Here is a 248,561-nt window from a genome sequence, read left to right as displayed (position 1 = left end):
TGGACACATGCTCAATTGTGTCCAACCCTTTGTGACCCCATGGACTGTAGCCCACCAGGCTCTTCTGTCCATGGACTTTTCTAGGCAAGAATACTGGAGTGGATTGCCAATTCCTTCTTCAGGGGATCTTCCTGACCCCCTGGGATTGAAGACGTGGGATTGAACCCACGTTTCTTGTGTCTCTGCATTGTGGGAAACCCAAAGAATCCACCTGCTAATGCAGGAGACGTGAGTGGGATCATTGGTCCTGGAAGATCCCACATGCCTCAAAGCAACTAAGACTGTGCGCCACAGCTACTGGCCTGTGTAATCTTGATCAGTTCAGTTCGCTGCCCAAACCACAGAAATGAACCAAACATTCCCCTATGATTTTGGCTAATATGAATGACCGCAGATTCTTTGCTAATCACAGCTTTAGCTTTGCTTCATTCTTACTGATATGTAATCATATGCAATCATAGAACCATTCCTGTGTCCTGACAGCCTCCAATCCAGAGCAAAGGCCCACTTCTCTGATCCCTTATCCAAACCATCTGGTTCAGCAGAGCAGCATGAAGGATCTAAGTTCCCCAACCAGGGATTGAACCTGGGCCCTTGGCAGTGAGAACATGGAGTCCTAACCACTGGACAACCAGGGAATTTCCTCCTACTTCTTTCTAACACCTTCTTTCAGAGGTGTCCCGCCCTTCTCCATGGTATGTATCCTCTGTTGCAATGGCAGTAGACTCAGAGTTCAACTCCATGTGTGTCCCTGATGGTATTTGGCTTGGGGGCATGAATATTCATGAGCAGGATAGGCAGCAGCTTGAAGAGGAGACAACTGATCACGTTAAAGATCTGTGCAGGGACTTCCCTGGCCATCCAGTGGCTAAGAGTCCGTGCTCCCGATGCAGGGGGTCCAGGTTCAATTCCTGGTCAAGAAATAAGAGTTTGTGTGCCACAGCGAAGATTGAAGATCCCGAGTGCCACATGTAGGACCTGGCACGGCCAAGTAAATATGAAAAGTAAGTCAATAAAGGATTGTGGAAAGTGAGAGAGAGATCAGATAAAGGGGGAGGTGGTATGGTAAGCAGAAGAATTCATCCTACTGACATTTATCAAAACCCACACTGTTCCTGGCATTATTCCAGTCAAAAAGAATGCTGAAGTGGAAAAAAATGCTCTTTTCCCCCATGGAGTATGCCTTTTAATCAACAAGTAAACATACAACTACAGTATTGTGTGATAAGCTGGGTGAGAGAGGAAGCACGGGATTCATGGGGGGTAGGGGGCACAGGAAAAGGACACTTGAACTCATGTTGGAGTGGAGTACATAAGGGACAGTGTTGGGACTTTACTGGCGGCCTTCCAGTGGTTAAGATGCAATGCCCCCAGGGGGTTCAATCTCCGGTTGGAGAATAAGATCGCACATGCTGTGTGGGTGTGCCAAAAAATGTTTACTAAGTGAACAAACAGAGTTAAGGAAATCTTCCCAGAGAAGGTGACACTTAAATCTTGAGAGGAAACTGAGGCAGGGGAGATGGGGAGAACCTTCCAGGCAGGAGGAGTAGAAGACAGAATGGCAGGGAGGTAACTGTTAGCCATAATGGACTCACAAGCAAAGGAAACGTCCCGCTTAATACCAGATTTTCCTACAATCTTTGTTTAGGACTGAGGCGTCTTCCATGGTGGATATAAAACAACAACAAACCAACCACATGTGAGCAGTGAAAACCTACCTTGCACATACCAGTAAAGCTCTTTGCCTCAGGTTGTGTCATGGGCCGTTCTTACCCTGAGTTTTGCTGTTTCACAAGGGGCTTGGTCCATTCCCATCTGATGAACCATTGGGTGCGCAGTGGACAAAACTATTTCATACATATTTTGGATGCGGCTCCTCTCGTAATGGGGTGAATGGCACAGCATTGCTCTGGTTTCATGCCGTGGAGAGGTTGTGCCAGGTAACCCCCTTTACAGATGTTTGGGTTCTATCTGTGACACTACTTTTGACATAAGGCATCACAAGGTAATTCATTCAAAAGCTGCTGGTGGTAGCAAATCAAGGCCTCGTGTTCACACTGGAAGCCTGGCAGACCGTGAGCATGGCCCTAAATAAAGCCAGTTTCTTTGGTCTGCAAAACAATGTGTGGCTTAGGTGTTTTCTGGAACAAATAATGTAGCACGGTGGAGAGAGCACTGTACTGAGACTGCGTATGTGGTCTTGGAGCTGTCATTTCGCTTCTCTGTGCCTGATCATCTAATGAAAGGGAGAGAGGAGGCGGGTCTCTCAGATCCTTTTTGATTTTAAAATCTGTGATCCTGTGACTGTCTTGCTGTTAAAGCCGCAGAAACCAGGGACTGCTTTCAACTCTGGTCTCCCTGTGGGAAGTTTCCATCTAGTAGGGATTATTTTCCTATTGCAGGCTGATACATGACTCCGATTCTGATCAAGCTGTCTGTGGATCCAAACACTCCGCTGAGTCTGCAAAACCATCCATAATCCACATGGATGGCGTGTGCAGGCTTCCCACACACAGTTACTGCGTCCAGTGGTTTGCAAATGACAGCCTCCAGGATTCGGCAGCATTTGCAGGAGACTGAAGTTTAAATTCCTCCTAAAAGACTGGAGACAGACTGAATACAGCATCCAGGGTCCTTGTTACTTGGCATCTCCAGTACATATTTAACTGCCCAAATATGAATAGATTTGTAATAATGTGAAGTGAGGGCATGACTCCCACTCTCTGGGAACAGCATCAGTTTTCAAAAATATAATAATTTGGGGTAGCTTTGGAAGTGTCAGACAGCTGTGTAAATACCCCCAAACCCTACCTTCTCTCTCTGCTGTGGGGCATGAAGCACCATCCACACACTAAATCAATATCCTGTCATGAAATACCATTGGCATAGGATGCCAGAAAACTTCCCTAGGCAGCCAGAGCTGCAGGGCATTCGCCAGAGTGCTGAAATAATACATGAAAGTGCTTCGCAAACTGTAAAGCACTCTACAAATAGAAGTTGTTATATAATCTCCTGGCAGCATGTTTTTTACTGATAAGGTTTGAAAAAGGTGGTGGAGAGACTATTCTCCAGAATTCTCACCAGTCACTGAGCCATCATGGAAAGAGCGGGGACCAGAGAATGAGAAAGCGGGCATCTGAGTTCAGGCCATGCCTTCTACTTGCTCTTCTCAAGCCAAAGGTCTCTTCTAGGGACTGCAAAAATCCCAAGTGGCAGAAATAAAAATGGTTCTCTCTGTGTTACAGACAAGCCAGTTCTCCCTGAGTGGATGAGTCACCCGCTGGTGGGACCGGGAGAACTGCATTTACATCTCTGTACTTTTCCCTCTTCCCCACCCCCTCCCCACTGCCCGCCTTTGGCTCCTGTCCCTAGGAGCCAAGGTCTTGTTATTAGGACGTTGTAACTCCAGCAGCATGTGACAAAAAACTTACCCGAGGAGCCGCAGTTAACATTCTCTTTGTAAAGGAAGGTGATAAGCTGCCAGGATAGCCGTAGTTCTTACAGGTGAAGCCGATAGCCTGGGGGAGGGGGTGTTCTTACTACCGATTTACACACACCCTCACCCACACTCCACACCCTGCGTGGGCATCATCGCTGGCACGTTAACTGTGATTCCTCTTTGTGCTAGACTTGCCCAGTGTTAGAAAGCCCCAGAATCTGAGCATTTTGTCATAGAGATAGGCAATCTGGAAGCGCATACCCCATTCATGTTGACAGCATTTAGGCTGCTGATCCATCCCGCAAAGAGGCAGATAGATTTATGAAACTGGATGAAGAAGGTCTCTGAAAAGGCAGTCTGCTTTTTAAGCTCAAGAAGCATTATACTAGATGTCCAAGGCTAACAGCTGTGGGCTCCTCCAGCCTTGTGTGGAGGGTTGAATGATGGCCCTTGAAAAGATATACCCATATCCTAATCTCCAGAATAGATGGGTAAATAGATGGGGAAACAATGGAAACAGTGAGAGACTTTATTTTTTTGGGCTCTAAAATCACTGCAGATGGTGACTGCAGCCATGAAATTAAAAGATGCTTGCTCCATGGAAGAAAAGCTATGACCAACCTATTAAAAAGCAGAGACATTACTTTGCCAGCAAAAGTCCATCTAGTCAAAGCTATGGTTTTTCCAGTAGTCATGTATGGATGTAAGAGTTGGACTATAAAGAAAGCTGAGTGCCGAAGAATTGATGCTTTTGAATTGTGGTGTGGGAGAAAACTCTTGAGAGTCCCTTGAACTGCAAGGATATCCAACCAGTCCATCCTAAAGGAAATCAGTCCTGATTATTCATTGGAAGGACCGATGCTGAAGCTTCCAAAGAAAGGCAATGCCAAAGAATGCTCAAATTATCGCACAACTGCCTTCATTTCACATGCTACTAAAGTAATGCTCAAAATTCTCCAAGCCAGGCTTCAACAGTATGTGAACCGTGAACTTCCAGATGTTCAAGCTGGTTTTAGAAAAGGCAGAGGAACCAGAGATCAAATTGCCAACAGCCGGTGGATTATCGAAAAAGCGAGAGAGTTCCAGAAAAACATCTATTTCTGATTTATTGACTATGCCAAAGCCTTTGACTGTGTGGATCACCACAAACTGTGGAAAATTCTGAAAGAGATGGGAATACCAGACCACCTGACCTGCCTCTTGAGAAATCTGTATGCAGATCAGGAAGCAACAGTTAGAACTGAACATGGAACAACAGACTGGTTCCAAATAAGGAAAGGAATACGTTAGGGCTGTATATTGTCACTCTGCTTATTTAACTTATATGCAGAGTACATTATGAGAAATGGTGGGCTGGATGAAGCACAAGCTGGAATCAAGATTGGTGGGAGAAATATCAATAACCTCAGATATGCAGATGATACCACCCATATGGCAGAAGGCGAAGAAGAACTAAAGAGCCTCTTGATAAAAGTGAAAGAGTGAAAAAGTTGGCTTAAAGCTCAACATTCAGAAAACTAAGATCATGGCATCTGGTCCTATCACTTCATGGCAAATAGATGGAGAAACAGTGGAAACAGTGACAGACTTTATTTTGGGGGGGCTCCAAAATCACTGCAGATGGTGACTGCAGCCATAAAATTAAAAGATGCTTACTCCTTGGAAGAAAAGTTATGACTAACCTAGACAGCATATTAAAAAGGAAAGACATTACTTTGCCAACAAATGTCCATCTAGTCAAGGCTATGGTTTTTCCAGTGGTCATATACGGATGTGAGACTTGGACTATAAAGAAAGCTGAGCGCTGAAGAATTGATGCTTTTGCACTGTGGCGTGGGAGAAGACTCTTGAGAGTCCCTTGGACTGCAAGGAAATCCAACCAGTCCATCCTAAAGGAGATCAGTCCTGAATATTTGGCCACGTGATGTGAAGAACTGACTCATTTGAAAAGACCCTGATGCTGGGAAAGATTGAAGCAGCTGGAGAAGAAGGGGATGACAGAGGATGAGATGGTTGGATGGCATCACCGACTCAATGGATGTGAGTTTGAGTAAGCTCTGGGAGTTGGTGATGGACAGGGAAGCCTGGTGTGCTGCAGTCCCTAGGGTCGCAAAGAGTCAGGCATGACTGAGTAACTGAACTGAACTGAACTGAATCTCCAGAACCTGTGAATGATATCTTATTTAGAAAGAGGGTCTTTGCAGATGTAGTTAAGAATTTTAAAATAAGGAGATCATCTTGGATTATCTGATTAGACTGTAATCCAGGGGCAAGTGTCCTTATAGGAGTGAGGCAGAGAGAGAGAAGAAGACAGAGACAGACACATAGCGAGGATGGTGTGAAGATCGAGGCAGAGACTGGAGTGATATGGCTGTCGCCCAGGGGACACCAAATATGCCCCCACGTTGTCAGCAGCCACCAGCAGCCAGCAGAAGGACCAGGAAAGCTTCTCCCTCAGAGCCTGGAGAGGGAGGTGTGGCCCTACCAACACTTTGGTTTTGGACTTTTGGCCTCCAGAACCCTAAGAGAAGACATTTCTGCTGTTTTAAGTCACCGTTTTTTGTTCGGCAGCCCTCAGAAGCTAATATATCCAATCTCTGCTGTGGGTGCTTGGTATCACCAAGAGGGAAAAATTATTCCCTGCTGTTGGTAAGCCCTCAGGTTCCTACTTCCTAGCTGTGTCCCAAAGCAGATCCCGCACCTCTCAAAGTCTCTTCCCTCCATTGTTAAATGGGAAGAATAAATCCAACTGGACAGGGTTGTTACGAGGCTGGGGTGACCAGATGCTCAGCAGATCACCTGCAACTCCATAGACACTCTGTAAGCTCCCCTTCCCACCCGGTTGGTACGGGCTCACATCAAGTACAGAGGGCTCCCATTCTGCACCGTTTCTGTTCCTTCTCCCAGGTCTCGGGCTCACCAGTGAGGTTCAGGATAGTGCCTGTGTGCTAATAAAACTTTATGGAAAATTTTAATTTCAATAAATAATTGAAATTATGGACATTGACATTTGAATTCCTTCTAACCTTCATGTAACACAGAGAGTATTCTTCTTTTGATTCTTTTCAACCATTTAATTAAGTGAAAGTTGTCTTAGGGATTTCATTCGTGGCCCAGTGGTTAAGAATCCGCCTTGCATGGCTGAGTCCCTTTGCTGTTCAGCTGAAACCACTACAACATTGTTAATCGGCTCTACCCCAATACAAAATGGTTTTGGTGTTTAAAAATTAAGAAAAAAATCAATTGACCATAAGAGAAAAAAATAAGAATCTGCCTTGCAGTTTCAGTCCCTGGTCAGGAGTCCACATGCCACCAGACAATTAGGCCCTGACTCCGAAACTACTGAGTCCACAAGCCAAAAGGAAAGATCCTGCAACTGACACAGCCAAATAAATAAATAATAATAATCTTTAAAGGATTCATAGCTTTGAAAACAAACAAACAAAAAAAACCCCCAAAATAAAAATCTTACCTTATGGGCCATCCAGGCTACAGTTTGCTGATCCCCTGCTCTAATCTATTCCTCACACAACATCCAGAAAGATCTTCAAGGTCTCTCTTCTGTTTAAATTCTGCACTCAGTATAAAACAAAGCTTGCAGTGTCTGAGAGCTGCCTGCCCCTCTTACCTCACCCTCGCCCTCTCGCCCTCTCATTCACCACTCTGCCCTTCTTTCCCAGGTCAAGTTCCCATCACAGGGACTTTGCACACATCAGTCCTTCTGCCTGGAACGCCATCTTCTAGATTCTATCTTTACCTAGCTGACTTCCATTTGTCTTTTGGGCCTCCAGGGGTAGAGAAGCTTAAACTTTCTGAGAGAAGTGTCCTCTGACCTTCTGACGCATTGAAATTATGCTTCCCCTGTTATTCTTCTTTCATAGCACTGTATCCTTTTTCAGTTCAGTTCAGTTGCTCAGTCGTGTCTGACTCTCTGCGACCCTATGAATTGCAGCACGCCAGGCCTCCCTGTCCATCACCAACTCCCGGAGTTCACTCAGACTCACGTCCATCGAGTCAGTGATGCCATCTAGCCATGTCATCCTCTGTCGTCCCCTTCTCCTCCTGCCCCCAATCCCTCCCAGCATCAGAGTCTTTTCCAATGAGTCAACTCTTCACATAAGGTGGCCAAAGTACTGGAGTTTCAGCTTTAGCATCATTCTTTCCAAAGAACACCCAGGACCGATCTCCTTTAGAATGGACTGGTTGGATCTCCTTGAACTCTTTGGAGTCTTCTCCAACACCACAGTTCAAAAGCATCAATTCTCCAGTGCTCAGCTTTCTTCACAGTCCAACTCTCACATCCATACATGACCATTGGAAAAACCGTAGCCTTGACTAGATGGACCTTTGTTGGCAAAGTAATGCCTCTGCTTTTGAATATGCTATCCTTTTTTTTTTATGCTATCCTTTTTATTCCCCTTTAAAACACATATCACAATTTCTAATTGTGTATGCAGGCTTTTGACTTTAGGGAAACTCCATGAAGCTTCCCTGGTGGCTCAGATGGTAAAGAATCCACCTGCAATGCAGGAGACTCAGGTTTGATCCCTGGGTCAGAAAGATCCCCTGGAGAAAGGAATGACAACCCATTCCAGTATTCTTGCCTGGAGAATCCCACAGACAGAGCAGCCTGGCAGGTTACAGTCCATGGGGTCACAGAGTCCATGGGGTCGCTTTATCCTATCCTATCATATCCACAGAATCAGGAAACATATCTGCTTTGTTTGCACTGGACCAAGCATCCAGCATGGCGTCTGGCATAGCAGGCGTTCTCTGAAAGTCAGCTGAATGAATGGATCCCCCACTAGAATTCCTCTTTTACCAAAAAGGAGGTCCCCAGTGGACTTTGGGGAAGGGTCCCAATGAAGCAGGGCAGGCTTCCTGAGCAGAACCCTTGCCTGCAGAGCTGTAATGTGGACTGTGCAATAGTACCTTCCAAAGACTCTGCCCCAGGCAAATTCCTGACCCACCCAGAGAGGCTTTCTCTATAGTCCCCGCTCTGAAATCTGCTGCACATTTTTCACTCTAATGCCATCCATCTGCTGTTCTTCCTGTGTTTCAGCCCAGAAACAGCCACCCCCCAGTCCCACCCTCCACGACCGACTGAGGTTAACCCTTCTCAATAACTAGGACCAGTTTTTCCACCTGGGGTTGCCTGAGATCTTAAAAACATAGCTATTGAACCAGAATACTTTACTTAGCTGCCCGTCTGGAATGCTGGGGCAATGTCCAGAGGCCACAGAGACAAACAGCAGCCTTCAGAGAAGATCAGTCCTGCCTGCAGCCCTCTGCCCACTCCAATCTACACTCTGAAGGGCTGCCAGAGTTATCTTTTTAAAGGACAAATCTGATCTAGTCACTTCCTTCCACACAGTGAGATTGTCTATGAGAAGTGTGAAAGGAGCAGCACCATTTTAGACAATACGACTCATCACCATCTCCTAAAACAAAACTGTTTATACAATTTACGCTTAAGTACATACCCATCGTTAATTTTCAAAGATTACAAAGATCTCCTTCACCAGTTGTCTCTAGAGTGTGTGTGCATGCTCAGTTGAGTCCAACTTTTTGCAACCCTAGGGACTGTGGCCCGCCAGGCTCCTCTGTCCATGGAATTTTCCAGGCCAGAATACTGAAGTGGGTTGCGATTTCCTACTCCAAGGGATCTTCTTGACATAGGGATCAGACTGGTGTCTCCTGCGTCTTCTGCATTGACAGGCAGATTCTTTACCATTGAGCCATCTGGGAAGCCTCTCTCTAGAGAAAATCACCAAAATCAGTTTGGTGCATATTCTCTGAATTTTTGAGTGTTTTGCACTTTGTTTTTTTGTATGCAACAGTATCTTGGATGTCTTCATATAGGAACATATCTTTATCTCTCCTGTTCTTAGGTTATTGCAGAGTAATCCAAAAGCATGAATGGACTTTAGGTTATTCAACCAATGGCCTCTTTTTTTTTTTTCTTCATTAAAAAAAATTTTTTTTGACGACACCACATGGCATGTAGGATCTCATTGCTCTGATCAGGGATCGAACCCATGGCCCCCTGCAGTAGAAGGGCAGAGTCCCAACCAACCACTGGACCCCCAGGGATGTCACCCAACCACTACCCATTTGTTTTCAAGTTTCTCCCTTACTGCAAACAATACTATATGCAAACATCCTCGGACCTTTTCCTAGACTTGTACACTTTTGGCTGGGGTAGATACCAAAAAGTGGAATTGCTGGGTCACCATGTCATATGCTAACACCTCCGGCGCTTGGCACACCCTGATGCTCCCTCCTAGAATGCCTCTTCACATGACTAATTCTTGCTCATCAAGACCAGTCAAGTGTCATCGCCCGGTGAAAGGTGGTCTGTTCTGCTTCTGTTTTCCCATAGCATTTCCTGCGCATATTGTATCATTAACGTACACCTCGGACTCTGCCTTTTTTGTTTTTGTATTCCCAACACCCAGCCTAGGGCTTAGCATAAAGCAAAAATTCAAATGTTTTCTTGATTGGCTGAGTGAATAAATAAATAAACAAACAAAGGAACAGTCCTTAGGACATTCCAGAAACTCAAGGGGAGTGAGTCTGTGAGTGTTGTGAACTTGGGCTGAGGACCAACCTGCCACCTGGTGCCGGGAACCAAGCTGCCCCTCTGGGTTTCTGTCTATCTGGTCCTCCTGACCTTGGGCATCTCATCTTGAGCTCTGTTCAAGTTGGGAACCCACTGATGGAGCCCCGTGAGTGTTCAGGGGCTCTGGCTGCGGAGCACAGAAATCTGAACCCTGGGGCAGCACTAGCAGGACTTTGGCTTTCCAAGGTCAGCTCTGTCTCCTCTGACCCTTGAAGCAGCTCACTATGCTCTGGGTTTTGGGTTATTTTTTTCTCCCTACAGTACCTTAGGGGCAATGAAGATCAGCTGCAGCATTTCTCCAGATTTGAACCTGAGGGATGCCAGATGTTTTCCACTCCGCATTCCCTTCTCTTTGTGGTCTGACAAACGGCCCTGTTTTTTTGAGTTTCTAGAGTGACTTCTCTAGATCCCAGAGTCTGGCTTGCAGCCTTTATTTTTAATGGGTTTTTGATAGGTGGCTCCTGTAATTCATTTCTTTCTTGTGATTTCACACTTTCTGTCCAGGTGCCTAAAGCCCCTCCGGGCACTAGGTGGGATGGTAACTGATTTTAAACAATACAAAACAGTATGGCTGTCGTTAGATGTTACCTCAGCTCCTCTCATTCGCAGTCGTTTTACAATCATTAATTAGCTGCTGCACAGGCCCTTTTGGGAGGTCAGCCCAGTCACATGTCGTGTTTCATAGAGGTGGAAACAGAGATACGGAGAAAAGGGACTTGTCCAAGCCCCAAGAGAGTGGGTGTTGAAACTTGTCTCGGGAGCTACCTCCTGCTGGGTTCACACCCTGCGAGCGCCCAGGCGAGGATCCACTCCTCAGGTGCGAGGGGCCGAACGCGGCTTGTCTAGGGTGCCCCACGGGCCGTTTCACCCTCCCACGAGGACTGCGGGGCAAGTCAGTCCTCAGAGACTTAGATGCCGGTTTGAAATTATCCTCGTTCATTCTCTGCAAGCCCCCTTTTCATTTTATGAGCGGATTTATCTACGCAGAGAACGCGTCCGTGATTCCTCGGGGATTTAGAAACTACATAATTTTGCTATTTTTAAAGCTGTCGTTTAAAAATCCGTGCACAGGGACTCACACTCCTCGGGGAGAGTAGAGGTGGGGGTGGGGGCGTGGGGACCGAGAGGACGTGCTAGAGAGAGAACAGCTTGGCTCTCGGCTTCCCAGCGCGCACGCCGTCCCCTGGGGGCGCACTCCTCCGAGAGCGCGGGAGGGTTTGCGGCCCCCAGCAATTTGCGCGATCCAGACCCTCTGAGCGCCCTGGGCGTCGGACCGCGCAGACCTGCGCCCCCTCTCGCCTGCCAGGCGGAGGGCACGGCCGCCGGGTCACCGGGCCCAGGAGGAAGCGGGAGGGGCCGGGAGACCGAGCAGGTGGCGATTAGGTCAGACTCAGAACATTCTTGGACCGCTCCAGTGGATATAAATAACCGACAGGCAGGCTCCGAAAAATCCCAGGGTGCGGGGCAAGGGGGTGAGGAAGCAGGGGTTTATTAAGGGTTGGGGGGGGGTCGCATCGTGGCGATCTGGAAAGATCTACTAACAAAGGGGGTGGAGGGGCGAAGGGATTTAAGAATGAACCGTGGTACAAAATCTGGGAATAAGAACACGTGCGGGGGAGGAGGTCATAACTTTCTGCCCCACCTCCACCGCGTGTAGTACCCAGTCCTCAGAATGGGCCATCAGATTGGCCAAGAGGGCTGTGCAAGGAAAGGGCAAGGCTTTGGAGTCCCGGCCCTGCTCGACGACAGATCTTGTGCAAGGTGCTAAAGGTCTCTGAGCCTCAGTTTCTGCATCTATACAATGGGAATCCTAACGCTTACAAGTGGATGGTTATGTGCCTCTCCAGAGTTAACGCCTAAGTAAACGTCTAAGTTAACTTATAACTTTTAAGAAAGCTGTGCTCAGCAAAAAGAGTAAGGCAGTGTAGCACTCCCCCAGGCCTCCCTCCAAAGACAGCCGGTGCAGGCCGGACTCCTTCCCGCTTCCACGGCTCTCCCAGGTTCTGCCGAGGCCGGGGAGAGGCAAAGCCGAAATCAGACTGCTTACAGCGCCACCCTGGGTAGGCGGCCCTGGCGCTCCTCGGGCGGGAACCGAGACCCCACAGCCCGCGCCCCGGGAGCCGCGCTGGTCGCCGCGATGCAGGCAGCTCCTGGCCGGTGGGGTTGGGGCCCGCGGGCGCGAGGAGAGGGCGGGGCTGGGGGCTGGGCTTCCCGGGGGGAGGGCTCGGCGCGCTCCGGGAGGCGGTTGCGGCCCCGGCCCGGGAGCGACAGGACTTGGGTCGGAGCGTGGCCGGACCCCCCCCCACCCGCCGAGGCGCCCAGGGAGGACGCGGTGAGTGCTGCCCGGGCGGGGACGGCGGGGAGGCGGTGGCGGGAGCCGCAGCTAGATAGAGCACGCCCTCTCCTCCTCCCGCTCCTGGTTTGCTGTGGGACCGGCTCCGGCCCCGGGAGCCCCCGGGGAGCTGTGCTTTGCGGGAGCGCGGCAAGAGCTGCCGCCACGCCGAGGGGGTGACCCTTCTGCGGCGCCGCGCGCCCGGCACTTTCCCAGACCCGCCGCGGGGGGGTAGGGAGGCGTCGGGGCTGGCGGGCCATCCCATCTCCTGGGGTCCCTCAAAGGCCCCAGACCGCCCTGGGACCCCAGCAGGGGCCTCGCTCCCCAGCGACCCCTCGCCCTTAGCAAAGAGCCCCAGTTCCTGGGGCCGCCGGTCCCGGGCCACCATCTGGAGTTGCCGGCGGCGCGGGCCAAGGCAGGGTGCACCCCCTCCCCTCAGCGGTTACCGGCGGGCCCCCACCCCGCGCCGAGACCGAGTTCAGCGAGTTTGGCCAAGAAGTCCTGGAGTTTCCAGGGCCAGGCCTGGCCCGGCCGCTCCTCGTGGGCTCCAGCGGCTCCGAGGTGTGCAGCGCCTGGCCCGCAAGCAGAGCGCCCGTCCATAAGGGTTTTGAGGCGAGAGACCGGCGGCCCCTGGGTTCGGAGGTTTGGTGTGAGGGCTCTCGGTTTGGAGTGCGTCATCGGGGAGCTGGCACCTCAGGCGGGGCCGGTCGGGTTTCCAAAAGTGCCCCTTTGTTATGCCCCTCCCGGGCCGGCCTCCTCCCCCTTTCCCGGGCCACCCCTCCCCCAGCCTCCGGGGCCTCCCTGGCTGCAGGTTCCAGTGGCTCTTGCCTGAGTACCCCTCTCTGGACCGGTCTACCGCCCACCTCGGTGTGGTCAAATCTGCCGGCAGATCGGGAGGGGCTGCCGGAGAAGAGGTCCTTGGGCGCAGCCTGTGACTCAGGACGGAGCCTGGGCAGGGCAGGACAGCAGGGCTCCCTCCCAGGGCCATGCCCGGGGATTTCGGGACAGGGTTGGGGCCGGTCTGGACAGGGGTACCTAGTGGCTTCCTAAGGGAAAGTGGGTTCTTCCCTGGACCCCAAGACTCCCTACCTTGGCTCAGGACGCTGTGAGGAGACCCTGCCAAGCCCCAGCGGCAAGTCCCAGCCCAGTTAGGTGCTGGCTCCCTGGGCTGGGAAGGTTCATGATCTGCTTCCCGAGCTCTTGGCCATGGCAAGAGTGTGTTCTGGGGAGCAGGCTGGGTCTCTGCCGGGGTCAGGAGGCATAGGGTACTGGCCCTCCTGAGCAGGGGTCAAGGCACAGGCCCATTCCCCCATTGCTGGGTCCGCTGGGGCAGTGGGGCTGGCTGTGCCTGGGGCTTGGGCTCGTGTTTGCTCTGGGAGGCCGGAGGGAGCGGTGCCAGCCCTGCACACACAGCTCGCTCTGTTCTGGGGCCAGAGAGAGGGAACGGGTGGGGGGCAGCTCTCCTGGGAGCCGGGAGCCAGGAGGCTGGGGCAGGCAAGGGGCCCCGGCCCCTGGATGCCTGGCTGGGACAGCTCTTGAGGCCCTGGGGTTTACAGCTGCAGCTCTGTTTCTCTCCATCTGGTTGGCATGTCCTTTCTGGGTAAATGGGACAGATTCAGAAGCAAGGGGGAAGCGTTGAGGACCCCGGCGGGGCGGGCTGCTCCATCCTTCTACTCTGGGCCCAGGCATCTCCCCTGAGGGCCTGAGCTCTCCCTGCTGTGAGCTGAGAGGCAGAAGCATACGCAGGCCATGTTTTCTCAAAGCTGCCTTATCCTGTGCGTTTCCTGGTCTTCAGGTGGATGTCGTGTGTGTTTTAAATTCAGCTACTAACTCCAGTGCCTGGAGGAACACAAACTGGACCCTTAGGAAGTCTCTGCCAGTGACTGAGGATAGATCCTGGCCTGTAGTCGCAAGCCAATGTGATATATACCCGGAGATATATACCCAATGTGATATATACCCGGAGAGAGGGGTGGGGATTGGGGATGGAGGAATGGGATGGTGCCTGGAGAAGATGCCTACCCAGTTTTCTTTTTTGTAATAACAGCTTTATTGACATATACCACACAATTCACCCATTTAAAGTATCATTTGTTTAGTTGCTAAGTTGTGTCTGACTCTTTGTGACCCCATGAACTATAGCCTGCCAGGCTCCTCTGTCCATGGAATTTCCCAGGCAAGAAGAGTGTAGTGGGTTTCCTTCTCCAAGGGACCTTCCTGACCCAGGGATTAAACCCAAGTCTCCTGTATTGGCAGGTGGATTCTTTACCGAGCCACCCGGGAAGCCCTCACTTGAGTTTTGGAGGGTGGGGAGGGAGTTAGTTTGGGGGAGAACTGTCATAAAGCCCTGCCTTGGAGGCAATGAACACACTGTTCTCCCGGGCCTGGCCATGTCCCTGGGGTTTGTTCAGAGGAGGAAGTGGTTTCCTTCTAGGGGGTTGATGCTGGGGACAGCTGAGACCCTGCCCAGGGACAGGCAGGGAGTGGCCGCGTGCCTCTGGGTCCTCTAGCTCCCCCAGGGGGAGCTCTGGGGCTGGAATCTGCCTTGCCCTCCCCCGCAGTCCTGGAACGCACTATTGTAACTGGCTGATCACCTGTCTGACACCTTGTGCTGCCCCAGACTCTGGGCTTTTGGAGGGTGGGGCTGAGTTACTCATTATTCACGGAATCCTGTGGGACCTCAGGGATGCTGTGGAGCAGGACGAGTGTCCCTTGTGACCGTCAGGCTCCTCACAGTTCTTGTTTGCTGCCTTGAGTCTTATGCCAGTGTTGGCACAGAAAGAGGGAAGAAGGCGGGATTTCCATCTTGGGAGGGAGCCGAGGCCCCTTAGGAGACGACAGTATAATGCACTTGTTCAAGCTTCATGGCCAAGATAAGCCTCAGGCCTCCTGGCTCCCAGTCTGCTCTTGCCACCCCAGGAGCTCCTGGGGTGTGGCTGGGTACCCTCTGACCTGGCCGGGTCTGGGGAGGGGTCGCCTTGTTCAAGGAGAGGCCACAGAGCCCTGGCTTGGGCAGGCATCCCCTTATCTCATCTGCGGTCGGGGCAGCAGGGCCCTCTGCCCACTACCCACCCCCGCCTGCCATGTAATCCCCGGCTGGACCGTGTGACCTGACTGGCATTCTCCTGGCTGGAATCTGGCGCTTCTGACAGCAGTTGCTATATCGGGGGAGCTGGGCACCGCCCTGGACACGGTCAGCCCCACCCTCACCCCCTGCTTTGCTCTTGGTAGCGTTGAGGCAGGATCACGGTAGCAGCTGTGAGGGTCGGACACCCAGGTCTCCGGAGTGAACTCTAGGCCCAGGTACATGAACTGAGGTGGTGGGAGGGCAGGCCAGGGCAAGAGGAGCAGCCATAGAACCACCATCTTTGCCCCCTTCGGGCCCCTCCTGGGACTTCCAGACCCCTGCCTGAGTCCTGGCTCTTGACAGTTCCTTGGGGAGTGGGGATGGCAGTGGGAAGGGGCAGAACCCAGGGGTAGCAGGGGCTCTTTGCCTCACCCCCGAAGTGCGCCTGGCTTTCCTGCTTACCCCTCTGCCCTCTGCAGCCCCCATCCGCCACCATTCCGTGCTGCGGGGACACCATGGCTCCAGAGGAAGAGGCTGGAGGGGAGGCCCTGGAGGGCAGTTTCTGGGAGGTGAGCAGCTGGGTGCTAGCTTTGGGGGTGGCGCTGAAATGCCCACCCCTCTCTGGGCCCAGCCACCTGTCCCAAGGAGGAGCCTCGCGTCAGCCCTGGCCCCCGGGGAGGGGAGCATCTCCCCTGGGCGACACCAGGCTTCTCGTCTCCTGCACAGGCTGGCAACTACAGGCGGACCGTGCAGCGGGTGGAGGACGGGCACCGGCTGTGCGGGGACCTGGTCAGCTGCTTCCAGGAGCGCGCCCGCATCGAGAAGGCCTACGCCCAGCAGCTGGCCGACTGGGCCCGCAAGTGGAGGGGCGCCGTGGAGAAGGGTGAGCCAGCGCTCGGGCCTCGTGGAGAGGAGAGGACCGCCGAGGTGGGGGGCAGGGGCAGCCAGGCAGGGCAGCTTCTTTTTGCACCTCTTGTGGAAAGTTGGAGGCTTCCCCATCTGCCCTCCCTTTAAAGAGAGAAGATCCTCCTAGTTATTCTTTACATTTGTGCTGTTAGGGTTTGCCAAGCACCATCAAATGAGTTATTTTGATATTTCTAATAACCCGCTGGGAAAGATTGAGGGCAGGAGAAGGGGACGACAGAGGATGAGATGGTTGCATGACATCACTGACTCAGTGGACATGGGTTTGGGTGGACTCCAGGAGTTGGTGATGGACAGGGAGGCCTGGCATGCTGCGGTTCATGGGGTTGCAAAGAGTTGGACACGACTGAGCGACTGAGCTAAACTGAACTGAATAACCCTATGAGTTTCCCTGGTGGCTCAGTGGTAGAGAATCTGGAGATGTGGGTTGGATCCCTGGGTCGGGAAGATGTCCTGGAGAAGGAAATGGCAACCTGCTCCAGTATGCTTGCCTGAGAAATCCTATGGACAGAGGAGCCTGGCAGGCTACAGTCCATGGGGTGGCCAAAGAGTCAGATGTGACTTAGAACCAACCAATCACAGCTCTATCATGGAGACGGTCTTGTTCTAACTATCTGCTAGAGGAGAATGGGATACTTCACAGAGGCCAACTGACTTGCCTGAAGTCACACAGCTAAGAAGAGCAAAACTTGCGCCCAGGTTTTCTGGCTCTGGCGCTTGGGCTCCTTCTGTCCAAACAAGCTGCCTTCCTTGGGGACAGACACTAGTTCTTCTCTGGGGCAACAGAGTGTAGTGATTTATACCACACACCTGGGTTTGGATCTGAGCTCCACCTGTAGCTGGAATGCTTTGGGCAACGAATTTCACTTCTCTGGGCTGCCTTTTCGCTTGTTCCACGTTGTTGGTGACGCCGTCTTCACGGTGGTGGATGAGTCGAGCACTCAGTGGGACCGTGTGTCCAGGCACCGAGTAGGTGTTCAGTCAGCAGTAGCTGATACCATTTGTCGTTCATCTTCGCATCTCTGCCCCATGCCTGGCGCCCAGAAGCCCCTGCTGGTGGAGGGGAAGGCTCGCTGCCAGCAGGTGGGCCCAGCCCCAGCTCACCCCTCCCCGCAGGCCCCCAGTATGGCACGCTGGAGAAGGCCTGGCATGCTTTCTTTACGGCGGCCGAGCGGCTGAGCGCGCTGCACCTGGAGGTGCGGGAGAAGCTGCAGGGCCAGGACAGCGAGCGAGTGCGCTCCTGGCAGCGGGGCGCCTTCCATCGGCCTGTGCTGGGTGGCTTCCGCGAGAGCCGGGCGGCCGAGGACGGCTTCCGCAAGGCCCAGAAGCCCTGGCTCAAGAGGCTGAAGGAGGTGAGCCCGGCAGGGAGGAGGGGCCGCAGAGGTCCGCCCCCTTCCTGGGTCGGCCTGGGGCTAGAAGGGGCCACAGCGCAGGGTCCTGGGTCCAGCACGGTCTCTGCGTGTGCGCCAGGTTGAGGCTTCCAAGAAGAGCTACCACGCGGCCCGGAAGGAGGAGAAGACCGCCCAGACGCGGGAGAGCCACGCAAAGGCAGACAGCGCCGTGTCTCAGGAGCAGCTGCGGAAGCTGCAGGAGCGGGTGGAACGGTGTTCCAAGGAGGCCGAGAAGGTACAGGCTGAGGGACCCGCCAGCCCAGGTCAGGGCTCCCTGAGTGCCTTTTCCAGCCCCCAGCATTGCTCTCGTCTTCACTTGCCCCCTGCTCTCCAGCTTATCATGTAACATAGGACCCTGAGAAAGATGGGGCGTCCCAATGGCCTTAGTGATAAAGAATCCAGTACTGATGCAGGAGATGCAGGGGACGTGAGTTTGATCCTTGGGTGGGGAAGATCCCCTGGAGGAGGGCATGGCAACCCACTCTACTATTCTTGCCTGGGAAATCCCACGGACAGAGGAGCCTGGCAGTCTACTGTCCATGGAATCGCAGTGTCAGACACCACCGAGCGACGGAGTGCACACGCACCAGGGAAAGAGGATGCTTTACCCAGGAAAGAAATGGTGCAGTGTGGGGCACTGGGATAATTTTAGCAGTTGAGGAGACCTTCCCAGCTGCTTTCCTTTCGGTGTGCCCCCTGGGACAAGTTCTCATGTTGCTCGCCCGGCCAGAGCGCTTTTCCTCCAGCCCTGCATATCCAGAGCCTCCCTGTCCTCTGAGGTGCTGCTCTGTTTCCACTTCTTCCCGGAAGCCTTTTCTGATTTCTTCCATGGTGCCCCGTGTGTGTGTGCCCGTGCGTGTGCGCTCAGTCGTGTCTGCCTTGCAACCCCAAGGATGATATAGTCCATCAGGCTCCTCTGTCCGTGGGATTTTCCAGGCAAGAATACTGGAGTGGGTTGCCATTTTCTGAGATGAGGTTAACCTCATCTCACTCTGTACCACCTTTTTTTTTTCTTTTATTAAATTTTTTAAAATTTATTTTTAAAAATTTATCATTTATTTGTTGGGTCTTAGTCGTGGTGCTCAAGCGTAGTTTCCCCAAGACATATGGGATCTTAGTTTTGCAACCTGGGATTGAACCCACGTCCCCTGCGTTGGAAAGCATCTTCTCAACCACTGGACCACCAGGGAAGTCCCTGCACTGGACTCTTAAAGCCGCTGGGCCTGAATGTCACCTCCCTTGTTAGGCTCCTGGGGTTTTAGCGGGCAGGAGCCAGGTTTCCAGCCCCTGGTGCCTAGCCCACAGCAGGTGTGCAGGAAAGACTAGCAGAGTCCTGAGTGGAAGAAGAAGAAGGTCTTGTCCTCACCAGAGCCCCTCCTCTCCCCACCCAGACGAAGACCCAGTATGAGCAGAGCCTGGCGGAGCTGCACCGCTACACCCCACGCTACATGGAGGACATGGAGCAGGCCTTCGAGAGCTGCCAGGCGGCCGAGCGCCAGCGGCTCCTCTTCTTCAAGGACATGCTGCTCACCTTACACCAGCACCTAGACCTCTCCAGCAGTGAGAGGTACGGCCTCTGGGTGGGCCTGGAGATCTGGGTGAGGCTGGCTTTCTCCCCTCGCCTCTGGACTCTGGCTGGCTGAATGAGAGCAGGCAGGGTGTGTTTAGAGGGGTAGGCTGGGGAATCGAGACCCAGGGCTTCCTGGCCTGAGGCTTATACCCGGGACACAGGTTCCACGAACTCCACCGAGACCTGCATCGGGGCATCGAGGCAGCCAGCGACGAGGAGGACCTGCGCTGGTGGCGCAGCACCCATGGGCCGGGCATGGCCATGAACTGGCCCCAGTTTGAGGTACCTGTTCCTGGCAGGCTGGGGCTGGCAGGTGGGGTAGGCTCCCACTGGGCTCACCCTGGTGCTCCGGCTGGAGGCTGGGGTTTGGGATGTAGGAGGTAGAGGTGGTCTGGATGGTCCTGGCTGCCACCAAGCCTACAGCCCAGCCTGGCCCTGAACACTGTCCCCATAGGAGTGGTCCTTGGACACACAGAGGACAATCAGCCGGAAGGAGAAGGGTGGCCGGAGCCCTGACGAGGTTACCCTGACCAGCATCGTACCCACCAGAGACGGCGCTGCACCCCCACCCCAGTCCCCGCGGTGAGAGCCAGGATCCAGGCTGTGGGAAGGACACCGCTCTGCCCCCTGCTGTGCCATCCTTCCTCTGTCCCTTCCCTTCATGCCCTTCACACCTGAAGTGGCTTCAAAGCTGATGTTTTGAGTTGTAAAGATGCCAGTTTATATGGTGGTCTGCCAGGCGCTCCCCACACTCCCTCTCATGTACTGCCCGTGTCAGCTCTGAGTGGCAGGATGTGTGCTTGAGCTTGCAGGCATTCATGGCAGAAGTCAGGCTAGAATCCTGCAGCTTTTCCCCCCACCTGCCTCTCCCCAGGCTCCTGCAGGGGGGAGCCCTAGGCCCTGAGTCCCAGGCTCTCCTACTCAAGCCTGCCCCCTTGTCCTCCCCTCTCTAGTGGCAGACATGAGGAGGAGTGGTCAGATGAGGAAAACCCCCTGAAGGCTGCCACAGGCGTGCGGGTGCGGGCGCTCTATGACTACGCGGGGCAAGAAGCCGATGAGCTGAGCTTCCGAGCAGGTACCCTAGAACCCCTTTCCTGGTCCTTTCCAGGCTGCAGCCCGTCTCCTTCGCCCCTTTACTAGCCTGAGCAGGAATGTGGAGAAAGGGAAGCCAGACGCTCAGTTCTCAAGGGTCAGTGCTCTGAGTTGTAAGGCTGCTCTAGGGACATCTCTGGTGGTCCAGTGGCTAAGACTCCATGCTGCCAGTGCTGGGGGCCTGGGTTTGATCCCTGAATGAGATCCAACTTAGAGTTCGAATGCCACAACTAAAGATCCTTCATGCACGCTGTAACACAGATCGAAGATATTGCATGTGACCTTTAAGACAGGTGCAGCCAGATAAATATTTTTTAAAAACTATTAGAAAAAAGGCTGCTCTGGGTCCATCCCCGAGGAGTCAGAGTGTCTGCTTGGAGCCTCACCTGCCTCTCAAAGTCACCAGCTGGGGCCTGACTGCTGAATTCAGGGCCTGGGGGTGGGGTGGGGTGGGGTGGGGGTTGGGGGTGGAGTGGCTGACTTTGACCTCCCTCTGCCTGAACCAGGTCTCTTCTAGCTGGGTTCTCCGACTACCCCCTCCCCCTTAGTCCTTGACCCAATTACAGGAATGGGGCGGGCAATTGCCAGTGACCAATCCCCCTTCTCTCAGGGGAGGAGCTGCTGAAGATGAGCGAGGAGGATGAACAGGGCTGGTGTCAGGGCCAGCTGCAGAGTGGCCGGATTGGCCTGTACCCTGCCAACTACGTGGAGTGTGTGGGGGCCTGACCTGCCCTGGCAGCCCTTGTGCAATGTTTCTCCACCCTGAGTCAGAGCCCGGCTTGTCTGCACAGCCGGACCTGAGGGCCCTGAACCATCCTGCCCCCTGCGACCGCTCTGTCCTTCCAGGAGGGAGAAGTCCTGGGACCCAGGGAGGGGAGGGGCCTTGTGTCTGGGAAGGGACTGGTACGGAAGGGCCAACTGAGTCTAGGCTGAGGAGAAGATGGGGAGGTCAGGAAGTGACCGAAGGGCTCCGGTGCCTGGGCCTCCCCAAAGAGTCCTCCAGTCTCCCCCGGAGCTGTGGACCCAGCTCCTAGTCTCTCTGTTTGGGGTTCCAGGGGTTGGCTTGGGGTGAGTGTAGTTCTGGGCTAGCAGCACTCTTGCGGCTTGTTCTAGTGTGTATTAAACTTCGAAGAAAAAAAAAGGCTTCTGTGCATCTTTTTCGATATTCCACCCTTGTCAGGCGGCAGTGGACATCTGGAGGCACTAGGGGGTAGGTGGTGGGCCTGCAGTATATTGCGGGGGCGGGGGTTGGGTGGAGGTGTGCCAGCTTGCTACCTGCTCTGGGACTTCGGGACCCTAACCTAACCTAACCTGGGGTCCCGCAGGGGACTCGTGATCAGATTTGGTGCGAGCCATCCGAGGATGCGTGGAGGTCAGGAGCTGAGCTCTGAGCGGAGCTGGGGGCCCGGCCAGTTGATCTTCCCATTCAGGCCGGCGGCACCGCGTGTTTGGTAGGGACTGTTAATCATTACTCACCGGTCGGGAACTGGCCCGAACCGAGGCCGAGGGCCGAGCCTCGCAGAACACACGCTTCTGGGAGGTGGCTCCGCCCCCCGCCCCCAGGGGGGCTGGGGAGCGCGCGGGCGGCGCGGTTTGGGCCTGTGGGCGAGCCGTCGCCCCGCCCCGCCCGCGGATTGGCTCCGGCGTGGCGCTGCGAGGACTCGGGCGCGCGCGCGTGGAGCCCGGGCCCCTGACGTCACGGCGCACGCTCCGCCGGCTGCTCGCCCGTTGGCCCGCGTCGGGCCGGGTCGCCCCGCCCCTCGGCGGACCGGCCTCCGCTGAGGCCCGCCCGCTGACCCGCCTTGGCGGCCGCGGATTGGCCCGTAGCGGGACCCGTCGGTCGCGCTGCTGTTCTGGGAAGGAGAGAAAATGGCGGCCGAGCCTAACAAGACCGAGATCCAGACGTTTTTTAAGAGGCTTCGCGCAATTCCGACCAACAAGGTGCGAGAGAGGGAGGCGTGCGGGGCCCGGGGGGCGCCGAGAGGGTCTCTCCCGGCTCCCCTGGCGTCTGAGGGACGGGGAGGGGCCGGCGCGGGCTTCTCTTCCTGGGTTGTCAGCGCCCGGCCTCGACTCGAGGCCCCTGACCGTTCGCTCATCTCCTTCTCTGCCCAGGCCTGCTTCGACTGTGGCGCTAAGAATCCGAGTTGGGCCAGCATCACGTACGGTGTTTTTCTGTGCATTGACTGCTCCGGGGTGCATCGCTCCCTGGGCGTCCATCTCAGCTTCATCAGGTGGGGTCTCCTCGCGGCCGGCCGGGACTGAGTGCTCAGCAGGGGAGAGTGAGCTGCCAGGACTTGGACCGCGCTGAGTTTGGTGTTCGCCAGACTCTCACGCGAGGGAACCGCCGGTGTGGGCCTCTTGTTACACTGGCGGTTCGTCTCCGTGTCTGGCTCAGAACTCTTTCCTGGTTCAGGGGGAAGAGTTACCTGCGTTGATCTAGTTGGTGATACGCTGGAGCGAGACTCTGGTTGTCCTCAAGAGGAACGCTGAGTCCAACCTTCCATTTCCTTTCGCATCTGGAAAATAATTAGTACCCTTTTGACTAAATGAGGGTAGAGCAGAGTTCTCCCGGACAGGGTAGAGTGGAGGAAATGGGGTGGTGGCTGGTGAATGTTTTTGGGTGCCTACTGCAACCCGGGGCCAAATGACAGGTGTGGGTCACTCAGGGAAGCGTCTCCTGGAACCTGCTGGTAGGTGACACACAGCCCTTGCACACAGGTCCACAGAGTTGGATTCCACCTGGAGCTGGTTCCAGCTGAGGTGTATGCAGGTCGGCGGGAATGCCAATGCGGTAAAGCTCCTTCTTACCATCTTTCTGCCCCCATTCTTCTGTCTGGGTACTGACTTCTCAGTGACTTCTTGGAGGCCCTGTTTCTCTGTTCAGAGGGTTCTCTAGTCTATGGCAGCTCTGTACGCTGTTCTCTAAACTTGGACATTGGTCACTGTTCTTCTTAAAGGGGCTTTGGATTCGAACTAACCGGGACAGACATTCTTGGGGAGAGGCCAATGGCGCTGGGGTCTCCACGGTCGACTGGGTTTTGGCCTGGAGGGACGATGGGCAGAGTGGGTGTATCATGCTGTTCTCAGGCAGAGTCGAGTGAGGGTTAGGCTTCGGACATTCATCCTAGTGGGTGCATGCTGTGTTATTTTGCGGGAGTTTCTGAGGAACTTTGTGAAAAGCTGCTGGTGTCAGTAGTGTGCATCACCCTCTTCGAGTAATAACAGGGCTGTTGCGTGTGTGTGTGTGTGGGGGGGGCGCCTCGTTTGCTCTGGGAAAATCTGTAGCATGTTCTCGCTTCTTTGCTCACCAGACAGCCTTCTTCCGCCAACATGGATGCACAGCCAATGATGCTAACACCAAGTATAACAGTCGAGCTGCCCAGATGTACCGAGAGAAGATCCGGCAGCTGGGCAGCGCGGCCCTGGCTCGGCATGGCACTGATGTGAGTGCCTGTTCCCTGGGGCTGGCGTCGGGGTGGCGGGAGTGGGCATGTTCAGAGTCCTGTGTTTCAGTGGTGCCTTCTCCTTTCTAGCTTTGGACAGACAGTGTGAGTACTGCTCCCAGTCACTCCCCAGAGAAGAAGGAGTCCGATTTCTTCTTGGAACACACTCAAGTGAGTGCCCACAGGAATGTTTCCCACAGTTGTTCCTGACAGGTGGTTTACTGACTGAGGCCAAGGCCCACAGTCACAGGCATGGATCCTGTTTGCCTTGGTGTGATATTCCCTATGGGGAATGTGTGGGGCCCACTGCTGGGTAAAGCCGGCTTTTTCCTCCTTCCATGAACAGGGGTGCAGTATGGCCCTCCTTATGAACAGAACCCTATAAACTGGGGAGTTACGGAGGATGAGAAGATTCTTGAAGGCTCAAGAGATACCAGGAACCCAAATAACTTTTGCTGGATTCTTCCCCTATGAGAAAGGATTTCCTCCCAAGCAACCCACTCCCAGAGGTTTTCCTCTGTTGGTGCTGGGTGCTCAAGTCAGACTCTCTGTTTGGATCCCTGCTCTGCTTAGCCTTTCTAGTGTGGGGTAAGATACTTAACGTGTTAAAACCTCAGTCTCTAAAGATGGAGAACTATTTACATCATAGGTTTGTTGTGATAGTTAAAACGTATTTATACGTGAAAAGCCCTTAGATTTGTACCTGGCACGTGATGAGTGCCTTTGTTTGTTGTTATTCAATTAGGGGAATGGGTTCTGGGTGTAAGTATCGAAGAGGTGGTGATGGCTGTAGTTTCATCTTGCTTTCTTCCATTGTGCTTAGTCGCTCAGTTGTGTCCAACTCTTTGCGACCCCATGGACTGTAGCCCATCAGGCTCCTCTCTCCATGGGGATTCTCCAGGCAAGAATACTGGCTTGGGCTGCCATGTCCTCCTCTGGGGATCTTCCCAACCCAGGGATCACACCCAGGTCTCCTACGTTGCAGGCGGATTCTTTAATGTCTGGGCCTCTGGGGAAGCCCTCCATAGTGAATAGCAACTATAATTTTACTTGCTAACCTCCAATCTCCTTTCCTCATGGGCTTGGAGTAGGGCCTTGTACCCCCAAGGTACTTGGCGCTCTTTACCAGCAGGAATGGCTCATTGAGGCTTCTGTCATCTGGTTCTTTCAGCCCCCTGCCTGGAATGCACCAGTCACCGACCTGTCAGAGACCCAGCAGCCAGCCCCATCTGCAGAGAGCAGTGGCCTGGCACGTGAGTTCAGCCCATGTTCCAGCCATGTACCCTGGTCTTGGCAAAGGGCTTGGGGCAGCGGAGTGGGACACCTGACCAAGGGAATGGAAACGAGGAGTCTCCTTTATCTCTGGGTGGGCTGGGAGTCACTTAAGTCCTCTGGGGAAAGTGGTAGGAATTCCTTTTCTATTTGGTGGCCTCAGAAAGCTGAGGAAAGCTGCTGAAGAAAGCTGAGCTTCTGCTCTTACCTCGTCACTTTTTAAGGGTAGCTCATTGGAAGTTTTGAGTGTCACACCTAATTCCCACCATTGCATCCACAGAGCCGGAGCATGGCCCCAACATGGACCTGCTTGGCACCTCACCCAAAGCCTCTCTGGGTCAGTATACCAGCTGGCAGGAGTGGGGTGCCTTGGGAGAGGGTGGGCCGCGGGGGTTCTTTTCAGATATGCTGCTGCCTGTGTGGACTGAGGTCCCAGAAGACTGAACTTCTAGTCTCTGGAGTGGGGCCTGAGATTGAAGCTGTGGCCTCAACGTTGACCAAAGGGACTTCAGAGCAGGCCCTTGGCGGCTGGTGTCCCAGGCCTGGGGTCTGCTTCAGAGTGGGCCTGGGTCTGGCCAGTATGAGGCTGGACACCTAGACCTGGGGGCTGACGCAGGATCGGCCTGTCTGGTCCATTTCATGATACAGGGAGATAGCTCTGAGCTGTTAATGGCTAGAGGTGACGTTGTCCTTTCTCAGCCAGTTCCTCGCCTTTTGGCTCTTTTCTGTTCTTCTTGATGTCCTTCAGATTTAATTCAGGGTGAACAGTCCATTTGCTGCCCTGGTTGGTTTTGTTGACCTTTAGGGGTTGGGACCGGAAACCAGCAGAGTGACCATCACGACCCTGTGAGAAGGCTGGTGTGGCCTGGTCTGGAGTGAGGCTCCGTAGAGGCCTCTGGGCTTGGGAGCTGTATGGAGGCTCTGGGGTAGGGCCTGCTGTTAGCCACGAATCTGTTTCTCTCCAGAGTCCATGTATCTGTCACCTAAAGGGGTTCTTCCTGCCAGAGGTAACCGCCCGCTGCTTCTGGAGCCCCTTGCATGCCGGAGGCTGTGTGTGGCGCCGCCCCGGCCTGGCAGTCTTTGTGTTGGGTCAGGGCCTTTGTCTCTGGTGCTTCAGGTCTGGGTTCTTACGTCCATGTGCTGGGAGTCAGTAACCGCCCCTAACCGTGTCCGTCTTGGCTTGGACGTCCTGACACCATTGGTTGGAGCTGGTGGTGGCAGCTCTCCGTTTTTCTGCCTGAAGCTGTTCTTCATAGAAGTTCTTGCCACGAAGCTGCATGGTGTGGACCGAGCTGCCGCCTCCGAAGTCCCTTTGTCTCTGCTCATGCCCCACCCTCTTCCTCACACAGAACCGAAAACCTCCCTCATTGGCAAGAAGAAGCCAGCAGCAGCGAAGAAGGGGGTAGGTGGGGAGAGGCAGTATGGCAGGGTGGTTAGGGGCTGGGGTCAGACCCGGCCACTTTGGTAGATGACTGTGACTTTGGTAAAGGTGCACAGCTTCTCTGCAGCTCAGCTATGAAAGGGCTGTCAAGAGCGAGACTGTGTGCCTCGGTGCTTGGCTCATCCTGGGCCTGGCAGCATTGGGCCTCCGCTGGGGTTGTGTGGGCCGCCTCGTGCCTGCCTCCAGGCAGAGCCCCTCTTCTGCCTCTCTACCATGTGGATGGGCTCCTGTTTTTGTTTTTTTTTTTAATAAACACTTTAAGAAGGAGCTCTTTCCTTAGGGGTGTCCCCTCCATGCCAGGGAGGGGAGGAGGGGACAGAGGACTTTGTGGTTGGCAAAGCTCTCATCACATGATTCTCCTCCCAGCTGGGTGCCAAGAAGGGCCTAGGGGCCCAGAAGGTGAGCAGCCAGAGTTTCAGCGAGATTGAGCGGCAGGCCCAGGTGGCAGAGAAGCTCCGTGAGCAGCAGGTGGCTGATGCCAAGAAGCAGGCCGAGGAGTCCATGTGTGTGTCTGCCAGAGAGGCCCCAGCTTACGTGGGGTTGGGCGGGCAGGCAGGACAGGTCAGAATGTGTGCTGAACTCTGGCATGTTCGTTCCCTCGAAGGGTTGCCTCCATGCGTCTGGCCTACCAGGAGCTCCAGATTGACCGTAAGAAGGAGGAGAAGAAGCTACAGAACCTGGAAGGAAAGAAGCGAGAGCAGGCCGAGAGGTTGGGCATGGGACTGGTGTCCCGAAGGTGAGGCTCAGCTTTGGGGTGCAGCAGGGAAATGCCATTGTTCTCCCGGGAACCCCTGGAGGTTCTTCCTAGTATTCTCAGCTTAGTCTTCCTCTGAGGCTGAATAGATGGCCTTGCTTTTACTGTCTTCAAGCGCCTAGTATAGTGCTTGGCACGTAGTAGGTTTGTGCTCGCCAAGTATTTGTTGAACGAGTCAAAACAGGATCAGGTGCTCTTTCGAACGTCCGAGAGACCAGGGTCGTGTTTCTTGATGAGGGCGATAACAGCTCTTAGGATGGCAGGACAGTTCTTTCTTTCTGAGGGTCTTCCCAGGAATCACAGGGCTTTGAGTATTCTGGCCCCTGTCCTCTAAAGGCCATTAGTGCTGACAGCTCCTGTAACACCTGGAAGTACTCCCAGACTCTCAGGTGCCCTGGTTGGGTGGTGCCCTTCCTGTGTCAGGACCACTGGATTTAGGTTGCTGTGGTTTTCTTAAACAAAAACAAGAGCTGCTCACCAGTTCTCTTAGGTGTTTTGTCTGCTTTACACTGAGAGTGTTTGGAGATTTCAGTAATACGAGATTTTTTTCTTAAAAATCGGCATATCTGGCAGGGCCAGAGTGAGAAACCCTGGCTCCAGTGAGCTTGTGCCAAGTGGCGGCTGCTCCTTTCCACAGGGTGTGAGCTTCACCAGTGGCTTTATTTACTTAAACACAACAGTCCTACGTGGGAGGTACTCTTATCCCTTTTTACAAATGAGAAAATTGAGACTCAGAGCAGTTAAGCAATTTGCCTGAAGCCCAAAGTACTAGTAATTGGTCCAACTAGATTTTGAACCTAGAACTCTTTCATACTTAGCATTTGGAGCCATTATACTGTGCTCCTCAGGTGAAAGAGAAAGCTGGTGTCTCTGCTCCATCGCCCAGGCTGCAGCGAGGCGGATCCAGTCACTCCCTGTCAGTCCGTGCCCTGCTAGTGTGACCCACAGCTGATCAGGGAGACACAGTTTTACTCCAGATTGCGTCTCTTTCTCGTCCCTGTTTTGGTCTCAGGAGTTACTGGGTTAAAGGTTATACTTAATTTTTTTTATTTTTTGTGTGCAGTAGAATCTTATTTAAACGTAGCCTACCCTGTTTAAAACTCTGTAGCAAAATAGTCACTCCGTGGAGTTCTGCCAGCCAAAAGCTGTACATCTTAATGAATTTATTTAAATGAAACTAGTCCTTAAACTGCCTCTGTGGAGTTGTCACACAGCAGGGAAGAGAGGTGTCACGAGTCGGCGCTGCCTGCCGAATTCACTGCCTCTTCCCCCTAGGAAACCACATGGCAGATTCAGGCCTTAGTGCGTAAGGCTGGACTCTCTACTTTGAAATGCTTTGTTCTCTAAAACAACAAAAAAAGGATGGGTTAATTAAGAACTCATCCTGTGATGCCATTAGACTCATTCCCCTGGTTCTGGGGCATTTTCCATCTTTTCGTTTGTGTCCCTGACGGTGAAGGATGTAGCTCATGGTATAGCAGGCGGAGGACAGAAAGCGCTCTTGTTTGGTGCATAGTATCACTGAGATTAGGCAGACGGTCATTGGTCAGGGAAACCCTATTTCGAGAAGACGAGCTGATACGTTGACGGGAGGTGCGCTCCAGTTCAGCACAGGCTCTAGCACTCCCTGCGGGGCCTCGCCCAGCCCCAGGCGCAGGGAGGGGAAGGCTCTGGGTGGTGCTCAGTGAGGGAGAAGCAGGTTTCTACTCGCGGCTGGGCGCCTTCTGTGCGGCGACACGGATGCCCACCCCTGCTCTCCTGCCCCGGCCCCACTTGTCTCTGCAGCTCCGTCTCGCACTCGGTGCTGTCTGAGATGCAGGTGATCGAGCAGGAAACCCCAGTGAGTGCCAAGTCCTCCCGCTCGCAGCTGGACTTATTTGACGACGTTGGCACCTTCGCCTCTGGGCCTCCAAAGTAAGGCTGTTGTTGAGGTGCAGACTTGGCTGCTGTGCTCCCCACTCAGGTTCTCTGAGCCCCTCTACTGTCTCCCTAGGTACAAGGACAACCCCTTCTCCTTGGGGGAGAGTTTCGGTTCCCGCTGGGATACGGACACTGCCTGGGGTATGGACAGGATGGAGGAGAAGGAGCCGGAAGTGACCGTTTCCAGCATCCGGCCCGTTTCAGAAAGGTGGAGGCCTGTTCCCTAGGACGCCCCGTGCTGGTGGCCGCGCTCTGCAGCTGCCCTGCCGGTGTGCTGGCCACTGCGCACGCGGCTCCCGAGCCCTTCAGGAGTGTCCAGTGTTAATGGAGGAACTGAGTTTTTAACTTGATTTAAATAAATTTGGATAGCCGCTAGTGGCTGCCAGACTGGAGAGTGCAGGAGCCAGGCCTGGGTTTGAGCAGTGCTCCTGTCTCAGGAGGCTGAACTAGCCTGCTGTGCTTGAGGTCCTTTTCTGCCAGGGGAGCCTGATTTTATGCTTCGGTTCCCGACCTCCCGATGATGATGTGTCTCTGGCCCTCATCTGGGAATTTTTAAAAAGTATATTCCATGTCGACCTGGGTAATGCTTAACTGATAAATATCTGAAAATAACCCATTAGTAAAATGGGGACATAACTAATAACTTCACAGGGCCGCCTTAGGGTTAAATGAAACTGACAACACAGCAAGCTCAGTGTGTGTGTGCCAGGGTCAGGCGGCAGTGACCTTACGCCTTTTCAGCCAGACTGAGGTGCTTTTGAGAGTAAAAGGGTGGTACTAATAATCACACCAAGAAAGGAGGTATAAACCCAGGCAGCCTGAGAATTGGATCATCCTCATGGTTTGGGGCGGAAGCCTTGGCCCCTCCAACCCGTTTCCATGCTGCCTAGCGAAGGGAACAGAGGTTCTCTGTGTCGTGGCCTCAGTGTGGAGAGAGGGCCCGGTCTAGAGCTGCAGTCAGGCGGGACTGTGGGGAGCGCCCCCGGGGGGGCCTCGGGTAGTCATAGGGTCGCAGCGCTCCAGGGACACTTCCCTGGAGGCAGTGGGAGAGTCAGAGCCATTGTCCCATATCCACCCCTCAGAGTCACCAACCGGAGGGAAGTGGAGAGCCGGAGCTCGGGCCTGGAGTCGAGTGAAGCACGTCAGAAATTTGCAGGAGCTAAAGCCATCTCCTCCGACATGTTCTTCGGGCGGGAGGTGGATACTGAGGTGAGGTGGTCCACCCTGAGCCTGGAGGCAGCAGGCAGAAGTGGACTGTCTGCCCTGCTATTTGGGCTTTGGCACTTGGGTGGCTTGGCCCACGAGAATCCTAGGGTCAGCGGTGCAGAGAGCTACAGACCTCACCTTTTCCCCGCCACAGTATGAAGCCAGGTCCCGGCTCCAGCAGCTCTCGGGCAGCAGCGCCATCAGCTCGTCAGACCTCTTCGGGGACGTGGATGGAGCTCATGGAGCAGGTGGGCCCGGGGCGGAGTAGGCCCCAGGAGGGCCTGCCAACCGAGCGGGAGGGCCCTGTGGGCTGGGAAGGGCTTCCTGCAGGCGCTGGGTCACCCCCTCCCTTCGCTTACAGGCAGCGTGTCCCTGGGGAATGTGCTGCCCACGGCTGACATCGCCCAGTTTAAGCAGGGCGTCAAGTCTGTGGCCGGGAAGATGGCCGTGCTGGCCAATGGCGTGATGAACTCTTTGCAGGTGAGTCTGGACCGCATGGCCTGGGGTGGGAGGAGACTGGAGGGTAGTGCTGAGAAGGCGGCTTTCTCCACCACGTCCAGAGTCAGCCCCGGGGTGGCCCTCAGCCCAAGAGGGCGCCTCTTCTCTCCCTGGAGGACAGCTTCCTCCCTCTGAGCTGGGCCCAGGGCTGGGCCTCTCCCTGAGATGGTGTCGTGTCTACACTGATCTCCCCCACACTGCTCCTCTGTGCTGTCTCTCCTCCCTCTCCAGCTTCTGTGAGATCAGGCAGGGTGGGCCCCTGGGGGTCTGACCACACCCCGTTCCTGGGCCACAGTAAATAGGAGACAGTCTCTGCACGGGTGAGATGGGCGCTTGATTCCCTCACTCACCCCTCCCCGCAGCCCCCCAGCCCTTGGGGTGTGTTGGGGAAGGGTGTGCTCGCTGGGAAGCTGCTGCAGGTCAGAGACTCTGACTTGGGTTTTTTTTTTCATCATCCCCAGGATCGCTACGGTTCCTACTGACCCAGGCTCCGTGTCTCAGACTTTGGGTGGTGGCAGTAGCAGAAACCTCACGATTCCTCAGCCTGGGATGCTTGCCTTGTGGAAGCTAGGGAGGCGTTGTTACTTTATGCCTGTGGTGTGAGTGGGGTGGCCTGCGAGGAGCTCCGGTGAGGGAGGGGCAGTGCCGGCCCCTGACCTCTGCCTGGAGATTGGGCCCTTTGTTCCCCTCCCCATACACACTGACCTCTGCCTGGAGATCGGGCCCTTCGTTCCCCTCCCCACACACCCCACCCTGTGTGCTCCGTGCTTCTGTTCCTGCCCCCCACGCTGCTGCTCACTTGGCCTGCCACCCTGGGGGTGAGGGGAGGGCATTCCCTCAGGATGGCTTATTCTGGGTTCAGGCCTTCCCCGAGGAGGGAGAGTAAAAAGTGGAAGGCTGTTTTGCCGGCTCTAGGATCCTTCCAGGTGGTCCCGGGGGTTGGCTCCTGGCTCTGGAAGCGGCAGGAGGTCTGGAGAGTTCTGCTGTAGATCAGCCTCCAGGGTGGGAGGCTGTGGATGTGCTGCTGCTCCTGTGGTCTCTTCCGGCACCAGGAGAGGGCAGGGGAGGGGAAGGACCCTCTGTCTAAGACTTGCGAAGGGCTAGAAGCTTGATCCGGTACCTAAAGCTTCCATTTGGGATCAGACTAGAGGCCTGAGTGATCTTCTCCTGTCTCGCTGACCCTTTCTACAGCGGTTGCTCGGAGGACTTCTCCTCCCGGGTGTGAGGGAGTCCTCCCGGGTGTGTGGGAGTCCTCCCGGGTGTGAGGGAGTCCTCCCGGGTGTGAGGGAGTCCTCCTCCTGGGTGTGAGGGAGTCCTCCTCCCGGGTGTGAGGGAGTCCTCCCATGCCATCCGTGGTGGACCGCGGTCCCTCGGAAACTCTGCCCCTTCTTCCCTTGCTTGGTGGCCATGGTGTCTGCTCTGCCCGGGGCTCTGCTCTGGATGCCGTGAACGTAGTGCTGGCCGAGGAGGCAGAGGATGCGTGGGATGGAAGCAGGCTCCTGGGCTCGGCTTTTCTCCTCTGCACCATCTTGGCCTCAGGACCCTGGGCAGCACCCCCCACGGAGAGCTCGTGGCACCTGCGGGGCGGCAGGTCTTGGCCCTGGGCCACACACTGTGCCATCCTTGGTGCCACCTGCCCCTGCTGCTGGCAGCCCGGGTCCCCCCACCGTGACGGGGGCTGGGCTCCCAAGCGCTGCAGACCGCTGTTCCCAGCACCCCTCCCCAAAGGGACGTGACTTTCTTTCTGGACTGTATTGAAACAAAGTGGTGTCGAATAAAGCCCCGACGGGGCCCTGGGTCTCTGCTGGTTTGAGTGGAGGAGTGTCCTCTCGGGATCCTGCCTCCCTGCCCCATGCAGGCCCCTGGCCTCACTCTCTGGGCTCCCACTGATACAGGCAGGGCGTTGGTGCCGAAGCGGGGGGCACTGTCTGCAGGGCCTCCAGCTTGTCTCTCCTCTGATAGCCAAAGGCCCCTGGCTCCTTGGCCCTGTGCTGCCGCGAGCTCCGGTGCGGCCTCCACCTCAGCACCCTGTTGCACGCGGGGGAAAGAGGTGGCGTTAGTTGGTCCTTCGTGGCACCCTGAGAGCTGTGCGCGGGCGGGCAGCCTCTGCAGCCCTGCCACTGGCCCAGCAGTAGGCTTGGCTGGGGGCGGGTGTCTCGGGTGGGTGGGGGAGAGAGCGAGAGTGTGTGTCAGTGTGTGTGTGTGTCAGTGTGTGTGTGTGTCAGTGTGTGTGTGTGTGTGTGTGTCTGTCTGTCTGTCTGTCTCAGGGGCGTTAGGAAAAAAAACCTGAATGGAGCCCTAGGCAGGTGTGTGCATGTGTGCGTGTGAACCCGTGGCCTGGCAGCTCCCCCGGCTGGGACTCCTGGAACAGCTCTGCCACCGTCGGCCGACAGTTGTAAGCCACTGGTCTGGGAGGTGGGCGATGAGAACGGATGGGTGGAGGCAGCCACAGGGCTCTAAGGCAGCGATGTCCTAAGTGCGGAGTCATCAGAAGTTTTGGAATCCTCGGGAGGTGCTCATAAAGAGATTTCTCTGCCCTGCCCCCGGGCTGGAGGGGTGTGGTCGTGGGCCGGAGGGGTGTGGTCGTGGGCCTTGTACACAAGCCCCCCGGGGTGACTGAGGCAGCCAGGGGCTTTGAGTGGCTCCCAGTCAGCTGGAGGGTGCAGATCCCTAAGAGCTCACCATGTGGCCTGGAACGGCTGGGCCCTGGCCTGGCAGAGCTGTGGGAGCCAGTCCTGTAACTCTCCAGGGGGTGTGGGTCTGGGCAGGGATGAGCCAAGAAAAATGTGGGTGTCTGGCAGCTGCAGAGAAGGAAGCCTGATCTGCTTGGGTCCTGGGGTGGTTTTATTTCCTGGAAGTTGCAGACCACCCGTCTTACTGTCCAGCTTTGGCTGGAAGCTGGTGCTCCTCCGCCTGTCTTGTTCACAGCTGCATCCCTACTGGCCTAACCCTGAGCAGGTGCTTAGAAAATGTTTAATGAATTTGTGATGGCAACCCCTTGTAGCCAGTCTCTCAAGTTATAGGCACCTGACCTTGAACCATCTGAGTTTGTTCCTGAAAGCTCTGTCCAGCTGTGGCCACCTTTCCCATGAAAGGCAGAGCTCATGTGCAGCTGGTGAGTCCCTCTTTGCTCATGATCTGAGGCAGGTCTCCAGGTCAAGTGGTCCTGTGTCCCCCAACTTCCCAGTCCTGCCAGAAAAAGCTGGAACTTGGCACCAAATTCTCAAACACCCCTTCCCTTCACCCCTGTCTCATGGCTTTAGACTCACCACTTACCAGACACAAGGGACTTTATTTGTTTCACATATTTAACTATTAGACACAGAGGAGACTTGAAGCGGTTTCTGAAATTTCTTTTTGCCCACCCTCCATCTTACGGCTAGTGGCTAGTCCTCCAGAAGAAGGCTACCATGGCTGTATCCTAATACCCGCATCACTGGGTGTCACCCTTGACCATGCAAGGCACTGCATGGTTCTGGGATTGCTGTGAGGAGATGGGGATGGTCAGCAAAAGGGTAAAACCCAGTCACCCTTCCCGTGGCCTCAGCTCAGTCCACCGTCAGCTTGGGGCCTGGTGAAAGGCAGGCTGACGGGAGAAAGTCGGCTGTTAACTTTCTAGGGTCACTGTAGCTTGGCTGCTCATCAGCACCTCTCTGGCGGGTCTCTGGGCTAGGGTTGTCACTTGGCCTTCTCACCAGTGGAGGGCAGCTTGGCACAGGGAGTGGGAGGAGAGATGCCTGGGGTTCTGGGGGTGGGGAGGTGAGCGGGTGGGGAGCTGGGAACTGGACCCAGGGCTGGGTTCTGTGCTGTAGACAGGACCCTTCAGATTCGTCAAGTCTCGGACTCATCTGTCTCTTCAGTGGAGCCATCGCTCTCTCCATCCACTTTGCGAGCATGATGGAGGGGTCTCCAGGGGGAGCCAACCCGGGGAGGGGTCCGGGGAGGCAGGTAGCTGGCCTCTGGACCGGCAGTGACCGAGGTGACCAGGCCTGGGATCTGTGCCAGCCTGAAGAAGGGGAGATGCCCAGAGGGAGCGAGGTGCCTCTTGTCCAGAGACCAGTACCCCTTCACTCACTCTCGCGTGTGAGACCACGGGCTTCTGCCTCAGGCTTCTGCCAGCCCCCCAACCCTTCCCTGACAGACGGACAAGTGATGTGTGGCCCATGTCGGGCTCTGATCTGACTGAGGTCTCGCGCCCACAAGGGGGCAGCATCTTCCCACCCAACACTTACAGCCGCTCCAGTTCCTCGTCCATGGCTGGGTCGTGCATCAGGTCCCCTTTGTCGGGTAAGGCTCCTAGGGAATAATTGGGGGCACAGAACTTAACCTGAGGGTCCTCCACCCAGGCTTCAGCCAGACATCCCCCTGTAGTGGCTGCCTCTGTGCCCCTCCTCGTCATGTCTGCCTACATTGTTGACCCTGGGAGAGCTGATCTAGATTCAGGGAACAGAGGTTTAAGAGATCTTCTCTGGGGGCAGTAAGCCCTAGGTGCTGCTGGAGAAATTTAGTGAACCCCCTTCCTACCTTCCCCGATCATAACTACGAGACAGCCCCAAAACTCAAGGTCACTGCACAAAGAGAATGATCTCCTTCCAAGACTAGATGGGATGTTGTGAGGTGGTGCTAGTGGTAAAGAACCCGCCCGCCAGTGCAGGAGACGAGACAGACACGGGTTCCATCTCTGGGTTAGCAAGATCCCCTGGAGAAGGAAATGGTAACCCACTCCAGTGTTCTTGCCTGGAGAATCCCTTGAACTGAGGAGCCTGGTGAGCTACAGTCCATGGGGCCGCAGATAGTCAGACATGGCTGAAGGGACTTAGCACTCATGCATGAGCTGGTGCTGAGGGTTTAGTCCTTTCCTGGGGCTCCAGGTACTGTGCTGAGAAGGAGCCAGAGACACAGGACAGGGCCAAGGCCCCAAAGGCCAGAAGTTACCTAGTTTTGTGCCTCTAGATCAGGGGGATCCCACTTTGGGGACAGAATGGTCAAACATGCTGTCTCAGCTCCTCCCGGGAGGGTCCCAGGGCGAGAAGGGAAGGCGGGGTCAGGATGAGACCCAGCTCTCCTCCCTTGGCCACGAGCCGCCAGGAGGGGCGCTATCCCTTCTCTGACAGATCACTGCAGGTTTCCTCGGCTACAAACCCAGGGCAGTCATTCTCGGGATATCGGGAAAGGTGACAGGAGGGGTCCGGGGTGCTCCCTGGGGCTGTTAACAGTGGGAGTGAAGGTAGAGCTGGAGTCTGCAGATAGATTCTTACCAGCAAACGAGAAAAGAGCCGCACTCCTGGCCAGAAGCTAGTGAACAGCACTGGTCCCCAGAAATCCTCAATCTTAAAATTGTCCATCTGGCTCTACGGTTCCTGACCTTTTCAGATGATGCTTCCTGGCCCCTTTGGTGTTAGTGGTGATCACGCTGTGTTTGATGGAGCCCTCGTGTGCGTGTGTGTGTGTGTGTTGCCTTGAGGACTAAGGGAACAGGACAGCCTCCCTCCACAGCTGGCTGCACCTGGGGTAGCTCAAGTCTCTCTTTCAAACACGGGAGACGCAGGTGAGGACAGAGACCCTGTGCTGCTTTCCGTCTCCCACTGGCCCAGCACTGCAGGGGATGTGAGCGGCATTGCTGGTCGGGTAACTAAGGTCCACGTTCCACAACTACTGAAGGCCACTGGCCCTAGAGCTGGCATGCCGCAGCAGGAGAAGCCACCGCCAAGGGAAGCCCGTGTGCCGAAACTAGAGAGGAGCCCCGGCTTCCCAAGTAGAGAAAGACTGCACACAGCGACAAAGACCCAGTATAGCCAAAAAATAAACAGTTTAAAAAAACAGCGGGCGGATGTGCTCTTTCTTGTTTAAAAAATAGGAAGAACCCTCTCAAGCTCTGTGGGTGGTGATGTCAGCCTGGTGGCCCCTCCCCGGGAGGGCAGCACATGCGGGAGGGGGCGGGAGAAGGCGGACCAGTGAGGATGAAACGATGGACAGGAAAAACTGGGGCGGAGCCGGCCTCCATCCACCACCGCCCTTTTTTCCCCACTCCCTGTCAGACTAGTAAGAATTTTTTTTTTCCAGATGGGAAAAAAAGGTCTCCCAAGACACACCTTTGCCCTGCTTACAAATAGGGTTCAGGCCTCTTTGAAATATAAGCTCCGGAGCCACTTATTAAATAGCCTGTGTCTGCCCAGCCTGCAGGCCAGTGCCCACAGCAGAGCCGGGGACCCTATGCGGTGGGGGGTGCTGAGCATGCCTCTGCCCTGGGGAGGCTGCTTCATGTCGGGGCAGGACCCAGGTTGGGGAGGCCATCTGTAAGCACGGGAGTGGGAGAGGCCTCAGAGTCCAACCCTGAGAAGTCAAGGCAGACCTGGCAAATCTGCGTCCCCTGTGGGAACTCTGTCCACCAATACTCTGGCTCCTACGTGGCCTTCTGCTGTCAGGGCGGAGGTGGCCGGCTCCGGCTTACCTAGGGCTTGGTTGATCCCGTGATGCTTTGAGAGGGCCACGAGGAAGCCGTAGAAGGTCAGTCTCTGAACGTTGCTGAGGACCTCTTTGACCAGCGCCGGGGGTGGGCAGCTAGAGGGGACAACACAGATTCAAACACTAGTTAAGTCTGACGCCATCTTCTCATCCAGACCTTCAGGCTTAGGAGGTTGTGTTCTGCCGCTAAGTCGGGTCCAACTCTTTGGGACCCCGTGGACTGTAGCCCGCCAGGCTCCTCTGTCCATGGGATTCTCCAAGCAGGAATACGGGAGTGGGTTGCCATTTCCTTCTCCAGGGGGATCTTCCCGACCTGGGGATCGAACCTGCATCTTTTGCATCTCCTGCCTTGGCAGGCAGATTCTTTACCACTAGTACCACCTGGGAAGCCCTTAGGAGGGTGAAAACCAAGGAACCTGCCTGCCCTGGGAACCCTAAGGCCCTGGGGAGCCTGGCAGAACTCTTGGAGCAAGGCCTTGACTGTGGACAGAAAGGCTGGCATGTTCACCAACTGGTGCTTCACTGGCAGGGGTGGGGGATGGGGAAAGGGCGCTGGGCGATGCCTCCTCTCGGAGGAGACACAAGCTGGCTGCTCTGTCCCCAAGGGGACTTTGTGCTACACAGGACAGCTACCCTCTTTTTCTGGAGGGTGAATTCTGCGCACGGTGGGTATTTTTCTCCTTCTCTCTGAAAAGTCAAGACCAATCTATCTCCTGGCAAGAAGGGGCCCAAGCTGGTCATTAACAGCTGGTCTTGCCCAAATGGAAGCAATCTGGCCCCCGTGAGCCACCTGGGAAGCCTGTCAATCATCAGCCTGGACTGATGGGGGGCAAATGGCGGCTGATTCACATTCAATATGATGACCGTCAAGGGCCTCGGAACCCTGGGCTGTCAGAAGAGCCTGCTGGGGGTCCGAGCCGGTGCCCGCGCCCGCGGCCCCGGGGGCTGGGGTGGGTTCTCACCTGTACTTGTGCCGGTCACACAGGTTCTCCAGGCACTGGTAGAACAGCGAGGCCTCCACGCCCTCTGGTGTGCCCGCCTCGCCCGTGGAAGGCCGGTGGCGGTGCTGCCCACTGGATGACGTGGGCACGATCACCGTGTTGGGGTTCTTGCCCGACAGCAGGTCCTGATAGATGGCGGCCACGCTCTCCAGGAACTCTGCGTACAGGGTGGAGGGGCGCGGGTCAGGTGGGAGGGCACCCTGGATCCCCTCACCATGCGCCCCTTCTCTCTTCCAGGTCAGCTCATCTCCCAGCAAGTCCTCAATGCACAGCATCCAGGGAGCAGGGGCCCTCATGGCCCACGCTCAGGAGAGATGACACGTGTCTCAGCGCGAACGTCCCCTCCTCTGGCAGTTCTTCCTAGACCAGGTGAGACCCCGTGACATACTTTCAGGCAACCCGGACTCCTCTGGGTGCTTATCCAGTGAGGGCATCTGTGTGTGACTGGTTCGCTTTGTCTCCTTGCTCGGATGGCAGATCTTGTCCCCAGGCCTGAATCGTGCCGTGTCCACCTTCCCCACCCCCAGCACCCAGCAGAGTGCCTGGTGCATAGAAAATCCAATAAATACTTTTGAAAAACGTAAAAGGTGAACAGGCACACATTCCTCCTGGCAAACCTCTCTTGTGAGGCCACCTGCCTCTGTGACTAAGGGAAGCAGGTTGGAGATACCCATGCAGGAAAGCTTAGGAACTGCTGATTTATTAAACAGCTGAACTAGTTTTCAGGTGTTAGTCCCCGAGCCCTCGTCAGTGAGCCAGGACTTACGGCCCACCTCCCCACGGCTGCCTTTTCTGGGGGGCGCTGTGAGGAGAGAGCCCGGACACATGGTGAGGGGAACAGGGTCTCCACACACGGCTGCTCCTTCTCCAGGGCCCAAGAGCTTCAGAGAAATGGGAAATGGACGCCGGGAGCTGCTGAGAGCAGGAGGCGAGACCCCAGACTGCGGCCCCTGCCTGACCGGGCCCTGGGGCCGCCCTCAAGAGGACACGAAGCGGCACCTGAGTGAGGCTGCGGCCGGCCAGGGCCAGCCGCTGGCGGAAGGCCACGGGCAGGCTCCAAGGACAGCCAGCCCTGTTTACTGGAAGAGCCTGTTTGAAACAAGTTTGCTGATGGACACAGTCAGCAGTTTCAGGGCCCAGCATTCCATCGGACGCTGCCATGTGTGAGCCGGTGTGTGCTGGCATCCAGTCAGCCATCTTTATTCCACCTGGGATTTCGGGGTGCAGCTGGTGCTTGCTGGGCAGCAGGGGGGCGAGGGGGAAGTGTGAGAGAGGACTGGCGTGTGCTGATGAGCTGTGTGCTCACACGGCTGCGTCGGGCCCAGGGAGAGACCTCCGACCCCGCTGACGCGGCACGGGCCCTCTGGTCCGCCCGGCAGCCCGGCGCGTTGGCAGCTCCCCTCTGTCCGCTTCTCCCTTAAAAGGGCCACCTGCCCCTCAGGGCTGCGGTGAGGACGAAGGTGCCTAGCGCTGGGCCCGGCCCGCAGCACGTCTTCGCTAACGGGAAACGCCGCGGGCACCGCCCCGCAGCAGCGTGTGCCGGTGTGGTGTGACCGTGGCTGTCACTTAAACTGATGTGTGTCCCCCCGCTGGCGGGAAGCACCGTGGCTTTCCGTGTCGTGAGGAGGCTGAGTGGGTCGGCCCTGCGGGCCGAGTCTTGTGACCACCGGCGAGAACGGCACATCCTGCGGGGAAGCCCGCCATGAAGGGAGGCGGCGCAGAAAGTGCGGGCCAGAGACGCAGGCGGAGGGGCCACAGGGCGGACGGGAGTGGGGGACTGTAGTCCCACAGGAGCCGCGGGGGCCCGGAAGACTCTCACCTGAGTAGTAAAACTGGATCTGGAAGGCAAAAAGGAAATCTGAGAAAGACATCAAGCAGTCCATGGCATCGTCCATGAGCACAATCCTGAGGGGCAGAGAGAAAGAGAATATGAGAGAGAGTGGGTGCGTGTGTGCGCATGCGTGTGTGTGATGGAGGGGTGTTGGAGTGAGCCGTTCTTGGGGCTCCAGTCCCCCTTGGGACAGCAAGGAGAGATGGCTCCCCCAGACAAGCTCCTCCCTGTCACCGCACTTCTCTGTTAACTGGGCTATGCCACCAAACTGAACTGGCGTGGGGGGTCAGGCTCCCACTTCAGTCTCTGTGGCACCAGCAAGTGGATGGAACATGGGCTGGTGGGGGGGCGGGGGTGGCAAGGAGGGGGTGCAATTGTAATGCAGCCAAGATTTCTTTTCATATCCTTCAGCAGTAAATCCTTTCATCCTGCGGCAAGGACCATTTAGTTCAGAATAAATACAGCTGATCGGCAAAGGCAAAAAGAACAGCCAAGAGCTTTAAAGAGTCTTGGCAAGTGGCCCCGAGATTTAATAGGCGACCGAGGGCCAGACGGGCCATAGGCACCTCCATCCTGGGGCATGGGCGGCACAGAGGGCCGGGGATACATCCTGGGGCCTGCCCTTGAGGGGGTCCAGTGACGCCAGGCGGCCGCTGCTCCTCCACGCTGTCCATGCGCACAGGGTGGCCCCCTCCCCGCTTCTCGCAGGAAGAATATCCCGTGACCACTAGAGGGAGTGGACCAAAGCCCCCTTCATACTCTGCTCAGGCCCTAGCTGGAGAGAGGACAGGAAGAGATGGAAATGAGCACTTGCCGGGCTCCATCCTTATGCCAAACTCATCTACTGACGGGCAGCTGGGCTTCCAATCTGTTTCTTTTCTCTTTTTTTCCAGCCATGAGACATGTGGGAATCTTAGTTCCCTGACCAGGGATCGAACCTGTGCCCTCCTGTAGTGGACGTGCAAAGTCCTAACCACCAGACCGTCAGGGAGTTCCCACCTCCCTGCCCAATCTGTTTCTGACTGGGCCCTATCTTTCCTTAAACAAACAAACAAAAAACCCCAAGAAACCAACTTATTTTGCTCCTTCATGGGTTTTTTGAATTCTCTCTCCACCTCACTGGGTCAGAGTCCCCAGACTGGCGACTGGATCAGCTCCAGAGACTGCAGGCATTTTTTGCCTCTGGGGAAGGGGTTTTAGAGAGACTATGATGTGGACAGCGCCCCTGGGAGTGTGCAAGGCCTGGCTTCAGGTCTCCCCGAAGAGAGAGATGGTTCCTACATCTAGTCTCCAGGTGTAATAACGATAACAATAGAAATAGGCAGGATTTACTGAGTCCTTACTTCATGGCAGGCACCGTACAAGGTATTTGGATGGACCTGTGGTGGTTTAGTCGCTAAGTCATATTTGACTCTTTGAGACCCCATGGACAGTAGCCCTCCAGGCTCCTCTATCCATGGGATTCTCCAGGCAAGAATACTGGAGTGGGTTGCCATTTCCTTCTCCAAGGGATCGTCCCAAACCAGGAATCAAACTGGGTCTCCTGCATTGCAGGCAGATTCTTTACCAACTGAGCTACGAGGGAAGCCCTGAGTTACAAGGTATTTAACTTACGTTAATTAAATTTTGAGAGTCCCTTGAACAGCAGGGAGATCAAACCAGTCATCTCTAAAGGAAATCAACCCTGAATATTCATTGGAAGGACTGATGCTGAAGCTACAGTCCTTTGGCCACCTGATGCAAAGAGCTGACTCATTGGAAAAGACCCAGATGCTGGGAGAGATTGAAGGCGGGAGGAGAAGGGGGCGACAGAGGATGAGATGGTTGGATGGCATTATTGACTCAATGGACATGGGTTTGGGTGGATTCCAGGAGTTGGTGATGGACAGGGAGGCCTGGTGTTCTACAGTCTATGGAGTCATAAAGAGTTGGACATGACTGAACGACTGAACGATTACAACAATTAAATTTTACCCACAACAATCCTATGAGACAGGTGTTGTGATTATTCCATTTTACAGGTGAAGAGACTAAGTCTCAGAGAAGTCAGCTTAATAAGGTTGTACAGCTGGTAAATTTACTACATTACTCACATGTCATGGGCTTGCTTCCTACTAGGTCTCACCACCTCTTTTAAAATAAAGATACAGGATATACACGGAGGAGCCTGGCAGGCTACAGTCCATGGGGTCATAGAGTTGGACACAGACTGAGCAACTTCACTTTCTTTCTTTCACAGGATACAATCACCTGCATTTTATTTCTTAGTTTATTATCTGCCTAACTTATCTTTTTTTCTTCTCACCTATACCTTAGGGCCTTAATTGTTTCTCATGTACCTCTTGGGGAAGAAAAAAGCTGCCTCCTCTACCAGAAGACCCTGATGTTGGGAAAGATTGAAGGCGGGAGGAGAAGGGGATGACAGAGGATGAGATGGTTGGATGGCATCACCAACTCAATGAACATGAGTTTGAGTAAATTCCGGGAGCTGGTGGTGGACAGGGAGGCCTGGCATGCTGCAGTCCATAGGGTCACAAAGAGTTGGACACGACTGAGCGACTGAACTGAACTGAACTTCCAGAATTCAACATTAAAATTACCTCTAGGAAAAAAAAAAAAAATTCAAGGCCAGAGTGGGAACAAGCAATGCTGCTAATGGCCACAAGAGGGCGCCCTAGTCTTTCTGGCAGAGGCTCCTGGGACGAAGAGCTGAGACTTAGGCCTAGTTAGCTGTTGTTTGGTCACCCGGTCGAGTCTGACTCTTTACGACCCCATGGACTGCAGCAGGCCAGGCCTCGCTGTCCCTCACCATTTCCTGGGGTTTGCCCAAGTTCATGTCCATTGCGTCGGTGATGCCAAGTATTTACCTCTTTTCTTATAACCTGAGCAGAATGGGCAGGCAAAAGGGATGAGAGAGGGCACAAAGCCCAGACTTTAATATCTGGATGGGGACAGAGGGGCGAGAGAGGTAGACAGAGGGTGGGGAGAGGGGGCTGGGGTAGCAGAGGCACCCCAAACTGCAGAGGGAGAGTGCATTTTTCCAGAGTCCCAGGACCTCAATGTCCTCCCTTCCCCGGCCCACAGCGGAGGGACAGGCCCCCCGAGGAGAGAAGGCAGTGCTGGCTCCTTCCTGCCCCAATTCCCGGGACAGCCAAGAACCAGAATGGCCTGAAGTTAATTGCTAGGGAAGAGTGCTGGGCTGAGAACATCCCCAAGCAGGAAACCACGAAGGGGAACCAAAGCCTTTGAAGATGTTACTTGGCTCCTCTTGTTTATCATCAACCTGGGACCTGGTGCTCCTGTTTATAGCAGTTACCTCCCTTTACTATTTCTCTCTCTCTCTCTTCTTGGCCATGCTACGGGCATGCAGAACTTCCCCAACCGGGGATCGAACCCGTGCCCTCCACAGTGGAAGCTCGGAATCTTAACCCCTGGGCCATCAGAGAAGTCTGACTATTTCTCTCTTCACCTATTTATTTACTTATTTTATACAGACGGTCCCCAACAGGTCATCATCACACCGATGATGGTGTGAAAGCAAGAAGAACTTTGAATTTTTGACTTTGAATTTTGACCTTTCCCTGGCCTAGCAATGCAAGGTACGTACTCTCCTGTGATGCTGGGCAGGGGCAGCTCCTAGTCGGCTGTGCAGTCACAAGGGTGGGACATGGACAACCATTCTATTTTCATTTTGAGTACTGTGTTCAGTCAATTACATGTGAGATTCAACACTTTATGAAAAAACAGGCTTTGGGTTAGATGATGTTGTCCAACTGTGGGCTGAGGACACAGCTGAGGTAGGGCTGGGCTAAGATATGATCTCTGGTAGGTCGGGTGTAGTCAGTGCATTTTTGACTTGATATTTTTAACTTACAGTAGATTTTATCAGGACATAACCCCCTTGCAAGTCAAGGAAGAGCTGTATTGCAATGTAACTCCAATACCATAGGACTTACCCTTTCAGAATGCACAGGGCGGTGCGTTCACAAAGCTGCACAGTCACCAGCCCCATCTAATTCCAGAAGCGGTCATTCTTGCTGAACAGCCTGCTCCCGGCCACGCCAGGGCTGCCAGGCCAACTGCCGTAAGCATCTCCCCTTCTCAGCCACAGCCAGGACTGTCAGCTGCAGAGGGCCCGCCCTTCCAGCCCCAGAGCTGGCCACCGCTGTCAGCAGCCAGTCTTGACTGTGACGCCAGCTCCCTCTTTTGAGGTGGGCAGCTGGGGAAGAGAGAGGGCACAGGCCTCGGAGGTGTCAGGGTGAAGCAGGGCAAGCCCGGCGTGCACTCTGCTTTGACCCCTGCTTCTCGGGGGGCTGACGCGTGGATGGGGCTAGTTGGAGGAGGCAGGCGGTGCAGGGGCTTTCTCTCTGGGGACAGGTAGCTGGATCCCTGGCAGCACGTGCACGTAGGACTGAAGTGTTTTCCTGACTGCAAGCAGTGGGCCTGGCTGCCAGAGAAGCCAGTTGGGTCTCAGCTGTCACTGACAGCCATGCTCCTCTGCTCAGCCAGAAGCCTGGGAGTCCTCCTGACATCCAGGAAATGCCCTCTCTTGCCCGCCACATATCAACCAATCACCTGGTCCAATCAGTCCTGTTCCAGACATTTCTCTAGAATCTGTCTACTCTTTTCCACTTCCAAGGCCCCCACTGATGCCCACGTCCACCTCCTCTTCCAGGACAACGGGACGACCTTCTACCTGGTTTCCGGTAACACTTTTGCCTCCTTCTAATTGGGTAACCATACTGTGGTCAGAAAGAGTTTTGGTTTTTTTTTTAATTAAATTTATTTATTTTTAAATGAAGGATAATGGCTTTACAATATTGTGTTGGTTTCTGCCAAACATCAACATGAATCAGCCATAAGTTCAGTTCAGCCACTCAGTTGTGTCTGACACTTTGCGACCCCATGGACTGCAGCACACCAGGCTTCCCTGTCCATCACCAACTCCTGGAGCTTACTCAAACTCATGTCCAGCGCGACGGTGATGCCATCCAACCACCTCATCCTCTGTTGTCCCCTTCTCCTCCCGACTTCAACCTTTTCCAGCATCAGAGTCTTTTCCAATGAGTCAGTTCTTCACATCAGGTGGTCAAAGTATTGGAGTTTCAGCTTCAGCATCAGTCCTTCCAATGGATATTCGGGACTGATTTCCTTTAGGATGGACTGGTCGGATCTCCTTGCAGTCCAAGGGACTCTCAAGAGTCTTCTTCAACACCACAGTTAGGTTTACCTATGTTCTCTCCTTCTTGAACTTTCCTCCTACCTCCTTCCCCATCCCACCCCTCTAGGTTGTCATAGAGCCCGGGTTTGAGTTTCCTGAATCATACAGCAAATTCCCATTGGCTATTGGGCTTCCCTTGTGGCTCAGCTGGTAAAGAATCCACCTGTAATGCGGGAGACCTGGGTTTGATCCCTGGGTTTGATCCCTGGGTTGGGAAGATCCCCTGGAGAAGGGAAAGGCTACTCACTCCAGTATTCTGGCCTGGAGAACTCCATGGATCATATAGTCCACGGGGTCGCAAAGAGTCGGACATGGCTGAGCGCCTTTCACTTTCACTTTTCATCTGTTTACATATGGTAGTATATATGCTTCCATGCTACTCTCTCCATTCATCTCACCCTCTCCTTCCTCCCAGAAAGACCTTTTTAAAAATGCGAATTTGACTGTTTTACAACTCTGTTCTAAACCCTTTACGGGCTTCCCCTTGTCCTTAGAGCAACGTCTCCCATCCTTATCCTGGCTTATGAGCCTGTATGCCCTGCCCTTGGCTCCCGCTCACCTTTCTGGACTCATAGGAGGCCCCAGTCAGTCCCCCATGATGCTCCAGTGTGGGGGGGGGGGCACACAGTAGGCCCTCAGCCAGTATTAGTTGAATGAGAGGGAAAGTGTGAACGCATAACTAACAGAGGTGTGGTACCCTTTTCTTTTCTCCTGGCAAGGTAACATCTGGGCACTACGTTCGGCTCTGGGCGGTTTATTTAAGAGGGATGAGCTAGAGTCACAGAACAGGGGGTCGGTGAGGCAGAGTCTGCAAACCAGGATGTCAGGCTAACAACTGCCTTTAGATCCTTTAGTGGGAAGAGAGGATGAAGGGTAAGTGGCGCTGGGCCGTGGCTCTTGAAGGGCTGCCTCTGAGGGAGACGTCACAGGGTTCTGGGAGACTGGAAGATGCCCAGCTCTGGGATTATGGCTGCTTTGTGAGCAAGTGAGCCGCCTGCTGCTGGAGATATTCAAGCGGAATACTTCCCCAAAGTCTGAGTGGACTTCTACCTCTGACAGAAGGGCATCCCAAGGGCAGAGAGAACTAACAGCTTCTGGTAACTCTGATTCTCACTGGGGAGAAGTTTGCTATTGAAAAACCTCACAAAAAGGTGCTTTTAGAAACATCGAATGCCACACCATCCATCTCCAGGCTAGCGCTCTGACCCGTAAGTCCTGGGCATCTGGCACCGGGATCTCACAACTGTGGGGAGAGGCAGGCAGGAGGCTGCAGCTTTGTCTCTGCCTGTGGTGACTGTGATGACCCCAGGCTGTAGGCCCATCACCCCACTGACAGCGGCTCCACCCTGAACCAAACCTGGCCCCACCCCCTTGAGGGTCAGGAGGAGGAGTTTCCTGGCTCAACACCCCTTCCTGCCAGCGGCCTGCTGCTAATGTGCCAGCTGCTCCTGACACCTGGAGGAGAGGGGCCGGCTCTGGCTTTGAAGGGGAGCCAGCAGGGAGCGGCTGCCAGCGAGAGTCTGTACAGATCCACTGGGTCGGGGAGGGACCCTGGCAGGCTGGGCCTCGGGGCTGGAGAGAGGGGGCTCTGGGGGAGAAGGAGAGGCTGGTTCTGAGCAGAAACATGTGGAGGGTGGAGTCCAGGGCAGAGGCTGGAATGGAGAAAGAAAAGAGCACTTGGCAGGGTCTGAGCCCGTCCCGAGGGGGCTGGCTGTTCTCGCCCTCCCATGCTGACTTCCAACAGCTGGGATGGGCTGGCTGGTTGGATGTTAGGTGGGTGCCAACGAAACAACAGTTTTCAGCCTGAATCTGCGACTTGCCAACTTCCTATTCCCCCTTAAAGGTCAGCATCCCTGGGATGAGTGGCAGAAGGCGTGTTTTGTTTTGTTTTGTTTGCAGTTCAGCGGGATCCAATCCCACCAGCTCTAGAACTCCCTGCCCAAGCTTCCTTTTCTCGGCAAGTCACGTTTTTCTCTCGGAGCTTTAGTTTCCTCATCTGCAGAAAGGAGATAATTCTAGTTCCCAATTTACAGGATTCTGGTGAAGATTCAATATGGTGATACGCTGCGTCTATTCTACTGTTATATATTACTGGTATACATAGTAATCACTCAAAATCAGTGTTAGCGGCCACCCATAAGTGTGTTCTAGCTGGTTTCAGGTGATGGAAGAGCTCAAAATAGCGAATAAAAATATAGCTCAGAGGTAGTGCAGCCAGTGCCTGGCTGGGCACAGGCTCTCAGGCGGAAGCGAGCTATCCTGTTTCAAGTCCACTTTTGGGGGGCTCTGGGGCTGGTGTGAAGCCTCCCATGCCGGCACTTCCTCTGGGAGGTCACATGAGCCGCGCCGTTCATGGGTGAGGGTGAAGGGCGTCTCCAGGCCTGTCTGGGATCCTGGGACACCTCTGTGGAGTCTGCCTTAATGTCAGGGCCATGAGCGAGGGCGAAACCACAGCCTGGCTGCCTTCTCCAGGTATTAACACGGTTTCCTGCGACACTTCCTTAGGGCTACCGGCCCGCTGGGCTGCACTGGAGACCCCCCTGTGCTGCACGAGCCGCTTCCAGTCCAGGCCCTCCGAGCAGCGTGGGGCGTCCAGGTTGTGGTCTTCCCTGGGCTCTGGGCTGCACTTCCGGGGGGCCCCAACGCCCCCTGCCCTGCAGTGCCTGAGAAACTGGACCCAGAGAGCCTGGGCAGCAGCAACAATGACAGCTACACGGCGTCCAGTAAGGGCTTGCTTGGTCAGCGCTTTGCATCCGGTATTGCACTTTCTTCTCCCATTGATCCTGTGACGTGAGATCGACGGATATCTTCACTGAGAACACAGGGCCTCAGAAACTTGACCAGGGTTTTCAAACCAGACGCAAAAGAGCTGTAATTTGAACACAGGCCTCTCTGACTCTAGTCACAGCTCCTGGGCCAGCTGCAGCAGCTCCAGGTGAGACGTGGCCATGACACCTTCTGCCGGGGGTGGCGCTGTCCCTTCTCCCACTCTTGTAGAGCCGTGGCCCCCAGGCGGGCTGGACGCCGACGAGGCCTGGGTGCTGCTTCTTCCTTGCAGATACCATGAAGGCCCCACTCGGCCATTTTGGCTCCATGATGCTGGTCTCTCCTCAGAAGCCTCATAGCTGGGGCTGGGGGCAACTGTTCCACGCTCTTAAGATAAAACCCACATCCAGTGCATGGCCTGCGGGGCCCTCCCTTCTTCTTCCAGCTCCAGGCTCCTCAAACTCCCGGCCCCCTGGTTCCCCCAGGGCACCTAGGTCCTCACTGGCTCCTTTCCAGGTTGCTTACCTGCCCGAGATGGCCTTTCCCTCTCCCTGCTCCCTTCCTAAATCCTGCCCACCTTCTTCCTTTTATTTGTTTTTCTCGTTTTTATATTTTGAATTACGAAAGCATGATGAGACATTTACAGGACGCGTGGAAAATACAGATCAAAGTTACATAATAGTTTCACTATATATTATAACTACTTTTTAAGTCGATAAATTAAGATTTTTAGTTGGAGTTTCAATATCAAACTCTCAAAATTAATAGAATGAATACAGAAAAGCAGAAGGATGGAGTAGACCTGAAAAGCACCATGGACCAATTCGACATAAAGCTTACACAATTTTCACACAACAGTAGGGTATAAATTCAAGTTACCATAGATCATAAACTAGAAGACACTGGAACATATCCAGGGACATAGACCAAGGTGGAAAAACTTCATGGTTTAAAGGTACTGAAATCACACAGAGTGTTCTTTTATCCACACCTTTTTCATTTTAAATACAATATTTAAAACTTCAGAAAATTACACAGAATAACAGAAAAAACACCTGTGTACCCACTAGCTAACTTCCTCTCCAATCTTCACATTTTCCCACCCTTGCTTCAACGTTTAAAAGCTTTATAAGCGATTACACGTACTGTTTAGAACACCGGGACACCCTCCCTCTACCTTCCTCCTTGAGATCCCGCTGGAACTTGAGGGCTTAGCTTTCATTCATTCACGGAAACTTGGGCTTGGCATGCCTCTGCGTGCTTTCGTACTGTTGTTGACTCACACAAATGTTTACATTCTTAAAGCATGATATCACTTTGCTTTGCCTGTTATCAAGCTCTGTGTATTCTTCTGCAACTCGCCATTTTGAGATATATCAATGCTGATGCATGTATATCTCCCTGTATTCACCTTATTATTTAAGAAAAAACATCCATTTGGCACCGTAGGATCCCCATGGTATCAAACCTGCGTCCCTTGCATTGGAAGGTGGATTCTTAACCGCTGGACCACCAGGGAAGTCCTACGTCCCTGTATTCGTTTTAGCTGCTGTATAGAATTCCAAGGAACGGATTTAAGATGTTTTGTCCTTTCTACTGCGTGGTAACAGGCATAGGGCTTCACTGGTAGCTGTTACAAATAATGCTGCCTGTCTCCTTAGACTCAGCCACACCTCATGAACTTTTTTTTTTTTTTTACTATTATGTAACTAGTTCCCTGCACATGGCAAATTCAAATTTATTTTGTTTTTCAGAACTTTCTGGAATTTTTTTTCCAAACACTTTCCTCTTTTTAAAGAAAATGTATTGGAATATAGTTGCCTCACAATGTTGTGTTCGTTTCTGCTGTACAGCAAAGTGAGTCAGCTGTATGTATACACATATGCCCTCTCATTTCTTGAACTTTTTAAGATTTGCCCAAATTGCTTCCAAGTGATTATGCCAATTTACACTCCCACTAGCCGAGTGTGCGAGTTCCCACAGTTCCACGTCCTCACCAATACTTGCATTATCTCACTTTAAAATTTTTGCCAATTTGATGACTGTGAGCGGGTATCTCAACTTAACTGGCATTTCCCTGATAACTAGCGAGTTTGGCCATGAAGATATGCCCGAATGTTTGGTAGTTGTTAGGGTTTTCTCTTCTGTGTATTAGCTCTTCATATCTTTGGACTATTTTTCTACTGAGGTCCTTCATCTTTTTCTTACGCAATTGTAGGAGTTCTTTATAGACAATCTCGAGACTAAAAAAATTCTGTGGACTGATTTGTTGTTAGTTACGTAGGTGATAAATATCTTCTTCAAGTCTCTGGCTTGTCCTTCAACTTTGTTTATGGTATCTTTTGCTGGACAGACGTTTTTCATCCTCACTCTCCGCTGGGCAAGGGCTCAGCGCTTGCACTGTTGCGGCCTGGGTTCAGTCTGCCATCAGGGAGCTCCTGCTTCCCAGCAGATGCTTCTTTCTCTAGAATGTCTGCTCCACGAGGGCAGGGGCTTTGTTTTCTTCGCTGCTTTCAGCAGCAGCAGGTGATGCGTTCTCCTTCAACACTGGCTGATGGCTGAATGACTGAATGCAGTTTTGTGGTCGGTTTATCAACCTCGTCCATTGGGGTTGGGCTTAAAGAATTTATATCTCGTTTAAGAATTTTTTAACTACCCAGTGGCAATAAAATATTTTCTTCTAATCTCTTTTAAGAGTATTATAGCTTTGCATTTTACACTTATGGCTATAATCCAGCCTTCTCAGGTGGCAACAGTTAATAAATAATCCAGGTGCCAATGCAGGAGATTTGGGTTCAATCTCTGGGTCAGGAAGATCCCCTGGAGGAGGAAATGGCAAACTACTCCAGTATTCTTGCCTGGCAGATTCCATGGACAGAGGAGCCTGGTGGGCTACAGTCCACAGGGCAGCAAAAGAGTCGGACAAGACTGATCACACATGCACACAAGGATTTTTCTGTAATCTATATGAAACTGACTTTTGCATATGGTCTGAAGTAGTGATCTAATTTTATTTTATCCTAGAGGATAAACGTCAACTGAAAAAAAAAATGCACGATGTGAGAATTGTGAGTTAAGTTTTATTTGGGGCAAAATGAGGACTACAACCTGGGAGACAGCACCTCAGAGAGCTCTGAGAAACCACTCTGAAGAGCTGGGGGAAAGCTCCGTATGTACTGGTTTTGGTGAAGGGGGAGCATGCCATCAAGCACGCATTTTTGCAGAAGTTGCTGCTAGTCTTGTGAAGTTTACTGCTAGCCATGAGGAGCAGACGTCTCCATGTGTGATTTTAGTGCTTTTCTAGGTATGAGGAGAGGCAAGGATTGGACTCATAAAATCTTTTCTTGAAAATATCTAACTATTTAAAGGCCTGTTCTGCTAGTTTTTCCCAGAACACAGAGTGCCTCATTCCTAATTAACCCCATTCAGGGTGTGTTGAAGGTCAGCTGCTGCAGTGGCTTAATCTTCGTACAGACAGATGGCAGTCCCAATTTTTAGTGGGCATTTTGATGGCCTTGGGCTTCCCTGGTGGTTCCGATGCAATGCAGGAGACCTGGGTTTGATCCCTGGGTTGGGAAGATCTGCTGGAGAAGGGAACGGCTACCCACTCCAGTATTCTGGCCTGGAGAATTCCACAGATTATATAGTCTATGGGGTCACAAAGAGTCGGACATGACTGAGTGACTTTCACTGTCATGATGGCCTTACAGTAAGTCTTAGTAGGTGAAAGGGCTAAGACTTATTGCAAGACCAACAGGCTTCCCTGGTGGCTCAGGCGGTAAAGAATCTGCCTGCAATATGGGAGACCTGGGTTCGATTCCAGGTCTGGGTTGGGAAGATCCCCTGGAGGAGGGCACGGCAGTCTGGTATTCTTGCCTGGAGAATCCCACGGACAGAGGAGCCTGGCGGGCTACAGTCCAGGGGGTTTGCAACGAGTTGGACACGCCTGAGCGATGAGGCACTCAGAGAACACAGAGCTGGCAGAGCAAGTTCATCTCTTACAGACCCTCCGGGTCCCCGATGCAACATGTCTATCTCTGCCTTAGGGACCAGCTTCTAATCGACCAGGTTAGGCTGTAACCTGTTTACGTGTCCCTGCAGCACTTGGCTCTTCATTGACTTAACGTCTGCTGCTCTACTGGTTGGCAAGCTCCTTGAGGGCTGGACCCACGTCTGTTTTGCTCACTGTCAGCTCCTCCACAAGCACGCTGACTGGCACGTAACAGGCACTCAATAAACATTTGGGAAATGAGAGGATGGGGAGAAAGACCTTCGGGGCAACAGCGACGCTGTCGGGTGGCAGGTCAGCCCTGGGGGGAGATCAGTGCAGGACACTGCTGCAGGCGAGAGGCATGAAGTGCAGGACGCTGCTGCAGGCGAGAGGCATGAGGAAAGACATTCTAGATTTTTTAGGGGTCTACATGCTTTCAAAGCGCTGTATGTATTCAGCATACAACCATGACAGAAGAGCTCTTCCTATTAAACATGTATTACTGACTAGGAAATGTGGCTTTCAGAGACAGAGAAGCGAGTTAAATACGATTTCCGATGACAAGAGTGAGAAGGAAACGCAATTCCTTTGAGTGCAATCAGTTCTAAAATGGCAGAATGAGATGGGCATGCAAAGCTCTAAAGAGGTTCTCAGAGTGGTCCCAGACCCGTGAGCACCACCTGAGAACCTCTAAGAAACATGAATTCTTGAGCCCCATCTCAGACCCCCTGAGCTCTGAGGACAGGGCCTGGGCCATCTGCAGTTCACTAAGCTCTGCGGGTGAGTCTGGCGCTCTCTCAGATTGGAGGGCCACTGCTTGAAATCTCCACCCTTGGGGCGAGGCTTCCCACTCGTGTCATGTGAGCCTTGGACGGGCTACAAGTGTGGGGGCCCCCTGGCCCAGGGGGCTCACCACAGGCAGTCTCGTCTTTACCCTACTTTTTGTTACGTATTATTTTCTGAGTGTTGTGAAGGGGAAGAAGGCCAGAAAGCAGTGCCTTAGGGAACCCAGGAACTTCTCACTTATTTAATTTTTACATCGAAGTACAGTTCATTTCCAACGTTGTGCTAATTTCTGCTGTACAGCAGGGTGATTCAGTCATACGCACATACGTTCTCCTTTTAATATTCTTTTCCATTATGGTTTATCCCGGGAGACTGGGTTCGGTTCTCTGCGCTCTACAGTAGGGCCGTGTGGTTTATCCATTTTATATGTAACAGTTGGCATCTGCTAACCCCAAACTCTCAGCCTATCCCTTCCCACTGGCAACCGCAAGTCTGTTCTCAATGTCTGACTTCTCACTGATTTAAAAAAAAAGTCTGGTAATAATAATACCAACATTATTTTAACAGCAAGAAAATATTATTTATTGAATGTCCATAATGTGCTAAGCAATTTATATATATATAATTTTGTTGAAATCTTACAGCCACCCTATGATTTAATTATTAGCCCCATTTTACAGACAAGGCAAACAGGGCTTAGAGAAGTTGAGAAAGATCCTCAAGGTCATGCAGTCAATAGACAGAGGTGGTGTGGATACTCAGGTCTTTCTAATCCTCTGGTGCCTGTGCTCTTAGAGGTCAGGGTTAACACCACTGCTTCTAACATTTTTGCTCTATGCCAGGCATTGTTTTAATCACGTGATATGCGGCTTCAATTATGACAACTATTAAAATTATTCCCACTTTACAGATGAGGAAACTGAGGCTCAAAGAAATTAAATAACTTTCCCCAGGATATAAGCTGGGACCAGGATTTGAACTCAAGAGTTCTGGCTTGAATCTCTCTGGTGGTCCAGTGGTTTAGAATCTGCCTGCCACTGTGTTCAGAGCAAAGCCCAGACTCTGCCTGAACATGACAGCCAGGCACTGGGATGCCAGGAACCTGTGCTGGATGGATACAAGCTGACTAATCAGAAAACTCCTGATTCTAAGTGTTTGTAATTTCTATGTTCTTCTGGCTTTTCTGAAATTTCTTGGATTTCTTTACTGCAAATGTGTTATTCTTACAACTTGAAAGGGAAAGGATGAAAGGAGCAAAAAAAAAAAAAGAATCTGCCTGCCAGTGCAGGGGACACAGGTTCAATCCTGGTCCGGGAAGACTCTGCAACCCTCAGGGCACCTAAGCCCATGTGCCACTACTATCGATCCCGTGAGCCTCAACTACTGAAGGCCTCGAGCCCGTGCTCTGCAACGAGAGAAGCCACCGCAAAGAGAAGCCTGCGCACCGCGCCTAGAGAGGAGCCTCTGCTCGGTGCAACTAGAGAGAGCCCACACACGGCAATGAAGACCCAGCACAGCCAAAACACACATAAATAAAAAGGACCTTCCCTGAAGGTGGGGAGGCGTGGTATTAAAATGCCATCAAAAGTGGCCTCTCACTTGTTAAAAAAAGAAGCAGTTTGGCTCTAGTTGAGCGCTTTTAACCGTCAGGAAAGCTGCCCAGTCCATGGAGGATGGAGACGAAGATGCTATGGTGACCGTTTAGGGATATGTAACTTAACGACCTCCATTCTGCAGGAGTGGGGGGTGGGGCGGGGCTCTGGCCGGGCGCGGTCAGGGGGTCTGCTGGCTCTTCCCCAGTTGTGTTTCCGGCTCACACCTGCCGCCCCAGGCCCGGCCGAGGTGCCGCCCGTCAGCTGGGCGCACGTGGGGCTGCTCTGTGCTCGGCAGGCTCTGGTGCACAGCTGCGTGTGGGTCACATTCCTTTACGCACACATCATCAGGGGCTGCCGCCTGCTCCCACGGCCTGTCCCCACCTCGGGGCCACGAAGACTGTCCTCCAGCCATGGCCACTGCCTTGGGGGGGCCTCGCCATCCGCACCCCCGCCTGCAGTTTTGGTCGGAAGCCGGGGCTCGCGTGTGAGGAAGCTGGGATCCTGACCTTCAGGATGAGAAGGGAAGAGCTCAGGCAGTCAGAGGGGCACATTCTGGGATGGATATGATTTTTCCACACAGACACACACACGCACACAGCAGCTGGAGTGGGGTGGGGAGAGAATGGAGCTGGGGAGGCGGGGTCGACACCGAAGCTTGAGTCTTGAAGTCATCTCTAATTTTGTAGCCCGTCTCCTGACGCTTGCCCTGGGCCCTTCTGCTGTTGATTCTGGCGTCCCCACCATCCCTTCTCGTTGCTGGCTATTAGCATGGACCGGCCACCATGCTTCCCCCCTGCTCAAATGGAAAGGTCTGAAGTTCTAAAGAACAAGAGGGTCTCTTGGTGGTGGTGGTGATGGGGAGGGGCGGTAAGCTTCTGACCACAGCCGGGGGAAGGTCACTCCAGAAGCCCCTGGATATCAAAACTTGTAAGAATCTGTGGATTTTAGAGGGTTCTGCTCCTTCTAGTCTAACCTTCCAGTGTTTACTACATCAGGTTGTTTGGAAGCATCTGGGAGGTGGGTGGGGCCGAAGACCATACAGAAGGTTCACCCTCGGGCCCACCCACTACCTTTCAGGTGTGGGAAACGGGGACAGCAGCTGCTGTGGAATGACAGAGACCAAGGCGGTGTGTCACAAAGTGATGGCAGGCTGTGATCGGTACCCAAGCGACCCTCTTCTAAATCAGATGTCAAGCTCCTTGGTACAGGAACTATAATCTTATTCATCACTGCACCCCCAGTGTGCAGATTAGATCCTGGCACAAAACTGGCACTCAATAAATAGCTGATGAACGACTTGTCTGGCGGTCCAGTGGTTAAGACTTCACCTTCCAGTGCGCGTTCAATCCCTGCTCAGGGACCTAAGATCCCACATACCTTGGGGCCAAGAAGCAAAACCTAACACAGAAGCAATATTGTAACAAATTCAGTAAAAACTAAAAAAAAAAAAAAAGGTCCACATAAGAAACCTTTAAAAAATATTTGATAAGAGGAAATACTGAGAGCTGCTATGACGTGGATGAACCTTGAAAACATACGGCTAAGCGAAAGGAACCAGTCACAAAGGCCCACATATCGTATGCTTCCATTTCAGTGTCTTGAACATGCAAATTTACTGAGACAGAGTGTAGTTGCTGCGGGCGAGAGAGGATGGGCGGGGGATTAGGGACAGTGGCTGAGAGCAGCAGGGTTTCTTTTGGGGGTAATTAAAATTAAAAGATGCTTACTCCTTGGAAGGAAAGTTATGACCAACCTAGATAGCATATTCAAAAGCAGAGACATTACTTTGCCAACAAAGGTCCGTCTAGTCAAGGCTATGGTTTTTCCAGTGGTCATGTATGGATGTGAGAGTTGGACTGTGAAGAAGGCTGAGCGCCGAAGAATGGATGCTTTTGAACTGTGGTGTTGGAGAAGACTCCTGAGAGTCCCTTGGACTGCAAGGAGATCCAACCAGTCCATTCTGAAGGAGATCAGTCCTGGGTGTTCATTGGAAGGACTCATGCTGAAGCTGAAACTCCAGTACTTTGGCCACCTCATGCGAAGAGTTGAAACATTGGAAAAGACTCTGATGCTGGGAGGGATTGGGGGCAGGAGGAGAAGGGGACGACAGAGGATGAGATGGCTGGATGGGATCACTGACTCGATGCACGTGAGTTTGAGTGAACTCCAGGGGGTGGTGATGGACAGGGAGGCCTGGCGTGCTGCAGTCCGTGGGGTCACAAAGAGTCGGACATGACTGAGAGACTGAACTGAACTGAAGATGCTCTAAAATGGATTGTGGCGATGTGAATATATGGTTGACCCTTGAACAACCTGTGTTTCAACTGCGCGGGCTCACTATTTTTTCAATAGTGAATACAGAAGGGGCAGCTGGTTGAGTCCATAGATGCTGAACCCGCATATATGGAACCGCGTGTGTGGAAGTCCTGTGCGTATGGAGAGTGGACTAAGAGTTCCACTTGGGTTTTCATCTGCACAGAGAGGCCGGTGTCTCTCACCTCTTCCTTGTTTACTAGTCAACTCTACTCTGTACGCATACTTGATCAATTGGTTTAGGGAAGCTGGGCATTAAAAAAATTATTACTTAGACTTTCCTAGAGCAGTTTTAGGTTCACAGTGAACTGGAGGGGATTTCTCAAATGGCTTCTGCCCCCACACGTGCACAGACTCCCCCGTAATCAAAGCCCCCCACCCCGCCGGCACATCTGCTCCAGCCATTGAACCCACGGACGCATCGTCACCGCAAGTCCAGGTTTGGAGCCACGCTTCACTCTTGGAGCCACATTCCACGGGTGTGAACAGATGTATCTACCATGTATGCTGTGCCCTGTGTGCTGTGCTTAGTCGCTCAGTCGTGTCCGACTCTTTTCAACCCCATGGACCGTAGCCCTCCAGGCTCCTCTGTCCATGGGGATTCTCCAGGCAAGAATGTTGGAGTGGGTTGCCATGCTCTCCCCCAGGGAATCTTCCCATCCTAGGGATCAAACCCAGGTCTCCCACATTACAGGCGGATTCTTTACTGCCTGAGCCACAAGGGAAGCCCAAGAATACTGGAGTGGGTAGCCATGCTCTCCTCCAGGGAATCTTCCCATCCTAGGGATCGAACCCAGGTCTCCCACGTTACAGGTGGATTCTTTACTGTCTGAGCCACAAGGGAAGCCCAAGAATACTGGAGAGGGTAGCCTATCCCTTCTCCAGGGGATCTTCCTGGCCCAGGAATTAAACTGGGGTCTCCTTCATTGCAGGTGGATTCTTTACCAGCTGAGCTACCAGGGAAGGCCATCTACCGTGTATAAGACAGAATATTTTTCTAAAAATCCTCTGTTTTGGCATTTTTCAAAAGACGAGATTTTTGCTACACTTCCATTTGTTGCCTTAGCTCAGATTTTCACCTAAATAAGTAAAAGTTAACTGAGGCATAGCCCAGCTACCGCATTTGCTTAAAGGATGCGAATAACAGTGAAACCAAACACAGAAATTAGGGGCTCTAACTATTTCTGCCAAGTCTCCCTGGTTCTGGACTAATACTTAAAACCGTCTTTTAGCATAAATAATACAATTTATCTCCCCCTCAGTCGGAATTTATCACCTTCACGCTTTCCAGCCTCGAACTTCACCCCCCTTCATCGCAAGTCGCTGCCAAAGCTTGCGCCATATTTTCTCAGAATGCCCTCTAGGGATGTTTATCTGTGTGTGTGCCCGTGTGAGTGTGCGAGCTGGTGTGAGTGTGTTTGCCTCTTCATCTCACCACCACCCCCAACTCTATCTGCAGACCCTAAGGCTCCCCACAGAAACCACCAAAGATCATTTGGCTTCCTCCTGGAGATGCAGAAAGTGAATATTATGTTTTGGGGCAAATCCCAAATAGACCCCTCTCCAAATGCCAATTCCTTCCCGTCGCTGTTACTCTCTCCTAACGTGTGTTTGTCTGCATACATCGCAGTTCTCTCTCAGAAGCCTGAGCCAGAGAGAGGGCACAGTTGACTTCAGGAGCCCGGGAGACATACCTGGCGGCCTTCTGAGTGAGCTCCAGGGGGAAATCCGGGCACAGTAATTGCAGCAAGCAGTGATACTCCCTCATGGTCAGCAAATCTGCAGTGAAATGGAGAGGAAGGCGTCAGACCTCAGAGTGGGAAGTCACCGCAGTCTTTTCGGTCATTTCAGGGGTTTCAGACCTACCCTAGGTAGAACTGCTCTTTTTTAAACAAATTTTTACTGGAGGATAATTGCTTTACAATATTATGCTGGTTTCTGCCACACATCAACATGGATCAAGGTGAGTCACTATTAAGGTTGCGTTAACCCAAGGATGATATTTTAAGATCAATATTTCTACAAAGTTTTTCCAGGATGGGAGGCACCCAGCTACAACATTTTGGCCAAAGGAGCTTCACTGGTTTGAGGGATGGTTCGGTAAGAAGGGAGAATTAGAGGCGCAACTTTATTAGCCTTCTCAGTTTGATTTTCCTGGTGTCTGAAAATCCACAAAAATGAGTCATTTCAAAGCTGGCTACATTTGCTGAAATTCTCTGGCACGGTAGCCTTCACCACAACATGCCCAAAGACCATGCACAGAATATCTGGAAGCAGTGCCAAGGCAGAGGCAGTCTTGTAGTGTATAGGGGAGAAGAGTTGGCAGGGCGGCCCGAGCCCTTCTTGCCCTTCATCCAGTACTGGGCAGGCTGGCTTCTTTTGGATGCCCACACACAGATCTGGTCATACTACTGTAGGAAGCCAAGACCCAAGATCTACAATCAAGGCGACCAAATGACTCCTGATATACAGAAGCAGTGCTTTGGGAGAGATGAGCCAGGATGACGCTCCGTGGCTCAGCAGAAAACCCAGAGAGGTAAACTCAGAGGGCTTTGTAGAATGTCAGGGGAGAGGAAATACACTGACGCTTAAAAGCTGTTTTGGGATGATTTGAGAGAATAGCATTGAAACATATACATTATGATATACAAAACAGATAACCAGTGTGACTTTGATGTATGAAGCAGGGCACTCAAAGTCGGTGCTCTGGGACAACCTGGACGGACAGGGTGGGGAGGCAGCTGGAAGCGGGGTTCAGACGGAGGGACACATGTACACCGGTGGCCGATTTATGTTGAAAGGAGTTCGTCAAGGCTGTATATTGTCACCCTGTTTATTTAACTAATCTGCAGAGTACATCATGAGAAACGCTGGACTGGAAGAAACACAAGCTGGAATCAAGACTGCCGGGAGAAATATCAATAACCTCAGATATGCAGATGACACCACCCTTATGGCAGAAAGTGAAGAGGAACTCAAAAGCCCCTTGATGAAAGTGAAAGTGGAGAGTGAAAAAGTTGGCTTAAAGCTCAACATTCAGAAAACGAAGATCATGGCATCCTGTCCCACCACTTCATGGGAAATAGATGGGGAAACAGTGGAAACAGTGTCAGACTTTATTTTTCTGGGCTCCAAAATCACTACAGATGGTGACTGCAGCCATGAAATTAAAAGACGCTTACTCCTTGGAAGGAAGGTTATGACCAACCTAGATAGCATATTCAAAAGCAGAGACATTACTTTGCCAACAAAGGTTCGTCTAGTCAAGGCTGTGGTTTTTCCAGTGGTCATGTATGGATGTGAGAATTGGACTATGAAGAAGGCTGAGTGCTGAAGAATTGATGCTTTTGAACTGTGGTATTGGAGAAGACTCCTGAGAGTCCCTTGGACTGCAAGGAGATCCAACCAGTCCATTCTGAAGGAGATCAGCCCTGGGATTTCTTTGGAAAGAATGATGCTAAAGCGGAAACTCCAGTACTTTGGCCACCTCATGCGAAGAGTTGACTCATTGGCAAAGACTCTGATGCTGGGAGGGATTGGGGGTAGGAGGAGAAGGGGACGACAGAGAATGACATGGCTGGATGGCATCACTGACTCGATGGACGTGAGTCTGAGTGAACTCCGGGAGTTGGTGATGGACAGGGAGGCCTGGCGTGCTGTGGTTCATGGGGTCGCAAAGAGTCGGACACGACTGAGCGACTGATCTGATCTGATGGCAGAAACCAGATCTTCCATATTAAAATTTAAAAAAAGAAAAAAAAAAGTTGTTTTGTTACTGTGTGTCCCAAAGCTGAGGGATTTTAGATCAGTCAGGCAGCTTCAATCCACAAGTATTCCATATACCAAAGCATTTCAAATACGGAAGGACGTGCTGACGGTAAAGCAGGATGGAGCAACCCAGAAGCCCTCCTAACTGGGAGCCTGGGTGAGAGGAGGGAGCCCCGAGGGCAAGGCCACACTGGGGGAACAAAGATGGTGATCACAGGCACTTGGTTTCTCTGGACCTAAGTTAGCTCAAGCCACAGGAATCCAGATCTCCTGTCCCTGCGAGTTCAGTTGATGCTTTTCCAAGATAAAAACCCCAAATCCCCAGGGACAGGCCTGGGTTTCCTATCCTTTTTCATCAAGGCTCCATTCAAGGTGAGGGCACAGCGTCAGACTAACCACACTGCCAGTCAGGGACAGCAAGGGGACAGCGTCAGCGTGGGTCAGAGGACAAGATGGCTTTTGCGGCCTTCGTCTCGGCCACAACGGGGGGTGCGCTTCCCTCTCCTTGCTCGCCTGACCTCGGGCACCAGCCTAGTCGGAGGCTTTGTTCTTCAGCAGAAAGAGTAACAGCTACTTGTGGGCTCGTGGACTTGGGGTGAGGGACAGGAAAAACGAAGCGGAGAAAAGCCACTGAATTGAATGCGTTCCTGCTTTCCTCTCACTCCAAAGCTCCCTGTGCAGAGAGGAGTGAGTTCTGTCTTTGGATCATTAAAGCTCTTCTAGGCTAAGATTTAGAGAAGGAAATGGCAACCCACTCCAGTATCCTTATCCTTGCCTGGACAATCCCATGGACAGAGGAGCCTGGTGGGCTACAGTCCATGGGGTCGCAGGAGTCGGACACGACTGAGCTACTGAACTGAATTGAACTGAGGCTAAGATTTGGTGGATGGATCTGATACCATTCTTAGGGTGGGCCAAAGTATTTCCCAGTTATTCATATTTATCCCCCAAATTATCTGCAAGATACTCTTGGGAAGATAAACAACATGAAGGAAAGTGAGAAGCTGAGAGACAGTTGTGACACCTGTCCCCCACCCCCTGCTTATTTAATCAAGAAAGACCGTGCTGGGACTCCATCTTAGCTTCTAGCCTCCTGGTTTTCCTGCCCTCAGCATTTTTTAGGTTCTTGATGATATTCTAACTCACGTGTTTCAAATACTTGCTTCCTAAGGACAGAAGAGTAACTTATGAAAATAATTTTGTTCTTCTCCAAAGCATCGACAGTTCTGGGAAATACTAAATACATCAGAAAAACAGAATAGATCCTGTTCACCACTTCTGGAACTTGACATTCCCAAATGTAAAGCGAGGAAGACAGTCAGATAAAGAGATGAGTGAAAGTGCAGGCAAATACACAACTTTGGCTACCTTAACTGTGGAAGACAGCAGTTCTATTTCTTTAAGACAGCAGTTCTATTAAAGCAGACTCAGGATAATATCAAGGCCAGATGCTTTCAAGGGAGAGGCATCTGTCACTTGGAAACACTCCTGGGTTGCACATTGGGTATCTGGGAGAAGGGTGAGCAGTTAAGTCTTGTCCCCGAATCAGAGCATTGATGAGCAAAGGAGAGCTGTTCTTCCCCTGGCCCTCTGGCTCGGAGTTAAACCTTGGCTCTTCGGTTCCCCAGGTAGGCAGCCTTGGGCAAATTGCTCAGTCCCTCTAAATCTCAGTTTCTCATCTGTGAAACGGGAATGATGACACTTACCTTTCAGGGCTCAAGTCAAGATTAAAAGAGATGATGTCTAGAAAGTACTCGGTGGAATGTCTAGGACACAGTAATGCCAAACAACAGGAGCTATTGGGTTTTGTTTTCAGTGTTCGTTCATTTACTTGTTTACTTTTCTGGCTGTGTTGGGTCCTAGTTGTGGCACTCGGGACCCTCAGTCATGGCATGCCGGATCTTTAGCTGGGCCGTGTGGAATCTAGTTCCCTGACCAGGGATTGGACCCAGGCCCCCTGCATCAGGAGTGCGGAGTCGTAGCCACTGGACCACCAGGGAAATCGCTTGGTTTTGTTTTTTAAATCCTGGGGGCAAAGGCAGGAGATGAGAGGAGGAAGAAGCTTCTTGCTGAGTTTAAAGCTTAAACCCCTGGGAGAGTTCTGCCTTGAAAATTCTGTCAGGTTGTTTGAGTCAAACCTGTTCTTGAATATTCTTCTGCAGTCTGCATTTTATGCCTCCTCCGTTCCCAGGAAGATCCCCTGGAGAAGGAAATGGCAACACACTCCAGTATTCTTGCCTGGGAAATCCCATGGACGGAAGAGCCTGACGGGCTACAGTCCATGGTGTTGCAAAAGAATTGGACATGACTTAGCAACTAAACAACAAGAACAACAACACATGGAGCAGGGCACGGCAACCCACTCCAGTATCCTGGCCTGGAGAAGCCCATGGACAGAGCAGCCTGGCGGGCTATACAGTCCATAGGTTTGCACAGAGCTGGACACGACCGAAGGGACTTAGCACGCACACCATTCCCAACAAGCTGGTGGCCTCCCCAGCTCAGAGGCTCCAACTCAGCCATTGGTTAATCCTAAACGCTCCTGCCTTTGGGTCCTTTGGCTCTAAAGAGCTCTCCAAGATCTCGAAGACCAGCCTTGCAGGCAGCCCCTTTGTGCTTCAGGAATAGCAATAGTGAGTCAGTCACTGAGCTCTGTGCTCAGGCTCTGAAGTAGCTTGCTTAACCTCATGACAACCTCATAAGATAAATCCCAGCCCTACTGCACAGATAAGGACATGAAGGCTTAGAGAGATGAAATTATCTAGGAAGTGAGGAGAGAAGGGTCCAGAGCGTGGGGGACAGGAGGAGCACGTTTGGCTTCCCAGAGCCTTGGCTTCCTAGGCTGGGAGGGGAAAGGAAGTGAAGCAAAGTCGCTCAGTCATGTCTGACTCTTTGCAACCCCATGGACTATACAGTGCATGGAATTCTCCAGGCCAGAATACTGGAGTGGGTAGCCTTTGGGGCCTAAGGGCTGGATGGGCTTAATGATGATAATAATACTTAGAGTGAACATGTACTGGGCACTCACTCTGGACCAGACAGTTCTTCCAAGGGTTTTACCTGTGCCGTCTCATCTAGTCCTCACTGTGGTTATCCCCATTTCACAGACACTCAGATCATGCTTAACTGGTGGAACTGGAATCCAAGCTCTGGCAGTCTGGCTCCAAAGTTTACCCAACTAACATTTTCCGCACCTTGATCTTATCAACCGTAATGGGTGAAGGCTTAAAAGCTTGTTCTCCACTCCAAACAAACTGTAGGGACTAAATAGCTCCAGGTGAACTGGATCAAGGAGACAATTCAAGTGAATTGGGATTTTTTTGCACATAAGAAATTGAGTCTGAAAGGTTCTAATTACTGTCAACAGGAAAGGCTGCAGCTCCGGCATCGCGGCGTGTGCTGGGCTGGGGGCCTCGGGGAGGCAGGGACGAGTACACCTCTGCGGGCGGCTACACCGCGCATCCCGCCCACTGCCGGCGCTCCACCCCGGCAGGTGCAGGAAGGCAAGCGGCGCACCGCCAGACGCCTGCTCTAAAGGAACCCCCCAGGTCCTGAAAGTTCAAAGGCAAAGACATGAGACGAGTTTGGTATAAGATCAAAATCAGAACATGCCCTGCAAACTGGTGCTGCTTTTTTTGTGGGTGGCCAGAGCTGTTCGTCTTTCTTATTCTAAACCTCCTAAGAGCCCCACTGACTGTGTGCCTGGCTCGGGGACCAGAGGTCTCAACCCTGCTCCATCGTATCATCTCAGGAGGAGCTCTGTACTGCATGGTGGCTCCCGGCATGGACTCTGGAGTTAGACTGCCTGGGTCCAGATCCGAGCCTTGCCACTGATTTCAAATTACTGACCTTTAAGCATTCTATGCCTCAGTTTCAACATTTATAAAGTGGGGATAAGGATAACCAACATCATACAGTTGTTTAAACTACTGAGAACAAGGGTCCCATCATAAGTGCTCTGTTAGTATTTGATATTATTATTTCAGAAATAAAGAAACAAGGTTTCTTTAAGGTTAATGACTTTTCAAAGAGACAGAGCTAATAAGAGGAGGGAAGATTGAGATTCAGATGTTTGCTGGTTTAGCATTCAAGGTCCAGCGAGTGGTACTCTACCAGGTAGGATCTGACTGGTTTTGTGGGGCACTTGACTTCTGATGATAGGATTGTTTATGCCAGGTGACTTGCAGACTTTATATCTAAGGTAAAACACAGATAGAGGAAAACAACAGAATGGGAAAGACTAGAGATCTCTTCAAGAAAATTGGAGGTATTAAGGGAATATTTCATGCAAGGTCTGGCACAACAAAGGACAGGAACAGCAAGGATCTAACAGAAGCAGAAGTGATTAAGAAAAGGTGGCAAGAATACACAGAGAAACCATACAAGAAAGGTCTTCATGAGCCAGATAACCACCACAGCATGGTCACTCACCTAGAGCCAGACATCCTGGAGTGTGATGTCAAGTGGGCCTTAGGAAGCATTACTATGAACAAAGCTAATGGAGGTAACTGAATTCCAGCTGAGCTATTTCAAATCCTAAAAGATGATGCTGTTAAAGTGCTGCACTCAATATGTCAGCAAATTTGGATAACTCAGTGGACACAAGACTGGAAAAGGTCAGTTTCCATTCCAATCTCAAAGAAGGGCAAAGAAAGTTCAAACTACTGCACAATTGTGCTCATTTTACATGCTGATACAGTTATGCTCAAAAACCTTCAAGCTAGGCTTTAGCAGTATATGAATCAAGAACTTCCAGATGTAAAAGCTGGGTTTACAAGAGGCAGAGGAACCAGAGATCAAATTGCCATCATTTGTCGGATCATGGAGAAAGCAAGGGAGTTCCAGAAAAACATCTACTTCTGCTTCATTGACTACTCTAAAGCCTTTGTGTTCAGTTTAGTTCAGTCGCTCAGTTGTGTCTGACTCTTTGCGACCCCATGAACTGCAGCACGCCAGGCTTCCCTGTCCATCACCAAGGCCCAGAGCTTGCTCAAACTCATGTCTATCAAGTTGGTGATACCATCCAACCATTTCATTTTTTTGGGTGTGTGGATTTGACTGTGTGGATCACAACAAACTGTAGAAAATTCTAAAAGAGATGGGAATACCAGACCACCTTACTTGTCTCCTGAGAAACCTGTATGCAGGTCAAGAAGCAACAGTTAAAACCGGACATGGAACAACAGGCTGGTTGCAAATTGGGAAAGGAATATGTCAAGGCTGTATATTGTCACCCTACTTATTTAACTTATATGCAGAGTGCATGATGAGGAATGCCAGCCTGGCTGAATCACAAGCTGGAATCAAGACTGCTGGGAGAAATATCAATAACCTTTGACACGCAGATGATACCACTCTAATGGCAGACAGTGAAGAGGAACTAAAGAGCCTCTTGATGAGGAGAGTGAAAAAGCTAGCTAGAAACTCAACACTCAAAAAACGAAGATCATGGCATCCGGTCCCATCATTTCATGGCAAATAGAAGGGGAAAAAGTGGAAGCAGTGACAAATTTTATTTTCTTGGGCTCCAAAATCACTGTGGATGGTGACTGCAGCCATGAAATTAAAAGACGATTGCTTCTTGGAAGGAAAGTTATGAAAACCTATACAGTGTATTAAAAAGCAGAGACATTACTATGCTGACAAAGGTCTGTATAGTCAAATCTATAGTTTTTCCAGTAGTCATGCATGGCACCCCACTCCAGTACTCTTGCCTGGAAAATCCCATGGACGGAGGAGCCTAGTAGGCTGCAGTCCATGGGGTCGCTAAGAGTCGGACATGACTCAGCAACTTCACTTTCCCTTTTCACTTTCATGCATTGGAGAAGGAAATGGCAACCCACTCCAGTGTTCTTGCCTGGAGAATCCCAGGGACGGGGGAGCCTGGTGGGCTGCCGTCTATGGGGTTGCACAGAGTCGGACATGACTGAAGTGACTTAGCAGGATGCGTGGATGTGAGAGTTGGTCCATAAAGAAGGCTGAGCATTGAAGAATTGATGCTTTTGAATTGTGATATGGGAGACTCTTGAGAGTCCCTTGGACTGTAAGGAGATCAACCCAGTCAATCCTAAAGGAAATCAACCCTGAATATTCACTGGAATGACTGATGCTGAAGCTGAAGCTCTAATAGTTTGGCCACCTGATGCGAAGAGCTGACTCATTGGAAGAGACTGTGATGCTGGCAAAGACTGAGGGCAGGAGGAAGAGAGGGCAGCAGAGGACGAGATGGTTAGATAGCATCACTGACTCAATGGACATGAAATTGAGCAAACTTTTGGAGTTGGTGGAAGACAGAGGAGCCTGGCATGCTGCAGGCCATGGGGTCATAGAGTCAGACACAACTTAGCCACTGAACAACAACAAAAACACAGATAGCTTGCAGGTGGCCAGGGCAGCTGTGTTAGTGCAGAGCCCAGACTTCGTAATCAGATGACCTGGCTTCAAAACCTGGTCCCACTAGTTACCACCAGCACGACTTGGACAAGTTAGACAGCTTTTCTTTTGTTTCCTTTTCCTGGTTTCGGCTGTAGCTTGTGGGATCTTGGTCCCCCTACCAGGATAGAACCTACCTGTGCCCTCAGCAGTAAAGGCTTGGAGTCCCCGCCACTGGCCTACTGGGGAATTCCCTAGACAACTTTTCTGAACCTTGATTTCCTCTTAGTAATGTGACTAATGACAGTACCTGCCTAAAGGGATTGTTATAAAAAGAAAAGGAGGTACTTTGTATATGAGGTGTTTTTCTAAAAAATTATCAAAATGCTCAGTAAATGGGAGAACTGTTTAATACTTATTAACTGAAGTCCTGAAATTAAGGCATCTTTGGACCTAACTGAAGTCCTCAGCACAATGTCCGGATTATAGTACTAAACACCCGTTGAAAGAGCAAAGGAATAAAACACGCACTGCTCAGTGACCCGAGTGAAAATTCACAGGGACGAGTTTCCGGTCAGCGTTTGAACAGAGACGGGGGATCTCCAGACACAGGAGGCGTGACTGTAAACTCAGGGTGGTGCGAGGAGGTGCCGGGTGCTGGGGATGGAACACGTCCTGGCTGGGTAGCTAACCCGGCTCTCGGGGAACTGAATGAATTACAGCAGGTGTAACTACACTCCATGGCCTTGCTGGCTCCTAGCACTTTCTTAGCAAGCGCTCAGTCCAGTCAACCTGAATACTTATTTTCACTGGAACAGATCACCAGTTTACCATGAAAATCAGAAGCAGCCTAGGGTTCACTTCTTAGGCATTCAGTTTACCACTGTTAAACTCTGGAGCTTCCCAGGTGGCGCTCGTGGTTAAGAACCTGCCTGCCAACGCAGGAAATCAAAGAGGCTCAGGCTTGACCCTGGGTCAGGAAGATCCCCTGGAGGAGAGCGTGGCAACCCACTCCAGCATTCTTGCCTGGGGAATCCCAGGGACAGAGGATCCTGGAGGGCGTCCACAGGGTCTCAGAGTTGGACACGACTAAAGTGACTTAGCATGCATGCACTGTTCCAACTCTGGCAAGAATACTGGAGTTTTCAACATACCCATCCCGACTCAAAATATTCTCTTGGCTGTCCCACTCTAATCCTAGAGAGTGATGGATGAGGTTATGATGGCTAAGAAAACTCATCTTGTCAGAAATTAGTCATGCCCAATATGTTCAAAGGCTAACTCATTCTCACTTCCTCCTTTCTTGGAAAAGAAGGATTGAAGACCTTCTCTTGTCTTTTCTCCATCTGGTCTTGCCTTCCTGCTGTGGAAACTCTAGGCTCTGAAGCTCTGTGGGGGCAGCTGAGTCATCTCTACATCTTCCTCACAGACCACCATGTGGGTCCACACATTTGCTCTGAAGAACTGTGGCGGTGTGTGGTTGAAGATTCAGATGCCTCTTTGCTCTTCCTGGGAAATGGTGCCCTTTCGAGTGTCACAGTGGTGTCATGAAAGCAAGGATGAAGGAACAAGGGCCATATCTTTGTCCCTTACTCAGAGAAGCCTTCCCCCAAGCCCGACTGAATCGAGGGTTGTTTTTATTTTTATTTTTTTTACCTCTGAAAGTCTGGAGGAGGAACTGGGGTTTAGTCTGAGTTCATTTGCACGAGAGCCTTCAGGCTGAGGGCTGGGACAGGAGCCGGAGATAATGAAATGCTCCCAAGCCACGGGGAATCCCAGAGGACTGAATAGCCTCTAGTTGGTTGGCTGCATGATCTCGGTAGGAACTACCACAGAGCCCAGAGAACACCACAGCCCATGAGTGGACTCTCCAATTTTCAGCTGCCATTGTTTTTATGTTCTTTCATGCAGGGGTTATGAAGTCTCCTTCCAAATGACACTTGCCCCCCAGCCAGGCTGCTCTGCCAAGAGATGCTCGGAAGGACATGGATAATTCAGGGCATGACCATACCACCCCTTCCTTTCCCCAGGGCACTGAGGCTTTGGTACCAGTCCGCAGCTGAGTAAATATCTCAGTGCTACTCTGCAAGGAGGGGAACGGAGAGAGGGGGGAGTAGGGAGGAGGCGAGACATCTGACAGCTCCACCCTTCATGTAGCACTGGGTACCATGAGACACAGGAAAACTGCAAACAGCCACAGGGGATGTTCTTGTGCAGCAAAACCTCAGAAGAAGGGCAGGCTGTGTTCTTAAATTTTATCTTCTTTGATAGCACGGTTGTTTTATGTTGTAAATGGAGGGAAATGATAGTTTACTGAAAGGGAAATGATTTTACAAAAGGAATGAGAAGCAGCAATGGCTTCCAGTGACACCTGTGGGGCATTATTAATACTATTCTTTGCCAACTCATTAGTCTCTGGACTATGCGAGGTGTGTTCAAACAGGGGCAGAGAGCCAGACTCTTTCCTTTTCATATTTGATTATGACAAAGCCCAACACCAAGTGACTATTACTTCTTGACCAGTATATACATTCTAGGCAAAGTATTAAATCAGGTACAGTAACAATTTCACCCCAAATTTTAGAATGAACAAAAGAAATTCCCCAGGGGGACATCCCAGGGGGTCCAGTGGTTAAGAATTCACCTGCCAATGCAGGGGACATGGCTTTGATCCATGATCCAGGAAGATCCCACAGGGGACACCTAAGCCCGTGAGCCACAAGTCCTGAGTCCGTGGGCCCTAGAGCCCGGGCTCTGCAACAAGAGAAGCCACCACGCTGAGAAGCCCGCGCACAGCAGCTAGAGCAGCTCCCGGCTCACCGCTACTAGAAAAACCCCGAGCACAGCAGTGAAGACACAGCACATCCACAGATAATTACGTAATCCCCAGAAACTCTTTATATTATACAAAGATTTAAAGAGACGTGAGCACTTCTAATCAGGGTCTGAAAACTCTTCCCCAGGGATTGTGTTCGGCACATCCCAGCAGTCTGATCAGGTGAGGGGCTGCGCGACTGGACTGGAGGGCTGGGCTGGCACGGAAGAACCCTCCAGACTGGGCCAGACCCTCAGGGTGCCACCCTTTCTTCTGGACGTCATGATGCAGCTGCTCAGAGGTGGAGGACCGGGGCAAGGCCTGGGGCTGGCGGGGGCACTGCCTTAGCTCTGATGCTGACGTGAAACCCAACAGGCCGCCCGTGCCCAGGCTGGGGAGCCAGGTGGCACTGTGGAAGGAGGCACCAGCCGGGAGAAAAGAAGAGTGTCTCTCCAGGAGCAACAGGGCTAGCTCCTCGGGCACGGGCATGGTCTCCAGATGGTTTACTGAGGACACGGAGGCAGCTCTCCCAAAGGGCCCAGTAGCCCTTCAAGGAAGCTATCTCAAGCCTAGCGTTGCGCTACTGCTCACAAAAGGGAGTGTCTTTGGAGGCAGAGGTTTCAGAGCCGAGGTGTAATTTTCATCCAGGAAGAAGCGGGGACCACCGCAAACTCCTGTGAGCCACTCCTGTTCTTAATACAACAGAAATGGTCAAACAGGCACCAGAGCTGGAGCATGAAGTAAAGGTGAGAGGAAAATCCTGCCCTCTCGATGGTGCGTATCTGGAACACCTCACTCAAGTTTTGAAAAACAGGCAGTATTTTAATTTCCTGCTGTGTGTGTGTTGGCCGCTCAGTCATGTCCGACCCTTTACAACCCCACGGCCTGCCAGGATCCTCTTGTCCATGGAATTCTCCAGGCAAGAATACTGGACTGAGTTGCCATTCCCTGCTCCAGGGGCACTTCCCCACCCAGCCTGAATCTCCTGCACTGCAGGCAGATTCTTTACCATCTGAGCCACCTAGGGTTTTAATGGCTGAAATGAGGATTTTCATGCCTTTTTTTTTAAAAGTCTGTTTTCCCACAAAGATACCTCCTGATGTACAGAAAAGAACTTGGTCTGAGTTCTGCAGAGAACTAATTCTGTGATTCTGGCCACAGGTTTTCTGGACCTCCATTTCCTCACCTATAAAATAAGAACGTTGTGGTATGTGAGGGCTGAACAAAATTTTTAAATAGATAACACTTTTTAAAGGGGCTTCCCTGGTGACTCAGTGGTAAAGAATCCACCTGCCAACGCAGGACACGTGGGTTGGATCCTTGGGTCGGGAAGATCCCCTGGAGAAGCAAATGACAACCCGCTCCAGTCTTGTAGCCTGGGAAACCCCACGGACAGAGGAGCCTGGCGGGCTGCAGTCCGTGGGGTCGCAAAAGAGTCACACGTGACTTTGTGACTAAACAATACAACAATGCACTTAAAGAAAAAAAAAGGAAACCTTGGGAGCTCCCCAGCCATCTGGTAGCTCGGGCTCCGCCCTCTCACCGCCAAGGGTGTGAGTTCAGTCCGCTGTCCGGGAACTGAGATCACACCAGCCACGAGGAGCAGCCCCCCTGCTCTTCGCCCCAAGAAGGAAATCCTATAAGGAAACTTAACGTATAACAGATAAAAACAAGCCTTTTCTTACCTAACTTTGTCCTCAACAGCCTTCACTAGAGGTGTGGGGGTGAGGAGGCTGGAGGAGAAGGCCTGGAACTCCTTTAAAACGGTGGGCTCTACCCACGCACCCCAGCTCCTGAGCCCGTGCGCGGCGACTAGAGGAAAGCCTTCACTAGCAAGGAGAGGAAGGAGCCCGCGTACCTCAGCGAGCGCCCTGCGTGCTCAACCAGGACCTGACGCAACCAAAGAAACAAATACCCACGCAAGCAAAACAACATGCCGGGCTCTGTGCAGGATCGCTGGCCCTGACCGCTCAGTGGGTCTCATATAGCGTATGGCTAAGGGTGCGGGCTCCTGAATCAGCCGACCAGGATCTAAATCCTGGTGCTGAAGCTAAGTAGTCATGTAGCAATGAGCATGCCCATTAGAAATGGCAGTAAATCATCATCATATGAATATGAATAAAGATGATGCTAATACTAATCGTGAAGAGCTCTTGAGAGGATTCGAACAGGCGATTAAAAAAAAGAGAGGGGTAGTAAACTTCACGTTCTAGTGCACGGCACGCGGAAACGTTCAGTAGAGTGTCTACTCCTGTGTCTGAGGCACGCAGGTGGGATGGCACCTGCAGAACAAAAGGCTCCGTTCATGGAAGCTCTCCAGCTCCAGCCAGTGGGTGGCTAGAACGATCTTACGCCTTATCTCATAATTATTTTATCTGGCTGCCTTTGTTCTTATTGACGAGTGAATAACAGACTTCCTGCCCCAAGGCAGGTGCACACCACCTTCCTGGATAGTCAGTGCGCTGCCAATCCTCTCTTCTTACAATTAAAAGTAATGATGAGTCATATTTATAGAGAGACTGTATAATTATGCAAACCATTTTCATATGCATTACCACTTTTGATCTCCATAAGAAACCTGTGGGGCAGAGAGAGGAAAGTGGTAATAAAAGTATTCCCAGTTTTATAGATGAGGAAAGTCAGCCTCATTTAGGGATAAAATCACCAAGTAAGTGGTAGAGACAGGATGAGATCAAGCCTTCCCACTCCAGGGCATGGCCTCTTTCTACTATGGAGGCCAGTTCCCCGTGATGTCCTTTTCTTTCGGTCCATACGGTCCCTGGGACCCCGGGCTCTCGGCCTGCTTTTATTTCTCCTAGAGAATTTGGTAGTGAGAATGCAGTAAATGTTAGCTGCAAATGCTATTACTGTCATTTCTGTTACGTTGAAGTCTACTGCCAAGCATTCTACCTCTTTCTAGCATCCTTCTCCTAAGCTGACCCCAGGGCCAGATGTAGTCTGTCTGGCTCCCAGCTTCCTGGTTGCCGCCCCCCCCACCCCCTCAAACTGAGAGGGCCCTTCTATTTTAGGTGACCTGCTGCTAATCTCTAAAAGAAAATAGAGAAGGGAAACAAGCACAATAAACACGCTGAGTCATTAGAAGCCTGTGTCTGCAATGGTAACAGGCCCAGACATAGGTTAGCAAGAGAAAAGTATATTTGAATGTACATAAAAAATACTTCCAACTACCTTTTTTCCTTTTCCAATTTAAAATGAGGCTGACAACCTGAAACAATGTAAGTCAACTATACTTCAATAAAACATATATAGTTAAAAAAATAAAAAATAAAATAAGGCTAAAAAAAATTGGCATGGAGTTTTATAAGCTATCAGCAAAACTGTCTGATGACTTGTCTGAGAAAGCAAGCCACAGAAAACAAAAACCAATAAAAGTTATTATTTTTCTGGGCTTTCTACTGTCCAAAGTAGCCATAGAATAAATAAGAAGTGGGACAGATTATGCATTTGTTTTGCTTAAAATGCATTTTCCTTCTTTTCTAAATAAATATACTAAGAAGCAGTGGCTAACAGAGTTACTCACTGAGGGTGAGCTGAACCAAGACAGACTAAAAATAAAAAGCAATCTAAGTTCCCTAGTTCTCAATGATGGCGCGAGTAGGGGAAGGCTGTTGCCAGCCTGTAGGCGTATTTATAAAGACCACAGCCTGTTCTCTTGTCAGAATCCACTAACTTCCACCAAGGATGATGCATTTCTGGCTACCCATGAACTGAAAAGACAGATTTCACAAACAAAACCAGCAGGAAGCAGAGAGAGGGTTGGATGTAGATAAACACATGCATTTCTCGAGATGAATCCACCTCTGTCTTTCCAGCTGTTTTCTGTCTTCTGTGGGCATATATAATGCACTGTCTCTATAATTATATGTATTTGTGTGGGTCAGAGAAAGAGGTGTCCAGAGACAGAGAGGGTCTGACGTTTTTTGGGATTGGATGGGAAAGGAAATTGATGTTAGCACTCTCTGTCCCTTAAAGCCATCCTCTTTGTTCGTCAGAGTATGGTTTTCCTGGTAGGAGAGGCTTTGCCTGTAACACGAGCGAATCACTCATCTCACTTTAATAAAGAACCAAATGCTAGCGGCTCTCCATCCTGGGAAACGACACAATGGTTGGGCTGTCTCAACTCGGATCCTCATCTTTCAGTGCAGCTGGCAGGCATACAAAAGGAAAGGAAACAGGTAAAAAAAAAATACCCCAGTGGCATCAAAGGATGAACCCACCCAGTTTCTTTCAGTCAAAAATACACTAGAAGACAAAGTCTGGTCTTACAGAGTTTGGATAAGGTACTCAGCGTGCCCATTGATGTGTGGCCTTCAATTGGGCACCAACTCTTTTTTTTTAAAAATATTTATCTGGCTGCTTCAAGTCTTAGTTTCAGAGCACAGACTCTCTAGCTGCGGTGCTTGGGCTTAGCTCCTCTGAGGCATGTAGGATCTTAGTGCGCTGACCAGGGATCGCACGCATGTCCCTGCATCTCAAGGCAGATTCTTCACCACCAAGGAAGTCCCAACTGGGCACCAACTCTTTGTGTCTCAGTTTCTTCTTCTGTCATGCCTCACATATAAATGATCAGGGTCAATTAGACTAAGTGTAAATATGTTTTAAAGTATGTAAGCATCAAACTTTTTGAATTTTGTGACATTCATGTATAACCCATTTTAGAAAAATCAAACAAAAATATAAGCAGTGGGCAGATATCAACGGCTCTTAAAGAAGTAAGACCATAGAAATGGAAAAAAAAGTAAGACCATTCAGAACTATATAAAAAACTGCAAATTATTTGGCTCAATAATCCTCAGAGTTCTATTTGGATCTAGCATTCTAGGATTCGTTAACTGTAATTCTCTGTGGTTAAGGCAGTAACCTAAAAAACAGGGAGGACAAAATTTGAATCTAGGTGTCAAGGCTGTATATTGTCACCCTGCTTATTTAACTTCTATGCAGAGTACATCATGAGAAACGCTGGGCTGGAAGAAGTACAAGCTGGAATCAAGATTGCCGGGAGAAATATCAATAACCTCAGATATGCAGATGACACCACCCTTATGGCAGAAAGTGAAGAGGAACTAAAAAGCCTCTTGATGAAAGTGAAAGAGGGGAGTGAAAAAGTTGGCTTGAAGCTCAACATTCAGAAAACGAAGATCATGGCATCTGACCCCATCACTTCATGGGAAACAGATGGGGAAACAGTGGAAACAGTGTCAGACTTTATTTTTGGGGGCTCCAAAATCACTGCAGATGGTGACTGCAGCCATGAAATTAAAAGAGGCTTACTCCTTGGCAGGAAAGTTATGACCAACCTAGACAGCATATTAAAAAGCAGAAATATTACTTTGCCAACAAAGGTCTGTCTAGTCAAGGCTATGGTTTTTCCAGTGGTCATGTATGGATGTGAGAGTTGGACTGTGATGAGCGTCAAAGAATTGATGCCTTTGAACTGTGGTGTTAGAGAAGACTTTTGAGAGTCCCTTGGACTGCAAGGAGATCCAACCAGTCCATCCTAAAGGAGACCAGTCCTGGGTGTTCTTTGGAAGGAATGATCCTAAAGCTGAAACTCCAGTACTTTGGCCACCTCATGCGAAGAGTTGACTCATTGGAAAAGACTCTGATGCTGGGAGGGATTGGGGGCAGGAGGAGAAGGGGACGACAGAGGATGAGATGGCTGGATGGCATCACCGACTCGATGGACGTGAGTCTGAGTGAACTCCGGGAGTTGGTGATGGACAGGGAGGCCTGGCGTGCTGCGGTTCATGGGGTCGCAAAGAGTCGGACACGACTGAGCGACTGAACTGAACTGAGCACAGAACTTGCTAGAAGATGGGGATGCTATAAACCCATGTGCTTGCCTTCTAGTGCAGCACACGTAGTCACTAACAGCATGAGATTTGGAATAAAAGACAGGCCTGAGTTCAAAATGCCTCTTATTTCCTTGCTATGTAGCATGGGCAAAATTCTTTGAGCCCTAGGTTTCACATCTGTAACATCGGGTAAGACTTTATCCTTCTCCGACTCCATCCAGTGGGGGCCCAAACTGCATCTCTTACTCACCCCTTGCTCAGACCATTCCAGCCACACGGCTTTGCTGTTTCTTGAATATGTCACGCGTGTTCTTGTCTTCTACTTGTCCCTGTATTGCGCTGACTTCCTTCAGGTCTCTCCTCAAATGCCATCCTAGCAGTAAAGCCTTTGGGGCCGCAAGGATTTAAAACAGCCACTCCCCTACCCCTATCCCCGTCTCATTCTCCTGCTTTATTTTTCTCCATAGTACTTATCACTGTATGATGTATTATATATTTTTTAACGGTATTACCTACTAGGATACAGTACTGTTCATCTCCCTACTAGAATGTAAGCTCCAGGAAGGCAAAGATTTTGATTCTTTTATTCACTGTTGGTTCTCAATAAGTAACTGTTAGATGAACAAGACTTCCGTGATGATTAAGTGAGATGATGCTTGGGAAGCTCTTGGCATTCACTGAGACAGAATATGGCTGTAACACAGGTTTTGTTTGGTTTGAACTGTATTTTTTAATTTTTTGAGTTAAATCATTAAGAAATGAAGACAATTCCCATAATACAATCTAGGTTTCAGATATCCCTTTAAAAGCTTTTATAAAAATAATTTTATTTCTGGCTGTGCTGGGTCTTTGTTGCAGCGCTGGCTTTTCTCTAACTGCAGAGAGCGGGGCCTTCTCTCTAGACGCACTGTGGGAGTCTCAGTGCGGTGGCTTCTCTTGGAGCGGAACATGGGCTCTTGGGGGCACAGGCTCCAGTAGCTTCAGCTCCTGGGCTCCAGAGCACAGGCTCAGTCGTTACAGTACATGGGCTTAGTTGCTCCTCAACTAATCCTGGATCAATCTTCCAGGATCACGGATCCAACCTGTGTCTCCTGCATTGGCAGGCAGATTCTTTACCACTGAGCCACCAGGGAAGCCCTAAAAAAATTATTCTTAGAAAGGCCATTCCTTCACGGCCACGATCAGCTAAGCCAGGCAGAGGACGTCCTTGTCAGGTACCCACAATGCATTGCACTAACACCTGTGCTCCATATATTACCTGTCTGGCTGCTGCAGGCATGTCAGTTTTCAACCCCAGATGTAGAATTTCTCTCTGGAAGCATTTACGATAAAGATTTGAGCCATCTGACTAAACAAGTTGAAGATGAAAAGAAATAAACTAGATAACCTCATAATTATTCAGGGAGAGAGCAAAAAAAAATTCTATACAGTATGATCTCATCTTTGCTTTAAAAGAAAAAAAAAGACTATAAACTTGCACAGAAAAAAGAATGGGCTACATCAAAGTGTTAATAATGGTGGTTAACTCTGGGTTTGGGGATTATGGGTGATTTGCATTTTCTCACAATCAGAATAAAATGTATTTCACAAAAGGCACCCAGGCTAATGGTATGAAAATTATATCTCAGTAAAGCTGTCCAAGCAAGCAAGCAGAGCAGCCATCCATCCAGAGAAAATGTCGATTCTGCATCTTCCTTCAGAAAGCCACTTCCATGTCCCTCATTCCCAGTGGCTCTGTCTGCCCTCTCTGTCACTTGGTTTTGTCCATAATGAAAAGGGTTTGCAAAGCTGATAATCATCTTTTAAAATCCTTAACATGCTTCTGGATCTTGTTATAATGCTGTTTGGCTCTGCCTTATACATGCTCACAGTTTGGGCCCATGGGGCACGGTAAGCAGGGGGCTGGGGGCGGGGAGAGACACCTATCAAAGTCAGGGCTAAAACTGATCAGTTACAATACTAATCAGACTTCATGCCTTTTAGTCACAGTTATTGATGGTTTTCCTTCCTTTCTACAGCCTACGATGATTCTCTGTTTCCTCCTGGGAACAGTGTGGCTGAGCAGAGGGAAAGGGAGGCTCAGGAGACTTGGAACCCTGCCTTGGCTCTGCTGGGCTACCTCACTGGAGCAAGCTCCTTACTCTTTAGGCCTCAGTTTCTTCATCTGTAAAATGGAGGTAATGATCAGTTACCTACTTGAGAGCAAGAGGCCAGATCTATGGCCTTGTGATCTCCAAGGCTCTTTTAAGTTACACAGCCACAAAATGGACTAAATTCCAATCCTGAGAACAAATATGGACTTTCTAGGTGTCTGTACCCTACACAATAATACCTAATGCAGTTTAAGTATTTTTTTTTTTTTTTTTTTTGATGTGGACCATTTTTAAAGCCTTTATTGAATTTGTCACAATATTTTTTATGTTTTTATGCTCCTTTTTTTGTGTTTTGGTGTTTTGGCCATGAGGCATGTGGGAATCTCAACTCCCTGACCAGGGAGGGATCAGAACCCGCACACCCTACATTGGTTGGTGGAATCTTAACCCTTGGGCCACCAAGCAAGTCCCACCAAATGTATTCACAACTTAACTAACAGGAAGTCTCAAATACCTAGATGCCAGTAAGCCTCTAAGTAGGCAAAAGAGATGTCACAAAGTTCACACACTAAAGCTTATGTGGTGAACGTACAGGCTTTCGAGAAATGCCCTAATTATGTTCATAGTCTTTAACAAGCTTGGCTGTCTAGTTCCTAAGCCCAGTACAGACTAGATGAAGTAACCCGGGAGAGGAAAGGAGGTATAAAAGGTAGGTGCTAGGACAGCAGGGAGAAGTTAGGCATTAACAGCATGACAGAAACCTGATCGAGAGGAGAAATATTTAAAAGACAATCGATGCTTTTAAGTACACTTCCATGAGCTTTGATGGCAGCAGTGTTTTCCAGCATAATGTAATTCATAAGTATATACTTAGATGCAAGCTAAGTTCTATTTATGAATGCAGGAGGAAAAAAAGGATGCAGAGAGTAGTATTATATATTTATTTAAATGTATTTTGAAAAGATTTCCATGTAAGTTATATTAAAAACAACAAAAAATTTTGGTACTCTAACCATAAAACAGAAGGCTGTAAAACGGTAAAACTCTCCATCTGAGTTTTTCTATGTTTACTGTTTCTAAGCCACTTATTTATCACTTTTTATCCACTGCCTCCTGATGTTGGTTATCTGTTTTTAAACTACCTTTCTGAATGTTATACACACATTACCTCATTTAATCCCTCATCACTGTCGTATTAGGTAAATACTGCTGTTCTCATTTTAGTTGCAGACACGGGGAGGTTAAGTCATTTGCCATTCCGGCTTTGAACCGTGGGTCTGCCTGAATCTGAAGCCTGTGGTTTTTAGTATTCCATGATTTATTAATAATATATGTGTCTGGCTGCCCCATTACTACCAAAAGATTGCATCTTGAGAGTGAGGACTCCATCTCACTTGCTTTTATATGCCACAGTGACTGGCACATAGTAGGCACTCAGAACCTGTCCCGTGGACTTCATTTCTACATCTCCTTATAAAGATCCCAAGCCCTTAAATGCAATATAGTGTATCCCAACGTCTCTCCCAGTACGGTTCATGGAGCATCTGTATCCCAGACCTACAGAATCAGACTCCTCAGGGTTAGGAAGTGTGAATGTGCATTTAAATAAATAGCTCAGGTGACTTTTAATGTGTATCCAAGTTTGATGGGAGGACTTCCCTGGTGGTACAGTGGGTAAGGATCTGCCTGCCGATGCAGAAGACATGGGTTTGACCCCTGGCCTGGGAAGATCCCACACGCTGCCGAGCAATAAGAGCCAGAGCTCTGTAACTGGGGGAGCCGCCATGGCGAGAAGCCCCCGCACCAAGAGAGGAGCAGCCCCCGCTCACGGCAACTAGAGAGAGCCTGCCTGCAGCAAGGAAGACCCAGTGCAACCAAAAATAAATGGATTAAGAAAAAACTCTTTTAAAATAATGTAAAAAAAAAAAGTCTGATGGGGCTTCCTTGGTGGCCCAATGGTTAGGACTCTGCTTCCACTGCAGGGGGCCGTGGGTTCCATCCCTGGTCAGGGACTAAGATTCTGCATGCTGCATGGCGCCGCCACAAAATTAAAAAACACAAAGTCCTGAGAACTATTGACCTAGTGTTTGAAAGCACATTCTTTGGAGTTAGTCAATCCTGGCTTCAGATCTCAGCTCCATTACTTAATAGCTGAGTGATGTGGGCAAATTAGTTACTTACATTCTTTGAGCTTTAATTCCATCATCTTTAAAATGGAAACAACAGAAACCTCCACCTCACAGGATTCTTGAAGGGACAAAGTTCATCCATTTAGCAGGAATCGTGGAACGTCTAAAATGTGCCTGACACTGCTTTTTAGGTGCTTAGGATACATTAGGGCACAAACAGACAAGTTCTTTGCCCTTCTGAAGCTTACCTTATGTTGGGAGAAGACATAAAATAATTGACTATATAGTAAGTTGAGTGGAAAATACAGAACAGAGCAAATTGGAGAAGGCGTGTGAGGTTGCAGTTGTAGCATCGTTTTATAGAAAGGAGTCTAGTTAGGTTTCATGAAGATGGTACCAAACAAAGACCTGGAGAAAGTTAAAAAGTAACTTTGGCAGACATCTGAAGGAAAAGCCTTCCCGGCAGAGGGGACGGCCACTGCAAAGGCCGCATGGGAGGAACGTGCCTGGTGGGTAAGAGGGGCAGCATAGAAGCCAATGTGGCTACAGCCAGAGCAAAGCAGAAAGGACGAGGGATGAGGCTGGAGAGATAACTGGAGTCAGTTCATGTGTGGCTTTTTAGGCCTACACGTAAGGATTAAATAAGATAGTCATGTTAGGTGCATAGAACAGTATGTGGTACATAGCCAACATTTAACGGACGGTATCTACATCTGTGTTGACATGAATACCTTCTGGTCCCTAAGTGGAGCTAGTCTGGAAGGTCAGGCTACAGGGATAACAGCACCTTTTATGCGGTTTCAGAGTCCTTTAACGTCTCCCAAAGTACAGAAACCAAACAGATCAAAGGCCTGGGTGATCCCCAGCAGCCAGTAGAGATGGTTAATTCTCTGCAGGTGCTCAGAAAACTGAACTAACAGAGACACACAAAGTCAACATAGCATCAATAAAAGACAGGGAGAGGGTGGGGTGTGGATGGGGTGGGCTTGGCTAAAGGCTGAAACCAACAGAAGAGTCATTAGTAATGCAACAGCAAAAGCAGTGGAGCGTGGAAGCGTCACCTACGGCAGATGAAACACATTCTAATATCAATGAGACCACAAAGTCCAGAGAATAATGACTACAAACTGCTGGGGAGTGAGCCAGGGAGCCCAGCAACATGAACGCACTTGTATGGGGGGAAAGACAAAGTAAGAGATTCAGGCAAAACTATCCCGTTTCCTGGTGGAGGAGGCGCTTTAATCTTTAATATCTCTCCTGACACGAGGCATGGGTCTTGCCCCAACAGGACAAAGGACGGTGTCTGTGAAGTTAGCACTTCTCGTTCCAGCAAAGGGCTCCCGAGGAGATGACTGCCATGTGGATGCCAGGCTAAAAGGACGCATTGTCTCAGTGCTACTGTTTCACTGCTGGGCATGAGTGTGTGCTCAGTCGTTAAGTTGTGTCTGACTCTTTGTGACCCCATGGATTGTAGCCCGCCAGGCTTCTCTGTCCATGGGATTCTCCAGGCAAGAATACTAGAGTGAGTTGCCATTTCCTCCCTCCAGGGGATCTTCCTGACCCAGGGATCAAACCTGCATCTCCTGCATTGGCAGGCGGATTCTTTACCACTGAGCCACCTGGAAAGCCCTTCACAGCTGGGCAGATCGGAGCTAAGACACACCCACCCACCCTCCAGGGCTCTCACAGTGGAAAGAGCTGCCTGCAGAGCCCCGGAGCTCTGGAGAGGAATGTGAGCTCGTTGGGACCTGGAGGCAAGCAAGGGTGTAATAAAAGGTGTAATAAAAAGCAGATAAAGATACCCAGGCTGGGCTTTACACTGCTGTACACCTTGATGCCAGTTTCTTCTGGCACCTGCCCTCGGGAAAGCTAAATCGGGGGCACTATCCAGTGGAAATCTGGAAGTGGGCATCCTTTGAGGCCTCAGTTATGCCAGCTTGGCAGGGAAGGGTGTCATATTGGTCTCCATGACCCTGACCTAATCTACTCAAAGGCGAGCAGTTTAGTCTGAGTCAGAGGAAGTGAAGAGAGCAATTCACTTTCTGTGATGTTTGACTCAACACATTCGGTTTGGAATTAAAACCATTATGAAAACCAACACGAGAAACCCCTGGGCTTTTATTCCATTCCTCAAACTATGCGTCAGACTGCCTTCTCCATCTCCTGAGAGAAACCATATATTTGCTTCGGGAGTTCTTAATTGCTACATTCCTACCGATTTCTTCAGTTAATAAATATTTAAGTGCCCACTGTGTTCCGGGGTGAGGCGAGGCTCTGCAGGAACAGGAATGGTAAGACAAAAGTTCCTATTTTTATGGAGCTTGCTCGCTAGCGTGGGTGCCTGGGTGAGGAGAGAGATAAATGAAATACTTGCAGAGTGAGAAGGGCGACGGCATAAGTAAAGCAGGGCGGTGTGATGTGGAGTGACCGAACGTGAGACTCTAGACAGGGTGGTCAGGGAGCAGGTGTTGTCTGAGCCGGGGCCTGGTGGATGAGAAGGGGCCAGGCATGCAATCAGGGGGAGCGCGAACAGCGCTCGCACAGCCAGGAGGTGGGAAGGGGCAGCAATGCTGCTTTGCTTCCCGGGTCCCTGCTCTGCACACAAGTACGACTTCTCTGTCTCTGGCCATGCTACCATCTGCTAAAGAAATTGCTCTAGGAGGCCTGGGAAAGGAACGATACTGAACGAAACGGAATCCCAAGGCTGACCGATTAGTACTGGAGACGCGTGTTGACCTTGGGGGAAGGATTGGGAGCATCAGTAGATACTCTGATCCCAGAGCAAAGATAAGGCAAGGGCTGTAGGAATGAATCCCCCCCAACACCCCCACCCTCCACTTTGTGGCCGCTCTTCCCTACTGTGGTTAACTGGCAAAGAGGCTCGTGTGAATGAGCGCAGGATGTCCAGAAAGCAGTGCTATTTCACACATCATCATTTCAAGTCACCAGCCGGACAGGATTTAGCACTCTGTGTCTGGCAGCAACCAGGAGGGAAGCAGAGAGAATTCCATTGGACTACCCAGAGCATCTGACCCACAAATGAGGAGCGAGGAGAGCATTAAAACCCAAACCAAACAACAACCATTCCTGAATGGTAGAGTGAGCCAATTCGACATCGAACAGAGATACACACACATATCCGGGCGCCTCGGAGGCAAAAGGTCAATTTCTCGTGCTGGTCCCTGATCTTCAGAATCCAAGTTCTTGATCTGAGCTCGGTCCCTCATTTCCAAGCAGAGTCGGGCCAGGTGGGCTGCTCAAGGGCAACACTCCCTGGTCTGACTCCAGAGGAGCCATATGGCTGCAGTGGACGCTGGCAGGGCTGGTGGGAGAGGAAGAGGGTGCAGGCAGAAGACAGGCTGTGTCCTCTAAAGATACAAGTTCTGATTGCTTGGTTTTTCAGTTGAAGAAACGGATATTTGTAGCCAGATCTTTATCTTTGGCAAGCCCACCACAGGTCCCAGGGTTGGGATGAAGGGACAGAATACAGGGAAGGAGGAAATCCCCATCTAATGAGACGTAGGTGGGACTCAACTGTCCCACCCTGTGGATTTCTAGTTCTCTTCATCAAGTCCAAGCCCACCCTCCCATGCCTCATCCTTCTCTCCTCTAAGTCCTTCTCACACAGTTGTTAGGTAAGATTTAGTAGGCAGAATGTGTTTGCAAAATCTGTTTTGTTCATTGGAACATGTTTATCTAGAAGGAAAGGGGTAAAAAAAAAAAAAAAACCCACAATCCTGTCCCTTCTCGCTATTTACTTTTTGGTGACTGTCTTCTGGGATTTGGAACTGGATAAACAGATGGCTTTCATGGAAGGAATCAGGCGAAACGCCAGGGTGTGTGTATGTACCTTGGTCTCAGTGTATATACGGCAAATGGTTCCCGTCCACACAGCTGTGCTGCTCTTGGAGGGATGTGAGGGGACAGTATCCTGTGGACGCGAGGACTCCCACTGTTCCAAGGCGTGGTGCTCCAAGGATCCCCTCCGAGGAGCACCTCCCCGGCAGAATCTTGGGCCATGGGGTGCCCGACGGTTTATAGAGTTCTAACCCCAGATACGTGACCCTGGTTTCATTTGCTGGCCTCTGGCTGTGGCGATTAAGGGTTGTGCCAGATTCAAAACTGTTGCTTATGATTTGTGCTGCGTTTGTCTGATGTATGTGGGCGCCCGCAGCATGCTGAGTGTTTGCACGGCCTGTAGAGCATCGAGCACCTCTGCAATACACTGGATGCCTCTGTGCTGAGGGCATTCCCATGAGGGTCGTGGTTGTGTTGTCCGTGTGTGCACAGAAGTCATGGAAGGCCCGAAATACAATTATTTTCCAGGCCACGGAAAAGCATAACTGCCAGAGGGAATAGGAAACGGCGATCCCTTCCGTGTCCCCCAAGCTGACAGTGACTTCTTGGGGGACTGGAGAAGCGGTGTCCCTCCTAATTTTTTGACTTCTGATATAAAGGGCTCCCCTGGTGGCTCAGATGATGAAGAATCTGCCTGCAGTGCAGGAGACCCAGGTTCAATCCCTGGGTTGGGAAGATTCCCTGGAGAAGGGAATGGCAACCCACTCCAGTATTCTTGCCTTAAGAATTCCATGAACAGAGGAGCCTGGCGGGCTACAGCCCATGAGGTCATGAAGAGTCGGACACAACTGAGAGACTAATACATACACACACCCGCACGTGCACACAGATGTCTACTGCAGGGGGTGGTGATGCAGGAAGTAACTCTTTCATAATAAGTATGTTTCAATTCCAAGGTTTGAAGAAGTCTCATTGTATTTCTAATAGTCAAATTTAAAAAAAAGATCTTCATTTGCTTCACAGAAAAGGGTTCAGATGGATGGTTTTTTTTTCACCCTTGGCAAAAATGCCTTTAAACAACCATGAAAAGAAAAGATGACAATACTGCCCAGGCAGAGAATTGGTGCCAAACAGAGTCAACTCAAAACCGCCAGAAATCCCAAACAACAACAGCAAAAACTTGAGATAAAGTGGCTGCGTTCATCAGGTTCAGGAGGCTCAAAGACAAGAACATGAAATGATTAGACTCTAAGAGAGCAAGGTGCTGGAGGGAATGGGACCTCGTGGAGACAGAACAAAAAATCCCGTTTCTCACAAAGGCTGTGCAGACCTTTAGACTGCAGTGAGCGGTGATCGTGAGGGGTGCTGCCCAGGAAATGAAAGGACTCCCCCGTTCCTCTTCAGCGAGCAGAGCCCAGGAGGAGTGTTCCGGGGCACTCTCACAAACACTCTTCAATAACGGCATCCAGAGCCTTTGATTCAAGGAACATGCTGAAGAATAAACAGCCTATTAATCGGAGTCTTCTGGTGTGCCTGAGTATACTAAACAGCAGTGAAGTAACCCCTTGGCTCTCGCCCACGGCCCGACGGTGCACCATCCGCTGCTGCGCTCCACCCCTCCGCTCCCCGTCTCCACCGCAGCATGCGATTTGTCCCTGGAAAAGCTTCAGGTTTGGGGGCCCTGGTGGTTTCAACTAAGGATGCCGAGGCCCAACACCGGGTGCAAAGAACTGGAAACAGCGCACCCTTGTTTGGCCACGAGCAGCAAAACCATGTGACGGGACTTGAACGAGGCTGTGTGGTAGTGCGCCCGGGTGAGGAGCTGCAGCCATTAGTCTGCCTCTTTCTGAGCCAAGCTGACAGCCACAGGCCTGGGAAAGGAAGGCCCAGTTTCAATTGCTTCCCAGTCCTGGTTACCTTGGTGGCGGGAAGGGTGGGCTTGGGGTGCCGCTCTGTGGAAATATTCCTGGGCATTTTGCCTAAGTAAAAATGACCAAGCGAGGTCTCTGAGTTTTCAGGGAGGAAAGGAGAAGAAAGATAAGTGACCGTTTCACTCTCAGACCCTTTCTCTATGAGGTGTTCTTTAAAAACAACGAGGTGTAGCTTTTGTGATAACAACCATTTGATGAAGCATCAGGTCCTCCTTCCCGCCCCCAAGGAAATCATAGATAAAGAAGCCGATAGTCTGAACGTTAAGTAATAAACCAGGTTCGGTTGTTGAAATGGTGTGATTGAGGCTAAGATCATAAGGTCAAATCAGCCCTGGGAGCCAGGTGGCTTCTTTGTGTCCACAGTCACTGATCTCACACAGGTGTGTGCTTAATCGTAAAAGGAACTGACCTGGTGAGCTGGATAAATCAGCATCAGTGCTACTCAGCACACACACACACACACACACACACACACACACAACCTCAAAGCACACACCCACTGACCTCAAATTTATACACACAGGAAAATATGAAACTTTTTCAGAAAGTATTTTAGAAAGGATCCTTTCTAAAAATAATTTCAAAGAGGTGCTTTGATTAAAAAAAAAATTAATTCTAAAGTCCTCTGACTCTACTTTCAGAGAACCATATGGTGTTTGGTCTGCTGACCTGGAGAAGAGAGGACAAGCATCTTACAAAAGAGGCAGGACAGCACAGAAGCTCACATACTTCCCGTGAGTGATGCTGAGATGCCCCAGGACACAGTGACTAGCCTGGGGCTTGCAGAAAGCAGGGGCCTTGCAGATACAAAGGTGGAGCCCTGTTGCTGGCTGTGTGTGATCTTTGACGTGTCACATAAGATCAGTGAGCTTCGCTTCCTCACCTGTGAAATGGGAATCATCCTCATAGGATTAGTATGAGGGTTATATAACATACGAAAAGGGTTTTGTGCGGTGCCTGGGACACTAAATGCTCAATAAACAATAGGTGTACTCATTTCTCTTTGTGTGTGTGTTAGTTGCTCAGTCATGTCCGACTCTTTTTGACCCCATGGACTATAGCTTGCCAGGCTCCTCTGTCCATGGGATTCTCCAGGCAAGAATCCTGAAGTGGGCAGCCATTCCCTTCTCCAGGGGATCTTCCTGATCCAGGGAACAAACGTGGGTCTCCCGCTTTTTGGGCAAATTCTTTACTGCCTGAGCCACCAACAGGCACAGGAATCAAACATGGCTCTGGGGAGGGACCTAAGGGGCAGTGGGCACACGAGCTTCATGAAACAGGAGTTTCTTCATCTTTTTATTGGGCTGGGCTTAGAAGGCCTCCACAGCGTCCCTTAGTACACTGGAAACAAGAGCTTGCATTTCATGGGGTTACTGATGAAAGGGCCATGAGAGATTCACTCCTGGTACTTGGGGATGTCCTTTTGGACATGGCAGATGGACTTGGCATTCTCCCACCCCAGAGTGTGGCTGAGCAGAGAAAACCTTCCTCACGGCTTCCGCCTGTTGAGACAAACACATGTCTTCTGAACACAAGAGGGGCCATGCAGGCACAGATCTGGCATCAGACAGCCTTTCCCTGCAGCACTCCTGGGGTGGCGAAATGACAAACATTCCAGCAGGCTGAATCGAGTCCTTCCTGGCCTGTAACCGGGGCCTTGTGAAGCTGCTGCTTGTGATCTGAGCCGTCAGGACCTCACTCCACGGCTGTGGGGTGGACTTCATTAATATTGATGAGCTGCAGCTCGTTAACCTCATTTGATGTTTATTTACAACCATTCTTCTCATATGCTAACGAGTGACACTGGGCTCTTCAGATAGAAAGGAGAGAAATGGACCCTCTCTGCCAGCATCTCCTTGGCAAACTCCTGTCCCTTGCCACAGCAGTTTGCGCAGAGGGAAGGATGCCAGACGGAGGGAATGCGGCAGTGGGGACACGACGATGTGAAAAGAACGTCTGCAATGCGATGGGGGAGCAGCCCGCTGCTGGGGCCGAGGGGTGGCCCAGCGGGTGGCAGAAGGGAGCTGACGGCTGGGGATCCGAGCACCAGTGAGATGGCCAGGAGGTTAGCGTTTGCACCTGGGGTGGGAGGTGGAGATGAGGGGGTCCCCTGGGCGTCAGTGGCCTTGAAGGCCCCTCTCAGGTCATTTCACTTTCTTCTAAGATCTTAAGGAAATCAACAAACAGGGGGTTGGGGTAGATTTCTGTAAGGCAGTTAAATGCCCACAGTAATGAATGCTTAGCAAAGGCTTGGCTTGGGGAAAGAGCACTCATTGTCCAGAACATCACTGTGAAATCGGTAAGTGGGGAGAGAAAAACATCACTTTCTCTTTTTCTCCAAGTTACGGATATGTTATGTATATCAAAGAACAGGATGATGAAAGAAGAGTCAGAGATGGGGGTGAGGGGTTGGGGGGTATATTTTTTAAAAATATGGCCAGGATTTCCCTGGTGTCCAGTGGTTAGGAGTCTGCCTGCCAATGCAGGGGACACGGGTTCCATCCCTGGTCTGGGAAGATCCCACATGATGTGGGGCAGCGTAGCCTGTGGGCTGCAGCCACTGAAGCTCTTGCACCTAGAGCCTGTGCTCCGCTACAAGAGAAGCCACCGTGATGAGAAGCCCGCCAACCACAAGGAGCAGCCCTCACCAGAGAATGCCTGAGCCACGAAGACCCAGTGCAGCCAAAAGTAAATTAAAAAAATTTTTGTAACATCAGTCACAAAAAATATGGCCATTCTATTTTTTCGGGGCTGCTGAGTCTAAAGAACACAGGGCCTCTTCCAAACTTCATAGTATGTAGCAAGTCAATTTTGAGACGTCTCATCCATTCAAAAGGCATGAAAAGACTATGTAAGACATACAAGGGGGATGGAAGGATATATGTTTATTAATATCAGCACCAACATCAAACTTAAAGTTTCCTAAACGCTTAAATGCCAGTTCCCCACCATATTTCTGGTCTTCATTCCTCTGCACGTTACATTACTATTTAGATAACTATTCCCTTCCTGCCTGCGGGGTCCACACCCTCTCTTTTCTCTCCATCTGACTTTTTCTGTGAACCACTTTGAAGATCGCTTCTACCCTTGATGTGCCTTTCTGCAAGACTAAAGAGGCAGGAGAAAAAAGGAATCTCTTACCTTAAGGATTTAACCACATTTAAGTACAAAGTATTGGTTCTGAAAGGGTAGATTTTATGTTGAGTTGTTTGTGTGAGATCATTATCCCTTAGGGTATGAATTGAATCTCTTTCAAGTTTCCTATGAACTCAGTTCCTGTTGGATTGAAGGAATCAATGGCAATCTGCATTCAGCCTGACTGTGTGCAGCTCACCTATCCCTGCTGGTGCTGCTGCTAAGTCGCTTCAGTCGTGTCCAACTCTGTGCGACCCCATAGATGGCAGCCCACCAGGCTTCCCCGTCCCTGGGATTCTCCAGGCAAGAACACTGGAGTGGGTTGCCATTTCCTTCTCCAATGCATGAAAGTGAAAAGTGAAAGTGAAGTCGCTCAGTCATGTCCGACTCTATCGATCCCATAGACTGCAGCCTACCGGGCTCCTCTGTCCATGGGATTTTCTAGGCAAAAGTACTGGAGTAGGGACATACATTTCTAGGAGACTAACCGAAGCTGTATGCCTGGGCTTCCCTGGTGACTCGGATAGTAAAGAATCTGCCTGCAATGCAGGAGACCTAGGTTTGATCCCTGGGTCAGGAAGATCCTCTGGTAAAGGGAATGGCTACCCACTCAGTATTCTTGCCTGGAGAATTTCACAGAGGAGCCAGGTGGGCTATAGTCTATGGGGTCCCAAAGAGTTGGGCAGGACTGAGAGTCAAACAAGCTTGTTCTAGACTGCAGCCGTGTTTCCCGACTTTTTAAAATCCCATCCCCCCCGCCAGTCTTTTAATAACATTTTTTTCCAAGTGCCCTCTTCCACCATGAAATTTTAATACCATAGAAATACTGCATGTCTATTTTTTTTTTTTAGTGGAGGGCCACAGACCATTATATTATTGAATTTTTTTTTGCCTCTCAGAGAACTAATATTTTCCCCCTTCAGGGTAAATATTGCTCCCATTGAAAATGCATGTTCTAGAGACTTTTAAAAAAGTACATTATCTGATTTAATATGTTCCAGGACTGAACCCAACATTCTCTCAAAGTGAACCATCAAACCCAATTATGCCACTGTTCTGATTTCAGAAAAAGAAAGAAAGAAAGAAAAAAGGACATCTTTGGGCCTATCCAGTGATAGTTTTTCCAAAGAAGAGATCAAAACCCTTTTTTTTTTTTTTTTGCGCTGGACCTGATCTATCCGCAGAATAAATGGCTTACTTTTTGGCTGTGGGTTAGCGTTTTACAACAGTTCCATTTGAGTGCTAGAAAAGGTAACAGATCGTCAAGTCCCTTGGGGACCCCCAAATAGCTAACTTTCCTAAAAGTCAACAATATATTCCCTTGTAAGAGTAGAATTAAGTTCATTATCTCATTAAATTTCTCCCAAACTCCAGAGTAAGACAGTGATTGGTGTTGCTATTCCTCTTTTACAAGCAGAGAAATGATGACATCGAGAGATTAGGTAGCTTAAATTAGGTCACAGGGACTGATGTTTCTTCGTATAAATACCTTATCTGTCATACAAAGTCTCTATGAGGATTTCTAGACCTTATGTCTTCTGGTTCCTACTTTAATCTAGAATCATGGTACTCTGCTAGAGAGAAATTTAAAAAGGTCATTCTGCCTCAGACGACCCGTTTTCTCTATCTAACAGCAGAAAAGCAAAAGAAGGTGCTAACAGATAAGAACTGACTGACTGATGGGAAGAAAGGAAGAGAACTCAGGCTGTTATTCTAAAGGTTTCTATTTTGGAAACAAATGCCTTATAGTCAAAGCTATGGTTTTTCCAGCAGTCATGAGTGGATGTGAGAGTTGGACCATAACCCAGGGTGAGCACTGAAGAACTGATGCTTTTGAACTGTGATGCTGGAAAAGACTCTTGAGAGTCCCTTGGACTGCAAAGAGATCAAACTAGTCAATCCTAAAGGAAATCAACCCTGAGTGTTCATTGGAAGGACTGATGCTGAAGCTGAAGCTCCAGTACTTTGGCCACCTGATGTGAAGAGCTGATTCACTGGAAAAGACTCTGATGCTGGGAAAGATTGGGGGCAGGAGGAGAAGGGGACAGCAGAGGATGAGACAGATAGCATCGCTAACTCAATGGACGTGAATTTGAGCAAAGCATAGCACACTGTATAGGGAGGCACACAAGTTTTCTCTTTTCCATCATCTTTCTGGGTTTAGACAAGGCAGAGTAAACCTTGATATATAAAGACTCAAATCAAGAACTCTCACAGAGGACCTCCCTGGCGGTCCAGTGGTTAAGACTCTGCACTTTCACTGGAGCCTGGGATCAATCCTTGGTGGAGCTACGATCCCACATGGCCAGGAAAAATAAAAAAGAATTCTCACAGAGAGTCTTCAAGTAACATGAAAAATTCATATTTTATTTAGTAGTCACAGAAACAGATCATGTCTTAGAACTAGCCATACTTGAAACTCACCGTAAGAGGGTGGGAGTCAGAGGTTGGCAGACCAAATAAAAACGGCTATCTAAAAGGCCTCTTCTCTGTAAACTAGACTTAGGTTCATTTAAATTCTCCCAGTTAATCAGCATTAAAATTCCCTAAAGAGTAAGTGACTTCAAGAGGTAAAATCCATCTCAGGCTCTCAAGTAGATCTGTATGTAATTCACTCCTTATTACCAGGGTCTACTCTATTAAAACAAAACAAAGAACTTCAGGAAAGGATATTCTGCAATATTGGTTAGGAACCTCACATGACATCAGATAACATTATCTCTAATAAATCTGCCCACATATGTGACCTCTGTCCCTCACATTGCAATAGGAATTCATTCTTTTTTGTTTGAAGAGGTGGAGATGAGTTAATGATGTGTAAAAGGCTTTAATTTTAATTGAGAATGCCCAGAGCCAAAAGAGACACCTCAGATCAATGAGAACACATTAAGGAGAATTTCAAAGTAGTATTACATTCAGTTCAACTAGCTTCTGATACAGATATGTTATTCTAGCTGCTTCTTTTGCTATAAACCAGGAACAAATTTGAGAGAGGGCAAAAACAAAAAACCCTTCATGCTTTGCCTTAAAAAAATAAAATTATAACTATTTTGAACTAAAACAGAAACTAGAAGATACAAGGTACAAATATCTAAAAAGGGATTCTTCTGTTACAGACAGGCATTGAAACAAACAAACAAAAAACCATTTCCTACTGGATGCCATAAAACAGGAAAACAGGGGTGGAGGTAGGGGCAAGTCCTTTAAAGGCTTGGACTTCAGAACAAAGGAACCAACTGAAAACATTCCAACTTGGGGTTGGTGAGGAGGGAAAGAGCCCCACGGAAACCCCGTTCATGTTGGTGGCAGCAGCTGTCAATGAGTTGGAAAAGGGCAATGAACAGGAATGAGCACCACTGCGAGACTGATTCATTTATTTCAGAAGCATTTGTCTATCTTGTTCTACCAACATAACTAGCTAAAGAAAAAAGCCTAGATTCGGGGAAAGGCTTATTTTTTTCATTGGCAGGTGACCAAAGAAAACACATTCTTCAACAAGCAGTATAATAAAGCAATAAAAACAAGCTGGTACTTATCAAACGTTTTTATCCAAAGCGCTTAAAACATATGCCTGTGTTATACCCCGTTTTCACTTCCCCTTTACCATCTTCCTCCCAGTTGTGGGAGGAAAAGCCAACTTTCTGTGGGAAGGATGTCTCCTCTGCAAACTGATGTAAGTCCGCAGATAACCTTAGGAAAAGGACCTCCCAAAGAGGCTGTTGGTGGGAACTTGTACGAAAGCTCTCCGTAAAGGCTTGGCTCTACCATTTCAAAGGCGGGGGGTAGGGGGCGGCGGGGGCAAGTCCTTCTTGGTAGCCATAGATGCTGCCAGGAAGAACAATTCTTCATTTGGGCCAGGTATCAAGAGGGAGAATACAGAAGGAAAAGTAAGATGGCATTTTCCCATCCAGAGATAAGTAAGGAAACAAACCCATGGACTCACTAATCTCTTTTTCTAAGCGATGGTATTATTAACCTGGTTTTATGCTCAGTGAAGTTGTGTGGAAAGTTAAGTGTTCAAGAAATAACTTGCTCAAAGTTACAAAGTAGGTCTGTAACAAAGTGCATTGTAGAACCCAAGGGTCAACTTCAAAAAGTGAACAGATGGAGGTTATCGGAAAGGCCCTTACAGGTTTGTGAATGAGAAGTTGGAATACTTTTTTTTTAATGGTGAATAAGAACGTGTAGGAAGACCTTAGACCAACGACTTGTCATCACACAGTCGTCCAACCCCATGGGAAGAGAGATTAAAAACAATTTTATAATGCAAGGTTTAAGTACTTAACAGGTAGTTACATAGTTTTGCACAAAACATATTAAGTGAAAGTGTTAGTTGCTCAGTCTTGTCTGACTCTTTGTGATCCCATGGACTGTGACCTACCAGGCTCCTCTGTCCATGGGATTCTCCAGACAAGAATCCTGGAGTAGGTTGCCATTCCCTTCTCCAGGGGATCTTCCTGACCCAGGAATCAAACCCTGGTTTCCTGCATTGTAGGCAGATTCTTTTTTTTTTAGGATTAGTCTCTTGGCATATTTTATTTATTTAAAATATTAATTAATTGGATGATAATTACTTGATAACAGTGTGATGGCCTTTGCCGTACATTGACATGAATTAGCCACGGGTGCACATCTGTCCCCCTATCCTGAACCCCCCTTCCACCTCCCTCCCAACCCCATCCCTCTGGATTGTCCCAGAGCACTGGCTTTGAGTGCCCTTCTTCGTTGTAGGCAGATTCTTTACCATTTGAGCCACCAGGGAAGCACATAATTAGGTTACTAAGGATCAGACTTTTACGGTCAGACAGTGAAGCTGGTGGGGATGTCACGGATAGTCTTAAAAGCTTGAGGAGTTGGGGCTTTGCTGGTGGTCCAGTGGTAAGGAATCCACCTGCCAAGGCAGGAGACATGGGTTTGATCTCTGATCTGGGAAGATCCCGCATGCCGAGGAGACACTAGGCTCGTGGGCCACGACTATTGAGCCTGTGTCTAGAGCTGGGGAGCCACAGCTACTGAGCCCACATGCCACCACCATGGAAGCACACGTGCCCCAGCACATGTGCTCCGCAGAAAGAGAAGCCGTGGCAATGAGGACCTGGAGCACTGCAACTAGAGAGGAGCCCCCACTTGCTGTACCTAGAGAAGAGCCCGTGCAGCAGTGGAGACTGAGCACAGCCCAAAATAAATAATATATTATTTATTTATATATATATATTTATATATAATATATATATTTATATATATATTTAAAAAGCTTGAAGAATATGGTTAAAAAAAACATTTCAAGTAGTGGCTATTTCCTGGGCCTCTTTCCTGGGCACAGATGTCCTACTCTAGACAAGAGGAGAGATTTTTTTCCCCAGAATAGTATGCTGAGCATGTAAGATGTTCTTTGCTTCACTGGGACATCTGGAAGAAGTCAGTAGGGCTGCACTCAAGAGCTAAGTCTTGTGGACAGGATGACTTGAAATTTCCAATTTGTGATGGCTTGAAGTAAATGCTGTTTATAAAAAGAGCCTAAAGAGTCCTAGTTCTTCTGTTTTTGAACTTTGGAACCATTTTAATAGTAATATTCTCCTCAATTTTTTTTCTCTGGGCCTTGATATGACAGAAAAATCTTAGAACAATGTAACTGAAAGATGCTTATTAATTTTTATGAGAAAAGTCAGATAAAGCGCCACTAACTAATCAGTAACCATCTCGAATGAATAGACTTTATAATGAACACACAGGCTATGATAAAAATGATTAGGATAAAAGGAATCTACATGATTTCATGAAACCAAAGTTCATGAATATAATTTTCTATTGCTTGAGATAAATCCAATAAATCTGAATATGACATTGGCTTGGCAGATCGAGGGACCTATGATGTTTGATTCCCTTCACCAGACTCATGCCTCCAGGCAAAAAAGCAATTAAACTTCGGATAGAAATCAATTATCTGTCCACTTTTATGAGGTACCTGGAAGAAAGGAGACTAGAGGACACCCAGGGCTGGGGCTGGGAGAGGGAGAAGCGGGCTGTTCTTGTTTAATGGGTACGGAGTTTCAGGGTGGGATGTTGAAAATGTGCTGGAAATGGATAGTGGAGCTGGTGGCACAACGCTGGGAATGTACTTGAATGTACTTAATGGCACGGAACTGCACGCTTATCCACGGTTAAAGTGGTGAATTTATTACGTGTATTTTACTACAGTAAAAAATGATCTGTCTTGTTTTCAAAAATATCCAGATAAAAGGTTCTTCAGTCATTCTTTTATACTAATGTGGCTCAGGCAGTTCCCCAAATCTGTCTGCTCATCAGAATCATCTGAAGTGACTGTTCACAGTCACACATTCTCTGGCCATGTGGGAACTTCTGGGCCCTAAGACAGGATCACGGAGAGCTGGATGCTGTCTGCATTGGGGCACCATGGTGCCAATTCAAGAAGCTTATTCACCCTTACACCTCTTCCTCTGTCCTGTTTTTGCTTTTTTTTTAAATTTTTTTTTTATTGTGGTAAAATACACATAACAAAAAATTTACCATCTTAGCCATGTTTAAGTGGACAGCTCAGTGGTATTAAGTTCATTCACACTGTTATGCAACCATCACCCATCTATCCCCAGTGCCTGCTGTATCTTCTAAAACTGAAACTCTGTCTCCATTAAACAACACTCTCTCAGTTCCTCCAGCCCCTAGCAACTCTAAGTACCTCATATCAGCGGTATTTGTGTTTTTGTGGCTTGTTTATTTCATCCAGCGAGGCGTCCTCAAGGTTCATCTATGCTGTAGCATATTCAGAATTTCCTTCCTTTTAAGGCAAGTAATGCTTCACTGTGTGTACGTACCACTGTTGGCTTACCCGCTGATGGACACTTTGGTTACTTCCGTGCTTTAGCTGCTAAGGACACGGGAGTACAAGTATCTCTCGGAGACTCTGCTTTCTGTTCTTCTGGATAAGCACCCAGAGGTGGTGGGCCTATTTCTGATTTTCCGAGGAGCCACTGTACTGCCGCACACAGCCGCAGCTCCGTGGTACATCCCCCCAACAGTGTACAAGGGCTCCGGTGCCAGTCTCTCCACATCCGTGCCAACACGTGTTCTCTGCTTTTGTAATAGGAGCCCTCCTAATGGAGTTTTTGGTTTTCATTTCCCTAATGATTAGTTGTGATTTTCATTTCCCTAACAATTAGTGATGTTGAATGTCTCTTCATTTCACTCATGGCTTATTGATCATTGCATATCTTCATCATCTGCTTTGGAGAAATATCTGTTGAATCCTCTGCCAAGTTTTAAATCAGGTGGCTTTTTAAATGGTTGATGTTCTTGTGTTTTAATAGTTGTCAGGCTTATTTTTCATGGAGAAGGATATGATTTGAGCCTCCAATATAGAAGTAATTTTTGAGAGATAAAGGAAAGTTATGACCAACCTAGATAGCATATTCAAAAGCAGAGACATTACTTTGCCAACAAAGGTTTGTCTAGTCAAGGCGATGGTTTTTCCTGTGGTCATGTATGGATGTGAGAGTTGGACTGTGAAGAAGGCTGAGCGCCAAAGAATTGATGCTTTTGAACTGTGGTGTTGGAGAAGACTCTTGAGAGTCCCTTGGACTGCAAGGAGATCCAACCAGTCCATTCTGAAGATCAGCCCTGGGATTTCTTTGGAGGGAATGATGCTAAAGCTGAAACTCCAGTACTTTGGCCACCTCATGCGAAGAGTTGACTCATTGGAAAAGACTGATGCTGGGAGGGATTGGGGGCAGGAGGAGAAGGGGATGAGAGAGGATGAGATGGCTGGATGACATCACTGACTCGATGGACGTGAGTCTGGGTGAACTCTGGGAGTTAGTGATGGACAGGGAGGCCTGGCGTGCTGCGATTCATGGGGTCGCAAAGAGCCGGACACGACTGAGTGACTGAACTGAACTGATGCTGTTGTTTGGGGCTTCCCAGGTGGCGAGAGTGATAAAGAACTCTCCAGCCAATGCAAGAGACATGAGACGAGGGTTTGATCCCTGGGTTGGGAAGATCCCCTGAAGAAGGAAATGGAGATCTACTCTGGTATTCTTGCCTGGGGAATCCCATGGACAGAGGAGCCTGGTGTGTCCCAGTCCATGAGGTCGCAAAGAGTTGGACATGACTGAAGTGATTGAGCACCCACCCGTGCTGTTGTTTAACTTAGGCTAAACAGTTATTAAGAGCCCTCTCTATACCAGGGTAGGCCTTAGGATTACAAAATTCAGTACGTTATGATCTCTGTGCCCAAAGAACTTAAAGTCTAATGGACAAGACAAACAACTGATTTTGAAACATGCTGGTGACGCAACTGACAGGCAGGACAGGGTTTAGCCTCCTTGGTGGGTTGTGGCAGAGGACTGCTGAGGGCAGGATTCGAGAGGAGGTGCTACCGGCAATGAGCACCGGAGTGGTAGTTTATCCAGGAGGAAAGATGAGGTGGCAGGGCTGCAGGCAGGGCCTCAATTCAGGCATCCTGCTGGGAAACAACACGTGAGATGAGGGGGGACTATCAGTGCTTGCGTTCAGTATAACTGGAGAGAAGATTTCCAGCTAAGGAGTCGCTAGAAACGAGGCTGAAGAGGGAGGCAAAGATCAGGTCACAGAAAGTCTTGTGGGTTTCATTCATGGTTTGCTGTTCAGTTGCTAAGTTGTGACCGACTCTTTGAAACCCCAAGGACTGCAGCACACCAGGCCTCCCTGTCTATCACCAACTCCCGGAGCTTGCTCAGACTCATGTCCATTGAGTCAGTGATGCCATCCAACCATCTCATCCTCTGTCGCCCCTTCTCCTCTTGCCCTCAATCTTTCCCAGTGTCAGGGTCTTTTCCAATGAATGGGCTCTTAGATGGTGGGGGCATCTTTAAATGGTTTCAAGTAAAAGAAGAAGAGCAGTGCAGTCAGATTTTCTTTGCATATAGATCACTCAACTATAAAGGGAGCAAAATATCAAAGGTTCAAGAAAGAACCGTAGCATTGATCACCGGAATCAAGAAGACAGATCAGGAATTTAAGAACTATTTTGAAGGGGAGAACAGTGGGACTCTAGCTGACTGCATGTGAGCGGTGAGGGGGGAAAGAGGAACCTAGAATGATAAAAGTGTAACTCTGGGGAGCCCAAGAGAAGCAGATTCAAGGGTGAGGGTGAGGAGTTCTGCTTCCAAAACATGTGACTGTCAGACATATGTGTAAGTAGTGGTGTCTGAGGCTGGTAGCATGCTGCATGTGTGGTTCTGAGGCTCAGGGGGAGTTCAGGGCTAGACAGTCAGATTTAGAAGTCATTTGCCCAAGATAGTAGGGGAAGTCAAAGGAGACAGGACTGCTCAGTAACCACACTCAGTGAGAAATGTAACGAGTCAGGAATGGAATTCTGGGACACAGCAACATTTAAGACAGAGGAGAGTAACTTTCTAAAGAGGAGGACTGGTCAGAGGAGCAGGAAGAATGAGTGAGTGGGAAGGGCATAACTCTGAAGCCACAGAGAATGTTTAGAATCTCTTCTCTGCATCCTATTGCATGGCCTTGAACAAATTAGTGGTGAGCTTTAGTTTTCTTGTCTATAATATAGAGACAATACCTTGTAGACTGTGATGAGGATCAGATGTGATACTGCAGAAGTTTTAACTTTAAGAAGCGCCTGTCACAACGCCTACCTCACTGGAGGCGCTCCACGAACGCTATGTCCTGTTTTCTTGTTAGTCTGGTCCTTTCATGTCTCTCTCTCTGTGAGTAACAGGAAGTAGGGTATCCTTAGTTTTCATACAGTTTTTAGCTTAACCAGGGGTCACACTGGAGAGAGCTCGGCCTCTGTCCGTCTACATTTATCCTAAACTGAAGCCACAAAGATGCAAGAAATTCAGGTCTGCAATGGCATTCTCGATGTCCAATAACTGCTGCTCTTCTGTGTGGTTTCTGGTTTCCTAAGATACTGGTCCTTGGGAGTTGCTCTGCGACGGCTAAAATGGGTGAATAATAACATATTTGAAAAGGACTAGGAATACACAGCTGCTAGAGGCGACACCAGGTTCATCTTTGGCTCAAGGAAGACACAGGAGATTTGTGTATGGCAGGCAGTGAAAAGGTGCTAGAGTACTCCAAAACATTAAAATCAGAAAAGAAAAAATTCTCCATGACTCAAAGATTAGTTTTATAGAGATTCTTTTTTTCTATTGGAAGCTAAAACATATACTACATCAATCTGGCAGTTCTGCTTTTAATGATTTGTAAGCATCTGGTCCCATCACTTCATGGGAAATCGATGGGGAAACAGTGGAAACAGTGGCAGACTTATTTTTTGGGGCTCCAAAATCACTGCAGATGGTGATTGCAGCCATGAAATTAAAAGACACTCCTTGGAAGGAACGTTATGACCAACCTAGATAGCGTATTCAAAAGCAGAGGTATTACTTTGCCAACAAAGGTCCATCTAGTCAACGCTATGGTTTTTCCAGTGGTCATATATGGATGTGAGAGTTGGACTGTGAAGAAAGCTGAGTGCTAAAGAATCGATGCTTTTGAACTGTGGTGTTGGAGAAGACTCTTGAGAGTCCCTTGGACTGCAAGGAGATCCAACCAGTCCATCCTAAAGGAGACCAGTCCTGGGTGTTCATTGGAAGGACTGATGCTGAGGCTGAAACTCCAATACTTTGGCCACCTCATGTGAAGAGTTGACTCATTGGAAAAGTCTCTGATGCTGGGATGGATTCAGGGCAGGAGGAGAAGGGGACGACAGAGGATGAGATGGCTGAATGGCATCATTGACTCGATGGACATGAGTTTGGGTGAACTCCGGGAGTTGGTGATGGACAGGAAGGCCTGGCATGCTGCGATTCATGGGGTCGCAAAGAGTTGGACACGACTGAGTGACTGAACTGAACTGAACTGAAGCTTCGATGAAACAAGCATCATTTAAGGCTTTGAAGGGAGAGAAAAAAGGGTTTTTCAAGTCCCTCAAACAATTTCCTGCTCCAGTATTCCTAAGAATCATGTGAGTATTTTTCCTTTGGACTGGAGAGCAAAGGGAAACGGAAACCTGTGGAGACTGGAGTTGGACAAGAAACAAAGCTGGTAGATGGCATCCTGTCTAATACTGACAGTCGAAACCAGACTCACAGCTCATGTCCTGTGCAAAACCAGCCCAGCTCAGGCTCTTTTCTTCCCCTCAGTGATTTTTAAGTGTCACAAAAGGCTTTTCAGGCTGAACTAAACAATCATGGGAAAATTCTTTCAGGAAAAAGATACAATGATTATTGTCTTGATTATGCTCTGGGTAGGCCATTTCCCTGTTAGAAATTTATTTCTTTAATTGGAGTGATGAGCTCAAAAGAAGCAATTTGAAGTCAACGAAATAAAAATATCTCCGAATAACACAATAGTTTTATTTCTGTGATAATTGCTTTCCTTTATTCCAAAATGAAACTGTGCCTATCTCTGTATTATTACTGATGGTTAAAAAAGATTACCTTTAAGAATCTATAAACTAGTGCCTGGAATACAGTAGGCCCTCAAAAAATACTAGTCAAATGAAAGAATGAATAAACAGAGCAAAACAACCATCTTCTTCTTAAGACCTCTGTTATTTTTGTATTACTCTAAGGCTAACTTAGGTGTGTGCTGGTTACATCATTCTGTGACCCAATAGTCAATTTAAGTGTCTGTGTAGTCTTCCTTTAAGTTACATGTCATCGTGTATCACGGCCATGCTGTACGGCTTGCAGACCTTAGTTCCCCGACTAGGGATCAGACCTGTGACCCCTGCAGAACCCTAACCACTGGACTGCCAGGGAATTCCCATACCTCTTTTGTCTTGACCAACTTTTTCAGTTGGTTATTTTTTTAAACAATTTTTATTTATATTTTCCTATTTGGTTTGTAAAATGAGCCTGTTGTTGGAACACGAATCCCTGGAACACAGAGGTAACAGTTAATATACAAACAACAACAGATCAGCCTCTTTGGCATCCTCTAGATCACCTCTCATGATGCTCATTACACTTGCATTGCTTATTCATCCACTCATCTATTTATTTAACAAATATTTACTAAGTCTTAATAAGTGCCAGGCCCTATTCTCAGTGCTGAGGACATAGCAAGGAACAAAAGGGACCCAAATCCCTGCCCCCGTGGAGTTTACATGAGAGCGCAGGGAGGGTCAGGCTAAGCACCAGAAAAACAGCGTGAAAAACAAAACAGCACAGCGTTTGCTCCAGCTTAAAAGAAACTAGAGAGACGTTACCAAGTACAACTGTGAACCCTGATTTGACCCTGGGTCAGAAAACAAACTTCTTTTAATATATCTGAGAACAACCGGGGAATTACTGTTCATTTTCTTAAATAACGAAACTGGGGTTACGCAGATGAGGAGAATGCTTCCTTTTAGGAGATTAAGTATATAGGGGTTATATATATTAAGTTATATTAAGTGTATAGGGGTTGCATCTTCTCTGGTGGCTCAGACAGTAAAGCGTCTGCCTGCAATGCGGGAGACCTGGGCTCAATCCCTGGCTTGGGAAGATCCCCTGGAGAAGGAAATGGCAACACACTCCAGTCCTCTTGCCTGGAAAATTCCATGGACTGAGGAGCCTGGTAGGCTACAGTCCATGAGGTCGCAGAGTCGGACACGACTGAGTGGCTTCATTTTCACTGACATAGGGGTTAAGTGTCATGATTCTTATGACTTAGTTTTGAATTATCTATCTGTCTACCTCCCTACTGTGCACAAATGTAATAGTTGGTAGCATTTGGTGAATCCAAGTTACTTCTATAGCTTTCTTGAAGGTTGTAAATATTTTTTTAATGAAGAGTGGAGGGTGTAGGGGAAATCTACTATATTTCTAGTGAGAGATGTGGGATGTGATTACGGATTTGACTTTTGATATTCAGTATTTTTCCACAAGTGTGTTAATCCTTCATCTTGAAAAGATTTTCTTTCATTATACATATAGCAACGCTGGTCCCATCACTTTCCCTGTTCTACTGTAGGAATACAAAAGGCTGGGATATGGGATAGCCATAGGACTGGATAATCTCATAAAGTACCTCTTTGTTATGATTTTGTTAACCAACATTTGTTAAGTGGAGCATAGGATAGCAGGTGGTGAGTCTTGTTCAACAGCTGACCACAGAAAAAACTGAAAGAGAGACGTTTATTACAGACAGGTCTTGGAGAAGCACAAAGCACATCTCATGGGGCCACAGCGGGAGGTCAGGGCAGAGTGCAGACGAGACCGTCAGGACCTGGGGTAACAAGTCCTTATTAGGGTCTGTGGGTGAAGAACTTTGGGATTTATGGGCTAAGGCTGGATTGGTCAATTCAAACCAAAAGAGTGGGCTTTTGGTAAGCTCCCACTTGGGTCTTATCTAAGGGATGAGGTGAAAGCCCTGGGAGGCAGGGGCGGCCTCTGAACACAAGGGGAAAGTCGCATCAGGACCTTGTGTTTACTTGTGACTTTGCAGGCTATTATCCAGGGCATGTGCTTGCTGAGGGGCTGGCATCATTTTTAACGTCTCTGTGGACCAAACAAAACGGATGCCAAGGCAGCAATAGCATGAGGTAGCTCAGCTAAATTCTCAACACGCCTCAAACCTGATCCGAAACGATGCTTTTATAACCGAATTCAGGAAATATAATTACTAAGTGTAGGAAAAATATAAGGACAAAGTGTGAAGCAAGCAAACCATGAAGACAGTCACATGGTTGTATGAGACTCTTATGGTTGCTGTAATGAATTACCACAAACTTGGTAGCCTGAAACGGCTGATATTTATTCTCTTATAGTTCTGAAGGCCGTACATCAAAATGAATCCGCCACAGGTATACACGTGTTCCCCATCCGCAAAACCAATACAATATTGTAAAGTTAAAAAAGAAAATAAAATTAAAAAGTAAAATAAAATCATTCTTAAGTTGATATATTAAAAAAAAAAAAAAGTTCTGAAGGCCAGAAGTCCAAAATAAATCTTTTTTTTTTTCTTTTTAAAGATTATTTTGGATGTGGACCATTTAAAGTCTTTATTGAATTTGTTACAATATTGCTCCTGTTTTGCATTTTGTTTTTTTTGTCTCTTATGCTTTGGTTTTTGGTCTTGAGGCAGGTGGGATTTTAGCTCCCTGACCAGGGACTGAACCAGCACCTCCCCGCTACTGGAAGGTGAAGTCTTAACCACTGGACTGCCAAGGAGGCCCCCAGAATGAGTCTTATAGGGCTAACATGAAGGTGTCAGCAGGCATGATTCCTTTGGAGGTTTGGGGACAATCTAGTCTTTGGCTTTGCCAGCCACGAGGGGCTGTGGTCATTCCTTGGCTTGGGATGCTGCATCACCTTCCCCTGTCCATTGCTTCCAGCTTCCACACTGCCTTTTCTCTCCTATCATCAAATCTCTTGCAGTCTGCCTCTGAGAAGACTTGAGATAACATTAAGTCCACATGGATATTCCAGGATAAACTCCCTCATCTCAAGATCTTTAAACTTCATCACACCTGCAAAGTTCTTCTTGCCATATAAGATAACATTACAGGACTTCCCTGGTGCCTAAGTGATAAAGAATCTGCCTGCAACACAGGAGACCCCAGTTTGATTCGTGGGTTGTGAAGATCCCCTGGAGAAGGGACAGGCTACCCATTCCAGTATTCTTGGACTTCCCTGGTGGCTCAGATGGTAAAGAATCCACCTGCAATGCGGGAGATCTGGGTTTGATCCTTGGGTTGGGAAGATCCCCTGGAGGAGGGCATGGCCACCCACTCCGGTATTCTTGCCTGGAGAATCCCATGGTCAGAGGAGCCTGGCGGGCTGCAGTCCATGAGGTTGCAAAGAGTTGGACATGACTGAACACCTACTCACTCACTCACATTGTGTTTGTTTAGTTTAATTGTATTTCAACCAGACCTTGACAACATCTCCATGATATCCTTGTGAAGAAGCAGAAAGGATGTAGGCTGGATGACATATAATAGGTTGAACAGTCATATCAAAATGTGCTAATTAATGGGTTCATGTCATGCTGAAGCAAAGACATAACATGTCGCTAGCAGAGGTGATGGAATTCCAGTTGAGCTATTTCAAATCCTAAAAGATGATTCTGTGAAAGTGCTGCACTCAATATGCCAGCAAATTTGGAAAACTAGGCAGTGGCCACAGTTTTCATTCCAATCCCAAAGAAAGGCAATGCCAAAGAATGCTCAAACTACTGCACAATTGTACTCATCTCACACTAGCAAAGTAATGCTTATAATTCTCCAAGCCAGGCTTCAACAGTATGTGAACCATGAACTTTCAGATGTTCAAGCTGGATTTAGAAAAGGCAGAGGAATCAGAGATCAAATTGCCAACATCTATTGGATCATTGGAAAAGCAAGAGAGTTCCAGAAAAGCATCTACTTCTGCTTTATTGATTATGCCAAAGCCTTTGACTGTGTAGATGACAACAAATTGTGGAAAACTCTTAGAGATGGGAATACCAGAGCACCTGACCTGCCTCCTGAGAAATCTGTATGCAGGTCAAGAAGCAACAGTTAGAACTGGACATGGAACAACAAACTGGTTCCAAATTGGGAAAGGAGTATGTCAAGGCTGTATATTGTCACCCTGCTTATTTACCTTATATGCCGAGTACATCATGAGAAACGCTGGGCTGGAAGAAACAAAAGCTGGAATCAAGATTGCCGGGAGAAATATCAATAACCTCAGATATGCAGATGACACCACCTTTATGGCAGAAAGTGAAGAACTAAAGAGTCTCTTGATGAGAGTGAAAGAGGAGAATGAAAAAGTTGGCTTAAAGCTCAACATTCAGAAAAGTAAGATTACGGCATCCAGTCCCATCATTTCATGGCAAATAGATGGGGAAACAATGGGAACAGTGAGAGACTTTATTTTCTGGGGCTCCAAAATCACTGCAGATGGTGACTGCAGCCATGAAATTAAAAGACGCTTCCTCCTTGGAAGAAAAGTTATGACCAACCTAGACAGCATATTGAAAAGCAGAGACATTACTTTGCCAACAAAGGTCCATTTAGTCAAAGTTATGGTTTTTCCAGTAGTCACATATGGATGTGAGAGTTGGACTATAAAGAAAGCTGAGCGCCAAAGAATTGATGCTTTTGAACTGTGGTATTGGAGAAGACTCTTGAGAGTCTCTTGGACTGCAAGGAGATCTACCCAGTCAATCCTAAAGGAAATCAGTCCTGAATATTCATTGGAAGGACTGATGTGGAAGCTGAAACTCCAATACTTTGGCCACCTGATGTGAAGAACAGACTCATTGGAAAAGACCCTGATGCTGGGAAAGATTGAAGGCAGGAGGAGAAGGGGATGACAGAGGATGAGATGGTTGGATGGCATCACTGACTCAATGGACATGGGTTTGAGCAAGCTCCGGGATATAGTGAAGGACAGGGAAGCCTGGCGTGCTGCAGTCCATGGGGTCGCCAAGGGTCGGACACAACTGAGTGACTGAACTGAACTGACCTCAGTTCCCTCATCTTTAAAATGGAGACAGGGACTTCCCTGGTGGTCCAGTGGCTAAGACTGTGCTCCCAATGCAGGGGGCCCTGGTTTGATCCCTGGTTAGGGAACTAGATCCCACAGGCTGTCCCTAAGAGCTCAGGTGCTAAAACTCAAGATCCTGCATGCCACGATGAAGATGGAAGGTTCTGTGTGCTGCAATTAAGATCTGGCACAGCCAAATAAATTAATAAACATTTTAAAAAATGGAGATAATAATAATACTCAAAATAGTGGTTGAGAAGATTCAATACCATAATGCATGTAAAGATTTAACACAGTTCCTGACACATGATGAGTTTTCATTGTCGTTCAGTTGCCAAGTCATGTCCGACTCTTTGTGACCCCATGGACTACAGTATGCCAGGCCTCCCTGTCCCTTACCATCTCCCAGGGTTTGCCCAAGTTCATGTCCATTGACTTGGTGAAGCCATCCAGCCGTCTCATTCTCTGTGTTCATCAAATGATGGCTATTACTATAATTATTTTATTATTCACAGAACAGGCTGTGCAACCCTCATGATGCTGAATCAGTACACAGTTTTCCCAGAGGCTCCAGGGACCCCTTCTTCTATGTGTATTCTCTAAGTCAATAAGTAAAGCTTAAGTGCCCAAACTTAAAAAAAAAAATTTTTTTTAAAGCATATCTTATCTCTAAACTGCATCACAAACTTCCTTGGCCTGCTAAAAGATGATAATAAACATAAGTAGCATTTGGTTTATCAACTCTGGTTCAATATGATGACAACTGCTTATTGCCCTGGACCATAATGGAAAGATATCCTCAAAGAACAAAAAAGATAAAGCCTTTACAGGTCCCCTACATGGTAAATGACCCTAAAATACCATTTGATTAAAAAAAAAATATATAGATTTTCTCTTGTTTGTTTTTAACATGGATTTTCTCTTCACTGTTTGAATTTTAGTGACTTTCTTTCCTGATAACGTTTATCACGCCTGTCAGACCCTCCTCGCCACCTTGTTATCTGCTGCTGTTGACCTGATCAGAACCTGAAAGTTATGCATTTATAAGTTATCGGATTCTCTGCGGAGCTCTGGGCAGATTTTCTGCCTCTTTTACAAAGACACATATAAACTCTGTAAACACTGGCTCCTTGGGGGCCATTTTTACTGACTTTCAAATCCGTGACTGTGTTGTGAACATGTTAGAAGTCTGATTGCTTTGTTGGTGAGTGGCTAAGGAGAGTTCCATAATTCCAGACATTAGCCTGAGGAACTGTCTAATGATTAATGCAAATCAAAACACTTGTGAATAAACCAGTTTTGGGTGTGACAATATCTTCAATTTAATGATCTTATCTTACCAAAGTGGCCCAGTAAACTACTCTGTCCACCTGCAGTTCATGAGTTCTTATGCTTTTGTTTACAACCAGCATTAGACAATCCTTGAGGCCACTGATGGACACCAGGTATCCATATGTGTACGCAAGCAGAGGAACACTAGATTATCCAGCGACGTAGCTATACCGATTCTTGTTTCTGAGTTTTTACTATCAACATCAACTCTCTGGCTTAATTGAGCCCTTTGTTGATTGATATACTTCTTTTGCTTGTTGATTTAATTCTCCCTAAATTACTCCTTGCCCTCAGGGAAGGTGGGTGAACTAGCAAGTCTTCTTATCTTTGTTGAGACTGGGTCCTCTCGGTCTTAGCGGTGGCCAGTTTTCTAGCTGGAAAGGAGAGCAGGACACTCAGACAAGTTGGTATACTACACAGTTAAAGTTGGAAGAATTGTAATATGTGTTAAATATAAATATAGGTGTTCATATTTTGTCTTAACCAAACAAAATTAATTTTTGGATTAACCATCAATTCAAACTATCCATGTCACTGGTATTTGCCGGCTGACTATACACTTTAGGTATGACTATTAAGTGTGACTGAAATTTAATTTTATCAGTCTGCTCTTAATGCAATAGTACAAAAAGAGTTCATTCATTTTAGTTTACAAAACAGATATAATGAATCTTGTGATATATGGTACTTCCTTCTCTGTATTTTCCAGGAATCTAAAGAACCATGAGGTTTTCTTGTCCTGCTCATAGTGGCTTTATAGAAAAGACCTTATGTGTTAGGGGTATAGTAGTAACAGCATAAAAACAACTGCCATGTATGGAGCACCTAGCAACAAAGGTCTAGTCAGGGCTATGGTTTTTCCAGTGCTCATGTATGGATGTGAGAATCGGATATAAAGAAAGCTGAGCACCGAAGAATTGACGCTTTTGAACTGTGGTGCTGGAGAAGACTCTTGAGAGTCCCTTGGACTGCAAGGAGATCCAACCAGTCCATCCTAAAGGAGATCAGTCCTGGGTGTTCATTGGAAGGACTGATGTTGAAGCTGAAACTCCAGTACTTTGGCCACCTGATGTGAAGAACCGACTCACTGGAAAAGACCCTGATGCTGGGAAAGATCGAAGGCGGGAAGAGAAGGGGACAACAGAGGATGAGATGGTTGGATTGCATCACCGACTCAATGGACATGAGTTTGAATAAACTCTGGGAATTGGTGTTGGACAGGGAGGCCTGGCGTGCTGCAGTCCACGGGGTCACAAAGAATCGGACTGAGCAACTGAAATGAATTGAACCTTGTGCGAAGCACTAACAGAGTACTTTTTATAATGTGGTGGTTTTAAGATATGTCCACAAGATTCTATGATACTCCCCTCTCTGCCCCTTGAGTATGGGTGAAACTTAGTGATTCACTTCTAAAGAACAGAGTAAAATGAAAGTGCCATGATGTGACTTCAGAGACTTGGGTCATCAGAGGTACTGATGCTTCTTGCTCTCTCTGAGATCACTGTTTCTGGGGAAGCCACTACCATATCATGAGGAACTCCTCCTGCTAACAGTGATATGAGTGAGTTTAGAAACAGATCTTCTGGTCCCAGTCAAGCCTTCAGATGACTGCAGCCCTGACCCAAATCTTGATTTTGTCTTCTTTTTTTAAAATCTGTTTATTTGGCTGCACTGGGTCCTAGCTGCCTCACCGGGATTTCCGCTGTGGGTGAGCGAGCTTCTCTAGTCACACCCTGCAGGCTCTCTAGTTGTGGCGCATGGGCTTAGTCGCTCTGTGGCATGTGGGATCTTAGTTCCCTGACCAGAGATGGAACTCACGTCCCCGGCATTGGAAGGTGGATTCATAACCACGCCACAGAAGCCCCAAAATCTTGATTTTAACTTTATGTGGGACCTTGAGCCAGAACCATCCAAGTAAGCTGCTCCTAGATTCTTAACCCTCTGAAACGGTGTGACTTAAGTATTTATTGCTTTAAGCCTCCAAACTTTGGTGGTAATTTATTATACAGTGATAGATAACTAAAATATATTTAACTAGTACACATATTTTTTTTATTCTCACAACCACCACGGAATAGGTGGTATTATCCTCATGCAAATAGGAAACAAAGGCTCAGGTGGTTAAGTAATTTACTCAAGGTCATAAGCTAGTAGTGGTAGACCCACCCCCACGTTCTCTGTAGTATATTGTACGATGGCTTTTCAGGTGCTATTTCTTTCAGGTAGCTTATCAGCTATGTCTCCACCTTTGATCAGCCTGCTATCCACGCTTTCATGCAAATAATGGATTAGAAAAAAATGACATAATCCAGAATTATACTTCTGGAGTCTTCGCTTCAGCATGACACAAACCCATTAATTAGCACATTTGGATATGACTGTTCAACCTGTTAGATACCATCCAGCCCTACATCCTTTCTGCTTCTTCACAAGGATACCATGGAGATGTTGTCAAGGTCTTGTTGAAGTCCAGTTAAACTAAACCAACACGATGTGAGTGAGAGAGTGGGTGTTGAGTCATGTCTGACTCTTTGAGACGCCATGGAATGCAGCCCACCAGACTTCACTGCCCGTGGAATTTTCGTGGCTAGAATATTGGAATGGGTTGCCATTTCCTTCTCCAGGGGATCTTCCCAACCCAGGAATCAAACTCGTGTCTTTGGCATCTCCTGAAGTGGCAGGCGGATTCTTTACCACTAGTGCCACCTGGGAATCCCAAACCAACAGGATAAATATAGCTACATTTTATAATAATTCTATAATAAATATAGCTCATAAATAAATATAGCTAAGTATAGATTCTTCTCAATTTAACAGTCTAGTAATCCCTTCAAAAATGGACTAAGTTTGCATTGACTATTTCACTTTTTCCTCCTTCAGTATTATGGCCATCACCATCATTTGTCTTTGTCACTCCCTTCACAATTACCAATGATTTTGATGAATATTTTACACACATTATTTGGTTTATACCTCAGAACTATGCTATGAAGTAGGTTCTCTTATTATTTCTGTTTTACCGATAAGGCAATTTGGCTTATAAAGATAAATAATTAGCCTAATGTTGTTTTACTCAGAAGTAACAGCTGGGGCCTTCTTTACCCACCAAGCCTGGGCTCTCTTCCTTCTCCCTTCTTCTCTCCTCCCCTCCCTCCTTCCCTCATCCCCTCCCAGCCCTTTCTCTTGCAATAAACTCTGATAGGCTTACAGTGACTACAACGTCCTTTTCTAAACACCGACAACTTATTCTTTAACAAATAGTTTCCTGTGGTCATGTATGGATGTGAGAGTTGGACTGTGAAGAAGGCTGAGCGCCGAAGAATTGATGCTCTTGAACTGTGGTGTTGGACAAGACTCTTGAGAGTCCCTTGGACTGCAAGGAGACCCAACCAGTCCATTCTGAAGATCAGCCCTGGGATTTCTTTGGAAGGAATGATGCTAAAGCGGAAACTCCAGTACTTTGGCCACCTCATGCGAAGAGTTGACTCATTGGAAAAGACTCTGATGCTGGGAGGGATTGGGGGCAGGAGGAGAAGGGGACGACAGAGGATGACATGGCTGGATGGCATCACTGACTCGATGGACGTGAGTCTGGGTGAACTCCGGGACTTGGTGATACACAGGGAGGCCTGGTGTGCTGCGATTTATGGGGTCGCAAAGAGTCGGACACGACTGAGTGACTGAACTGAACTGAACTGAAAGAATATCCCAGGACTGATGGCAAGGTCACCCGCCCTCAGTCTGTTGAACCGGCCTGCTGACTCGGGTCTTCTGGAACTTCTCCCAGCAGCTCGGCCACCCTACCTCTGCCCGGCCGCCCTCTCCTCACATCCTGCGCATGGTCCACTTTCCCAGAGACTCCCAGCAGTTCAGCGTGCTTATCTACTGGGCCTCCGTGCCTCAGAAAGTAAATCAGGCCCGAAACTTGAGCTCATTTAAAGCAGTTAGGTGACTTCTTACATCTCAGCTATATTTGATTTCATTTCCTGGAACCAGTGTTTCTTTTAATCTTTTCCAATCCAAAAAGCATTCTCTTTGATGAGGAGACTAAATCAAAATAAGAGGTGAATGCTCTCTTTTCTCGCTTTCACTCATTAATACGATACCATCCACCTAGTCCTCACTGTGGTTTTTCTGCTCTGATGTAATTTTTTTAAAAGGAAGACTTTTTACATTGTCTTCAGTATTTTGTCACAATTCTCAAGTCTTCCTAGTCTCTTATCTTCCCTTTAATACAATGTAAGTATAAATATTCACTTGTATATGTGTGTGTACATATATATGGATATATAGTTGACCTTTGAACAGCACAGGTGTTAGGGGCACCAGCCTCCCACGCAGGTGAAAATTTGCGGAACTTTTTACTCTCCCCAAACTTAACTACTAATGGCCTCCTATTGATCTGAAGCCTTACTGGTGACATAAACAGTCAATTAACACATATTTTGTATATTATATTATTATATATTGTATTCTTAACAATAAAGTAAGCCAAAGAAAAGAAGACATTATTAGGAAAATCACAAGGGAGAGAAAACACATTTATAGCACTGTATGTATTTATACCACAAAGTTTAAATAGTCTGTCTACAAGTGAATCATCTGTCAGTACCTACATATTATCTTGTATGATACAAAACACTGTAATGTTATATGTATTACTAACATTTATGAGAGTTGGACCATTAAGAAGGCTATGCACTGAAGAACTGATGCTTTCAAATTGTGGTGCTAGAGAAGACTCTTGAGAGTCCCTTGGACTGCAATGAGATCCAACCAGTCCATCCTAAAGGAAATCAGCTCTGAATATTCATTGGAAGGACTGATGCTGAAGCTGAAGCTCCAATACTTTGGCCACCTGATTCAAAGAGCTGACTCATTGGAAAAGACCCTGATGCTGGGAAAGATTAAGAGCAAGAATAGAAAGGGGAAACAGAGGATGAGATGGTTGGATGGCACCATCAACTCAATGGACATGAGTCTGAGCAAACTCTGGGAGATAGTGAAGGACAGGGGAGCCTGGCGTGCTCAGCCCATGGGTCACAAGGAGTCAGACACGACTTAGGGGCTTAAGGACAGGGGAGCTTGGTGTGCTGCAGTCCATGGGTCACAAGGAGTCAGACACGACTTAGGGGCTTAACAACAAGATGTGAAAAAGAAATCCATATTTATTTACAGGTAGAATGGTTCATGTATCGATAACGAAGAAGCAGCAATACAATTGCTTTATGGTTCAGTTCAGTTCAGTCGCTCAGTCGTGTCCGACTCTTTGCCACCCCATGAATCGCAGCACGCCAGGCCTCCCTGTCCGTCACCAACTCCTGGAGTTCACCCAAACTCATGTCCATTGAGTCGGTGATGCCATCCAGCCATCTCATCCTCTGTCGTCCCCTTCTCCTCCTGCCCCCAATCCCTCCCAGCATCTGGGTCTTTTCCAATGAGTCAACTCTTCGCATGAGGTGGCCAAAGTACTGGAGTTTCAGCTTCAGCATCAGTCCTTCCAACAGCCTAACCTATGTACAAATGAATGAATCATTATAAAAATTTTATGGCATACAATATTACAGTCATATTCATTCAGTACTGGAAATATTGCTACATTAAAAAAACCCACTTACTTGTGATGACAGGATAAAACAAAGTTTCTCCAATTATAAGAAAGAGAAGCAGGCTGTATGGTAATGTAATTCTTTGAAAGCAAAGTTTTAGTAAACTAGGAAGAAGACTAACAGATTGTTAATTTTGTATTAAATATCACTCTAGGCCTGTATAAGGACAGGCTATCGGCCTCAATACCAGTCTTGCACACAGTTTTGTTTTTTTTTTACATTCTTTTAACCTTTATTTTATTATATGATTCAAGGGAATCTCTAACAAAAAGGAAAAATGTATTTTCTAATTTTTAATTGGAAAAAAGTTCAATACTTTCCTGTAAAGAGTAAGAACTTTGCAGAACTTAGAGATCTTTTTTTTCTTTTTTTCATTTATTTTAAGTGGAGGCTAATTACTTTACAATATTGTGGTGGTTTTTGCCACGCATTCACATGAATCAGCCATGGGTGTACATGTGTTCCCCATCCTGAACCCCCCTCCCACCTCCCTCCCCATCCCATCCCTCAGGGTCATCCCAGTGCACCAGCCCTGAGCACCCTGTCTCATGCATCAAACCTGGACTGGCAATCTATTTCACATATGATAATACACATGTTTCAATGTTATTCGCTCAAATCATCCCACCCTCACCTTCTCCCACAAAGTCCAAAAGTCTGTTCTTTACATCTGTGTCTCTTTCACTGTCTCGCATACAGGGTCATCGTTACCATCTTTCTAAATTCCATATATATGCGTTAATATACTGTATTGGTGTTTTTCTTTCTGACTTACTTCGCTCTGCATAATAGGCTCCAGTTTCATCCACCTCATTAGAACTGATTCAAATGCATTCTTTTTAAATAGCTGAGTAATATTCCATTGTGTATATGTACCACAGCTTTCTTATCCATTCATCTGCTGATGGACATCTAGGTTGCTTCCATGTCCTGGCTATTATAAACAGTGCTGTGATGAACATTGGGGTACGCATGTCTCTTTCAATTCTGGTTTCCTTGGTGTGTACGCCCAGCAGCGGGATTGCTGGGTTGTATGGCAGTTCTATTTCCAGTTCTTTAAGGAATCTCCACACTGTTCTCCATAGTGGCTGTACTAGTTTGCATTCCCACCAACAGTGTAAGAGGGTTCTTTTTTCTCTGCACCCTCTCCAGCATTTATTGCTTGTAGACTTTTTGACAGCAGCCATTCTGACTGGTGTGAGATGGTACCTCATTGTGGTTTTGACTTGCATTTCTCTGATAATGAGTGATGTTGAGCATCTTTTCTGGTGTTTGTTAGCCATCTGTATGTCTTCTTTGGAGAAATGTCTGTTTAGTTCTTTGGCCCCTTTCTTGATCGGGTTGCTTATTTTTCTGGAATTGAGCTGCAGGAGTTGCTTGTATATTTTTGAGATTAATTCCTTGTCAGTTGCTTCATTTGCTATTATTTTCTCCTGTTCTGAAGGCTGTCTTCTCACCTGTTATAGTCTCCTTCGTCGTTGCACACACTGTTCTATGTGATGAATATTTAGGTGATGATAATGGTAACAGCACAAAATCTCACACAGTTCTTGCTATTCAGCTACTAGATCTTCACACACACATACCCCGCCTCCACATACACAACACTTAAGTTTAACTGTATAACATGATTCAGTTCAGTTCAGTTCAGTCGCTCATGAATCACAGCACGCCAGGCCTCCCTGTCCATCACCAACTCCCGGAGTTCACCCAGACTCACGTCCATTGAGTCAGTGATGCCATCCAGCCATCTCACCCTCTGTCGTCCCCTTCTCCTCCTGCCCCCAGTCCCTCCCAGCATCAGAGTCTTTTCCAGTGAGTCAACTCTTCGCATGAGGTGGCTGCTCACCATTATTAAGTGGAAGTGGACCATCATAAAGGCCTTCACACTGAGCAGGCTGAGGAGGAGGAGGGGTTGATCTTGTCGTCTCAGGGGTGGCAGAGGTAGAAGGGGAGGCAGGAGAGGCAGGCACACTGGGCGTAATTTTACGGAAATATATCAGAAATTTGCCTGACCTTTTTTGCTTTTTCATTTCTCTGAAAATATTTCTACATAGTACTCATCCTCCTTTTACTGTTTGCTTTAGTTTCAGCGGCTGTATCATAGAGGGGTCCACGTCGCAGCAGTCAGAAGCAATCACGAATAACTGGAACCTTCTGCCAGACTGTCTCATATCAATACGTTTTCTGGCACTACGTGTTCGTCTTCTTCATTGCCTGGAACCAGTTAGGAAGCACTCATCTCCATCAAGCCATCTTCTGTTAATTCCTCTCATTTGGTGTCTATTAGTTCCTGAATTTCTCCATATCTTAAAATTTTCACCCCTCCGCCTACTTTTTCTTTTTCATCCCACAATCTCTTTCATGATTTCCTTGACTGGCTCTGTTGTAAATCCTGTGAAGTCATGTACAACATCTGGACACAGTTTTCCCCAGCAGGAATTTATTGTTTTGGGCTTGATGGCTTTCATGGCTTTTTCTATAGCAACAATGGCATCTTCAGTGGTGTAATCCTTATAGACTTTCATGATGTTTTCTCTATTGGGGTTCTCTTTCATAGTGTTGACAATCCTGTCCCTAGAGTGCTGTGTGTAATGAGCCTTAAAGGTCCTTATTATCCCCTGAATTAGAGAGTGTGTTTGGGGGCTAGTAGACCGCTCTGAAGCCTTTATTATTGAATTCATGAGGTTCTGGGTGGTCGAGGCATTGTCGGAAATCAAAAGAACTTTAAGAGGCAGTCCCTTACTGGCAAGGTACTTCCTGATTTAGGGACAAAATGTCGATGAAACCCATCTAGAAAAAGGACTCCTGTTGTCCAGGTCTTCTTCCTGTACAACTTAAAAAGACTGGGAGCTGGTGTTTATCTCTTTCCTTCAAGGTCCGAAGCCTAGATGAGGGTAGTCCTGATGATACACTTGACTGAAATTGCAAAAAACAGTAGAGTTAGCCTATTTCCTTCTGCCTTAAATTCTGGTGCTCACTTCTCTTCTTTACTAATAAATGTTCTTTATGGCATTCTTTTTTTTCCAGAATAGGGCACTTTCGTCTGCATTAAAAACCTGTCTAGACAGATATCTTTTCTCCTCAATGACTTTCTTAATTGCTTCTGGGAACTTTTCTGCTGCCTCTTGGTTGGCAGAAGCTGCTTCTCCTGTTATCTTGACATTTTTTTAAGCCAAAACTTTCTAAAATTATCAAACCACCATTTGCTGGCATTAAATTCTCCAGCTTTAGATCGTTCCATTTCCTTTTGCCTTAAGTTGTCATATAATGACTTCACTTTTTCTCAAATCATATTAGAGTCTATCAGTATGCCTTTCTTACAGTAAGTCTACACCCACATGAAAGCTGAATTTTCAAAGAGATAAAAAGAGAAATATTCAATATTTCTCAAAAAGTGCAAGGTTCCTGCGCCTGCTGACCTAACTGCAGCAATGACTCACACAGAAGAAGTGTTTTTTTTTTTAAAGAATGGTCCTTACATTGGATTCATTTATCTTGAAATGGTGGGCAATCACAGCTGCAGACTGCAATCTATGGTACATCTCAAGCAATTCAGCTTTTTCTTGTCATGTCATGACTTTTCTCTGCTTCTTAGCAGCACTTCCAGCATCACAAGTGGCTCTTCATATGGGTCCAATGGTGTCTTCCAAGGTTTACAATATTGCACTAAATGTGATGAAAAATACATGAGATCTGCAGGGGATCACTTTTAACGTGATAAGCAGTACTGGAGCTATGAACTGCCCAGGTGGAAATAGTTAGTGTCACATGGCGTTCTAAGTGGATACTCACGATGCTTGAGCTCACTGCAATAGCAACAGGGGGTCTCTACAAAATTATTACAGTAATACAGTGAGTACTAGAGTTAATTTTATACAGTTATGATTTAATATTGCGTCTTTATGTTTGTTTATATTTCTCTAGACCACAAATGATGCTATGTAGGTATGTGCATAAGTTTTTATAAACTTTTTATTTGACTATTTTTATGGGTTTCCCTTGTGGCTCAGATGGTAAAGAATCCACCTGTAATGCACGAGACCTGGGTTCGATCCCTGGGTTGGGAAGATCCCCTGGAGAAGGGAAAGGCTACACACTCCAGTATTCTGGCCTGGAGAATTCCATGGACTGTATAGTCCATGGGGTTGAAAAGAGCTGGTCACGACTGAGCGACTTTCACTTTCACTTGTCATGGTGATATTCAACTGGGCTTCCCAGGTGGCATTAGTGGTAAAGAACCTGTCAGCCAGTGCAGGAGACATGAGACACGGGTTTGATCTGCGGGTCAGGAGGGTCCCCTGGAGGAGGGCATGGCAACCTACTCCAGTATTCTTGCCTGGAGAATCCTATGGACAGGGAAGCTTGGCAGGCTATATAGTCCACAGGGTTGCACAGAGTTGGACATGACTGAAATGATTTAGCACATATGCATGGTAGCAAATGATAAAATAAACTATCATCTACATTTATTTGGCATTTATGACATATCTAACTTAATTTTTTTTAAGATATTTCTAGGCTACACGGTTTATCTGTGAGCTTTTCCAAATTGTTGCAAATCTATAAAAAAAATTCCAATATATTTATTGAAAAGAATTCGCACAGTTCAAACCCATGTTGTTCAAGGGCCAACTGAACTCTGAACAAGGCACTTTGCTAGATGCTAGCCCAGGGATAAGAAAGACATAAAAATGTTCTAATGAAGCTTACAGTCTAATGAGGAAGACAGAATTTAAGTAAACATTTATATGTATGAAAAATGTTAGGAAAAGAGCTTATAAGAAGCATATTAAATCTTATTTAAAAGTTCAGAAAAGTCTTCCTAGAAAAAGAGACATTTAAAAAAGATATATTACTGAGATTTGTTCAAGATGGCAGAGTAGAAGGATGAGCGCTCATCTCCTCCTGTGAGAGCACTGAAATTGCATAGCAGTTGAACAACCATCAACAGGAGGACCCTGGAACCCATCAAAAAAAGACATCCCATGTCCAAAGACAAAGGAGAAGCTGCAACGAGATGGGAAGAGGCTTGAGCATGTCTAATAGCTAGTAGGAGAAGCAGTAAGATATTTTGATAGATTCCAGGGGTCAGCAAACTTGGGCTCCTGCCTGTTTTTGTAATAAAATTGGATTGGAACCATCCCCCACCACCCCCAAAAAAGGATATATTAAAAACAGAGGAAATACTTTCAAACTCATTTTATGAGACCAGCATAATCCTGAGACTCACACCAGACAGATATTACAAGAAAAGAAAACTACAGACTAAAATACATTATGCAGAGAGCTGAAAATCATTAACAAAATGTTAGTAAAAGGAATCCAATTATATATATATATATGTATATATAATAATAAATCATGGCTAAGGTAGATTTATTCACATTAAAAGCATAAAGGGGAAATCATATATTATCTCAATAGATGCAGAAAAACAATAAAAAATTGAATACCAATTCACAATAAAAATTCTCAGTATATGTATACCTATGGATGATTCATGTTAATATTTGGCAGAAAACAACAAAATTCTGTAAAGCAATTATCCTTCAATTAAAACAATTAAATTAAATTTAAAAAATTCTCAGCAAACTAAGAATAAAAGTAAACTTCCTCAGCATAATAAAGGACATCGACAAAAAGCCTCATATTTAATCTGAAACACTGATAACTCTTCTGCCATGATTGGGAACAAAGCAAAGATATCTGCTCTCACCACTTCTGCTCAACATTATAATGAGGTCCTACTCTGGCAATAAAGAAAGAAAGAGAAAAATAACCTACAGAGACCTGAAAGGAAGAAATAAAAGTGCCCCTAATTGGCATATGACATGATTTTGCATGTAGAAGATTCTAAGGAATCTACAAAAAAGCTATGGAACTAATAAGTGAATTTAGCAAAGTCTCAAGATATGAGAAATATACAAAAAGCAATTATATTTCTAAGTTCTTGCAATGAACAGTTGTAAGGAAAATAGATTTTAAAAATAATGCTACTTAAATAGTAGCACAAAACTTGAAATATATAAATTGATTTAATATAATGTATAAGATCTGTATATTAAACACTATAAAGTATTGCTGAGAGACATTAAAGACGGTACCTTTCTGTTGTAATCAAGACTAAAGTTCAACAAGTAGATCAATGAAACAAAATACAGAATCCAGAAATACACCCACACTTGTATAAACGGATTTCTTTTACAAACAAACCAAAAAAATTAAGTGGGAAAGGTACAGTCTTTCAAAGAGTGGTGCGAAATAAACAGCTAGCTATCCATATGGAAAAAAAACAAAACAAAAAATCCTGATCTCAACTTCAAACCACACGCAAAAATTAATTCAAGATGGATTATATATCTAAATGTAAAAGTAAATTTCTCAAGCTTTTAGAAGAAAATGTAGAGTAATAGTGTTGTAAACGTATTTAAGGCAAAGATTTTTTTAGAGTGGACCCAAAAGACCTAACCATAAAAGAAAAAATTCAGAAAATAGACTTCAAACTTCTGCTCTATAAAAGACTTCATTAAGGAAATAAATAAGCCAAAGAGTGAGAGAGATTTATAATACATACATCTGACTGCGAACCAGAATATATAAAGAACTGTTTTAATGATTATAATAAATAACCCAATAAAAAACAGGCAAAAGATGTGAAGAGGCATTTCACAGAGGAAATGGCCAATAAACAATAAAAAAGTGTTCAACATCATTAGTCATCAGGAAAACGCAAATCAAAACCACAATAAGATACTAGAAAGGCTACTTCAGACCCATTAGAAAGGCTGAAATTAAAGACTATGCTTGCCTGAATGCGAGGGGAGTTTGGGGAAGAATGGCTACATGTATGTATAGGGCTGAGTCCTTTGCTGTCCACCTGAAACTATCACAGCATTGCTAATCGACTATACTCCAATATAAAATAAGAAGTTAAAAAAAATGACTGCTTGCTTCAGAAGAACATATATTAAAACTGGCACAATACAGAGATTCTTTACAACACTGAGCCAACTGGAGCTTCCCACCTGCCAATGCAGGAGACACAAGAGACATGGGTTTGATTCTTGAGTCAGGAAGATTCCCTAGAGTAGGAAATGGCAACCCATTCCAGTATTCTTGCCTGGAAAATTCCATGGACAGAGGAGCCTGGCTGGCTACATCCCTGGGGTCACAAAGAATTGGACATGACTGAGCGAAAGAGCACACACAGAGAGATTAGCATGGGCCCTGTGCAAGGATGACATACAAGCTTGTGAAACGTTCCATATTTTAAAAAATGACTGTACTGTGGTAATCATTTCACAATATATACATATATCGAATCATTGCATAGTACACGTTAGACCTGCAGAATGTTACATGCCAATTATATCTCAAAGTTGGGGGAAAAAAGATTGACAACACCAAATATTAGCAAGGATGTGTAACAACTGAAATTTTCAGACATTGCTGATAGGAGTATAAAACAGTACAACCAATGTGGAAAACAGTTTGTTAGTGATTTTACCCTTAGATATTTATGCAAGAGAATAAAAGACGCTTACTCCTTGGAAGGAAAGTTATGACCAACCTAGATAGCATATTCAAAAGCAGAGATATTACTTTGCCAACAAAGGTTCGTCTAGTCAAGGCTATGGTTTTTCCTGTGGTCACGTATGGATGTGAGAGTTGGACTGTGAAGAAGGCTGAGTGCCGAAGAATTGATGCTTTTGAACTGTGGTGTTGGAGAAGACTCTTGAGAGTCCCTTGGACTGCAAGGAAATCCAACCAGTCCATTCTGAAGGAGATCAGCCCTGGGTGTTCTTTGGAAGGAATGATGCTAAAGCTGAAACTCCAGTCCTTTGGCCACCTCATACGAAGAGTTGACTCATTGGAAAAGACTCTGATGCTGGGAGGGACTGGGGGCAGGAGGAGAAGGGGACGACAAAGGATGAGATGGCTGGATGGCATCACTGACTCGATGGACGTGAGTCTGAGTGAACTCCAGGAGTTGGTGATGGACAGGGAGGCCTGGCGTGCTGGGATTCATGGGGTTGCAAAGAGTTGGACACGACTGAACGACTGATCTGATCTGATCTGATTTATGCAAGAGAAATAAAAACATATATCCACAAAATTCATCTTCCTTTCATGATTGAAAACTGAACAAATTGGATATAGAAGGAAAGTACCTCAACCAAATAAAGACTGTACAGGACACATCCACTGCTTATTCCGTATTCAGTGGTGAAAGGTTGAACGCTCTCCCTCTAAAGATCAGGAACAAGACAAGGGTGCCTATTCTCACCATCCTGTTCAACACAGTACTGCAATTTTTAACCAGAGCAATAGGGCAAGAAAATGAAATAAAAAGCATCCATATCAGAAAGAAGGAAGTAAAACTATCTCTGTTTGTAGATGATATGATCTTATATATAGAAAATCTTAAAAACTCCAATCTAATCCCTAAACTGTTAGAATTAATAAATCAAATCCAGTAAAGTTATAGGACACAAAACCAACATACAAAAATCAGTTGCATTTTAATACACTAACAACAAACTACCTGAAAAAGAAATTAAGAAAATAATCCCATTCACAATAGCATCCAAAACAATAAAATACTTAGGAATAAATTCATTCAAGGAAGTGAAGGATATGTACACTGAAAGCTGCAAGAGTTTGATCAAAGAAATTGAAGACACAAACAAATGCAAAGATATCTATGTTCACCAACTGCAAGAATCAATAATGTTAAAATGCTCATACTACCTGAAGCCATATATAGATTCAATGTAATCCTTATCAAAATTCCCATGGCATTTTTCACAGAAAAAATAGAAAAAAAATCTTAAAATTCATATGAAACCACAAAAGACCCTGAAGAACTAAAGCAATTCTGAGAAGGAAGAATAAAGCAGGAGGCATGACACGTCTTGACTTTAAACAATACTACGAAGCTAAAGTAATCAAGACTGTACGGTACTGGCATCAGAACAGACATGTAGAGCAACGGCACAAACTCGAGAACCCAGAAATAAGCCCACGTGTTCAGTCAACTAACATTTGGCAAGATAGCTAAGAAAGAATAGTCTCTTCAATAAATGGTGCTGGGAAAATTGGACATTCAAATGCAAAATAATTAAATCGGACCTCTATTTTACACCACACACAAAAAATAACTCACAATGGTTTAAAGGAGGCTAATGTAAGACCTGAAACTTTCTTCTTCTCCTAGAAGAAAGCATAAGGGAAAACATCCTTGATCTTGATCTTGGCACCAATTTTTCTGGGTATATGATACCAAAAGCTTATGCAACAAAAGCAAAAATAAACAAGAGCGATATCAAACTGAAAAGCTTCTGCACAGCAAAAGAAACAACTAATAGAGTGAAAAAGCAGCATTCCCTGTTGGCCTGGTGACTCGAACTCCATGCTTCCACTGCAGGGGCACAAGTTTGATGCCTGATAGTGGAATTCAGATACTGCATGCCACAAAGCATGATCAAAAAAAAAGAAGAAGAAGAAAGAAAAGGCAACCTAATAATGGGAGAAAATATCTGTAAGTCGTGTATCTGATAAGGGGTTAATAGTCAATATGTACGGGGAACTCAAACAACTCAATAGCAAAACGCCAAATAATCCAATTTAAAAGGGGCAGAAGACTCAGACATTTTTCCAAAGAAGACATAGATGGCCGACAGATGAAAATGTGCAACATCACTAATCATCAGAGAAATGTAAATAAAAACCACATGAGGTATCACCTCACACCTGTCAGGATGGCTATCATCAAAAAAGACAACACAGATGTGGGGAAAAGGGACTGCTTGCGCACTACTGGGGCAATGGCATATTGGTGCAACCACTATGAGAAACAGTATGGAGGGTCCTTAAGAAATTAAAAACAGTACTAACATATGCTCCATGAATTTCTTCTAGATATTTACCCAAAGAAAACAAAAATGCTATTTCAAAAACATATCTGCACAGCAATATATGTGTTCACTGCAGCATTATTTACAACAGACAAGATATGGAGGCAACCTGTGTCCACTGATAGACGAATGGATAAAGATGTGGCATACATACATGTAATGGAATATTCCTGCTGCTAAGTCGCTTCAGTCGAGTCCGACTCTGTGCGACCCCAGAGACAGCAGCCCACCAGGCTCCCCCGTCCCTGGGATTCTCCAGGCAAGAACACTGGAGTGGGTTGCCATTTCCTTCTCCAATGCATGAAAGTGAAAAGTGAAAGTGAAGTCGCTCAAGTCATGTCCGACCCTCAGCGACCCCATGGACTGCAGCCCACCAGGCTCCTCCATCCATGGGATTTTCCAGGCAAGAGTACTGGAGTGGGGTGCCATTGCCTTCTCCAAATGGAATATTACTCAGCCATAAAAAAGAAATCTTGCCATCTGAAAGAACACTGATGAATCTAGAGAGTTTTACACTAAGTGAAATAAATTAGACAGAGAAAGAAAAAATACTATGTGATCTCACTTATACTTGGAATCTAACAAACAAAACAAAATGAAAAGTCTCATAGACACAGAGAACAAATGGGTGGGGGGACAAAAGAGGTGAAGGGGATTAAGACGTGCAAACTTCCAGTTAAAAAATAAATAAGCCACAAGGATGTAACATACAGCATAAGGAATATGGTCAGTAATATCATAATAACTTTGTATGGGGCCAAATGGATACCAGACTTACCATGACAATTACTTCATAATGGATGCAAACGTCAAATCAGTATGTAGTATACCAGAAACTAACATAATACAGTACATCAACTATATTAAAAAAAAAAAGAAAAAGACAAGTGCTGGCAAGAATGTGGAGAAATGGCAACTCTCATACATTGGTGGGAATGTAAAATGGTGTAGCCACTTTAGTAGGCAGGCAGTCTTGCCAGGTGGCTAAGCAGTAAAGAATCCACCTGCAACGCGGGAGCCACAGGAGACATGGGTTTGATCCCTGGGTTGGGAAAATCCCCTGGAGGAGGGCATGGCAATCTACTTGGCAACCCACTCCAGTATTCTTGCCTGGAGAATCCCATGCACAGAGGAGCCTAGCGGGCTACAGTCCATAGAGCTGCAAGCAGTTGGACAGGATTTGCGGTGACTTAGCACAAACGCACAGGCAGGCAAACGGTTCCTTAAAAAGTGAAACGTAGGGTTGTCATATGATCCAGCATCCCGCTGCCAGCTATACATCTAAGAGAAGAGACATCGTGTGTGTTTGCATGCTCAGCTGCTTCAGTTGCGTCCAACTCTGTGACCCTGTGGACTGTAGCCCGCCAGACTCTTCTGTGCATGCGATTCTCCAGGCAAGAATACTGGAGTGGGTTGCCATGCCCTCCTGCAGGGGATTTTCCTGACCCAGGGACTGAACCCACCTTTCTTATGTCTCCTGCACTGGCAGGAGGGTTCTTTACCACTAGCGCCACCTGGGAAGCCCAGTGAAAGCTATGTTCACACAAAAACTTCCACACAAATATTCACAGCATATTATTCATAATGGCCAAAACCATAGAAACAACCCAAATGTCTGTCAATGGGTGAGTAGATAAATATCAACTGTATACCCATACAATGAAATACTATTTGGCCATAAAAAAGAACTAAAGTATGGATATGATACACGAAACAACATGGATGAACCTTGAAAATTCTATTCTGAGTGAAAGAAACCAGACACAGAAGTTCACATACGTATGGGTCCTTCTATATGAAATGCCAGAGCAGGCAAATCCAGAGACAGAAAGTAGACTAGTGGCTGCCTCGGGCTGGAAGTAGGTCCGTGACTGGTGGAAGCAGGGCTAATTAGTAATTAGAGTTCCTTCTGATTACGGTTTCTTCTGAGGGTGAGGGGGTGATGAAAATGCTCTAAAACTGATTGTGGTAATTGTTGCACAACTCTGTGAATATACTAAAAACCATTGACTTGCATGCTTTAAATAAGATAATTGTATGGCATGTGAGTTATATTTCAATCAAGCTATTATTAAATATTTTTTAAAGAATCACTTTTACCATTCTTTGCTGTGAATTTTGTTTTCTTCATTTAATATTCTACTGAATTTTTAGAACTTTTATTATTGATTTTTAGGAACTCTGTATGTAAGGAAATTAGCCCTTCACTTATGATATGTTACAAATACTTCTCCTTGCTTGTTGTTAATCTTTTATCTTATTTACAGAATTTTTTGGTCAAGCAGATTTTCTACCTTTTTAATTTAATGAAATATACCAATCTTTTATGGCTTTGATGGTTTTTTTGTCAGTCATATTAAGAAAGGCTTTTCCTTCTATTAAACTATAAAAGTATTTTCCTGTGGTTTCTTTGAGCATGTTTATAGATTCAATATTTAAAAAAAAGAGTTATATTCCTTTTAACTTAAAAAATTTTTTAATTTACTTATTTTGGGCTGTGCTGGGTCTTCATTGCTGCTAGGGCCCTCTCTAGTTGTGGAGAGCAGGGGCTCCTCTCTCCTTATGGTGTGCTGGCTTCTCACTGGGGGGCTTCCCCTGTTGCAGAGCACAGGCTCTAGGCACGTGGGTCTCAGCAGTTGCAGCACGTGAGCTCGGTACTACAGCTCCCAGGCTGTAGAGCACAGGCTTAATAATTGTGGCACATGGGCCTAATTGCTCTGAGGCACGTGGGGTCTTCCCATATCAGGGATCGAACCCATGTCTCATGCATTGGCAGGCGGATTCTTTACCACTGAGCCACCAGGGAAGCCCCGTGGTTTCATTTTTTCACACTGACATTTTTGATCCATCTGTAAATTTATTTTCATGTAAGGTGTGAGGAAGGAATCCAACTTCACTTTTTAAAAGATGGCGAACAATTATGCTCATTGATTTTAAATGTCCTCCCTTCTCCAACACAGGTTAACTCCATTTCATATTTGGGTCAATTTCTAGACTTCAAAATCTGGTTCACTGATTTTTCACTTACCTATTCATGTTCTAGTGATGAATGTTTGTATGGCATGGTTATGAAGAGCATGTACACTGGAGCCAGAGTACCCCGAGTTTAAGTTCAACCTCTGCCACTCATTAACTCTGTGAGCTTGAGCAAGTTAATCTCCTTGGGCTGTTGTGAGGGTTAAATGAATTATCTCAAAAGTGCTTAAAACAGTACCTGGCACACAGTGTTTTGCCTTAGTTATTATTAGTAGAATTATTATAGCCTTAGAATAGCTTCTAATATCTGGAAGGAGCTACTACTCTATTATTCTTTTTCTTTCTCAAGATAGTCCTGGTTATTCTAGCCTATTTAGTTTTCCTGTATAAACTTTACAATCAGCATGTCTCACAAAACATAAGCAAACAAAATTAAATCCTCTTGGTATTCTTCTGAGATCATGGTAATTATAAATTAAATTAGGGAGAACTGATAGCTTTATGATGGTTAAGTCTTTCTAAGAACAGAGTATGCCTTTCCATATGCCCAAGTTTTCTTTTTGAGTTCTTCAGTGAGGTTTTAAGGCTTCTTTCATACAGTTCTTGCATATTCTTGTTGGTTTATTCCTAGGTATTTTATCTTCTTTTGCTAGAGGAAGGGACTTTTCTTCTTGTTTGACTATATAAAGGCTATTATTTTTAAAATAAATGGTTGGTTTTAGTATATTTTGTCCAGCCACCTTGCTGAATCTTCATAAATTTTTTTGGTTTGTTCATTTATTTGGCTGCATCAGATCTTAGCTGGGGCACACAGGATCTTCATTGCAGTATGTGGGCTCAGAGTTGCGGTGCTTGGGTTTAGTTGTCCCAGGACATGTGGGATCTTAGTTCCCTGACCAAGGACTGAACCTGTGTCCCCTGTGTTGGAAGGCAGATTCTAAACCACTGAATCACCAGGGAAGTCCCCTTCATAATGTTTATAATAGATTTCAGTTTGGTTGTCTTTGGCTTTCCAAGTAAGCAGCTGTATTGCCTGCAAATAATGTAATTTTTCCTTCTTTAAAATTTTTATGTCTTTTATTTCTTTCTCCTGCCTAATAGTATTTTTTTTTTAACAAGAAAGTAAATTTTCCTAAATCCTCTTAAATTTAGTGACACAAGATTCCTGTTTATAATTGAACAATGGAAATGTATCACCTCTTCTTCTAAAGATACAGTTTTGTTAGAGGGCTATTATCTTTTTTCCTTTTTAAAAATTTTATTTGTAATTGGAGGATAATTGTTTAGTATATGTGCTGCGGAAGCAAGCACTAAGTGGAGGATACAATCTTGTGTAGCTTTCTGCCATATATCAACATGAATCAGCCATAGGTATACAAATGTCACCACCCTGTTGAACCTCTCTCCCACCCCATCCCACCCCTCTAGGTTGTCACAGAGCACTGGGCTAAGCTTCCTGCAAGATGCAGCAAATTACCACTGGCTCTTGAGAAATTTGTATGCAGGTCAGGAAGCAACAGTTAGAACTGGACATGGAATAACAGACTGGTTCCAAATAGGAAAAGGAGTATGTCAAGGCTGTATATTGTCACCCTGCTTATTTAACTTATATGCAGAGTACATCATGAGAAACGCTGGGCTGGAAGAAGCACAAGCTGGAATCAAGATTGCTGGGAGAAATATCAATAACCTCAGATATGCAGATGACACCACCCTTGTGGCAGAAAGTGAAGAGGAACTAAAAAGTCTCTTGATGAAGGTGAAAGTGGAGAGTGAAAAAATTGGCTTAAAGCTCAACATTCAGAAAACGAAGATCATGGCATCTGGTCCCATCACTTCATGGGAAATAGATGGGGAAACAGTGGAAACAGTGTCAGACTTTATTTTTCAGGGGCTCCAAAATCACTGGAGATGGTGACTGCAGCCATGAAATTAAAAGATGCTTACTCCTTGGAAGGAAAGTTATGACCAACCTAGATAGCATATTCAAAAGCAGAGACATTACTTTGCCAACAAAGGTTCATCTAGTCAAGGCTATGGTTTTTCCTGTGGTCATGTATGGATGTGAGAGTTGGACTGTGAAGAAGGCTGAGCTCCAAAGAATTGATGCTTTTGAACTGTGGTGTTGGAGAAGACTCTCGAGAGTCCCTTGGACTGCAAGGAGATCCAACCAGTCCATTCTGAAGGAGATTAGCCCTGGGATTTCTTTGGAAGGAACGATGCTAAAGCTGAGACTCCAGTCCTTTGGCCACTTCATGCGAAGAGTTGACTCATTGGAAAAGACTCTGATGCTGGGAGGGATTGGGGGCAAGAGAAGGGGATGAGAGAGGATGAGATGGCTGGATGGCATCAGTGACTCGATGGACGTGAGTCTGAGTGAACTCTGGGAGCTGGTGATGGACAGGGAGGCCTGGCGTGCTGGGATTCACGGGGTTGCAAAGAGTCGGACACGACTGAGCGACTGATCTGATCTGATGGAAGAATTGAAACTTTCGAATTGTGGTGCTGGAGAAGACTCTTGAGAGTCCCTTGGACTGCAAGGAGATCAAACCAGTCAATCCTAAAGGAAATCAACCCTGAATAGTCATTGGAAGGACTGATGCTGAAACTAAAGCTCCAATAATTTGGCCACCAAATGCAAAGAGCCAACTCATTGGAAAAGACCCTGCTGCTGGGAAAGATTGAGGCAAGAGAAGGGGCTGAAAGAGGACGAGATGGTTGGATGGCATCATCGACTCAATGGACACGAGTTTGAGCAAACTCCAGGAATTAGTGAAGGAGGACCAGGAACCCTGGCGTGCTGCAGTCCATGGGCTCACAAAGAGTTGGACCAACCTGGTGGGTGAACAATAACAATCTGTTTTACATACATGGTAATACATACGTTTCAATGCTCCTCTCAGTTCATCCCACCCTCTCCTTCCCCTGCTGTTCTCTATGTCTGCATCTCTATTGGTGCCCTGCAAATAGGCTCATCAGTACCATTTTTCTAGATTCCACATATATGTGTTAATATATGATATTGTTTTTCTCTTTCTGACTTAACTTCACTCTGTATAACAGGCTCTAGTTTCATCTACCTCACTAGAACTGCCTCAAATTCATTCCTTTTTATGTCCTGCTTAGTAGTATTGACTGGTATCTTTAGAAAAATGTAAATAATTATTTGTTGTTGTTGTTTTGTATTCACTAAGTCACGTCCAACTCTTTTGCGACCCCATGAGCTATAGCCCAGCAGGCTCCTCTGTCCATGGGATTTTCCAGGCAAGAATACTGGAGTGGGTTGCCATTTCCTTCTGGGGATCTTCCTGGACCAGAGATCGAACCCATGTCACTGCACTGGGAGGTGGATTCAAGCCACCAGAGAAGCTGCGTAAATTTACTGTTTGATAGCAAACAGTAAATAGTGAACTTGTTTTTATAATTACAGCTAGAACTCCTATCTCATATTTCTTCCTTTTGAGAGAGGGACATAATATGAAGGCAAATCAAAGATTTAAAATTAAAAAAATTCAGATCTTTATGAAGATATGTATGAGATATATGAGAAACAGACATGAGGAAAAGCTTCTATATTAAAAAAACCCAACTGGGTATACAAATGTTATTCAGCATAATCTCTACTATGTAAAAACAATGTATAAAAAATATTAGACCAAGGAGAAAGGCCTCAGGAGCAATCAAACCTGCTGACACCCTGATTTGGACTCCGAGTCTTCAGACTGTGAGAAAATAAAATTCTATTGTTTAAGCACAAAAGAAAAAAAAAACCTAGAAATAATTAGCAAATATATTAATGGTGAGTGCTGTCAGTAGTGGATTTGTAAGTAATCATTTTTCTGCTTCATTATACTTTGCTGTACTACTACATTTCTATAATAGGCAAGTGTTTCTTTAATGATCAGAAAAACATAAACAGGAGATTAAAAGAATCAATCAAGTATATTGCTTATTTGCTGAATGTGGCTTGGAACTTATGTCTTGATGTTTGAAATCCCGGTCGCCATGCTCTCCTGACTCAGGCCAGTTTTATGATATGTATCAAGAATGCTTCATCTAGTTCTTCCATCCGGCTAGGTAGCCTACAGGGTAATCTCACATGATGTCACTTTCTTCTTTCATCTGACTCCAGATGTTCTCCAACATGCTCCCACCCCCAGATTTGTGTCTAGATATCCATGCAGCTATAGATCTTTTCGATACCAAGCTGCCCTGTTTCTCTTAAGTCTCTTGAATACCTTGTTTTTTGTTGCCCATGATTCTCTCCAGAAGACCCCTGCATGACCCACAAGCAAACCTGCTCTTTGGTACTCCTGAGCAGTAACTTTTCTTGAGCAAGGATTTTTCTGAAGGTTTTGAACCCTGGGATGTCTCCTAAGTGGAGAAGGCAATGGCACCCCACTCCAGTACTCTTGCCTGGAAAATCCCATGGACGGAGGAGCCTGGTAGGCTGTAGTCCATGGGGTCGCACAGAGTCGGACGCGACTGAGTGACTTCACTTTCACTTTTCACTTTCATGCATTGGAGAAGGAAATGGCAACCCACTCCAGTGTTCTTGCCTTGAGAATCCCAGAGACGGCAGAGCCTGGTGGGCTGCCGTCTATGGGGTCGCACAGAGTCGGACACGACTGAAGCAACTTAGCAGCAGCAGCAGCAGCAGCAGCAGCAGCAGCAGCATGTCTCCTAAGACACTCATAGGAAGCCCTTCCCTAGCCAAGATGATGGCCTATACAATTTTTGGAGATACAGTGTTCTTGGAGGAAGTCCAGAAACCATACTGATTGGCTTTATTACAAATTCATACAATCCAACTTCGACTGGATGCTCATGGCTACCGGGTAATCCTTTCAGTCATCTCCTTTGAACTTTGTATTGCATTCCTTACAGCAGCTGCCCCAGACATTTTCCATTCTCAAATTTCTAAACTAACCCTTTGCTCCCACCCCTCCACTCTAAGCAGACAACCTATTTTATTGAGAAGATTGAAGCCATCTAATTTAATCCTTCAATTTCCTTCCTCCATACCTTAAATCTCCCCGTGTCTTCACTTCCCCTCACCTCTTCCTTCCCTCTCTCTCTCCATCTGTGTTCCCGAGTCCACGTTCTCTCAGCTTCTCTGGGACCCTGCTCTGCCAGTTATCCGCCTTATGCATGCATCTTTCCTCTTACCTTCTCCATTAGCTCTTTGCTATCTGCCCACATAAGTTTGAGTGCTCCCTTAATTTAAACATCTTTCATAGTTTACTTACTAAAGCTACTTGCTTCTCCTTTCGCTTTTCAAAGCCAAATTTCTCAGAAGAGTGTGCTGCATTCATTACCTCTGACTACTCATTCACTCACTCAGAAGCCCGTTCCATGTCGCTTCTGTCGCATCAAAACTGTCCTCTTGAAAGTTATGGATGAGCTCCCAATCGCCACAGATTCAAAGGACATTTTTCTGATACTGCTGTCCCTCCAGTACTTGAAACTTTCCTCCTCTGGCTTATACAGTGGTATTCTATGCTGTTTTTCTTCCTGCTTCTTCCCTGATTCTTTCTCCTTCTCTCACCCTTTAAATATACGCATTCCCCAAACTTCTGTCCTTTCCTTTCTCACTCCCTACACTTTCGTTCCCCGGTGATCTCATCCATTCACGTTTTAAATTCTGATTATATTCCCACTTCTAATCTCGTCATCAGTCTTGAATCCCGCTGGACAAGTTCATTTGGAAGGTTCACTGGCTTTTCACACTCAGCTGATTCCAAACCAAACTGCAGTAGCACGCTTGTAACCAGCTCCACTTAAACTCCATGAGTCTTCTGTTCTTCACTTGTCATTTCTTAATAACATGTATGCTGCTATTCCTCGAGTTTTAAATCTTAGATATTATTTTTGGACTCTTAGTTGAAGATGGTAGATTATCTTTTTTACCACCCACACATATTTCCATCCCTCCATCTTTGTAATATATTAATGAGGAGAAGACTCTTGAGAGTCCCTTGGACTGCAAGGAGATTCAACCAGTCCATCCTAAAGCAAATCAGTCCTGAATATTCATTGGAAGGACTGATGCTGAAGCTGAAACTCCAATACTCTGGCTACCTGATGCAAAGACCTGACTCATTGGAAAAGACCCTGATACTGGGAAAGACTGAAGACAGGAGAAGGGGATGACAGAGGATAAGATGGTTGGATGGCATCACAGACTCAATGGACATGAGTTTGAGCAAGCTCTGGGAACTGGTGATGACAGGGAGGCCTGGAGTGCTGCAGGCCATGGGGTTGCACAGAGCTGGACAGGACTTAGCGACTGAACTGAACCAATTGTAACAATTCTAGTTTGAAATATGCAGTGTTTATAATTTTTATACTACATAAATATTATTCACAGCCAAGCCACAAGCCGTGCTATTATTACATATTCTTTTTTTATACAACATTTTGTTTCTTTTGGAGTTACATCGTTCTTGGTTTGCTTGGAGTTTGTAAGTATTAATTACTATTTCTTTGACTGAAGTGTTCATCTCTAATTCTCCAGCCGAATGTAATCTAACACAACAGTTTCATCAGTTCTATTTTTAACGTATTCTTGTAGGCATTTCTCCTGGAGATTTCTGACACTGCAATCTGAGCTGATTGCTATCTACCTCTCCTGCACAAACGACTATCCTGGGACTAACCTTCAATATCATCCTGAGAATCCCCTTTACTTCCTTCCTGTGTTGGATAGCTTTTTCCAGATCCTATAATTTCACCTTTAAGATTTATCCTCATTTTTGGGTGAAACACGTCCTCCAGTAGTTTCATGAGAAAAGCTGCATGGGAGTTAACATTTATAAGCTCTTGCCTATCTAAAAATCTATATTCTGTTCTCGTAGTTGATGAATAATTTGATTTGATAATTTTCCCTTAGAATTCTGAAAGCATTGCTCTATCGCTCTACTGATTTTCAACTTCCAGCGTTGTTGTTGAGAAGCCCATTCACATTCTAATTCCTTTTCTCTGCAAGTCCAATTTTTCAGACATTACATTTCTGGAGTAGGCCTCTAATTCCTTGTAATTTTCTCTTATTTTCTAATTCTTTTGCCTCTTCTGGGCCATTTCCAGCTTTTCTACTGAAATTTTAATTTATGCTATTATATTTTTAATTTCCAAAAATTCCTTCTTGTTCTTTGAAGAAAATACATATATATGTGTACTTATGTTTATATGTATGTGTGGTGGTGGTGGTGGTGGTTTCGTCGCTAAGTCGTGTCCGACTCTTGTGATCCCTGGACTGTAGCCTGTCAGGCTCCTCTCTCCCTGGGATTCTCCAGGCAAGAATACTGGAGTGGGTTCCATTTCCTTCTCCATATGTATGTGTGAGTGTATATCCACATATGGCAGGCTAGTCCCATTTAGTGGATCCAATACCTTCTCTGTTTTCCCTGATGATATTAACGAGAGCCTTCTTAAAGTTTTCTTCTGATCCTGGTCTTGTCGCCACTTCTTCTGAGTTGCCTCTTTGTCTACCCTTTTTGTCTGGCCTTCATTTCTGGCTATCGTGTTAGAGAGTTCTTCCACATGGCTGGTGATCCAGGAATATATCCATTCATATTTAGAGTAAGATGTCAAAAAGCTGGTTTTCTCAATGGATGGAGCTTGCTGACACTGCACTCCTTTGTAGAACGAATAGGCTGAGACCTGTCATTTCACAGTGGAACTCCTAAATGTCAGATTTGTGGGAACTTTTTCAGGGGCTACTTTCGTTTCCCCAGGTAATATTCCAGACTCACGCTTGGGGAGTATCCATTCGGCAGCCAGCATTCTGAGAACTAAGCAAGGGAAGTAGGGATAGGTATCAACACACAGCCTGTAGACACTGGTTGATTTCCTTGTTTTCACGAGGCTATCTCACCTCTGCTCTGAACCTGGTATTCTTGAATTGAGACGTCTTCGGTTTGGTTGCTCCAGCCTTCAACTGGATAGAGAAAGAAGTACTGACCTTGATGCTTTATGTGGGGAAGAAGTTCTCAGGTGCTAACAGTTCCTTATAAGGGCTTTCACCAAATCCTGTTTTCAGCTCTCCTCACACCCCTAGTTTCAGAGTGCCTGACCCAGCATGAACAGATATCTTTCTCTTTTGTGAGTCAGCAGCTTTCTTTGCTAAAACAGTTCCTACTAATCCATCTGCAGTCAACCTGCAGATAGGTGTAAAATTTACTTCACACCTATCACGTGGACTGAAAGGCGATCAAACCAGTCAATCCTAAGGGAAATCAACCCTGAGTAGTCATTGGAAGGACTGATGCTGAAGCTGAAGCTCCAATACTTTGGCCATCTGATGAGAAGAGATGACTCACTGGAAAAGACCCTAATGCTGGGAAAGATTAAGGGCAGGAGAAGAAGGGGGTGACAGAGGATGAGATGGCTGGGCAGCACCACCAACTCAATGGACGTGAGTCTGAGTAAACTCCGGGAGATAGTGAAGGACACGCAAGCCTGTCTTGCCGCAGTCCATGGTGTAGAAAAGAGCTGGACATGACTTAGTGGCTGAACAACAACAACAACAGCAATCACTGTCATCTCTTCTTCTCTTCTGGCTTTATATCTCTTCTCCCCTTTCATTATAAATTCAGTGTGTTTGATAGAGAGTGCAAGGCCCAAATTCAGGCAAATACAGAATGAAGCAGGGCAAAGGCTGATAGAGTTTTGCCAAGAGAACACACTGGTCATAGCAAACACCCTCTTCCAACAACACAAGAGAAGACTCTACACATGGACATCACCAGATGGTCAACACCAAAATCAGACTGATTATACTCTTTGCAACCAAAGATGGAGAAGCTCTATACAGTCAACAAAAATAAGACCAGGAGCTGACTGTGGCTCAGATCATGAACTCCTTATTGCCAAGTTCAGACTTAAATTGAAGAAAAGTAGGGAAAACCACTAGACCATTCAGGTATGACCTAAATAAAATTCCTTATGATTATACAGTGGAAGTGAGAAATAGATTTAAGGGACTAGATCTGATAGATAGAGTGCCTGATGAACTATGGATGGAGGTTCGTGACACTGTACAGGAGACAGGGATCAAGACCATCCCCATGGAAAAGAAATGCAAAAAAGCAAAATGGCTGTCTGGGAAGGCCTTACAAATAGCTGTGGAAAGAGAAGTGAAAAGCAAAGGAGAAAAGGAAAGATATAAGCATCTGAATGTAGAGTTCCAAAGAATAGCAAGCAGAGATAAGAAAGCCTTCCTCAGAGATCAGTGCAAAGAAATAGAGGAAAACAACAGAATGGGAAAGACTAGAGATCTCTTCAAGAAAATTAGAGATACCAAGGGAACATTTCATACAAAGATGGGCTTGATAAAGGACAGAAATGGTATGGGCCTAACAGAAGCAGAAGATACTAAGAAGAGGTGGCAAGAATACACAGAAGAACTGTACAAAAAAGATCTTCATGACCCAGATAATCACGATGGTGTGATCACTCACTTAGAGCCAGATATCCTGGAATGTGAAGTCAGGTGGGCCTTAGAAAGCATCACTATGAACAAAGCTAGTGGAGGTGATGGAATTCCAGTTGAGCTATTTCAAATCCTGGAAGATGATGCTGTGAAAGTGCTGCACTCAATATGCCAGCAAATTTGGAAAACTCAGCAGTGGCCACAGGACTGGAAAAGGTCAGTTTTCATTCCAATCCCAAAGAAAGGCAATGCCAAAGAATGCTCAAACTACCACACAATTGCACTCATCTCACACGCTAGTAAAGTAATGCTCAAAATTCTCCAAGCCAGGCTTCAGCAATACGTGAACCGTGAACCTCCAGATGTTCAAGCTGGTTTTAGAAAAGGCAGAGGAACCAGAGATCAAATTACTGGATCATCAGAAAAGCAAGAGGGTTCCAGAAAAACATCTACTTCTGCTTTATTGACTATGCCAAAGCTTTTGACTGTGTGGATCACAATAAACTGTGGAAAATTCTGAAAGAGATGGGAATACCAGACCACCTGACCTGCCTCTTGAGAAATCTGTATGCAGATCAGGAAGCAACAGTTAGAACTGGACATGGAACAGCAGACTGGTTCCAAAGAGGAAAAGGAGTACGTCAAGGCTGTATATTGTCACCCTGCTTATTTAACTTCTATGCAGAGTACATCATGAGAAACGCTGGGCTGGAAGAAGCACAAGCTGGAATCAAGATTGCTGGGAGAAATATCAATAACCTCAGATATGCAGATGACACCAACCTTATGGCAGAAAGTGAAGAGGAACTAAAAAGCCTCTTGATGAAAGTGAAAGAGGAGAGTGAAAAAGTTGGCTTAAAGCTCAACATCCAGAAAACTAAGATCATGGCATCTGGTCCCATCACTTCATGGGAAATAGATGGGGAAACAGTGGAAACAGTGTCAGACTTTATTTTTGGGGGGTCCAAAATCACTGGAGATGGTGACTGCAGCCATGAAATTAAAAGACGCTTACTCCTTGGAAGGAAAGTTATGACCAACCTAGACAGCATATTCAAAAGCAGAGACATTACTTTGCCAACAAAGGTTCATCTAGTCAAGGCTATGGTTTTTCCAGTAGTCATGTATGGATGTGAGAGTTGGACTGTGAAGAAAGCTGAGCGCCAAAGAATTGATGCTTTTGAACTGTGGTGTTGGAGAAGACTCTTGAGAGTCCCTTGGACTGCAAGGAGATCCAACCAGTCCATGGTAAAGGAGATCAGTCCTGGGTGTTCTTTGGAAGGAATGATGCTGAAGCTGAAACTCCAGTACTTTGGCCACCTCACGCAAAGAGTTGACTCATTGGAAAAGACTGTGATGCTGGGAGGGATTGCGGGCAAGAGGAGAAGGGGACGACAGAGGATGAGATGGCTGGATGGCATCACTGACTTGATGGACATGAGTCTGAGTGAACTCCGGGAGTTGGTGATGGACAGAGAGGCCTGGCGTGCTGCAATTCATGGGGTCGCAGAGTCGGACATGACTGAGCAACTGAACTGAACTGAACTGGGTCTTCACTGCTGTATGGGTTTTCTCTAGTTGCGATGAGTGGGGCTCCTCTTCACTGTGGAGCGTGGGTTTCCCATTGTGGTGGCTTCTCCTGTTGCGTTGCAGAGGCCCTAGGGCATGAGGGCTTCAGCAGTTGCAGCTTGGGAGCTCTGGAGTGTGGGCTCAGGAGTTGCGGTGTATGAGCTTAGTTGCTCCGAGGCATGTGGAATTTTCCTGGACCAGGGATCAAACCTGTATCCCCTGCCCTGGCAGATGGATTCCTATTCACTGTACCACCAGGAAAGTCCCTTAATGTCTTTTTTATTATTTATTTAATATTTATTTTTGACTGATGATTGCTTTACAATATTGGTTTGATTTCTGTTATACATCAACATGAATTAACCATAGGTGTATATTCCCTCCCTCTTGAACCTTCCTCCTACTTCCTGCCCATTCCCACCTCTCTGGTTATTACAGAGCCGCAGTGTGAGTTCACTGCAAATTCCCACCGGCTTTCTATTCACATGTTAGTGCACATGCAGCCACGCTGCTCTCTCCATTTGCCTCACCCTGTCTCTCCTCTCCCCACCCTGACCATGGTGTGTGTCTCCACTGCGGCTCTGTAAACAGGTTCATCAGTGCCGTCCTTCTAGATTCCATATATACGCATTAATATACAGCATGTTTTTCTCTTTCAGACTTACTCCACTCTGTATAGGAAGCTCCAGTTCATCCCCCTCATTAGAACAGACTCAAGTGTGTTCCTTTCTATGGCCGAGTAGTACTCCATCGTGTATGTGCACCACAGGTTCCTTATCCATTCATCTGTCGATGGACATCTAGGTTGATTCCATGTCTCGGCTACTGTAAAGAGTGCTGCAATGAACACTGGAGTGCATGTGTCTTTTTCAGTTTTGCTTTCTTCAGGGTATGTGTCTAGACGTGGTACTGCTGGATCAGATGGTGGTTTTATTCCTAGTTTTTACAGGAATTGCCATACTTGTTTTCTATAGTGGCTGTATCAGTTACATTCCCACCAGCAGTGTACTTTAATGTCTCTTTTTAAAGTAAAATTTTGTTTTTGTTTTGGCCCTCATATTTCATACTCTACTTTTTGACTTTTAGTACAAGAAAGTAGGAACACTATTAATCACGAATTAAAAACCTGTACAGAAAGCCATTGACTGAATTGAAATATGGATTGAAATGACAGCATTAGAGAGCTCATGTACTGAGGGCTTTCATTCTCAATACACTAAAAATAATGAAATGTTCAGAGTAGTCTAATTTCTATGTCACTTTAGAGTCAATATTCAGGATAATTGTGTTTATTTTCCTAAGATATCCTTTTTTAAAATGCTCAAGTACACCAAAATATAATTTGCAATGTATCAAAATAAAGATATAGAATAAACTTGGCAAGAAAGCAAATTTCTCTACCTCAAATTATATTTGCTTACTATTCTAGATAAACTGGCTCCCCACTGTCTTTTCAAATACCATTATTATTGCTTCAGTGCTCAAGCTGCCTAAAACGTCCGCCTGCCCCGCTCCTGGTCAAATTCTGTCCATCTTTCAAGGTCCAACTCGAACCTCCTCTTTCCAGTGAAAACTTCCACACGACCTCTCCTCTTCCTGGTAGCCTCTAGTACTTCTTTGAACCGCACGTCCTGACGCCTGCTCACTCTCTACCACATCGCCCCTTAGGAGTCTTCCCAACTAGAATGTGAACATCTTGGTGGCTAGGCCACAGCCTTCTTTTCTAATCCCTATGGCTCCTAGTACCTCTGTGGGCCCACGGCAGATGGTCGAACAAAATCTTTTTTTTTAAACAAAAATGGCTTTATTTTTTCACATGATGACAGCTGATGCTTATTGTGTTTCAGGTATTGTTTTTGTTGTTTGTTTGTTTTGGCCGCACCATGAGACTGGCAGGATCCTAGTTCCCTGACCAGGGCTCAAATTGCGCCCCCTGCAGTACAAGTGTGGAGTCTTAACTGCTAGACTTGCAGGGAAGTCCCCCAAATAGCTTTATTTTTACTGTGATTATAAAAATGTTACACAGTCATTATAAAAACTCAAACAATATAAAAATGTGTGAAAAAAAAAAAAGTAAAATCCTAGCATTGAAAGAAAACCACTAATAACATTCTGGTAAACCTCTCCCCAAACATTTTTGTATGCATATAAATACATACAGACATAAAATATATATAAATGGTATTATACCATTCTGCTGTTCTGCCACTTGAGACAATAAATGTAGATTTTCAGAGTCTTCCTAAAATCGTATTACTTCCTTGTCTATCGCTGCTTCCTGAAGTTAATTTTATTTTAAAAACAGAAACACACTTCCAAGGAATTATTGGCCAACTTACATGACAAATAAGGTTTTGGACACTGGGCTTATATATTTTTCAAGTTGCTAATTCTTTTGTCATCAGACCCATTTTGATTATAACTTGGTTAAAGTCATTTATTTGTTCATATTTTAAATGATATTAGACACCTGGTAAACATTTTCGTGGACTTACCCATTAATCTTCATATGGTTTGTTACACATCTTTCATGAGGTTTCATTAGTTAAGTGTATTGTTATATTCCTTCTGCAAGCGACATAGATGGTGATAAATGCTCTCTGGTATTGCTTCTGTCTCACTTATACAGCCTCTTAGCAATAAAATGCCTTTAAATGAGAGTGGTGATGGCAGATCCTACTTTGTATAACTTGTTCACATGTAGTCTATCAATACTGGGTTTTTGAGAAAGGACAATTTAAAGCTCAAAAGACCCTTCTTGGTCCTGTGTATCTAGAAAAAGAGCACACAGCCCATGGGGTTTCTTCTCATCAATCTCCATGCCAGATGAGAATTTCCCAAACTGTTTTTCAAATCAGGGCAAGGGGGAAAGAGCAGGGCAGGGAATCCTTGGCTGCAACAGCCAGCTCCAAAGAATTCAGTGTGCTGGGAACCACAGCTAGGTGGGTGCGACTGCCTGCGCCCTCGCAGCAGAGCCAGAGAACAAAGATGAAGGGTGAGGAAATTAGAGAGATTCTTAAAGTGACTTCCCAGGAGGACTCGCAGGCCAGCCACACCCAGTCCCTTCATCTTGGTAAATAACTCAGCAAAGCGGCAAATGGCTTTAGCTGAGTCCCTGCAGGAACCTCTCCCACAGAGTTGGGGATTTCTTCCTCATTACTGCTACTTGCAACTTCCCAGACCCACGCTTGCCTGCAGGCGAAGTGTGTGCTTTCCCCAAGTCACGGCATGTTTATCAGAAGATGAACAAACAAACAGCAAATAGCTCTTGGAGGGTTTTCCCTATTTCCTGGCAGGCAGCAGAAGGAGAGCAGCTGTTGTATGGTTAAACTGGGGATTTGGCCTTTTTAATGCAGTTTTTAAAGTTTTTAGTAAAAATCCTACTTTCTGTCTATCTCTGATGGTTAAATTGAAATTTGACTTCTTCCAAGATGGGCTTTCTGGAAAGGGACTATAAATAAGCCTGGCCCATGCAACCATTCAGCAGACATTCATTGATTTATTCTCCCAGCCTGTACTGAGCACCGGCAACAAGCAAAGGCACTGAATGGAGCTTCAGAGATAAACCATGCTGTCTCTACCCTGAAGGAAACGAACAATGATACTCACCACATGACACAGACAACGGGCATTGATGAACCAGTTACTATGTGCCAAGATTAATAACTGCTTTAATTTGTTATCTCATTTAGTTTTCACAATGGTGAAGTAGTATATGCTCCGTTTTATAGATGAGAAAACTAAGGCCTGGAAAAAGTAACTTAACCGTGGTTACACAGCTGTACCCAAATTAAAGTCTTCTCTTGAGGGTTTCATATGGAGCTTGACATTACAGATTTACGAGCTGGAGTGAGAGGTAGGAAAGACATAAAAATCGATTTACTCTAACCCGTGAGATGTCTTAGCAAAGAGATTATATGTTTGCTAATAACTAAATGTAAATATAATAGAACAAGTGTTGTAAGAGAGATGACATATGGAGAGAAGTAAGGCAAGGAGGGGTTGTTTTTGTTTAGTTGCTAAGTTGTGTCTGACTCTTTGTGACCCCATGGACTGTAGCCCGCCAGGCTCCTCTGTCCATGGGATTCTCCAACAAGAACACTGGAGTGGGTTGCCATTTCCTTCTCCAGGGGATCTTCTTGAACCAGGGATCTAACCTGCATCTCCTGCATCGGCAGGCAGATTCTTTACCAGTGAGCCACCAGGGAAGCCCTGCAAGGAGGGGAGGATGTGGGAATCACGAAGACTTTTAAAAGATGCATGACTTGAGCTGGGTTTGTTTGAAGATGCGCAGGAATGTGACAGACTTGCAAGAAAGTTCTGCCCAAATAGAAAAGAAAAAACGAAGGTGTGCTGGGAAAAAGCATAAGGAGTGTTTGGGGGAAAGTGAATGACTGTGTGTGGTGAGCGTCAGCTGTGAGTAGGAAAGTGGTGGGTGGAAAGGTTAGATCTGGTGTGGATGTAATGTAATGGGATTCACATTTCCAGGGCTGTGCTTTAGAGAGCTGTATTTATACAAGGTCTCGCAGTAGTTCTCAAGCTTCAGTGTGTATCACGATCAACTGCAGAGCTTTGAAAACACATGGGCCCCACTAAAAGTTCCAGAGCAACAGGGACTCTCACAAGCTACAGTAAAATGTGGAAAATGGTGCAGTCATTTTGGAAACCTGGGAATATGTGCTGAAGCTGAACATACACATTCCCAGCAATTCCACTCCTAAGTACATACCTAACAGAAATCTGTGTACCAGGAGACGTACAAAAATATGTTTAGAGCAACACTGTTTGTACTAGCTTGAAACTGAAAACAACCCAAATGCCACCTTACTGCAGAAGGGATAAAAAAAACTGTGGTTTATATAAAATAGAATTCTGTACAACAATAAAAAAGAACAAACTGCAGCTAACTCCAACAAATCAGAAGTATGATGTTGAGCAAAATAAGCCAGACCCTGAAGAGTGCTCTATGTTCTATGATTCTCGATACATAAAGTTCAAGATCAGACACATCTAGTTTATGGTGATAAATGTTAGACTATCGGTGACCTAGAGGGGATTCATGATGAGGGGGACCTGGGAGAGACAGCTGGGGTGCTGGTAATGTTCTCTGTCTTTATTTGGAGGGACATCACATGAGTATGTTTGTTTTTAAGAACTCCATTAAGCTGTACATTTATTATTTTGCTTTTTTCTCTAAATGTTGTACTGCAATAAAATTTCTTTTACTTATTAAAAAAGAAAAAAGCATAGGTCCCAAACCATAAGATTCTGATTAAATCGCTCTGGGATGGGGCCTGGGCACCAGCAGTTTTTAAAAACTCCCTGAGTGAACTTGACATGCAACCCGGCTTAAAAACTGCTGATGTAGAGCAAGGACTGGAGCAAAAGAAAAAAAGTGAAGAAATTATTCAATACTTCGCACACTTGAGTGATTTTAAGAATCACCTGAAATGCTTGTTAAAAAATAAATTCCCAGGTCCCTCCCCTGCTGACTCTGATTCAGTAGGTTGGAGACGGGATCAAGGAATCTGTCTGTTTGACAACCTCTCCGATGTGGTTAGTTAGGGTTCTAAATTAGGGTCAGGTGGCGGCAGTGGGAAGGAAGAGCAGGTTATGCCAAGCAAAATAAAACTGGAAAAGATTAAATTTTCAACACTACTTACACTTGCTTTTATACACTTCCAGCTTAAAACCCACCAAAACAACCAAATTTGAGTATGCTTTATTAAACTGACATCTTTAACCTAAGGTGGTTTTACTTTGACTCACAGTGTGTAAACTTTAATTTAGTCATTTACTTTTGTTTCTAACTGAATCATGAGAGCAAGAGATTTCAGAAGCCTCAGAGGTACCATTTGGTTTTGGGGTAGATCTGCTGTAGAGAATGGCTTTAATAACATCCCATGGTAAAGTCTCACTTTTTAGCCTAATTAAATAAAAACAAAACCTTCAGTTGTATTCTCAAAGAACTTGAAAATTCTGCTTACGTCCTTCAAAGCTTGAAATATGCAGTAACACAAGTACCATACTTCCCTCAGTAATAAGAATCATGATTTTTTTATTTTAAATAAAAGATGGAATAACTTTCTCTTGAAGACAGGCAAAGTGGAACTTAAAGAAACTTTCCTCCATCTGCTAAGGCAATGAAAGAAGATAGAAAATCACATATAATTGCGATGCATTCTTAAACCTTAACTCATTTGATCACATTCTGGGCTAGAAAGTTATACACTGACCTCAGAGACTGAATGACATAAAATATATATATGTTCGTTAAGCATCAGGGAGAGAGAACGTGATGCTAATGGCAAGATCACTTGGTGAGAGTCAGAGGACTGGGAGATTTGAGGCTTCAATTTATACCTGTGTGATAGGGGGTGCGTGGAAGCAGTTTTTATTTATTTACTTTTTCTTTAAAAAAATTAATTTATTTATTTTAATTGAAGGCTAATTACTTTACCATATTGTAGGGGTTTTTGCCATACATTGACACGAATCAGCCATGGAAGCAGGAGACTAGGGCTTTTACAGAGACACTTGTAAGGTTCTACAGATGTTTAATATTAATACTTTTCTTGTTAAAAAAATGCCTTTATTTAAAATTTATAAGAAAAACAAAATGCACACTAAATAGGTTAGTAGTAAATTTTTAGATATGGACCCCACCAACCTGCGCTCTCGGGTTAACTTCTCCTGGAGCTCCTCCATAAACGTACGTGTGAACGGCACACTGGTAGACGTGTCACGCACGGGGAAGGTTTTCGTCTGCTCTGGTCTTTCCTTTTCTTTTCAACCCAGGACTACATTAGTATAAAGGCTATGATTACATAACATCTTCAGTTCTACTGGATGAGAGTACAGATGTTACCACCCTCTCCTTGTTCCTATATGATTCGGTCACAGAACCAAAGCAGATCTATTGCTCCATAACATGGCTTGATAGAGAAGGCAGTGGCACCCTACTCCAGTACTCTTGCCTGGAAAATCTCATGGACGGAGGAGCCTGGTAGGCTGCAGTCCATGGGGTCTCGAAGAGTCGGACATGACTGAGCGACTTCCCTTTCACTTTTCACTTTCATGCATTGGAGAAGGAACTGGCACCCCACTCCAGTGTTCTTGCCTGGAGAATCCCAGGGACGGGGGAGCCTGGTGGGCTGCCGTCTGTGGGGTCGCACAGAGTCAGACACCACTGAGGCGACTTAACAAAAACAACAACAACATAGCTTGATAACTATAAAACAGAAGTCTTTAAAGTGCGATAAATGTAGTCATTTTTGTATCGGGACTGGAAAAGCAGGATCAGAAAAAAGCTTATAGCATAGTGGACCACAGGAAACACAGGCCCTGCAGTGCCATCGGATGCTGTGTGGGTAAGCACTGATAGTTAACATCACGCAGGCAGTTTTCAAAACTCTATTGGATAACGTCCAAATTGATACATTCTATTAATTTTATTGGGAGAAGGCGATGGCACCCCACTCCAGTACTCTTGCCTGGAAAATCCCATGGATGGAGGAGCCTGGTAGGCTGTAGTCCATGGGGTCGCTAAAAGTCAGACATGACTGAGCGACTTCACTTTCACTTTTCACTTTCATGCACTGGAGAAGGAACTTGCACCCCACTCCAGTGTTCTTGCCTGGAGAATCCCAGAAACGGGGGAGCCTGGTGGGCTGCCGTCTATGGGGTTGCACAGAGTCGGACACGACTGAAGCAACTTAGCAGCAGCAGCAGCATTAATTTTATTAGGATGAGGCTTTTAAATTAGACCTTTCAGAGTTATCTGTAGATGTATCAGTAGTGATACTGGAATTTATTCTTTTGCACTAAAGTTTTCTGACTGATATAAGTTGTTGAAATAATAGTCAAATAAAATAAAAAATTACTCCTATTTCTGCCTTATGTATATCCATTAAAGTTTATCAACTTGGAAATCTTGCTAATATTTTAAATAAACTGAATAGCACAGTTTACATTTACAAGACTAACATACTTACAACCTCATTAGTGGTTGTAATGAGATAAAACATTAGTGATGAATCAAAACAGGATTTGGCTTCAACATGCAAAGTAAAATTAATTTTTCTGTCTAAAAACTGTGAGTAGAAAGATGGCTTCTGTATTAGTCTGCTCAGGTTGCTGTAACAAAATATCAGAGAGTGGGTGACTTACTTAGACACCAGAAATTTTTGTTCTCACAGTCGAGGAGACTAGAAGTCCAAGACCGGGGAGCCAGCAGGGTCAGTTCTAGGGAGGACTCAGTCCTTGGTTGTAAAAGGCCATCTTCTCACCGTTCCTTACATGGGGGAGAGAGGCCAGGCTCTCAGCTGTCTCTTCCTACAAGCATGCTAACCATACTGGAGAAGAGCCCCACCCTAATGACCTCACTGAGTCTTTATGACATCCTGACAGCCCCTACCTCCAAACACAGTCATACTGGGGCTTAGGGCTTCAACATATCAATCTGGGGGGACACAATGCAGTTCACAGCAGCCCCTGAGGTATCTGATCTTTTACGAAATAACACTATTGGACAACTTGTATGAGATGTTATAAGATACATTTATTTTTCTCCAAACAATACAGTTTTTAAACTAGCTGGGAAAATTGTTCATTGAGTTTTCCAAAGTGATTACTCACCAATTAGGCAAGTAAATTAGCTTTGACACAAAAATTTACTATCACTTCTTTTTTCTTGTTTGGTTGTGCTGCACATTATTCACAATAGCCAAAAGGTGGAAACAACCCAAGTGGCCACCGACAGATGAATGAAGAAACAAAGCATGAACTCTACATGGTGGAATATTATTCAGCCACAGGAAGGAATGAAATCCTGATACTCAACATAGATGAACTGGGAAAAGTCATGCTTAGTGGGATAACTCAGACACAAAGAGACAAATACTGTATGATTTCACTAATATGTGGTACCTAGAATAGTCAAACACACAGAGACAGAGAGCAAAACAATGGTTATCAGTGGCTGGAGGAGCGCAGAAGGGAGAATTATTTTTTAATGGGTAAAATGTTTCATTTTGGGAAGATGCAGACAAGGAGCTGGATGCTGGTAATAGTTTTATAACAATGTGAATATAGTTAATACCACGGAACTGTAACTTAAAATGGTTAAAATGGTAAATTTTAGGTTACTTATATTTTACCACCAAAAGAAGATTTCTCAATTTAAAAAGTGGTTAGAATAGCAAATTTTATGTTATGCATATTTTACTATAAAAAAGAGAATATTAAAACCCCCCTAGACTTAGTTTCAAGATAAGAGGACTTCTAAGGGCCCTTCTAATTATGAAATTTTTTGAGAGACATCATGATAACAAGGAGAAAAGAGAATCTAGCTGAGGAATAGGATCCTAACTCCGTGTTCTGAATTAAGAGTGTAACTTTACCTTTCAAGTGATTATAAATGGACCAAGAAGTTCTAGCAATGATAGCAAATTCAAATGTCTACAGAGGCCAGGCAGGAAACGTAAGCAGGTGAAGCCAGGCAGCTGGGGATGGTGGTAAATCTGAGGCCACATGCCCTGTCTAAAGAGAGCAGCTGTACCTCCGCCCTGGCGAACTGTCTCTCTGTTGGAATGTGGTTGCAGTATTGGAAGAACTTTCCATTTTTAAGTGAAACTGAATCGAGACTTTTTTGTTAAATGTTGGCATCTAATTAAAAATACATATTTTTTAACAACAGACCAAAGAAAACATATCTGCAGGCCAAGGCACGTCTAGTCAGCTGACCACTAGTTTGTGATCTCTTTCAAAGCATAAAGATTGGACCAGAATACAAAAGAAGGGAAGGAAGTATCGCCAACCAGACCCTCACCAACATTTAAAGTTGGCTTACAGTTCATGACATAAATCTTTCTAATCCTTGTTTAAAAGCTCTAGTGGGTATTGAATATTATTTTAATTAGGTGTCATTTAAAATAGTCTAGTTTTTGGACTTCCCTGGTGGCTCAGTAGTAAAGAATCTGACTGCCAATGCAGGAGACACGGGTTCGATCCCTGGTCCAGGAAGAACCCACATGCCATGGAGCAACCAAGCCCGTGCACCGCACCTCCTAAGCCTGTGCTCTGGAGCCTGGGAGCAGCAACTACTGAGCCCAAGCGCCGCAGCTACTGAGGCCCGGGTACCAGAGCCCGTGCTCTGCAACGAGAGAAGCCACCCCAGTCAGAAGCCCGAACACCACAGCTAGAGAGCAGCCCCTGCTCTCTACGGCTAGAGAAAACCTGCGCACAGCAACCAAGATCCAGCATGGTCAAAAATAAACAAACAGAAGACGTTATAATACAGTATAGCTTTGAATGGGTTCAGTTGCCACTGGGGCACTTTGAACATGATGTTTTAGTGTGTTGCATATATGAGATGGTCAATAAGTAGCAGCTACTATTATTTTAAATCGTCTCCTACACAATATTGAAAAGTTAGATATGAAAAGCAGATATTTGAAACCGACCCTACCCCTAATAAAAGGGGTGATAATGTAAACCATTCAATACTCTATCCTCTGTCCAGTGACTGGGAAATGGTGAACCTTCATGTTAAATAACAAATCACTTAAATATGTTAGGTGTCAGGAATAGCCTCATAAAGGTTACAGTTTAATAAAAGAAATGTACATTAAGTTAAGGATCATGCAAAAAAAAATTTAGTCAGAAACTATAATACAGGATGACTAAAAAATTACAGGATGATTTGAAAAGAGTAATGAAGTCATCTAATTCAGATGAGGAAGGGTCACAGAGAAGCCCCCTTTAAGGAGCTGACCTTTAAACTAAGACCTAAAAGGATAAAGAGAGGTCAGCAACCTAAGCGGGCTGAGGAGGCTCGGGTGGGAGAGGAGGTGGTGACAAAAGCATTCCAGAAACGCTTATGTGACGTGCGTGACAGCCCCAAATGACCAGAATAGAAAAAAGGGGAAATTAAATAGAGGAAAAGATGAAAGGTACTGGACGGAGAGAGGGGACAGATTCGAGGCGACATCAGTGTTCTCTCTGGAGAAAAGGTTCTGAAGAAGGAAGTAAAAATGAAAAAAGAAGAAAGTTAGGAAGAGAGAAGAAATAAGTAAAACGGGAGCTAGGAAACAGGAACTTGAGGTTGAAGAAATTATTTCCTGGCCGTCTTGGGCTCCTGGGGAGAATGACGAGAGGTGAAGAACTGGTGGGAGCAAGGGGAGAGGATGGGCGAGAGGAGGCCTCAGAGTGAAGAGGTCACACTTCACTTTGTGTTTGTTTACAAAATTACAAAAGCAGCAAATGCTCTTTAATATTTCAAACAAGACAGCCACCCCACTCCTGCAGTAAGCACCGTTAATCCTCACAGAATGGCTCTTTAGTGGTGAGGATGAGGATTAGTGACAAGCATAATCAAGTGGAAGTTTGATGCAATTACACAGAGAAGTCAGAACAGAAGCTTCATCTCAGCCTAAAACGTCTGCGTGTTCACTTGAGATCACTAAACCCACCATACCGTTCGATATTTTAGGGAAAAAGTAACAGGTTTTTATCATATGGTCATCAAGACCTACTGCAATTCCCCCGATTCCGGGAATGTGAACTCCTTTTATAAAAGCAGGGATTTTTTTTGTCCCCCCTAATCTCTGATTGGGCTTCCCTTGTGGCTCAGCTGGTCAAGAATCCACCTGCAATGTGGGAGACCTGGGTTCGATCCCTGGGTTGGGAAGATCCCCTGGAGAAGGGAAAGGCTATCTACTCTAGTATTCTTGGGCTTCTCTTGTGGCTCAGCTGGTCAAGAATCCGCCTGCAATGCGGGAGACCTGGGTTCGATCCCTGGGTTGGGAAGATCCCCTGGAGAAGGGAAAGGCTACCCACTCCAGTATTGTGGCCTGGAGAATTCCATGGACTGTATATATATAGTCCATGGCATTGCAACGAGTCGGACACGACTGAGCGACTTTCACGTTCACTTTCAATCTCTGATTATCAGACCACAAACTCCATGAGAGCAAGAATTTCTGTCTAATCCCACACACTGCTGATCGTTTTTTAGTTGCTAAGTTATGTCTTTCGCGACTCCAGGGACTGTTAGCCCACCATACATAATTTTTTTTAGTGAATAAATACACCTAGACAATGAAGACAAAACCTCAGCAAATCCAGAGTAAAACCTAAAAGGTGAAAGGGAAAATAAAAGGAAAGGAAAAAAGGAGGGGAGGGATAAAATTGGAAATATTCAGCTTCTGGCATTCATTTTCGACTCTTTCCCATACCCTACACTCACAATAAATCTGCAAGTCCTGTCAAACCAACTCCTTAAATAACTTTTCATCTCCACAGCCACTTCCTGTTTGATTACAATTATCTCCTGTCTGGTCTCTGGCTTCAGTCTTACTATCCACCTTCCATTCTGCTTCCCATGCTTGTGCCAATGTCAGAAGTGAAAACATCACACAAATTGATAGAGTCCTGCCATGTCCAGGAGAAGGCACGAACTTCAGAGGACACAGAGCCCTTTGACACTGGGGGTAGCACGTGTTCAGTCTCACAGAGTCGTTCAGATGTGGCCTTGGTGAACGAAATTTTGCCAGTGGCAGCAACATGGCTGGACCCAGAGATTGTCATAGTGAGGGAAGTCAGTCAGAAAAGGGAAAAGCAAGTACCGACCCAGAGATTGTCATAGTGAGGGGAGCCAGTCAGAAAAGGGAAAAGCAAGTACCGACCCAGAGATTGTCATAGTGAGGGGAGCCAGTCAGAAAAGGGAAAAGCAAGTACCGACCCAGAGATTGTCATAGTGAGGGAAGCCAGTCAGAAAAGGGAAAAGCAAGTACCATATGATGTCACTTGCATGTGGGACCTCAAATCTGACACAAAGGAACTTATTTACGAAACAGACTCACAGACACAGAAAACAAACTTCTGATTACCAAAGGGGAAGGGAGTGTGGGAGGGATAAATTAGAATTGGGATTAGCAAATCAGATTAACAAGATCCTATTGTATAGAACAGGGAATTATATTCAATATCTTGTAACAAGATAAAAGAAACATAATGGAAAACAGTTTGTATATATGTATAACTGAATCACTTTGCTGTACATCAGAAATTAAGGCAACATTGTAAATCAACTACAATTCAATAAAAAAAAGTGTGGCCTTTGTCAAGACTGAAGTTTGAATATGAGCTGTGCTACTTACAAACCATATAGCCTGTGCGAGTCACTTAACTTCTCTTAGTTTCTTTAGGAGAAATGGGATAATAATCACACCAACTCAAGTTTGTTGTGTGAATGAAATAAATGAATACGTGAACAGAATTTCTGTTCAGTGGCTGGCACAATAAGCATTCAGCAGTATTTTCTGTTGCCACATAGTACTTCTTACCATTTCCCAAAGGAACCGTGGTGTTTCATGTTATATTTTCAAAACTGCGAGAGTTTTCTGTTTAGAACGTACTCCTTTGCTCAATAGCCTTCTACTAGTCCAAGGTCCAGCCTCATTCTCTTTACTTCTTTACAGCTTCTCCAGCGTCTGCAGGAAGGACTATTTCTCTCCTGTGCGGTCACTGACTCTTATACAGACTTCAGTGATCACTTACGCTGCATGGAGACTACTTCCAGGCTGCTCTGTTTCTTCTCCCAGAACTCGAGCTCCTTGAGGGCAAGCACTGTCATTTACTTATCTGTATTTCCAGCATCTTACACACCCTCCAGTAGAGAACACCTTTACATTAAAAACACAATACTGTCTCTAGTCAGTTTTCTCTGGCTTCTCTGGCATTCCTTGATCACACACTTTTAGGTGTGTGACCTAGACCAGTTATTTAAATTTCAAAAATCTCAGCTTCGTTTTCTGTGCAGAGGAGATAATGAAAGTATCTACTTAATACATAGGATTAAAAAGTGAGATAATCTACTTAATAAATATTAAATGTTATCATTATCAGTATTTTTATTTCTGATACTATATTTTTTATGTCTAGAAATTCCATTTAGGTCTTCCTAACATCTTTCATTTACCTCCTAGTCATATTCATGTTTTCCTTACATATTGAGTACATCTGTACGACTTAACTGTTTAAAGGTCCTAGGCAGCTAGTCCCCCATCTCTGTCATTTCTGAGTCTGTGTTTCTACTGATTTGTTTTTTCTGCCCGTTATGCGTCATATCTTCCTGCTTCCTGTACGTTCTAGTTGGACGCCAGACTTCGTGAATTTTACGTTGCAGAGCACTGGATTTTGTTGAATTCCTTTAAGGAGTATTGAATTGTGTTTTCGTGTGGTCACTTGCAGATCAGCCTGATGCTTACTTCAGTGGCTGAGGACTCAATCCGATGCCCTGTGCAGTTTGAGGTTTCTCCACTCCAACTGGTAGAAGTGTGAACTAGCCCTGTGAACATGCCAGGAATCGTCTTGCCTACTGTTTTCCGGTCGGTCTTTTTCCAACCCACACATGTGCATAGTTTGTAGCCAAAGACTCGAATACCTCCTTGCATCTCTGGAGCTAAGTGAGCAACATACTCCTCTCTAGTACTTGGCCCTGCAAATGCTGGCCACCGCGGCCTCCCTAAACCCCAGCCCTCGTCTCCTCAACTCATAAGACCCTCGTGATCTCCCTGAACTGTCACTTGGCAACTGCCTCTCAGAGACCACAGTTCCACATTGATTGTTGGTCCAGTTTCTGAAACAGTTGTTCCAGACATTTTGTCTGATTTTCTAGTTGTTTATAGCAGGAGGACACTTCCTTTAGCATCATTATTTTATTAAAGAAAACATATATATTCCTTGGTAAAAGCACAAAGCTCAAAACTAAATTCTCATAAACTGTGAAAATCAACTGTGGACAAAAGCTCTTTGAGCCAATATCCCTAAACAGAAGTAAAGATTTACTTCAGGGGAATTTCAGTCTTTGCCAGACATGGAAAATTTAGATTAATCTTTCTGTATTGAAAGAAATACCAAAGTGAGAAGTCGAATTTTGAAGGCTCATTACATTTGAGTAGATCTTTTTGCTTCCCAGAGTCTAAAGTTGTCTAGATAGCAAGAGATTCACTACAGTTTTCATGAGGTTATTTGACTTCCAAACCTAGGGAGATGAGTGCCATTCGGGACTCAGTCATGCAGGAACGACACTGCAGCTCTGTGCTGCTAGAACCCGGGATGAAACTTTTCTTGCCAGAAGGGGTCAGAGCCTTACTTTTCTACAGGTGACTTCATTTTTAGATATGTTAGGCTGGAACTCTGCGCTTCTCTTGCTACCTCCCAGAAGAGTTAGTTTCCTCTCAATGATGCTAAAACATGTACATGATGTTCTAAGGAAGTCATCTGCAGGAGAACAATATAATAGCAGCTCCACTGAGTAGGCGTCTGGTACTTGGCATTCTAATTGAAAAAATGGGGCTTAATAAATACTTTCCTTTGGAACCATGCCTCTGAGTGTTTTTGCTCATTCTGGATGAAAACTGGGGACTGACACATTCTGGGCAGAATGATGTTCTACAGTTTCCTAGAAGAAACTGAGAATATATTAAAACTATTTAACCAAAGACCTGAGGGTCACCTAGACATAAATGCTGTCTTCGGTGTTTAAGAAATCAGAGACTGATTAAGAAGCATGACAATAGATATCCAGCATAAAATCTAGGTCCTTTTGGTAGCACAGGAGAAATAAGGAGAATCTGGGGTTGCCTCTTTTCAGCAGCTGAATGAATCAATCATTACTTGATGCTGCTGCTGCTGCTAAGTCGCTTCAGTTGTGTCCGACTCTGTGCGACCCCATAGACGGCAGCCCACCAGGCTCCTCTGTCCCTGGGATTCTCTAGGGAAGGATACTGGAGTGGGTTGCCATTTCCTTCTCCAATGCATGAAAGTGAAAAGTGAAAGTGAAGTCGCTCGGTCGTGTCCGACTCTTAGCAACCCCATGGACTGTAGCCCACCAGGCTCCTCCATCCATGGGGTTTTCCAGGCAAGAGTACTGGAGTGGGGTGCCATTTCCTTCTCCAAATTTCTTGGTGGCTCAGTGGTAAGCTAATCTGCCTGCAATACAGGAGACTTGGGTTTGATCCCTGGGTCGAGAAGATCCCCTGGAGGAGGGAATGGCAACCACTCCAGTATTCTTGCCTGGAGAATCCCATGGACAGAGGAGCCTGGTGGGCTACAGTCTCTGGGGTCCCAAAGAGTTGGACACGACTGAAGCAACTGAGCATGCACACACACAAAAGATAAAGAAAAGGACACTGCGTATAGTCCACTGCTCCATGGATCCATAATCATGAGAAGAATTAAGGATATCTGAGGACTGTTTTCCATAGTTATCTTCTTGTGCTATTTCACAGAAACCAACTCTAGCTATGCGCACCATTCTTCAATATAGTGAGTATTCAATATATATTTGCTGACTGGTTAAGGGACAGAGAAGGGATTAGGAAAGATAGGAAAGATGAAATAGTACAAAATTCACCGATACACTCATAGCTCCCAGCTTATGTGGAGATCAATGAGATAGTGTTTCTGATCTAGTTCACTTCAAATCTCATTCACATTGTTTTTTGCCTACTGTCATTTGTAAAGAAGACGATGCTATTCTCAGTACACTGGCACAAGAGTGTAACTTAGACGGATGATCTCTCGAGTTACATGTCAATAGCAGAAATAGAGGTCCCCTGGTGGCTTAGCCGGTAAAGTGTCTGTCTATCAATGCGGGAGACCTGGCTTCAATCCCTGGGTCGGGAAGATTCCCCGGAGAAGGAAATGGCAACCCACTCCAGTACTCTTGCCTAGAAAATCCCATGGACGGAGGAGCCTGGTGCAGGCTACTGTCCATGGGGTCGCAAAGAGTACCAGTAGAAATAGAGTACCAGTAAATCTGAGTTCTATTTCCATCTTTGCTACTGTGAAATCATTTTGCAAGTTACACAATTTTGCACTTTATAAAATAGGCACAATAATATCTACCTTATCTATTTCTTAGGATAGTGAAATGATTTAATAAGAAAATAGGCAGGAAGATCTTTAAGCAAAAAAGTTTCAGTGTCTATATATAAAATAGCAATACCATCAATTAGATCAGGGTAGGAAATCTTGCAAATTCAATAAAAGCAGGGAGCATACCTATTCACTTACTATAACCCCAGAGCCAGGCACATGGCAAGTTTACCAGAAATACTTGTTGCATGAATGAGGAAATCGTTTTAGCCTTCCTCTCTACTTTAAGTTACCATTCCTATAGAAACTGTCTTAAAGGCATTCAATACTTATTTGGAAAAGCACATAAGATGAAAACAGGAATAAAAACAAGTCCTTGAAAACAGATGTGAACAGAGGTTTTGATATAGTCTAGGTCTGAAAAGTTTGGAGTAATTAAATCTATTTTAGTAGTCTAAATGTAAGAATGTAATCTAGTGTCATTTTTTAAAAAGAAGCTCTCACTAAGCTTTCACACTTCACCTCAGCAAAAGTAAGGTCTCAGTCAATATAAGGCGTTTTCAATCAGCATTTTTCTTAATATTTTCCTTGGGTTATAATCAAAAAGATGCAGAACCAACATGCAAATTGATCTTAAGTTTAATTTGTTGTAAAATAGGAATTATAGTATCTACCAGAGAGAGATGCTGTGCAGATTAAATGAATTACTGCACATAGAGCTACACTTGGACCTTAACAAGTATCGTCAGTGATGGTGATAGTATTACTGATGGCAGTGTCTCTGATACAGACAGATAGCTCCTTAAAAGTAACGTGTTCCAAGAACCTTGAAGCGCATGCGCTACAACAGTATTTATGCTGAGCAAGAAGAAAGAAGTTTAGAGGGAATAAAGGAAGGCTAGGAAAGAATTCGGGAAGACTTACCGCCATTTTTGCCAACAGTTCGGAAGCATCTCCAGAAGGCGCGTAGGAATGATGCCCTGTTGTGAGGGGTGGCTTGGATGAAGCTGAATTCCCGGAAAAGAATATGAGTTCCCTGACATACACTGTTAAAACTGCAAAGAGAATAAGCAAGAAATCATCACTAGATGGATAGTTACAGAAGACTGGAATTAGAATAAAAAGTCAAGAATATATAGAACGACTGCCCAGAGAAAAATCTTTTCTCCAACAAAACTCTGTACTACAGATTAGACCAAGTTGCTGTATGAGGAATTCTCTTCACATAACTATATCTCTTTGGAAACTCCTGGAGTCCAATTCCTCTGAATGCCACCTCGTGTGTGTGTGTGTGTGTGTGTGTGTGTGTGTACACTCTAAGGAAGCTTTAATCAGTTGTTGGAACATCTCATATAGAGGGAAATCTTTGTCTTTAGCTCAATGATAAACTGGCACTCATATCCTCTTGGAGAATACTTCTCCTTCTACCCCATTTGAAATTATGTTTCCTTAATGACATTCTTTTTATCTTCTCTCCGGCCTCTATCTGGAGAAGGAAATGGCAATCCACTCCAGTATTCTTGCCTGGGAAATCCCATGGACAGAAGAGCCTGGCAGGTTACAGCCTATGGGGTTGCAAAGAGTGGGACACGACTGAGTGGCTAAACAATTGACCTATATTAGGTGCCTTAAGAACAACGTGGCTTATGGAAACACAACTGGATTGTCTGTTCCAATTTGGGGGTGGCGTTGTATACCTCTCTGACAATCACCTTAGAGGAAAGTCCACATGCCAAAGATATAAAAGGTTCCAGACAGACACTAAAGGCAAATAAGGAAAACAAGGGTAGAAAGTGGCCCCTGAATGGGAGTAAGAAGCAAAGCCCCAGGGCCCGAGTGAGTCATTGTTTAAGCTGGGCTGGGGAAGGGGAAAAAATACACTCCATTGCCTTCGGGTTCTTCTGCCAAAGAAATAAAGACTGCAGAGCCTGGCGTAATCTAAAAATGGAAAATCCACCAAAGAATAGGCAATTATCCAGTAATCATCACTACCAAAGACAGACTTCTGGTTCCAGAAAACTCCTCAAGTCCCTGACAAATAAATCATGAGTGGAAAATATGTTAATCTTTGTAGAGAAGCAGACATTAAACTGAAGATGGCAAGCAATAGAGGGATAGTGGTAATTCCAAATGCCACTTTTCATTTGTTTATTTAAAGGGGGAAAATATTCTGAGTCTCCGAACTGAACAGGAAAAAAATGTCAGGAGCCATCTAATCCATTTTCCTTTTCCCTGACCAAGTTTAGAGGGAAGTGTCTAATCTGTCTTTAACATGGAGCATATTATCACTTGGGATAAAATTAGCCTCTTTCTGTTAATATTAACAACACTGTATGAAAAAGAAAATTACATGCCCTTCTTTCCCTATGGAAAACGAGCCTAGAAATCTTACTTCTAAGATACTATGAGGAAGTATGAGGACAACATCTGGCAAAGAATTAGAAGAGAGATTTTTAAAAAGCAATGAAAGTGTTAACCTAATTATGCAGTTTGCAGTGCTGTAGTCTTGAGTAAAGGAAAATGAAAAATAAAGCAAATGAGCTGTTACAGGTAAATGGAGTAGGCCACATTTCCAGCAAATGAAGTCTAGCAAATGATAACATTTGAGCCTAAATTTATGAAGCTACCAGCAAAGAATTAGTCCCAAAGTGTACTGCACACCCCTCAAGGGAAACAAGCTGGTGTCTAGGTCATGGTCTAGGGTAAAATGGAACTAATACTAGTGAAATTCTATTCTTCGTGCAGCTTTTAAAAAAATAGCTTTTTTAAAACTAGGGAGTAATTTACGCATTGAAGAATCTAGCTGAGCCTCATTTACAGATGAATACAAATATACACAAGAATTTATAAAATAGGAATTTTATACAACAGGGCAAGTCAGATAATATTGAATATAAAAAGATTTAGAATTGTGTTTACATTACCATCTTTAGATAACTCATACCAATAAAACTCACATTTAATTAAAAATAAAAATAAGCAGGAATTAGCGTGGCAGCTTATTAGTATGGAGATCATAATCACTACCTAAGGAGTTAATAGACAATCTTAACACAGCCAGTGAAATTCTTTTAGATAAGATGGCTGTAAAGAAAAAGTAGAAAACACAATTACTCCAAACTTCACTGTTTTTCTTCAACCTGAAATATCTTTTTCCTACCACCCCCACCTCTTAAATTCTATCCAATCTTCTAGGACCATCTCAAATACCATGTGTATGAAGTCTTTTCCTGATTCCACCACCACAGCCAATTCCCATCATATATCACTTACAACTCTCTTGACGATACTCACAATTTGCTGCCTTGTTTTAAAGTGACTGGATTTATTTTCTCTATTAGATTCTATACAGTAATCAATTTGTTTGTACTCATCTTTGTCTCCATTACATTACCTAACATGTAGTAGATACCGCTTAAGAAAGATAAGAAAAAAACAGATGAATGATACCAGGAAGAAAGTACTAGGATTTATGTTTGTAGCCAGCCATACTAGTGATACTGAAAGTCAACATTCTATGATCTTTTTAAAAGTCCAGGACTTTGGTCTGATATTAGTGTTGTAATTCTGCAATACTAGCATTTTTTTTTGATTGGTATTTGCCTGGCATATTTTTTCCATGCTCTTAATTTCAATCTTTTTGCTAATTTTAAAAAGGTAAATACTCTTCTGAGTAGTAAATAGTTGGATCTTGTTTTTTTACCACACAGAGTCGGACACAACTGAAGTGACTTAGCAGCAGCAGAGGGGAGAGGGGTAGAGGGAGGGGTAAAATAAATGGATAGGATTCAGACATATAACTACAAGGTATAAAGTAAGTAAGTTACAAGGACGCAATGTACAGCACAGGGAATATAGCCAATATTTTATAATAACTTTGTATGAAGTATACTCTATAAAAATATTGAATTATTATGCTGTACATCTGAAACATAATATTGTAGGTCACCTATACGTTAATAAAAATTAATAAATAAATAAAATTGGATCACAAATTTTGAAAAAAAAAAGTCCTCAAGCTTACCTGTAAAACCAAACATAAAAGTTCATAAAAATATCTTAAAAGGGCATGCAAAAGTATACCAGATGCCTGCCTCAAATGGAGTTCTCCAAAACCATTATTTAAACTTCATTCAGTAAATTCTTTCATTTTCTGTAAGTTTTTAGTTTTATTCCCTTGAGATTTCATTTTTTTTCTACTCTGAAACAATTTCAAATTTACAGAAAAGTGACAAGAATAGCACAAGGGATTCCTGAATATCCCTCACCTTGATTACCTGGTTGTGAATATTTTACTACATTTGCTTTCACTACAACATTCTTCCTCTCTCAGTCTCTATCACACCCATACATACATGTATAAATATATATATATATATATATGTATATATTTCACAACTATTCAAGAATAACTTGTGGACATGATGCTCCTTTACCCCTAAACACATTATGTATTTCCCAAAAAATAAGTAATTTTCTTATGTAACAATAGTACAATGAACAATACAATATCATTGATATAACACCTTATTTTATATAATAAAATTGATATAATACTTTTATCTAATCTACAGACCTTATTAAGTTTTCACCAACTGTTTCAATAATGTCTCCTTTACAGGAAAAGAGAATTCAAGACAAAACATTGCCTTCGGTTGTCATGACTTTTTAGTCTCCTTTAATCGGAAACAGTTCCTGGGTCTGTGTATTTCATGACACTGACATTTTAAGAGTACAGATTTTACTCCAGTTTGGGTTTGTCTAATGTTTCCTCACTATTAGGTTCAGGTTATACTCTTTTGGCAGGATTATCACGGAAGTGATGCTGAGTTTTCCTAGCGCATCATATCAAGAGGCACTTGCTGTGGATTAATCTAATTATGGTGATATTAACTTAGATTATTTAGGTAAAGCAGTGTCTGCCAGGTTCACCCACTGTAGAGCGGTGAACTCATCCTTTGTAATGAGTAAGTATCTTGTGGGAAATATACTGTTACTCTTCAAACCTTCATTTACGACTTTCAGCATCTAATGATAATTCTTGCCAGAAGCAATAAAAATTATGATGCTTTTGCCAAATGGTGATTTTCTACCTAATTACATCATTTCATCTACAAGTTTGTTTTCTATAATAAAGAATAGGTAGATGTATATGTTTTTATTTCCTATTCTTTCTTATGCTAAAGTTAGCATAATACAGGTGTTCTTTCGTCCAGTTCATAGGTGTATCTGATGATTTCTTTTTAAGATGTCATGAATAAAAAGTTCAGGAACTCTCTGGATCTTTGCGAATAATTTTTAATCCTAAAAGGTATAAATAAATTTATTAAAATGAAGTTGTCTGAGAAGAAATGTCTCAAATTGATTTTAACAAGAAAATAAGTTAATTAAATTTCAGTTTTACCATTTTATTTGCTTACTATTTAATTAATTCTAGAGTATCATATCAAAAAAATATAGCAGAAGCTGTTTAAAATTAATGACCTTTATAACCAGACATTTGTAAACATGTTAAATAGTTTTGATACAATTTCATTTTCTCATTTAATAACAAAGGTTGTTTACATAGAAAAAAGTCAACAGACTTCTATTAAGTGGTATCTGTTTTCTCCAGAAAAACTAAAGAAGTTCTAAGGATTCATTTATGATATAAATTTCACATAAATATCTTAATTTTGAATATTAAAAAGCAAAAGGTTAGAACTGATTTAAGTTACTTTGGTTAAGTAGTCAGTAACTGAAGGACCGTCAAAGAAAGAATTAAATATAAATGTAATCATAGTAGATTTATATACATAGCCATTCACATTCTATATAGAGAAATAGCAAAGAGCAAAAGGACCAAATTAAAATATTCCAGCTCATGTTCAATGTGCCAAGAGGCAAAAGTTCAAAGCTCCTATAATACTTCATATCTTCCAGATACTCTTTGCTCTTCCTCAAAATGAAAACAGCCAATGAATCTTGACCTACACAGTTAAATTGGATTGCAACAGTTCCTTCTTCTTAGGCCAGTCACTTATCTCCTTTTTTTCTCTCTAAAATCAGGCTAGCTCATTAGAGTATATGATCTTCTTTTAGAATTGGAACTGCCTTTTGCCGTTTCAAGATGAGTTTTATTTGCAAGAAATCCTAAACAGATTTATCAAAGAAGCAATCTATGAGAACAGACCACACCCCATTATGCAGAACAAACTGGCCACACCAAGGTGATAAATATATAGGGTGTAGATCAAGCTCTGAAAAATAAATAAGATCAGAGATCCAAAATACTTTAGAAAGAATCATGGTTTAAAGTAACCCTTTACTGTTTCTGGAAGCAGAAGGAAAAAAGATATTCCCTATAGAGGGAATAGAAAAGAAACCTTTTGTGGCCTATTTCCCACTATCAAATTGGCAAGACTAACAGACTGGAGTTTTGTTCTGCAAAAAGTTGCCAAACCCTAAAGATATATTCCCGTGGCATGATTTGGTCCCCTGAACTAACTATGCCTGTATTTGTTCTTTCCCGCCTTATGAAATTCAGATGAAGCCTAAAGCCCTTAAATGTTTTCTTTCCATTGCTTTTCTGCTATAGAGTTCTGCAGGGCCAACTTGATGAGAGAAGTCAGTGAAGCATGTCAGCTTGGCCTATGTTGCAGCTTAGACAACACACTTGAGCAGAAGTTGTCTCACACCAGTTTCTTTCTCATAGGGCTACAAAGGAATTTCTGCACAAAAGTTTACTGCGAAATTTCTAAACCTTCTAACTCTCCCGGGCTGTTATAATCTATTGTTCAATATACAATGTACTCACAACAGGAAACAAATCAATGAACAATTCGATTCTGTGTCCACAGGGAAATCCGACCAAGTCTTTACTGTCTTTACTGTACAGTACGTGTGGAATAGGTTCTGCCCAGTTCACGCATCAGGTGAGCTGGCTGCAGGGTCTCTTCTCTGTTGGGCAGGAAGATGTGAGTGTCAGCAGTATAGAAAATGGACATCTGCCGTGCTGCAGGCGGGTGTCCACCATCCTCTTCATCTTCTCATTCTCAGCTAAATTAGGAGTAGAGTATCTGAGATCACTGGCTTCCAAACAAACAAATGAAAAAATCTCCAATTGACGAAAAAATTCAACAGGGACTAATTGATCTTCAGTCACTGACTAGGGACAGGTGAACCAACCTGTGAGACCCGAGCTGCCCTTGTGGTGGACGAGAGCAGTAATCTCTGCAAGAGCGGAACCACTGAACCAGAAGCTTATCAGTTCACTCTGAAGACAGCACTGGCATTTCATACCAGGATTCTTTTTTTTTCCCTGCCTGACTGAGTAATCCTTAGTAGCAGAGTTAGTTTTCAGATCATGATATCAGTGAGATCACATCGAACTGCATTATGAAGAGAAAAACTCATGAGACGGCCTCGTAGGCCCCGAGAGCTGTGAAAAGTTTTGCAATGGGAGGCATAAGTAGTGTCGAGTTTTCTTTCCTCAGTTACTTCATCAAGTGCTCTTCTGTCACCAAACTGCAGAACGAATCTACTTCAAGCCATGGATTGTGCCACCCTGGGCATCTGATGCCAAGGGGAAAGGAGAGTGTTTGTACATAGGGTGATCACTGAGCAAATTCTCACATGCTGCTTCTCTGAAAGTAAACTGCCCTCCACTGGATCTTTGTTTCTAATTCAGTAAGGACCCCCTGCCAGAGTTAAAAAAAAAAGTTTCAAACTCCCTTTTCAAGTATTCCAACTTCAAAACTTATTGCTGAAGGCCTGGTATGCTACAGTAAACTCCCAACTGCATATAAACTCCTTACTCACTTGCACTAATGGAGAAGTAAGATGATTCATTAACATCTGTTACTGTCTGTAGTTGTAAGTGTTAAGGAACATTACTTTTAAAAATGGTTGTTTACTTCATGCCAGTAGAAACAGGCAAATACATGTAACTCAGGACGGGAAATCAATGCACAGAGCACCAGGAGACAATTACTAAATACATACTCTTTATGGCATGTTAGAAATTTAAATTATAAAAAGACAATGCAGCAATTTAGAAAATGCTTTTCTTTTTTTTTCTTTTTAAACTTTACATAATTGTATTAGTTTTGCCAAATATCAAAATGAATCTGCCACAGGTATACATGTGTTCCCCATCCTGAACCCTCCTCCCTTCTCCCTCCCCATACCATCCCTCTGGGTCGTCCCAGTGCTCTAGCCCCAAGCATCCAGTATCGTGCATCGAACCTGGACTGGCATCTCGTTTCATACATGATATTTTACATGTTTCAATGCCATTCTCCCAAATCTTCCCACCCTCTCCCTCTCCCACAGAGTCCATAAGACTGTTCTATACATCAGTGTCTCTTTTGCTGTCTCGTACACAGGGTTATTGTTACCATCTTTCTAAATTCCATATATATGCGTTAGTATACTGTATTGGTGTTTTCCCTTCTGGCTTACTTCACTCTGTATAATAGGTTCCAGTTTCATCCACCTCATTAGAACTGATTCAAATGTATTCTTTTTAATGGCTGAGTAATACTCCATTGTGTATATGTACCACTGCTTTCTTATCCATTCATCTGCTGATGGACATCTAGGTTGCTTCCATGTCCTGGCTATTATAAACAGTGCTGCGATGAACATTGGGGTACACGTGTCTCTTTCCCTTCTGGTTTCCTCAGTGTGTATGCCCAGCAGTGGGATTGCTGGATCATAAGGCAGTTCTATTTCCAGTTTTTTAAGGAATCTCCACACTGTTCTCCATAGTGGCTGTACTAGTTTGCATTCCCACCAACAGTGTAAGAGGGTTCCCTTTTCTCCACACCCTCTCCAGCATTTATTATTTGTAGACTTTTGGATCGCAGCCATTCTGACTGGTGTGAAATGGTACCTCATAGTGGTTTTGATTTGCATTTCTCTGATAATGAGTGATGTTGAGCATCTTTTCATGTGTTTGTTAGCCATCTGTATGTCTTCTTTGGAGAAATGTCTTTTTAGTTCTTTGGCCCATTTTTTGATTGGGTCATTTATTTTTCTGGAGTTGAGCTGTAGGAGTTGCTTGTATATTTTTGAGATTAGTTGTTTGTCAGTTGCTTCATTTGCTATTATTTTCTCCCATTCTGAAGGCTGTCTTTTCACCTTGGTAATAGTTTCCTTTGATGTGCAGAAGCTTTTAAGGTTAATTAGGTCCCGTTTGTTTATTTTTGCTTTTATTTCCAATATTCTGGGAGGTGGGTCATAGAGGATCCTGCTGTGATGTATGTCAGAGAGTGTTTTGCCTATGTTCTCCTCTAGGAGTTTTATAGTTTCTGGTCTTACGTTGAGATCTTTAATCCATTTTGAGTTTATTTTTGTGTATGGTGTTAGAAAGTGTTCTAGTTTCATTCTTTTACAAGTGGTTGACCAGATTTCCCAGCACCACTTGTTAAAGAGATCATCTTTAATCCATTGTATATTCTTGCCTCCTTTGTCAAAGATAAGGTGTCCGTATGTGCGTGGATTTATCTCTGGGCTTTCTATTTTGTTCCATTGATCTATATTTCTGTCGTAAAGACATTTTTTAACAAGAGTTACCACAGATCTCTAGTTTTCTTTATTGCTACTTGGTCTCTAAATAGAGTTCTTGATAACAGAACTTCCAGGAGCTTGTCTAACTTCACTTGAAATTCAGAGTAATTTTGTTTTGATGATTTCTCTGGGGAAACGTCTCCTACCCGTAGAGGACAATTTTCTGGACAAAGCATGCTCCTCTTTAGAAAGCGGCAGTATTTCTGTTGTGTCTTACCTCATGCTACATGTTGTATCTCACATACTTTCTTATGTGGTCGCTAAACCTGTTATCTGTTGTTTCTTTCTCTTTGGCTCTATCTTTAAGCCTCTGTATCTCTTTTATCAACAGGCTCATCCCATCTGTACTACTTTTTTTGCTCAGTCATGTGTGACTCTTGGCAACCCCGTGGACTACAGCCCACCAGGCTCCTCCATCCATGGGATTCTCCAGAAGACTGGAGTAGGGTGCCATTCCCTTCTCCAGGGGATCTTCCGGACCCAGGTCTCCTGCATTGCAGGCAGATTCTTTACCATCTAAGTCGCCAGGGGAAGCCCTTTTTTCTGCTACTGAAGTTAAATTTAGTGCCTCAGGTAGGGCTCTCCTTAGTCACCCTCAACACACCCTGCCATTCCCTTCTCACAGTGACTCTCTACCTCCGGACCTCAAAACAGCTTTCATCTGTTTTACTGCCAGATCGCAAATCATATTCTCATTTAATTTCTTGTCAGTTTTCTTCTTTAGCCTTTTCAACTCAATACTAACTTCCCTTTCAGGTTTTCTCCACCCGTTGCAAGTCTGAGCTTTGAATCAATACAACAGTAGATGACATTTTAAGGAATATTCTATTTCCTGCCTACCACGATAAGGTTTTTTTCTTTATCATCTCTTTATTCTCATTAAGATCTGAAGACCCAACACTACTTTTATGGGTCCCTTAAATGTTAAAAATACTTTCCTCCACCCCATTCAACAGCTGGAGGCATTACATTTATCAGCTCTCTCGGTTCAAAGCCAGCAAGTAATTCTCAAACCATCATCCTTTGTTCTTGTTCAAGATGATATGAATTAAGCTGGGAAAAAAAAAAGCTTCATACAAATGCTTTAGTCACAGGACAAAGTCTTCTTGGATTTGATCATACCAAAACGAAAATAAAGTTGAAGGGGAGTTGTGGTGCAGGGTTTGCTCTGTTAGAATCATGTACATCAGACTTGCAGCTGCTGATTCCATTTTCTTGGGGCTTATCATCTCGTCTCATCATGTCTTGTGCTACATTACTACCACTATTTCCAGAGTTATCTCCTTTGTGTTATTTCTTGTTTTATCTCCAAAGTTGGTCTTACTTTTTAGAAAATAAAGTGTCTTTTGGTATGTATACTTATCTTTAAAAGCTGCTAGTTGACTCATTTATACTTTTAAAATACTCATTTTCCTGACTTTAGGTAAAAGTTATTTTGTGTTCTTTCACCTTTCCAAATTCAAGTCCATTCTTTTTAAATTTTTTGCATTAGCTGGGAACTCCTAAAATGAGAGAGCTCTAGGCATACATGATTAAAGCAGTCTTAATGATTCATTGGTCTGTGATGGAAAGAAGTCTGTTTCTTCCTGATACCTTTATAAATATCCCTTCAAATTTTCTTATTAACTTATCAGATTCCAATATCACTTTGATTTACTTTATTTCCAACAGAGAATTTTATTTCTAAAGATACATGAGGAAAGAACTGGAGATAGTAGGTTGGGTCTTACACAAAGCTTTGTAAACACATGAGAATCTAATGTGTCATTTAGTTAAAAACCTCAGAGAAAAGGGTACCACAAAGTCTCTGATGATCCTGGGAGAGTTACTTCAGGAAATCTTAAAAGAAGAACGTAAAAATTTAACTGGTAAAGACTCCACCTGCAATGTGGGAGACCTGGGTTCAGTCCCTGGGCTGGGAAGATCCCTTGGAGAAGGGAAAGGCTCCCCACTCCAGTGTTCTGGCCTGGAGAATCCCATGGACTGTATAGTGCATGGGTTTGCAAAGAGTCAGACACGACTGAGCGACTTTCACTTTCATTTTCCCATTCCCCAGACACCTGTTTGTCAGGCTCAGTCTTGAATTCATTCTCATTAAACTTTCTCTGTGATACAAACCTTCTTAATGTTGATTTATTTTAGAACACTACCATTCTCTAATTCTTTACTTGGTATCATTTAACCAGTTACCAGTCTTCTAAAACACAAAGGACATTTTCAATATTTTTTTGTGATTGAAAATCACAAAGCAGTTATAGATGACAGAACTTAATGGAAATCTATACTGAAACTCACTTTTCCTGCCAAACCTTTAAAGATTCATTTAAGTAAGAAATTCTTTTTCTTTTTTTGAAAAAGAGGGATACAAACAATACCTTGAACATAAACTTGTACCTTAGGAAGTACGATATTGGCAGAATTACTATATATTCCAGCAATTTCACTTCCAGCTTTATTGTCAAAAAAAAAAAAAAGAAAGCAAGCAGTACTCGGATATTTGTACACCTGTGTTCACGGCAGTATTATTCACAATAGCCAAAAAGTGGAAGTAACCCGAGGGTCCATCGACTAGTGAATGGATAAACAAAATGTGGTATTGGCATACAGTGAAACATTACTTAGCCTCAAAAAGGAAGGAGATTCTGATACAAGCTGCAACGGGGATGAACCTTGAGGACAGTAAGCTAAATCCAGTACGCCAGTCACAAGCAGCAGCCGCCGCACGACTCTGCTTACACACAGTACCTTTTGTGGTTTAGTTGCTAAGCCTGCCTGATTCTTTGGCGACCCCAGGCACTGTAGCTTTCCGGGCTCCTTGGTTCATGAGATTTTCCAGGTAAGGACACTGGAGTGGGTTGCCATTTCCTTCCCCAGGGATGCAGTATCTAGAGCAGTCATATTCATAGAGCTAGAAAGCAGAATGGTGGTTATCAGGGAATAGGGGAGGAGGAAATGGGGAATTAGTGTTCAATGGCTAGAGTTTCAGTTTGGGAAGGTGAAAAAGTTCTGGAGATGGATGGCGGTGATGGCTGCAAAATAATGTGAATGTACTTAATGTCACAGAAATGTAGACTTAGAATTGTTACAATGGGAAATGTTAGTAATATGTATTTTACCACAATAAAAGTAAAGGACTGAAGATACTGGTTAAGATGATAATAATAATGTAACACAAAAGCCCAGGATGTGTATTTATAGAATTGCTTGATGGAATGAGAAATTTAGTTATAACTAAAACATTTTTAGAGTGGTTCTGAAGTAAGAATGACTACAGCTTTGTTACTGAAAGTGTGGACCGAGGATGGCGGCATCAGTGTTACACAGAAGCCCCTAAGAAATCAGAATCTCAGACCCCATACCAGACCTACTGAATCCCATTCCTCATTTTAACAAGATGCCCAGGTGATTCACACACACGTTGAAGCGTGAGAAGCACTAGTCTGGGGCACCGGAGAAGGCAATGGCACCCCACTCCAGTGCTCTTGCCTGGAGAATCCCAGGGACGGGGGAGCCTGGTGGGCTGCCGTCTCTGGGGTCGCACAGAGTCAGACACGACCGAAGCGACTCAGCAGCAGCACCAGCAGTCTGGAGCACACCGTATCGCACCTTACCACTTTTTAGTTGTGTGACTCTGGCCCAGGTACTTAACCACTCTTTGCCTCAATTATTTTTTTATCTGTAAAATGGTGACAATAGGAATGCTTACCATATAAGGTTGCCAAAGATTAAATGTGACAATAATGCCTGTTGTATAATGCTTGTCACATTCAGGGAACACTAGCTATTATTATTACTTTGCTGTGCTGTGCTCAGTTGCTCAGTTGTGTCTGACTCGTTGAGACCCGTGGACTGCAGCCCCCCAGGTACCTCTGTCCATGGGGATTCTCCAAGCAAGAATACTGGAGTGGGTTGCCATGCCCCCCTCCAGGGGATCTTCCCAACTCAGGGATGGAACCCAGGTCTCCTGCATTTTAGGTGGATTCTTTATCATCTGACTCACCAAGGAAGCTCATTACTGTTACTTTGCTTTATAGAAAATCTGTGAAAGTAGATTTCAGGGTCTTTTCTAAAAATAGTAAATTTAGGAAGTCAGTATTTTCCAGAGGATATGAATGGTGCCTGGCTTTTAAGAGGTAATAGTGAAAAAAAAGATATATGGGAGATAATAGTTTTGGCAAAGCACAAAGGGATGGAAGTGACTTTCTTCAAGAAGACCTAATATAGTTGAGGGAAGGTGTCAAATTTGTTCACAGTGGGGGAAATTTTTCTTGTTACAGTATGTGAGGACCAGACAAATAATATTTACAAAATATAAATGGAATGGAAGTAGCTTTTAAAGACAGTATTTGAAAAATATTTTAGGGGCTCAATGGTATGCTTTTCACATGTTGGAAATCCCCCTGAGGGATATAATCTTTCTGCTGACATATCACAAATATATTTGACTTCTGTGATAAAGGACCAGTATCTGGCCAAGGAGCAAGCTGGAAGAGGGAGGAATATTCACAAGGTGGGGAGACAAAAACGACAGTCACGCAGGCCCTGTAAACGGCTAGCACCTGGGCCACTATTCCCAGAAGACGTCGTTGAGTTCCTAACCTACTTTCTCTGGCTGGAGATCTTTCCTTGTCCCAGAAAAGACTTTTGGAGACAGAGAGGATTAAAAAAAATAATAGTTAAGAAGTGAGGTTGCTGGGCTTGCACTTTCCTAGCCGGAATCCCTTTATCTTTCCTGAGAACCCCCCAGATCTGTTTTATTCTAGGTCAGTAATTTAACACTCTCAGCTCTCAATTCAAAGCCAGTAATGACCTTGCTGTGCTGAATTATTAGCCTAGGATATAGAAAGAGAGAGAGAGGGAAGGAGAGGGGGAAAAAAGAAACCCTAAAAACAACAGAAGCCTTTTGATCAGAGCACCAAACTGCAGTTCGCTGTAACTCAAGCTGCCCATTCTTATATGGCAAGAATTAAGGACTCCCCCTGCCAGGCCAGACCCTATTAAAAGACAATAGCTGTTTGAAAAGGGTAAGCAAGTTGATATGGATATAATAGGCCACATATGGGGGCCCTTTTCTACTCTGAAATAAAGCTCCTTCTTAAGAGTTGTGAGCTGGGAAATCCAGTATTCAGTAAGGCAGGAGGAGGAGATAGAATAGAAGAGAGTGGGTAGCCATGCAGAAATGCTTGAAGGTGCTTCAGGGAAAGCAGGGAGGGCTTTGGGGAGCCTGCAGAGACGCGCATCAATCACTGAGTAGAGGCTTTCAGAATGGCCAGGTGCTCTGAGGTCCCCCCGAGGTTTTTAGGACCAGTGATGACAAGGATTTGGCCGGAACTAATATAGTGGTTAGTTTCTCTAATGGGTTAACAACAACGACAACAAAAAACAAGCAGCGAACTTACTAGTTCTCGCCAGGAATGATGCAGCTGACAAAGAGTAACCTTTTCTGTCTTGTTTTAAACAACCTCTCGTGTCAACATCCTAAATTCCTGATTAGTACCATTGAGTGTCACTAAATGTTCTTGTTCTCTCTAGGATGATATATTAAAAAAAAAAAGGAAAAAGCCCTGCAAAACAAAGACAGTAAACTCCAATTGCCTCTTGCCTACAAACTACACACTTCCTCTGTGCAGAGAGGTAACCACAGGACATGGGACTTCTCACTCTATTAGCTAATCCATCTTTGCTTGTCTAGCGCCAAAACACTCTGCCCATTAATGGATGATGCTTTTCCAGGATCTTAAATCCACAACAGAATTTTCCAACCACTGTTTCAGCTATCTCTAAGATCTTGTTAGTATGTTACAAAACAAGGAAGGATTTAAGAGTGATTCAAGTTATTTAAACACATTAATCTAGTTGTTTATGACTAAATTCTGAATTCCCAAATTCCTAAGCAGAAATATCAGAAAGGTATTTTCCTTTCCTCCACCACCCTTTGCTAATTGCCAAATGAACAGCTCTCCAGTTCCCATCCACTGCAATTAATGGGCTAGCCTGATGGAATTTACAAGCAAAGAAAAAACACAAGGGCTCTCTAACACTTGCTTGTTTCACTGAGCGGTCAACGGGGCACAAAACTGATCTTTTGCAAATTAAAGGGTTTTGCTGATTAAAGAGAAAATCTGGATTCCTAAGAAAAAAAATTCTGCCTCACCACTAGGCTTAAGACTCCAAAACAAACAGATGATTTTTACAAAAAGTTATTAGAGATAATTGTTTCCATAAAATATCACAATTCTAAACTACTCTCCATTACGTAGACTCATTTCAGATGGGGTCATCATGTAAGAAGGGAGGGACGAGCAATGGAGAGCTATGAAAAGAGTAATGGGGAACATCAAACACCACGCTCATTCCCTAACTCATGCCTAAGCATATGGTGACCATATTTTCAGAAGTTCAAATTGGGACACGGAGTCTAAAAAAGTTTTTTATTTGGTGTGTGGGCCACTTCCAGGTGTGAGAAACGGTCTAAAGATTTTACATATAGATATAGGTGTAATGGCTATGTTTACATGCCATGCTAATTGATAAAAATTAAATGTCATATCATTTGATAAATCTTTTTTTTTTTAAAGATTTGTTTGTTTCTGGTTGCACTGGGTCTTCGCTGCTCTGTGAGCAGGCTTTTTCTAGTTGCGGCAAGGGAGGGGGGCTTCTCTTGGTTGCGGTGCACGGCTTTCTCGCTGGGACGGCTTCTCTCGTTGCAGAGGACGGGCTCTAGTCATTCGCGCTTCAGTAGCTGTGGTGCATGGGCTTAGCTGCTTCATGGCATGGGGGCTCTTCCTGAATCAGGAATCACACCCATGTCCCCTGCATTGGCGTGTGAATTATTAACCACTAGACTACCGGGGAAACCCAAATCTTTATTTGTTTATTTATTTGGCTGCATCAGCTCTCAGTTGCAGCATGCAGGATCTTTAGCTGTGGCATGCTAACTCTTACTTGCAACGCATGAGTCCCTGACCAAGGACTGAACCTGGAACCCCTGCATTGGGAGGGAGTGTGTGGAGTCTTAGCCACTGGACCACCAGGGAAGTACTGATAAATATTAAAAGACATACAGCCTATATAATCTGAAAAATAATATTTTATACAGAACAGCATGGATAGTATAATACCATTGATACAAAACTACATGTCTATGGGTGTATATGCAAGTAAACAAGATGTTTGAAAGAAAAGAGAAAACGAAGGCAAGGAAAAAATTGAAGAAAATTTCTCGGAACTGAAAGACATGAGTTCCCAGATTGAAAGGATCCTTAAAAGCCCAGCGCGATGAACGGCTACAGATGCATGCCAAGGTTCATCACTGTAAAGATGCAGACTCTGCCTTTGTTGGGAGTGTGGCAAGATCACTCTGTAGCAGAATGGATGACAGGAGACACTGGTGCAGCTGTCTTTGGAAAATAGAACCTGCCAGTTTCCCTCTGGCCACAACAATTTTACATTCTTCCCAACTGCTCTCTGAAACCCCTAAAGTCTAATTCCATTTCAGCGTCGACCCAAAAGTCTAGGATCTTGTCGTATAAATCAAAACCAGGTCCAGATGAAATTCCTTCAGTACAATTTCTTGGGTATGGCTCCTTGAGTCTGGTTCTTCATCTAAACACCTGTACACCAAGGAGATGAGTTATTAATACACGCTCCCCTACATCTAGTATGTACAATGACGGTACAGGCATAGGATAACCACAACAGACTTCTATTCAAAAACAGGGAGGAGAGGATGTAGTCATTGGTCCGTTGCAGCTCTGAAATCCATCCAGGCACAGGTCTTATTTCCTTGATTTGGGCCCAATCCTTCTTCCCGGTAATGATGTTCTGTGGCCTTTGACTCTGTGCTCTGAGCTTTTGGTTCCATCTTCTGAATCCTACTTTCATCTCCATGAAACATTGCTTCAGTTTGTAGCTGAGTACCTTTCTTGGCTTACTTCCTGTCCATTGAAGTCTAGGGGTCCAAAGGTAACTTTTTTATTTTGTATTATCTCTATCTTCTTGAGTCCAAACTGGTGGCACTTCCACCAGTACAATTCTCTTAAAAACATGGGTTTTTCTATTACCTTAATTGGAGTTTACTTCATCAGACCAAAGCTATACACCCAAATCTCCCTGAAGCAGGCCCTATTTGGGTTTTCTTATGAGGTCTTCTGAAACAGTCTAAGAGGCTCCACCTTGAAATCTGAGGCTTTACCAAACAGTACCTCTTTACTCTAAGACCACATTTTTCTGATAGCACTCTGGATTTGATCTTTGCCCTGAGGCACTTTGTTACTTTGAGTACTTTTTGCTGGTTGGAAACACTACCCATGCTCTCTGTATTTCCTCTAAATCCTACTTGAAAACAAAATAGTTCATTTCTTTAGCTCATCTCTCTCACATTTTACTGTGAAAGTGAAAGTCACTGTCGTGTCCGACTCTGTGACCCCATGGACTATACAGTCCATGGAGTTCTCCAGGCCAGAATACTAGAGTGGGTAGCCTTTCCCATACTCAGGGGATCTTCCCAACCCAGGGATCAAACCCAGGTCTCCCTCATTGCAGGTGGATTCTTGACTAGCTGAGCTACAAGGGAAGCCCAAGAATACTGGAGTGGGTAGCCTATCCCTTCTCCAGGGGGTCTTCCCAACCCAGGAATCAAACTGGGGTCTCCTGCATTGCAGGAGGATTCTTTACCAACTGAGCTATCAGGGAAGCCCACACGTTTTACTGTAGGCAGCTAGGAAAAGACAGACAGGCGGCCCAGAAATCTCTATAGCTAGCCCACTGTGTTCACCAGGTACATTTCCTATTTTTTTCACATTACCAACAGTGACAGTACGCCAAACTTCCTGTCTCTGTACAACAAGGGTCTTTCCCCTCCGCCAACATTTCCTTGGCTGTGCCTGGTCATAGCTGATCTTTGCTGCAGCATGCAGGATCTTTTAGTTACAGAATGTGGGATCTAGATCCCTGACCAGGGGTGGAACCCAGGCCCCCTGCATTGACTGAGAGCATGGAGTCTTAGCCACTGGACCACCAGGAAAGTCCCATCTCCAGCTTCCAAAAACATTTTTCCTACCTTTTTTTCAGCCTTCATGGATAATCTCCTATCCATGAAGGAGACTTCCACTAACTTCTTCTCAAGGTCCTCCTGATTTCTTGCCCACTGCCTGGTCTCCAGGCCAATGGTGCATGTTTTAGGTTACTGAGCTTCCTCATTCCTAGGAACAAATGCTGTTCCAGACTTCTATGGCTGCTTAACAAACCACACCAAAGTTGGTGGCATAAAAAATAAAAATGCTGTTATGCTCATGGATTCAGTAGATTCAGGAATTATACAGAGTACAGCAGAGATGCCCAGTCTTTACTCCATGATGCCTGGAACCTAAACTGGGAAGGCCTGAGTGGCTGGGGTCAATGTAAAGGGCTGGGGACAGAATCCGCTGGAGGCTTCTTCACTCTCAGGTTGGGCACCTGGACTGGGACGACCTGAAGACCAGGCTCGTGGCTTGGCTTCTTACAGCACGGCGGCTGGTCAGTAAGAGGGGTCCTGAGGGGCAATGGCTGAAGCCTGAGGTCCTACAGAATCTACACAGCCTTTTGTGACCTAGCCCTGGGAAGTCACAAAGCCTTTCTTCTATCATATTCGTATTCAAGCAGAGGGCACACAGACCCCACTTCTCCAAGGCAGGAATATCAAAGAATGTGGGATCCTTTTTTAAGACCACTATACCAAAAATAAAGATGAAAGAAGATAGGGAACCTGAAGGGTACTGGTGAAAGTCCAGAGATCCCTGACAGCAGCTATATATGACACGGAGAGATCAAGTCATAAAGACAGAGCGGAAGACAAGATTCTGGAGGAGACTTCTTTAAGGAGCTAGAAAAGAGAGAATACATACATACAAATATTCATGCATTTGCTTCCGTCAGAGTCCTGGCAGTGAACAGACAATGCATTGAAAGAGGATAGCTGAGGAATGTGTTTTAGAAAAAGGGTATTTACAAAGGGGTGGACAGGGCTGAGGGAGACTGGATTACCTCAGGGCTAGTTAGGACCTGTGTTTACCCCTAGGCCTGGAGAGGCAGGTGGAGGGAAAGCTTCCCGGAACCCAGAAAGAGTAGGGACCATTCGACTTGAGCTGTGACTGTCAGTAGAGGAAAAGAGCCAACCTAGCCCACAGCAGACTGGTAGAAAGAGAAACAAACGGACATATACCCCCATCTCACTCTCTCCCCTCCTGCCCTTCAATCTCCCGCCAGTACCTCCCACTGGCTTTAACCCAAATGGAAGCCACAGGGCAAGGGAGTCTATGGATTCAAATCCATACAGATCAGTCCTCCAGAGCAGAGAAATGTGGAGACTGGATCTGGAGGGGCAAGTGGAACAGCACAGCACTCAGGGAAATGTATGCAGCTGGATAGAATTTAGTTCAATTAGTGATAAATCTATAGGAAATTAACCAAACAAGAAAAAAAAAGTAGCAGGGGAAATCCTAGGGGTAAGAAGTTATACAACATAGTTCAGGGGTTGATAGTGTTTATATAATTATAAAATATAAACACTGAATAATAACAAAAATCTGGACATAAGTATATTGGGAGATTGGGGGTGCGGTAAGTAAAGGTACATATGTGTGGTAAAGGAAATAATATCTTAAGAGTGGGAAGTCAATAGGGAATGCCTGAATTTGAAAAAAATCAAGAAGTAGCAACATAAGCTAGTAATTTAGAGATCTGGAAATAAACGCCAAATAAATCACTCTGAGTTGAAAGTGGTTATCTTTGAGGAATGGGAAACTGAACTGAGAGTTGGCAGAATTTTATTTTTTACAATTCTTATAGAACTATTTCATTCTTTAAACCTAATGCATGTATAACTTTGATTTTTAAAAAATAAATAAATTAGGAAAAGAATACTCAGCTTAGAGGGCTACCTGTTCTGTGACACCTTCTGTGACTCTTCCAGTTTAATTAAGATGTCTGTCCTCTGGACAGTCTTATTCTTACACCTTAAACCTCTAGTTAGCTCAAATCACAAGTAATTTAACCACTGGCTTTTTTGTGAGTCCTCTCAAAGTAGAGACCATGCCTTGTTAATCATTGGTTCTCCAGCACCTGTGATAAACCAAGGCATCAGTCAGTTCAGTCAGTTCAGTCACTCAGTCGTGTCCGACTCTTTGCGACCCCATGAACCGCAGCACGCCAGGCCTCCCTGTCCATCACCAACTCCCAGAGTTCACCCAAACCCATGTCCCAAATTGAGTCGGTGATGCCATCCATCCATCTCATCCTCTGTCGTCCCCTTCTCCTCCTGTCCTCAATCGTTCCCACCATCAGGGTCTTTTTCAAATGTTAGCTCTTCGCAACAGGTGGCCAAAGTATTGGAGTTTCAGCTTCAGCATCAGTCCTTCCAAAGAACACCCAGGGCTGATCTCCTTTCAGATGGACTGGTTGGATCTCCTTGCAGTCCAAGGGACTCTCAAGAGTCTTCTCCAACATCGCAGTTCAAAATCATCAATTCTTCGGCACTCAGCTTTCTACACAGTCCAACTTTCACATCCATACATGACCACTGGAAAAACCAGAGCCTTGACTAGACGGACCTTTGTTGACAAAGCAAGGTCTCTGCTTTTCAATATGCTGTCTAGGTTGGTCATAACTTTCCTTCCAAGGAGTAAGGGTCTTTTAATTTCATGGCTGCAATCACCATCTGCAGTGATTTTGGAGCCCCCCAAAAATAAAGTCTGACACTGTTTCCACTGTTTCCCCATCTATTTCCCATGAAGTGATGGGACCGGATGCCATGATCTTCGTTTTCTGAATGTTGAGTTTTAAGCCAACTTTTTCACTCTCCTCTTTCACCTTCATCAAGAGGCTCTTTAGTTCTTCTTTCTGCCATAAGGGTGGTGTCATCTGCATATCTGAGGTTATTGATATTTCTCCCGGCAATCTTTATTCCAGCCTGTGCTTCCTCCAGCTCAGCATTTCTCATGATGTACTCTGCATATAAGTTAAATAAGCAGGGTGAAAATATACAGCCTTGACATACTCCTTTTCCTATTTGGAACCAGTCTGTTGTTCCATGTCCAGTTCTAACTGTTGCTTCCTGACCTGCATATGGATTTCTCAAGAGGCAGGTCAGGTGTTCTGGTATTCCCATCTCTCAGAATTTTCCACAGTTTATTGTGATCCACACAAAGGCTTTGGCATAGAAAATAAAGCAGAAATAGATGTTTTTCTGGAACTCTCTTGCTTTTTCAATGATCCAGCAGATGTTGACAATTTGATCTCTGGTTCCTCTGTCTTTTCTAAAACCAGCTTGAACATCTGGTAGTTCACGGTTCACGTATATAAGTGGTATTTAAGAAGTATTTCCTAAATTGAATGATCTCAGTCAATGGCACCAATACCCTATCAGTCACAGAGGAGAGAAAACTATCTTTCTAACCCCTCACTTAAATATCTTCCTAAGCTCTATTACCTCACTGCAATGTGCTGAATATTTGTGGCCCTTTCAAAATTCATATATTGAAACCTAATTCCCAAGGTGATGGTATTTGAAGATGGGGCTTTTGGGAGGTAGGTCAGGAGGATGGAACTCTCATGAACAGGACTTGTGTCCTTACAGAAGAGGCTCACGGGAGTTCCCTGGCCCCTTATGCCATGGGAATATACAGCAAAAAGATGGCCATCTATGAACCAGGATGCAGGGTTCAACAGACAGAATCCCATCAACCTCTGCAAGGAACTGGCCTTGCACTTCAAGCATCCAGAACCGTGAGGAGTAAATTTCTGTTTATAAGCCACATAGTCTACCGCAGTTCATTACAGCAGGTCGAACAGACTGGTGCACAGACCACAGACCCTTTGTTCTCTGAATACACCAACCCTCTGTGCCCTTGTTCATGCTATTCCCTTAGCTAGAGATGCTCTCCTTGCTCAGTTCCTATTCTCCGTTATTCATTTTCTAAAGACCGTTTGAAGCTTTCCTCAAAATTTATAGTCAGAATACATCTCTTCTTCCATTTATCCCAAAACATGCTGCCTGAAATTCTACTCGGCACTTACTGAGCAGTATCTTAATAATTATGCTCACATCTGATTTTTTCCTTGAGTTCATTAGTTCCTCGAGTTCAACTGGCTTATTCGTCTTCTGTCCTTCACTGACATGGTGTCTGGCATATAGCGGACCCACAAGCATCCTGGTATGTAAACTGTCGTGATTTCTGCTTCCTGTAAGGATGACAGTGAATTCTTCGAGGACCATGTCTGACACAGTGGTTGGCATTTTACTAAATGCCAACTAGAGGTAACCTCTAGCTTAGAGGTTTAAGGTTTAAAGGCTTAATAAGGGCTTCTCAGGTGGCACCAGTGGTAAAGAATCTGCCGGCCAATGCAGGAGGCATAAGGGATACAGATTCGATCCCTGAGTCGAGAAGATCCCCTGGAAGAGGGCACGGCAGTATTCTTGGATTGGGAACATCCTCTAGAAGAGGGCATGCCAGTATTCTTGCCTGGAGAACCCATGGACAGAGGAGCCTGGAGGGCTACAGTCCACAGCATTGCAAAGAGTTGGACATGACTGAAGCGACTTATCATGCACAGGGCTTAAGAAATAGTAACTAAGTTGTTTTTTTTTTCCCCTTTATTTATTTATTTATTTTTCGAGTAACTAAGTTTTAAAAATTAAAAGACCAAACACTGAGTTTGCTTCTCAGCCTTTATAAGGTACTGTCTTTCACTTTGCCTTTCTTCTTATCTCAATATAATGGAGCCTTCCACAAACTGGCCCTATCCTAATTACATATTTCCTGTTAGTTCCTTTTCAACATGTGCTGGTCCTCCACAAGTCAAGGGAGACTCTTTTATGACTCCGTGCAGTGGATGGTACTTTCTCCTTCTGCTAATGTAATAATATTCCACTAGAATGAAAGCTCCAAACACTCCCTCTTACAATAAAGGTAGGCTAAGGAATTTAGACCAATCCTCCTGGCTGAGAAAAACTGGATGAATTATTAAAAGCACTTATTTGAAGTCATCAGCAAGCCACCAAGTCAAATGAAGAATGACAAGGCCAGGTAGGTATAAGAGGAGAATAAAATCCAAAGAAGTGAGTCTAGTGTTTGGAGTCATTTTTCCCCATGGGCAGGGATTCTAAATAGAAGGATCCATGGATTGAATTCGACGACTCTACAAACGTGGATAGGAAAAAAATTACATCTTTATCTTTACTAACCTTTCATTGGAATTTAGCATTTCCTTCAAGTATGAAAGTAAACGTAACAGAATTAGCAGGGCCTGCGATTTTTTTTTCAACAACAGAAACCTCAGATATTTTCATATCATATTAAAGTTGTTCCAGATACTTCACAATACCATTTATACTCATTACCACTTCAAAAACAAGGTAATATTATACCCACTAGTAGTTCCAAGAGCTGTGTTAGTCATAAAAGAGGTAGCTGATAGACTGAGCGGTAATCGTTGTGAATTATTGTTAAGTCCTTGAATTTTCAAATGATTCTTAAGACTTGGCAGTCAAAAAACTGGAGTTCAAGACCCAGGGACCTTGGTAAATTCTCTAAGGCTCTGGGAAAGGCTCCGTGAAAACTGTGACTGGGGATAAATCAGCCCTCCCTGACGCTTAAGCCCAGTTTCAAATGATTTCAACCCCTGATTGGATTGAGGTAATCCAGGACTGTGAGTGCTCTAGCCATCTGCCAGAAGCAAATATAAATCCTCTCTGAAAATAGATAACATCATTCTAGGCCTCACATTATCTCTACAGTTTTTCATATACAATATATAACACAACTAAAGGGAGAAAGGTATACTACAAAATAAGACAATGGAGTAAAAATCCAAGAGAAAGAATAGATAATAGACACAGACCTCGGAGAATCCAAAGAATGACTGATGGACTGCCTATAACCATATGCTTTAGTATGGTCAGCAAATGAAAGATAAGATCTAGTAAAGAAGCCATTAAAAGAGAACTGAATGGCAGTCCTTTTTATTAAAAATTTTATTGAAGTACAGTTGATTTATAATTTTGTTAATTTCTGATGTACAGATTTAATTTTTGCTATAAGTGACTCAGTTATATGTATATAATATATAATTATACACATTATACATAATTTTTATATTCTTTTTCATTGTGGCTTACCACAGGATATTGAATACAGTTCCCTGTGTTATACGGTAGGACCTTGTTATTAACCCATCTTATACGTAATAGTTTGCATCTGTTAACCCCACACTCCAATCACTCCCCCTCCCCACTCCCCTCCCCCACAACCACAAGTCTGCTCCCGCGTCTGTGGGTCTGTGTCTGCTTCACAGACATGTTCATTTGTGTCACATTTTAGATTCTACATACAAGGGATATCCTATGGGATTTCTGTGGTACTTGTCTTTCTCTTTCTGACTTACTTTGCTTAGTGTGATAATCTCTAGGTCCATTCATGTTGCTGGGAAAGACTGAGAGCAGGAAGAGAAGGGGGAGACAGAGGATGAGATGGTTGGATGGCACACCGACTCGACGGACATGAGTTTGAGCAAGCTCCGGGAGTTGGTGATGGACAGGGAGGCCTCATGCGCTGCCGTTCAAGGGGTCGCAAAGAGTCGGACATGACCTAGGGACTGAACAACAACTGTCCATGTTGCTGCAAATGGCATTATTTCATTCTTTTTGATGGTTGAGTATATTCCATTGTATACATGTACCGCGTTATCTTTATCCATTCATCTGCTGATGGACACTTAGGTCGTTTTCGTGTCTTGGTTATTGTAAATAGTGCTGCTGTGAACACATGGATGCATGTACCCTTTCGAATTATAGTTTTCTCTGAATATATGCCCAGGAGTGGGATTGCTGGATCATATGACAGCTCTTTTAGTTTTTCTGAGGAACCTATATACTATTTTTCATAGTGACTTCACCAATTTACATTCCCACCAACATGCCAAAGGGTTGCCTTTTCCCTAAACCCTCTCCAGCATGTGCTCTTTGTAGGCTTTTAAAATGATGGCTGAATAGCCGTTCTTCAACTAGAAAATATAATGATCAGAAAATGCTACATATTATATGATTCCAACTATATGATATCCTGAAAAAGGAAAAACTATGAAGACACTAAAAAATATTAGAAGTTGGGGTGGGGAAAGGGATAAACAGGCAGAGCAGAGGTTTAAAAATAATCCTATCCATTCACTTTCGGCTGTTGGCTCTTGGCTGTGGCACGCAGCCTCAGCAGTCGCAGTGGGCAGGCTTAGTTGCCCCACAGCACGTGGGATCTTAGTTCCCGAACAGGGATCAGACCCACGTCCCCTGCATTGGAAGACAGGTTCTTAACCACTGGACTACCCGGGAAGTCCCTGAGCAGAGGATTTTTAGAGCACTAAAAAATATCCTGTATGATATTACAATGATGAATATGAGCCATTATACATCTGTCCAAACCCAGAGAACGTACAATATCAAGAGCGAACCCTAAGGCAAACGGGGTTTTCCAGGTGGCTCAGTGGGTAAATAATCTGCCTGCAATGCAGGAGACACAGGAGATGCGGGTTCCATCCCCAGGGCGGGAAGATTTCCCTGGAGGAGGGCATGGCGACCCCACTCCAGTATTCTTGCCTGGAGAACGCCATGGACTGAGGAGCCTAGCAGGCTACGATCCACAGGGTCTCAAAGAGTCGGACACGACTGAGGTAAACCGTAGACTTTGGGTGATAATGACGTGTCAAGATAGGCTCATAAACTGTAACAAGCAGCTACTCTGGTGGGATGTTGGCATGAGAGAAGCATGTATTTTGGGGGAGCAGAGGATATATAAAAAAATCTCTACCTTCCTGTGAACATAAAACTGCTCTAAAGGTAAGTCTTTAAAAAACGAAACAAACCAAAAAAACCCATATTTGGACTACTATTTGAAAACTAAGGTTTTCACAATAATCTAGAAGAATAAATTATAGAAAGTAAGCTAATTAAAATCTATTTTGCTGTTGGAAATAAAAATAAGAAAGATTTAAGATGCAGTGTAGGGGAGGTAAGACTGTGTGATGGTTACTTTTCATATCAATCCGACCAGGCTAAGGGGTGCTCTGATAGTTGGTAAAACATTATTTTTGGATGTGTCTATGAAGATGTTTTCAGAAGAGACTAGTTTCTTCAGACTAACTTTCAACCATTTATACTAATAGTTTCCCCAACTTGCAATTTCCCTTTCCTTCTTTTGTATTTAAAAGACTGATTAAAAGTGCCCAGTAAACACACACACAAAAAACAATACAATAATTGGGAGGTAAGAACTCAATAGATGGGTTTAACAGCAAATTAGACATAAAGAAAAGGAGAATTGATGAACTGTAAAAATAGTTCAGAAAAAAATATTCACACTGAAAGACAAAATGATGAAAAAAATGCAGAAAATACCTAAGAGAGGACACCATGAAAAAGTCTAATGGTTGTGTAATCAGAATTCCAGAAGAAGTGAAGATAGTGGAACAGAGGTAAATTTGAAAAGCTAAAAATTGAGAACTTTCCAAAACTGATAAAAGATGTCAAGTTACATGTTCAAGAAACACTTAAGAATCCCAAATAGTTTATAAATATAAAGAAAAGCAAACCTAGGCACATCACAGAAAAACTAGCAAAAATCAGACCAAATATCCAAAAAGTAGTCAGAGATTATTGTAAAAGGATAGACTATTTTCAAAGGCATAATAAGAGTGATAACTCACTTCTCAACAGAAATGGTGTAAACAAGAAGATAACGGAATGGAATATGCAAAGTGCCAAACTGCCAACCTAGAATTTATACAAGAAAAAACTGGCCTTCAGAAATGGAGGTGGAAATTCCAATAAAGCCTATAATTAATAGTTTTCAATTAATAAGTCTCTGATCTTCATAACTATACTACGGTTATAGAAAATGTTAACATTAATGGAAGCTGGGTGAAAGAATGGAATAATGGAAGCTGGCTATAGAAACTCAATAATATTTTTGTGATTTTTTTGGTAAGTCTAAAATAGTTAAAAGACAAAATAATGAAACAAAGATAGTTTCAGAATGATAGCTAATTTTAGAGTGGAAGTGCCATGAAGGTTGAGATCTTGTCTGTTCTGTTCACTTCTGTATCCCCTAGTGTCTAGAACACTAACAAAATGCAGTCAGTAAATATTTTTTAATGAAAGAACAATAGTAGCAGTAGGTATTATTTATCCAACACTTAGTATGTCTTAGGTAGAATGCCAAGCACTTTATACTCATTATCTTATTTAAACCTTCTATCAATCATGTAACATATAATTTTATGTTTATATGAATCTCCCTATTTTATAGGTAAGGGTAAGCAACCTGCCCAAGATCACATACAAGTTAAATGGCAGGCTCGAAATCAGATCTCGAACATAGATCTGATTCCAAAGTCTGTGTTCTTCACCACTGTGCTACAGTGCTTTCAAGTCATATAAAAATACTTCTTTCTTTTTCACTTATCCATATTCTACTCACCTTTCCAGGGTGTATTAATCAGGGTTATCCAGAGAAACAGATATATATAGATATATAGATATAAGTGAAGATAGTGGAACAGAGGTAAAAACAGCTTACCTGATCATGGAATTGACTCATGTGATTATGGAGGCCAAAAAGTCCCATGATCTGCCATTTGTAATCTCAAGAACCAAAAAAGTTGGTAAATTCAACCAAGTCTAAAGGCCTAAGAGCCAGAGGAGCCAACAGTATAAGTTCCAGTTTGAGTCTGAATGACCAAGAAGCAGGGGGCCAGTGGTTTAAGTTCTAGTTCAGGTTAGAGGCTTGAGAACCAGGAATACCAGTGTCTAAGGGCAGGAGAAAATGGACTTCCCAGCTCAAGCAATGAGAGCAGATTTACCTTTCTTTACCTTTTTGTTCTACTCAGGTCAATGGATTAGATGATGCCCAAATGCACTGGGGAGGGCAATCTTTCTTTAGTTTACTGGTTCAAATGCTAATCTCCTCTGAAAACCTCTTCATAGATGCATCCAGAAATAATGTTTTACCAGCTATCAGGTCACCCCTTAGCCTAGTCAAGTTAACACATAAAATTAACCATCACACAGGTCAAGACAAATTCTTCTATGATGTAATTACTCTAGTGCCCATTATTTCACCATACTCTCAGATCTCCAAGCACGATTTAAAGCCATTATATAAGGTCTTGAATGGTTCTCTAGTGGTTAATCAATAAGCATTAACTCCTCAACTAGATTACACGCGCGAAGCCACGTGACCATATCTTATATTCCTATGGATATAGACCACATTTAAAGCTCTGTAACAATACTTGCTATTTTGGTAAAGGCATGAAGAAAAATATTTAGTTGGAAAAACCATGCATGGAATATCATTTGGGGATGCCTTAGAGATTGGGCCTATATGGTTTAAGATTCTAAACAACAAACCTGACTCAGAAAAACACTACCTTAAAAAAGGTGCTTTTTACATCAAGTTTTCTATAATATCTTTTTTTCCTCACAGCAAGCTCGTGGATGTTCAGGGCAATGTGAACAGAGCTCTCTCGGTTAACCCCCTTTGAGAGGGCACATATATTGCACAGAAAGTGAAGTTTGAGGCCGTGTGCAGGAACATGTAAACTGTAACTTGTGTGGTGTGAATATACTCTCCCTGCCTGGAACTGCCTGTGTAACAGTCTCTCCTTGGGCTCTGTGGTTTCTCAATACATTCCAACTGTTTGGAGGCTGGAGCTTGGCTCAGCAAGCACAGATAAACAGCTTCCTGGAGCAAGCTGCCAGTGTGACGAGCAATGACCTCAGCAGAGAATGTCTGCTTTTCATTACCCTCAGCACATCATTGCACTGCTGGAGCTAAGAACAGGAACAATACAAGTTGGATAGGCTTGACTGACTCAGGTCTCCCATGACACCTTGAATTTTTAAAACCTTGGCAGCCAGAGGAAAGAGGGTATAGACAGGAAGTGAGGAAATAGCTTATATGTTGGGGGAAAAAAAAGCTTTCTTAGGTTATTCTCTGAATAAATAACACTAAAGGGCTACCAGTCATGTAGAAAATCATCAAATGTCTTTAATCCAAACAGTGCACACAGTGTTACAGGAAACAAGAGAGACTAACAAGTCCTAAGGATCTTCATCTCCAATACTATTTAAAGAGAAATACTATCACTTTCCAAAAACGCCATGAAATAGGAGGGATACAAACATCCCAGAAAACTGGAGCTAAACAGGAATGAGACTTATATGAAAATGAATCATCAATACATAAAGTCAGATACTGGAGAAGGAAATGGCACCCCACTCCAGTATTCTTGCCTGGAGAATCCCATGGACAGAGGAGCCTGACGGGCTACAGTCCATAGGGTGGCGAAGAGTCGGATGTGACTGAGCATGCATGCGTACACACACCATGCTGAGCAGAGCCGCACCTGTTAGCTGAAGAAAAGAGCGCTCAGTTCTGACCTCAGACAGGAACTTGGTTGGATACGACCCTTCTTGAGGGATACTGAGAAACAGTTTGTTTTGTGGGCAAGTCAGTGACTGCAGAGATGCACCTGCCAGGGGGCTGGAAGCGACGCACAGGCGGACATCTAAACAAATCATAGTAACAGAGAGAAGCTTCATTTGACTTTCGTTTCCCTTTTCTCCGGGAAGAAAGACCTTTGTGTGGCTGCCAAAAATCTGACTGTCCATCCTCCTTCCCCTGTCTCCTTCCCACCCCCATCTCAGTTCATTAACAACCTTCTGGTTCAAGGTCCCAGACTATGTCATTCTTCCCTGCTCTCATGCCAGGCCTGTGCTGCCAGCACCGCAGATCTTCTAGAGTTGCCAGCAAATTATGGGAGAAATTAAAACCACTGATGAATTTTTTTAATAATTTTTTTATTTCTTTATTTTTGGCTGTGCTAGGTCTTTGCTGCTGTGCGATTTTTTTTTTTTCTAGTTGTGGAGAGTAGGGGCTACTCTCAAGTTGGGGTGTGAGGGCTTCTCACTGGGGTGGCTTCTCTTGTTGCAGAGCACGGGCTCTGGGTGCCCGGGCTTCAGTAGCTGTGGTGCGTGGGCTCAGGAGTTGCAGCTCCCGGGGCTCTAGAGCACAGGCTCAGGAGTTGTGGCAACACGGGCTTAGTTGCTCCGTGGCAGGTGGGATCTTCCCGGCCTAGGGATCCGACCAGTGTCTCCTACACTGGAAGGCCAGATTCTTTACCACTGAGCCAGGACGGAAGCCCTGATTCATTTAAATGGTTCTACTGTTGATTAGGTAAAGCGTCTTAACTTCTGATTAGCAATAGCACTATTGACACGCTACCTCAGATTTGCGTGTCTACGATTGCCAGAGGAGCACTCAGGGAATGACCAGAGTGAGAAGGAGTATCAGGGCTTGGACTGGGCCAAGTAAAGGTTCTTTATATTATTTATAGATTAAAATAAATCAAGTAATTTCTCTGAGGGGAAAAGTTCAGTGTGGAGAATGATACCTAACATTTATACTAGCTAGCTGTAAGAGCAGCTCCTATGAAAGCAGAAACAGTATCACTGGGTGTTGAGAATACTTCAGCCAAGGATGGAGTTCCTTCATTTCCTCTTATTGAACGGTTTCATGACAGCTAAACTCCTCCTAACTTGTAGCAGGGAGGGGGTGGGGAAGTAAGGTCTATCCTGACAGGGAGAATCTGGGCCCAATTATTACTTCCATAGCCTTTGACTCTGACTTCTAAAGGAGTCAGGGGCCACTGGGCTGTGAAATGCCTTCCTCAGCCACCAGGTCAAGTGCTGCTGGATGGTTTCCTGTGCTCAAGACATGAAGGGCCTGGAGGAGAAAGATGGATTCTAAGCAAATAAGCAGCTTCTTACATCCTCAGTGAACCTGGATTTTTAAGCTTCAAAAGACTTTCAAACCCGCCACTATGTTTCCTTGGCGTCCTTTTTCTACAAGATGCCTCTGGTAATATAGAAAAGAGCCAGAATCCTCCACGGATTTCATAAATGATGGCTTAACAGAAATGCCTGGGCCAGGATCAGTGAGGGCAGGATTGCTTCAGCTATGGCAAAATCTATTCCAGGCAACCCTCTGAGGATGCAGATTGTGACAGGGAAAAGTGGATAACTTTCTGTTACAGAATGTCAACTGCAGCTAAGAACTGAACTGTGGAGAAAAGATGGGGATGAGCGGCAGACCAGGACAAGCATTACCCCTGATGAAGACGCCTGTGATGTGATTAGTCACCATTACTTCATCATGCTACACTTTGGCTCAACTTTACAACAATCAGTCGGGAGAATGTGGAGCAGAAAAGGCCCAGAGAAGTCTCAGGTCCGCTCCTCATCAGAGCTACGAGCCTGAAACTCAGCAAGGTCCTAGTTTGTTCTCATGTGCTTCTCAGTGCTCCAGACCTGCTCCTCTGTTACCATGGGCACAAGAAGAGCCCAAACACGACTTAAATGCTGGGTGCTGGATAATCCTACAAAACCTGCCAACTTTAGAACTGCAAGTTTACGCCCTGATCGTTCTAGATTACTGAGGAGAGAAGTGGGTCATCTTTCATAGGGCTTAGAGCACCTGTTTAAAAAAGAAAAAGTAATACATGCTTTATAACCATGGATTGTTTTCATTAGAGTTACATTTTAAATGATTTAAGAATATGCACTATTGGACTCTCCTTTCCTCCAAGAGTAAATTAATGAAACTCACATTTCATGGACTTATTCTAACTAAAACAATAAAAAAAGGAATTTGATGCTGGCACCTTTTACTACTAAAGCATATAAAACAAGCATGCAAGTTCCCAACTGAATTCTGATAATTGATATGTATCAGAATGGAATTAATAATTTTTTCGAAAATTGATAAATACTTCCATCTCCATATTTAAACTATATATAGTATATATTAGATAACACAAATAATTTTATGACTAATTATTTTATTATTCTTACTTATTATATACAAGCAGCGCCCAAGAGAGAGGCCAATTACCTATAAGGCAGATTTCTATGACTACTACCTGTTAAAGGTATTCCACTCTGAGAAGCAGCAAATAAAATTAGTCCAATTTTCTTTTTTGGACAAAGAAAGCCTAGGTGATAAAGGCGGACAAAAACAAGGTAAGTCACCTGAGCTGAAGTAACTTATCAGCTCTCGGATGAGGAGCCAATCGTTCTATAATTTGAGCCCTCAAATAATAAGTTTGATAAATTATAAATTGATAAATTATCAATAATAATTTGATAAGCCATCAAATGCCATCCCCTCCCAGGGGCCTTCCTGGCCATTCTATATATCACATTATTCTAGTTACTTCTTTGTTGTTTATCTTGTTAGTATCAGTTGTATAACCTGGGGAATGTTACTCTTGTGTGCCTGAATTTCCTAATGTATAAAATGAAGATAATACTAATACTCCACCTCGTAGTATTTTTGAGAATTAAATGACATAATACATGTTACAGACTTGGAACAATGCCCAGAATACAGCAAGTATTTATCTACTATTAGCTACTGTCATCATCATCAGTTTACTTGTTTATTGACTACCTCTCACTAAACCTCCAGGTCCATGGGGGCAATTATTAATATCTTATTTGTCTTGTTCACCACTCTCCTTCATTGCCAAATACACACAGGCACTAGTAGTGCTCAAAAATAATCACTGCATGAATGAATTCAAGAAGTGTTGTCATATAGTCTCACATATCCTTAAGATAAACCTCCGTCAATGAAGGTAATCTGTATATGTACTTGTAACCAAAGTGGTCGTCATGCAAACTTCCCTAGGAAGCTAAAATCATCATTTAAAAAAAACAAAAACAAGACACTTGATCATAAAAAAGAGCCCTCCTGGGCCCACCAACCAAGACCACAGAGTACCATTCTTTTCTATATTAGTACTTGGAGGTCAAGCTCCCTGATGCCACAGGGTTGTAACTATCAATTTAGCCTGTGAAGAATGGTTCCCAATCGTGATAGGAATTCTCAGATTTCAGCCTGTTTTTCTCTCATCATTATTTTCCAGTGTCTTAAAAAACCACATTTCTCATTTTATCTTTGCCACAAGAACCTGGTCACACTCTACTGCGGTTTCTAAGTTACAGCTACTCTATTCTAGCCTCTTTTTCTTGGATGTACTTCTTCAAAGGTCCTGACCCGGTGCTGACACTTGGTCTATTCTTAGAGCGGCACCTCTAAATGTCAATTCCTTTTACCTTCCACTGGTTGAAAGACAACATTCAGAGGTAGAGGTTGCATACAACATAAAAGAAAATCCTCCGGGATCTGGTATCCTTCTTTCAAGAGTGTCCAGAGGAATCTGATCTGAAGAGCTCACAGTCTTACAGACACACACACACACACACACAGAGTACAGCTTAGCTACTCATGTTTTACAGCTTATCCAGATTTGCTGGAACAATCATGGATTTGTTGGAAACACCAACCTCCATGGAGCAAAGGCACAGGTGAGAGGGCAAGCCAATCCACAGAAGAAAATCGGCAGAAAAACCTTCCAAAAACAATTTGGAAGAGTAATCTTTATCATTGTTCAACAGACTGGTTCTAAATAGGACAAGGAGTACTTCAAGGCTGTATATTGTCACCTTGCTTATTTAATTTATATGCAGAGTACATCATGAGAAACGCTGGGCTGGAAGAAGCACAAGATAGAATCAAGATTGCTGGGAGAAATATCAATAACCTCAGATATGCAGATGACACCACCCTTATGGCAGAAAGTGAAGAGGAACTAAAAAGCCTGTTGATGAAAGTGAAAGAGGAAAGTGAAAAAGTTGGCTTAAAGCTCAACATTCAGAAAACTAAGATCATGGCATCTGGTCCCATCACTTCATGGGAAATAGATGGGGAAACAGTGGAAACAGTGGCAGACTTTATTTTGGGGGGCTCCAAAATCACTGCAGATGGTGATTGCAGCCATGAAATTAAAAGATGCTTACTCCTTGGAAGGAAAGTTATGACCAACCCAGATAGCATATTCAAAAGCAGAGATATTACTTTGCCAACAAAGGTCCGTCTAGTCAAGGCTATGGTTTTTCCAGTGGTCATGGATGGATGTGAGAGTTGGACTGTGAAGAAAGCTGAGTGCCGAAGAATTGATGCTTTTGAACTGTGGTGTTGGAGAAGACTCTTGAGAGTCCCTTGGACTGCAAGGAGATCCAACCAATCCATCCTAAAGGAGATCAGCCCTGGGATTTCTTTGGAAGGAATGATGCTAAAGCTGAAACTCCAGTACTTTGGCCACCTGATGTGAAGAGTTGACTCATTGGAAAAGACTCTGATGCTGGAAGGGATTGGGGGCAGGAGGAGAAGGGGACGACAGAGGATGAGATGGCTGGATGGCATCACTGACTTGATGGACGTGAGTCTGAGTGAACTCCGGGAGTTGGTGATGGACAGGGAGGCCTGGTGTGCTGCAATTCATGGGGTCGCAAAGAGTCGGACAGGACTGAGCGACTGAACTGAACTGAAAAAAAGGTAAATTATCCACCATTTATTGTATGAAAATATCAACGTCTGAACTTGAAACTGGGAGATGGAAGTGCGCACTTAACATATTTTTTAAGAGATTTCTGTATTTAATTTTTTGGCTGTGGTGGGTCTTCACTGCTGTGTGTGGGCTTTCTCTAGTTTCAGCTCGCGGGCTTTAGCAAACTGGCTCAGTAGTTTTGGTACACGGGCTTAGCTGCTCTGTGGCGTGCGAGATCTTCCCAGACCAGGGATCAAACTGGTGTCCCTTCCATTCCAAGGCAGCTTCTTAACCACTGGACCACCGGGGGAGCCCAACACATTTTTTAAAAAAATTATGTTTCCTATTGTTTAGAGATAGCTCCAATTTATCCCCTCCAAAAGGCCAGTGTTAAACATTTAAATGGCAATGTATTGAGGTCACCAGACAAAGCTGTGTGATAACCTGTGTGAAGTATAATTCATAAGGGAAACCTCAAAGAATTTAGAAATTATAGCAAGAAGAGACCTCAAATTATTATCTGGTTAGGCCTCCAGTAACATTAGGCATTAGAGTGACTTGGAGACAGTAGAGAACAGTGGCTTTTTAATACCGCAGGTGAAGCTTGGTTCTTAATTCTGTAGCTCATGAACTGATAGAAGCTATTTTAACCTTTCTGAGTCTCAGTTTCCTCATCTATAAAACAGAGATAATAATATTACCTACTTCAAAGAATTATAGTTACTGAAATATAGTATGAGTTTGATAAAAACTTTATTATAATATATAACTATCACATCATTTTTATTAGCATGTTAGACTTTATTATACCCATTTCACAGATGAGGCAGCTGAGCCCAGAAAATTTCAGCAATTGGCTCAAGATTATAGAGTGAGGACTTACAAGGATAGCAGCTCTTCCTCCCAGGGCTCCGTTCTTTTCACTTCACTGTGTGTGTGTGTGTGCATTGGAGAAGGCAATGGCACCCCACTCCAGTGTTGTTGCCTGAAGAATCCCAGGGACGGGGGAGCCTGGTGGGCTGCCGTCTCTGGGGTCGCACAGAGTCGGACACGACTGAGGCGACTCAGCAGCAGCAGCAGCAGCAGCAGTGCTTAGTTGCTCAGTTCTATCTGACTCTTTGGACCCCATGGACTGTAGCCCACCAGGCTCCTCTGTCCGTGGGATTTTCCAGGAAGAATACTGGAGTGGGTTGCCATTTCCTCCTCCAGAGGATCTTCCCAACCTAGGGATCAAACCCGTGTCTCCTGTGTCTCCTGCATAGCAGGCAGATCCTTCACCCACTAAGCCATCTGGGAAGCTTTTCACTTCCTTATGCTTCTACAAATCAATACAAAACTGAGGCCTGTGAAAGAAGGATTTTCACTACATAAGTTAAATTCACAATCAAAGGAAAGTCAGGAGCTTCTACCATGCCGGTCTCCTTGCCTACCAAATACCACTTCCCATTTAATCGTACATCTTCCAAGTTTTTTTTTTTTTCTAAAGGATTTTGGAGCTTTGATGCTGGCTCACTTCTCAAAATAACTTGCCTCAGGCCAATACAGTTGTCTTAGAGTTATAGAAATGTCAAGTATGTGCCATTCACATATATTATGTAATTTTTAGTTTTCTGAGGACAAGAAACTGCTTGCTTGGTAACTAGATTTCTATCAGCACTGTGGAAAATCTTAAGACTCTTTTTTCCCCAACAGTGTACTGCTAGATAAAAGCTATAGTCAATAGCATTTGGAAATAGTTATAAGCCTTATTAGAGTTCAGTATTAGTTACACAGACTAGTGGGTTCACTTTTGGAACCCACGCTACATGGTACATCCGTGGTATACAGCTGCTTCTTTATTTTTCGGCCAGGCTGCAGAGCAAGCAGGACCTTAGTTCCCCAGCAAGGATATAACCCATACCCCCTGCAGTGAAAGTGAGGAGCTCTAACCACTAGACCACCGGGGAATTCTGGTACATAGCTTCTTAAATGGCAGGATATCGAACTTTATCAAAAACAATCAACAAAAAAGAAAAAAAGAACAAGAGATAGTTCTTATTCATACTAAAATCAAGAGTAAAGGGTAGATAGAAATGTTTGCTGTTTAGTCAGTAAGTCGTGTCTGACTCTTGCAACCCCATGGACTGTAACCCACCAGGCTCCTCTTCCATGGGATTCTCCAGGCAAGAATACTGGAGTGACTTGCCATTTCCTACTCCAGGGGATCTTCCTGACCCAGGGATTGAACCTGTGTCTCCTGCATTGGCAGGCAGATTTCTTTACCACTGAGCCACCAGGTAGATAGTATTCAATAACTTAAAATATACATACAGCTATAGATTGAACAAATATTTACCTAACATCTATCATATACGAGGCATCATGCATGCCAGGCATTGGGAATGCAGAGATGAAGGAGAAATGGTGCCTACCCTCAGGAACCAGCATAGTAGGGAAGAGATGTAAAGGAGATGGGGGAGGGAGCATAGAGTAAAATGAACCAAGCCAGGAAGAAGCATTGCCCCCAGAAGAATCATATTTCACTTGGCAAGGAGGCTCAAGGGTGCTCGTACAGATTAAATGGCCTAGAAACTTGACCCCTAGGCTTGTCAGTTCTGTAAAGCAAGCAAGGCTATTTGATCTCGGTCTTTATTCCCAGCCCACTTCGTTTGCTTCAGCCCATACCATGAGAACAAGGAAGATGCCTTGCTCTACTTCATCCTCTTTTAGACGACTGAGGGAAGGCAAAGAACCAGCTCTGATCCTGGAAAGCCTGTTTTTCCCAGGAACTTAAAATTCCAACCCATAAAAAAAATCTAGATTTAATTTGCAAGACTAATAGCTCAGCAAAAGAATGAGAGTGAGTCAAGAATTCCCCTAACAGCAACCCAAGTTTAGGCCATTAGAAGAGATGTCTAATCTTCAAGGAACCTCTGGAGAATAGAAAGGAAAAAAAATTGTTTTCAAGAATAGACCTGAGCTCATGATTCACCTTAGAATAGGATAGCCTGCAAGAGCTATTCTTCCTTTCTTAAAAAGCTTACAATAAACCAGGAAAAAAGAGAAAAGAATACAAAAATGATTATATAAATATGTGATGGCAATTTGGTAATAAAAATAATGTTTTAAATTTCTTTAGCATATCCTTTCATGAAGACCAAGGTATTTTAAACTGATTATCTCATTCAGCCTAAAAGCAGTTTTGTGATATCAAAAAGAAAGAAATAGGTAAGAGAGTTTAAGAGGTAAATTCTGGTGGCAAAACAAAAAAGTGACTTATGGGTATGAAGTGTACAGTGAGGAAAATATGGTCAGTAACTAATATCTAAAATTTTTTTAAAAACTAAGTAATATCTTTGTATAGTGAACTATCATAACTAGACTTGTGGTAGTAATCAGTGTCAAGTGTACAAGAAGTATTAAATCGCTATGCAGTATAACAGGAACAACCAGTGTTCTAGGTCAACTGTAATTCAAAACCAACCTCGGTTTGGGATGGACATGTACACACTGCTATATTGCAGATGGATAACCAGCAAGGGCCTAATGTACAGCACATCAAACTGCTCCAACACATGCTGCTGAGTCCCTTTGCTGTTCACCTATTACAGCATTGTGAATTGGCTACACTCCAAAACAAAACAAAAAGTTTTTAAAAAAACAAACAGCAATAGAGATCAGATTTGGGGTTATCAGAGGTGGGGAGGGATAGGAGGAATTGGATAAAGGTAATCAAAACTTCCAGTTACAAGATAAACAAGTACTGGGGATATAAAAATGTATGTTACATATGAAAATTTCGTATGTTACACATAAGAATTGTTAAGAGAGGAAATCCTAAGAGTTCTCATCAAAAGAAAAAAGTTTTTTTCTATTTCTTTAATTATCTAAGATGATAGATGTTCATCTAAATTTATGGTGATAAGCACTTCATGATGTATGTAAATCAAATCACTATGCTCTGCATCTTAAACTTATACAATGCTGTATATCAATTATATCTCAATAAAACTTGAAGAAAACCATTTTTTATAAATTAAAAAAAATGGATAATCATCTTGACTTTTACCCCTCCAAACATACTTTATAAAGAAACACAATTCCTTACAGATATAATCTATGAAAGATGTCCTACCTCTAGAAATAATCTTAAATTCTTAAGTGATGGACGAAGCATCCTCTGGAAGGAAAACTGCAGAGGAATATCATCCTGAACATTTCCGTGAAAAAAAGCCAGCCAAGAAAAGCACAGGTTAACAGGACACAGACTAAAGGAAATCGGAGTGAATATTCTGAATAATGGGAAAAGTTAAAAATTATGAGAGGAACCTAAAAAAACAAACAAACAAACAAAAAAACAGATCTAAAAGATCAAACAGGGCTTCCCAGGGGGCTCAGTGGTGAAGAATTATCCTGCCAAGCAGGAGATGGGGGTTTGATCCCTGGGTCGGGAAGATCCCCTGGAGGAGGAAAACGGCCACCCACTCTAGTATTCTTGCCTGGAGAATCCCATGGACAGAGGACCAGACGGGCTACTGTCCATGGGGTCACAAAGAGCTGAGCGACTGAACAGCAGTAGTAGCGATGGATCAAATGAGCAGTTGTTGAGCTTCTAGAGCTGTGACTACTCACTAGACTCATCATTAGACAAAACTGGCTGCACCAAAAGCGTGTTCCAAAACGTGTTTGGGCAGCCCTCAACTCATCCACGAAAACTAAGCATCCACCGCCACTGCTTCATCAGCTGCCCTGCTCTACTTTTCATGCATCTTGCCTGCTTCCAAAAGGCTCTTCTGGACCTGCCCTAGAGGCAAAGCACTCAGGTACTTACTATTCTGTGAAGAATCTGGCAATGCCATATTGGCTAATATCTTCCTTGTTCTCTAGCAGCTGGCAGACTGCATCCTCCACGTATGTGAGGACATGTCGCTGGGCTACAAAAAAAAAAAAAAAAAAAGAGACAGAGAGAGAGAGAAAGTGAGAGGGAGATAAAAAAAAAAAAACAACCCTCCAAACCCCAGTAAGGCATGAAAGTCAATCGAGGCGCTGGCTCTGCTCTAGGAAGTGGACTGCAATAGGTAAATCCACTCACGGCCCTCGCTGAGCTACAGTCTCAGTGGCTACAAAGGGAGATGCTGGAGAAGACCTGCTGCCATTTGATTGGCTGTGAGTATTAATATCAGCCATTCGCTCTTTATTTCAGTGATAAAGGTGAGGAGCTTTAGCACCATTTAGCAGATACACCTGGGAATTCTTTCTTCCCACCTCCTTCCACTTCTGCATGGCTCAGAAATTTACCCTAGGGAGTAATGATTCTATGCCTGACTGCAAGGAAAACTCAATTCTTCCATTAAAAAAAAAAAAAAAAGTAACTGAAAAAGTTTAAGGACCATGAAGATTTCAGTAAAGATGTTAAAAGTTATTAACCTTAGTAAATAAGAAGACCATGAAATCTGGGTGGCCCGATTTATCAGAAGCCATGTTTCCCACATTTGTTGTGACTAGCAGATGTGTGACTTCATCATGGGCTTGTAATAAAGGATGTGATGAGTACTAGAATTAGACCTGGGCTGGAATCATGACTCTGTCTGACAGCATAATCTTGGATAGTTATGTAATCTGCGCCTGTTTCCTTCTTTATCAAGTGTGGAAAGAAACGTAATTTTATGTATTTATTTTTAAATTGAAGTATAGTTGATTTACAATGTTGTGTTAGTTCCTGGTGTATAGAAAAATGATTCAGTTATATACACATATGTTCTTCTTCATATCTTTTCCATTATAGTTATTACAGAAGCTTGAATCTAGTTTCCTGTGCTATACAGTAGAACCCTATTTATCTATTTTATAAATAGTAGTTGTATCTGTTAATCCCCAGCTCCTAATTTATCCCTCCACGCCTTCCCCTTTGGTAACCATAAATTTGTTACCTGTGTCTGTGGGTCTGTTTCTGTTTTGTAAATAAGTTCATTTGCGTCATATTTTAGATTCCACGTATGAGTGATGAGAGAAACAGAATTTAATTCTTTCTCTAAAGTGGTCAATCAACTTAATCTGAACCGCCTGAGACACCCTATTAAAATGCAGATTCCTCACCTGGCACTATCTCAGACTTCATGATCTTAAAATTCTAACCGGAGCCCAGTAATTTTAACAGGTACCCTTGAAGTTTCTTACGTATCCTGAAGTTTAACAATCGCTGGTTAGAACTTGGGCTCTGGAGTTCTGAGAGACCTGAGTTTCATCCTCAGCCCACCAAGTTCCTAGCTGTGCGACCTCGGGCAAATTAGCCTGCAAGCCTATTTCCTCCTGTAAAATGTGGGTAATAACATCGTCACTATTCTTAAACCACAATGCCTTGTTTTCTTGATGATACATCTCATTAAAAGTCTATCTCAAAGGGCTATTGGAAGTCTGCTTCAGTGATACAGCAGAGCTTCTAACACAGCAGGTGCTCCCCAGACGCTTGTTCCCCCTCCCTGACTTTCGTCTTTAGGTATGACAACGGTATCCTGGCACACTTCACGTAGAAACTTCCAATTCAGTATTTCCATTTACCACCCTATTTTTTTTCTTTTTCAAAAGCAAAACAAACAAAACAATTTTCGTCTGGAGCAGTAAGAACAAAAAACCCCAAAGTAATAAATATCCTGCCACAGCAGTTCCACAAAGTTGCTACCAAGATGGACACTTGCCTCTTTCATATTTTCATCCCTCAGGAAAATATGAGGGAATTACCTAAAATCTGTAAAATTAGATACTTTAAAAAAAAAAACATTCCTGAAGTCCTGGTAGTTTAGTGAGACTTGTAAAGCAAATACATTTATCTACCCAAGCTGTACTCGAGACAGCCTTTGTTTGACAGTGGTTACCTACAGTTTCACTGTTTACACCAGCCCAAAGTCCAGATGAATGACATGTTTACATTCCATGACTTACTCTATCGATCTGAGTGCTTCCCGAAGCTAACAACTATCAGCTACTGCAAACATTCTCCAACTCCGACCCCACAAAAAGATGTGAAAACAAAACCCGGGCTTCATCAACGGTTCATCCAACTGGAAAACTATTTCACTAAGAAATGGCCCAAACTGACAGTGAAGTTGTGAGATAATACGTGAGAATTTCTTGGGACCTCCCTGGTGGGAAGTCCTAAGGTCCCTAAGGTCCTGCAAGTTTCACGGCACAACAAGAACAACAACAGACAATTTCTGGCATTAGTCGTTGTATAATTAATATGAAACTGGGGGTGCGGGTGGCCAAATTAACATTAAAATCAGCTATACTTTCACCTCTGTATTTTCCTTCTCTTATTCCACCCACTTATCCTTATCTTACAAAAAGATTCCTTCCATGGGCTATATATAGGCTTTTATGAATTGGAACTACCTAAGGCTACTACAAAAGATTAGGGTTTCTTTTTGCTTTGTTTTTTTGTTTTGTTTTTTGACAGCAAAAATGAAAGAGCTCTACTTAGAAGCAAATCCTGCTTCTTCTCCGTCTTAGCTCCAGGGACTAAAAGTCAATCTGAAAGGCCTTTAAGGGAGAAATGTTTTCAGAGCAGTTAAAATCAAAGTACTTTTGTCTTCCTCAAAAAAGGGAGGAATTTTCTGGAAAACAGACTTTGCAGCAAGAAAAAAAAAGGTGGGGGATGGGGAGCAGGGAAAGGAAAAAAGAAAACAAATATAAATAAAGGACTATACCTATTTAACATTCAGCTACCAATTAGATATGTAGAACTTTATATTACCCATAATAATGATGATAACAATAACAGCTCTACCAATTTTGAGCACCTGTGCAACTTACTGAATAACCATGTGCCAGAAACTGTGCTGTTTTACATGCATTATTTTATTTCATTTTCACAATAATCCTACGATAGATATGTTGATCACATTTCCATTATACAAACGGGAGAATGGAGATTTATAAAGTACCTTTCTCTAGATCACACAGCTAGTAAAAACAGAAGCCAAGACTCGAGTCAAGGTATGTCCTACCAAGAACCCATGCTCTTAACACTGTATACCACACTGCCTCATCACTGACACCTTGTAATAAGTTTTATAATAGATATGATCTTCATTTTACATGGAGCACAAAGGAAAGGGGTGTATGTTGGTAGTAAAATCATGAGAGGTGTGGTCCACCTGTGTCCATGTGAATTCATATGTGAATTTGTATGAGTGTGTTTGTGTGTTGTATGTATTTACCCTGTCCCCGCCTGCACAGGTGTGCATGCCAATCGGCATTTATGTGAAGTCAGGACATGTCCCCAGTTTCAAAGTTTCTTACAAAGAACCTGCCCACCACTAAGTCTTCACCCCACCCACCCCTAGCTCAGAAAGTAGAAACAGAAAGACCTAGGGCTCTTTTCAGCTATGGGTGAAGTGAAGGAATTAAGAAGAGCCCGCAGAGGCAGGAGGAAGTTCCTCTCTGAGGATTTCACACAAGCCTAGTGCAAAGAGCCCTCCTCGCTAATTGCTTTCTCGCTGGTGGCTTCCTCCACGTGCAGCTCTTATCAGTCCCATGCTACCTTCTGTGGTTAAAGGTACCACCCAGCCCTGGAAAATCCTTGCACTTTATCAAACGTCAATAAGACGGAAGTTCAAAGCTCTTGTCTGGCAATAAAACATGGTGGGTGTCATTTCATATTATTTTTAAGATGCAAAGGAATAGGCTTTAATTTATGCGAATGATTAAAGAATAAAAACTGCACACCTGCATCCCCGGAGGGCAGAGATATCTGGGCACCTTAGTTGCCCTCTCGGAGAAGGAAAAACGTTTCAGATTGACTTTTCCTCTTCTGCTTTGCTGTGATTTTCACAAGGCCAGGATTAAGTTTTCTAACGTGAACCAATAGGCTCTATTGTTCTGAAATCCACACTAAGGCCCAAGGATCCATGTCTTGCTCACGATAGCATCGCGGTCTGAGATAAGCACTTAAACCTTCAACACACTGCACTGAAATGACTGAGTAAAATATAAGTAAGCACGGTGTGATCTTTATATAAACCGTGTGGGTGAAAGCAATTGTGGGTCAGAAACTTCTTGGTTCTCTGTTGAATCACCTCCTGCTGATCACTTAATCTCTAGATACCACAGTCAAGCTTGCTGTGACTTGAGTATGACGTGAAGACTATGTCTAATAATAAACTGTTTCTTTAGAAAAGGGCTTCCCTGGTGGCTCAGATGGTCAAGAATCTCTCTGCAATGCAGGAGACGCGGGTTTGATCCCCGGGTTGGGAAGATCCCCTAGAGAAGGGAATGGCAACCCACTCCAGTATTCTTGCCTGCAGAATCCCATGGACAGAGGAGCCTGGGGGGTTATAGCCATGGGGTCAGAAAAGAATTGGACATGACTCAGAGACTAAGCACACAGATGCACTTCCTTGCAAGGAGCAAGCTAGCCTCTTTAGAAAATATCGGATATATACAAAAGATAACATATTAATGATTATGTTATTATTGCAACATACAGATTTTACAGATCAAAACCATATAGCAATTCACTGCAATGGTTAAGAACATAGGCTCTGGAGTCAAGCTGAACTGGATTTAATTTCCAGCTTTGGTACTTATTAGCTGTGTGACTTGAAACAAGTTACCTAATTTCTCTGCCCTTTTCTGTAAAACTGGGGACTAATGCCTACCACTTAAGGTTGTAGTAAGGAGTAAATAAAATAACTTATGTAATAATCTTAGGGGCTTCCCTGGTGGCTCAGATGGTAAAGAATCTGCCTCCAATGTGGGAGACGTGGGTTCGATCCCTGGGTCAGAAAGATCCCCTGGAGAAGGGAATGGCACCCCGCTCCAGTATTCTTGCCTGGAGAATCCCGTGGACAGAGAAGCCTGGCAGGCTATAGCCCACGGGGTCGCAAAAAGTCAGACACGACTGAGCAACTAACACACAACACAACACACACAACAATAATCTCAGCATACACTGGGCACACAGTAAGTGTGCAATAAACTTACTGTGTGTATGTTCATTACTGTTGTTATGATGACAGTTGTTCTCTGCCAGACATCGAAACTCACAAAACAATGGGTTTCAACTCTAACGAACTCCAAGGCATCAACCTACCATAACTCCTGCTCACTTATTTAAAGTTTGCCCATCTAACCAAAGATGTTTACAGATCATCTTCAAGGATTACTGAGCTACATAAAACTCTACACATATAACGATACACATAATTTAGACTCACTTCAGCTATAGCCTTTCAACTTGTAGTAAGCATTCACTTATTAACTGCTAATTACTCAGGAGACTCTAATTTATATGGGGAAAATCCAAAACGATTTCTTTTTACTCTCTTCCCAAGCATAAATACCATCAAAGTATTAGCTGTTTATTTTGCAATTAAATGGTAAGGGGTCCCATTTGGAAATTTTTGCTTGAGGGGCTACCTCAATTATTTAGACCACTCATTTTATTATATGATTATTATTTTACACAGAGTCCCTGGACTAGAATAAACAAGTTTCACTAGAAAACATTCACATGAATTACAATATGAGGTATTACTAGATATAAGAGCAATAGCAGTGTAAGTGAAAAGCAAAGCATATACATATATCCACATTTATATCCGACTTTTCTCCTTTGTCAGAGTCCTTTGGAGACTCAGATGCTGGTTGGAACAAATAAGTGCTGAATTAAATTAAGACTGTTCTCTGAGATTAGAAAAGTAACCTTTTTAACCAACAACCTGTCATGTAAACAGTTTAGAAGCTTCAAGTTTAGTATCATTTCTAAATCACTAACATGATACAGTATTTGATCTTGTAAAATACAAATAGATAGCTTAATGGCTTAAAAAGTTAAACCTCTAAAATTAATCATTTACATTCTCCATCTTTACTGGTATGTTCTCATCCAGGGATACAGTATGCTCTGGTAAAATATTTTATCACCCATACAAGACTATCTTTGATCTTAGACCACACTAGACCAATTTCCTTTGACCAAAGGAGATGGGGAAATGAGGAAAACTAGCATATGTAATACTTATACAACCCAGTGAGGTAGGTAATAGACTTTTTTTTTGAAGCTCAGAGAGGTTAAGAAACCTGCTCAGTCTTAAAAAATGACTAAGTTAGAATTGAAACTTAACATTTGACTCCAAAGCCCATGCCTTTCCATCTCAACCTTAGCTCTCAAAAGCAAAACAAAATAAGAAAAAGCCAAGAACCGACAATGTGTTCCATTTTACACTGCATTGTCTAGAAAATGCTGGCTCTCCATTGTTAACACTAGAAAAGAAATTTCATTTGGTTAATCAGATAAAATGTTGGCATGGTCTTTAATTTTTTTAATGTTTATTATTTATAATTATATATTTAATTACTTTGAAAGATTCAAACAATATAGAAAAAGTTAAAAACCAATCCCAGTTCCCAATCAGTTTGGTATGCATATCTAAAAAATACAGAAATACAGTTTGTGAACTTGGTTTTGTTTTTAAGTAAATGACATATACTTTTCTGTACCTTACTTTTTTCACTTGACCATGTTTGGAAATCTTTTATGAAACAATATGGTACCAACTTATTTGCCAGTGTATTTCTATTGGTAAACACTCAGGCTGTCCCCACATACCCACTATAGCAAACTGCTGGCGGAACGTTCCTGTACTTGTCTCCCTGTGCATATGTGCAAGAGTTTTTCTTAAGGTGAAAGTGAAAGTCACTCACTTGTGTCCGACTCTTTGCGACCCCATGGACTATACAGTCCATGGAATTCTGCAGGCCAGAATGCTGGAGTGGGTAGCCTTTCCCTTCTCCAGGGAATCGAAACCCAGGGATCGAAGCCAGGTCTCCCACATTGCAGGCAGATTCTTTACCAGCTGAGCCACAAGGGAATTGACATCTGATAGGATGCACGTATCCTCATGGGTTTTACTTTTCAGTTTTATTGAGAAATAATTGACGTACACTACTGTGAAAGTTTAAAGAATACAGCATAATGGCTTGATTTATACATATATTATGAAATGGTTATCATAATAGGTTAAGCCTAACATCCATCTTCTAACATACATAAAATGAAAAGAAAAAAAAGAAATATTTCTCCTTGGGTAAAAGCTCTTAGGATTTACTCTTTTAACAACTTTTCCATATATCATACAGCAGTGTTAACAACAGTCATTGTGCTGTATTTAACACCCCCAGTATTCATTTACCTTATTACTGGAAATCTGTACTCTGCCCCACCATCACCCCCACCTTCCTCCTCTTCCCTCTCTCCCGACCCTCTGCCTCTGGCAATCACATGTCTGATCTCTTTTCCAGAGTCTGATGGAGTCGTTTAGATTCCACATATAACTGAGATCATAGTGTCTATCTATTTTATTTAAATCTATTTAGATAGATTTAGTGTAATCTATAGTGTAAATCTACTTTATGATTTACTTCACTTAGCATAATGCCTTCAAGGTCCATCCATGTTGTTGCAAATGGCAGGATTTCCTCGTTTTCGTGGCTGAATAATATTCCACTGTGTGTGTATGTGTGTGTGTGTGTGTGTTGCACAACTTCTTCATCCATTCATTCATCAGTGGACACTCAGGTGGTTTCCTTACCTAAATTACTGTAAACGTGTTGTAATGAACATACGGGTGTAGGAATCTTTTCCATTTAGTGCTTTGTTTCCTTTGGATATATTCCCAGAAGTGGAATTGCTGGATCTTATGGTGTTGTTGTTCAGCTGCTAAGTCACGTCTGACTCTTTGCAACCCCAGGGACTGCAGCGCTCTAGGCTTCCCTGTCCTTCACTATCTCCTGGAGTTTGCTCAAACTCAGGTCCACTGAGTCAGTGATGTCATCTAACCATCTCATCCTCTGTTGCCCCCTTCTGTTCCTGCCCTCAATCCCTCCCAGCATCAAGATCTTTTCTAATGACTCAGCTCTTCACATCAGGTGGCCAAAGTATTAGAGCTTCAGCTTAAGCATCAGTCCTTCCAATGAATATTCAGGGTTGATTTCCTTTAGGACTGGTTTGATCTCCTTGCTGTCCAAGGGACTCTTAAGAATCTGCTCCAGTACCACACAATTCACACACAATTCACAGTTCACCACACAATTCAAAAGCACCACACAAATCAATTCTTTGGTGCTCATCAATTCTTCAGATTTTATGGTAGTAGTTCTATTTTTAATTTTTTGAGGCTCCTCCATACTGATTTCCATAACTGCTGTACCAACTTACAGTCATAACAACAGTGCATAAGAAGTTCCTTTTCTCCACATCATCATGTTTACTAGATATACAAAATTGCTTTACAAAGTGTGTTTTGATTTACACTCCTCCCCACCATAAGAATATCTGTTTTCACTATGACTGTTTTCACTGACTTCATGATCTTGCCAATTTAACAGTTATAAAATAGTTTCTCACTGTTGTTTCAGTATTCTAGTCTTCTTACTTAATTAAGTTAAGCATATTTTCATGGTCATTTGTATTTCTCTTCTGTGAATTGTTGTCGTTACATGACAGCTGGAAAAACCATAGCTTTGACTATACAGACCTTTGTCGGCAAAGTAATGTCTCAGGTTTTTAATATGCTGTCTAGGTTGCCTATAGCTTTTCTTCCAAGGAGCAAGCGTCTTTTAATTTTATGGCCGCAGTCACCATGTGCAGTGATTTTGGAGCCCAATAGTCTTTCACTATTTCCATTGTTTCCCCATCTATATGCCATGAAGTGATTGGACTGAATGCCATGATCTTAGTTTTTTGAATGTTGAGTTTTAAGCCAGCTTTTTCATTCTCCTCCTTCACCTTCATCAAGAGGCTCTTCAGTTCCTCTTCAGTTTCTATTAGGGTGGTGTCATCTGCATATCTGAGGTTATTGATATTTCTCCCTGCAATCTTGATTCCAGCTTGTGATTCATCCAGCCAGGCATTTCGCATGATGTACTCTTCATATAAGTTAAATAAGCATGGTGACAATATACAGCCTTGACGTACTCCTTTCCCAATTTGGAACCAGCCTAACCAGTTGCTCCATGTACCGTTCTGTTGCTTTCTGACCTACATACAGGTTTCTCAGGAGGCAGGTCAGGTGGTCTGGTATTCCCATCTCTTTAAGAATTTTCCATGGTTTGTTGTGATTCAACAAACCATGTCAAAGGCATTGGTGCAGTCAGTGAAGGAGAAGTAGATGTTTTTCTGGAACTCTCTTGCTTTTTCTGTGATCCAACAGATGTTGGCAATTTGATCTCTGGTTCCTCTGCATTTTCTAAATCCAGAGTGTACATGTGGAAGTTCTGAGGGTTCAGGATGGGGAACACATGTATACCTGTGGTGGATTCATTTCGATATTTGGCAAAACTAATACAATTTTGTAAAGTTTAAAAATAAAATAAAATTAAAAAAAAAAAGAACGGTTGAAGCCTAGCTTGAAGGATTTTGAATATGACCTTGCTAGCATGTGAAAGGAGTGTAACTGTATGGTAGTTTGAACATTCTTTAGCATTGCCCTTTTTTGGGATTGGAATGAAAACTGACTTTTTCCAGTGCTGTGGCCACTGCTGAATTTTCCAAGTTTGCTGGCATATTGAGTGCATAATCTGCTAACATCCTTTGCCCATTTTCCTCTCTGGTTATCTTTTTTCTTCTTTTTGATTTGGAGGCTTTTCTAATTCTCTATATGTGCAAATATACACCTACCTTAGGGGTTTTCTTATCATTTTTTTATGGTATCTTTCATTAAATTTCACCACAAAAATTTAAAATGCTGATATTGTCAGCAGTATTTATTAATATCTGTATACAATGTGCTTTTTGTCTTATTCAAACAGGCCTGCACTCCAGGTGTATAAACCTATTCCTCTATATTTTTCTCTGATGATATTTAATTTAAGCTAGTTATGTTCTTTACCAAAATTATGAGTTCACAATTAACATAGTATAATACAAAAAGAAATTTAAAACTTGCAAGAAAGAAACATAAAGTAAAAGTGTTAACCCAAAATCAAGCCTTTACCAGCTCTGAATATAAAACAGTGGTATGTCAAGTTTAACTTTCAGTTCAGTTCAGTCGCTCAGTCATGTCTGACTCTTTGCAACCCAATGGACTGCAGCACCCTAGGCTTCCCTGTCCATCACCAACTCCCAGAGGTTGCTCAAACTCATGTCCATTGAGTCTGTGATGCCATCCAACCATCTCATCCTTTGTCGTCCCTTTCTCCTTCTGCCTTCAATCTTTCCCAGCATCAGGGTCTTTTCCAGTGAGTCAGTTCTTCGCATCAGGTGGCCAAAGTATTGGAGTTTCAGCTTCAGCATTAGTCCCTCCAATGAATATTCAGGGCTGATTTCCTTTAGGATTGACTGGTGGATCTCCGTGCAGTCCAAGGGACTCTCAGGAGTCTTCTCCAACACCACAGTTCAAAAGCATCAATTATTCAGTGCTCAGCGTTCTTTATAGTTCAACTCTCACATCCATACATGACTACTGGAAAAACCACAGCTTTGACTAGACGGACCTTTTGGACCTCCAGAAAAAAACTGTAAATAAGTCATACCTTGCAGATCAATATCCTGAGAAATATCCTTTATATAAATGCAGGAGGCCTCCCTCTTTTACTAGCTCTTGATCACTAAGATTTGCTTAATGGTAGCTAAACCTATAGATATAATAAAATGACAGTCAACATTTATTAAGCTCTGCATGCAAGACAGTATTCTAAGCATTGTACAGGTATTAATTCATTTACTATTCACAACAATCCTATGAGATGGGTTTATTTCCATTTTATAGGTGACAGAAGGAAGACTCAGACATGTAATTTACCCAAAGGTCAATGGGCTGGTAAGTGGCAGAGACAGGATGTGAATCTGCAGCCCTCAAAGAGCTATGCAGCATATATATCAAATGGAATTTTCTAAGAACAAACATACAGGTTAAGGAAAGATATTTTACACTGATAGTTATAAAACAGACAAAAGGAATACTTTGCATGTGAGCACCCAAACCACCACACTGCTGCTATGCGTGCATTCGTGCTAAGTCCCTTCAGTCGTGTCCGACTCTTTGAGACCCAGGGACTGTAGCCCACCAGGCTCCTCTACCCATCGGGATTCTCCAGGCAAGAATACTGGAGTGGGTTGCCGTGCCCTCCTCCAGGGGATCTTCCTGACCCAGGGATCGAACCTGAATCTCTCGGCAGGTTCTTTACCTGGGAAGCCCCAGTGCTGCTATACAGCTAGTCAAACTCAAATACTAAAAGATAAGCCAGGAGCAAACAAAACACTACACATATGTCAACATCACCTGTGACAACCAGAAAACAAGCGGTGACTAAAGACCTTTGTGTAAAGTACAGGACGAAACACTGAAGTCTACTTCCCTCAACAAATCAAAGAACTGTACAAGTTAACAGCTGGGCACAGCTCAGTCCCTTGACATTCAGTTTCTAGTCAACCATTAATCTTCCCCTCTTCCCTTTTCCTTCCTAAAACTGGTGGCTTTGGGGGCGGGGGGGTGCACGGGGAGTGAATGTCAAAAGGCTAAGTACTTAAATCTTACTGCTTCAGTGTTTCCAGCCTAAATCTCATTATACAGAATTTGTACATTGGAGTCTTATAATTTGAAGTGCCAGAAAAAGGAAGTTTTTACAGAGGTCCAAATGTGAAGCACTCACCTAGATGACCATAACAAAATTTACTGCCAAAATGCAGAGAAATCTAAAGAAGCACTTAAGTTTCCTATAGTTATGATTTATGATTATGAAGAAGTAATAACTATCAAGATGATAGCTTTGCAAAATCAGCTATTCATAGAGCAGTAGAGTTCTTGCCTGGAAAATCCCAGGGATGGAGGAACCTGGTAGGCTGCCGTCTATGGGGTCACACAGAGTCGGACACAACTGACGCAACTTAGCAGCAGCAGCAGAGTTATCAGATTAAAAAGCAGAGACATTACTTTGGCAACAAAGGTCCGTCTAGCCAAGGCTATGGTTTTTCCAGTAGTCATGTATGGATATGAGAGTTGGACTGTGAAGAAGGCTGAGCCCCGAAGAATTGATGCTTTTGAACTGTGGTGTTGGAGAAGACTCTTGAGAGTCCCTTGGACTGCAAGGAGATCCAATCAGTCCATTCTAAAGGAGATCAGTCCTGGGTGTTCTTTGGAAGGAATGATGCTAAAGCTGAAACTCCAGTACTTTGGCCACCTCATGCGAAGAGTTGACTCACTGGAAAAGACTCTGATGCTGGAAGGGATTTGGGGCAGGAGGAGAAGGGGACGACAGAGGATGAGGTGGCTGGATGGCATCACTGACTCGATGGACGTGAGTCTGAGTGAACTCCGGGAGTTGGTGATGGACAGGGAGGCCTGGCATGCTGCGATTCATGGGGTCGCAAAGAGTCGGACACAACTGAGTGACTGAACTGAGAGTTATCAGATCAACTCCATAAATATTCACAATACCGTTTTCCAGAAAACACAACCTATAAATTGACAAACATGGAACAAGTCACGTGCCATTCATAATGTCATATCAGGCAGAGAAGTATTAATGTTATAGGGTGAAAACTAATTGTGCTACATAGAGTCATCAAAGGTTGTAGCATTTGGGGCAAACCACGCATTTACACATTATCAGCAGTTATGTTTGGTAATATGCAATTGAACTATGATATACAGATCAGTTACATTAATGCAACAAGGTACTAATGCAATAATTTATCAATTATTTGGCATTTTATATTCAAACTATTTCATAAAAATTAGTTCGCACTCGCAACAACTCACAAAACAGCAGTAGGGTCTCATTTAATCTAGTGGCAGAAAGATACAGAGGAGTTCCAATTTAAGGTAGCTGAAAACTCACGGGCTTAGAATTTCCAATCCTCTCTCTTCTGAGTGATCCTGCTTCTTCTGTATGAAGGTGGGATTCTTTTTCAAATGAGAGTCTCACATGTCAAATCCCCACTCAGAACTATGTCTACACCCTGCTTATGGGATAAGGCTGTAATAATGCTCAATAATCCCTCTGAGTTTCTATTTTTTTATAACATAGATATTTATAGATGCCTAGAGGCCTAGGTCAAAGTGCACAAGAAGTCACATGCAATGAATGACTGGAACAGCACAGGCTAGACAGAGAGGCCCCAGACTAATGTACACAGAAAATTCATGCCAGCACTTAACATATCATCTAAATTAATGGTGTAAAACACCAAGTGAAGTCAAAGTGAAGTCGCTCAGTCGTGTCCGACCCTCAGCGACCCCATGGACTGCAGCCCACCAGGCTCCTCCGTCCATGGGGTTTTCCAGGCAAGAGTACTGGAGTGGGGTGCCATTGCCTTCTCCCACCAAAGTACCCTATAAAGACAGGCTTTGGATCTATTTTACCTCAGCCACATAATTTCTGACTCGTAACTCAAATGACTAATGTTGGAATGTTGGAATGTTGCAGTGTCCAAGCCTACCTTTCCTGCTGGGCTCAACTCAAATGCCACCTGGCCAGGAAGCTTTCTCAGATTCTCTCCCAGCCAGAAGCAATCTTCCTTTTCCTGAACTCCCTAAATACCAATTTTAAATATTTCCAACGGCACTTTCTACTTTGATATAGAGTTATTTCTGTTACACATGTGTTACCTCCTTTGTTAAGACTTCTTGCTCCTTAAAGACACAGAGGTAACCATAAGTCATTTATCTTCTATCCCTTATAACACTCTGGGTCATTCAGCATCTTTCACATACCAGTCATTCAAATATTTACTGAATGAATACATAACTCGAATCACTATTTATAAACGGTGGCGCTATTCTTCATTCAACTCAGCCATTTCAGTAGGACCGTGCCTCCCAGGTGGGCATCACTACGCGCCAAAACGCGTTCTGTGGCAACGCTGGGGTTCTGACAGGAAGCCACTGCGTCCTGCTCTCAGCCCTTCCTTCCACTGCCTTTTTACTGTTCTGTCCCTCCACTCCAGGGGAAGCACTTGTTCCTTTTATTGTTACTAAGAGCCTCATTATGTTCAAGGTAAAGTGGGGGGAAAAAAAAAAGCATTTGATGCAATTACCAGTTCCTCCACAAATTTGGGGGCTACTTGTCATTTCAACATTCAAGATGTGAATAGAAGAAAAGTCCAAATTCTTTTCACTCCCAAGAACTATTTTCTTTTTCTCTTTTAGACAAAATGGAAGCACACAGCACAGGAAGCAGTCCTCAGTAAGCCACCGTTCATAAACAGCTTTGCTGAAAGCGTAACAAAGGTTCTGTTGTGCGCTTGCATGGCAGGGCCAGTAAGCAGCAGGAGCAGATGAACTCTTTAAGAAACAAAGGTTCTGTCTCCATGCAAATGTTTGCATTAATAAAAAACGAAGGAAAAGATATAGAAAACGCAGGCTAGCTGGACATAATGGGTCTCTAAACGGGAGGTTTTTCACATTTTTCAGGCGGAGTCAGCAGGTCTTTTAAAAACTTTGTCATTCTGAACATTTCACAGACATCACAAGAAAGACATGCAAATAACAGAAGCAAATCAAAGGACGTCCCGCTGTTCTGCTGGCGCCTCCTCATCCCTGCCTGGTTTGTCATTTTCTGTTAACCCTGGGGGCGGCTGCTGTGTTGTTGAGGAATGGAGTCCCCAGCCCATGTGGCAGTACATGTCCAGCCAGCTGGCCCCTGCACTGATGGCATTACAATGCAAGCCATGTACCACCACTCAGGGACACGTGCTGCCAGGCAACAAGTGCAGTGTGTGACTTTTACACACCCAGCTTGCAAATCTGCATTGGAAAGAGCCTCTAGACTAACCACTTAATAAGATATGATCTTCTTGACTGTTAGCATCACTGAGCAGTTCTCTGAAGACAGATTGACTGAGAACCAGCCCTTCCAAGTGAAATCTACAATAAGGGCCTTAAAATAAATGCAGAAAATTCAAAAACCGCGTGAGGGGAGACGTTTACCAAATACTGACACACTATATTAATGCTACCGTGCATTATCTCCCTTAATCTTCACAGTCACCGTTTAAGGTGGATATTTCTTATCCCCGTTACAGGCGGAGAAAATTGAGGGTTTTGAAGGTAATTCACTTGCCCAAGGTCACACAGCCAACAATGGCAAGCCAAAACTAAAAGCTATCTAATGCGCAAACTCCTCTCTATTTTTAAAAAATTTAAATTGTCAGCCCTTACTTCTGTGTCTCTTGTGACTGAAACCCAGTTTATTCTGAAAATGTTACAATGACCATACTCATCCACTGCATGTCCACTGAAGTGTATTACTCTTTCTCTGTTTTAATCATTTTAAATCTTTATCATTCACTTTTTTTTTTAAGAGTGAGCGGCTTTTTGTTAGGTCATGATAAGAATTTAATTAAAGCTGCAAATGCTTTCTCAAAGAAAAATGTATATAGTTTAACATGTTACAATTTTAGAACACTGAAGAACTTCCAAAGGCTCATCTATAACTCCTCTGAGGATTCAGGGCCTACATGTTTAAAAAAAAAACAAAAAACAAATCTCTCTTCATGGAAGTACATGGTCAGTTTTCTTTCACAATGATGAGCTACCAAGTCCCAACCTGACAATTCCTTGTCCTCCTCAGCTTTCACTGAACACACTATTCCTCTTCACCAGGACTTGAAATCACTTATGTCCTCCCACAGACTGTCCCATTGGCCTCTCTTTCTGTACTTGAATCAGTAGCCAGTCACTGCATTCTCACCACTGCTCCTGAACTATAAAAGCTTAGGAGTTAAAGGACTTAAGGTTGATAAGTCCTTAAGTTAAAGGTTGTATCACGCAACTCCAATCATTTTACAGATACAGAAATTGAAGTCATTCTTCTTTCTTTTTGCCCTTGATTCAGTAATAGAAAGTTCTTGGGCTTGCTCAAATGCATCTCTTAAGCTCTCCATATTTCTATCCAGAACCACATTGCCAAAGTTTTTCTTTGTACAAAGCAAACAAAATAAATCATGGTAATAACTGAATTATTTTCAAATATTTTTTCCCAACTCCCTGAAAGCACCCAACTTTTTAAAAGCAATAGTCAAATGGCATGCTTGGGCTTCGCTGGTGACTCGGTGGGAGAGTTCGCCTGCCAGTGGAGACACGTGTTTGATCCCTGGGTCGAGAAGATCCCCTGGAGGAGGAGATGGCAAGCTTCTCTAGTATTCTTGCCTGAAAAATCCCAAGGAAAGAGGAGCCTGGTGGGCTACAGTCTGTCGGTCGCAAAGAGCTCGACACGACTGAGTGATTAAACGGGCACACGCACACCGGTGCAGGAGACATGGGTTGGATCCCTGGTTGGGGAAAATCCTATGTGCTGAGGAGCAACTGAGCCCGCGTGCCACAACCACTGAGCCTGTGCTCTAGAGCCCGGGAGCCTCAACTACTGAGCCCATGTGCCGTAACACTGAAGCCTGCATACCCTAGAGTCTGTGCTCCACGTCACGGGAAGCCACTGCAGTGAGAGCCCATGCCCCACAACTGGAGAAGAGCCTGCGCAGCAAGGGAGACCCAGCACAGCCATAGGTAAATAAATAAGAAAACACACAAAAGTAATAGTCAAATGATATTATCCAGGCTCCTTTTATCCTGAGAGCCCACGCCCCACAACTGGAGAAGAGCCTGCGCAGCAAGGGAGACCCAGCACAGCCATAGGTAAATAAATAAGAAAACACACAAAAGTAATAGTTAAATGATATTATCCAGGCTCCTTTTATCCTATTAATAGTCCATTTAGGCCCCTGGTACTAATCATAATACAGGATCAAGTACAAAACATGGTTTTTGTCCTATAATAAGTGATACTAAGTTTAATAAATTATTGACTTTCTTTACATCTATTATTTATTTATTGGGCTGTGCTAGGTCCTAGCTGTGGTACGCCAGATCTTTGACCTGCACAGAGGCATTCGGTATCTTTAGCTGAGGCACGCAAACCTTTAGTTGTGGCATGTGGGATCTAGTTCCTTGACCAGGGATCAGACCTGGATTCCCTGCATTGGGAGCGTGGAGTCTTAGCCACTGGACCACCAGAGAAGCCCCTTAACTTTCTTTAATATAATGCTAGGCTGAAAGATAATCAAAGTACTGATAATCAGATTACTGAATTATACTGAACCTTTAACATGAAGATACCAGATGAGGAAAATTATTACATGCGTTTATGATAAAAAGGCAGAAAAAGTATTCTAGAGAAAGTAAAGAAGGAAGCTATTTTGGAGGAGGGTAAATGGCAAAGCTCAACACTACTAGAAAATTGGAGAATCAAAACATAATCATATCAAATGGATTTAAAAGAGGTGGTTGAAAAAACTAAATGCAGTTGTCCACACAACACAAGAGAGGGGGAAAGGGGTGAAATAGGGCAGGGTGAGAACAACTCCTCTCAATGTATGCCTTGCTATTTGGTTGGTGCAAAAGTAATTGTGGTTTTGCATTGTTGAATTTTGCCATTTGACGTTGGAATACATTCTTAAATAAATGTGGTTAGGTTATACATCATTCTAATGTGCATTCCTCACAGGATTTTTTTGGTTAGGATTTATTACTTGCTGTTTATTTTAGACTACAGCAATGATGTTAGACAAAAAGCAAATTAGAACAATTTTTAAATTTGCATTCAAAATGGGCAGCGAAGCAGCGGAGACAACTCGCAACATCAACAACGCCTCTGGCCCAGGAACTGCTAATGAATGTACAGTGCAGTGGTGGATCAAGAAGTGCTGCAACGGAGACGAGAGCCTTGAGGATGGCCAGCCATTGGAAGTTGACAATGACCAGTTGAGAGCAATCATTGAAGCTAATCCTCTTACAACTACCAGAGAAGTTGCCAAGTTTGGCATTTGAGGCAAATTGGAAAGGTGAAAAAGCTTGATAAGTGGGTGCCTCATGAGCTGACCGCAAATCAAAAACATCTTTTTAAGGCGTTGTCTTCTCTTATTCTGCACAACAACGAACCATTTCTCGATTGAATTCTGACACGCAACAAAAAGTAGATTTTACACGACAACCGGCAACAACCAGCTCAGTGGCTGGACACAGAAGAAGCTCCAAAAACCACTTCCCAAAGCCAAACGTGCACTAAAAAAAAGGTCATGGTCACTGGTGGTTTGCTGCCATTCTGATACACTACAGCTTTCTGAATCGCAGCCCATTACATCTAAGAAATACACTCAGCAAATCAATGAGATACACTGAAAATTGCAATGCCCACAGCCCACTTTGGTCAACAGAAAAGGCCCAATTCTTCTCCACGACAACGCCTGACCACACACTGCACGACCAGTACTTCAAAAGTTGCACAAATCGGGCTACAAAGTTTTGCCTCATCTGCCCCATTCACCTGACCTCTCACCAACCTACTACGACTTCTTCGAGCATCTCGACAACTTTCTGCAGGGAAAACACTTCCACGACCAGCAGGAAGCAGGAAATGCTTTCCCAGAGTTCGTCGAATTCCGAAGCATGGATTTTATGCTACGGGAATAAACAAATGTATTTCTTGTTGGCAAAAATGTGTCGATTATAATGGCTCCTATCTTGATTAATAAAGATATGTTTAAGTCTAGTTATAATGATTTAAAATTCAGGTCCAAAATAGCAATTACTTTTGTACCAACCTTATATTTTTTGAACCTGTGGATGTGTTACCTACTCTGTGTGTGTGTGTGTATACATATATAAACATACATGTAATAAACATATTAGTACTGTGAGGTATACACACATTCTAAAAAGACTGCAGGCTGAGAAGAGGCTGAATCTTAGCACTGATATAGTATCCATAAAGCATTTATTCAATAGGACTTTTACTTCCTTGGAGATGAGAAAAGGCTAAAGTAAAAGGAACTAAAGACACTTACAGATAAGAGGGTTCAAATTAAACCAATACAGTGTATGTGCACGTGTGCTAAGTTGCTTCAGTGAAGTCCAACTCTTTGCAACCCCGTGGACTGTGGCCCGCCAGGCTCCTTTGTTCATGGGATTCTCCAGGCCAGAATACTGGAGTGGGTCGGTTGCCGTTTCCTTCTCCAGGGTTGACTCCACATCTCCCGTCTCCTGCACTGGCAGGTGGGGTCTTTACCACTAGTGCCGCCTGGGAAGCCCCAGTACAGTATTTCCTAGGGTTTTTCCTTTCTCGTTTTTATCTCCTTTTTAAATTTACTTATTATATTTTTCAAAATGTAATGCTTTGACATTAGAAATATTGCTTTATAAACATTGCCAAGTATAAAAATACGTCCCTGGAATTTTCGGTTTCCCCTGCCCAAATCATCTTGCTACCTTCCTAAGGAGATATATTCTCTTTGACTCCTTGTCTAATTCCTCCAACCCCCAGTGATCTCCTTTTCTCCCCCTCAACTATTACTTATTACATAGCACTTGATTTCATATTGACTTAAAGTATTTTACTTCATCTGTAAGTAACCTCAACTAAATTATAATATAATTGAAGACATTCCTTTGTTTAATAATTAGTTAATTTACCTAAGCATAGTCCTTGTCCTCGAGGAGATTATTTAAGATTGACTGGAGAAGCAGATATATAAATCAAAGATGATAACACAGTATGATCATTGTTACAAAGGAGGCATGGAAAAAATGTAAAGATAAAGAGGCCTATGTCTGTCTGGGAGAAAGAATGTTTCAAAGAATGTGAAAGAATTTCCAGGTGAACAAGTAGAGAAGGGATATTTAACACAGACACATCAGCACGTGCAGAAGCATCAGCATGTGAAAAGCATGGGAGATCTGGAAAGCGACAATTAGTTGAGTATTCCTAAGAGATAAAGCTGGACAGCATCATCATCATCAAGGGTTTTATAAAGAGTACAGATGTTAGGAAACCACAGGAGGATTCTGAGCTGGAGAGTGACAGTCATATTACTATGTCTGAAAGATCACTTTGACAGCACCGTGGAAGAGCTGGAGGGAGAAAGATTAGAGGTGCAGACAACCAGGAGGGCAACTGTTGAAACAGTACAGGCCCGAGGCATTAAAGGCCCAAAGTAGGGGAGTAACAAGGGAAATGACAGATCAAATCAACAGAAGCTGGTAACTGACTGGATATGAGAGGTTCAAGGATGGGAGGGCATTTGGGATGATTTCTGGGTTCCTTTCTTGGGCATTTGGGAATACGATGATTCCACTCACAAGACCAAATAAAGGACCAGAAGCCGGAATGATAACCTTTCTGTGCATTGTGCAGGATTGAGCACAGTGCTGAGCACGCACAGAGTCAAGTCATTCCCTGGGCCAACTGGCTGTCTTGAAAAAGACCACAGAACCTTTTGCTTAATGACCTTTTGGTCACGTTCCTAAAGTTGGCATCAATCACCATGCACTGATACGATTCCTGGGCACAGGATAACTGAAGTGGACTAATTTACCCAGGAAACAAGTAAAATAGGCCACACTTGTGTGAATGTGAGGTACATGTGTGTCTGTGTGTGTGCACGTAAGTGTTGGGGTGGGAGGGTGCAGTTTATGAGCAAAACATCCATATTTATGTAATGCTGTGACAGAGACTGCTGGTTGCTAACTCTAGTAACCTTTTTCTCCTTAGAAACATACTCCAATTTTACCTGGGTACATAGCCACTGGCATAAAGATCATATTTTTCAGCTTCTCTTGAAGCTAGGCTTTCCTTATGTGATTAAGCCATAAAATGTGAGCACAATATTGTGAGGGTCTTTTAGAAAGTATTTAGATGAAACTGATTCAGCTGAAAGATGTCCCTTATCCATCCCAGAAAGGAACAGAGAAGCTACTTCAGTCCTCATGGATCATGAGGCAAAAAAAAAAAAAAAAAAGGGAGTCTATGGTTGGATGTCAGAGTAGGAAGACAGAAGCCTGAGTTCCCGATTACACTTGGAACACACCATACCAGCCATGGACTGCTTATTGTCAGTCTTCTAAGTCATTTAAATCATGTTGTTTTAGGGTTTTCTGTTGTATTTAGAGAAACCTAATATAAACATAAAATGCCTATGTATTTGCCCTAAAGTATAAATGAAGAGATTAAACTAATGTACCAATCAGAAAGCTCATTGGTATCCACTAATTTAGGTTAGCGCACACTGGGCCACCATGACGTGTTTCCAGAATCATCCCAGAGTCTGAAGAAATGCACTGTTGCCTTCCATGCTGAATCACTGCACACAGGGTAAGGCCTTCCTGACTCTTAACTGAACACTCAGATTTGTAACACCCCTGAAAGTTCACTAAATGCTTTCACTTACATTATCTCAATGAACCTTGCAACCAACCTAGGAATCAGATATGGAGAAGGCAATGGCACCCCACTCTAGTACTCTTGCCTGGAAAATCCCATGGACGGAGGAGCCTGGTGGGCTGCAGTCCATGGGGTTGCTAAGAGTCGGACAAGACTCAGCGACTTCACTTTCACTTTTCACTTTCCTGCATTGGAAAAAACATTGGAAAAAACACTTTCCTCCAATGTTCTTGCCTGGAGAATCCCAGGGACAGGGGAGCCTGGTGGGCTGCCGTCTATGGGGTCGCACAGAGTCGGACACGACTTAAGCGACTTAGCAGTAGCAGGAATCAGATAAGGTTGGAATTATTCTCTCCATTTTACAAATGAGGAAATTGCCCAAGGTCATACAGTTTATAAATGGTAAAGCAAAGATTTAAAATTTAATCTCATAAGTGTAAATATACCCCACTGAATCATAGTGGATAATTTCTAGAGAGATTCTTACAGATATTCAAAAGTTTTTAAAAATGACCATGATTGATACTAACTAATATGAACATAAATACCATGATTTGTACGTGTGTGTGTTGACAACAGATCACAAATCAATGTCTTAGTATTTCACAGAACTTGCATAGACATTTTAAAATTAATTTTTCCCTTTACTAACTGAGGAGGCAGTCTGTTCAACTTCAGAGCTGATGACAGTAGCATTTCCTGTGATCCTGCCTTTTGCACTAGAGAGGAAAATGAGCAAACGAAGGGCAGCACATGAAGTCAGAGGCAGCAAAGGGGCAGCAGAACTCCTCTCTACAGGCCCCTTCTCTCTGGACAACCTAGGTCAGAGTCCATTCAGGTCCTCCTGCTGGTGGCATAAGACACTTCTGCAATTGCTTCCAGAAATCTCTTATCAGAAAGTTTATATTGCTCAAATAATCCAACACTTCAAGGAAAGGTGAACTGACCTTTAGTCCAGCTCTTAAACACTGAATTGATCCCAGCCCTGCACTGCCATTCCACAGAGAGGCCCCCAGGCTAACAGCCTAAGCAAGAGGGTCTTGTTCTATGAGCCCCGGTTTCTAATCATTGTCTTAGATTGCTCCTCAGAGCATTATGCAAGTTATTGAGCCTCCCTCCAAGCTGAATTTCCTCATTAGATTATGGGGGAGAAGGATACTTTCCTCTCCGGCACTATCTGGAAGCTTGATTAAGCATAACTGCATATTTTGCTTTTGTAACAGTTAATATAAATAGATATGGAGAGTGAAATAACTGCATTTTCTTCTACTTCTCTGAATTTATACTTTGTCTTTCCAAAACAAGTCAGTAGAGAACCTCATTAATGGATCGAATTTAAGAAAATGTTAATCTAAGAAGAAAGATCTGAATGGCACCAGAGGGAGAAGGAAAAGATCAAAGAAACTTGACTTTCAAGTTCATTTTCCTGAGATTATAAAAGCATGGAGCTGATAGCAAACATATTGAGGTCATCTAGTTTAATACTTTTTTAAAATTAGAAGATCAACATTGTTATTGCATTTTAAAACATTACTTAAACACAGAATTCCTCTATCATAAAATAGCTGCTGCTGCTACTGCTGCTAAAGCACTTCAGTCGTGTCCAACTCTGTGCGACCCCATAGACGGCAGCCCACCAGGCTCCCTCGTCCCTGGGATTCTCCAGGCAAGAACACTGGAGTGGGTTGCCATTTCCTTCTCCGATGCATGAAAGTGAAAAGTGAAAGTGAAGTCGCTCAGTAGTCTCCGACTCCTAGCGACTCCATGGACTGCAGCCTACCAGCCTTCTCCATCCATGGGATTTGCCAGGCAAGAGTACTGGAGTGGGTTGCCATTGCCTCCTCCGATCATAAAATAGCAAGAGATTACATATCTCTATGGTCCTGCCTCATCTTCACTAAAATCCACAGGTTTATGTTAGAGTTCTACCTTTTTCTGTTGTTTGTTTCTACATGCTTTTACACACATACACACTCACACCCACACACATAAAGTCTTCTTAGGAATTACGTAATGATATAGTAATATGATAGTCCACTGTATTAATTTACCTCAGTTTGCTTCTGGATTATTTCCAATTTTTTATTAAAAATAATGTGGCTATAAAATTTTTTTTACAATTTATTTTTTCTTTTGAATTATTTCCTTAAGATATATTCCCAGAAGTAGGATTGATTGGTTTGATCTCCTTGCAGTCCAAGGGACTCTCAAAAGTCTTCTCCAACACCACAGTTCAAAAGCATCAATTCTTTGGCACTCAGCCTTCTTTATGGTTCAACTCTCACATTCATACCTGACTAATGGAAGAACTATAGTTTTGATTGTATAGAGCTTTGTCAGCAAATAATGTCTCTGCTTTTTAATATTCTGTCTAGGTTTCCTATAGATTTTCTTCCAAGGAGCAAGCATCTTTTAATTTCATGGCTGCAGTAACCATCTGCAGTGATTTTGGAGCCCAAGAATATAATAAAGTCTTTCACTGTTTCCATTGTTTCCCCATCTATTTGCCATGAAGAGATGGGACCAGATGCCATGATCTTCAGTTTTTGAATGTTGAATTTTAAGTCAGCTTTTTCACTCTCCTCTTTCACCTTTATCAAGAGGCTCCTTAGTTCCTCTTCACTTTTTGCTATTAGGGTGGTGTCACCTGCATATCTGAGATTACTGATATTTCTCCTGGCAATCTTGATTCTAGTTTGTGACTCATCCAGCCCAGCATGTCCCATGATCTACCCTGCATATAAGTTAAATAATCAGGGTGACAACATGCAGCCTTGACATACTCCTTTCCCAGTTTGGAACTAGTCCATTGTTTCATGTCCAGTTCTAACTGTTGCTTCTTGACCTGTATACAGGTTTCTCAGGAGGCAGGTCAGGTGGTCTGGTATTCCTATCCATTTAAGAATTTTCCACAGTTAGTTGTGATCCACAGTCAAAGGCTTTAGCGTAGTCAATGAAGCAGATGTTTTTCTGGAATTCTCTTGCTTTTTCTGATACAATGGATGTTGGCAATTTGATCTCTGGTTCCTCTATCTTTTCTAAATCCAGCTTATATATCTGGAAGTTCTTGGTTCACATACTGTTGACGCCTAGCTTGGAGGATTTTGAGCATGACCTTTCTAGCCTGTGAAATGAGTGCAATTGTGTGGTAGTTTGAATATTCTTTGGCACTGCCTTTTCTGGGATTGGAAAGAAAACTGACTTTTTCCAGTTCAGTGGCCACTGCTGACTTTTCCAAATTTGCTGGTGTATTGAGTGCAACACTTTAACAGCATCATCTTTTAGGATTTGAAATAGTTCAGCTGGAATTCTATCACCTCCACTAGCTTTGTTCACAGTGATATTTCTGAAGGCCCACTTGACTTTACACTCCAGGATGTCTGACTCTAGGTGAGTGATCCCATCATCATGGTTATCCGGGTCATTAAGATCTTTTTTGTATAGTTCTTCTGTGTATTATTGCCACCTCTTCTTAGTATCTTCTGCTTCTGTTAGATCCATGCCGTTTCTGTCCTCTGTTGTGCCCTGAATTTATTTATCAACTCCCTGCTGACAGCATTTTTTCAGTTTCTAGTTTGGGTCTATTATGAATGGTATCACTATGACACCCTAGTATAAGTCTTTTAGTACAGGGGTCTCCAACCTCAGAGATCTAATGCCTGATGATCTGAGGTGGAGCTGATATAATAAGAAAAGAAATAAAATACACAATAAATGTGATGTGCTTGAATCATCCCCAAACCACCTTACCCCCTCCTCAGTCTCTGGAAAAACTGTCTTCCATGAAACTGGTCCCTGGTGCCAAAATTTAGTAAACTCATATCTGTATTTTCAGCTGGTTCTGGGCCCTGAAGTGCATGACTAGGCCACAGGGGATGAGTAGGTTCAACTTTTGTATATATTGCCAAGGAGCTTTCCTGGTTTGCAGAATGGCCACCTTCCTCCTCAGGTGGTAAAAACAGAAATTATCTCTCTTGAGTCTGTTTGTATTGGGTTGGCCAAAAAGTTTGTTTGGGTTTTTCATACAATGTTATGTAAAAAGATGGATGAACTTTTTGGCCAACCCAATATAATCTCATGATGAAGGCTCCATCTTATGACCCGATTATCTGCCAATGGCCCCACCTCTAAATACCATCACATTGGGAATCAAGGCTTCAGCATAGGAGCAGGGCATAAGGAAACTTTCAGGTGATGAAAATGCTATGTATCCTAACTGAGGTGATGACTACATGGCTATATATTAACATATATATATCAAAGCTTATTAAATCTCACCCTTATATGGTTTTTATTATATTCAAATTATACATCCATAAAACTGTCAGTAAAAAAGAGATGACGGTTTTTTCTGAGTTAATTACAAACTTTGTAATTGAACTACTTGTTTCTGAAAGCTCAAAAAAATCACCATTTGTTGTGTACTGTATTTTATTATTTAATTTTATTTTATATTTTCTTTAGTTTGCTACTTTGCTCCTTTTCTGAAGTCTTTAAGTATAAACTTAATTATGTTTTTATGTCTTATTAATTTAAATATTTATAGCAGTAACTTTTCCTCTGAACATTGCTTTAGTAAATGTCCATAGATTTTAATTGTGTTGTGGTTATAAATAGTCTATTGTTATTTCTCAAATTTATTTCCTAACCCAGTTGTAAAGGAAAGTAATTTTTAAATTATCCTTGTGGTTAGGTACTTTTAAATTATACTTTCATTATCTCTAATTTTATAGTATTATAGCTTGAGGATGCAATATATATGATTTCTGCCTTTTATTAATCAAAAGCTTCTTTGTACCTTGTATATGATAAATGTTTGCAAAGGATCCACATATTTTTAATTTCTAAATTTTCTCATTTATTCTTTTCCTAAATGTTTTAATTTTACCTTACTGTCTGTAATATCAGATTTATAAAAAAGAACAATATTAATCAGACTTTCTTCACAGGTTAAGATGAATATGATAATATACCTAAATGTGCTTTATAACAATATAGTACTATAGTATAGTTAAATGTACTTTAAACAATAAAGTACTATACAAGTATCAGTTATTTATATTTGGGTGATAGCCCAATCCACTTAAATTTAACATAATACTTGTTTATGCTTCATTCATTCATTTAAACATTATATGGAAAATCTAGAATATGCTAAGCATTGGGAAAATGAAAACAAATAGAACTATGCTCTTTGTCCTTAAGGAGACAAGTAAGCACACCGACAATCAACACACAGTGAAAACTACAGTGAAGCTGCACATGTATGGTGTGGATGAGACGAGCCCAAACAGGACTGAAAAGTTACTCAGAGGAGCAGTCGTGTTGAACCCTGAACAAGTAGGAACCCACTGCAATATTCTTTTTTTTCCCATTGTAATATTCCAATGAAATCTCAAGAGATTCTGAATAGCCAAAAAATCTTGGAAAAGGACAAAAATGGATGACTCACCCTTCCTAATTTTAAAACTTATTACAAAGTTATAGGAATCAAAACAGGGCAGTGCTGGCATGAAAACAAAAACAAACCCACAATGGAATACAAGAGAGAGCCTGGGAATAGCCCTCACATATACGTCAATTTTTGACAAGGATGCCAACGTTATTCAAGGGGGAAAGGCGATCTTTAAAAAAACAACGGTGATGGGAAAGCTGGGGATCCACATACAGAAGTGGATCCATGCACACTGTGATGGCTTTGTTGTGGCAGCCTAAGCTAACTAATACGGTTGGGCAAAAAGTCTACATAAGAACCACTCATACTTCTAGATCCTCTCCCCAACTTTATGAAGCAAAGTTATCACCCTCCCTTTACTTAGATATGACATTAAAGGTTTATCTTCTATTAAGAAACTGAATCATCAGGTCTTTGAACTTGGGGACTTCAAGAACAGTTAAGGACAGAGGTGCCAGATGACTACATTAAAGCCTACGTACTGACCTGTGTGAGACTCTCCCCTGCTTAGCACATAAACAGATATCCAAGAAGTTTCACAAGTTTGAGGAAAGGTTCTTATCTAAAAAGTACACCAAAAATAACTAACAGAAAAAAATAACCTTGAAAGAAAGAAATGCAGAAGACATACACAAAAGCAAGAAAACAAACCAAACCAAAGCACAAAAAAACAACAAAACAAGAAAAGAAATATCACAATTACTAATCTCAGAAAGTAACAATCTAGAGGGGTGGGATGAGGAGGGAGACGGGAGGGAGGTCAAGAGGGAGGGGACATATGTATACCTATGGTCGATTCATGCTGATACTTGCAGAAAACAAAATTCTGTAAAGCAATTATCCTAAAATTAAAAAAAAAAAAATCTCAGAAAGACAAGCTTAAAATCTTATATTTGTGAATCCAGGAAAAATGAATAGAAAATTAAAATATAATTGTAGATATTTGTAGCATTCAATAGGATAGGAAAGGTCAAACATATTCACATAAAATATAATAAACCAAAAAATACAGAAAAGGAGAAAGAAAGGTAAGAAAATCACAGCATGAATCCATAAGGTCCAATGTCTGAGTAATAATAGTTCCAGAGATAGACATGAGAAAATGCCAAACATAAATTCAAGAAAACATCTCAGAACTGAAGGATGTAAATTTCCATATTGAAAGGGCCTCAAGAAATGAATGACAGATCAACACCAAGGGATATCTTTATGAAATATGACAAATAAGAATGGCATTCAGTTTCTCAACAGCAATATGGGAAACTAAAAAATAAGGGATAAATGCCTCTAAAAGTCTAAGGGAAAATTATCTCCAACATAGAATTTTATACCTACACAAATTATGAATCAAGTGTGAAGGTAGTACAAAAACATTTTCAGAGATATAAGACACTCTAATTTTATTTTGCATGCAAACTTTCTCAGAAAGCTGCTGGAGGATACAACCTAAGAAAAAGAAGGATTATTTGGGGAAAAGGAAAACAGAGGCTTCAGGTCGTATGGAGTATCACTTGAGAGAGACAAGTAATATTCAAGATAAGGATAAGGATTTAGACAGCAACCGAGCCAGATGGCAGCAGGAGGGCCAATCAGGTAAAGGAGTACCCCAGGGGAGTTATCTTGAAAAAAATAAATTGAAATTTAGAGAATACCTGATGTGTCTGAATCAGCTCGGAGAAGATTAGCCTTTTGGTTGGAGAGCTGGGGCAGAAACTAGAGACAAGTTCATAGAAAATCAACCAAACAAAAGACAAGGCAATGATTAACTCTGGGGGGAAAACTATGCAAAAAAGGGAAATGTAATCATAGAGTACTGCATGACTAATGTATACATACCACTGTCTTAGTGATAATAAACACTGGATATTGACTTAACCAAAAATCATAATTTATTGCAAGGCTAGGAGGAAGGGAAGTTAAGAGGATATAAAAGCGCTAAATCCATCACAGGCAGTCATTAGACAATATCCGCAACTGAAAAATCAAGAAGAGCAGTGTAAGCATGGTATTTTAAGATATGCGGCAAAACAGCAAAAGACATGGTGAAAAAAATCCGTAAGTAGTCTCCTCTGAGGAGGGGGATTTAGAGGTGAGAGTTTGTGGGGTATGGTACTACTGTTTTACTAAAGCTTTTATAAATCCACTTGGCTGATAAAATTCTGTAGCTAATAAACATCAAATCAAATAATTTTTGTTCTTTTGGATTTTCCCCTCTCTTTACCCATTATTTGTGACACCTTGTTTTCCTAGAAGTTATTCAGTTGTTTCATCTAATTATTACTTTGCAATATTTTTGTAGTTTTTTCTTTTAGAATTTACATAGTCGACTTTGTTCCTATTTATGTTTTTTTGTTGCTTCTTTTTTCAAAGGGTTTATTTATTCCCAGGTGGTGCAGTGGTAAAGAATGTGCCTGCTAATGCTGGAGATGTGCGTTTGATCCCTGGGTGGGGAAGATCCCCTGGAGTGGGCAATGGCAACCCACTTCAGTCGGTCTTCTTGCCTGGAAAATTCCATGAACAGAGGAGCCTGGTGGGCTAGTCCATGGGGTCACAACTGAGCATGCACATTATACATCTTTACTTCAAATGTCTTAATGCTGCTCAGAATTCTTATACTTGTTCCTAGTCAAGCTCTCTTTCTTCCTTCCTATAGCAACTTATTTCTTCTTTTCCACAGTAATACAAATTTTCTTTGTTCTCCTATGCCTTTTACTTTTGTTTCCCTAACTCTAGGGAGATAACCTGGAATCTTACTTCAAAGACAAAGACGAGGTAGGTGGCCAGGTAAAGAACATCAACTTTCAGCTCCATTTCAATTCTGCCCTTCACCAATTTTACTTTCTGTCTCTGTTATTCAAAAGCAATTATTCTTTGCAGAGTCAGGGTTTCCTTCTTTTTCTTTTTTGTTGATACATAATTGACATATAACACTGTATTATTAATAGTTTCAGGTATACAACATGATGATTGGATATCTGTGTATGTTGTGAAATGATCACCATAGTAAGTCTAGTTAACATCCGTCAGTCACCACACAGCTACAATTTTTTTCTTGTGATGAGAATTTTTAAGATCTACTCTCAGCAATTTTCAAATATAAATACAGTATACTTAACTACAGTCACCATGCTGTACATTACATCCCCAGGGATTATTTATTGTATTACTAGATATTTGTACTTTTTCCCACCTTTACCCATTTCACCCACCCTCCACCTCTTTGGTATCTATGAGTCTAGGGGTTTTTTAACATATTAAATATTACATACATGCTAGTGAGATCATACAGTATTTGTCTTTAACTTACTTCACTTAAAATAATGCCTTCAACATCCATTTACGCTGTTGCAAGTGGCAGGACTTCTTTTTTATGCTGAATAATATTCTTGTAGAGTTGTTTTAATGGAGAAGGCAATGGCAACCCACTCCAGTACTCTTGCCTGGAAAATCCCATGGACGAAGGAGCCTGGTAGGCTGCAGTCCATGGGGTCTTGAAGAGTCGGACATGACTGAGCGACTTCACTTTCACCTTTCACTTTCATGCATTGGAGAAGGAAATGGCAACCCACTCCAGTGTTCTTGCCTGGAGAATCCCAGGGATAGGGGAGCCTGGTGGGCTGCCATCTATGGGGTCACTCAGAGTCGGACACGACTGAAGTGACTTAGCAGCAGCAGAGTTCTTTTAAAACCATGTTAGGACATGAATTCACACTTAGGATCTCCTGCTAATTGCAAAAAATCTTACCTATAACTTGCTTTTGTTGTTCAGTTGCTAAGTCATGGCCAACTCTTTGTGACTCCGTGGACTACAGCACATCAGGCTTCCCTGTCCTTCACTATCTCCCTGAGTTTGCTCAAACTCATGTCCATTGAGTTGGTGATACCATCCAACCATCTCAGCCTCTGTTGCCCCTTCTCCTCCTGCCCTCAATCTTTCCTAGCAGCAGAGTCTTTTCCAATGAGTTGGCTCTTTGCATCAGGTGGTCAAAGTACTGGAGCTTCAGCTTTAGCATCAGTCCTTGCAATGAATATTCAGGGTTGATTTCTTTTAGGATTGATTGGTATGATCTCCTTGCTGTCCAAGGGACTCTCAAGAGTCTTCTCCAAAACCACCGTATGAAAGCGTCAATTCTTTCACACTCAGCCTTCTTTATGGTCCAACTCTCATATCTATCCATGACTACTGGGAAAACCACAGCTTTGACTACATGGACCTTTGTTGGCAAAGTGATGTCTCTGCTTTTCAATATATTGTCTAGGTTTGTCATAGCTTTTCTTCCAAGGAGCAAGCATCTTTTAATTTCATAGCTGCAGTCATGGTCTGCAGTGGTTTTGGAGCCCAAGAAAATGAAATCTGCCACTGTTTCCAATTTTTCCCCATCTATTTGCCATAAAGTGATGGGACCAGATGCCATGATCTTAGTTTTATAATGCTGAGTTTAAGCCAGCTTTTTTACTCTCCTCTTTCACCTTCATCAAAAGGTTCTTTAGTTCCTCTCTGATTTCTGCCATTAGAGTGGTATCTACTGCGTATCTGAGGTGGCTGATATTTCTCCTGGCAATCTTGATTCCAGCTTGTGATTCATCTAGCCCAGCATTTCACATGATGTACTCTGCATATAAGTTAAATAAGCAGGGTGACAATATGCAGCCTTGACCTATCCTTTCCCAATTTTGAACCAGTCTGTTGCTCCGTGTTCGGTTCTAACTGTTGCTTCTTGACTTGCATACAGTTTTCTCAGGAGGTGGGTAAGGTTGTCTGGTATTCCTGTCTCTTTAAGAGTTTTCCACAGTTTGTTGTGATCCACAGTCAAAGGTTTTTGAGTAGTCAATAAAACAGAAGTAGATGTTTTTTTGGAATTCCCTTGTTTTTTCTATGATCCAATGGATGCTGGCAATTTGATCTCTGGTTCCTCTGCCTTTTTTTTTTTTTCCTCTGCCTTTTTTAAAATCCAGCTTATACATCTAGAAGCTCTTGGTTCACCTACTACTGAAGCATAGCTTTAAGGATTTTGAGCATTACCTTGTGAGCATGTAAAAGTTGCTTTTAAATGTAATAAAATGCTTTTCCATACTAAATATAACAATAAAAGTGGTATTATACTATGTTTTATAAATGTATAATTAAACATTTATCCATATTTTAGGGTCAATAAATATTATTTTGGAGGCTTCCCAGGTGATACAGTGATAAAGAATCCCCCTGCCAATACAGGAGGCACAAGAGATGCAGGTTCAATCCCCGGGTTGGGAAGATCCCCAGGGTAGAAAATGACAACCCACTTGAGCATTCTGGCCTGGAAAATCCTGTGGACAGAGGAGCCTGGCGGGCTACAGTCCATGGGGTCACAAAGAGTCGGACACAAGTGAGCACACACATACACACAAGTATTTTTTAGCTATCAAATATTTCCAAAAATTTCAAAACCGTTTATAGATTTGGCGCAATGCCTGTAGTGCCTAATGAATAAACATGGTCCTGAATCCCACCTCTAAAAACAGGCTTGCACCTCTGCCCTTGATCCTGAAATGTTCTCCCACCTCTTTTAAAAAAGTATTGCATCATTTAATCATCTTATTCTCTTGGCTCATCCCTCTCTCCTCTACAATGGCTCCCTTGCCTTCAGCCTGTAAACATATTCAAGACTCTAAAAACTTCAAAACAACAATAAACTCTCGCCTACCCTTGCTGCCACCCGCTGTCCTTTCCCAGTCCACCAAACTTCTGGAAACAAGTCTATCCTACCTGTTGTCTCAAATCCCTCACCCTTCCCATTTACAGGCAAACCTGGCATCCTGCCACAGCGCTCCACTGACACTTCTCACCTAATGCCACTAACAGTCCCTTTTGCAGCTCTTATCTCATTTGACCTCTTGGAGGCAGCTGATAGCACTGAACACTCCCTCCATCTTGAAACTCACTCCTCCCCCAGTTTCTGCATCCCCACATTTTCCTCGTCCTTCTAAATCTCTTACTCTCAGCCTAGGAAGACAAATATCTTTATTCACTGTAAAACTCTCTCTCTGGAGACAAGATTTAAGTTTCTACCATGGGTCTAACTCCCCACTCAAAAAATTTTTATTTGGCAGCAAAAGTAAGCTCCAACAGACAGCAAGCAACACAATAAAGAAGAACTAAAACTCCAACAATTACATGTGCTCCCTGAAGTGTAGAAAGGAACTATTCTGATTAGTTGGAAATGTTTACTAAGGACAGAGAAGTGATCCAAGAGAAATGACTGGAGACACAGAGTTATGAAAATAATAATAATAATAATAAAAAGGGAGCAATCAAGCTCAGTAGTAGTGTAAGGTAAAAGAGTGGAGAACAGGGACAACCGATAAAATACACTGTACTTGAAGAGGCAGACATAGGGGAGGAAAAGCCAAACACCTACTGGAGTATCTGCGCTCCCCCTCTGAACAAGGGCAAGCGGCTACTAACTACGCACAGACCAGGTATGGTAGGTTATTGTCGGCACTCCGAATATATGTGCTCCTTTGCAAAATACGTGCTCGTATTCTTCTCACACACGATGTCTGGTTGGACTTCCCAAGCTCCTCTGCAATTAGCGGTGGTCTTATGTTAAGTCCTCACCCATGAAATGTGAGCACAAGTGATGTTTGCAACTTCTGCCTTATTTGCTTAAAAGTTATTTGCCCTGGACTCATTCCTTCCCCTTTTCCTTTTTGTGACAGGAAATGGCTACAACGGAGGCATCCTCAGAAACCACGGATTTCAAATGGCATGGCTACCCTGCTAGCCTGAAATCCTGCGATGGCTTCCTAGAGCAGATTTCTGCCTTCTGCATCCTGGACCTAGGTTAAGGGAGAGAGAAATAAAGTTCTCTCCTGTATAAGCCATTGCACTGGAGGGGGCGGTTGCTCAACCATCACCCTGAGATCAGTGGCACAAAATCACCTAAAGTACAGAACCTCAGTACACTCACCAGCTTACTGACCTAGTAGGAAACATTAGTCTGGAGAGAGAGGAGTTTTGAGCAACAGGGGATGTTCTTATCATTAATCAATGACAGCTACCAGTCAGATTTAACCAACACTGATTAAGTGGCACCTAAACCACTAAATTTGGAATCAGAAGAACTAGAATTAAATCTTAGCTCCACCTACTGCTATCTACGTGAACGCTGGAAATTTTACTTAAGCTCTCTGGGTCCCTGTTTCCTAACATACACCCTCATGAGTAAATGTCATAACACATCTACAGTACAAACGTCTAAAATAATGACACCATGTCATCAAGAAAACGTTATGTTCTATTATATACCAGGGAATATGGGGAATATATCATATATTCCATAGACATTTCTGTTAAAATACTAAGTTCTAATCCTTAAATCCTTATGAACTGAATAAGAAAGCAGGCCTTGAGAAATCAGACCTAAAAGCAAAGTAGCTGACAACACAGGCTCTAGAGTTAGATAAATTTCATTCAAGCTTCACCTCCATATTTACTAGCTGGATGACCTTGGGCAAGTTACATAACCTAAATTTCAGTTTCCTCATGGAAAAGTGAGGGTCAAGCTGGTACCTACCTCACAAATATAAGGACTGATTCTAGTCCTCCTGGATATGAGAATGACTCCAGCTGGCATACCAAGAACATCTGTTTGAATATATTTCCCACTTAAGACAGTATTTGGGGGGCTGGGCTTACTTAGAAGCTGGAATATTATCTCTGTATTTAAAAAGAGAGAAACATAGGCCAAACACCCTCCGACATAAACCACAGCAGGATCCTCTATGACCCACCTCCCAGAATATTGGAAATAAAAGCAAAAATAAACAAATGGGCCCTAATTAAAATTAAAAGCTTCTGCACAACAAAGGAAACTATAAGCAGGTGAAAAGACAGCCGTCAGAACAGGAGAAAATAAGAGCAAATGAAGCAACTGACAAGGAATTAATCTCAAAAATTACAAGCAACTCCTGCAGCTCAATTCCAGAAAAATAAGCAACCCGATCAAGAAAGGGGCCAAAGAACTAAACAGACATTTCTCCAAAGAAGACATACAGATGGCTAACAAACACCCGAAAAGATGCTCAACATCACTCATTATCAGAGAAATGCAAGTCAAAACCACAATGAGGTACCATCTCACGCCAGTCAGAATGGCTGCTGTCAAAAAGTCTACAAGCAATAAATGCTGGAGAGGGTGTGGAGAAAAGGGAACCCTCTTACACTGTTGGTGGGAATGCAAATTAGTACGGCCACTATGGAGAACAGTGTGGAGATTCCTTAAAGAACTGGAAATAGAATTGCTGTATGACCCAGCAATCCCACTGCTGGGCATACACACCGAGGAAATTAGAACTGAAAGAGACACGTGTACCCCAGTGTTCATGGCAGCACTGTTTACAATAGCCAGGACATGGAAGCAACCTAGAAGTCCATCAGTAGATGAACGGATAAGAAAGCTGTGGTACATATACACAATGGAGTATTACTCAGCCATTAAAAAGAATACATTTGAATCAGTTCTAATGAGGTGGATGAAACTGGAGCCTATTATACAGAGTGAAGTAAGCCAGAAAGAAAAACACCAATACATATATATGGATATATATGGAATTTAGAAAGATGGTAATGATGACCCTGTATGCGAGACAGCAAAAGAGACACAGATGTATAGAACAGTCTTTTGGACTCTGTGGGAGAGGGCGAGGGTGGGATGATTTTGGAGAATGGCATTGAAACATGTATATTACCATATGTGAAGTGAATCGCCAGTCCAGGTTCGATGCATGAGACAGGGTGCTCGGGGCTGGTGCACTGGGATAACCCTGAGAGATGGGATAAGGAGGGAGGTTGGAGGCGGGTTCAGGATGGGGAACACATGTTACACCTGTGGCAGATTCATGTCAAGGTATGGCAAAACCAATACAATATCATAAAGTAAAAAAATTAATTAATTAATTAAAAAAAATGTACGAGAGAGAATCTCTGCTGAGGGTTTAGAGTTTAAATGAAATAGCGTTTCCCATTTTGTGTCATCTAATACAAAATGAAATCTGGGAAGTGAGGTTATCCAAACATTAGTGTACTTGGAAACAGAAGATGAAAATTACATTGAAAATTACACTGTTTTCAAGGGGGTCGTCTCAGGTTTTGTTGCCTAAAACCTTATGCAAATACCAACACAAATGGAAGCAGAGATGTCAGTGATAATTTTGTCATTTAAAAAATATAAAGTCTTTTCCGGTATCCCTTCTTTAAAGATAACAACCAAAGCGGTTTTTATTACTTGGCTTAGTTTAAGACCTTTCCAGTTAGGGAACTCAGAGTTAGGTCCTTCAACAACAATTATTTTCTCTTAAACTACTAAGAAATATGATAAGAAAAGTTCACAATGTAAGATAAATCAATCACTTCTTTTCCTTATAAGCTTGTTTCTTCTTTAGAAACATGAAATCAAAACCAAATATTTACTGGAAGAATAAAGGTCCAAACAGCCACTACCTATGTTCAGACAGGGCAACAAAGATTAGCAAGACTCCAAAGATCATCTGTAGGCATAACCTTGAAAAGAAAAGAGGCAGGGCCATGCTTCCTGAAGACCTAACTTATTTTCTTCCACCACCACACGGTAGAGTATGCACCATTCCCTACCATGCCAATTCTCGAAGGCAAGGCAAAAGACCGACGGCACGTGTAAGACTTTGTAAGTTAATCATGTGCTTAAATATCAGGTTTGGTGGTCTACAGACTATCAAGAAAGACAATTTTAGGTCTCATTAAATACCTTACTGTAAGATAACTGACATATATTAATTAAATCATCCTCTCAACCCAGTCTGAGGTAGCTTTTATCAACTCCTCGTGTTGGGGAAATTTGATCAAGGAGAGTAATAATGGTATTTTCTATTTACAAAATATCTTTCTTATAAAGAGTTCTACATGTTTATCGTCTCAATCTTCTAACATTCCAGTGAGGTAGGTGGTAATATTACCTTTTCCTTTCTCACAGGTACAACGCTAGGGCTCAAGGGGCTTAATGACTTGCTCACTTGGTAGCCTGTACTTCAGCCACTAACCAGAACACACTGCATGGGATTAACACTAGACCGTGGGCTCCAGTCTGAACTGCACATGATTCAAAAGTGTCAAGCTTCTGGTTTTCTCTACAGTCATCTTTCAATGTGTCACATTCCAAGAAAGACTGGGGTCATGCTTGCTGTTTAAGCTCATGTGCTTACTGTTCATAAAGCTCATTATCATTTCTCTAAATTGGACTATTCAAGTTTTGTCAAAATGCCTGAAAGCTAAATTATTTTTTTGTTTACTGTCTGTGCGCTAGCATTATAAATGATGTCATCAGGAATCTGCAAAACTCTTAGACAAAGCTGCAGGGCCAATAAAAGCAACTCACTTGGGGAAGAGTGTGTTTCTTCTTCTCCCCCTCTACTCCCATCCTCCCCCGTCCCCCCACCTTTTTTTTTTTGAAGTAGGCATCACACAAAAAGATGACTCATTAAGCCCAGAAGAGTTGACCATGCCATGTAAGGGCTCCTTATGCAGCCCTCCACAAAGAGACCTGAGTGGCAGCATAAGGCCTCCTCTTCTGTGCATTTCCCTCCAGGCAGAATGTGCATTTGTGTGGCTACATACACAATTATAATCTCCCCTGAAAAGCAATTCCTTCCATATGACAGGCTCAACAGTGGCCTGAGTGCTAGCCTCATGTTGCCTGTGCAGCTAACACGCTGAAATACCAGATGCGTTTAATCTCTCCTTTCTGAAAACCACTGTGATGGGACAGGAGAAGCGAAGCTGGAAAGAACTCCACACAGAGAGAAAGGGGGCAGCCCGGGCGCCCAAACTCATTCTCATGGGCTGAGCTTCTTTGTGCGTTGCCTACTTACGTGTCAGTTTCCAGGACTTTAGGGCATGAGAACCATGGAGCCGAGTGGTTCTGGCAGCCTCTCCATTTGACAAGCAAAGCCAGAGACATGCGGCCTTCTGGTACATTTCACATTCAAAAGTGTTATTGTTTTAAGCATGCCTATTTTAAAATATATAATTTTCCCATTTAGGGCACATGTTGTATGTAAGTTGGCCACAGGAGGAGTTCTGCCACATGATTAAAAAAAATAAATAAATAAAGGCAATGGCTCTTATACAGCCCTTTCCCTGCCAGATACCTCTGTTTACTGGGGGCCGGGGCGGGGTGTGGGGGTGCTATTCCAGGTGAGAGAAGTCTGAATTTCACAAACACCTGATGTGAAGGCCAGGGCACAAACAGATTTCTGTCTGAGATTACAGAAACTGAAGCCTGTGTTTTATCACAATTACCTGTAATCTCAGGGCCAGATAATAGTATTAACAAGACCTTGGGCTACACAATAGGACAGCTGGAAAAAGGCTCTTACTCTCTCCAAAGAACAGTGCTTTCAAAAAAGCTAATTCAATGAAGAAAAAGAAAGGGCTCAGAAAGTGCCTTCTCAAACAATATTTACTTTTACTGGGTTCCTGCTAATCAAACACAACTTAGTCAAAAGCTTTTATGAAAAATACATTGGATGATTTCAGCTGTAATTACTTTGTTTAAAGAGAAGTGCTTAAGAGAAAACATAGCTAATGGGATCAGTAATTTGGTAAGTTCAGATGTGTTTGGGAAAACCCCTCCTCTCTTTGATAAATCATTAAAATTCTGCTCAGATAAATGTGTTTTGACTTGAAATTCCAATCATAGGATGAGCTATTTCCTAAGGCCCGTAGGGAAGCACCCAGCAATTGGCTGACAAGGGTAATTCCAGGCTTAATCAAAGCATGTTACTCTGCCCAACTGAAAACGGGATCTCCAGGAGATGCCTCAAAATGGTATAAAATTTCCTTCCTTCATAAGAAACCATTTGAAAAAAGGAACTAAATCTTACTGCTGTGTAATCAAAACAGAGAAAACATGGTGTCAACCAAGAAATTATATTTACTCATTTAGTAAACATAGTATATATGCAAGTAACGGTGATCCCCAACATTTGGACAGCATTCAGAGCAAAGATTTTAATCAGTTCTCCTTTGGTTGTCAATGGAAGAAGGGAAAAAAACCCTAGTGTCTCTCACACAGCAGGAATTCAATAACTATTTTCTGAGCTGGATTCCTTTCTTTCATTTGAAAAAAAAAATTATTTTGCTACTTAAAGCAGTGTGCGTGTGTGCTAAGTCGCTTGAGTCGTGACCGACTCTTTGCAACCCCACGGACTGCAGCCCGCCAAGCTCCTCTGTCCATGGGATTCTCCAGACAAGAACACTGAAGTGGGTTGCCATGCCCTCCTCCCGGCAATCTTCCTGACCTAGGGACTGAACCCAAGCCTCTTACATCTTCTGCATTGGCAGGCAGGGTCTTACCACTAGCACCATCTGGAAAGCCCACATAAAGCACGCTGTTCATTTAACAACTGTGCACTTAACTTGGGCCAAGCACTGTGCTAGATTTTGGAGATACTGAGAGAATGAGCCTGCCCTTATGCTTACATTCTAGTAAGAAACAGACAGTAACAAGATACACGAATAGATTAATAAGATAATTGTGATAAGCGCTAAGAAGCATATAAACTGGAAGATGAACCAGAGATAACTTGATCATCTATCTCTTCTGAAGTCTTTTTTATTACTTTTTAAAACTTTGATTACCTAGTCAGCTTCCTAAATTCACTCATTTAGCAAATGTGGTATTTATAACAAAAAATAGTAATCTCCAACTTTTAGATAGCATTTGGAGGGAAGACTTTAAGATTACCTGAATATATAAATGATAGGCAAAGTAAAAAATTTACAGAACTATTTTTAATCCGTAGAATAATACTGACATCACTTGTAGTCAGTTACCCAGGAGAAACAGAGGTGGGTAATGGTCAACAAACAGCATGCCTTAGAACTCACTTGCTCTCCTCTGACAGCCTCCGTTCCCCATCCCTAACCCCCTCCAACAGAAACATTGATTACATTTATTAAGTAGCTTATGGAATCTTTAGAAAGATGACTGAAGCAGAGTCTAGGCTGAACTTCCAGGAACAACTCCCAGAGGCACACCCCAGAACTGGGCCGCCTAGGGAGCTGCTGCCCCTGTGATGGCGATTTCTTTTTTTGCTTTTGGATGAATCCTGATAGGCAAACTTACTTTTGTTTGAATATGATTAGTGAACCTTCCAAATCCAACCCTATGCTAGTGCCAATCCAACCCATTGCTGTTTACAATATGTCAACAGAAATGCTCATGGGACTTTAGAGTGCTCGGGTTGTTGCAGAAAGGAAAATAAATAAATATTATAGATGTTAAATGCTGACTTCCTAAGTCTCTGGATACTATTCATAGGTTTACAATATATGAAGCTGGTCACTTAAAAACAGTAAGGCACATGTCCACAAAATCATCTCTTTCTTCTTCCCCCTTTCCCCTTCCTTTCTTCTCTTCCTAATTCTTCCTTCCTTCCATTCTTTCTTTCTTGTTCCCTGAATAGCTTCTCTATATAAAGCAAAGCATGAATATAACGTGCCACTCCCTGCAGGAAACTTACGCCATACATGGGAGATGGGATCTAAGTGCTATAACAGACTGAGTGAACTGTATGTAGGCAGGTGTCTCTGCTCTTTTCCCAGTTTCAGTTCAGTTCAGTCGCTCAGTCGTGTCCAAGTCTTTGAGACCCCGTGGACTGCAGCATGCCAGGCTTACCTGTCCTTCACCAACTCCCAGAGCTTGCTCAAACTCATGTCCATTGAGTCAGTGATGGCATTCAACCATCCCCTTCTCCTCCTGCCCTCAATTTTTCCCAGTCGGCACTTATTACACAGTTACTTTGTGTTACAGTCACTTATGAATATTACGTTCATGATTATGTGAACATATGCATTACTGTTTCTAAGTGACCAGCTTTATTATTATAAACCTAGTTTCCAAAGATTTAGGGAATCAGTGTAACACCTATAGTATTTATTCCTTTTCTTTCTGCAACAACCTGAGCTCTCTAAAATCCTATGAGTATTTCTTCTGACTTACTATAAATGGCAATGTTTCCTAGCATGAGGCTGGGTTTGGGAGATTGGAAAGACTGATGTTGAAGCTGAAACTCCAATACTTTGGCCACTTCATGTGAAGAGCTGACTCATTTGAAAACACCCTGATGCTGGGAAAGACTGAGGGCAGGAGGAGAAGGAGACGACAGAGGATGAGATGGTTGGATGGCATCACTGACTCGATGGACATAGGTTTGGGTGGACTCTGGGAGTTGGTGATGGACAGGGAGGCCTGGTGTGCTGTGGTTCATGGGGTCGCAAAGAGTCAGACACGACTGAGCGACTGGACTGAACTGAACTGAACTGATTATATTCCAACAAAATTACGTTTGCTTATCAAGACTCATCCAAAAGCAAAAAGAGAAATTATGTCTGGCAATAAAACAAGTTGCTATCAGCAAATGCAAAAAAAAAAAAAAAACAAACCCCAAACCAAGATTAGTAACACTTAAGAATCTTCAACATAGAAGCAGTCATATGTCAGAACCTCTGCCAAGGCTTGAAGAAATTTTAACCTCATGACTGAAAGGGACTGTATCAGTGACTGTTGGAGGCTGTTTTAGTCCAGGGACTCTGAGAAGCAGACAAGAAGACAGGATCAGACATGCAAGAGATTTAGGGGATGAAAAGCCCATGAGGGAATATGCGGAGGGAGCTGGAAGAGACTCCGAGAGGTGACAGATGCACTGCAGGGCTGACCCGCGTAGAGAAGAGAATGGGAGTATTAGACTGCGGTGCGGTGGGAGTCCTCAAGCCTAAGTCACCATTAGAGGAGTCACACTTCTCATAAAAGTGGGTCTGCCTGCCTCACCCAGTCATCTGCTGGGAGCAGCCTGCAGGAAGTGTGACCTCAGTGTGAACAAGGTGTTGGATTGAGAGCTGGAGTTAATGATCTTCCCCTCCCACACTAGGAGGCAGTTTCATGGGTACCACAGATGTATTGTGTGTGCTAGATTGCTTCAGTCGTGTCCGGCTCCGTGACCCATTGCCACAGATGTATTACATGTTTTTATTAAAAAACAGGAATAATAATAGCAGCTTATATCTACTGAGCACCTACCTAGATGCTCTAGAGGAAAAGATATCTTACTCATCTTTATATATCCTCTTTTCATAATGTATCAGCCAGGTGTTGCTCTAAAAGCTTATATGCATGAGGTATTATTATCTATATTTTGCAGATTAGGCATCTGAGGCACAGAGAGGTTGAGTAACTTCCTCAAGGTCACACAGCTGCACAAAGTACATAGATTACGGTCACGCAAGCTCCCCTAAACGGTCTATTTTTAGTTGTAATCTTCCTTACTGCTTGCCTTTGAGAGATGAGTCCAGTGGAAGAAGGAACTGGGATTTTACTATTCTTTGATCCATCCTGATTCCTAGGACGCCCCCTCCTGGCAGAAATGTTAAATTAAGCCCTTGGAGTCATCTGAACTGACTCCAGAATCCATGCAACCATGGAGCCTCCGTTTTGGAGTTGTTCAAGGTATTTGTAGCATAGAGTTTAACAATGCAGACTCTGAAATTAGACTGCTGGATTAGAATCCTGCCTCCAGGACTCACTATTTATTTAATGCCTTGGTGCTGCAGTTTCCTCATCTATGAAATAGAGATAAAAACTGAAACTATCTTCATGTGCATTAATATGTAAAGTATATAGAATGTCACCTGGTACATACTAAGTACTTAATAAGTCAGTTATTGTTGTAGCTGCTCACACTTGGGGGACCCTAAGGTCAGATTATTCATGTTGCATGGGTGGCTCAGGTGGTAAAGAGTTTGCCCACAATGCAGGAGACCGGGGTTCAATCCCTGGGTGGGGAAGATCCCCTGGAGAAAGAAATGGAAACCCATTCCAGTATTCTTGCCTGGAGAATCCCATGGACAGAGGCGCCTAGTGGGTTACAGTCCATGGGGTTGCAAAGAGTTGGACACAACTGAGCAACTAACACTTTCACTTTTATGTAACACACAGGTATGTATAAGGTGTCTGTATTGTGAAAGGCAGGTATACAAGGATGAGTAAGATACAATTTCTGTTCTCAGGACACTTGTTTGCAACTAATGAACTGTTTAAGAGCTCCAGTCTTAAAAGGGAAGCAAGGATCACACCCTTTACAGGCAGCAGCTATTTTGGTTTGTTTATTTTTATCTCTGGGTTTGAACTGTGGTGTTGGAGAAGACTCTTGAGAGTCCCTTGGACTGCAAGGAGATCCAACCAGTCCATCCTAAAGGAGATCAGTCCTGGGTGTTCATTGGAAGGACTGATGTTGACGCTGAAACTCCAATACTTTGGCCACCTCATGCGAAGAGCTGACTCATTTGAAAAGATGCTGATGCTGGGAAAGATTGAAGGCAGGAGGAGAAGGAGATGACAGAGGATGAGACAGTTGGATGGCATCACCGACTCACTGGACATGACTTTGGGTAAACTCTGGGAGTTGGTGATGGACAGGGAGGCCTGGCGTGCTACAGTCCACGGGGTCGCAAAGAGTCATGGTTGAGCAACTGAACTGAACTGAACTGAAGAGAGGGGAAAACAGGCATGGAATTCCATAAACCTGGATCTGAATCTGCATCACCACCTGTGTGCATCACCACCTATGTGACTTTGTACAAATCAATTAGCCTTTCTAAGATTCAGTTTTCTTATTTGTAAAATGAGATTTTAATAACTACTAAATAGGACTAATAATTATTGTTGTTCAGTTGCTAAGCTGTGTTCAACTTTTTGTGACCCCACGGACTACAACACACCAGGCTTCTCTGTCCTTCACAATCTCCTTGAGTTTGTTCAAACTCATGTCCATTAAGTTGGTGATGCCATCCAACCATCTCATCCTCTGTCACCCACTTCTCCTCCTGCCCTCAATCTTTCTCAGCTTCAGGGTCTTTCCCAATGAGTTGGCTTTTTGCATTCATTATCAGTCCTTCCAATGAATATTCAGAGTTGATTTCCTTTAGGATTGACTGGTTTGATCTCCTTGCTGTCCAAGGGACTCTCGAGAGTCTTCTCCAGCACCACAATTTGAAAGAATCAGTTCTTCAGCGCTCAGCCTTCTTTATAGTCCAACTCTCACATCTATCTATACATGACTACTGGAAAAATAATAGCTTTGACTACACGGACCTTTGTCAGCAAAGTGATGTCTCTGTTTTTTAATATGCTATCTAGATTTGTCATAGCTTTTCTTCCAAGAAGCAATGGTCTTTTAATTTCATGACTGCAGTTACCATCTGCAGTGATTTTGGAGCCCAAGGATATAAAATCTGCCACTGTTTCCACTTTTTCCCCATCAATTTGCCATAAAGTGATGGGACCAGATGCTACATTCTTAGCTTTTTGAATGCTGGGTTTTAAGCCAGATTCTCACTCTCCTCTTTCACCCTCATCAAGAGGCTCTTTGTTCCTCTTTACTTTCTGCCCTTGAGCAGGGCATGGCAACCCGCTCCAGGATTCTTGCCTGGAGAATCTCCATGGACAGAAGAGCCTGGTTGCAAAGGGTAACACAATTGAGCAACTAAGCACACACACACACACACACACACACACCTGCATGTCTGGGGTTGTTGTTACTTCTCCCAGCAATCTTGATTCCAGCTTGTGATTCATCCAGCCTGGCATTTTGCACGATGTACTCTGCATATAAGTTAAATAAGCAGTGTAACAATATACAACCTTGAAGTCCTCCTTTCCCATTTTTGAACTGGTCTGTTGTTCCATGTCCGTTTCTAACTGTTGTTTCTTAAATCTGCATACAGATTTCTCAGAAGGCGGGTAAGGTGGTCTGGTATTCCTATCTCTTTAAGAATGTCCCACAGTTTGTTGTGATCCACACAAAGGCTTTGGAGTAGTCAATGAAGCAAAAGTAGATGTTTAGCTGGAATTCCCTTGCTTTTTTTCTATGATCCAGCAGATGTTGACAATTTGACCTCTGGTTCCTCTGCCTTTTCTAAATCCAGCTTGTACATCTGGAAATTCTTGGTTCATGGACTGTTGAAGCCTAGCTTAAAGGATTTTGAGCATGACCTTGCTAGCATGTGAAATGAGCATATTCTTTGGCGTTGCCCTTCTTTGGGATTGGAATGAAAACTGACCTTTTCCAGTCCTGTGGCCACTGCTGGAGTTTTCCAAATTTGCTGGCATGTTGAATGCAGCACTTTCACAGCATCATCTTTTAGGATTTAAAATAACTCAGCTAGAATTCCATCACCTCCACTAGCTTTGTTTGTAGTAATGCTTCCTAAGGTCCACTGACTTCACACTCCAGAATGGCCGGCTCTAGATGAGTGACCACACCATGGTGGTTATCTGGGTCATTAAGGCCTTTTTTGCATAGTTCTGTGTATTTTTGACATCTCTTCTTAATCTCTTCAGTTTCTGTTAGGTCCTTGCCATTTCCTCCTCCTTTATTGTTCCTATCTTTGCTTGAAATGTTCCCTTGGTATCTCCAATTTTCTTGAAGAGATTTCTAGTCTTTCCCATTTTATCGTTTTCCTCTATTTCTTCGCACTGTTCACTTAAGAAGGTTTTCTTATCCCTCCTTGCTCTTCTCTGGAACTCTGCATTCAGTTGGGTATATCCTTCCCTTTCTCCTTTACCTAATAATACCTTGTATGACGGTTGTGAAGATGAAACGAGTTAAGGCACAGTGTTAAGCATAAATGAAGTGTTCAAAAACTATAGCTTCAAAATAACTGTGGGGGTTGGGGGTGGGAGAGAGGGTCAAGAGGGGGGGATGTATACTTACAGCTGATTCACGCAGTTGTACGCAGAAACCAATGAGACATTGTAAAGCAATTATCTTCCAATCAAAAAAACAAAAAAACTATCCAGGGACTTCCCTGACAGTCCAGTGGTTCAGACTTCACCTTCCAATGTGGGGGGTGTGGGTTCAATCCCTAGTTGGGGAGCCAAGATCCCACAGGTCTCATAGCCAAAAAACCAACACATAAAACAGAAGCAATATTGTAACAAACTCAAAAAAGAAAAAAAAAAGATCCACACTAAGAAAAAAAAACTATCCAATTTATTATGATTCCTCTGTAAGTACAGCCTGCAAAGGAGAAAGACCAGCCCTGATTCCCTGGAGTTACCTTTCATGCCGGTCCACTACCAACCTAGTGAGAACAAACACTTTCCACAGAAACAGAAGTGGTAAATAGGAGCATGAGTGAGAGCAAGCACCTCCCCCGTCTAGGTGGGGGAAGATGATAAACTTCACACCCTCTTGCTTATACTCACGTCAGCACGTAGGGAGTGTGTTTTGCAAACCTGGGACCAGAACAGGCCCCACACCCAACCAGATACACAGACACACCTCAGCCTCTGGCAGAAGCTTCCAATAAGTAGCTTTCATGAAGCTGGAACTCTTTCAAGGGCTCTATATTTATTTCATCTCTTTTCCAGATTCTCCTCTCTCTATTTATGCCTGGGCATTAACACAGTTTCTATCACTCCATTCTGATGACTGCAGGCATGAACATCACAGAGCTGATTCTGTAATGATGATCTTAAGATACTAAAGCCATTCCAGGCCATGATTACAGGTTCCAAATCCACCAAGTCAGCAGGGAACGGATCAGTTTACCCAACATGATGAAAGATTCTTTTCTTCACTAGTAGTGAAAAAGGCAAATAGAAGCCCTGGCTAACAGGTAGAAAGGAAAACCTATAGATATTCACTGAATAGGTATCCCTGTAATTTGTACATAATACTAAAAAGAGGTCTCCATTTACACTTACTAAGGGATATTGAACTTTCACTTTTCCCATGCACTGAATACCTAGAGCTTTCCCGTCTCCCCAATTTTCTTTTTCTGTATGCATTTTCTTGTCTAGTTCTACACACGTGACTTTATAATTTAAAAAAAAAAAAAAAAGAAGAAAAGGAGAAGAGCCAAATCAAGTCAAACAAAACCTCCACAAGTATTTAAATTTTCAAACCAGAAAATATTTCATTAAATTAATCTATAAGGGACGATTTTCAGTGGTTGTTAAATGGAGGGTGAATGCTTCAAACAGCAACAGCATGCCTCTAAAAGAGACCAAACTGAAATGGGCAGGGTTGCTCTCAACTAAAGACAAATGCATTTCAGCAGAGTTGTATGGTTTGAGCAACCGCGAGGAAGGCAGTGAGTAGTATGACCCTGCTTAGGGCAATATGAATGTCTAGGCAGTGACTGGGACATGGAGTTAAGACACTTAAATATGCAACAGAACCTGAAAGAGCTTCAATAATCCAGGGTTCAATAATTAGGTAAGTGGTTGGATGCTGAAGTTTTTTCGGCCAATCTGAAACTTTGATTCTGTTTATAAATTCATTATCAATAATGCCATTGGCTTAGTCTCCCTGAAAAAAAAAGCCACTTATGGAGGGACCATTAACTTCTACTCACCAAAGAACCAGTAATATTAAATATGTCAAGCCTTTGAGGCATATAATTTAAATATGTCAAGACTTTGAGACAAATATCCAAGGAACTGAACAAAGGACTAGGCTTTTCAAATATTTCATAGACTCATTAGTACCGAGTAAGTAAGAGAAAAAACATAAAATTCTTAGCAAGAGTCTAGGCATTGCTAGACATTATTATTCATTGGATGCAAAATTATCTGTGATTTAATTATGCTCTTTAGGTATATATGAGTGAGTGAAATCGCTCAGTTGAGTCCAACTCTTTGAGATCCCATGGCCATAGCCCGCCAGGCTCCTCTGTCTGTGGAATTTTCTGGGCAAGAATACTGGAGTGGGTTACCATTTCCTTCTCCAATTAGGAGAAATAGGTATATATACTCCTTTCAAAAGCCACATATACCCCTTAACCTTGGTGAAAAGAGTTCTAACTTCATAAGAGAAACGCATATCAAATCTACCCTGGGACTATCTGTCACTAACCAGTTGAAAATATCTGATGGTTTGAGTTTGATATATTTTGTTGGAAAGACCATAGGGAAACAGGGATTCTCCTACATTGCTAACAGCAGTGTAAAACAGTCCAACCCCTGTGAAACATGACTTAGCAATGTCTACCAATATTTAAAATGCATATATCTCTGACCCACCAATTTTACTTTGTGGTTTTATCTTTGCAGATATACTAGTAATGGCACAAAATTACAGGTTATTCAGTGGGGCATTTTCAGTAATGGCCTTCTCTGGTTAGACAGAGTGGTTCAGACAGTAAAGAATCTGCCTGCAGTGCGGAAGACCTGGGTTTGATCCATGGGTTGGGAAGATCTCCTGGCTACCCACTACAGTATTCTTGCCTGGAGAATTCCATGGACAGAGGAGCCTGGCTGGCTACAGTCCACAGGGTCGTGACTGGACATGACTGAGTGACCAACACACACATTTTCAGTAATAGCAAAAGGCTAAAAACAACATGTGTACCAACCAAGAACTGGTCAAATAAATTATTTCAATACTATGTGGCTAAAAATTTTTTTAGAAGAATGAGAAAGCTCTCACTGATATAGAAATCACTATGGACTCTGTGGGAGAGGGAGAGAGTGGGAAGATTTGGGAGAATGACATTGAAACATGTAAAATATCATGTAAGAAACGAGTTGCCAGTCCAGGTTCGATGCACGATACTGGATGCTTGGGGCTAGTGCACTGGGACGACCCAGAGGGATGGTATGGGGAGGGAGGAGGGAGGAGGGTTCAGGATGGGGAACACATGTATACCTGTGGCGGATTCATTTTGATATTTGGCAAAACTAATACAATTATGTAAAGTTTAAAAATAAAATTAAATTAAAAAAAAAAAAAGAAATCACTATGAGATATATAGAAAGAAAAAAATACATTACCTCTTATATACATAATAAACTAAACTCTGGAAGGACACCAGGAAACCAGTTAACAGTGGTTACTAGTAGTGGGCTGAGGACAGATGAAAACTGGCAGATGAGGGGGAAAGGGCTGGAAGAGACTTTTTCTTATAAACTTCTTTATATTTTTTAATCTAGTTTCCATATGACAAATTCAGAAATTTAAACTGGAATTGTTTTTCATTTAAAAAAATGTGTATAGTATCGATATATCCATACAATTGAATATTACTCAGTGATAAAAAGAAATGAGCTATCAAGCCTGGAAAAGATGTGGAGGGACCTAAAATGCATTATTGCTTAGTGAAAAAAGCCAGTCTGAAAAGGATATACACTCTGTGACTCCACTGCATGATATTCTGAATAAGTAAGACTTTAGAGAGAGTAAAAAGGTCAATGGTTGTCAATGGTTGGGGGACAGGGGAAAGGATGAATAGACAGGGGGTGGAACTACTCTGCACAGTACTATAATGGTGGATACCTGACACTATGCATTTGTCAAAACCCATAAAACTGTACTGACACAGACTGACCCTAAGGCAAACTGTGGATCTTAGTTAATAATAACGTATCAATATTGGTCCATCAACTGTAACAAGTGTACTATACTAAGAGATGTCAGATGTTAATAACAGGAAACTGACTGGGAGTACATGGGAACACTATAATATTTGCTTAATTTCCTGTAAACTTAAAATTTCTTTAAAAGTAAAGTCTATTAATGTTTTAAAGGGCTTCCTTGGTGGCTCAGTGGTAAACAATCCACCTGCCAATGGAGGAGACGTGGGTTCGATCTCTGGGTCTGGAAGATCCCCGGACAAGGAAATGGCAACCCACTCCAGTATTCTTGCCTGGGAAACCCCCATGGACAGAGGAGCCTGGCCAGCTACAGTCCATGGGGTTGCAAGAGAGTTGGACATGACTTAGCGATTAAACAACGTTTTAAAACACGTGCCCTTACACGTATGCATATACCTACACACACCCTTTTTTCATCCACCCTGAAGGTGCTAAGTGTGCATTACGTATTACAGCCGCAGCCCTCCTGATCAAGAACTCAAGCTCAGGAGTGGGCAAATTAGGTTCTGATCCAGGCCATACCATTTCCTAGCGGTGTGGCTTTGTGTAAGTTATCTCTTCAGCCTCAGTTTCTCCGTCTGCAAAATGGAAGGAAAAGTTTCCTCCTAGGGCTGTTACGAAGATTCAATAAAGAACGCATGTAAAATGCTTAGCATAGCGCCTAATGTAAAAGAAACACTCGAAAGTGTAGTTGCCGCCGCCGTGACGGTTATATGACGGCTCACGGAATGACTGATGTGGCGCTTCAAGGTTCTAAGGTTACTCCACTAGCAGCATATCATAACATCCCCAAAGCCCCCCACCCCCGCCAATTCTCAACTCCAACCTAGCCCACTGTGAGCACAGTCCACACTGCCTGAGCTCCAGCGGGTACACTTCAGCATTCTTTATTCCCCAGATGTTTTCCTCTTCGCTGGGCCTTACACCTTCAGGCCCCTGGATCAGCGCCCCCTCCTCGCCCCTCCCTAGCCCACCCGACCCATTCACACTCAGATCCCGCCCCATCCTCCTCCCCAGACCCTGGCCTAATGCGTTGGCATTTCTTTCCTTCCCCAAGGCTGAAGGAAGCGCCTACCCAGATACTCGTAGTCCGGTAGGGCTAGGCGCTCCGGACTCAGCATCCTTTGATCAGGGTGGCTTCAGAGCTCCAGCTCCTCGGCTTCCGGAACCCAGGTCTCCCGGCTCTCTCGGTTGCCATGGCACCCACGCGGCGGGAGAGGCAGGAGGCGGAGGAGGTGTCACGCAAACAGTTTCCGTATCGCAACTCCAAGCTGGCCGTACCAGTTCCGGGAGCAGTCGCCTCGCGGCGGTCTTAGTTTCTTTGGACTCCCTTTCTTGAGGCGATGGTTTTAGAGGAATTTGAGGCGGAGAGTTCCTCTGAAACCATCATATTTCCCGGTGTGGAAAACTTATTGCCAGCCCTCCATATACCCTCAATTTCTGAATTTCATGACTCTTCCTGCTTTATACAACTGTTATCCTAATAGTAGCCTTGATGGTTTAGTCGCTAAGTTGTGTCCTACTCTCGTAGACTATAGCCCATCGGACTCCTCTGTCCATGGAATTCTCCAGGCAAGAATACTGGAGTGGGTTGCCATTTTCTCCTCCAGGGGATCTTCCCGACCCAGGGATTGAACTCAAGTCTCCTGCATTGCTGGCAGTGTCCTACATAGCAGGCAGATTCTTTACCAACTGACCCACCAGGAAAGCCCCACAATAGTAGCTCCCACCTCTAAATCTCCATAAACATTTAACATCCCATCATCAATTTTTTTTTTTTTTTTTTGGTGGCTTCCCTGGTGGCTCAGACTGTAAAGCCTCAGCCTGCAATGCAGGAGACCTGGGTTCCAGGAGTCTGGAAGACCCCCTGGAAAAGGCAATGGCACCCACTCCAGTACTCTTGCCTGGAAAATCCCATGGATGGAGGAACCTGCTAGGTATAGTCCATGGGGTCACAAAGAGTCGGACACGACTGAGTGACTTCACTTTCTTTCTGTTTTATCTGATTATTTACCATCTTAAATTACTACAAAGTGCTTTCACATGCCCATATCTCAGCTGCTCCTTGAGGTCAGAGATGTCTTTGCTTGTGACAAGACTGGGCATCCAGAAGGTGCTCATTAAATCATCTATGACTTCATGGACATTTCGTCTCAAATTCCTCTTTATCTTTATAGCCCCTCCTTCTACTTCTGTCTCTTACTATTTGATATCCTTCCCAAATGTCTTTTTTTCCCCCTAAAAGACGCTCCACGTCTTGGGGGAGTGGGATGCACAAACAAGGACACCTATTGGATTTTCCCCCCTCATATTCCTAATTGCTCACTTTTCCTTTAAGAAGGTAGAGAACTCCGTGGTTTTCAAGTCTCCAGATATTCACATTCAGTATTTGTCTTTCAGCCCCTCTCCACACCCAACAAGGGGTTAGTATTGTACAGTACTTGTCACAGTTCTAACGCAGTAGAAAAAGCGACTCTGTCCTCACATTTTTAGCTAGCTCTCCCCCACACAAGGTGAGGTTTTGCGGACAGAAAGAAAACAAAAATCATTTTTTCAAAGGAATGACTGGGAAACCAGTAGACCACCTACACTGGGAGGAAGAGGAAAGAGGAGGCTCTCTTTGTGTTCTGAGTGGGTCTATTCTTAGCCTCCTCCAGCAGAAGCTTCAAACCTCCTAATTCTCCCTTTCCCTTAAAATTGTGTATGTCTCATTTCTAGGCTCCTGTGAGTCACTCTGAGTTTAGATGTGGTAAGGATAAAGGGCCAAAGCCAAACTCAGGGCAGCATTTATTATCTTGAGGTAATAAATTTGCTAATTTGGTATTTGATGTGAAGTTCTGCAAATTTGATTTGAAAAATTTTGCCTTCTTCCTCCACCCTTGCCTCCCACTGCCCTGCCCCATCCCCCATGCACCTTGAGGGTATGGGAGTTTCATAGCTTTAACACCTGTGGCTTTTTACTGTATTATTAATTAAGTAATAGGATGGTAATTATTAAGGATTGCAATTTCATTTTATTTCCAAGCAACCTGAAGCTATTCACAGGTCAATTCATTTGTGCTCATAAAAACTTTCTAAAGCAGTGCTCCCTTTTCTAAGTAGGGAAACCGAGGACCGTGTCAGGAAAATGACTTGTCTAGCATCATCCAGTCAGTCAGTGGGAGAGCTGGAACTGTATCACAGCGATCTCAACCTCCAGGATAGTGGTCTGACCGCTAAACCACATAGCCTCTTTTTTTAGGGTTTGTTGGCTTGACGTTTATTTATTTATTTTCCCCTTGGCTCTTCCCTGCCAGCAAATGTGAGCTCCCAGATAAAAGAAGAGAATTTTGAGTTCAGGCTGAACATTTGACATCACCTCATTTGTGGGGCATTATCCTGGGATTTGGAGGGTGCTGCTCTTGGGGTCTGTGCGGTGGAGCTGGGAACCAGCCCCAAGAATATAGCTTTGTTTGGGCATTAACCCATTTGCGGTTATAATAATGATAAGTTTCAGCACCAGTGGCGCCCGACTGTTAATGACTCAAAGAAAGCTAAATAAGAACAAGATGTCATCTCTGGAGCAATTTGTAGGTTTTTCCTACAGCTCCATCCCTTCCATAAAAATCCTAAGGGCCCTTATATTTAAAGTCGGTCTTCCACTCTTAATGTCCTAAACAATCCATTGAGGCGGAAGACTCAGAAAAGGGCAGGTGGTCGCTAGGCTAAGCCTTCAAGAAAGTTTGAGGTTGCACAGAAATAGCAGGTAGCCTTTAAATGGTGATGGAAGTACTGCTTACATTTTTCCTCTTTATACTTTTCTTTATCCTTAAAATGATCTATAATAGGCATACAAACAACCTGAAAATGAAGTGGCTTGAAAATCTTTAAAATGTTTTTAAGAAGTCATGACCCTTCATAGAGAGTTTGTTTTTCCCCAAAAGTGGCCATTACTTTTAGATTTCTTTTTTTGCTGTACATCACATGAATATGTTTTGGCAACCCATCAGTGGCAAAGGAAGTTTTCTAGTGAAACCTTTACAACATCGGATCTTAAGAAAAGGAGAAATACACAAGAATTGTTAGAGTCAAGTGTATTTCTGTGAACCTATTGAATGTTAAAAAAAAAAAAAAAGAAAAACATATCAGCCTTCAATTAGATGGACTTTTCAGGTTCTTCAATTATCATTACATACTTTTGAAATTTTTACCCAAACAAATAATCATCAAGGTAAACCAATAAATCAGAAATCAACTCCACAATCCTGAATATAAGCAAGTGATATGAAATTGATCAAAACATAGAGAGGGCTTAAGATGTGACAGTCAATACTGCAGCATAAAGAATGGAAACATCAAACTCAATAGAAAAAATGCCCATGAGAGAGGATATGTTGAGACATCAATTTATCAGATTATAATTTCTAATTATAAACAGAAAATGAACAGACATCTCTGGCTCTGCAGAGGATCTGTGGAGAGATGGATAGGGAAGAAAATCCTCCTTGGAACTGAAAACCACAGAAAAGCAAACATAAATGTACCAAATAGTTTTAAACCTCAAGGAAACAATAGAAAGAAAAAAATGCAGTCTGAGTTATTGCTACAAAACAGGTTCAAGAAACTAGGACAAGCTTTTATCAACTCATCAAGCAGAAAGATGCTAAAGGCGAAGCAGCTCCTAAGAAATGCAGGTCATGAAATTCATGCTGAGCTACAAGGCTCTTCTTCGAAGACTCATCTTCCATAAGAGAAAAGCAAAAACTAAGTGTGATGCCACTGCATGAGATTTACATGTTTACTTTAAAATATTATTCACAGACAAATCATTTTAGACTGCCCCAGATCAGCAGACCAGAACTTTGGGAGAACTTGCAAAGAATGGTCACAAGTTCTTGGTCAGTTAAAGAAAACTAATGCATCACAAGAAAGTGGTTTAGAAGACACGGCTTAAATTCAACTGGAGCCCAAAGACAATTACAGACTTGTACCTTCTTGTTATTTTATATTTTCTGTGCTGCAAAAAGAGTTGGAAATTATACTTTCATGTAATTTAAAAGAAACGAAGATTTTTTTTGACCCTTCTTGGTAGCCCACAAAAATTAGCCATGCCTTCCTCTGTCCTGGAGTATGCACCTGGATAAATATTTATGTCATTTTCACTAAGGGAATAGTAGGACAGTGTTACTCATTTAATAAATTATGTAAAATGGAAAAATTCCTTGAAATCCAAACTAGCAAGTTTCACTCAAGAATAAACAGATGACCTGAACACCTGTCTATTTATAAAGAAATGCAATTTTTAGTTAAGAATCTTCCCACAAAGAGAGCTCCAATTTTCCAAAATGTGATTTTGTATTTTTTAAACATTTAAGTTTATGAATTAAAATAGAAAACATTATCTAATTTCCCTTTGGAATTCTTCTTTGTCCCATGGTTTATATAGAAATGTATTATTCAGGATTTCCATACACCAGAGGGTTTTCCAGAGGTGTTTCTGTTTTGTTTAATTTTTTTTTCTTTGTGCAATCTGTGGGATCTTAGTTTCCCAGTTCAGTTCAGTTCAGTTCAGTCACTCAGTCGTTTCTGACTCTTTGCGACCCCATGAATCGCAGCACGCCAGGCCTCCCTGTCCATCACCAACTCCCGGAGTTTACCCAAACTCATGTCCATCGAGTCGGTGATGCCATCCAGCCATCTCATCCTCTGCCATCCCCTTCTCCTCCTGCCCCCAATCCCTCCCAGCATCAGAGTCTTTTCCAATGAGTCAACTCTTCGCATGAGGTGGCCAAAGTATTGGAGTTTCAGCTTTAGCATCAGTCCTTCCAATGAACACCCAGGATTGATCTCCTTTAGAATGGACTGGTTGGATCTCCTTGCAGTCCAAGGGACTCTCAAGAGTCTTCTCCAACACCACAGTTCAAAAGCATCAATTCTTTGGCACTCAGCTTTCTTGACTTCCCTGGTGGCTCAGATGGTTAAGCGTCTGTCTACAATGTGGGAGACCCGGGTTCAATCCCTGGGTCAGGAAGTTCCCTGGAGAAGGAAATGGCAATCCACTCCAGTACTATTGCCTGGAAAATCCCATGAACAGAGGAGCCTGGTAGGGTACAGTCCATGGGGTCGCAAAGAGTCGGACACAACTGAGCGATTTTCACTTCACTTTCTTCACAGTCCAACTTTCACAACCATACATCACTACTGGAAAAACCATAGCCTTGACTAGACGGACCTTTGTTGGCAAAGTAATGTCTCTGCTTTTGAATATGCTATCTAGGTTGGTCATAACTTTCCTTCCAAGGAGTAAGTGTCTTCTAATTTCATGGCTGCAGTCACCATCTGCAGTGATTTTGGAGCCCCAGAAAATAAAGTCTGACACTGTTTCCACTGTTTCCCCATCTATTTCCCATGAAGTGATGGGACCAGATGCCATGATCTTAGTTTTCTG

The 248,561-nt window shown here is 44.5% G+C and overlaps 3 protein-coding genes, 2 long non-coding RNA genes and 1 pseudogene across 11 annotated transcripts; 4 read left to right on the top strand and 2 right to left on the bottom strand.

The window, feature by feature from the left end:
• The first annotated feature begins 12,037 nt into the window (after positions 1–12,037).
• PACSIN3 (protein kinase C and casein kinase substrate in neurons 3) lies at positions 12,038–21,578 on the top strand. 4 transcript variants are annotated; one of them, XM_010812838.4, is made up of 11 exons: positions 12,298–12,393; positions 15,625–15,696; positions 15,940–16,029; positions 16,187–16,343; positions 17,501–17,736; positions 17,855–18,010; positions 19,167–19,342; positions 19,507–19,627; positions 19,800–19,927; positions 20,299–20,420; positions 21,048–21,568. In XM_010812838.4, the coding sequence occupies exons 3-11, from the start codon at positions 15,976–15,978 to the stop codon at positions 21,161–21,163; spliced, it is 1,266 nt and encodes a 421-aa protein (XP_010811140.1). In that variant the 5' UTR covers positions 12,298–12,393; positions 15,625–15,696; positions 15,940–15,975; the 3' UTR covers positions 21,164–21,568.
• Positions 21,579–22,241: 663 nt separating this feature from the next.
• On the top strand, positions 22,242–32,775 carry ARFGAP2 (ADP ribosylation factor GTPase activating protein 2). Of its 2 annotated transcripts, XM_005216410.5 has the most exons (17): positions 22,242–22,378; positions 22,550–22,668; positions 23,156–23,228; positions 23,749–23,880; positions 23,971–24,051; positions 25,052–25,133; positions 25,433–25,489; positions 26,118–26,159; positions 26,502–26,554; positions 26,960–27,096; positions 27,198–27,329; positions 29,133–29,261; positions 29,341–29,475; positions 30,350–30,476; positions 30,628–30,721; positions 30,835–30,953; positions 31,433–32,775. In XM_005216410.5, the coding sequence occupies exons 1-17, from the start codon at positions 22,307–22,309 to the stop codon at positions 31,451–31,453; spliced, it is 1,605 nt and encodes a 534-aa protein (XP_005216467.1). In that variant the 5' UTR covers positions 22,242–22,306; the 3' UTR covers positions 31,454–32,775. The 2 variants fall into 2 exon arrangements, with proteins under 2 accessions (XP_005216467.1, NP_001073696.1); NM_001080227.1 differs by lacking the exon at positions 26,118–26,159 and having other exon boundaries at positions 22,274–22,378; positions 31,433–31,871.
• CSTPP1 (centriolar satellite-associated tubulin polyglutamylase complex regulator 1) lies at positions 32,709–243,366 on the bottom strand. 2 transcript variants are annotated; one of them, NM_001038037.2, is given in 9 exon segments: positions 32,709–32,999; positions 35,204–35,267; positions 37,423–37,532; positions 38,399–38,594; positions 40,257–40,342; positions 58,635–58,719; positions 153,932–154,062; positions 192,849–192,951; positions 243,210–243,307. In NM_001038037.2, coding segments are annotated over 9 exon segments (981 nt in total). In that variant the 5' UTR covers positions 243,256–243,307; the 3' UTR covers positions 32,709–32,839.
• LOC132342369 (uncharacterized) lies at positions 38,591–41,595 on the top strand. Its single transcript, XR_009490723.1, has 2 exons — positions 38,591–38,806; positions 39,309–41,595. It is a non-coding gene; the product is annotated as an uncharacterized lncRNA (long non-coding RNA).
• On the top strand, positions 119,431–119,500 carry LOC112441708 (uncharacterized; annotated as a pseudogene).
• LOC112441656 (uncharacterized) lies at positions 142,165–153,912 on the bottom strand. 2 transcript variants are annotated; one of them, XR_003029515.2, is made up of 3 exons: positions 144,293–153,912; positions 142,794–142,923; positions 142,165–142,258 (listed from the first exon to the last, which is right to left on the bottom strand). It is a non-coding gene; the product is annotated as an uncharacterized lncRNA (long non-coding RNA). The 2 variants fall into 2 exon arrangements; XR_003029514.2 differs by having other exon boundaries at positions 142,165–142,255; positions 144,293–153,910.
• Positions 243,367–248,561: the final 5,195 nt, after the last annotated feature.

The sequence above is a fragment of the Bos taurus genome, chromosome 15 (genome assembly GCF_002263795.3).
Source record: "Bos taurus isolate L1 Dominette 01449 registration number 42190680 breed Hereford chromosome 15, ARS-UCD2.0, whole genome shotgun sequence".
Classification (NCBI taxonomy): Eukaryota; Metazoa; Chordata; class Mammalia; order Artiodactyla; family Bovidae; genus Bos; species Bos taurus.
This window is presented reverse-complemented; position numbering and strand designations above follow the sequence as displayed.

Bases quoted from the DNA above. Each gene is read 5' to 3' on its own strand.
- ARFGAP2 (XM_005216410.5), top strand. From the start codon at position 22,307: ATGGCGGCCGAGCCTAACAAGACCGAGATCCAGACGTTTTTTAAGAGG. The intron at 23,881-23,970 runs GTGAGTGCCTGT...TCTCCTTTCTAG, and splicing joins TGGCTCGGCATGGCACTGAT to CTTTGGACAGACAGTGTGAG. The intron at 29,262-29,340 runs GTAAGGCTGTTG...CTGTCTCCCTAG, and splicing joins TTCGCCTCTGGGCCTCCAAA to GTACAAGGACAACCCCTTCT.
- PACSIN3 (XM_010812839.4), top strand. From the start codon at position 15,976: ATGGCTCCAGAGGAAGAGGCTGGAGGGGAGGCCCTGGAGGGCAGTTTC. The intron at 16,344-17,500 runs GTGAGCCAGCGC...CCCTCCCCGCAG, and splicing joins GAGGGGCGCCGTGGAGAAGG to GCCCCCAGTATGGCACGCTG. The intron at 17,737-17,854 runs GTGAGCCCGGCA...CGTGTGCGCCAG, and splicing joins GGCTCAAGAGGCTGAAGGAG to GTTGAGGCTTCCAAGAAGAG.
- CSTPP1 (XM_005216409.4), bottom strand. From the start codon at position 243,255: ATGCTGAGTCCGGAGCGCCTAGCCCTACCGGACTACGAGTATCTGG. The intron at 38,595-40,256 runs GTGAGAGTCTTC...CCCTGTACGCAG, and splicing joins GATCCAGTTTTACTACTCAG to AGTTCCTGGAGAGCGTGGCC. The intron at 35,268-37,422 runs GTAAGCCGGAGC...ATTATTCCCTAG, and splicing joins CGGGATCAACCAAGCCCTAG to GAGCCTTACCCGACAAAGGG.